We start from the raw sequence: 275,343 nt of genomic DNA, 5'->3' as shown, positions 1-275,343 counted from the left end.
GGTAAGGGAGACAGACTTTTCCGAGGCGTTCCAGCTTAGTCCTCAGGGGTAGCGGCGCATCTGTGGCCGACCTCAGGTAGGAAAATCCAATCCTATCTGAGGTTGATTGCAGATGTCCGTGGGCGGCAGTGGCCACTTGCCATCGGGTGGACTGCGTGCTCGTCTGCTACTCTTATATTATAAAAAAATATATAATTAAATATAGGTAATATTAACGTAACAAAACTCTAAATATAAAAAGTTCAAGTTTTAAGACAACTTACACAATCCAATTTATTGTCATCATAATTCTCTACCTTTGATCAGCAATAGAAGAACATTTAAACGCATGTAGTTGAAAATATCAGTAAAAATAAAAATACGATTACACGTACATTGTACAACGGCGTATCTTTTATCTTTTTTACAGTGTATCAAGGGGCGCTTACAATCGACTCGCTGTTAATCCGGCGCTGTTTGTAATATCGTCCTCGTTTCTCTCCTGAACTGCATTTTACTTTTAAGAGTTAGTACTTACGCTTAAGCCATATATAATTAAATATAATATTAATGTAACAACAAATCAAATCAAATCTCATTTAAAAATAGATTCATATAAAATACTTTTTGAAAGTCAACAAACTACCACTGCTTCGGAAGGTGTTTCGCTAAGGAGAAGAAGCGGCGCAAGAAACTCCATACGTGTGCAAAGACTCTAAATATAAAAAGTTTAAGCTTTAAGATAACTTACACGATTAAATTTAGCATCATCATCAATTCTGTACCTTTGCAACAGCAACAGAATAATATTTTAAAAGGTTATAGTTGAACCGATAGCAAAGAAAAAAGAATATACATACATTGTACAACGGCGTATCTTTTATCTTTTTTGCAGTGTATCAAGGGGCGCTTACAATCGACTCGCTGTTAATCCGGCGCTGTTTGTTGTACCGTCCTCGTTTTTGCTCCTGCACTGCATTTTTGCTACAAGCCTTTACGACTTTACGCTTAAATTGTAGCAATAAAATCAATATCAACGTAATAAAAAGTCTGTGTTTGATTTTCAAACAGTTTTCAGTGTTTCTTTATATTTAAATGCGATGTCCAAAATGATATTCGTACATATGTCTTTATAGTCGTGTTTAAAGGTAAAGTAAAATGCAATAATTATTATAGTTTACGTTTCGATTTTATAAATCTCAATATGAGAAGCGTAGAGTTTTGTATTATAAAGGTTGCGTACACTGCTGTGTGTTTGAAGAGTGTGCCAAGGCAGACAGGTGAATGGGAAGGATTGTCCATTTAATTAATCTAATTTCCATTTAATTCAATTCATTTAATGATATAACCATTACCTAAATGATCAATCTACTCTATACAACATATATCGAATAGGTATCGAATAGGTAAGATTTTGGTTAAAAAGTCAAGTGAAACATATGGCCAAAAATAATTCACGGAATTATTCCAAGATAAGTTAAAAAATAAATATAAAACGGTTTATGAAAATACACAGGTAAAATAATGTTTCTCGTTTATTTTATCTTTTTCTAAGTGTATCAGACTAACCATCGACTCGTTAATCCGAACAATGTTTGTTATAATCATATTGTGTTTTCTATTTTATTTTGTAAACTTAGTAAGCTTTTATTGTGTATATTAACGGGGAAGTTTCAGTGGTATAATGATAATAATATAATATTTAAGGAGAAGTTTAGGTCGCCTTCGACCTGATAAATATATAATAATATGTGACGAAAAATCTCCTAATTAGGTATCAAATGTTGTATTTATATTATACTAATACACATGTAGTAAATATTCCTAATTTTATGAACATTAGGTAACTTATCACAATCAAATTGTACATTTTGGGACTTCTTATTACCATGTATTATAACATATAATTTCCATAAAAAAATACATCGAGTGGATTTTTGGACCTGCGATATATATGAGAGGTCCATAATCTTTAGAGGACCAATATTAATTGTACGAGAGCAATGATATAAATTACAATTTGTTCGTGTTATCCAAAAATTTACAATTAGGATATTCTTGAAAATGTTACTCTACATCGTATATTATGAAATATGCAACAGTTTTACAACACCCAAAATAGTCTTTTCTTTTACTTTGTATAATTATTAAGTATTATACAGGGTGAATTTTTCAAATAGGCCTTCAGGGCTAAATTCGAAACTATAAGGATTAGCGAAAAATGTTGAAAGAAGCTACGAGGCCGATTTTGATAAAAACTAAAACTGCATCATTCGTTTTCTAAAATATCATTTTCCCTAGCCAAGGAGTTTATTTTGAAAAAAAAAAAAAATATTTTATACCACTATCTGATAGTGTTGCTGTAAGTAATGATAAATGACAAAGTAAAGGAAAAGTCTCAATTTTAAGATTCAATTTTTTATATTATTATTTATAAGTTACCAGTTACAATAACAATTATAGATCATTAAATTATTTCTTTGACATTTATTACCTTTATAATCACGAAGATAATATACGAACTTTTAACGATTGAACTGACAACTATTCATTAAATATATCAGCATATTTTATTATAATTGACCGCATTATCATAATTAGTGGCTTGCGGCAAAGACTAAAGGAGATAATGGAAGGCGTGGCTTCATGCCTGCATAGTTGCTGTAATTAACGTTTAGTTAGCGTATCAGGGATATAATCTACTCAGAAATATTAATTACCCAATTTAATCACGAAAATTACTTTGACATTGAAATTTAGATTAATCTTTATGTAATGACAAAAGTGTTACAACTATACTTTTGATATTAGTAACACTCACTCTAATATTCTTTATATTGTAGGTGCAGTGGACACATATATTTATACGAGAAAATAAAGCCCAAAACCCAGAATAAATATTATTTATTTTAATTGCAATGTTTGCTTGGTCGGGGATCGAACCCGGAACCTGTGTGTTGGCTAGTTTTGGTAATAATGCTACACAAGTCGTATGGGTATGGTATGGGTATATTATGGAATTACAACATAAATTATCTTACTTTAAGCAAAAACACAAACCCACGTTACGGCGCCGTAGACTTCGCCGTCACGGCAAACGGCGCCATAATCGAAAGATTTAAAACTGAACGGGAATCGTAGAAACTCTGAGGTAGAAACAGTCAAACACATTTGAAATTTGACACTAATTGCGGTGTGACATTCTAATAAAAATACAAGATAATAACTAAACAAATATTTTTTGCCTCGTAAATTTTTTTTAGTACTTTTCATTAACAATTTTCTAAATAAATTTTCATGACATCTCAATCCGTATCGCTCTTTTGAAGAATTTCCCGAACTTGTATACTTGTAAAGCTTGTCTGCGAAAGACGTTTATGATTTCTTTGAACTTTTAAAATTATGAGCTCATAAATATTTATTTCAGAAGCTAATAGCGTTTCATTTATGTTTAGTAAATTGTGCTTCGTAAGAGTATGAAAAAATAAATAACATATATTTTTTAAATAAAATATGTTACATTGGTACATACTAGTCTTACTTACATGTAAACACTCGAAATACTCTTTTCGGAATGTAAATAAAAAATTCAGGTATTCCAAATGTGTATAGGCAAGCGTTATAGAAATAAGTTTCGAAGGTGGAAGATCCCTTTGAAATACGACTCCGCAGGCACCATGCCTGTTTCTGCCTATAATAGTCATGTTAATCGCTGCTGTGCCCCTGTTCGAAAAGTGTGATAAATAGATCTATAGATATAGGAAGCGTTTCAACTTAGTTCTCAGGGGTAGCCAAGCAACGTTTCTGTGGCCAACCATACGTAGGTATCTAACCATTGGGGTTGATTACAGAGGTCTATGGGCGGCAGTAGCCACGTACCATTAGGTGGATTGCAAGCTCATTTGCAGCTTCAACATTTAAAAATGTACACCTTCTAAACCAGCACAAAGCCGCACAACAGAAGGCACAGCAAAAGTAGGTGTGAGGGCACTGCAGTGAACCGCGATCTTTATCACTACACAAACTCATAATACAAAAAGAAGAACTCTGTGAGTGTTTTACAAATTTTTACAGTTGAGTTAAAGCGCTCCATTTAATTAAAACTTGCTCGCTGCAATCGAAACGCTTCTGCTTTGTCAGCCGCAACCTTAGATAAGTAAAATAGAAAGATACTCCACAGCCTTGAAATTTAATGAAGCCACAATAGGATGAATATATGATTTATTTTTTGAATTCTTGACAAATACAAGACACTTTTAGAGAAAATACGTATAAATAACTTAATGTATAAATAACTTTTATGTATAAATAACTAATAGTACGTAATTTACGTAATAAATAAATATTTCAATTATTTTAGTGACATTTGGAACGGAGACATGACAATACATTATTTACGCAACAATTTCAATTCTCAAAACTGGTTACAATTTTTTGTTAGGAGTGATTAATCTATGTATTTTACTCATCTAAGGCCACAACAGAAAATATCATTGTAGTATTCGTTTGTAACTTTAAAGAATATTTTTCATATAAATCAACCGAATATTTACGAGGATAGAATCACCATTGAAAGTTTAACCGTAAATCTAAAGTAGTTTGAAAAGATTAGTATGCGTTTTGCTAAAGTGTACCTAACTTTACCGTCTGTTGGTTTCATTTTCATGGATGTAAAAAAATTGTGTTTTTAATATATAATTTGTACCTTACTGGTTCATGATTTTTTTTCTTTTTCACGCGAAAACACAATTGGTCAGTGTTAAAAGTACCAAAAGAAATTGCGAGGAATATACAACCTTATTTCTTTAAGAATTCGGTTATAAATTATAGAGGATACGGAGGATTAGGATTCACTATTTTATTTCAAACTGAACGATTTTCTGTTTCCAAAAGCAGTTCAAGCCAATCTCCTCCACCTTTAGCCTCAAAAGTACGCATTACAGAATGGCGAGGTAAACCTACTAGGTGTTCTAAATGGTTTTTAAACTGGCGGTTTCAAATTTTCATGGGAGACAGTGATCTCTTAGCATCAGGCGGACTGCATGCTTGTTTGCGAGTCCAACTATTTTATAAAAACATTCCAACTAAAGTAACTTACTTCCATTCTAGTCCATGGATCATCAAAAATTTAGGTCTTAGAGTAACAATGTGCAAATTGCGACTGTAACTTAGAGACTGTGGTACCAGGCGGCCATAAAGGCCTGATGCTTTGTGGAAGCCGTGTGAGGCTAACACATAGAACTGCAGATTAAGTCATATAAATTGCAACGTCACTTACGGCTTGTGACGTAATCCTGGCGCTGCGGCAGAGGTATACCGTTCTTAATATTTCAAATATTTAGAGGGAAACGGGAAATTCGCTGGTATATTTCTATCCTTATATAATGGAGTCCATGTTTAGTATTTCAATATTACTATTTTTTAAATAAAAAAATGTACTGTTTCTTAAATAATATTTCAGATAGAACTTTTTAACGATGTAACTATGTAATGTTTCAATTTAAAGATGTCTTAAATGTAAGTAGGTATAAAAAATAAATATTTTATTTATGTACGTAACGTATGTAAGATATAAACTTATTTTGCGGTAATATTATTTTGCGGTATGACTGTATTGATGGATTACTTTTGTGAGGTCCCTTGTTCTTAATTTTGTTAATAATTAATATTTTATTCTATACAATATTATTTTTAATTATTCTTAATTGCCTTTATTTACGCTGATGTTATTCCGCCCTTTAAAAGCAACAATAAATCAAAATAATAGCCAGCAACATTACCCATCAATCGTGTTTTTGTATGACAATGAGCATTCGCATGTTTCACTTCTCTCACCTGTACCCTTAGTACGAGTTTTCAAAACATCCCACAATTTTACGTTACGTTTACACAATCCATTATTCTGTTCCGTTTGCTCCAGTAGAATGAGTTGTCGAAAGCGCGCCACTGGGTAAACGTAACAATAAGCAAGTGCTCCAGTGACGATGAACTTGTTGTCTCCCTCACATGTTCGCAAAAAAGAGAGACAAAACATAAAGCGCCATTTTGTCAATTTATATGACAATGTAGTTCTGATACAATCCGCGTAAAAACTCATGGTAAGTGTACATGTCATACGCACCTAAATATACCTTCAGAGATGTCTTCACTTAAAATATATAATTTAAAATATGGAAGAAATCTGCCAGTACACAATCAGATTAACTGGTATAAATTGTGGCATCAGCTAGCTTTGTATGAGGAAGAGCTAGGTTGCTACAAGCTTAGCAAAGGAAGGCAGTTCTTGCCAAATATTTGACAATAGATGGTCGCGGCGCAGCTGTCCTATATTCTTTCTTGCGTCCTACCTAGCTGAGCTGTATGTTAAAAGTCTTATGACCTAGATAACATTTTAAATATTTTTTGCCTTAAATTGTAGGCGTAAAATTTCTTTCTATATGATATTTAATAAAATTTACTTTAGTTCTTCGTTTTTTTAAAGTAATGCAGATATATTTTGATACATGTGTGTATGGTAAAAAGGTCAGTGTTTGAAGTCGAAAGACAGTAGTATACATAAATTTACAAATTTTTAATTTAAAATTTTGGAGGGAAAAACATTGGATACACCCGTTATTAATAGGGATTATTAAAGTTGTAATATCTTATATATAAAATTCTCGAGTCATTGTGACTTAGTGTTAGTTACCGTACTCCTCCGAAACGGCTTTACCGATTTTCACCAAATTTTATATGCATATTCAGTAGGCCTGAGAATCGGCTACTATCTATTTTTCATACCCCTAAGTGATAAGGGTTGTTCACCCTTAATATTTTTTTATTCATATGGCAACATAACGTTTGTAACGTTCATATTTAAAAATACATTTCAATCGTAACAAATAGAGTTAAACGCGGTGACTCCGCAAATTTTAAATTGGAGGAACATTTCGCCTCATTACAGGGCAGAAATAGAAACAAATAAACTAGGGGTAAAGTTCCTTTCTACTGTTAATGGTTCTTTATGTTCACGTGCAATCGCCCACGCCATTGAACGTCCTTAGGAATTCTAAGAAAGAATACATGGATATGATTCATAAAGTTTTTATGCGGTAAATATAAAATCTATGGTTGTTATTTTTAAATTCTGAAGTATGAACAACTTCAGATGAAAAACGTATAAATAAGGTTAATGTATGCGATTTAAAATAACTGCCGCATAATAATTGTTACTACATAATACGAGATAATGTTTATAATCAGTTTATAATGTTCTTTTCAGACACTCGTTAAACTTATAATACTCTTGTTTAGCGACAGGGATTAATAAAATAGATGTACGACTTTTTCGCTATTAAAAACTACAATATGAATAATACTAAGAATATCCACAATTGTAGCAATTTTCGCTATCAAGCCGCGCACGCAATGTCGCGATTGGCGTAGATCGGACTCGCACATCGACACCCTTCCTTACATCCGGGCTTTTACTATTTCACTATGTTTATAAATGTATTTTAGTGGTTTTGTAGAATAAAAGTGGCATACTATTATGATATTTATGGGTCGTACCGACTAAATCCTCATAGTCTAAGATCCCAGGGCCCCCAGACGTTCCTTATTTTTGAAGTAACGAATTTTAGGGTATAGACACTCCTATATGTGTTTAAGAGTGTGTGCATACTCGCTAGTTTGGCTAGGCGGCCCGGCCCGTTCACAGATAGCAGGTAGAAAAGGTAGACAAAAACATAACTTACTTTTGTTAAATTCGAAGCACTGATTTTTATGTATGTCACATAGAATATTATTCAAAATAAATATTTTATACAGACAGACCGTTCCTGTGGGCGGTAATTCCTCCCAGACGCTTTAGAACTCATAAAAAAATAACTGAACTTTTGTTATATTCGAAGTCTTCAACTTTATATATGATGCTTGGGGGACTATCTTAATACCTTTTGTGGACAGCCAGACCAATCCGAAGGGCCAAACTCTCTCCCAGACACAATTAAATTTTTTATTAAACCCCAGAAACAATCATTTTTTTTCCTACACAGGGTCTGTTTTCAACAAAAAAAATATTTAGTCAAATGACGATTTATTATTATCATTATATTAATACAAAAATATAGAAATTTAGTAAAATATGATCTTCCATTACTATTTAATTAAGTCTTAATCTTCATTGTTTGCTTCATATGAGTTTCGACTTTCATCCTCGAACCAATCCTGGATTTCAATTTTCAAGTCATCATCATCGTTAATATCGTTATTTGAATCTTCTGAAAATGCAAATAAATTTATTAATTAATGAAGATATGAATGGCTGTGCATATAACAAATTAATTTGATGTGAACTTAACATACCTGATTGAGTTTCGAGTAATCCACTTACAAGAATTGGTAGCTGATCGCCATCGAACCAGTAAAATTGATATTGGTTCTTATCCAATGTCCATCCATTATTTTCTGGACTGAAATCAGGCAAATTTTGTGTATATGCATTATTCCATATACTTACGATGTGATCATTTGCAGGGTGGTAAATTACAAAGTATTCGATGATGTCGCCCACAGGAACGGTCTGTCAATATGAAATATTTATTTTGAATAATATTCTATGTGACATATATAAAAAATCAGTGCTTCGAATTTAACAAAAGTAATTTATGTTTTTACCCGACTGTCAAGGAAGGGTTATGTTTTTCGCGCGTATCTTGTATGTTTGTCGTTCTTTATTTGATCCGATCTAACAAACGGCTGGATGAATTTCAACAATTAAGGTGTCATTATATTTGTCTCAATGACCCGAGTGTCCTTAGATAGGTGTTAGTAAAAGAAAAGCAAAATGGCGGAATTTTGGCGCGAAATAGTAACACATTTAAAAAAAAAAGTTAACCGAACCTATTGAGCAGGGTATCAAATGAAAGGAAATTAAACGGAGATTATAAAAACATATTTGTATATACATAAAACAGCAAGGTGACTGACTGACTGACTAACTAAATTACTTTTTCATTTTTCAGAAATCAACGTACAGCCTAAACCAAGAAAAATACGTATTTTCTTCAAAATTTTCCTTTTCCTTTAATTTGTCACATAACATTACTTCCCAGAATTTGATCCTTATAAGCGACACTATCAGATAGTGGAATAATATAGAGGGTGTATTTTTTTTTCAAAATGAACTCGTTCGATTCCCGGCTAGGGAAAAAGTTATTTTAAAAAAGTAATGATGCAGTTTTCGTTTTTATCAAAATCGGCCTCGTAACTCCTTTCAGCATTTTTCGCTAATCCTTACAGTTTCGGATTTGGCCCTGAAGGCCCGTTTTAAAAATTCACCCTGTATACTCGTATATACACATCGAGATGACTGTCTGACTAAATGAGTGAGTTGCTGTGCCGGAGATCAACGCAAAGGGAAACCACTCAACTTAAGCGTGCTGGAATTTTACACATAGCTTCTTTATATAGTGTAAATGAGCACTACGAGGATAAAATAGGATAATATTGTTTGAACACCTTTTGTTTTTGAAGCAGATACCTACTATAAAACTTCGTATTTGGCTTTCTGGATAAAAATAATGAAATGCCTATTTCACTGCTTTTGGAAACTATTCTTCAGCTTTTTTGGTGCAGTCGGGTTTTTGATTGTTTAAATTAATTACTTGTTGTCTACCTTTTCTACCTGCTAGCTGTGAACGGGCCGCCTAGCCAAACTAGCGAGTATGCACACGACATATAAGAGTGTCTACACCCTAAAATTCGTTACTTCAAAAATAAGGAACGTCTGGGGGGCCTGGGATCTTACTCTATCATGGCCATTAGAACTATGTCAACAACGCAGTGACCATGATTTGATTCTAATGGGATCAAAAGTTTTACTAGCTCTGAATATATAGAAATAACAAAAAAAAGTGTGTGTGTGTCAGCTACGACGCACGATTGGAGTTTACTCCTTACGAATGATAATTATGATATATATCGAATAGAAAAAAGGGTAGGTAAATGAACGCATCTGCTAAAATGATAAGAGAAACAAACAAACATATATCTGTAATTATTCGGATTATTTATATTACTTCAATAATGCGTATTACATAAAGTATGTTACAAAATAATATAAAATAGCGCCATCTAGTGGCAAGTTTTATAAATTGTAAGTTTGCAAGTGTATTATGTGTGTATCTATGTATTTTGGTTCCAAATATTATAATGGTAACTTAATATAATTGTTTATATTAAAGTAAATTTTAATATAATATAATTATTTATGTTTAAAACAATGTTAAACGTTTTATAACTTAAAACTTAATAATTATAATTTCTTTGCCATCTATAAAATATCCTTGTTGCAATTTACGGATGAAATTTATATGAGACTCAATAAACATGTTATTATATGTAATTTGGATTGTTTCTGAATGTTTTATAATTCTAGAATTCATTTAAAACGTATTGCTAATTTTATATAACTTATTTTGAACATAATTCATTAGCAATAATTCTGTAATAAATATTAAATAATACTATTTTGATTTTTCCCGTTTATCGTTGATAGATGGTGCTGATCAATAATGCATCCATTTTTATAAGTTAAATTAATATATCAGTAACTTACAAAAGCCTCTTTATGTTAAAAACTTATTTTGCTAATATTATATCTTATTCAATTGCTTACTGATTTTATATGTTACTCTTCTTTAAAAACGTTCATAAAAGATTGTTAATCATATTATGGCGCCAATGTTCATATTTTTCCCAGTGTTTATAAATGATCAAACCTATAACTTAATTTATGCAAAAATGTAAACAAATTAGTTAATGACGTTTTAATGTTTTATATATTGCTAATTATTTTTATTGTAATAATTACTTTCATATGGGATTTGAACTTACTGTATTTTAAATTAATAAAAGCACTCTTGATTCATATTTTGGTTTCCGTTACGCCTCAACTTTTCGTGTTACACTTGATTTTACTCCTCATAAAATTTCCGTACCGGGCCTTATAACTCAAATCGTTTCTTAAGGAGTAAACTCCAAAAAGTAAACACTGCCATACTCATAACTCAAAAAAATATATATATAGTAGGTAACCTAAATTATGTTTGAAATGTTATTAAGTACGGCGGTTAGTCGCCAAAAATCCTCAACTCTATAATCGTATCCCAACATTAATTGCGAGAGATTTACGATACAACACTGTAAACAAGACGTAAAGAAGCCACTAAATAAAATTGCGAATAAACAAAAATGTCAACTTGCCTAACTTTACTACTTTCTCCACGGCTTTAATAAACAAACGAAGAAATAGGTAAAGTTTGTGTAACGATTTGTTTTGCTTGACCCCGAGTTCGTCTAAATTTGGAGAAGTTACGAAAATTCGAGGCAAACAATTTCATAATAGCTCATTAATTAATGTTTCACGGTAACGTTTTTGCTTTGAATTGTTGTGTGAAGCCCGACTTTGTAATTCAATTTATGTTTAGCTACGGATATTCAAAGGGTTCTTGATCAAATAAACAGACATCGTTAGGCATAGTATCAACTATTCAAGTTATTTATATGCCTCAAACCCTGAAAATCCATTCAAACCGTGGAGCACAAAAGGTGAAAAACCATTGAATGAAAGGGCTAAAAGCTAGTTAACTGATGGCCTATCGCAATACGTTTTCACATTAGGTATTTTTTCGTAGCGAGCCATTTCGATTTGTTGCATTCAGCCAGAATCATGAACGATGATTGCCTGTTTGCGTGCGAAGTCTGATAGTTTTATTCGTGGTGCCTACACCGGCTATCGCACAGACAAAATGAACGATCGGCGTTATAAATAATGCGGTGCCGAACTGAAGCTCACATTATTTATTTATTAATAATAACGTTCGTGACTAAACCTCTGTTGCGCTACGGTTACGTTACATCACGAAGCCGTTATCAAATACGCTATTATTTTCTCTCTTCTCTGAGATTTTCTTGTTACTACTTGTTATTTCTTACAGCATCTATTTCTATTTTAAATTTATTCCTTTTGTAAAAATGCAACTATTATGGTTTATTAATTTATTCTTGTTTATGAGCACTTGGGCGTAGTATCGTATCATGTTCTTACACATGAGATAATCGTATGTGTTTTTTTTCTTGTACATCATCAACCCACTGTACATTTTTTCTTGAACATTATTTGGTAAATACTGTTGTTTCTAAAATGCCTTGGTATTGAACAGTAAATAACTCATACTCTTTCGTTGCATTTAAAATTGTTGTCGGTATCCTTCATCTTTGATTTATTAGGCAGGTCATATAATAATGCATATCTTTTTAATTTATCCAGTTATTGGATAAATTATCAATTGTATGTGCAGTAATTCAATTAGATATAGTAAGTGTTGTCAAAGTTGGTTAGTTGTTAAACTTAGTTGGCAAACATATTGCTGTTAGGACATAATAGCGTAGCGTACTCGTAAGATTTACGGAGTCGAGTGTGGCCATATGTGCTTGTTTTGCGCTTTAAACTTTCAGTTTAGTATGGTAACGTGTTGTTTTTTTAATGTGTTTGAACATTACATGCATTACATTTACATGCGTATGCGCGTGGATCGTGATAATTATTTTCTACATATTGTCAAAGATTCAAAGTTAGTTTCAAAGTGTCAAAGTCAAAGATACTGCTTTTAAATGCAATATGTATTTTTGTCAAATTTATTATTTAACTTATCAGTTTATCAAATATGAACCCTAAAATATAATGATATTTTATTTGCCATTATTTGCTAGATATGCTTTTATATCGTGTGCTACGTATTTTTTTACTCACACAATAACTTAATTGAGGGTTTCGAAATGTGATATAGACATTAAGTACGTAGCTAAAGCAATTGAACCGTATTCATTTGTAGGTAAACATTCAAGTCTATAAAACAATACAGAAAAGTATATAAGGAAAAAACTAAAAACCGGCAAACCTACAAAGCGTTAAAGTTATCGATTGCACAGCATCAAGATATATGCAGAATGAGCTGTGTCACAGTTGGCTGGACGTCCGGCTCGCTTGCCAAATATGTCACAGGAGAAATAGATAGCTAGTGCTCGGCAGAATTCACAGCCAAAACATTATCACTCTTACTTCCTGCTTCGTGGATGTTACCGAAACTGGTTTGCAGTTTTATTTTGTTATCTATAACATTATCAATGGATTACTGTGTTACTGATGTGCAATGTTTTGTTGGAATGGGCAGGGTTTGGGCAATAGTCGATTGGTCATAATAATATATTTATTCGTTAGATATTGAGCGTAGAAAGATTTTTCAGTCGATTCGTGGTCAAAATTTTATATTATTAATACTAATAAGCTTAGCTAGCTAGCTTAGCTAAAATAACGTATTACTAATAAACTCTTTTGCTTCATATAAATATGGAAAATTCACGATAAAAATTTTATTGCTTAGTTCTTGAGACTTATGAAAAGCGAAAGTTGCTATTAACAGTAATTTTAGATACTTTTAAAATTTTAAGTACTTCAAGTACAAAATGATAGTTTGAAGTCCTCTGGAAAATATTTGCACCCAAATTTAATTTAACTCCAGTATTACGACAGTTAGTAAAATACTCAAAAAGTTAAAATTTAACTTTCAAGGGCCCCTGTCTTTTGAATTAAATAAAAACACTACTCAAGCGAACTTACTGAATATAAAGTGAAGCATGAAAATTGCATGCTTTACGTAATTACAGAGTGAATTACGCTCAAAACAAATTGTAAAACTGCACTTAGTCGTATTTGACGTCGGAATTTACTTAATATATTAACACATACCAAACGTGACGTCAAAGGGAAATAAAAATGGATTTATTTTTTTATATTCTAGTGCTTTTTTGAGTGGTGTTTATAATTTTCGCTCGTTACTTTGCAGGCACTCGACGCGCCGCAATGGAGCTGGCGCTATCATAATGTTTTCCGCTCGACTCTGAACGCGCACGGTCGAGCGAGCTTAAAAGCTTGTGCCCTAAAGCGGTGGTAAAAGTGGCGAATAACTAGCGGAAAGTCAATATTTAAGCTCCATGAACAGTACTAACAAATTCATGAATCAATGATTGCATCGGCTAACGATACGATCGAAAAATCGAAAAAAAGCGAAAATAAATGTGTTGCAATACTTAACTGAAGCAATGAATACATTTCAAATTAAATTCTTTATATTTTTGTGACCGTCATGTATCTTTGTTATCATTATGTTCCGGTATATGTATTTACTCATATGAACTTTGTTCTCAACTCTTTATTTTAAGTCTACCAGCTTCAAAATATTGTAGAATGAAGATGACTTGTTGTTAAGAATGTATGACACACCGCAAGTGCCATAAATTATTAACAACAATAACCTTACATATGAATGTCACGTTTGAAGCAGTACTAATCCGTTTCCGTTCACGCTTCCGTTGTTCAATAATGATCATTTGGATCGACACTCAACCAAGTAATATTATTAAAACATACTAAAGGTCTATCCTTCCAATAGCCTTATAAGGCCTCTAGTGAGCCACCGATATCTTTTTTAAAAAGCGACGTTGCGTTATAGTCACTGCAATAGGCTAAGCGTGTTGGTGGTAGTAAACCAATATTTAGGTAATTTTTAAATTTTCTGAATATAAAGCTTTAGTTATCTTCTAAATTATCTACTAGTTGGTATATTATAGGTTGATATATCATATCAGTTCTGAAGGAACTGCGAGATTTTTTTGTGACTGAATGCTATTTCAGTCACAAAAAGCCATATTAAGGACATACCATGTTTACCATTATTAAGGACATTTTTCTTGTCACGCGGGTTTATGACTGCATGTATTTCTTACTCGCATGCGAGACTGCAGCAGTCTCTTTGCTATTCGCGTGCTTGTGACATGCACGGCCGGAAAAGTATCTAAAAACGATAGAATGCCAGTGGTAGCCGTGCTGACTAAATATCACGTGGGCATAAACCCTTTTGACAGGAAAAAGTTCCTTAAAAGACATAGCAACCCGCTCCCGCTGACGCGTCCGCTGTAACATTGGTCGTGTGGATCAATTCCTAACTATCCTACAACTCGGACTACGACATCTCGCTAAATTCACGCGGCACCTCATTATTTTGCTTCGACTTTACTTCCTTCGCTTCAAATAAATGTTATTAAAACGCAAAAGTAATATTTTTAAAACGTTAGACGTTTCAGTCCGTTAGGAACGGGATTCGTGTAATTAAGATTTGCATACACCACTACGTACGCATAATTTAAGTGTGTACATGATGTTAAAGTACTTCGTCACTTGAAAAATATTTTTTTGTCTGTTAAATCTCATTCAGGTTTTATCACTTTATGAAATAGGTATGACGGCAAAGTCATTAGAAGATATTAAAGAGAGATTTCATTATTAATTTTTGCTATAATGCTTGCATGCGTGTATAGAATGGAGAGATTATGTGTGTCTTCTATATTTTCCCTTATTTGTCGGCGGTAAGTTAACCTTTGATAGTGTTTATTTTTATAAATATGCTGCAGGTTTTTTTGTATCAAATATTGTTGAACTAACTATTGTGTTTATATAGGCCTAATGTCATTTGTGTTACTGCATATTTTTATGTGAAATAGTATTTCACTGATTAAATACAATCACAATAAAAACATATAAGTAATTTAAACTTTATAATAAGTTCATAATTAAAAAGTAACGGGGGAAAATACGCACCTCAATATATTATTAATAAATAGTTTATAGTTATATCATCAAAGTATGTTATATCTTGTATATAAAATTCTCGTGCCACAGTGTTAGTTACCGTACTCCTCCGAAACGGCTTTACCGATTTTCACCAAATTTTATATGCATATTCAGTAGGTCTGAGAATCGGCTACTATCCATTTTTCATACCCCTAAGTGATAACGGTTGTTAACCTTTAACATGTTTTTTATTTATATGGCAACACAACGTTTTCCGGGTCAGCTAGTAAATTATATCATTTTTAATTTATTAACATTTCTAACAAAGTAACGTATAATAATTAGGGAGAAAATCACAGAACATTACAGTAGAACTTAAACACGAAGTAGATACATAGAAGAAAGTTGTAAACAGAAACGCTAAAAAGATTTATATGGTAACTAAATATGGTAGGCCCTAGAAACTAAGCTTACTGCCGACTTGTCAAACCAGTACTTACTTAGGCTTCCTTATTCCTTCAAGTTAAGTCGATAATCGGCCAGCAAGGGCTTAGCGCCTTCAAACGAAAGGGCAACTTAAAACATTATACGATTAAGTGATTATCCTTTGAAGTAACCGCGTAATACGATATGAGTGATTGACCTGTTTAGTTAGCAGCGAATTTTGCTTGGATAAAATTCGGAGAACTTGTTAGAATCCATCTAAATATATATAACTCAAAGGTGACTGACTGACATAGTGATCTATCAACGCACAGCCCAAACCACTGGACGGAACGGGCTGAAATTTGGCATGCAGGTAGATGTTATGACGTAGGCATCCGCTAAGAAAGGATTTTGATCAATTCTACCCCTAAGGGGATAAAATAAGGAATGAAAATATTACTTCGTAACGCGAGCAAAGCCGCGGGCAAAAGCTCGTCATAACATAAGTTCTTACGCTATTTACGTTTCGTAATTTTTAACTACCAAAGATGGAAAATTAAAAAAGTCAATTTTTTGGTGGCCGAAATTGGTGGTCGATTATTAATAACGGCGTTATATTGTTATTATTGTAATGTTGTCATATTTGGTTCATATTTAAAAGGAAAACAATTTCCATTGAAATGTTATTAATGACTTTTCAATTAACTCATGCTTTACTGTCGTACCTGAGCTTATTCTGAGCACATCGACATCAACCCGTTACTGTCACAGTACTGGGCAATGGACCTTCTACAATCAGGCTTAATACATAGTCCACCACGCTGTACAAACGCGACTTCATTGACCTTCAAGACTTTTTTTGGTTTTCGTAGAATGCTTGCAGATGTTTTCCTTTTCCGTTTACAGCATATGACAGTTATCATTAAACGACAACAGCTTGCAACATAACATGTAATACATACGGGGCGGAGTTAGGATTTGGATTCGAGCTGGTAAAATCAAGAATTCCTTTACGATGTCAGCGCTAATGTGAGGATGTTCCAGCGCTTGTAAATGGAAATAGGGTTAGAGGGTCCTTACTTGGACTGTCTTTTCGTTTATGTAACTATTTTTATTTCTGCTAATTATAATTGTTAATTCCTTAATTAAGAATTAAGCTTATATAAATGGGCTGGCAGTTCACCTAAAGGGAAATGGACACTGCCGCCCATGAATACCTAGGGTCGAATACTTGCGCTAAGCCACAAATTGTTGCTCCAACTAATAACATGAAGCGATCAAACCACCTTGTTCGCTAAGAAAAAAAATTTTAGTTAGTGACTGTGATGGATCTGGGAAACATAGCCTCCCCTAAAAATGTAATATCTTTTACATCCTCCACTCATCATCCTCTACTTCTACGGGGGCGGATATCTTTTAATAATATGAGGAACTTCTTTGTATCTTTCGTTGGGTCATGACCTAAGTCCCCACCAATACTGAATAGTCAATACCAAGTAGTCTTATTAACCACATTACCCATGCTAAAGCACTGACCTAATATCGAACAAAATCGAGCTATTGATAAAACTGGAAGCGATCACACAATCGCTCAATAGCTCGACTTAATAAATCGCCATTACAGGTGTACCAACGTACGAGCTCGAAAAACTGAACACGTCTCGAGTCGTCCATTTGGAACAAAAAGCGAGGCGTGGCTTCCGTTCTCCGACAAAAGGAAATTCAATAAGAACGAATTTCCCCTGATTTACGACCACTATTTCCTCGTTAGGTTCGCGGGCTCTCGAGGTGTGTTAGCACGGTTTATTGTAAACATTACTTTGTACGTGTTAAAGAGAAATTTAATGTACTTTGTTTAGATTGCCTTTGTTTCAAAGGTGCTATTTGAGTCTTTAAAAGAGGTTTATAAGTGAAATATATTACTGATGTCGGAATTAGTGATGACAGTAGAGAACGAGTAAATAATCTAGTTGATTTAAAGTGGACAACGGGAAGTATTGGCATGGTAATTTACTATTACAAAACTACTGGCGGCCTCAATATTGATTGGTGTTTAATAGAATTTGTAGCAAAAAAGGTTTTTATCTTATAGTATCTAATGACTCATAGTAATACTTAATTCGGTTAAATCATATAAAAATAAACGTAATATGACGTTATCAACCAACCCATTATCGTCCCACTGTTGGGCAGGGGTCTCCTCTCAGAATGAGAAGGATTAGGCCATAGTCCACCGCGCTGGCCCAGTTCGTATTGGTAGACTTCACATACCTTTGACATTTTTTATATAAATCTCTCAGGCATGCAGGTTTCCTCACAACGTTTTCTTTTAACTAGAATTTGAATCTCGGACTCCTCGTTCGAGAGGCCGAGTTTCTAAACCATTAGGCTATCACTGCTCTTCGTAATATGACGTTAATTATATTCATCTGTATAAGTAAATAGATTTTTTTTTATATAAAATATGTAAATATTCGGTATTCTACGCGCCCTATTAGAGAAATTTAATTAATTTACAAAGCTAATTATACGAAAAACACAACAAAGCAGTAAGATTGAAATAAAAGAGCTTACTTTGTATTATTTTACTTGGCAAACGAAAAACACGCGATGTAAAAATAACTTACCGTAATAGAAAAACGTACGAACATGGTTGTATCAAGATGCCCCAAGACAAATTAGGGGGCTTTCACAAACATTGTAAAAAGTATACGCACGCGGAAAGTTCACTGAGACCAAATAATGGCGGATAAGAACGTATGTGACGTTATTTATGTGCAAAATTTTCTGGTAAAAAGTTCGCCGGTTCGCGTTTTCCGTGACGCTGGGTTTTTCGAGTGGGACCTTGGAGTAATTATTAAGTATAGAGTGAGCTTCCTCGGGTAGGAACGGTAGGCACAGGTGAGAACACTATAAGTGTAGAAAACGTGCCCTCATGCCCAACTTCTCCCTATTACAGAGGCATTGGCACTGAAACGGTGGTGTCATATTACGTGAAACAAAAAAGCATCGAGTTTGCATAAAGATGATCGAGTGAAACAACTAAGATACTTTTAAACATCTATATGAAGTCGATGTGTTTGGACACTAGGGTTGTTGCGAATATCAGCATCAGCATCAGCATCCGCTGATTATCAGCTTTCTTTTAAATATCAGCATCAGCATCCGCATCCGCAACAAAAGATGCTGATATTTAATGCTGATATTGAAAATGTAACGTGTTCATTGAAGGCGGGACCGAGCTTAAATCACGTGGAGTGTTAGCCTATCACAGAAGTTTATAAACACAAGTTGTCATCAAACAATCATTCGATTGTATTGACAACGTAATTTGGTCAGTCATCAATAACTTTCGATCATAGTTCAATCAATCAATAACAGAATTATGTATTCAATTCATAATGCCACATCCAGTGAAAAGTGCAATATGACCAAATATTTCTTTATTGAACAAAGATACGACACAGTGTAGTTTTTGTAAAAAAAAAAAATAACAAATAAATGCCGACTTCTGTGTCACTGCAGAGTGGAGGGTAGCTGAAGTGGATGTTAGTTTGGTACATGGTTTTGAAGTCGGTGCTAAATATATTTTGTTGGATAACGGCGTAAACAGCGTGTTCAATATGAGCGCCGGCTTCGGAGATATGTGCTGAGCCAAAATTTGTTTCAGTTGATTTTTGCTTTGTAGTGACATGGAAGTCGATTGTATTTTTTAATTAATTTTTTTCACCTTTTTTGTTGATGACATATTAAAAATCTTACAAATGCACTAGTCGCCCTTACGATTTTTGAAAGTTCCTCTCGATTTCTCTGGTCATCAGACCCTTATTTTCTTATAATGGAACTACTTTGGAAATATCTTTTTTTCTAACAAAATAAACATCATCCAGTATTCCAGTTCGGTTCATAAACGACGAAGTTATCCGCGAACAAACATAAAAAAGATATATAATTATATACGGTAAAATTGAGAAACAGCCTCATTTTGTGAAGTTGGTTAAAAAAGACTATTCTCGTAAGGGACGTACAAATACCTCAGTATAAAATATATTTATTATTTAGTATTTTTAAATATCAGCATCAGCATCAGCTGATATTAATCTGAAAAAATCAGCATCAGCATCAGCATCCGCTGATCTAGTAAAAACCTGCATCAGCAACAACCCTGTTGGACACCATGGACTTTCTTGTCAGCGCAGTGCTGGCCGCTTTTCGCGTCACGCTACCATCAACGACGCCATTCGTCGGGCTTTCGTCACCGTCAACGTGCCGGCTTATTTAGAGCCGAATGGTCTCGCACGTGACGATGGCAAGCGGCCCGACGGTATGACGTTAATACCCTGGAAGGGGGGGAGGATGCTAGTGTGGGACGCTACGTGTGTCGACACACTGGCTCCTTCTCACCTCCAGGCGTCTTCCTCTGGCGCGGGGGCGGCGGCTACTGCTACTGAAAACACCAAGCGTAAATATATTAGTTTATGAAATAACTATATATTTATGGCGTTTGGTGTTGAAACTTTGGGTCCATGGGGTCCGGATGCTTGGCAGTTGTTTAAACAGCTGTCAACTCGTTTGGTCGACGTCTCTGGGGACCCGAGAGCTGGCATGCATTTTGCTCAAAGAATTGGTATAGCAATTCAGAGAGGAAATGCTGCCAGCGTCTTGGGAACCTTGCCCAAAGACAGTGATGGTGACAATTTTTTATGGTAGTGTTTTTGTTTTTATATTTTTGTTTTTCATTTTTGTATATATGTAAATTTTGTAAATAAGTTATTTTATATTTATAGTATAATTTATTATTTTTAATTTTCTGTAAATTTAATTATAATTGTAAATATTTTTCAGTTAATTAAATTTATAACTTTGCAAGAAAAAACATCTATAACACATCTGCTTACGATTCGTACCAAGGTATTGTCGACATGATCGCGCTCTATACTAATTATTACTCTGCGGCAGGAACCATCGTTGCGTTGTCGCGGGTGTCATTACACCGGATTTAAAACGATCGAGTTTATTTTTTATTTTGTTTACCCAATCTTGTTCTTTAGTCGCACCCATGGGAAATCTTAACGGTTTCGGAAATCATCCTTTTTAAATACGACGTTATGGTTTACGTCCTTTTCTGATTGCGTTTACAACTAGCTACAATTCATATCGTGGTCCACTAACTTTTTGAAGTTATCTCTTACGGGTCTCTTCTAAAACTGGAGATCATATTTCTTTTTTTTTATGTTTATATAAGGCAGACGGGCTACCTGGTGGAAAGTAGTCACCGTCGACTATGAATATTTGCAACACCAGAGGAGTCGCCAATGCATCGCCGGCTTCGGAGGAGAGCTCTTTTTGCGCCCCTCTTGAAGAGCCCAATGTCCCCCAGTCCAATGAGCCCATGAATACTTCAGGAGGAAGTTCATTCCACATTTTGCACGTACGCGGCAAAAATGATCGTTCAAACCGAACCGTGGAGGACCGCCACGGGTCCAGTTGATGTGGATGGAACTTTGTCCTTCGGCTAGTGGTGCGATGAGGGAAGGGAAACTACACTTCTACAACCTACGTCTCTGCTTTTGTTTGTAATTTGGTTTTTGTATTGCAAATTTATAAATCAATTGTTTTATCGCCCGTTATTAAGTATGATTAATCTATCTAATGTTTTGTTTACGAAATATCGAAATTTAACAATTCTAGTAGGCGAAATTGTCATATTTCTATTATATGTAGGTACTAATTGGATATTGATAATAAATATTAATCAATAACGAATGAAACGTTCAACATATACGTACATTTTCTATCTTTACACTTCTTATTTTCTGTTTTCTCTAAGTTCTTAGTTTACTGTAACATATTACCTTCCCAGCCGCTTTTTCTTATATGTTTTACATAACATTAAGTTTATCTGTGGTTCTAACTACTTCTAAAATGAAGAGTTTTAATTTGTATCATAAATAGCATTTTTTTTTTAATGAATAAAGTATGATAAAATCCTTAGCTTCAAATGCACAGTTCCATTTTGTGTTTTTGATACATTAAACACAAGAACCTGAGAAACGTTTTAATGCCATGACCCACGTTTTAGCTCGAATAGGTTATTCAAGCAAAGTTCCCAGAATCAGTCCTGTAAATAATACATGTACTGTAGTAGTGTCACAGAATGCGGTGTACGTGAATATTTTGGCAATGTGTACAGAGTGTAGCTCTCCGCAGTCGGAGGATGGATTGGCCGCATTCGTCAGCGTGTGGCGCGGATAACCAACTACTTGGCACACTCGCGATGTTTGAACACCGGTTAGATTTACATACTAGTTTCAGATGGAGACTGGAGCTCTTAATATTTTACTAAGTATGTTATGTTAGAAGATGTATGAATTAAATTGTACTTCTTTTTAAGGTTCAATTCGTAGGACATTTACTACAATAATTCTATGATATTGTATGTCAAGGATATAGTGTATTATTTAAACTCTTATGCGATACAATTTCCTATAGGTACTGGTACAATGCTTTGTAAATTTCATAACTATTTCTGATTAACGACTATATAGCACTACTGCGCTTCATATTACAATGTGGTATATCAATGTTATAATTTGGATTCTCTAGTCTATTTAATTTCCGCTGTCTTTATATTTAACTACAATTTTATTAAACTTCAGGCAGGACTCCTTTTCTATCTGAATTTACATGTGTGAATAGGTTATTCAAGCAAAGTTTCCAGAATCAGTCCTGTAAATAATACTTGTACGAGTACTGTAGTAGTGTCACAGAATGCGGTGTACGTGAATATTTTGGCAATGTGTACAGAGTGTAGCTCTCCGCAGTCGGAGGATGGATTGGCCGCATTCGTCAGCGTGTGGCGTGGATAACCAACTACTTGGCACACTCGCGATGTTTGAACACCGGTTAGATTTACATACTAGTTTCAGATGGAGACTGGATCTCTTAATATTTTGTTACATTGTGTAGTGCTAGTGTATAGTGTTCAATTACTCTACTACTTTTAAAGTTTATATTCGTAGAATGCTCGCTAAAATAATTCCGTAAGTTGATTGTGATACAGTTTTCGAAATATAAATTATAAAAGATATATGATATAAATACAGGTAAAATAGTTTGTCTATTTCCCACCTATGACTATAGATCGCTAGTAGCTCTACGCTACTGTGCTTTGTGGTAAATAAGTCATATATAATAATCAGTTATTTTCTTCTCGTAGTCTTTATCATGTTCTAAAACTATAATAAACTTATAAGCTATTGAAATTTTCCAATTGCTATTAACTATAGTTACTATGGATTATAGTTAGTAGTTACTGAGTTTATGGTAGACAACAAATGTAATCCACATATGAACATGCGGACTACATTTGCTTCTGCTTAACATAGAAAATTCCCGAGTACAGGTAGGGTGGGGAATTTGGCAAGTGTTCCGAAAGGGTTGTTCGTTTACGATGGATTGGTCACATTCGTCATGTAAGTGACGTGCACGTAGATATAACTAATCTATAAGAACTAAGTGATAGTGGACGCATTTGTGAATATTATGATTAAGTTAAGGTGAGAGCCTTTTGGTATTTGGAAGGTGGTAGAACATTTTGTGGTTCGACTCCGGCGGCACCACCGCCACACCTATTTCTACCTAATAACAGCAGTGTAAGGCGCTGCTGTGTTCCGGTTTGAAGGGTGTGGTAAGGGAGACAGACTTTTCCGAGGCGTTCCAGCTTAGTCCTCAGGGGTAGCGGCGCATCTGTGGCCGACCTCCGGTAGGAATATCTAATCCTATCTGGGGTTGATTACAGATGTCCATGGGCGGCAGAAGCCACTTACCATCAGGTGGACTGTATGCTCGTCTGCTACTGCTATATTATAAAATAAAAAAAATCCTATTGGGCGAGATTTTTTTAATATAATATAGGAGTAGCATGAGTAACGAGCACGCAGTCCACCTGGTGGTAAGTGGTTACTGTCGCCATGGACATTTGTGATCAACCCCAGAAAGAATTGTTTCTTACTTGAGGTCGGTCACAGATGCGCCGTTACCCCTGATTGAGCTGGAACCTTGGAAGTACGACTCCTTTACGACACTTTTTAAACCAGATCACAGCAACGCTAAACATTGCTGTTATTAGGCAGGTATAGGTGTGGCGGTGATGCCGCCGAAGTCGAGCAACATAGGGTTCTACCTTTAAGAGATTGTTATTAAAGTAAACTTCATTAATAGTATTAGGAGGTTATCCTCCTAATACTATTAAAAGTGCCGTTAAAAGTGCTTGTAACTCTTGTCTGTCCCTGTCTTGTTTCATAGAGAAATGAATGTTTATACTTCACCTTTGCCGTAGCTTTGTCCGTAAATTTTAACGACTTTTTGAACTGCGAAAATGATTACAAGATACAAATCTCAGTATCCTATAATTATAGTGCATACAAGTAAATACTAACAATTGGTCAAGTGTGAGACGCGGTCGTGGCAAGCATCACGGACTGAATGAAAAAAAGTTTTTTTTTTAATTCTTGCGAACTTAAAAAAGCAGATAAGTTAAATATACGAATCGAAAACGAGATTGATCAATGATGATTCAGGTTTTTTATCCCATGTACGCAACCCTAAAAAGTATGTTACTCTTGTGATTTGACAGGCAATCCGGAGATGCATACGAGAGCAGTGTGTTTTTTTGTAACGTTTCATGCAAAGTAGCCCTGTTTTGCATAATTCACTGTAGTTCAAGTACACTTCTGTTTTGCTAGAACATAGCAGTGCTTAGATGATTAACTTCCTCATTATCATCAACCTATTACTGTCCCACTGCTGGGCACGAATAACCTCTCAGAATGAGAAGGTTTATTACCTTACAAAAATAATTATTATTGAGAAGATTATTGAAATGAACTATTATTTATTTGAGATCTGTCCATCATCAAATAATCACGTTATTAAAATAAGGATAATCAAAAACACTAAAGTCATTAAGTTTTCGCTAAGCGCACAACTATTATGTTACAAAGTAATTTCGTAAGAATATTTTGTAAAAATAATTTATATTTTCTAAAACTAGTTGGTCTATTTAAAAATACACACGTAAGTTAAGCCGCTTAAGATATTACTAAAGCTATTTAAAATAAAATTCGCAATATATTTTATTTATTTAAGTTGTAAATAACATCCTTACTTTACTTACTTTATTTTTATCTCGAGAAGTTGTGCTACAAAGAGTGTGCAACTCGACTCGACGAACTGTCGACTGTTCGAGAGTTCTATCACTTTGCCGACTCCAATATTCTAGCGATTCTCCGACTATATTCCTGGGAAACTCTTAAAATTTATTGCCCTGCGAAAGCAAACCGATATTCAAGTCGTTTTGAATTCCAGAGCGCGTCCACTGATCGCAAGTAGTTTGCATTCAAATGAAATTGAAAAATTTGTGATGTTAAATCATAGGAGTACATCTAGCGGGAGATGGTTATCGCCTTATGTGATAGAAGAAGTAGTATACATAGTCATATCTTGGGATTGTATAATATCCCAATGTTTAGTTGTTGGCATTTTTGTAACTAAGTCTAAACACCTGTACCATAACTTTTAATTATTTCATACAGAAAAGCTTAACTATTGGAAGTTGGAATATCTTATATATTTATATACTTTTGGCAAGCTTTACTGTTTAAAAGGCTTAGCACAGGAGAATCAAATCAAATTACAAATTATTCTAATCTAATTATTCTAATTAATTACTCTTACAAGGCAATAGTACAAGCACAGGCAGTTTGTAATTTGATTTACTTATTGTGAACTCAATTATCCATCACTTTGTAGTAAAGTTAATGTTTGGAGGGTAATGTTTTTCGACGTCTGGGCTCTAGAGCGTGCCAAAAAATGTGACGTAGACCAAGGTCTGACGGATTTTAACAAGTGATGTGTTGTTGATTCGTCTAAGTTGTGGAATGGGCATAGCTGTACTTTTAAAAAGTCGAGGTTTTTGTTTTTATAATAATTGATTACTTTTACTTATTTCCTTGACCGAGGTTGAAAGTGGTAGAACCCTTTGTGGTTCGCCTCCGGCGGCAATACCGCCACACCTATTTCTACCTAATAACAGCAGTGTTAGGCGCTGCTGTGTTCCGTTTTGAAGGGTGTGGTAAGGGAGACAGACTTTTCCGAGGCGTTCCAGCCTAGTCCTCAGGAGTAGCGGCGCATGTGTGGCTGACCTCAGGTAGGAATATCTAATCCTATCAGGGGTTGAATACAGATGTCCATGGGCGGCCGTAGCCACTTGCCATCAGGTGGACTGCATGCTCGTCTTCTACTCCCATATTGTTATAAAAAGGTGCTTTTAACAAGTCTCTTTACCATTCCAAATTTAAGAGCGATTTGAAATGTATCATCTTAGGACACTATCTCAACACAAACACACCTAAAAAATTAAGGCTTTAAAAGGCAAATTCAGCAAAAAAGCAGATTGTTGAATCACGACGCTTAACACGAGATTCCCTTCTTTCCTTTCAACTGTCACTCAGGACATGAGATAAACAATGTACGAAATCCGCCTAAAGCCTACCCGAGATACACCGTGACTTATTTTGTCCTGTACAACTTTAATGTAGGGCTGCATTTATTTTATTTAGTTTGACAGCTGAGACGGTTGACAACATCCTCGATGTGTTTTTACTCTCATTTCGCGTGGTGTCTTGAGATAAGTCTGATAAACTTAATCTTCCAATGTTCTATAATTAAATAAAAGTCTTAAGTAATAGGAATGAATTAGGTCGTATATAGCTCTCATAAAAGGACCCAGTCCTTTACACGCTTTTTTCACATTTATACTATTTACTGTTCCTTAATTGATTCCTAGATTGAAAATGATTTTCTACTTTTTAGTTGACTATATTTATTCATTTAAAATTTTAGGAAAGTTTAAGAACAATTCTATATGAATCATCTTAGCGAAAGGACATTATCTCAACACAAACGCACCTAAAAAAAATAAGGCCTTAAAAGGCAAATTCAGCAAAAAAGCAGATTGTTGAATCACAACGGTTAACACGAGATTCCCTTCTTTCCTTTCAACTGTCACTCAGGACATGAGATAAACAATGTACGAAATCCGCCTAAAGCCTACCCGAGATACACCGTGACTTATTTTGTCCTGTACAACTTTAATGTAGGGCTGCATTTATTTTATTTAGTTTGACAGCTGAGACGGTTGACAACATCCTCGATGTGTTTTTACTCTCATTTCGCGTGGTGTCTTGAGATCAGTCTGATAAACTTAATCTTCCAATGTTCTATAATTAAATAAAAGTCGTAAGTAATAGGAATGAATTATGTCGTATATAGCTCTCATAAAAGGACCCAGTCCTTTACACGTTTTTATTCACAATCTCGTAATATTACGTGGATACTTCGTTACGTATGTCGAAGAAAGGCGGCTCTATGTACGAGTATATTAATTGAACATGTTATTCTGTCACTGTAATTTGTAGAGATTTTAAAAGTAGAGAAGGTAGGTAGGTCTGATGTTTTTAGTGTGGATACTAAAAACATCTGCAATACCTACCATTTTTTTTTCAAAGATATCTAATTTTGACTGTTGACTTATTACTATCCCGCTACTGGGTCTCAGAATACGAGTAAGAGATGAGAGTTTAGGTCATATTACATCGCGCTGGTCAAGTGGAAATTGACAGATTTAGTTGATATGACTAACTTAATTTAAATGTAAACATTATTTTTTTTACTATCAATTTATTAATTTAATGTATTACACATGTAAATTTTCATCATTAGTCTTTTATAAACCATTATAGTCATTTTTAATTATATTGTATTGTATTGAAATTGTAACTAATGTCATTATACACATTTTAAGCTTATAAATAAAAACAATCACCACAATGCCTAATTAATTTTTATCACAACGTTATACAAAACATAATTAAAAAATAATTTCACATCAAATTTCATAAAAGACTGCCTTAATAAAAATTGGTAAAAATGATTAATGGAGTAACGTCTATTCATGCCCGAGGTCGACAGTTAGTGAGGAAATTCAATAACTTTTAAATTAAGTCACTTTGTCGGATACATTTTGAGATGTTGTATAGGAAGGTGGGGTACTTACCCTACCTTCCTATACAATATACAATATACTTTTATTATGTAGATAATAGATGTACTAAGATGCAATTAAATTGATATGAAAAGGTTATTACCGTTCATAGTTTGTACCTCCAAATAAAGTGGATTACAAATTATTTCTAAGAACTAAATTGGGAGTGTTGGGAGGTCTCATAAAAGTCTTACCAGAACCCTTAAAGTACAATTATTATTCTAAAGCAAAAATAATAAGTGTTGTCACCATCGAACTTACCAAGTATCTTTCCCAGCTTTAACTCAATGTATTTAAAAAAATATTTTTGTTATACTTAGGTATTTTTTTTTAAATAAGTTCAAGTATAGTGTTAACCCGTGAATATCATACTGATGGGTATAATTATCCAACGATCAATATTTGTTGATATTCGTGTAATATGTAATGGAAAGTACTCACATTAAAATACGTGCGTCCATCCCGCACGCGTGTTATTTGCATCCTGTCGCTTTATTTATACATACCGAATTGCAAAGAGACTGGAGCGAATGTCAATTTCAAATAATTACCACGAGTTATAGACAGGCTTACAAGAGAATGTCGAGGCACGCGCGACTTCTCGCGCGTCGCGCGGGGTTACGCCTACACGCGCGTCCAGCTGGCACGCGCGCCTCTTGCATCATATCGCTTTATGTGTGCAAGAATTCGAGTTGTATAAAGACAGGACCGAGTAATCCAATCATCCAATGGGTATATAAACAGACAATTGAATATCTAAATGAAATAGCTGTGACAAAAAGACAGGACGAAATTATAAGGATTCCATTTTTTGCCATTTATCTACGACTACCTAAAAACTTGCACAGTCAACCCTTCACGGAGTTTAGACAAAAAGTGGCTTCTCTTCCATTTCTATGATTAATGTACTTTTCACTTGTCAGTACCACGCTCTCACTCCGCTCTGAACTGGGACAAATACTGTCATATATAGTAAGATCAAGTTAGTACGTAATCACAACTTAATATTTAACTTATGTTTCTTGGAATAAGATTTTCAGCTTTATGAATATTTTGAAAAATTGTCTATAATATGCTTGAGGTCACATTTATTTATATCTAATATCTAAGGTGTTCTACAGTCTTGGTAAATTATTACTTGCAGTAATAATGAATATAATATTTTAACATATTGGACATACTTAATAGTTTAATCTCTAATTAACATAAGACATAACTAGGTGTAATTGATAATAAAATCTTCTTAATTAAAAACACTATAAGTACAAAAATACATCTACATATGTTGAGTGTTGATTGTGTAAGATTAATTTATTTTTATTACATCGCTTTGAAGTTTAAAACTTTAAACAAAAACTATAACTATGAAAAAATAACATTGAAAAAATGTAAAATAAAATATACAAGAGTACTTCATATTTACTCAAAGCATTTTGCAAAAAAACTTCGTAATGAGGGAATTCGAAATATCACACACAACGTCACATTATCATGCCTTTGTTAACAAAGGAAATTAAATTCCTAGATTTATTTAAGTGATTCCGGGTCCTAATAAAGGGATAAAGGCATCCGTGAAATTAGGGACGCTTTATTCATGTATATATAATTTAAGGTCTGTGTATTTAAATTATTTCCAAATAATTAACAAGAACCTTGTATCTTTATTAAACACAATAATATATTATGAGATAAAATCTGGATTTGGAAACTCAACTGATTATAGATCCGTTGCCACACCCGAGGACTAAGTGGGCATCTTTACACGTCATGCAGGTTCAAATAAAACAGATCGAATTTAGGTGTGATCGTTTCACTTAATAATAAATTATCTCTGTGGCTGTCGTGTCGCGCGTGTGACGTCTGCACGCCTGGACGCGTGTCTCACGTGCACGCGTACTACTTGCGTCCTACCATTACATACACACGTGCACATTGGTCACAAAAGGACTGCATCCCTGTAATTTACGTGGGACGCGCGTGCGGGTGTTAAGACGCGCGACAGGAAAAGCGCTCAAAGTAATAATCGTAACCAGTGGACCATGCCACGGGCGCAAGCTAGCTTACATAAATAGATAAGCATACACCCGGATCACAAACAGAGGTAAGGGGTCGCAGAGCCTAAGCTGCTCTTCAACTATTGCTGCTTTTGAACTCATTAAGAGCGGATTAACGTTGACTTTGACCGATCGGGCCCATTTGAGGGTAACGCCGACGATCAGATAGGACAACGACACCGATCAATTTGTTCAATTCGAACACTTTTCTCGAAATTACCGCCCTTAATAACAATGTCATGATGAGATTAGACGCACCGATCTCGATGTGTTACGACGCAAATTAATTGAAGTAAATGTGTAAGTATCATTGCTATTGATATTACACTAACTTTATAAGTAGTGAGTATAAGTGACTCTGATTCGTTTACATTTGGTACGTAATGTAATATTGCAATACACAGACAAATTTATGCATTTATAACACTTTTCTTGAAATTAATGATGCATTAATGACGCCATGATGAGATTAGACGTTGCGATAGCGATGTATTACAATACAAATTAATGAAAAAATATTCCATACATATATATATTTCTGCAGTCGTATTATATTGCACGAATTTTATCATAGTTTTATTTTACGCCGGACATGCTTCCCCCACGGTTTTGTCCGTAAACCCCTGTGCCCAGATCGGATAACAATGGAATAGATAGGGCAACAACACCGATCAATTTGTTGAATTTGAATCTTTTCTTAAAATTACAGTTCTTGCTAACAATGTCATGATGAGATTAGACGTTCTAATCGATAATTATAACGAAGCAAATTATTGTCACTATCATAATAATTATTGTATCTTTGTATGACAGTATTTAAATATCATTTAGCGTATTTTAAATTATATTATGTTAGGTAAATGTAAGTGTTCTAGTGTTAATTAAGTGCATCATTTTTTGGAAGTCCTTACATGACTTATGACATATCTTTTTAAATGAAACCTGCTTACAAAAGCTATGTTGCTTAATTAATCGTATCATGGGACAAACTGAATACCAGATCTATAGATAATTCTGAGTTTGTTCCCTTTCGCGATTGTTGCAGCGCATAGTATTTTAATAGCACTAGATAATTGTAACCTTCTTTGTTTTGTTTATTCCCTTTTGATTGTTTTGTTAACGTTTTTTTTTTATTTATTTTTGTTTTTGTGTTTGTGTCCTTCTTTTTTTCTTCAATTTATTTTTTGATTTTTATCTTTGTATATTTAGTTTAAAATTGTAGTGAGTGCTGCAATTGTCATGATTAAATGATATTATTATTATTTATTTATTTAATAATAAATTAATAAGTAATATGTGCCTATTTGAACAATTTTGTAACATTAATACATGCCTCTTTTGGACGTACTGTACCTCCTACGAAATAAATGCATGTCACAAACAAGTACAAATTCAGTTTACTTCGTTTCTACAAAAGCTTTCAACATTAAAGTCGCTACAATGTTGTTTCTAGAACAACGTCCATTTATTTTTCCAATATGAACTCTTTCTATAATAATTGACATACGATTTTCTCGTTTCGATTCACAATATGAGGCTTGAGGACAGTTGTAGACGTAAAAAAGGTATTCAAAAGTGAAACTTGATAACTTTTTAGCACTTTATTGGAATTCCAACTTGATAACTTTTTACTCAAGTACTACTAAATTTAGTATGTGTGCCAATTTATATAAACTCTATTTTATTTTAGTGGCATATTCGTCTGGGCCAAAAGCGGTACTGGGCTTTCTTCGAGGGATCGCTGGATGCTGATCATCATAGAAAAGAAGCTGGTCGCTGTGACAGTGTTTTTTATATAATTAGAGGAGCAAATGAACATGCAGTCCACCTGAGATATGAAGTATGAGGTTACTGACAATCATATACATCCGTAACCAACCCTTAACAGAACAGGGGTTCTATCTGAAGTTAGTAAGCCGGCATCAACATCTTTCCACCGAAACGCAAAAAATGTTTCAAGTTAAAAAAATAAGCAATTGGTAGTACCTCAACAGTCGAACTATACCGACTTATCCATCTTAATCTTATATATAAAATTCTCGTGTCACAATGTTAGTTACCGTACTCCTCCGAAACGGCTTTACCGATTTTCACAAAATTTTATATGCTAATTCAGTAGGTCTGAGAATCGGCTACCATCTATTTTTCATACCCCTAAGTGATAAGGGTTGTTCACCCTTAACATTTTTTTATTTATATGGCAATACAACATTTGCCATGTCAGCTTGTTAGTTATAAAAACTGCTTAATGCCAGGCGCACAGTATCGGCTAAATTTGCGTCAATTAGCGGAGTCTTATGTCCAACAGTGGACCTCCAAACGCTTGTGGATGAATGAGAACTTTTAGTGTGACGAAAATCTTAAAATCGATTGAAAAAGGCTAAAATTGTAAGATTTAGTCAAGATTGAATAATATATTACAATCGTGGGCTCTGTAGACAAATTTCACGCGTAAGCTGAGGCAAATATCTATAGAAGCTTCTCTCTTACAGATTGGGTCGAGAGTAAATAACAGCAATTTATTGAATCAATCTAGATCACACTGCGGTAGGATTAATATTGTTTTAATATCATCGTGTTATATTGCTTTTATTGTCAGGTAACTGTTATCTTCTTCATAACCGTGATTTTGATAAAGAAAGGGAAGAATTAGTATCAATCACGTGGCCAATTACGTGTCGCTAAATAATACATAACATTGATAATATTATGTGTAACTAACGTTTTACTAATCACTTATATTGTTTGATTATGATAATCTGACGAGTTATTGCGACTTTATATATACAGGGTGAATTTTTCAAATAGGCTTTCAGGGCCAAATTCGAAACTATAAGGATTAGCGAAAAATACTAAAAGGAGTTACGAGGCAGATTTATATAAAAAATAATGCTTTTAACATTTTCCTCTAATCCTTATAGTTTCGGATTTGGCCCTGAAGGCCCGTTTGAAAAATTTACCCTGTATACTATTAAATATTATAATGATAGCGTGTCGCTTTCATTTACAAAAAGATAATTTGAAAACAGCGAGCGTAGATACAAAGTAGCTTACGGAATATCGAAATACGTAAAGGATGGAATTCCCTTTGCTTGCTTTATTCATTGATGCTGTAGTGCATTATTGCTTGTCAATATTGGACAGGCTGAGATGGCGAGAGGAAATTGGAGGCAGTTTTGCCATCTATGGAAAATAACCAACGGGTTTACAGCAAGCTGATAAATGACAGACGATGATATTCGTGTTCAAAATGCAAAAATGTGGATACACGCTCTATTTGGCGAAGGACTGGATGACGCATGTTGACTATGGGCAGGTGGTCTCTAAATATAGAATTTGGATATCAAGGTTTTTGTTATAGTGCGTGTGATAGTGATATAGACCATATATGTATGTATAACTTGGAAGTCTAAGAAAAGTGGAAGAAAGTTTGAGTTTATGAATGTGATGTCAGTCTTTGTTCGTTAGGAAATCTACTCTAAATATTCTTCTCCTAGTTTATTTGTCAATTCGATTTTACTATTATACATTGTAGATAATATATAGAAGTATTGTGAAAGATATTCAGAATAAGTATATTCTTGTCTAATGACATTAATGTTAATAAAATTATTTTATTCTTCTTCTTCTTATTTTATTTTATTCGTTATGAGTAACGTACCTATTTACTGTAAAGACACTTTTACTTTTTATTAATACTTTATCCGGTACAAAATGAAATGTTTATCTATTTCGCCAAATAGCTTTTTAGCTTTACTTTTTATAGCTTCTCGTCCACAGTTGTACAAGTTCCTAATGGCTGGCAAATTTTACAAATTCTGCGACAGAAGACGTTATCGGTGGAAATACTGTAACGACGTTATTTCTTGTCAACCTTTCTTTGGCCAATTTCTTTTGTACCTAATTTATTTCCTCTTTGTTTGAGTACAATAAAACGGACACCGAAATATGTTCGTCATTCGACCAAAAAAGTCACCTCAGAACACATGTCGCATAAAAACTAAGTCATGAATAATTTTCGACGTACCTCAATTGCTTGTAGAACGATTCGATTCGAGGTCTATTTTGGAATTCCTTTCGGTCGAATGCCAAATTTATATAAAAGGTCTGTATATCTGTTTGTTCTCTATCATATCTTATCAAATTACCATGGAAGCTTAGGAAGTTGTTGAGTAAATTCCTACGAAGATTTCTGACACAATACATCTATTCTACAGCAAGTAGCGAGAGTATACGCAAATTATAATAGCAGTCACATCAAAATATATACTTGAACTTGAAATATAAGATACTTTAGAACTCGAAAAGAGGCGCTGATAAATGAAAACAAACAAACGCTCTACACTCACAGCCCCATACTAGGATTCCCGGTATCGTGGGTGCAATGGGTACACACACAAAGACGAATACACAAACACCCAGACACAGAACAAATATCTAAATTCATCATTCAGATACCTGTCTGGCCGGGGATAGAACCCGGAACCCTTTGCGCGTCAGACCGGTATGGTGACCGCTCCGCCACGCAGGTCGTCAAAATATTTGTTCTATAGGAGGATGTCTGCCTGAATCCACTAGTATAAAGTATAAAATATTTTTTGTAGGACATCAAACTCTCGTCAAAATGTGTTCACGATTTTTAGCACTTATTTTGAGTATCAGTAATTGGTCTAATTGATCATTTGGTTAGTGACTAGGTTTTTAGGTCATTTAAAAAACTGGTTACTGCAAATCGAATCCGGATCCAATTAATCTATCTCTGAAAACTGCAAGCTCACGGCCAAGATAGGATACGGTGGTCTCGAACAAAAAGTTGGAAGTATTTACCTCAACGTTGCTACGGAATAGTACGGATAGACTTTGTGCCTGTTCACACGTACCACAACTGTACCACACGACAACGATAAAATGTTGACAAGTGGTAAGTATGAAGCATCGTTACAGCTACTTAGAGTAACTATTAAAACTTATTCTGTTTTCTTCTGGTAACTTAATCAGCGATAGAATAGTCAACCTTTAATACACTTGTCGCTTGTTGCGTTGTGGTTGCGATGTGGTTAGTATCGTCCACAATACTGATTTGCACTGCGATATGTGGTGGCGAAATTTGCACCCAAACATACAATTATTGTTGTAGTGTGGTTTGATTTTGACATCGGCGTATGTGTCGAGTGGAGAGCAGGTGACTGAGCCTTCGGACACCCTCTTAACATAAGGAAGAAAAAGAAGATCTTTGTACAAGAGGATGATTTTTTGTCAAATACTATTTATTCCTCAGGACAGGCGAAAAGAAATATGTGAGTAGGAAATTCTTGTTTTGTGCCGAAATTTTATTCACGCTACTAGTTACGTCCATCGTTTAGTACATGTGAATAGGCACTTAGAGTTACGGAGACAGGTAAATAAGATCTTACATGTACGAATATACGTGAGCAGGAATGGTTGAATGGATTTACCTCAACGTTACTATATGTAGATGGATAGTTGTTAGAGTTCAGACGGATATATCAGATGTTACCAACGTATCTGCGAATGTCACAGGAGCAAGGAAGCTTTGGTATATAGTAGCTATTCTATGAACGTTCTGTTGAAATTACAAATGTAACGTGTTGACCTATTTTCAGCGTGAAGTTCTTGGGTTTCGGTGGATGGTTGTGGATGTCGCCTGATGTATTTCTGCCTAATAACAGCAGTGTTAGGCGCTGCTGTGTTCCGTTTTGAAGGGTGTGGTATGGGAGACATACTATTCCGAGGCGTTCCAGCTTAGTCTTCAAGGGTAGCGGCGCATCTACGGCCGACCTCAGGTAGGAATATCTAATCCTATCTGTGGTTGATTACAGATGTCCATTGGCGGCAGTAGCCACTTAGCATGTGGACTGCATGCTCATCTGCTACTCCTATAATATAAAAAAAAGTTCGGTAGACAAATGCTTATCAGGGGTAGCAAGACATCTGTTATTAGTTTCATGTACAACCTCTGTTTTATATGGAGTTAAACATATCTATGAGCGGCAGCGACTTAACATCAGGTGGACTGCATTTTCGTTAGCTACATCTAAAAATATATAACTCAAAAGTGACTGACTGACATAGTGATCTATCAACGCACAGCCCAAATCACTGGACGAATCGGACTGAAATTTGGCATGCAATTAGATGTTATTACGTAGGCATCCGCTAAAAAAGGATTTCGATCTTTTCTAACCCGAAGGGGATAAAATAGGGGATGAAAATATTACTTCGTAACGCGAGCGAAGCCGCGGGCAAATGCTCGTCAATCAATAAAACAAAACTTGTAAAATTTGTATCCTATTACATGTAATAAAAACCTTATAGTAACTTACAACGTACAACAAATAGATTTTAAAGATATTTAATAGATTTTCTTTTTTATTTCAAACAGCTTTTCCTTTCACACATAGTTGTAACCACCAGTATATTAAGACAATGTAAGTAGATACTAAAAAGTGTATAAATTCAGACATAAACAACACATAAAAAGGAGGAAACCTCTCGGGTCACATAAAACAATGTTTCAGGCGATATTTGGGTAATAAAGAGGTAAACGATCACTGTTGTATCACTTCCGCGGCATTTGATCCGCTATGGCATCGTAAATGGCTCGTGCTGCGTGTACTATCATGTATATCGTATATTATACTCGTATATCGTATATAGTATATCGTTTATAAAGTATACGTACGTTACACGCACGAAAAGGTATTTTTTTGTACGAAGAAGCATTCAAAGCTGATAGATTGATCTCTCTTTATGAGTTAAGCGTAGATACCTAACGCCACATCAAGTTCTGCGTATAACAGCATTGTTATGCGTCTCTGTGTTTTAGTTTTAAAGTTTTTATAAGAGATGGTACCACCCATTAGGAGTACACAAAAACCTGTGATTGAATTTCATCACTAGAATATATATCTTTTCCATAGTTTTGAAATCGAACCCTTTGTGGGTCGACTCCGAAAGCCCTACCGACATAGTTGTCACATAAAACAATGTTTCAGGCGATATTTGGGTAATAAAGAGGTAAACGATCACTGTTGTATCACTTCCGCGGCATTTGATCCGCTATGGCATCGTAAATGGCTCGTGTTGCGTGTACTATCATGTATATCGTATATTATACTCGTATATCGTATATAGTATATCGTTTTTAAAGTATACTTGCGTTACACGCACGAAAAGGTATTTTTTTGTAAGAAGGAGCATTCAAAGCTGAGAAAGATTAATCCGTCTTTATGAGTTAAGCGTAGAGACCTAACGCCACATCTAGTTCTGCATATAACAGCATTGTTATGCGTCTCTGTGTTTTAGTTTTCAAATTGTTATAAGAGATGATACCCATTATTAGGAGTACACAAAAACCTGTGATTGAATTATATCACTAGAATATCTATCTTTTCCATAGTTTTGAAATTGAACCCTTTGTGGGTCGACTCCGAAAGCCCTACCCGCCGCACCTGTTTCTCCCTATTAACATCCGAGGCTTTTCGACATAGTTGTCACATAAAACAATGTTTCAGGCGATATTTGGGTAATAAAGAGGTACACGAACACTGTTGTATCACTTCCGCGGCATTTGATCCGCTATGGCATCGTAAATGGCTCGTGTTGCGTGTACTATAATGTATATCGTATATTATATTATATCGTGTATAAAGTATACGTACGTTACACGCATGAAAATGTTTTTTTTTGTAAGGAGGAGCGTTCGAAGCGTTATGTTTTGAGTGGAGCGGCCCTACTGCCACACCTACTTCTTATACCAGCAGTGTTAAGCGCTGTTGCGTTCTGGGTTAAAAAGTTGTCATATTTTAATATGAAGCTTGAGGAGAAGAACATCATTCTGTCACTAATTTATACCACTACTAATAGTATCATTACATTTATGTCCGTAGTTTTGAGGTAGAACCCTTTGTGGTTCGACACCCGAGGACGCACCGCCGAACCGATTTCTACCTAGTAACAGCAGCGTTAAGCGTTGCTGTGTTAAGATTCGAATGTTGTGATAAAGAAGACATACTTATCCTAGGTATTCCAACTTAGTCAACAGAGTTAACGATGCACCTGTGGCTGACGTCAGGAACGACTTAATATCTATCTGATCTCTACTTGATCTTACACAATGACAGATTAAAACAATTACCTATACTTACTCTATAGTTGTTATTAAGTTACTTTCTATTATAAAATCAATCACCGATAATACATGATTTAGTAGAAGGACTACTTTATTGAGTTTTTAATGGATTGCATTAGAATCTTCGGAAAGCGGTGCAAGTTATAAAATGTAAGCGTTCCTGAATTTTCCTGGAATTTCATAACGTACACTAAAGTAAAAATTATTCCCAATTTTCTTACAGTAGCTATTTCTTTCTTTTAAAGTAACAAATTATGTATTCCATTTAACAGCATTTATATTTTAATGTTAATCACAGTTTCTAACACTTTTAAAAATATTAAAAAGACGTTTTTGGAGTTCTTTCGACATTACCACGTCCTGTGGTGTAATAATCTATGGTAATAAAAACTACTATACATAAACTTAGGCTCCAAATTGCAATTAAAATCCATTACAGGCCAAAATAGCAATTAAATCAGATGCCTGGCCAGGGACCGAACTCCGAACTCTTTGCGTACTAGATTGGTGTAGTCAACATTGTGTGTATTGCGTATATCATCAGGTAAAAAAAAGATACTTTGTACACTTACATTAGGATTATTTGTGTCATGGGTGCCATTAACACACACAAAGACAATTATACACAAACACCCAGACACGGAAAATATATCTAAATTCATTCTAATTAAGATTCAGATTCTAATTCAGATATCTGTTTAAAAATATATTATCCTCGCTTTTCGCTTATTACTCACACACCATTGAGGAGGCAGTTAAGCTCAAGTTTGACGTCATAAAGGCTTCATGACTGCGCTCTTCCCTTGTTGTTATTCATGACGGCTCGGAGGCTCGTGGCGACGTCAGCTAGATTGCTTTATTACGGACGTTTATAGGTAACTATTAATAATACAAGCTCCACCAATGTCAAGTATGATATTTGTGCTAGGACCCTTTGTAGGGTTATGATTTGCGCGTTTCAACCACTATTTAATTTGAAGATGGTGTAAATTCTACGGGTACATACCACTTACATTTATTGACATACTGCAGTATGTCACATGAAGACTGAAACTGGTATTTTTGAGGCATAGTTATTGCAAAAGGAAAGTACTACCTAAGGAGATAAAAAATTCAATCACGTCTATGTAATTTAAACTTGGTGTAAGTTCAGTTTGAGTATCAAGACCCCTTAATGGTAGCTGCTAGATCCGGCTAAGGTATTTAATCCAAGGGATTGGTAGAATTCTTACAGAGAAGATAAGCAAGATTATGAATAAGGAGGACAGTATATATTGTTATATACATAATTCAGAACAACTTAACCTCTTTATTTGATATTGTTTAGGTTCCACTCCGAAGGGGTAAAAACGGGACTCTATCACTAAGCCTCCGATGTTTGGCCGTCTGGCGCAGGGCTCTATGAGGACCGCTCAAGGACCTATGTATTACGTAATTAGATTTAGACAGTCTTCCTGATGTGTAAATGATTCAACGCTATCAATAAGTTTGTTTTACAGAATACGGCAACTTTTAACGCTGTTAAAGAAGTGTGACGGCAGTGCCTCGTTCTCCTACCACGACAAATTTTATAACCTATTAAAAGTTTACCTAACTATATCAAAGCCTAAAACACATGTACGTTTTGAAAATAATTTATTTAACTTACGCGCTTAAAATTATATAGAAACACAAAATATATGGCATATTTTAAGTTTAATTATATGAGGCTTGCTAACGAGCGTGGGTTTGACGTCATTAAACTTTTCGAGGTTCTTCAGACTTTCCTGAAGTAGGCGAAAAACACACGCATGCATGTTCTAGTTTAAAAGTACGAGGGCGGTATAATTACTGGTTTTATATAATGAATCAGTGTAACAGACAAGTTTACTTACGTGTTAGAAGTCATAATCTTTTTTTGTAATAGACGCTTCTTACGACTTTGACGACCCGCATGGTGGAGCGGTCACTATACCGGTCTAACGCGTAGAGGGTCCCAGGTTCGATCCCCGGCCAGACAGAAATCTAAATGATTAATTTAGCTTTCTGTTTCTGGGTCTGGGTGTTTGTGCATTTGTCTTTGTGAGTGTCCATGACACCGACGATACAGGGAATCCTAGTATGGGGCTGTGAGTGTAGAAATCGTTATTAAGCGTTACACTTCTAACTCGAAAATAGGATTTCTCTATATCGTGTGTGACTCGACACACATAATAATTTCGTAAGCACCCATACCCAATTTAATTCAATTCAATTCATTTACTGCAGGATAAGGTGGAATACATACGTGAAATACATAAGTTTTGTGTTCCTGTCCTAACCCAAAGTGTATGCAATTATGTCACATGTAATAATCTAAATATATATAACTCAAAGGTGACTGACTGACATAGTGATCTATCAACGCACAGCCCAAACCACTGGACGGATCGGGCTGAAATTTGGCATGCATGTAGATGTTATGACGTAGGCATCCGCTAAGAAAGGATTTTGATCAATTCTACCCCCAAGGGGATAAAATAGGGGATGAAAATATTACTTAGTAACGCGAGCGAAGCCGCGGGCAAAAGCTCGTAAAAATATAATTTAAATTAATAAAATTCAAATAGGACAAAGGATCCCAAGAAGGAACCCACTCTCAAATTAGATATCTGAATGAATAAATTGAATGTCTGGATGACCAAGGACAGAACCCGCAACCAATTGCGTATTGGATTTGTATGATGATCGTCCATCTTTTGCGTAACTGACTATTTTACACTCCTAGCTCGAAAATGGGATTTTCTACATCATAAGTCCCTAGACACACACAAGGATAATTACGTATACACCCAGACCTAAATTAGATATCTGAATTCATAAAATGTTTGACCTGACCGAGGACTAAACCTGGAACCCGTTACGTATTGTATTTGTGTCATGATCGCTCCGCTACATTTCTTATAAAAATACAAACTACAAAACTACAAATTCTTATATTAATCAGTGACTTCTAATAAAAACTTGTGTCTGTAATCCAAACGCATTACACACACAAGTTTTATGAATAACTAGTAACGCAGCTTCGCTTGCGATTTATAAAAGTAACATGACATACATATATGTCGGAGCAAGTACGGCAGTCCTCCTATTATAAAATGAAATGATTAAACACCTGAGGTAAAACTACCTGCATCTTAAGTAGGAAAACAAGTGCACGTGCGCCGATCCTATAAAAAAGGCCGTACTGGCGACATCGGGGCATTACTGCTCGAGCAGTGCAGACCTCCTTAGGACGTCGTTATGCTGCCCGAAGAACAAACGAAGCTCAACAATTCTCGTGTGGTTTTCTTTCGAAGGTTTGAACGTGAGTCATTCACCAACATTACAACAATTGTGACGTCAGCGGTGCTGACGTCACGCCTTTTTAATCTCTTTTACTCCGTTATATACATATAACTGAAAATTTGTACCGTCATTGGAATGTCGAAAATTGTTCGTAACAACTGAGAAACCTCCTTCGGTATGAGCTCAAAAACTTTACTAAAGATAGCATAGTTTACGTTATTCTATAGAGGACATACAGACAAACATTCATTTTTATATAAATCGATTGTTTTAGGTTTAACAAGTATTTCTAGCTTGAAAGGAAGATCTTGTTATGGTACGTCTGAGACAAGGTTGTCGCCACACCCTCTGTTGTTACAAGGCGGAAATTGCATAATAGCAGCAGGGTTTTCGTACGGTTATTGTTTGAAGGGTGTGGTAATAAAGTTACTTATATAAGGCATTCTTCTATATTAGTGTTTAGACAGTTGATTGTTTGAAAATGGTTATTATATTGGTTATTTCCACGGCATTTGTGGATGAGCATCTTTTACATTTATATGTCCAGATATCATTTGGTTCCTACCTGAGGTAGGATCCAGATGCGTTGATACCCCTGAAGACTAAGTGGATACGCGTCGGATAAGTATGTCTCCCTTCCTATACTCTTCACACGGGAACACAGCGGTGCTTAATACTAATGTTCTTAGACAGAAAAAGGTGGTGCGGTGGTGTTTTAGGAGTTGAACCACAAAGAGCTCTACCATCGTCTTAAGACTTTAAAAAGATAACATTAGTACAACCGACGTCAAAATTAATATGGAGAAAAATGTTAAATACATACCTAAAAACTAAGAAGGCTTTAAAATGTCATGCATTTGAAAAAAAAACACTATTATTTGTACAGAAAGAAATACTCAGTATCATGCATCGCCTTGAACTTAAAATAGAGCCGGTAGTGTACATTATATTTAAGACAACACTAGTAGGAGGTACGAGTACATTAAGCGCTGAATTTGGGACCAAAATATCGTATACAATGACCCCGACCTTAATAAACATGGGAGCTACTTGTGGGTAAAGCAACAGATGGGGCATCGCGAGGGTCCAAATATTTTGAAAATACATACATTGGACAAAATAAGTAAATTTCGCTTGAAATATATTTTCATTGCTTTATTATTATTTATGCTTTGTTTTTATTTCTCCAAACAATGGGTTCTGCAAACAATCGAATTAATACATGATTTTCACTATTTTAATATTGAATGTTTTTTCTTCATGACGAAGTAGTAGCGAAAAATAAGCATATACATCGTTTTTAAAACAAGCTCTACAGATGCATGGAATTTTATTTTAAAAACAGATTTCACGCCTTAACAATGCGTATAAAATATTTGGATGAAGCGTTTAAACTTAGTCAGGGGGAACAACATGTTTTCGACTATGCTGTGTAATATTGTGGATATTTAGAAAATCCTTATATTAAATACGTGTTAAAATATAACATTACTGAAGAAAAAGTAAAGGTATTGACACTGTATTTAACGCTTTGTTTACAAATGAGCTACATAATCACTAGTAACCATTGTTGTTTAAAGTACATCAAGTTGTTTAAGATATTTTCTATGTTACAAAATACAGTGTGGAGTACGTAACGTAGTACACATGGGAACGGTATGCAAATGAACGTCTTGAGCTGCCGTCAACGGGCTCGCTACATGTGAATGACGCAAAAAGTAAAATGGAGTCAGTTTCTGCAAGACTAAATTTAAAAAATTCAACCGTCTTTGCATATATATTTTTAAGGTTTTCCTCGAGTCTCAAGATTATTCGTTATCTTTTACTTTAGAAAAACATGTCTATTTAGGTGTTAATTTTAACAAAAAGTGTGTTGTACTAATATTAAGCATTGAAAACTCGTATGATGCTGCGATCACTTAACTGGATACTATCTATTTAACGGCAAATAAAGCTTTATACACGACTCAAATATATCTCTAGAAAATACAATGTTCATCTGGAGTACGTAACGTAGTACACATGGGAGCGGTATGCAAATGAACGTCTTGAGCTGCCGTCAACGGGCTCGCTACATGTGAACGACGCAAAAAGTTAGATGGAGTCAGTTTCTGCAAGAAATTTAAAAAATTCAACCGTCATTGCATATTTATTTTTAAGGTTTTCCTCGAGTCTCAAGATTATTCGTTATCTTTTACTCTAGATTAATCATTTCTATTTAGGTGTTAATTTTAACAAAAAGCGTGTTGTACTAATATTAAGCATTGAAAACTCGTATGACACTGCGATCACTTTACTGGATACTCTCCATTTAACGGCAAATAAAGCTTTATACACGACGCAAATATATCTCTAGAAAATACAATGTTCATCAAAAAGTAAGAGGGAGTCAGTTTCTGCAAGAAATTTAAAAATTCAAACAGCTTTGCATGTTTTATTTAGAGGTCTTCTTGTTTTCTTATATTTGAGGGTTATTCTTTAATTTAAGAAAAATGTACTTTCTAGACGTTGACCTTTATTTTTGATTCCTTATCCTATCACATACCATAACCCAGCCAATAATTACCTTTGTAATAATACCATAATAAATACCTTTGTAAGATGTTGTAGTAAGTATTTTATGGAATTAACAAATGAAAGAGTTTGGAATTAACTAATGAGAGAGCAGTGATAGCCTAGTTGCTAACAAAACTCGGCCTCTTGATCGAGGGGTCCGAGGTGCAAATCCTCACTATGTGTTCCTTGCCGTTTAAACAAGTGATAATTAATTTCTAATACGTACATGACTTTGAAATAGAGGTGCGTGCGTGGAATTCAAACTTAGGACCTCTAGATAGATCGGTTGCGTATCAAACATTAGGCTATTACTGCTCATTGCGTTCACATCACATAACATATTTTTAGTTTTCATCTATGTCGGTCCTCAATCTTTAGAACGTGACTCTAAAAATACACACTTCAGAAACTAAGACACTTTTTATGATAGAGAAGATAAACCTCGGTGTTCATCTAGAATACGTAAAGACTCGCATGGGAACTACGAGCATATGCAAATGACAGCCTTGAGCCGAGCTGTCAGCAAGCGTGAGAATGACTAAAAAGTGAGATGAGGAAGTTACGGAGCAGTGTAAACTCAGGTGGAATAATTAAAAATGAATCCTTCATTTATTTGTATATTGATTCGCTGCATTTATGATTACAAAATATTAAGCAAAAAATATTGAATAAATTTATTGTACGATAAAAAGAATTATCCATTAAGTTTATTTTTGTTTGAAGTTTGTTTGATTTTTTAAATAAATAATACAATGAAAAAAAAAACATTGTTAAGCCTGCAAAACTGTTACTGGTTTAAACTTTTATCTATGACGACCTTTCATTTCCCTAATGAGACTCTTTAGATTTTCTAAAACAACTAAAAATAATTCTCATCTTATTTAAATGGCCTAAAAGAAAAGTAAGCTAAAGGTTTGAATGGTGCTTTTTTAAACAAGTTAGGTACATATTTATTGTTAAGGGACCTTGAAAATAATTAATACTACCTAATAATATAAAAAGGCACAATGATGTCATATCAAACATATTTATACTTTAAACTTATTGTACATTAAAAATATTAAAGTGTGAAATATGTTGCGCTAATATAATTAAATCAACAGCATAGAATGTGATAACATAATTTAATTCAGCGTCACAAACAGGAAATATAAAATATCTAAAAGGAATTCGCTTGTGATTCAAAATAAATTCGGTATCCGTGCTAATGGCAGTCCAAGTGCCAAGAGATAAATAATGTATGCGACCAGCATTAGCGGAATTCATTTTTTATTAAAGTATTAAAAGCTCTGTTAATATGGAGCAGGGCTTCTAAACTAGTACTTCAGCGATGGTCCAAAGGGCTCTGGAAGTCCGCGAAGTTTTGAGTTTATTACTACTAATACTTTGTCAAAAACTTAGTCGTCAGGGCAAGACGAAAATGTGTTAAATGGTTCATTACAATCAAAAGGTTAAGAACCCCTGATATAGAGTATTTCGCCGTATATTAAAGTTATAAATTGTTTCTCAAAACACGGCCCGTCACTATCGGTTAGACGATTACTCAAATTTCATGAATGGCGTAAGTAATACTTTGAGATTACACATATTGAGATTAATGGAACGTTTCCAGTTTAGGTGGATTAAAGTATTTAGAACGTTGATTAATATTCTATCTCCCTTTGTACGAACCCGGAGGAAGCTATGCACAAAGCCGACATGGAAAGGGTATTAAACAGTGGCTTCGATAAACGGCCCAATAAGTTATGTAAAGTACGGGTGCATCGCGTTACACTACAACCCCTACATACCCCTCGCGGTTGATACGCATGCGCGTGCACCGACGGCCGCGCACGGCATATGCGGAATATTAAAGGAGGAAAGAGAAAAAAATTAACTTGTGAAGCCATTTTCGTCTATCGGCGCCCCCTCGCCCGCCACGGGTTTCTCGTTGCAGGCAGAGAGCCTCGCGCTGTCGCGGCGAACGAACGCCGCTGTAATATCGCGCGCCCGATCTCTACTCGATCGCAAGTCAACCGGTCCGCCGGGTTGATTAGATGTTGTCTCCAATAATTGTGCAGTGTAAATATTAACCATTAACGCCGTGAACAGTGCGCTTTTTCGTCCACGGACCCGACTTTCAGTAGTGCGTGTAAACTTTTCGGTGTAGTGTAAGTTTTGCGAAGTTTTCTTGTGTTGTCCCAAGTTTAAGTGACATTACTGATTTGTAGCAGGAATAGCGTGCTTGTTTTGTCATACTCACTCGGATTTGTTGACAAGTTTGACACGAGTTTTAAGGAAAGTACAGTTAAATTGTAATTAGAAAAAGTTAACCTAACTCTATTAGTTTCTGAAAAGGAACCGGAGCGCTTACTACGACTTTTAAACAGGTAGGTTTGTTTTAAATTTAAACTTTACTAATTATAAGGTTTGGATTAAACTTTGCGAGGTTATTTTCACTATAATTGTCCGCATTTCTTATTAAGAATGAAGTCTACGTCTTCAGACGACATTACGGAGTGCTAAAAATAATATGGTAAGTACGTAGAAAGGTAAGACTTGCTACTTTTTGCGATTCATCCATTTGTAGAAGTGGTCTTGGAAGCAAGAAGTTTTTTACTAAGGAGTAGTTTGACGACGACACTTCAAGATGTTGACTATATTAATATGACATTAGTATGCCATATCCAATTATGTACTTGACATGATTTAGTATTATGTACAGGTATTAAAGCTATATGAAATTCACTGTGTGTATAAGAATCTCAAACTTTTCAGACAACATAAAATTCTAAACCTTATTGATTCTACGCGGCGGTATATAGATGTTTTTAAGTTAAAACCTACAACTGATTTTGTGAAACTGTTGAATTGAAATATAATTAGTGCGGTGTTAACGCGGTAAACAAAACATCGCAGTAACATTGTGATATAAAACTATATAAAAAACAATTTTATGCATATCGCGCTTAACTCAATTTAATATATTAATATTAATGGTTTAAGTCGGATAGTCGTGCAAAATGTGGAATGAACTTCCTCCTGAGGTATTCCCTCAGGACTATGACATGGGGCTCTTCAAGATGGGTGTAAAAAGAGCTCTCCTTCAAAGCCGGCGATGCATTGGCGACTCCTCTGGTGTTGCAAATGTCCATAGGCGACGGTGACTGCTTTCCATCAGGTAGCCCGTCTGCCTTATCGTTAGGTTACATATAAAAAAAAAAAAAGTTTTGACGGTTTTTTTTAAATCGCATATTCGATTATGAATATAATTGTTGTGCAGATTTATGACGTAAGGTTTATACCTGAAATATATATACTATATATATTTCAGTTTATACCTTTGAAAACTTTAACAAAGGTAAGTCTTCAACTCGATGTTAGTTACAGCAAGCGTTAACCTTAGTCAATATTTTGGAATACCTTGTTAATAGCGACATAAATCATACTTTGTTAAGGGTATAACATACGAAGTGCACTCGAAAATAGACAACTGTAATAAAAAATCCATACCGCGCTCAATAAATTATCGGAAGACGTTCTTTTTATTGGAGTAACGAATGGTGAGATGAGTAATGGCACAACTTTTACCGATAAATCATGCTTTCCCTGCTTCAGAGCCGACACTGGGGTAGTATTTGGCAAGACCCCTCTCGTTAGTTTTGTCTGATACGCTTATCTCATCTGCAATCAATGGTCTAGAAAAAATACAGAACTTTCCCTAAGTACAGTCTAGTATATCGCCCGCAATTTGTCTAGTCTAAGATTTATACCCTACATCCACTTTGTTATCTCGCTTAATATTTCTTTCGAGGAGTGTAAGGTTCTATTTTGGAATTAATATTTCTCTTTTATAATTTATTCAACGCTGGAACGGTTTATAGCTTTACTCCGAGATAACAAAATTTTTACGCCACTTGTTAGGAAAAAAGTTATTTAATACAAGTATTGTATAAAAAGGATGCCGAAAATCTGTGGAATGGTTCACAGAAATTTTAATTAACACGTAAAGAAAGATAAAATGTTAAGCATCTTTTATCATGTCCTTAGAGTTCTTGAAATACTTATATTATGAAGCAATACTTTGAAAACTAGAAGACGTATTCTCATAACAGATCTAGTATTAACGAGGAGAAATGAGCGATAGAACCCGTTAGATGTGGTCAACTGACACGGGCGGATGTTGTGTCAGTGAGACGGCGTAAAAAAACAAAGATAATAATTGAAGAAATCGGTTTCGAGTCCGCTGGTATCTCGTCAAGAAAATAGATGTGCTAAATAGAAGTAGTCGATGGGCCGTGAAATGACGTGTCGGCCGAACCCATGCCTGATGAACTATTGTTTAGGAATGTGGAGTTGCCGGCTGCTCGCGTTTGGGCTCTATTGATATTGGATCTGTTCGATTTGGGAAATCATTTCGAAATCCAAGGGTTCGATTAAACATATTCGGTTTCGATTTTGAGATCATATAGCTCAGTGTACACATTCAACTTGATTTGTTCGAAATGAAAACGGAAGTCTGCCTCGTGTTCAGTGATTATAAAATATGTATACAGATTAGTTTATTGGCTTTGATAGCTCCGGGTTGGGAAAGGTTAACTTGTTTGGACGTTAATCTGATTTATTGGGTAACTTAAAGTTTCTGTGTTGTACTACTGGTTGAATTAATTATTTTTATCAAATAAATCTACCATTTGCTGTAAATTATCATACTAATGGTAGAATAGTTCTTCCATTATAACAAATGACTATGAGAAATGATGTAAATTAAAACTCGCATTTGATTCAATTCCTAAGCTGAGAAAGATTATTATCTTACTGATATTATCTAGATAGTTTTATTGCTCACATTCTAGATTGTTTTATAATTAGTGGAAGGGTGAGGGAGTGATATCGTCAGGGAAATTATTGATGGCAATAAAAGGAGTTCCCACGTTACCGGAAGCGGGCACTGGATCGCCACGCTCCGGTACTTTGCTCTTTCACTATTGTCCCTTTGTTCCTGCTTAGCTTCGTCAGACTTTGAAAAGAGCGCCGCTTTATTCGTCGGATCTAGTTTGCCGCACTTAATTCGTATTGCATCATTCGTTCCACACCATTTTCTTTTTTGCTTTTCATCGATCACTTGTATAGGTCCCTCGCCGTGGGCATATCGGACAAGTGCCGTGAATATTGTCGTGTCACGATTTTATGATTTTCTTTCGCCTATCAGAGTGTCATCCGTGAACGAATATTACGGGATCTTCGACTTTGTTAAAATCTTTTCCAATCATGTTTTGCCTCAACGTATTAGATTATCATGCATACGATCTTCAAGTATTTGATTCGTCATAACGAATGTGTCATGTTTAGTGTAAATCGATACATGAGAAGTTATATTTTTTATTCGTGTATTATTTTCATAGAATGTATTTTACTTTTATGAATAGGTATTAAGTTGCTCAATGTATGTGTTTATAGGCAAAATGACTCACCAACAGTAGTGACACTGACCATAAATATTTCCTTCGTGATTGAATAATTGTAAATAATTAATAAACACTACAGATAAACCGGCAATTAATTTTCAAATCAGCTATATTATTTATTAGAACGATGTTACTAAATCCAGGTACACGGGACCAGAAACACTAGTGAAATTTGCATTCCTGTTTCGCCTCAACAATCAACATCGTCTTAGACCACCCGCGTAGACCTGAGACCACAGATAAATATCAACTTTAAGGCAATGGAGCAGAATTTCCTTTAGTCATTAACTTGATTTCCATTACCTATAGCTTGCAATACAGGCGCTCTATAATCATCGTCCTCTGCGCAAACATATTATAAAGAACCTATTTTGTCTTACCTACTACTACAGATTACCTTAATTAAGTGTAATAAACTTGGCTTCTTGCAGCAAAGAAAACAATACGATTTAATTTCACTTTAAAGTACTTAATATTTAATAAGGCGGCGCCGAAGTCAAGATTCTTGATAGGATTCCGTTTTAATTTTTCCTCAACATCTCAAATAACAGTTGCAGCATTCGAATCTCATTAGCGACCGAAACAAAGAATAAAAACTCGGAGTAATAAATTTAGCGAGGCTCAAGTCGAAACGTTTACGGTTCCCTTTAATTTGGTTGCCATTGTCGAGGCGTCCCGCTGGGTGCCGCCCGTCGGATTTCTTGCTAGAATTCCAGCTGCTTTAAGCATTACTTACTTCTTATTAGTCGATTACGAACGAAAATTTAATTCTATATTGCAAGTGTTTGGACCGAATCATTTTAAATTAATTAAACATAAAAACGCTCATACTAATGATGAAAAGTCTCTCACAGACAGTAAAAACCTGTATAGGTACAAGATGTAGGAACAAAAACCGACAGATGTGTTCACTTAAGTTGCTCGTATCAATAAATCAAAGTGATTTTTGTGAGACTGTTAAGACACGGATAACCACCGCAAGTAGGACTTCGGAGAAGTGATGTTTATTTTAAACGACCGATTTCTAAGGGCTCAGCCGTCGGGGGCATGGGAGTGAAGTGAGTGACGTTGCACTTTTATATTGCCGCTACGAGCCTACACTCTCTGATAAAATTAATAGTTGTCCGGCTATCGATGGCGGCGATAAATTTGTCCGAGTGTGGAAAGGTACTACATACATCAATCACTCCGCGGTAATTGAAAATGTACAGCTGCGTTCTTCACCTAAAACTATAAGCAACGTTGCGTGGGAAATAGTACTTGATTTGGGTAAGGAGTTTGCAAGTAAGTAGGAAGGACTTGGGCCACTTAATTTTTACGGCTAAGAGGTACACATGTTTCGCGAATCGGCACCAACTGTGACCCATCTGTGGAGAGTAGAACGTGCCGTTTTGGGCCCATATTAAAATTCCCACACATAAAATTGAATGAAAAAAGGTTCACCCGTCGGCCCCTTCCGACGCACAACAAACAAGCAGGTAAGCGAATCTTTACGACCCCCGGAGGATGAAATATGCGCCAGTCGCCGAGGGACTTTACATCTTATTACTAGTCACTAAAGAACATGTTTATAATAAAGAAAATTCTCCAGCCTACTTTCATAACATTTTGTGACTATAAAATTTGTGTTTTTAGAGTTAAACAAATTTAGGTGGTATTCCTTAGGATAAAGGATCCATTCGGCTGAATACTGAACTACCACACCTACGGTTTGCTCGTATTTCATCATTATAGCGTTAATATTTTGATCAGATTAATAAAATTTTAATGGTGTTTCTTTCGTGATATAATTCAATTTTAATATGGTTGTGAATCTTCACGTCGTACAATAAATTGACCACAAATAGACCACAAATATGTCCTTGTTCGCCATGTTTGCTGATTTCATGTATTGTTATTATTTCATAAACTACTCAACTTTCTTGTTGTTTTTAAACTGATTCAGATCATTAACGCCGTTATTAATAATCAGTCTATCCAAAGTTTTATTCACTAAAGATTCGATATTTACCTACTTGAAAGTGTCAAATTTCGCTCTCTGGCACGCAAAAGTTCGAAGAATTGATAATATATCTTAATCCACGCAGTAAAAACTAGATATTTATAGAATACTCAACCAAAGCATCAGGTCTAATAAACGTTAGGATTCAACATGTACATTTTCATTAAACAGAGAACATGCAAGGAGGCTTGGATGGTAGATAGGGCCATTATGTCGTACAAGTTGTTACATTCCACCGTGTTATGTCCATTGTCAATAAAGGATGAGCGGGTGGGAACAGCTTCAATACACTGTGAGAAATGTCAAGTTGCCGTGACAAATACCAGCTTGACCTTAAGAAATGTCAGACGTAACTCTTTCTATAGACCTCACTTATGACGATTTACGGCACTAATGTGTCCTATTGTACACGGCTATTAAGATAGACCTGTATATGTTTAGAAGATGAATTGATGATTTATTTCTTAATTTTAAATATTCGTAATGTATATACTCAATTTTTCCTTGTAAGATATCCTTTGAAATAACTAAAATCCCATTGAAATTGAATCAGTAGTTTTTGAGGAAATCGCGAACACAACTTATAACATCATATTGTTTTTAAAGTCGGTTAAAAACTATTTTCTTAATAAAAAAAATATATTTTTTTATATCGGTTCTGTCCTTTATTTATCTTAACCATCTGAACCGACATCGTAGTCTTCCGCTAAGTAGGTACATACAGTCCAAATTTTAAACATATTGGCCCTTTGTAACTTTAGGTAACATCCTCATTTCGGACTCCGATACCCAATATCGGTATTAACTTTGTAAATTCGTTATTAAATCAGCTCATGTTTAACCTGTACGATGTTAAATTACGAAATAGTTGGGGTTAGCTTTGTCCAGCGGTGGCCGGGCAATCAAAACAATAATGTTATGATAGGAGCCGGCCACCATGTTTATTTTAAACATTCGCCGACACTAGGGATGGCGATCTGAGATCGATTCGAAGAATTTAATCGATCGATTCGATTATTTTAATCGATCTTCCGTAATAGATCGATTCAGTGAGTCGATTTTATCCTAGAATATCGAAAGTCGATCTTTTTAAAGTTATTGTACATTAACAAATGTGATATAGACATTTTTTCTGACGGATTCATATTTCAGTGCTTTGGTCCTGATGACCGTTTTTTACTATCTCTGCCCTTTATAGCTGAAAAAAACGACTTTTGGAGAATCGATTTTTTGAGTCTCGATTTTTTTGTGAATCAATTTATCGCATTTCCATTCGAATTGATTCAAGAATCGATATTTTTCGATCGAATCGCCATCCCTAACAAACGTAAGATTATCTTCTGGTAATACTACACCCTCAGGCTGTGTGCTTTACCTCGTTGTTCTTGTTTAACGATCCCTTTCGTATCCACTCTCCGTTTACACTTTCTATAAACAAAACATAAACTAAACTCTTTGACTATTTCATCATCCGTGCATAATTATGTTTACGGCCGAATACTAATATGAGTATACGTCATTTTTAGAGTTCGTTACTGAAAGGGTAAAAACTCAACTCTATTTCTAAGCCTCTGCAGTTTGTTCGTCTGTCACTCTATCTTGAACCATAATAGATAGATTTTTTTCAGAGTCGGGCGCAGAGATAACGGCGGCCGTTATAACATCAGATTCTAAAAATGAAAATCCTTGAAAATAAATGGGGTCGCCATACAAGAAAATACAATTTTGAGGGTTTTTCACTTTATCTATTAAATCATGAAATTCAAAATGCATAAACTTATATGTATGATCCCAAATACTAAAAATTAAAATAAATGAAAATTTGGTGATACGGAACCCTAGTGCGATTTCGACTCACACTTGGTCAGTTTTGTCTATGCAATGACAAGTCGAACAGAATAATCCTATGAATGCTAATGTTAGTTCACGAGTTATTCGATTACCAGTACATAAACACCTGACCAGTTTAAGTATCGTATCGGTTAACTGAACGGTTTAACTGGTTTAAAAATTAGCCAAGTACGAATCTAACTCGCATACAGAGGGTTCTGTACCACTATTTTTTTGATTATATTTTTGTTTAATATGTATAGTCATAGCTGTCATTAATGTTAATGCATTGTGAAAATTTGAACTATCTATCTTTTACCATTCAATAGATAAGGCAATAAACGCCTTTTTAGTATTTTTGGTTATAGCGGCCAAATTTATATATACTCTGTAAGAACCCTGTGACAGACGGAAAGACACCGGATGTTGAGTTATAGGGTTCTGTTTTTAAGCTTACGGAACCCTAAAAATTCAGTCCCAGCAAGGTACGGGAATCAAAATGTTTGGTAATTTATATTTAAATTGAGGCAATATTCACATTTGAATTTTATGTTGCTTATAAAAATCTATTACTGCTTTATTGGACTGGATATTACATTTTAAAGAAGTTGTGGAGTTTCTAATGCAATTGCTTTTCTTAGGAATAACAAGTGGTAGCTCGACGTTTAGTAACAAAATAAACATTTATGATAGAAATTCCTAACACGCAAAACTTTTTAACAAAGAAAATACGGACTTCCGCAGTATAATAGGCAAGTTAAAGTAAGAAGAATAAAAATACCTAAGTAAGAAAAATAAAACAGTCTTAAATATTTTTGGACATTTAAGTACCTACCGAACATGGTGTCCTGATGGCAAGTGGTTAGTGCCGCCCGTGAGTATTATATTCAACCGAAAAGAACTAAGATTCAAATACGATTAAATTCGTAGTATGAGTAGGTTTTTATTGGTATATTTTTAAGTTATAGGATTATTAAAAATTGTATAAATTCTTATGATAACTTAAGTATACTCTACGTACTCTACTCTAGCATACAATGCTTTTAGTGTAGTTGAAGTATTCGTAATCAGTCGTATCAAAATTTGGATAATAGTTTTATAATAAAAATATAGGCCAAATATTACTCGTGCAATTATAATCGTTTCTCATTTCACATTGCTATCTAATTATCACGTACACCATTGTATTCCATCATACAAAATGTTTATTAATTTACTTTTCTCACGTCAACCTCAAAAGGAAAAGTTCGAAATCGTTCCACAAATATTGTAACAATGTTCTCGTGTGTTAATTAGCGCAGTGCGGTCTGCTCTGTGACGCTTTGTGCGTCAATGTATCGACAACGCTGACGCTTTTGACGCTGTGGCGCTGTGACTGACGTTGCGAGCGTCACAGCGTAAATAGTGCACGAAATATGAATATTCGCTTATCGGGTTTCGGTAGTTTCGTTTGAGGTTGATTTTTTTAACATACGTCTTTTGGGCGCTTGGGAACAATGATAAGTGATTGTTTTACTTGACAGATTTAAAATATCGATACCATGGAGTTGACTAGTAAATATTGATACTTTTGCAGAAAAAAATAGATTTACCTACCCAAAAATAATTTTTTCTCATATTTGGTGCAATAAGTACGTTAAGTTAAATCCGTTGGTATCCCTGAACACTAAGTTGTAAAAGCTAAAAAACTATTTTTTAGGTTTTACAACTTTCCGCTTTAGCGTTTAAACATGAAAACACTATTATTGTACTTCTGTTACAAGATATTTATGTATTTTATTTAGATTTTGGTCAAACCACGAAAAGCTCTACTATTTTTAAATTAGTGTAAGTAGGTATATTATTAAAAATACCCGAGAACGGGTTGAAGTTGAAAATGGAAAGCTTGTTTTAGTATTTGTTATCGTCGAATCATACTGGCTCTACCTTATCAAAGTTCGAATAGATTTAAAAGTCGATATTCAAGAATCGAGTTTTTCTCGCGAATCGTCATTCCTATACTAAATGACCACCAAGTCTCGCCATATAACATATTTTCCCATTCATTAAATCATATTGGATACGTAAGTCACTTGTTGTGTAAGCATTTCATATTCAAATGACATGCTAATCGAATCGATGTAATTTATTTGGTAAGGGTACTTGTTAGTGTGGTACCGTTACCACTAATCAAATATTTCTCGGACTGTGATTATTTATGCAAATACCCGCATTTGCATGCATTCCTTATCGTAAATTAAGATTTATGTACAAACATAGATACTTCAGTGTGTGGACAAGATGATAAATTATGGGAATGCGGAAAAAGAATTGATTTAAAGTTTTAAATAATGATGTTGTCGGAAAAAGTCGTATTCGTAGTCGTGAAATGAGACGTTAACTTGAATAATATTGAATATGGATAATTGTATTGTCACCAGAATCAAAGACGTATACCAAATTTCAGATCAATCGGTTAACGGGAAGAGGGTTAAATTTCAATTACTAAATTTGACCCAAACAAACAAACGGGGTGAGCTAAATAAAACTGTTTAATAATAATAATAAAAAGATAGATCTTGTAGAGGTAGAGATGTTAGTATTACATATTAGTATGTTTACTCATAGTGAGTATAGTTTTAATTTATAATTATTATAAGACCAGTTATGTATGCATCATCACGTGAGCACCATTGTCCATACAAATGTGTGCTAAAATAATAAATCAGGAATTCTCCAAGACCTTGAAAATATAATAACATAACTCTAAATAATTTATATAGTTTGCAGGGTGTGGTAAGGGAGACATACTTTTCCGAGGCGTTCCAGCTTAGTCCTCAGGCGTAGCGGCGCATCTGTGGCCGACCTTAGGTAGGAAAATCGAATCCTATCTGGGGTTGATTACAGATGTCTATGGGCGGCTGTAGCCACTTACCATCAGGTGGACTGCATGCTCGTCTGCTACTCCTATATTATAAAAAAAATACAAAACGAAAAAGAAGTTACCTACAAAAATATTTCTACAGACAGAATACAATAATTCTACATTCTAAATCTCAGTAAAATCTAGTAAGTGGTGAATATACGACCACTACCTACGTTAGCGAGCACTAACTACGTTAGTATCTACTAAATATGAATGTCTCGCGGCTGTATTCCTTATAACAATATTGTCTTCATAATTTCAGTGGCCCTCGATATCTAATCTGTACACAGTTAGTGCATTAGGTAGTACAAGTAAATATGGTTATTGTATTAAGTTGACACCGATTTCACACAAATACCAACCTTATAGCCCTAGACTTTACATACAAGTATGTATGAAATAAACTTGGTATTGTATGCACTCCTAAGATCAACATTTCTGAGACAATAAAAATAAATGTCTTTGTCTTTATTTCCGTCATAAAACTAAAGTATCATGTAATGCGGTGTAATTTTATTTGCAACCTCACATAAAATGACCAATAAGCAAGTGTTATTGGGACAACGAAGTGCTCTGTTGGCTCTATCCAGAACTAAGCGGGTATAAAGCGACTTACTAAGTTTCTCTTTGAGTAGCTAATACCTATTTATGATTTACATCTTATATATAAATTCTCGTGTCACAATGTTAGTTACCGTACTCCTCCGAAACGGCTTTACCGATTTTTACCAAATTTTATATGCAGATTCTGTAGGTCCAATTCTCGGCTACTATCTATTTTCCATACCCCTAAGTGATAAGGATTGTTCACCCTTAATTTTTTTTATTTATATGGCAACACAACGTTTGCCGGGTCAGCTAGTCATTAAATAAGAATGTGTGGTTCAGCGCAGCGAAGCCTGGGATGGCATGATCACCTTCTGCGACATAGTCATGTCCGCGAAGGAAGACGCCGAGCGAGCAAGGGAGCGCGCTGAACCCGCTCGAAGAAGGAGTCGCCGCAGGCGTAGGTAACGCCCACCGGCGCGGTGTCCCTGTAGTTCCGGGACCAGAATAGGGCTACGGTATCCCCTGCCTGTCGTAAGAGGCGACTAAAAGGGGGCTTCCGGGGTTGCGGACGGCAAGAGTGGGAGCTCGAACCGCCCGGCCAGCAACCCCGGGATGGACGGCGGTATGTGTGGTCGCATACCGTCGTGAACACCAGATGGTGTGGTGAGTTTCAAGCTCACCTGGGCGGAGCCCGACGGGGCAACGCGCCAAGTGGACTCCGGTTGCGTTCCGTTGGAGATCCCGGAGTCCTCTACGCAGCGCCGAGGACGGCCACCGGGGGGGTTTTAGTGCGGTAAGAATCCCACATAACCCCGTGTCGCTCCCACGGCATAGGGTACCTTTTGAAGGTTTCCCCCTCGTCAACAAAAAAAAAAAAAAAGAATGTGTATTCTAATCTTCCTTCCTTAAAAAATAACTTACTACATAGGATTTACAAATTACATGAGTAGGGACATGCCATCTCAATTAGGCATAAACATAACACTAGACCATTTACTGCAAAGTTTTACTTCAAGTTACATATTCACATTATTATACGCATAATTGACGATTATCGCGGTATAGTGAGCGACATGCTGTCCAAAAAGTCTGGTTTTATCCCGGCTTAAAAAAAAATGTTACGAACTAAGTACCATATGTAATAAGTACGTTTCCGAAAGTTACAACTTCTTTCCTACTAGGTGATGAAACAAGTAAGGATTCAAAGCTAATGTTATGAGTGGTTCACAACATGCAATTGTATAAAATAAACAATAAACAATACAAAACGTCATAAACTGAACGCGTTATCACTTTCATTCCGTTCAGCGCTTCCTCGTTCTAAACTCATGCGAGCGAAGTTGGCGGTATGAAAAGATCGAATTTATTGCTTCATAAGTCATGAGGGTTAAGTAATAATCGTCGACAATGGGCAATAAAGAGTTTATAGGCAGTAAACTTCGATCCGGTCGCACGTCGTAGCTCAGAAGTCAAGCACGGCACCAAAACAATGGAATAGGGATGTTTTTGGTCCTAAAATCGATGTTTCACGATTAAAATATCGACTGTTTGCTTTGTATCGATATATAAAGCGATTAATCGATGTACCAGCAGAGAGAAATGAGAATGCTGTAGAATACAGATACTTCCGTATTATAATTTGTATGTGGTAACTTAAAAAAACTTGCAATTGATTTCGTCTTGAATTTATGTGTTTTTTTTTAGTTGATTAAATTTCTGGACAGCATAAAAGATGGGTCATTTTTTGATTTTTCTTATTTAAAAAAGTAATGTTCTATTCCTTGACATTTTTGTCGATCGATTCTTCAGACTTCGGTTCGAATCGATTTCAAAATCGATGCTAGTCACCATCTCTAAACTGAAACAGCTCGTCAAATCACACTTTTATTAAGTTTAATAGCTGTTGTAGACGTGGATTGATAGCGTAGCGCTGGTTATACAATTATGAGGAGCTTTCTCAAAACATTATTGTTTTGACAGTGCGCTCCCCATCCGGTGTGTTACCAACTTGTAATGCATTGTCTAATGCTACGAGGTTTATTGATATAATATTATTAAGTACTCGTAGTACGTATAAGTGTAACTTGGGTACTAGTGAAAAAGTGTTAACAATATTAATATCCAGTAATACGTAGTACGTATAACTTGGTTTTCTAATAAAAAATAGTTTTATTTTTTGTTACTACAATAGATTTATTGTAATACTTGCAGGTATTTAAACGAATATAAAAACCTTTATTTTAAAGTTGATTTAAGATTTAAGTATTTAAATGAATTTAAAAACCGTTATTTTAAACAGGAAAGGGAACATAATGATAATAAGGGTATTGATTTTGTATTATCACAGTCATATACCTACCTAAAAAAAGTGTACCGAGAGCAAAAGTAACTTACCCGAATATAAAGAATATTTTAGTATTTTATTCCCGTTTACAGGAATTTGTGTTTACCTCAATAAAACAACATTATTATGTGATATATTCGCTACGTAAAATAAACAGCTTTTGTCTTGTTAGATCCTTTGAGTCAGTTCAAAAAACATCAAAAGCTAGACCATCTTATTGAAGCTAAGTAGGTATTCAGAATGTTTTCCAATTGTAATTACAATTGGTGTGTTAGGGCGCCAGTCTGGCCGGCCATTGGCTCTGATGCCTATCTTGTAGCCGTTTTGGTATCGCTTGTTTCTTATTTCAACCCTCGTTTGGGGGAACAATGACAAAATGGGAGAAGTTTTCTGCAATGCTTAAGTCTGCGCGATGTATTTCTTTGGCAGCGTTAGTGATCGATATACAGTATTTATGCTGATGTTTTAAAAATAATACTTAGCTGTAATTGTTTTAAAAATGAGGCTTTTTATATAGGTTTAAAAAAAATTATTGTCTAAAGAAATAACAAAATTTCACTTATAAGACAAACTTAAGCTAATACAGTAAGATAACTTCAGTAAGCGTGCTTATAAATACATAATGAGTTACTCTAATTAAATTTCAATATTTTTAATGACGTGCGCTAGTGCTTCCTTTTTAAATTTATATATATTTTTATTGTTTTTTATTGATTTAGGTAACGTATTGTATAATTTGGCCCCTTCATGCATTATATTTTTTGACCCATATTTAGTTCTAGGAAGGTTGATGTTATCTGCATTTCTTAGTAATTTAGTATGAATTTGACAGTTTTTAACAAAAGTTATTTCCGAATGTATTTCCTTGTTTATGATCTTGTGTATTAATATTAAAATTTTAATTGTATATAGTTGTTTTAGATTTAGTAAATTATATAAATAGTATATCTACGTACTACACATTGAATATGTAATGAAATTGTAAGGGATTACTTATTTAATTTACAGAAGTAATCTTGCAATGTTCTTTTACGAGATAGTTGAACTACGAAACAATCAGAAGTAGCTACATAGCTTTCAAATACATAGTATGGAAGATACATACTTACATACAGGTACAATAAAGATAGAAAGTTTTACTAATGATATCTTCGTAGTTATATATTTTAACTAGGAAGCTAAGAGTGAAATAAATAGGTTAAATTATAAGCAAATTAACTAAACCTCAATGTTAGAGTAAACGAAGTATGTTTTAGTTAGAAACGGTACACGTTTGTATTATTCACTTTTTTACCATATACTATTCGTATATGATCAATCTACACTAATATGATAAAGAGGAAAACTTTGTTTGTTTGTTTGTAATGAATAGGCTCAAAAAGTACTGGACCGATTTTAAAAAATCTTTCACCGTTCGAAAGCTACATTATCTACGAGTAACATAGGCTATATTTTATATGAAATATATTTCATAAATAGATTTTGAGGCGGTACAAAGTTTGCCGGGTCAGCTAGTGTGTACCTAAATAATATGCTAAAAACTCTGTCCGCCAACAAAAAACAGAAACTGAAGCTTCTTCTTATTAAGGCTTAAGATCTTAGTAGAACAAGATAAACCTGACCCCCCATATACGAAAAGACAGATCATTTGTTTTACATTCCTTTAAATGCTTGCTACTTAATAAAGGTGCGGTGATAAATCTTCATTAACTTGTGTTATGAATAATGGCTAATGAGATAAAACGTAAATTAACACGGTGTATCTCGCCATGCTAAGATAACAAGAACGGGTATAACGTAACTTTACGTAACATTAACGTAATGTTAACGTAACACTACCTAATTTAACTTTATGTAACATTACGTTAATAAAATAATTTTGCCGTGTAATAAATTTAAATGATGTAAATATGCATTATATTTAACTTAACACAAAAATAGTAATGTTTTTTAACAGCTGTACTTTTTATTTTGTGTAATTTTAAAATATTTTTGCAGCTGTTTTCGGTCTTGAATTTTGATTCGGAATTTTATTATAATTGGAGTATTTGGACAAATTGAAACGCCTGTTAAAAATATTGAATAAGTATCTGTGTTAATTGGGTACGACACAAATACAGTTCTTTGTAATAACCTCATTATTGAACAAGTGAAATGTGATAAAAAGATTGTAAGGACGTTTTGTCCCGGACATATCACCATCACAACTATTTGTAGTAGATATGCAGCAGATCTTGTGGTGTTAATACAGGTAAAAAAATATATTAAATTAAAATTAATCCCTCGCGAATAAAGTCACAGGCAACTTTTCAAACAAACAATTCGTTGTGCAAAGAAAACGGCAGTACTATACGTATAGGTAATATTTGTCCTAATGTGTATCCACTCGATACAAAACATACAATGCACTGACAAAGCTAAAAGCTAGCAAAATCGCACCGTTGAATGGAGCTGCAATTTTGCACAATGGATATGAATGACAAAAGTATAAAGTCTAAGGCCCATTGGTTATATTGAAAGCCTCGCCTTATATTACTCCCGTCGAGGCATAAAGTTATTTTCACAACAAAGCGAGACCTTCGGAGCTTATATTGGACCTCTCTCGAGCCGACCCATTGTAATCTTAATACTGTATTATATTAATGCGATAAACATCTCCAAGACGAGATCACAGTGCTCATTTTTTTGTGAATTGTCTGAGTTTAATATTGGCGGAGATAGCTTAACGGACTTGGTAACCGTCTACGGTCGAAGTCCTTATCTATCCGACGATCAAAGGGGAAGTATCCAATTCTACAGAGGAATCTTTTGAAACTGTGTCGTCTAATATTATTATGGAGTTACCGCAACGTGCGCTGGGTTCTTATTACGAATATCTCCAAATTCTTACAATTGAGTGCTATTTCCGATGAATATTGTATCTACATCTGTTTAATACCACTTCGGTTTACGTAAAATGTGTAATACGGGATAATCTATCCACTTACATCGATAATCTCTCGAAATTTCGGCTTATGTTGGAAGCTACGTTGGTATATTTAGTTTTTATTATTCCGAATTCGGTTTTATACCCCGCATTACACTATCCAATAAGGTCGGTCATCTCTTTTTATTGTATAAGCCGAGAACTCCGTATTTATTCCATACCATACAACTCGCTCATACAATTTCATGTAAGTACAACATATTAAAAGGTAAAATTTCAATTAATACTTTGACCAAAAAGTGTGTCAAAATTGTTAACTTAAATTTAATAAAATGAAGTTACGGTTGCAAAAGCTTTCCAACTCATGATAAAATTTAATAATTCACATTGACAGATATAAGACAATTTGCATAGCTTCGTTATCAACCCATTACTTACGGTCCCACTGCTGGGCACGACTCTTCTCTCAGAAAGAGAAGGATTGGGTCAAAGTCCATCACGCTGTCCATGCGGATTCGTAGACCTCACATAAATTTAAGAAGCTTTTTTAAGATCTCCTAGGTATACAGGTTTCCTCGTCGTTAAAGAAAGAAGGTAATAATCTCTAATATAATATCAAATATGTATCCTAAATTAAAGAGTTTCTAAATTCTCTCCTAAAATAAAAATAAAAAAATAGAACAGTAAATAGAGTAATCGGTTCCATTCTCGTGTAAATAGTCTTGTCTAGAGCAGCAGTAAAGTCAGCAGCGTGATAGTTCCTCTACGAAACTTCCCAGTTCAGTTGAGTTCACTTTCAGACGAATGGACCAGACGTTAAATACTGAATTAGATTTAATTACCGTTCCTCATCTCAACGACTGGTTTAATTAAATGAAAGATACGGTTTTACATAATTTATATAAACTCATCATTAAGTCATGATCATGTTTTTTATTTCTATTCATTTTTAATTTTTTACCATTTAGTTTTGTAAGCAAGATAAATAAATTAGTTTATTATAGTATTTTAGTGGTGATTTAGCTATGTATTTGATTGCATAGGTATCTGTTCGTAACAGTTATTCTTACTACATTTTAAAGTGAGTTTACTAAGATACAAAGTTACAAATAGCCTGCTTCATATTTATCATCAAATACCTATAATTTTCGTAATTTAAAGGTGGTAGAACCCTTTGCGGTTCGACTCCGGCGGCACCACCGCCACACCTATTTCTACCTAATAACAGCAGTGTTAGGCGCTGCTGTGTTCCGGTTTGAAGAGTGTGGTAAGGGAGACAGACTTCTCGGAGGCGTTCCAGCTTAGTCCTCAGGGATAGCGGCGCATCTGTGGCCGACCTCAGGTAGGAATACCTAATCCTATCTGGGGTTGATTACAAATGTCCATGGGCGGCAGTAGCCACTTACCATCAGGTGGACTGCATGCTCGTCTGCTACTCCTATATTATAAAAAAATAATAATTGTAAAACATAATAGTGAGCTTGGTTAAAAGCAAAATGTGCCTAATTTAATCACATTTGCATATGAAATAAACCTAAAAGAATACGTCATAAGCCACACTATTATAATACTTTAGACTTTTAGACAAATAACCATTTGAAAGCCGTTTGACTTCGCCGCACACAAAAAAGATATTGTTAAGGTTAAAATCTTGGACCATAAATCTTTATCAGCACTTGACTGTATCCTTTTATAAAAATCCTCAATTATCAAAAGCTCCCTGTCCGCTTATCTTTATACTCAAGATAGTCAGACGGTTAACATCATATTGAAGTTACTTTTTATACTTTTTGTAAAACCATAGATAAATACAATCCTTTCTTGGTAAACGGTCTTTGATAAAATTTATTCTGATAGTGATTCCATTTAAATGTACAAATACCTATTAGTGATTTATTTAAATATTTGGTATTATAAAATTTTAAGTTATAAATTAATTAATTTTACAAATAAAGTATTTCTGTTTACGTCAACATGCGACTGATACGAAAGTCGTTTCGGGTTCTATTCCTGTTCAGACAAACATGTAAATGCCGAATTTTAGTATCTATTGTGGATTGTGTTTTAATTTATTCGTTTTTGGTGTTAGCGGAACCCACAATTCACCTAAGACCAAAGAAATATTTATTTATGAGATGTGACGAAACTGCACTTAGAATTAATATTTTTTATAATTTATTTCATAAAAGCTGTAGTTTAATACGTTTGTGTATCGCCACATTGAGGAACAAAGTTTTATACATATGGTTCGCTAAGACGAAGTAAGACAAGACTGAGATTTAACACGCCTTCACACGTCTAAGCTGTTATATTTCTTGGAAACCACCGATCCCGCTGAACAAGAACGTCAATATGGGAATTCCTTGTAAGCCTAGGATTCGAAGTAATGTACCAAGTGACCCAGTATCTGCTTATGACCTAGTTGGGTGTGAGTTTATATAAGAATATCAGATATTCCAGGCCAAGGCAGGATTAGGACCTAATCATATCTCGGAGTCCGGGCCTCGGACGTCAATTTTCTTTATAGGTTTCCCTACCCAATTGCATTACGTTTGTACTGTTATGTTTATACAAATCTGACTTATCTTGTGTGAATGGAAGACCGGGAGAAAAAGGATTTTTATACATTACTACATATTTTTTAGCGATCCTAGAAAATAAGAGAAATATTTTTCACACAATCAGTACCTATGGATTTTTTTAATTATTGTGACGACGATAGATGGTTCTGAGTATTTTTAAACACTTTTGTTGGTTAAGGCTCGCTTGCAAAACTCGAAAAGTGGACTTACAATGGCTTAAATTTACAGAACGTTGCATTTCCATGTATTATTTTACATACTTTCATGTCGTAGATCCCACAGGAACAAATATGGCATATTTTAATATAACGTTTCATCAGCTATTTATTTTACATTTCCGTACTTCGGAGAGCAGCTTTGAGGCTTCATTCCGGGTTATTGGCGTGAACGTATTAAAATATATTTACATGACATATTTCCAAAACATAAACCCATGGCAATCCACTAATGAAACGCTGAGGGCGCTGGGACCGAAACCTTGCAAGCTACAATATGGCTTTGTGCCCTGAGTAATCGCCACGAACCACACGGCGTTCCAACTTTAACTACAATGGAATATTTGGGGTTGGAATAAAATTTTGCATTGCGCGCCCATATTTTATTTTAAACGTGACATTTCAATGGGCGTGCAAGGGTCTCGTATCGTTAAGGACCCGAACGAGTTAGTTTTTCGCACGAAACTACTTTAACCAGACATGTCTTAAAGTTAGAGTATGCCCGATAAAATGAAAGTTTCTCGGATACGACGCACTTATTCTTCGGGTTAGCTCATATACTTACTACATAAGTCACTCTCAGTTGGAAATAAAAATAAGATACCGTTTTATGACTCTACTTTCTTTGACTTTGACTTGCTATGTGAAAATTGTGGAGAAAATATGAGATGTAAGTCGACCTTTTGAATTATGAGCTTATCAGACTTTCGGTTCTACAGTTTTTACAACCAGTTTTACGAATAAATATATTTTTCTATAACTTACAATTTTTAATGAAATCAGCGTCAAACCTAAATTCAATACAAAATGTTCCGTCAAGGATTTTTTCAATTTACATCTTCTACATTTTAATGCCTTGTGAAAAATTCTATATGAATTATGTAATTTGTCATTTCCAAACATTTTTCTCAACGTATTATTGGAAAGTGACTTGTATAAGCGCCAAGGCCTATTTTAAGTCCACTTAATGGCTGTTTGATTCCTGAAAGTTATAAATAGGTAACATATAAATCTTATATACAAAATTTTCGTGTCACAATGTAAGTTACCGTACTCCTCCGAACCGGTTTTACAGATTTTAACCAAATTATATATGCATATAGGCATGAGAATCGGCTACTATCTATTTTTCATACCCCTGAGTGATAAGGGTTGTTCACCCTTAAGATTTTTTTATTTATATGGCAATAACGTTTGCCGGGTCAGCTAGTACATTATAAAAAAGTGACAGCTTGGTGGTCGAAAGTCGAACACTCAATTGGTTGGTAATACCTCGGATTTTTCATAATTATGTGCGTATTAGAAATTAATTATGAGATGTTATGACGGTGGCTCTGAGAAGAGACCAGAGCCAGTGCAACAATAATGGGTTCAATACATGTCGTATATAAATAATTTAGACACACAAACAAAACTAATAACAGTAGATAATTAATTCTAAAGTTAGCAAGCATTGCATACCCGATAAACTGATAATAAATTTAATTTAGCCAAAGCATTTCTCAAGTTGGCTGCAAATAAGACTGAGTTACTGAATGAAATTCCAACTTGGAGTTTAGAAGTTACCCCAGTGGTCGATACAGTACAGTTAGACATAGATAAATGTCACTGCTAGACCTAACATAGTTACTTGCATGGTTACTTGACTTAATACAATGAAAATTTATTACTTTTGTTGCGGGTAAAATATATTTTTTACTTTGGTTATTAATTAATCATATAATTACGTGGTAAATAAGAAAATAAAGTCGCTTTCTGTAATCACACTAGGATTCTTTGTGTAGTGGGTGCCATGGACCCACACAGAAGGGATTATCTAAATTCCTCTTTTAGATATCTGTCTAGCCAGGGATCGAACCCGGGACCCTCTGCCCGTCAGACAGGTGTGGTGGTCCTCCTCGAGGAGCGACAAATATAAAAGTAATAATAGAAATACCAACTTATTTCTTCGTCTTTTATTAAAATAAGATGGGTTTAGGTCATAGAACGTTGTTCAAGTAGGGATTGCTACTTCACACACTTTTGAGTACCTTTTTACAACTCTCAGGGACGTAAGTTTTCATACCGTGTCTTCTTCCGATTTCACGATATTCTTATCCTTAAATAAGATAAAAAATAGTTTCTAACGAAATAACTTCGGGAACATAGGTCAGCTTAGGATTCTGAATCGTTCCACTTATTACAGTTTTACGAAGGATTCATATGTGCTTAGTTATAATTACTTTATATTACAGCATAATAATAATAACAATTTATTCTTCTGCTGCTATGTACCTTTATCTCAGTGTTTATGTATGTATGGATGAATAAATAAGTGTACGAATAAGGCGTTCCAACTTCGTGATTCATCTTAAGCGTATACTGCAATTAACCGGTTTAAATACCTAACAATAAATCATACATATATACCACAATAGTAGAATTATAGCACTACATAGATGTACTCCGCGCCGAACTGCTAGTCCGCTCTGAAGTTGTTGCGAGCAGGTGTGGTCATACAATTTGCTATAGCAACGTGATTAATTTTTATATTCAGAGCGGACTAGCAGTTTTACGCGGACTATACCGGTACAGTAAGGTGCAAATATTAAAATCATTCTAATATAAATTTTGGTAAAGTGCTATATAATAGAATGACAACACCACAATTCATTATTTAGAAATGTGAATAACCGCTGTATAATATTATACGAGTACATAACAATTCTAAATTTTGAATATTGCTTCTGTTGTGTTGAGGTTTGATAATAATTTTATTTATGATTAGTATTTCCCACGACCTAAATTGAAAATTATCATGTAGTGTGATTATTATTTAATGCAGTACTATAAAATTGAAATAGCTTAGACATTTTATATTTAGCGGTAATATAGTTTATGAATAATTATAATCAATGAAAGTTTCTGTAATCTTATTTGAAACCAGTATTTCAACTCATTAAAAAATATTTTGTGTCGATGGTATATGAAGATAATTTAATATAACAAATGTCTCAGTAGGTTTTGAAGTAGGTAATAAAGAATTTATATTGATACTAGTGGTGCCCGCGGCTTCGCCCGCATTTTAAAGAAATAATGTGACATACATAAAACAGAAATTGTGTAATTTCATTGGAATGACAGTGGTGCCGTCTGTCGAAAATTGGTCTTACCAACTCCCAAACCATCCTGGGCTCTTGGACAACAACTTTCATTTTGGAACTTTTACTTTGGAAACATTCCAAAATCAACAACTACTTACGAATTAAAAATTAATTAAAAAAACCTTTTCCCACGGACTAAATTGTGAATCTAAACCATTCTCAAGTCCCCTTGAACACACACAACAAATTTCATCAAAATCGGTCCAGTCGTTTAGGAGGAGTTGAGTGACATACACACGCACATAAGGAATATATATATATTGATATATTCTCATACATAGTATTACTATTTAACATAATTTATGCAAATTAACGACAAGAATTAAATAGTCAATATAATCAATGAACGTTGCTTTAATACCACATGAAATGCACTTGACATTAGCACTTGACTTTAACAAATTCGTTTATTAAATGGAATTAAAGAAAATGCTCGAGAAAATAAAACATTGGAAGGTCGGTTGAAAATAGTAGATACCTATTTTACTGGGTAAAGCCAGTTAATTGACGTTGGCGTGTTGTGGTAGATAGCGCCGTCAGTGCACTCAATGCATCGACATACTTATACTTTTATATTAGAATTATTTATAGCATGTGGGATTGGATTTCAAGTGGAATCTTTGTTTATTTTTGCACTTTAAGTGCAATTGTTTTTGTGTCCCACTGATGGGTGCGGTTATGGGACATTGGCAGAGGATTGATACAGAAACTTAAGAATTCTTGAAGTATTAGTCATTCCCTTGACTTAATGCAGCAGGAATGATAATTACGCATTGTTTATATTCTCCACCTATAGTTTTATAGTTTAATTTATATTCAGATGATAAGTATTTTGTAAAATAATTTAAAATCATTTAAAGCGCATGTTATATAATAACTAACTTATTTCAGATAGCATAATAAAGATACCTATAAAGAAAAATATTATGTTACAATAATAAACAAAAGCTCTTTTTCTTTATTTTGTGTCAGAAGATCTGTTTTACGACGTAATAATGAGAAAATGAAAATCATCAGTAGTGCTGAAATACTTAAGTTTTCAGCATTAGTACGAGTTCATTTTTACCAATTAATAAAATACCCCTAAAAGTATCTAAAAACAGTAACAAAACGTTTGCATAATGCCATTAATTCTCACATTTCGTGCATATCAAGCGTCTGGGAATTTATTTATTATTCACGCCTCTACGGCCGAATTAATTTATATGGGTGTTGGGCAGTAAAGGGCCACGTAGCTTTGATGTGACACAAACTCTCTGCCCGGGTTTCACGAAGCAATTATCTGTCTATGTTACAGCTCCATATAATTTGTATGTTTAGTGTTATGTAATAAAATTGTCATACACCTGTGTCGGGCGAAATGATGTGTGTATTTGGTAAGTTTATAAATTAAATTAGGTTTTATTACTTTATTTAAATTGTTTTACGATTATTGTAGGCACTTTTATTAAATGTTAGTTTTGGAGGTAAAATTATATTATTATTTCATGGTGCCTGTTGGTAGATGACTCACTATAATTTTATTATTCATTATTACTCTTTAGTTAATGTGTATTTTCCTCTAGTCTACAAGAAATAAAATTTTGAACTTAATTTTGCAAATAAATAATAAATGTTCGATGTTCACAAGATAGTACGTGCTGCAGTTGTTAATAGACCAGGGTCGATAATTTTTGAAACCAAAAAAAATTACAGTAGAATGAAACCCATTGGAAAAGGAGGGGAATATGATCAAAATGAAAGGAAAAATAAATTACGGTCGATCCGAGTTCGGGAAGTGGAGGGGGTGAGTTTTTAAGGGTAAAAAATGGTTTATCTTGATTTCCGGCTAAACTACACGTCCTATGCGAAAAAGTTAAATGGCAAAGTTGTAGGTAATAAAAAGATCTACAACTTTTGTATTTGCAATTTTTTCACATAACCTCAAAATTTGGGTGAAAAATTCAAAAAACCAAGTTTTTGGTTTTTTATTTATATCTTTTTCAAAAAATTTTATTTTTTTACGAAATTTGGTGAAAACTTACCTTATTATGTCCCAAATACACTGTAATTTATTTGATTAAAAATATTTATTTTTTTGCCTTATTTTCACTTAATATCAAAAAAGCACCCTAATTTTTAATCGAAAATTCTGACGTCAAAATATCAGCTGTTTTCAAAAAGTTTGAGGGCTTTTTGTTCGTTGAAATATCTACTTTCTTATGGTGTAAAAAAAAATATACATTACTATAGGAAATGTTCTCAGAAAATGCAAAAAATTGAAAAAAACCCAAATTCGAAAAATTTTTTTTTATCATTATGTACAATTTTGAGGTATTTATTAAAATTTACACTTTAATTACTCAAAAAACGTAAGATTTCAAGTTTTATTGATAAATGAAAAAGTTGCAAATTAAAATATACTTCAATAATTACAAACAAATAAGTTAATAAAGTTAATATTTAATAAGACATCTACAATATTTTGAAAAAGTTGTAGAATCTTATTTAAATAATATTTGTAGATGTCTATTTACTGCTGTTTTAAGATAATTTATATACCAGAGTGACCTTCGGTAAATTTTAGCCCATTGTAAGTTATTTCATAGAGACGTGGGGATGGACCTAGGAGGGTCTGGGCCTTACTACATACCTGCTATTTCGTAGCAGCTGTAAAAACCGTTAGCCAGTATTCGAGATACACAGCAGTGTACAACATCGTTTTTAAAAATACACGTGCAGGCTCAGTTACTCTAAGTGAATTGTGAGAAATTTACTTTATTCAAAAAATCGTTTGGAATCTACATAGCAAGGTAAATACAATCTGTATTTTAATCTATATTAATCAACTTTAAAGTAAAAATAGTAATATTTTCTTTCATAAATAGTATGTTTAACATAACATAACCTAAAAAATTAAAATTGAATGATATTTTAGTACAAGAATAAAAAATAGTAATTTCGTTTATTTTATACAAACAAATTTAGTTATACTATTGATAAAACTTTGAAGGCATTATTAATTTAATTTTGTCTTTTCAGATTATCAGTATGGATGGATCTGTTTGTATAATCTGCAATAAGTCAGATGACAAGCAAGTGTATGAAATAAAAAAATCAGCTTTGAATCGTTTAGTGGAGTCTAGCAAGAAGAGAATCGACAATAAATACAAAAAAATTTACACTTTAACATCAGCTTTTATTCATCGAACTTGTCAAAGTCAGTATAATGATGAGACTGCAATAGTTCTGTCGCTCAAGACGTAAGCACGTTTTTAAAAACGATGTTGTACACTGCTCTGTATCTCGAATACTGGCTAACGGTTTTTACAGCTGCTAAGAAATAGCAGGTATGTAGTAAGGCCCAGACCCTCCTAGGTCCGTCCCCACTTCTCTATGAAATAACTTACAATGGGCTAAAATTTACCGAAGGTCACTCTGGTATATAAATTATCTTAAAACAGCAGTAAATAGACATCTACAAATATTATTTAAATAAGATTCTACAACTTTTTCAAAATATTGTAGATGTCTTATTAAATATTAACTTTATTAACTTATTTGTTTGTAATTATTGAAGTATATTTTAATTTGCAACTTTTTCATTTATCAATAAAACATGAAATCTTACGTTTTTTGAGTAATTAAAGTGTAAATTTTAATAAATACCTCAAAATTGTACATAATGATAAAAAAAAATTTTTCGAATTTGGGTTTTTTTCAATTTTTTGCATTTTCTGAGAACATTTCCTATAGTAATGTATATTTTTTTTTACACCATAAGAAAGTAGATATTTCAACGAACAAAAAGCCCCCAAACTTTTTGAAAAAAGCTGATATTTTGACGTCAGAATTTTCGATTGAAAATTAGGCTGCTTTTTTGATATTAAGTGAAAATAAGGCGAAAAAATAAATATTTTTAATCAAATAAATTACAGTGTATTTGGGACATAATAAGGTAAGTTTTCACCAAATTTCGTAAAAAAATAAAATTTTTTGAAAAAGATATAAATAAAAAACCAAAAACTTGTTTTTTTGAATTTTTCACCCAAATTTTGAGGTTATGTGAAAAAATTGCAAATACAAAAGTTGTAGATCTTTTTATTACCTACAACTTTGCCATTTAACTTTTTCGCATAGGACGTGTAGTTTAGCCGGAAATCAAGATAAACCATTTTTTACCCTTAAAAACTCACCCCCTCCACTTCCCGAACTCGGATCGACCGTAATTTATTTTTCCTTTCATTTTGATCATATTCCCGTCCTTTTCCAATGGGTTTCATTCTATTGTAATTTTTTTTCATTTTTTATTATTTTTAAAGGCTTCGGCCCTGGTCTATAATAGAGTTAAACAGATATAAGACAAGAAATGTATAAATTCGAAGCTAATATCTATGGGAAAGAGATTAAATTGTATAGTTGAATGTTGACTTAAATACATTAGCAGAATACCGAAACTATATACATGTTCCACGTTTTAAATAGTTTGATGTAAGATGTGTTACCTTTACCTTCCATGTCAATGGTTATTCAATTATAAGCATAAGTACACAAAATATCTTTAAATCAGAAATCGAACAAGTTTTGCAATTTTCGCGCTTAGCAAAACGAATAAACTTGTTGCAAATAACAGTTTCTTTATTCAAATAGCGCGAACAAAAAGGCAGGTAACAATTATAGCGATATAATTCGAGAGAAATAGCGGAAGCCGGAATAGCGCGCAGTTGAATAATTGCAATTTGCATAACTTTGAATAAGTCAACTGGAGCTAGGTATAAGGAGCAGTTTGAATGGTTCGGGCCTAAAGTTGGATCTTACATCGCACAATTAGTTTAATTCAGGATATTTTACAGTTGTAGCTGATAGGTTTGATACTTGGCTTCTCAATCTGATCTAGAAGGGTTTGAGTCTCACGCAAACATCTTTGAGTTTTCTTTGAAATTATGTGCGTTTTAGAAATTAATTATTATTTTTTATCGATTTAGCAAAAAATACGAGGGGATATGTATGTTAATTGAATTCTGAAGGATTTGCTTGAGGCTTGAGATCTTAATCTTGAGTTCTTAAGTGTATAAGAGGTCAGCCGATTTGCTCTAGGTTTGCGTGGCCACCTATTGTCAACCTTACTTTGAATAAAGTCCGTTTCCAATAGTAGGGTATAATGGATTAACCATAAGAAAGTATTTCATTTGATTTATTTTACCTACTATTTGAAGCGAAGAGTTGATGATAAAAAATCTCTCTTCCCTACGGACATTCATACCATCAGAGTCGTTTGATGCTTTGCCAGTCTTAAAGTGGCGTTCTTTTTACGTTTTTTTAAGTACTCCTTTTAATGGCTACACTGTGTTCTGATTTTAAGGTTGTAAAGGAATATTCCCGTGAGAAATTGTAACTTAGTCCTCAGAGGACATTTGTACTGCTTCAAGTAAGTCCCTCGGTATTTGGAACTATGATTGTTGGTATGTGGCCATGGACATCTATAAACAACCCCAATAATAATAGAGTCCGACCTGAGGTTGGCAATTTCCCATCCTGTAAATATAATAATGTTAATATAATACTATAATACAATAATATTAGCTAGCTCTACTATTTGTTGCAGTTTTAAGATCTTAATTATATCCTTCCTTAGTCTATCCTACAGACGTATCGATTAATCTTCTAGTCTCGTGTACCGGAGAACTAAAGCCGAAGTGGCATGCCCGATCTTCGGCAGGAAACATGCTCTATTCGTATACTGTACACATAGAGATATAAGTACAGTCTATTGTAATTAAAAGGTTTAGTTGTTTGCACAAATTTTATGTAACATGCCTAAAATAGTTATTTATTGTCTTTACTGTGCTCGGAGTATTTCTAAAACGCGTTAGTATTTCATGTTTATTATTGTATTTACATGAATACAATATTTATAATTTAAAGAAATCAGAGGTTTCTTTCTTTGTACTTTAGGAAGTAGGTTCTAAGAAAGTATTACTATTAAGTACTATTTTGTACAAAGAAAAGTAAATTACTTGACTTTATAAATATATGTAACCCCCTTTATTATTTTCATAATTTAAACATTATCCTTATACAACGAATTCTTATAAAGATGTAAATAATTTCTAAATAAAGTTATTTCCAGATATTAAATAACCAAATTACCGAATGCCAATTAACACCGCGACAAATTAAGGGATGTCCTTTCTATTTATCTTGGAAGTTTGGTCACGTACTGCCTTCGCAATTCATTTTAAAGTAGAGACGTAAAGCCCGCGTTGTGGTTGGTTTAAGTTTGACGCCGGTTTTAGATTCCAACCCGATAGTGTCGTCTGGAGACTGAGTGACTTACAAGTCTCCTCTAAATGTGTTCCTGCAATTAGATACTATCAAAGTTCTTTGTAGTTGTCTACAAACAGAATAGTAGAACAGCGAAGGATTTTAGGAACACTAGACCGTGAAAATGGATTTGCATTCATACGCGTAAACTATAATTTTGTCTGCCAGAGGGTTTGGTATTCGATTCCCGGCCAGTCAAAAGTGTAAACTGTGTGGTAAGTGAGACATATTTTTCCGAGACGTTCCAGCTTAGTTCTCAGGGGTAGCGGTGCATCTGTAGTCGACCTTGGTTAGGAATATGTAATCCTATCTAAAGTTGATTACAGATATTCATGGCCGGCAATAGTCACTTACCATCAGATGGACTGCATGCTCGTCTGCTACTCTTATATTATTAAAAAAATGACGAATTTACTCGTCGGTTCCGGGTCTGGGTATTTGTCTTCGTATTTGCTTTTATTCACGGCATGCACGACATGCAATCCTTGTTTGGGGTCCTGAGTGTAGAAAGCGTTTCAATTTTATGCTTGGTTGAGTAGAAACCGAGCATCATTATGTATCTAGGTACACGTGGCAGACTTCAGTTAGGACTCCTGCAATATTTAAATTTGTTACAGTACCTTTAGTAAGAGTTTTTATGTTTTTACAAAAATGACTCCTTTTGTATATGTTTACGTATTTCCTATACATTTCCAATCAGTTCTGATACAGTCCGCTAGGGGCGCTGATGATGATGTATGGGCAAATACGTAAACAAATACAGAAACAGTTAATTTTGTAAAAACTTAAAAGTCATACTAAGGGTGGGTATATATGTTTATTTGACAGTTATTTACCGTTTAAAGTCAGATAGCCGTGTAATATACCGAAAGACTAAATTGGAACATTGCGTGCTAGATTAGGTGGTTTCCATATCCTACTCCTTAACATGCACGTTAGCTATTTCGACACTAAAAGGTTATAAATATCTGTCACAACTTTAGCAATATTTTAGTACTTTGTAAAGAACAAAGTTTCATAGTATGCTAATGCTTCAAAATATGAATGCATATGCACGTAATACCACAATATGTCAAATTTGATACGTGACTTTGTTGCGTTGGAAAGCTTACATGTAAGTTATTTACGATGCAAAGAAGGTATAAAGTGAGTTTAAAATGAAATAGAATATTGTGCGGGAAAATTGAAAAAGCGTTTACGATTTATGAAACGATGGGAACACATCTAACCATACGTTATTTAAATTTTAAAATGCATTATATTTTTCGCATCCTTTTTTATAATTCCAATTTACATTTTTATTCTATAATCATTTTACGAAGCTACGCTCTAAAATATATTCATATTGATATATGATAGGTATATGTTACATAATGTAAATTAGTTTTTTAGCATAAATTAGTTTTTTTTAACTTAAACGGTGTACGGCAGTGATAGCCTAGTGGTTAAGAAACTCGGCCTCTCAATCGAGGGGTCCGAGGTTCAAATTATCACTTGCTAAACGGTGAAGGAAAACATTGTGAGGAAACCAGCATACCTGAGAAAAAAAATCTCAAAAGTATGTGAAGTCTACCAATACGCACTTGGCTAGCGTGGTGGACTATAGCCTAATCCTTCTCATTATAGAGGAGATCCGTCTAGCAGTAGGACAGTAATGGGTTGCTGTAATGACTTATGTACTATTTTATGTAGACTTTCGTGTGATTTAATTAATAAAACGCCTTTACTTTTAGACTATAAATCAATAAAATTCACTACAACTAAACTTTTCCATATTCTCCTATATTTTTATCTTAAGTTTTCTTACACTAGAATTATTTCATAAATGTGATTTACGAGAAACGTTTTTATTAGACCAAGTAACAAAATGTTTCGTAAATTTTTTGGAACAATACTGTAGAACTTACTTATAACGAAAAGGGAATTACGATGAAGGTCGTCTCGAAATAGGCCTAGGGCGTAAGTTTTAATTAAACTTGTGTTAGGTATAAAGGTGATCTTTTTAATATGATAAGATCCTAGCATAAATAATATAAAACAAAATAATATAAAACAAAATTACGTCAGTGAATGACGTAATTTTGTTTTATATTATTTTGTTTCTCTTTCCCCTAATAAATTATAATTTTCTTAGTCCTTAAAAACTTGTAAAGGCCTGAATTTAAGATACAGGCACAGGCCTCGTACAGACAAATTGATAAATGTAACAATAAACCCATTATTATTATTCAATATGATGTCTAGTATAACAAAATTGTCAAATTTCGATTTTTGATAGGCATTGGATAGACTGATTATTAATAACGGCTAATAGTATCCTTACAAGATAGCATTTTTAAATGCAGGCTTATGTTCAATTTAGAGAAAAGCAATTTATTTTTACTTCGACTTACATACCTTGTGCATACAAATAGATACTTATGTAGATAAGTATAGTCTAATAATAATATCGCATAACTATGCAAAGATTACAACGAACCTCACAATTTATTGTTCCTGAAACACGTACTGAACCTCCTGCTGTACTAAGCGTTTACATACGCGCAAATCGTATCGCACATGGTACAAAGATACTAATTAATTAAATCAGTCTAGACGTCTGCGAGGGTCTTGTTAGCGGATAATCAAAAATACGGATCAGACGTTCCCTTAAAGAAAGCTTGGAGCGATAGCGCACACGCTACGCTCAGGCTAGTTGGTTCGAATGTGTCGTGAGTGTCGAATACAAGTGTACAAGTGTCGAGTGTAACAAGCTTTGTCTACTATAAGGACGGTAAAGTAAAAGTTACGATTATTAAATGTCAGATATATTTTCATAGGAGTAGCAGACGAGTATGCAGTCCATCTGATGGTAGACTACTACTGCCAATGGAAATCTGTAATCAACTCCAGATAAGATTAGATTCCTACCTGAGGTCGGCCACAAATTAGAACTAGGCTGGAAGGCAACGGAAAAGTATGTCTTCCTTACCACTGCACTTCAAATCAAAACACAGCAGCATAACACGCACACGGTTGTTATTAGGTAGAAATAGGTGTGGCGGTGGTGCTGTCGGAGTCGAACCAAAGAGGATTCTACGATCATTAAAATATATAGAAACAGAAAGAAGTTAGGCATGAGATTGTTTCGCTTTGTGTATCGACCGACAGAGACTCTACCAGACTGCCGTACTGCCCTATTTTGGCTTGAAGTCGTAACAGCTTCCTGCATTTGTACTTAAAGTAGAACTTTTGATACATTTAGAGTTGTTTTCAAATGCGTCTTGGCCCGATGTCGGTCACTACTTACATATAGTTACTGTAAAGTTAGTAACAAGAATCAAATCAAATGCACTTTCGTCTCCAACGGCTATAAACATCAAATCTAATTTGTCGACCGGCATAATAACACAAACTTTTTCAGTTAGCACAGGAAAATATGGTATGCGCTCGCAATAAAGCAAGACGTTCAAAGATAAAGCGTGTAGCAGGCATGTCGCGTGCGCGGCGAAGATCCATTAATGTAGCCAGCCGTGCGCCGCCAACAAACAAATTAAGGATGCAAACACGTAGCAGCACGCGAGCCCTGAAAGCCTTAGGCGGCTAGCACACGAGCGATTTAAACCCATACTTTTCCTCAACGTAATGCGATCCTTTCCATTGGCCACATCAGTCGCTACTTCCATCAGATGGACAGCTACTCGATTGCTATTTATATGTATACTAGCTGACCCGGCAAACGTTGTGTTGCCATATAAATAAAAAAAAGTTAATGGTGAACAACCCTTATTTTTCGTACTGCTAAGTGTAGCGGTACGAAAAATATGTAGTAGCCGATTCTCAGACCAACTGAATATGCATATAAAATTTGGCGATAACCGTTAAAGCCGTTTCGGAGGAGTATGGTAACTAACATTGTGACACGAGAATTTTATATATAAGATAAGATAATAAAGAAGAAAAACTATTCTTCACTCTAGGTGTTGACCGAACGATATAGCCGCGATATTGCTGCCATACTTTAATCCCAATATTATCGCGACCATAACGCGACCAATCTCGGCGTCTATTTCTGCGCCCAGGAACTTATCTATTTCTGTTGTATTACGTCAATTCCTCAATAATTTTAGTCTGAGAAATAAGGCAAATTTTATGTGTAACCGTTCTGTCGTGGCGATTTTGTAGCGATGCACTTGCGACATCGCCTATGACCAGAATCGCTTGTGTGTTACGTCTCTTATGCTCTGTCAATTTCGCTCCACCCAAGTCTTTCCACCCAGTAATTCGATAAACGTTATTGTTATTGACAGACAAACAATGGCGATTGTTTAGGACGACTTTACGTGAAATATTTACATTGAATTTTACATTCCCTTCAATGATAAATGCAGGTCAAGCCGAGGTCAACCCGATAAGGTACCCGCGTCACGGCTCCACGATATAATGAATGTCGATACTGTACAGTCATTATTTAATCTGGACTTTGTTGTATGAATCAGGGCTGATATTCAATTTGTCATAATTTATATGTTTTGTAAATAACGTTATCTCCGCATGAATTATGTGATGTGCGGATATCGTTTGACAAATGAGTTTAGCGTTCTAATTATAACAGGGTGAGAAGATAAAATTAAAAGGTCAAAATGATTATAAATAATAGACTGACCAATCGGCTGCACATAACATCTAGTGTGCTAGAACTAGTATGGTTTGACTGGGGAGACTTTCTAGCATAAATCAGTTCTTGAGTTTCAGTGGAAAGGTGTGAACACCGGGTGACTTACATATAAGACGACCTCAGGAGTGTCTACTGTTTACGCATCTGTGTTAGCTTCTGTAGAAACTTGTTCTGGTAGAATGAAGAATCATATTGCAATAAATCATAATAAAATATATTCAATGTAGAACGACACACAATATAGACACGCGAAACTTTCATTCTTATTATGTGTAGATCCTTGCCAAATTAATAATAATGCTGTTTAATATTCCAAATAAAAGCGTAGTCACATTTTGATTGCTTTTTCTTGTACAATAATTTACTTTCATAATCAAACAATCATATGTCAATATAAGCTTCATATTTACATATGATTGTTTGCTATTTGAATATTATAAAAAACAACTGATTCAATCTAATCTTATATTAATAATTCATAATAAGATTTTTTCTTCACATACACAAAAATGTGCCAAGTAATATCGAAAATACGTGATACATAACACATATTTTATACACGGACGCATGCTAAGAGCTAAATGCAATTTAAGAGCGCGTGATAAATATTTCATGTGGGGTAGGTAAGTCGGTCTTACAGTCGTAATATGAAGTGAGCATAGTAGGGCAAGCGTGAAAGCTAACGAATCGAGTTCGCGTACGGGGCGAAACTCTAATAGAATTATTCTATTGTAACCAACTAGCAGATGAGTCACTACATCTATCTGTGGTATCAGAATGCACATACATTGTTAGTGGGTGTGACATGCATTATTCATATTAATCTATTTAATCGTTGAATTTTATTTCTTATTTTTTATCCTTGATTTTTTCTTTTTTGAGCTCACGAATACCTTGGTCAGTGTAGTCATTGCTTTCCACTGACATCGAAACTGACTCCAAATAGTATTTAACTCTTGCCTGAAGTAGGCCACAGATACCTGTATTGCTTTCTTTTACAACTAAGTTAGGGCGTCTCATATAATAGGTGTGACGATACTAATAATTTGCAAATTAAATACACTAAAGCACCTTTTAATAATAGTATAATTAATTTCCAGAACGATTAGGTCTGTTATTGGACGTCAAGATATCACAATTTGGTACACATTTTCCATTAAACGTTACGATAGCGAGTATTTGGTTAGCGATATGCAGTCGATAGCCAACCGCGTTAGCCCCCAGGGTGTTACACAACGGGGAAGGGCTGGGACATGTAACATGGCTCTACTAATTTCGCAGCCTCATGGGCTTAAGCCTTGCATTTGCCTGTTGCCACAATCCCTTACCCATCGGATTAGATACTTAGCGGTTAACAAAGAAATCAATTTATATAACTTGAATAGGCGTTCTTCTCGAATTTATCTTTTTATTACGCAACTCAAGATCCCTCAGCAAATTTGCGTTGCGTGCCTTTTTTGTTGGATTTCACGAAATTGATTTCGACGTACATTTAGGAATGGGATTGGAATGTTAAACACAAGTTATGTTATGTCTGTTTTACATAAGAATTGTTGTTCGTTTATTTTTATAGTTTGGAAAACATTTTACTACTATAAAAGTTTATAGTTATGTTATACACGTATTTATAATTCAACATTTGACCTAACATGTAAATTGTATATATCGATTTTTATTACATATTAAGAGATATTTTTTATACCTATACCTATAACATTAAATATATATAAATAAAAATATATCTTAAATAATAGTTTGCAATGAACAGTTTCTACAGGGATGTAGCGACGCTGTCAATTAGCTGCACCGTGTTCGAAGCGAAACCGTAACAGTGATACACATCAGCTACATACTGTAAGAACCTGATATATGACGATAAACAAATCTGTAGCATATTGTATATGCAACAAGCTCAAGCATCTTGTAGCTGTTAATTAGCTAAAAGTTTAGAAATTTATGCTACATATTAAGAGATATTTTCGGATATAGAACAAAACCTTCGATATATACAAACAACAATGTACCTAATATATTGAACTGAGCAGTTTCTGAGGGGATGTAGCGAAGGTGTCAATTAGTTGCATCGTGTTCTAAGCAAAACGGTAACAGTGATACATATCAGCTACATACTGTAAGAACCTGATACAATAATATGGTGTTAAATAAATCTCTATCATAATGTATATGCAACAATAATTAACAGTATCTATCGTTAACACTGCAGCCTCAAGTGTATTTTATTACTAATTAACTAAAAGCTAATCATCTTCTCGATAACATTATTATCAGCGTTAGAAATACTCGTATTACGATGGATTGTTACGTGCTCTTGACGTTATATCGTTAAATTTAGGAATTTATACTATATATTAACATATATCGTATGATATGTATCATTGAGGATTAATGTATAACCTTCGATATATACATACAGACAAGAACGTTCCTTACATAACAGTTTGCAATGAATAGTTTCTACAGGGATGTAGCGACGCTGTCAATTAGCTGAACCTCGTTCGAAGCAAAACCGTAACAGTGATACGTATCAGCTACATACTGTAAGAACCTGATATAATAACATGGTGATAAACAAATCTCTATCATAATGTATGTATATGCAACAACAATTAACAGTATCTTTCCATCGCCGTCTCAAGTGTCTTGTACTCGTAGCTGCTAATAAGCTAGAAGCTAATCGTCTTCTCGATAACATCATTATCAGCGATAGATTTACTACGATACATATCGCTTACGTGCTGTGGATTTTTATAAGACATTTGATCGTTTTTATTAGGGTTCTGTATCTAAAGAGTGACGCATAAGTGGTGATAGCATAGTGTTAAGATAGTTAAGAAAACCGGCCTCTTGATCGAGAGGACCGAGGTTCAAATCCCTGATTTTTCAAAGTTATATGCGTATTAGAAGTTAATTATCACTTGCTTAATGTGAAGGAAAACTTCGTGAGGAAACCTGCATACCTGAGAATTAAAAAAAAATGTTTTCAAAGGTATGTGAAGTCTACCCATACGCACTAGGCCAGCGCGGTGGACTATGGCCTAATCCTCCTCGTAGTGGGACAATAATAGGTTGATGATGATCAAAAGAGTAAAAACGGAGCTCGAACTAAACCTTCGTTGTCTGACTCCCTCTGACTCTGTCACATGACTCTATCTCTATCCGTAATACGGTCTATACCCTTAAAATTTTAACAAAGTATGAAGTACTATGGAGACTATGATAACAAATACTATAACAATAAAAAAAGCAAAATGAGAAAATCAAGGAGGAATCTCCAAATAACAATATTTTTCGGCGCTAATTAATCGTAATAAATTGACACTTCAATTTTTTTACTTAGTATTTACTTCGGTAAGTACCTGCTACGATGGTAAATACTAAAATTAAAAAAAATAAATGGGTGGTACGGAACCCACCGTATGCGAGTTCGACTCGTGCTTGGCTAATTATTTAGTTACTTTATCAATACTACGTAGTACGAGTTCCGTAGTGCATCCGCTCTTAATTAGTTGTCCAAAGCAGATACAAAGAGCTACCGATAAAAACACTTCGATAGATTTTAACTTCAACTACTATAACATTTCTACAATTACGAAGCTTAAAGAATAATGATTAGTTACGGTTTGTTTAAAAGCTTTCGTAATCAACTTACGAAAGCTTTTAGAACTATAAACGCGATAGACGAAATATTTGTTAGTTATTACTCTCTTAAGATATGATATGAATAATTTAAAAATGATGAAAGAATAAAAATATTTCATTTTATCTTTTACTTTTGAACTTTAGAAACGTTATTGAATTTTAGTAGCTTTAGAGAATGAAAAATTCGAACGATATTCTCCAATATAAAAAATTGAAGCATTTTTAAAGAAAATTATTCACGTTTATATTATAGTCTGTAACATTGATTAGTAAATTGCGATTATCCACTTTTTCAATGTTAATGTTACATATACATCTATACATATAAATAAAATTGGAGTGTCTGTTTTTAATATTGAAAGAACTGCTTTTTACTACATGCATATGAATATACATACGGTACATACACCAAAATAACATTGTTTACAATATTTGTCTGTCTGTCTGTCTCTTTGTTCTGCGTAATCTCTGAAATAGCTGGACCGATTTTGACGGGACTGATTTTTTATTGGCAGGTAGCTGATGTTTGGGTACCTGATTGGCAGGTAACTTAGGCTACTTATATTTTAGAACTAGCTACTATCTAGTGCCCCTGTTTCTTTTTAATGCGGGTGTAACCGCGGGGCACAGCTAGTATTTAATATTTTTGAAACGAGTGTAACTTATCCTGTTAGTTCACTAAGTAAATAACGTGTATCCGAAACAGAAATAGGTCACAACATTTATCACTAAATATCAACTAAATTAGAAAGCTTTGTGGCAAGTGCAACTTTATTTCATTTAGCAATGGTTCAGTATTCATAATAATATTATTGTAATACTGGGAAATTATAAAATAACTGGATATTTTCATGAGATTTAATATAAGACACTATGAATTCAAAATTTTAATTTATATTTTTATTCTTACAGGTAATTCAACCAAAAAATCATCTTCATCGTGGTATGAATCCAAAGTGCCATCAGGTATTCAATAGATAATAATATGAGATAAGATTTAATTTTCTTAAGACCAGACATCTCCAAATTAACAAATTTTAAGGCATTACCTGTGTTAATAGCTTCAAAAAACATTGACACAATGTTCTTAACCTTATCTTACGAAGATAAATTAGTACGGAATTAATTAGAATGTGTCTATTAAATTAAAGATTTGAAAGTAAAACATACGTAAACGTGTCCTCGATTTCCCTAATGATATGATAATGATGCTTCTCAATATCATTTCTCGCTTCAAAGATATTAAATTAGATAAGTCCCTCTTCGTTATCAGAGCGATTACGGGCTACGAGATACCTACAATCGTCTTAATCTTTTATTTATGTCCTTGTTTACTGTGAGACACCTAATATAAGGTCATTTATTGTCTTCGTTATCCGTTTATATTATACTAGCTGACCCGGCAAACTTTTTACCGCCTTAAAATCTATTTATAAAATATAGCCTATGTTACTCGGAGATAATGTAGCTTTCGAATGGTGAAAGAATTTTTAAAATCGGTTCAGTAGTTTTTGAGCGTATTCATTACAACCAAGCAAACAAACAAAGTTTTCCTCTTTATAATATTAGTGTAGATATAGTTTCTTTTTCTTCTAAGGTATTTCACACACGATGCACTTTTATTATAATTTTGTCATAGTAGTTGATTACTTTCAAATTTAAGCGTCAGACCCAAATTAATTTACTTTTCATTAATTGTAATATTCAAAAAGTCAGTTCTACTTATTCTTAAATTAAAGCTTATATATAAAGTGTAGTGTGTAGTAGGCCCAATGGCTACCTGTTGCTTCTGGTAGCTACCTAAATTTACTACATTATAACAAAGATATACATCATTTATTATTACAGCAATAATTGGCGTTCGTTTTAATTAAATCTCGTGTAGATTGATGTGATTCATTATTTTACGGTGTTCAATTAGAATGGCTTATAACATTTTTTAGGGTTCCGTGCACAAAGGGAACCCTATTACTAAGCTTCCGCTGTCTGTTCGCCTTCTTCAGGGCCCTATCTTTTGAACTATTAAGAGATAGACTCTTGAATTTTTTTACATTGTAGTCTCCATAACAACAAATTCTAAAAATAAAATAAATGCGGGTCGTCATACAACAAACCGCTATTTATCTGCGTTTTTCGCTTTTTCTAACCGTAATATTTTAATCTATATTATTATGAAGGTGGTAGAACCCTTTGTGGTTCGAATCCGGCGGCACCACCGCCACACCTATTTCTACCTAATAACAGCAGTGTGAGGCGCTGCTGTGTTCCGTTTTGAAGGGTGTGGTAAGGGAGAAATACTTTTATGAGGCTTTCCAGCTTAGTCCTCAGGGGTAGCTGCGCATCTGTGGCCAACCGGGTAACAACAGGTAGGAATATCTAATCCTATCTGGGGTTAATTATAGATGTCCATGGGCGGCAGTAGCCACTTACCATCAGGTGGACTGCACGCTCGTCTGCTATTCCTATATTATAAAAAAAACTATCTACTTGTACGAGTGCTACGATACTTTGGTGGAATTTGGTGGTACGGAACCATTGGTATGCGACTTCGACTCTCTCTTGGTCAATTATTAAAGATTATTTGAAGATTATTAAAGATTATTATATTTTGAAACGCTACTTCATAAACAATATAATGAGATGCCAATATTATTAATTGTTGTGGATATTAGATCTAATAACGTAGATAAGTGAGTATTGTCTGGTAGCTGTTAAATAATTTGATGTAGTGTAAAATTATTCGTTAAAAATTAAGTAGAATAATAAGGTTACTTTATTAAGTAGATTAAGTTGTATGATAAAGTGTGTAGTGCGTTTTATTTTTTGTTAGTACATTAAAAATATAAGGCTTTAGATTTTAAATGGGAATAAACAAGGGTAAATTAGATGACATAATATTATTCCGCCTAAATAAGTACTTATTTGTCTTGATTACCTTGCACCTTAGGGTCTGGGTTCTTTGTATGTATGTGTTGATCACATTCGCGATTTTTACTCAGATAATCCTAGAAAGAGTTATGGGTTTACCTTTTAGTTTTCTTTTGGACATCTTTTTTACTCGAAAAATCTGTGAAGTGATCTTAAATAACATGGTCAAATTCTTATAAGTGTTAACATATTGCGAACTAACTGTAAGCACATAGGATGGGCGTGGTGTACATAATTCCAAATGCGTAATACCTAATTATGTAAATAATGTTCCACAAAAAATGTATTATGTACGTAGAATGAGTATACAATAATAAAATTGAGAGCGCAATATGAGGGTGTATTCTTATAAGAGTGACTCAAAGTATTGTACCTACTATTGTCCGTATGTCCATTGTCTTCTTGTCCTTTGAAAGTTAAGTACTTCTATGTTACTCCTTTTGAGGCGGCTTTTATATAAAGTGAATAAGATTCCATATACGGTTAGTAGGCTAGTTCTATAAATAATTTTCATGACTTCAGAAGAGATGGAGGTTTAATTATAAATTAAGAAGTAAACGCAAATAGATATTTGCGTTATCTTTATAGGATATCCTATAAAGATATCTATGTTATTATTGAATAGTTTTCGAATTCTTGAATTGACTAAATAACATATATACTTCTATAAACTTGAAAGATAAAATTATTTGAAAATTTACCTTTAAGAAGGTGTAAACTACACCTCCTTAAAGGTAAATTTTGTAAAAACGAGTAAAACATTGACTAGTTAACAGTTTTATCAATAGTAGATAGGTATACCGATTCGCACTAGGTCATAATTTAACTCAAAATATTATATTAAAAGTAAATTCTTTTGAATAAAATTATTTTTGAACGTCAAACGAAACGATGCTGTTTCACTATGAGTTGTTGGCGAGACGAGAATGATTATTTATTTAATTAGAATGATTATTTACTAGTCAGTTAGAAGCCAGTGGAAACCAAAACAGCTAAATCCTCTTCCGTTTCTCTCACAATGTGACCGCAAATATTTGTGGCAGTGACAAAGCTAGCGAATACTTGCCATCGATCGTTTACAATGCGGCTGGCGTCCTCCTAAATTCGAAATGCATCGCGTCATTGAACAAGTCCACTCCAATCCACTCACGGACACACGGACAGACGGCCTGGTGCGTCACGTACCGCTCTTTGCCTACAACTTCAATTTACTTAAAAGTGGACCGAGCGACGTTCTCGTTGATCAAACTTTTCCAAGCATTTTACTCCTACTTCTAAATTCCCCAGAAACTTTATACCCCAGAAATGCGGCAAGTGCTGCAACGCGCTGAATTCGAAACTCAACCGCGCCGTGTTTTATTGAATAACCCTCGACTCGCAAAGAGAATTCCTCAGTCGGTTCTTTTCAATCACTATTTAGACGCAAATTTTGTTGCTTCGCCGTCCTAAATCGAGTTTGTATCAAAAGTCCTTTTAACATTCAACAAATTGTGGCTCCGCTTCTTCCGGCGTCTTCTCGGTAACTGAATGTAAACCGACTTTTCTATTCAAGTTAAAAAGTTAAATAAACTTCATAAGCAAATGTTACGTTTACCTACGTTTTTAGCCAACGCTTCTACGTACCAGGCGTCCATAAACAGCTACAACAATATTTATGTCATGGTTCCGAGTAACACTCCTTTGACACGCGGACTCCGTTCAACCGTGACACTACTAACTTAGCTTCAAGCCTCGAAATACGTTAACGTTGTTTAATACCCATGAGACGAACTTCATGAGTACATATTAGCAGATTCGAATAGAATAAACTGTGTTTTAACTTGCAACGGAAACAATTGCAAAGATTAAAATACGTATTAAAATAAATTCATTAAACCCAAAACGAAAGTTTGAATGGACTTTGTTTTGAATGTAAATACGTACTCACTTACAATGTTTAATGCATTGTAGATGGTATCGGTAAATCGATTCCGTTTTGAATATGTTTTGTATTATACTAGCGTTTTGTTTAACAATGGCACCGCCAACATGTGTTTCGTCAGCCGGAACCACCCAGCAAGATTTACATACTGTTACTGTCTAAAACCTTTTTAAAAGTTTGACACGACAATGATGTGTTAACATTATTACAATGCGCCGTTAAGGTGAAATGGGAAGTGAAGACTATCTTAGGGTATTCACGAACGAGGTGTTTTAACGCGCCTACTTCGCTGAACCGCTTACCTACGTAAAGCTCTGGCTCCATCCCAAAAAGGTGTAAAAAATAATGTGATGGCGATAAAAATAAAGTTGAAGATCCATCTATTGCTTATCGTTTAGATTAGATAGTGAATGCGATAAATGATGATATTCTAATTGTGTCATTTCAATACAATTTCAATATACTTGCAATTGATTAATAAGAATTATATTAAGTATAAGTGAATGTAGTTATGTGATATGTCATTGTGATGTGGTATATTTGATGGCCATTATGTGTGAGGTGAATTGTGTGCGGTATTGAAATTAATGCTATAACAAAATACCGTCAGAATTAAAGTTCTAATACAAGTAACTGTGTGTAGTCTCTCCTTTGCTCTTAGGATGAAAATTATGTAAAAGGTTGTATTTTGATACAAGCTAGTTACTACACCTGTTACTTTATAGCAGCAGTGTCGCTGCTATGGATTAAAGTAAAATAGACTAATTAATTATTATAAGGTATTTCAGTGTAATCTCAAAACCTACTTTGCACCTTTCAGAACATCCACCGCTATTTATTTATGGTAATATATTAAAACTCGATTTATTTGAAGTTAGACTATTGTGTCGGGTGACTTAATATGCGTTAAAAAGTAGTATTATTGTGCCAATTTAGTAACATAGTAAGAAAGTAAGCATTTCAGTTTACGATTTTTATAAACAGCATGCAAACCGTGAAGCTATAAAATAGTTGATCGGCTACTATGAGACCATCGCATAGAGACAAGTCGGTAACTTATTCATTCGGCTACGATTGCGCTTAGTCATAAGTTAAAAAAACGTGTTGGCTTCGGGAATTTTAACTGATATTCTTCCGTCTCTTTCACCTGATTAAATGAGCCACGCTTCAATTTACTGTTATCTGGAGTTAAAAGTTCTGTCGATTGTCTATTTGTGTTTTAATTTTTATTTTAACAAATATTTATTACCTACTAGTTTTTGCCCGCGGCTTCGCCCGCGTTTAAAAGAATATAATATAACATACATAAAACTGAAAATTCGTACCTTCAACTTTGCTAAAGATCATTATCATTAGCTTACTAATATCGATTAAAGTAATCGATGTTTTGGGTCCAAAAGATTGATTCTCCGATTAATCGATCTTAGATCGCCATCCCTAGTTCCCGTGGGATTTCCGGGATAAAAACTATCCAATGTCCTTTCTCGGGTCTCAGACTATCTTTGTACAAAATTTCATTAAAATCAGTTCAGTGGTTTGGGCGTGAAGAAGAGACAACCAGACAGACAGACAGACAGACAGAGTTACTTTCGGATTTATAATATTAGTAAGGAAGTAAGGATAAGGACTAGTTAGTCATTGTTATTCATAATTATTTGTATTTAGTTTCACACAATGCTATAAACAAAATGTAACTAATCAAACAAAGTCCTAGAAGAAAAACGTTTTCATCAGTAAGATTTCGTAATTTCAGGAAAAGCTTATGTAATGAAGCTTTGTCAAATAAATTATTCATGAAGTGAAACATTTTTTTGTTTAACTTAATTAATGCAATTTCTTTATTTCGTTGTACATAGCTATGTTTTCTGGATATATTCTCTGTATAAAACGATAAAGTGAACACGTCGCTCTATTCAGTGACTTTTTGTTCATAGTTAATGCGGCCATTGCGGACCGATTTAGGCACTTGTTGTACTAACAGCGACAACAAATAGAACAAAATGAGATAATTATCCTAATTAAATTTTATTAAAAATAAACAGAATCAGCATAAAATATAGCAGCAGACTATACTTTTTTATTAAGTTTAACTTAAATCTAACAGCGCATAATATAACCAGGATAAAGGATAGCAGCAGACGATAGTTTTAGATATAGAGGTCTGAAAACAATGAATAAAATCACATTTCTTTAAGTCTTTACGGAAACGTATCACTCTATTTATTATACAATAAGTTTTATTTTATGAATTTTAATGGTAAGGTAATTTACATACATTTCATTCAACGGCGAGTGCCGCTCGTTGACACCTGTAATTAAAGTTTAACGTGGGCTCAACCACAACTTACTACGTTTAGCGTTACTAATCCTCAAGATTAAGTTTTGAATTTGTTTTGATTTTGAAGGTGGTAGAACTCTTTGTGGTTCGACTCCGGCGGCACCACCGCCACATCTATTTCTACCTAATAACAGCAGTGTTAGGCGCTGCTGTGTTCCGGTTTGAAAGGTGTGGTAAGGGAGACAGACTTTTACGAGGCGTTCCAGCTTAGTCCTCAGGGGTAGCGGCGCATCTGTGGCCGTCCTCAGGTAGGAATATCTAATCCTATCTGGGGTTGATTACAGATGTCGATGGGCGGCAGTAGCCACTTACCATCAGGTGGACTGCATGCTCGTCTGCTACTCTTATATTATAAAAAAAAGATTAAGTTGGAATAACTCATGTGACTGTTTCTCTATCGCTTGCTATAGACAAATTCGCCGTGTTTATTCACAAAACTCGTTGCTCGTTACTCGTAATCGATGCGACAGTGCCTAATGCGACCTGATGTCGTGGTCGTGTTGAGACTGAATGCTTTTTAATGGGCTGACTGCATATTAAATAAATTATTGCTTGCATGCCACTCCATAAATACTTGGGGTGCGCGTAGGTTGACATTCGAAAAGATAATTAATTTGCTTAGACATTACATTCGTTAAAGCTATATTTATCTACATTATCCTTTTTTCTCTCGCAATTAGTGTCAAATATGCGATTATAGAGCTTCATGCAATTATACAGGATCATAGAGATCAGTAATCAATTAATCCTACATACAAGTAATACTTTTACAGGCGTTTTTTAAAAGTTAATTGTAAAATCTTTAGTGAATTATTGAAAATAAGGGTTAACTTTATTTCTTTTCCCACTTAAAAACAAAAATAAAGTATAAGTACAAAATGTTAATGGATTCAGATATTCATTGCAGTAATCATTATGAATGTTATTAAAGGAGTTTTTTCATTTTCATTTATAATCTATTAAAAACAAAGTGGAAATTTATATTATCACACTGTATTTAAAAGAGTTTGACTGAAAACTAAATTCTTAAAAAGATAAAGAGTGCTATCTTAAATGTTTAATCGCCTTAATTTAAGGATATCTATGAATTAATTAGATGCTAATTTATATTACTATGATTAATAACGATTTTCTAAGTAGGTAGATTTTAGGTCTTAGGTACATTAGAGGTACATAACTTGATATATTCATTCTACAATTCATTCAATATATCGTTCTTACAACCCGTTGAAAAGGTTTAATGTGCAGGTGTTTCTGTAATATTTATCAACGTACGATTATCTTGGTTTCTTGCATCGTTGGCCACATATCAGATAGATTAAATAATTAAATATCACCTGTACGTGTAGGACAAGGGTTTATCTGCTTTATAGTTACCTTGAAAATTTTGATTAAAAAGTTATTAAGTTTAATGTCATAAGGCGGTAGATTGATTAAGTTTTTTATAGTTTATCTGCACAATTATAGGTTCATGATAAAATCGTAATCTTAATTAAATATAATACCACCTGTAAGAACGAGTAGTTAAATTAACTTTGATGGAAATATACCTCTCGGGCATCAAATGATTTTTTTAGGGTTCCGATTTAAAATTAGGTTATTCCTAGTTTGATTGCAATAGCACGGAACCTCCCAAGTAAATGTAAAGTTTTTTTGGCAAAAAAATATACTATGTTTAGTTACTGGATACTAGATTAAGGAAATTTAAATTGTTCTGAAATTACAAATTTAGACGTACGACCTACGCTTGGGAGGTGTCGAGCATTTCCGACACATTTATTTTTGGCTTATTACGGCGGTCTGAAGCCGCTAGGTTCTATTTTGATGTAGATAAGCCTACACAAGGTATTTCAATACAATCTTCATAGGATCGATGATCGATTTTAGCATTAGTCCAGGAGTGGTACCGTGTCTGATCGGCTTCAGATAGAAGTATTGTTTTATAATTATGGTTTCAGATGTCCATGAGCGGTAGTGAATGGTAAACTCATGGTAAGGGTACTGTTCATCTGATGTTAAGTATAATATGAGTTTTCAAGACATCCTACAATTTTACGTTACGTTTACTCAATCCATTATTCTGTTCCGTTTGCTTCAGTAGACTGAGTAAACGTAACAATAAGTAAGTGCTCAAGTCTTTTTGTCTACCTCACATGTTCGCAAAAAAGAGAGACAAAATATAAAGCGCCATTTTGTCAATTTAGACATTTAATTACGTTACTGATACTATAGTTCTGATACAATCCGCTAGGGGCGCTGATTGAAAATTGTATGGGCAAATACATAAACAAATACCAAAACAGTCATATTTTTCAAAACGTAAAAACTCATGGTAAGAGTACTGTACTCGTTTGCTACTTCCATTTTGTAAGAAAAATATTATCGTAGTTAAATACTAGTAACGTATTTTACTTAATTTCATGCTTCGTCGTTTATCTATTACAAGATATTAATCGTAACTCGCGTTTACACGGTTAAGAAATCGATTTTATTGCTTGATTAGGTGCTAACAAGGTCGTATAAAGACGATTACATCTTAAATTAAAGAAGACTACAAATATTAAGATTTGTCCTTCAGCATTCATTCTGACAGCACCCAAAGTAATGATTGTGCCTAGGGCCTTAAATGGCCTCGCAATCAGGTAATCTAAGGTTCGAATCTTAGATACATATCTCTGACTTTTCAAAAGTTTTAAGAAAGTTCTACAAGTTGTGTGAAATCTATCAATTTGCATTTGGCCAGCGTGGTGCACTAAGACCTCACGCTCTCTCTCACGCTGGGAGGTAACTCATACTTAGCAGATGGGACAGTAATGGGATGACGACGTAAGACTAACATAATAGTCTTGTGTAGCTCGCGAACGAACTAGTTCGGAAGAGCGCTCCCTGAGATGAACTACGCGAACTAGATCCCCAATTTCCCGCTCCATAGTTCGTTAGCTCCTAACTGAACTAGTGAAAAAATGCAGTAACCGAACTAATGTTGTCATATTTTATGAACATTTTATATAAATCAATAGGTTTTTAGCGCTCAAACATTTTAATTAATGCATTCCTTAATCTTGTCACATAATCTACAAAATTCAAATCTACAAATTGATAAAAAAAAGGCAGATTTTCGCTCTTTTAGTTAATCTGTTCTTCAATTCCCAACTGTTCTTTAAGCAGCTGGGAGCAGACGAACTAAAAGAGCGAACTAATTCCTTTAGGAGTCGCGAACTATTACGCCCAAGACTATAACATATTCACACCTACAAATGTTTATAATAAAAGAACTAAGTCAAATAACACTAAATAGTAAGTACATAAAGCCCGCTTTGCGCTTGCTTATAAAGCTTCTGTCATCATAGCTTCAGGCATAATAAGAACAGCTTGCAATATCTGAATTTAATAACACAGTACTTGACGGTTCTGTTCACTTAAAAATTAATTTAAAGTGCATGGGTGTGGTAATTATGGACGGTAAATATTACGCTATTAAACAGATGAATCATGCTATAATTTTCATTTTAATCTTTGTTTCGATTTAGCGGTGAAGTAAGTGGCTAGGTATTTTGTTTTAGACGGATAGTCCTATATTGTACCTATTGCTTTATAAACTTTACTCATATAAAAACATCATTTGTATGAATAAATATTGTTAAATGGGCACTGTACACTATGAAATTTTCACCCAAAATATGATTTGAACAGTACTTGGAGGTGGGACACATGTTATTGCCTGCTCGTCAGTAATGTTATTTTTAGGAATGGTGCTTTTGAAAATTATCATTTCTACGCTTGAAACATTAGTCCAGGATAAAATATAATAGAGCGTAGCATATAATAGGAAACAATTTCTGCTGCGTAAGTGAGTACGATTATCAAGCATACATATTCTAACAACATTTCAAATTGCCTCAATTTAACTCGAGGACTGTGTTGTGTTCAGCAGAAATTGGTATTGATCTGAAATAGTTTATTAATTAAAATCGTACATGTTTCGTACAGTAACCGAACTAATGTTGTCATATTTTATGAACATTTTATATAAATCAATAGGTTTTTAGCGCTCAAACATTTTAATTAATGCATTCCTTAATCTTGTCACATAATCTACAAAATTCAAATCTACAAATTGATAAAAAAAAGGCAGATTTTCGCTCTTTTAGTTAATCTGTTCTTCAATTCCCAACTGTTCTTTAAGCAGCTGGGAGCAGACGAACTAAAAGAGCGAACTAATTCCTTTAGGAGTCGCGAACTATTACGCCCAAGACTATAACATATTCACACCTACAAATGTTTATAATAAAAGAACTAAGTCAAATAACACTAAATAGTAAGTACATAAAGCCCGCTTTGCGCTTGCTTATAAAGCTTCTGTCATCATAGCTTCAGGCATAATAAGAACAGCTTGCAATATCTGAACTTAATAACACAGTACTTGACGGTTCTGTTCACTTAAAAATTAATTTAAAGTGCATGGGTGTGGTAATTATGGACGGTAAATATTAAGCTATTAAACAGATGAATCATGCTATAATTTGCATTTTAATCTTTGTTTCGATTTAGCGGTGAAGTGGCTACGTATTTTGTTTTAGACGGATAGTCCTATATTGTACCTACTGCTTTATAAACTTTACTCATATAAAAACATCATTTTATTAAAAAATATTGTTAAATGGGCACTGTACTATGAACTTTTCACCCAAAATATGATTTGAACAGTACTTGGAGGTGGGGCACATGTTATTGCCTGTTTGCCAGAACTGTTATTTTTAGAAATGGTGCTTTTGAAAATTATCATTTCTACGCTTCCAGGATAAAATATAATAGAATGTAGCATATAATAGGAAACAATTTCTGCGGCGTAAGTGAGTACGATTATCAAGCATACATATTCTAACAACATTTCAAATTGCCTCAATTTAACTCGAGGACTGTGTTGTGTTCAGCAGAAATTGCTATTGATCTGAAATAGTTTATTAATTAAAATCGTACATGTTCACTTTAATACATCACAAAGTGAATGCCCCTACTAGCAGTCCCTTTCCCGTCTTAACTACCAAGTAATGAGTGTCTAATCTACTGTACATCAGTATCCAAGATTGGTTTCTTGTACTATAAGCGATAAATCCGTAATATGCCCGGTACAGTAGACTTATTAGCTATAAACGCTGAACAATTTACGCACAACGAAGCCGGTTTCGTTCAACAAAAACCGGGTAAGTAACTGGGCAACTCGTTTGGAGAGGGTTCCGCACCCATTTAACGCTGTTCGTATACGTAAGGTATAGGAAAATATGTTTACCGACTTAAAATGTAGGTTTGTTCGTTTCCTTTTAAGAAAATAGACTTCTAGTCTTTCATTTCTTATGTTAGTCGATACAGTCTACGAAACTACGTTTTTACGTTTGTTCATTTTGCTCAAAAATGAACAAAGTTAGGTTGAATTCAGTTACTTTATATCTTCGTCTTTGGGTCACGGAAAAGCTTACGGGTACCAAGTTTCAACCCATGCGATTCAGTCGTTTCGGACAAAATTCGCTGTGACAGACGGGTAATTTTTGCTATTTCCGTTTTAGTGGTATCGTACGGAACCCTAAAAAGCGCGGAGCTTAATAAAAGGCTTACTGCTTAAGCTTGAATACGTTAATTATTTTCATTCATTCTCTCGTATAGGCTTGTTTTGTTTCTTGATAAAAATTAAGAAACCACGCCCTACATTCACTACTGATTCTGATTGGTTGAATTCACTCTGGTTTCAGCGCGGTTCTGTTTAAAGAACCGTTCAAATTAGCGGTTGTAGTTTTTTGTTGTTTATTGCGTGTTAAATGTAATAAGTAATAACATTCGGTACGCCAACTTACTCGATTCGCGTAGCGGTTTGGTTAAATTATTAATAAGTTTAGGTCCTAATTATTTTGTGTTATATACATTTTAACAGTAATTTGTTGTTAAAATAATTCATATTATACTACATTAATGTAGTTATCATCAAAATTCTCAAACATTTTCAACAAGCTGAATATACTATTCTCTTTTTTATAAACCATAAAATATTTCATTTCTTCGGTTTAAATTAAATGTTGTTAAGTTAAGCATCGAATTTGTTTCATTAACGGTAGGTATATTAAAGTAAATGTGATTGCAATAAAAATATAATTTTCAGTACAAAATATAGCTGTTCTAGGAATGAAAAATTTAAGACAAATATAAATTTTCATTACAACTGTTGTCAATTTTATTAAAAATACTGAGAAGTAACAATTTAATGAAGTATACGTAGCTTTTATCAAATTATATTTCGTTAAGTTAAACAATATGAATTGACTTCCACGAAAATACATTTTCCTCTAATGCATGAAAAGAATAGGTACATTAATTCATTTAATTTTTCAACATTCTTGTGTAATTTATTTATTTTCAAATTTGGAGTTAAATTCGTGATACTTAGAATATTGGGGGCTAAAACATTTGTGGTAGACTACGGCAATTTTTTATAGTTTCATATTTATAACCAATACCTTTATTCCTTCTTACGCCTCTAGCAAACTGCCCAAGACTATTGGCACGACTCCTACCCATTACGCGACCACCCTTACTAAATTGCTTGTTGTAATAAAACACTCAGTAAGATATTTTCCATAAACAAAGGGTGTAAGGCACCACTCCTTAGGGGTCTGATTCTACCCCATTTGCACGGCACTCTAATTAACGGGGTTCTGGCAAGACGAGTTGACAACTACTGTTTGTATGTATAAATATAGAAATGTTATTTCGTAAAACGTTAACACAGGTATACATAATAATTAAAATACTTTTTATTAACTGTTTTTTTTATTATATAGGAGAAGCAGACGAGCATACAGTCCACCTGATGCTAAGTGGCTACTGCCGCCCATAGACATCTGTAATCAATCCCAGATAGAATTAGATATTCCTAACGCCGCTACCCCTGAGGACAAATCTGGAATGCCTCGGAAAATTATATCTCCCTTACCACACCCTTCAAACCGGAACACAGCAGCGCCTAACACTGCTGTTATTAGGTAGAAATAGGTGTGGCGGTGGTGCCGCCGGAGTCGAACCACAAAGGGTTCTACCACCTTTAAAATTTCGATTCGATTGCGGAGAGTAATGTTTTTTCGAGCGAATTTTAACATATTAGGTGTTGTTAGTCTTTTAAATTGTCGAAGTGACATAGGCTGAAATTAATTCCCTTTTCAAATAATTTATTTTTATGCCGTCAGTCAATTGTTCTAGTTATAATTTATGCTAAATGCTGCTAGAATTATTACAGTAACATAATTTTGAAAGGAGGTATTAGATGCTTCATAATCTACATAATTGGTTTGCATTAACTCCGATGCAAGCTTTAAAATTTTTATACAACGAAAACTAAACATAATAAAAAGTAGCCCACGGCATTTTTGTAAAAGTATTTAATTTATAATTAAAATAAAAGTGTAAAATTTTGTTCCGAATAAAAATATAAGGGTTTATATTATTAGGAAACTTAAAATATAGTTCTCTTGAGATTTAGTTATTTGACGTCACTTGTCAGAGAAACAGACATATTAATGTAATTACTATGACTTACTTCTATTTCGATTACTTTAATAATTTCGATTGTCAAGTTTAATTTATCTTCAATTAAGCTACCAGACTATGACGTGGGTTTGGCAAAACACTCGCAGTTATCCAGACTAGACCCAAATATTTGTTTGTCATACGTATCCCCGGTGGGACTGTAAGCCATGGCTCAACTGTATCGCTGTCAATGCCTTCCAATTTAATCGTATGTGTGTTACTTTCATTCGATACTTAAATGTTCCACAACTTAACAAAGTATCTAGGTTTAGAAGGTGATAGAACTCTGGAGGTACCATTGCCGCAACTATTTTGCCTAATAACAACAGTGTTAAGTCCTCAGGATTAGCAATACTTCTGTAGCCTACCTCAAATAGGTCTCTTAGATTCTGAAGTTGAAAGTAATCATTTATACAATATATTTTCAAAAAGACACAGTAGTAGATAAAATTAGATTCAGGATAGACTTGTTAATCCACTAAACATATTACAAATTAGTTAATGAGGTAATGTAAATTACATCCTTTTTTGATTTCGAAACTAGCAAAACGCTGATGTAAGTAGATCTTAAATGATTGTTAATTAAGAAACAATAGACATCTATGACTAATCTCAAATAGAGTAGTCGTATAATATTATTACAGTCTTATTAGTCGTAGTTATCTCGAGTTAAACTTCAATTGTAGCTCTACCTCACTTTACAGTATCTATCCGTTTTCTTGTGTCACTTGATCGATCGTGGGGGAAATTACGCTAGACCAAAGTTGGCAATTTGCACTTGATTGTAGAGCTCAAGATATACTACAGATTATGCGGATCCATAATGTATTACATTCATAAAAGCATTGGTGTTGCTAAAAATTGTATTGTTTTGAAGCTTGGAAGGTGTACTTGGCTTGACTTGGCCACTGTGAGGGATTGTGAATATTAATAATCTGGGGAAGGCTACATTTTGTACAGTTGTATGACAATTTTGTCATTTTGAGAAGAGGGCCATACCCTACAGTGATGATGATGATAATAAGTTTATGATGATAACTACTGTATTTATTGTACTACAGATTTTACATTATGACATGGGCAAAATATATCTTTACAATTGTGTTTCTTATAGGCTGATTATTCCTGAAAGACTATTTTATATGGCATCGTCGCACTTTTGCGCAAAGTAGTATGTCCTATGTCTTACTGATTCGTGTATTTGTTACTAACACTAGTTATATAAGTGAAATAGTTACTAACCCATCTATGGATACATATCCGAAATAAACGATTATTAATATTATATTAATTATATAATAAAAGATTTAATAACTCCATTCTTTATTTTCTCTACAGTCCATTCTATGACATCTTACTCTAAAGAATATAATATTCTTCTTCCTTTTTATATACGAGTAGTTACCCTCTAGACTGCTACTCAAATAGATCAGCAATTCAAATAAACTCAAAATAATTAAAAAAGTACTGAAATGCTAGCAAAACATACGTCAAATAAAAATACCTTTACAATTTATGACTAACTCTTTGGCCACGACGTGCGATGTCCCAGTAAAACTTTTTCTCCGAGGTCGAATGCGTGTAACACGCATGTGAATGTGACCTTTAATTGAACTTAATTCTGTAATAGTCCTTATGTGTGTGAGTTTCTATTCGCGATAATTGTGCAATAAGCATCAATCATTTGTCTTGCTATGACAAGTAATACGGGATAAGTTGTGATTTATGGAAACCGTGTGCTTTTGCTCTCAGACTAGATTTTCACTTGTAAGCTTGTGCCTTTATGCTGAATAACTTATTATAATGATTGATATTGGTTTGACTTCTGATTTTAAATTGAGAAATAGATACGGAATAACGGATATGAGAAATAATAAAGTAGGATATAATAGGGCTAATCAGAAGTTATTGTCGGGATATTTATAATTATTTGAAATCTTAAAATAATTTATGATTATTTGATTTATAACTATAGTCCTCCATATCTGAATATTTTTGGAGTATTAAAAGGTATGCGATATTGATTATTTAATTAAAAAATACTAGTCGAAAAGAGTAACTTCATTTTAAATTGAGTCTAGTCGAAATTGTTTGCGAAAACAAAAAAGTTTTTTCAACAGATATGCTATGAAAGTTAGCATCAGAACATTATTGTGACTTTCCTGAGCTGAAAACTATGCCTTATTATAAAACCACTTTAATTACGAACTTTCGTATCTCCAACGTCATTACAGATAATAATAAAAAGTTGAAGGCGAAAGAAATACCGCAAATGCAAGCGCTATCTTCGAAAAGTCACGTTTCGAGCTCTCTGTAACTTTTATACAAAACCTAACCTCATTATTTTCATACTAACTTGCTTAACACTAACAAACTAAGGATATTTTTATTATGCTGAAATTTTAACATTTAAGTTTAACTAGTTTAAAGGAGATCGAACGTATAGTGGATATCTATGTATACAGGGTTTTGGGTTAAATTCTCGGATACACAGAAATAGTTCTCTATTATCTGATTACAGCTGCTGAAACTAACGCTATGTAAAAAAACGTACTATAAAGTAAGTGATTATTTGACTGACAAAACGGTGTGTTCTGAATTAGCTCCAGCTCCACATGTACCATTACGTTAAGTTGACATTGTCAAAAACATTTTTTTTTAAAAGATGTGTGTTATGGAGTTTCTTTCGCCGCTTCTTCTCCATAACGAAACACCTTGTGAAGTGGTGGTAGTTGTATTGACATTCAAAAAGTGCTCTGTAAAGAACCTATTTTGAATAAAAAATGTTGATTTGAAAAAGTAAACAACTTGTGTCATATTCTACTAGGTTTACTACTACTACTACAACTAAATACTAGGTTGTTTCGTGGCAGACACTTTTTGCTTGTTTGTTACTTTCATTTCTTAAAACTTTAATTAAAACAAGATTAATACTTCATTACCCTTACATTTATATTCTTAAATACTAATATACTTTGTTATAGCTCCTTCAAGGACGCTATAATAAAGTAGTCGATTAAAAACCGGGTCGACTTCTATAAATTTTTCAAAGTTACTTTATAAAGGACCTTTTTTAACACGGTTATAAATACACATTATCATAATTACATTTTATGTTTGAAATAGTCATCTGTGATGGGTAACATTAAGAAAAATAATTTAATATTTAATTTATCTAACAAAGAGTTTGTAATTTTATCATCAGTTAGAATTATGTCCTCTTTACTCTTTTTAGTTAAAGTTCTAATTTACTTTTCTCACGGTAACTTCCGTTTGAAGTATCAAGTAAGTACGATTAAAGATCAAAATGGGTAGCTATGATTGTGAAATTTTTGGTAGCCATTTCTCTCACGCTATGTAATACTTTGTAATGACGGTTGGCGACACGCTATCTCGCCTGGTTTAAAACTGTCGTTGTGTTACGACATCTGTAGTTTTTGTGTCTCTGAATTCTATTCTTTTGAAATCGACTACTAGTAATGTACTTCTTAAAAAAATATGTTATTTTTTCTTAACCTTCAATGAAAACCTAATTTGCGACCTTCTTAGTTGAACATTAATTAATAAATCGTTTTTGAGCGCGTTTTGGTTACTATTTTTTTAATTAATAAAGTTAATTGGTCAATATACCAAATGTATTTTAATTAATAACTTTATAACTATAGTAAGACGCCTTATTCCGTTGTTTATCGTCAACAAAAGATATCGCGTAACATATTTGTTATTGACGTCGAAGACTTCCTGCGTAGTATCACCTATAAATTTCTTACATGAAACGATTATTTACGGCCACCAGTATTTAAATAATTCATACGTTCGTACCGTCTATTCCGTGACACAGACCGGGGACTAATACATATTTAATAAACCCATACCCTCAGTAATAAAGACAACGGAGCGAACTCCAAGTAAAACAAAATAACTCAGTTATTTTCAGTAAGACATTGCAACTGCAATAGATTTTCATTCAAGTTTTTGTTGAAATCCAGACTTGGTTTTCTGAGAACGGTTTTACATTCAGAATTCATATCCACTAGTCAGTTGTGGAAAGTTTTATCAGTTTTTCGTTACAACTCACAAACAGCGGTAAACCTTTGTTACGAGAAATCAGTAACACGAATTGCAAATGTAATGTGGCTCACGGCCAGCTTACAGATAATACGATAGGGAAAACCCAAGTCAAGGCGTTGTTTCCGCCCCTTAACAAGATCAAAGAGCTCACTTTTAGCCGATAATTGCATTTGTTCACAGTTCAACGTGTTTAAATCTTACTTAATACAAATCTTTGGCATACATTCTTAAATTCTCTGAAAGGCCAATCAATAACCATTAAGCAAGATGGTAGAAATTCAAAACATTACGAGACAAAATTACGTAGATATCGACACGAACAAAAGGACCTCGTCGATATAATGGGATCCGGTCGTCATGAGAATAATAGCTAATTTGTTACAAATAAAAAAACCTGCAAATGGGCCTTAAAGCTATAATAAAAACAGAGATATGGCTACGGTGGGTCGGATCGAGAAATGAATTTAGATTACAGGTTAACGCCGGCTAAGTGTGGGTTCGCCGCTTCACCTGTACTCGAAAAAACATCGGTAACGTTGATGGCACACATGCTAGTTTTTGTATAACGACTTAAGGTGAATACATAAATAATAAATACGCTTTAACGCGTATGTTTCATTCTATGTTGTGCTTCGACATACACAATGATGGTATACTATATACACACACATGCGACACGTTTGTGAATAAATTAAATCCTCAAGTAAAATATATTTTACAAATATTTTTTTTGTATGTGAGTGATTAAGAATTTGCTTGGCACAATGGATACGTAGACTAACGTTAACGAAAGAGTCTTCTGAAAGTGCGAAAAGAGACTGCTAGTCGAAGTTTATACTTATATTTTTTCTTTTTAATTTTTAAAATTGTGTGATAAGTCATAAAGTATACATTAATTTGTATAGTAATTTGCTCGTGTCTAAGCCGTAGCCTAAGAAATTTCGGATACATTCGTAATGTATCCGAAATACATACATTCGTAGATGAATACATTCGTAATGTATCCGAAATTTCTTCTTCGTCAAAGAAACACTAAAGAAGAACTCATAACATATCTCAGTAAAGTATTTTTCTGTCTTATGTAGTGACATCATTTGCCGATATTCCGCTTTTAATCATCCTTTGATCTGCAATTTCAAAATCCGATCAGTAAATCAGTAATTGTCCCACATGAGAGTGGCAGACAACACCTCTTCAACTGTCACGTGGGCCATTTGGGCGGACGGCTGTCATTCGCTCGGCTCATTGTGTATGTATTTGGTTCGAATACATGCGTAATTTCGAGCGATGTTTACGCTTTATAGGCATTTGATTGTTCATGTCGGTATTTTGGTACCCGTTTTTCTCCGTTTCTGATTTATTTTGTTTCATTTCTCACTCTCTTCTCTTTGTATCTTTTATTTTCTTTACAGTTTCTATTGTCGTGTTTACCGTATTTACAGAAATAGTACATAACTCTATTTAGGTTATTTTTACTTTTTCATAAATATTTATAAATATAGTGTTTCATGGCATTTTATTTATATTTCATTTATTTACTATATCGTCGTACTGTTCAAGTTCATCTTTCATTCCATGGTTTCCTTTTTTTTAAAGTTATTTACGTAGGAGTTTGCAGGTAGTTGCTAAATAACATTTTTTTCAAATGAAATGTCGTTGCACTTGGGTAAAATCATTCCAGGGCGCAATTAACTGCATGGTAGATATCCTTTTGATTTCCTTTGATCTGCAATTTCAAAATCCGATCAGTAAATCAGTAATTGTCCCACATGAGAGTGGCAGACAACACCTCTTCAACTGTCACGTGGGCCATTTGGGCGGACGGCTGACATTCGGTCGGCTCATTGTGTATGTATTTGGTTCGAATACATGCGTAATTTCGAGCGATGTTTACGCTTTATAGGCATTTGATTGTTCATGTCGGTATTTTGGTACCCGTTTTTCTCCGTTTCTGATTTATTTTGTTTCATTTCTCACTCTCTTCTCTTTGTATCTTTTATTTTCTACTGTAGTGTTTGCTGTATTTACTGAAATAGTACAAAAGTCTATTTAAATAATATTTACTTTTTCACAAATATGTCTAGTATAGTGTATTAAAGCATATAGTTTGAATAAGTTCATTTATTTACTACATCGTAGTAATATTTAAGTTCATCTTTTATTTACTTTTTTCAAATTTATTTATGATGCTTACGCTTTAAAGGCAGTTGAGTGTTCATGTTAGTATTATGGTACTGCTATTTTTTCCTGTTTTCGAGTTATTTTCTCACCCTCTTCTCTTTATGTGTTCTTGGCTATGCAGTTTATTCTGTTGTGTTTATTGTCATTTCTCTTAATTGACTAAACTTTATTTAAGTTATTTTTACTCTTAAAACTTTATTACTCTATCAAAGCGTATTTTTTTAATAAAATAACGGTCGACATATTTCGATCTTTGATTTATCAATATCGGATAGATCAATTATTAATAAGGGGCGTTAACCACGCAATTCGAAAAGTATTAACTTCTTAAAAATGTTAATGAGAGTTTAAAAGGGCTACTTCATTAGTATAAAGTGGATATCATACATCGGAAAATGTGATATTCAACAGAACGCGACTGTGTTTAATACAGTTGGAATTTACTATCACAATATCCGTTCAGTGGCTCTACATTAATATAATTTAGACTACAAACCGTTAGGGCAATTAATTCCCAATACTTAGATTTAATTGAAAAGTTATAAACATTCAAATTGGTGTAACGAAATTTATATACGAGTCTCAATAAAACGATACACATAAATTTGTTTTCCGTTGACAGAGCCATGTTAAATTGAATACTGGTTATTCCAGCGGGGAGTCTACCATTAAAGGGTACTAAAAATAAAGGCTCTCGATTGAAATTAATAAATTTTAATTGCATAAACGTATCGCCGCGGGCTATGAGTAGCTATAAAACTATCTACCGTAGCTTGACTCTGACGAACCGGTTGTGCCGTGACAAATCACAAAGTATTTCTTAGTGCACTTAAATTATTTTGCTATTAAAGTCGTGTTATAAATTGGTCATTTGGTACCTAGTATTACTATTAGTCTGTATTTTTCTGTGTACTTTTTTATTCTTTATTTAACTCCTTTTATCGTTAATCTAATTTTAATTCCAAAGAATGAGGCTCTTATGTGTTTATTATTCATTGAATTTACCGCGATTTAATTGACATGAAAGTGTTTTATTTTAAATGTCTATTATGTAACATTAATTTTGAAATACAAACATTGAACGTAATCTTTCGTTTTTCACTTAATTTTCTATGGCAAATAAACCCAAAACTCAAAAGCCTTGTTTATTTTTAGTTTCCTCACCTGTCAGTTACAATGTCTGATTGTAATACATCTCATTTACCCTGAACCCAAATATGAAACAAAAATAATTGTTAGTAAACTTGTCGAGTTTTCATCACCAATCTGACCTGTGACATGTTAACATGTGGCCCTAATGGTGCAGTGACCGACGGCCGGCCTCAGTGCATCCAACCGGTTGTGCCAGCGGAATAGCTTCGAACTATACTATTACGGGAGTATACTTCGGCTAATTGTATGGTCACCACACGTGGACAGGCAAGAGGACAGTCCGGCTACAAAGTAACGCTTGTCATTGTTAATATATTTCTAAAGAGAGTTTGACTGGTTTTGATAACATGATTTTAGATTAGGCTCTTAGATTCTGAATTATTTTTAATGCGATAATAATAAAATTTATACAATACTACAAGTAAATTAAATAAATTATAACATGTAAATAAGTTACTTTTCTAAAAAAAATGATGTCTAAACTAGAGTAACAGTAACACATTTACAACATAACAAAATTTTGTTGCTCTACATTTTGCAGTTGTTTTTTAATTATTAATAAAATATATAAGTCGTCGAGAAGCGCCTCATTCTCAGCGGTGGTTTTTGGTGTTATTGTCCGTATAATAGGAATTTTATGGTGACCCTAAGGTACGGGACGAGCCGTACCCGTGACTAAATTTGTGCCCACGCGCATCAAAAGTAGATAACTTTGAACAATTCCTTGTCTATGCGTATGGCCGACTCTTTTCGGAAGCGTGATTGTAATTTAATTTGGTATACCTAACGATGTAATGATTAACTTTTTTGAAATTTCGAAATGTGTTGTGGTTTTGTTCGGGTAAATGAGAGAATAGTTAACATCCAATTACTTCTTGATGTATGTGAAAATACAAAAATAGGCTGAAAGGTAATAATTATAAATTATTGTTTTGCATACGGTGGAGATCTTTTTGTATGTATGGTAGCAGCAGTGTTACACTATTAGAACTTTTTTCTTTTTAAATAACTCTCATGTTTTCTCACGATGATTTATTTTACATCTTTAGCGAATAATTAATTTCTAACACACGCATAAGTCACAGGACCGAGCCTGGAATTCGAACCACGGACTCCCCGATCGAGTGGCCGAGTTTTAACCACTAGACTGTCACTGCCTTTATTCTATAATATCTATAATATCACTTTCAGTCAAATGCCTAAGACACTAAGATAGAATTCCTACTTTACGGGTTATGAATGTTATCCATGGATGTTCCCAAGAAAATGAAAATATCATACCTATTGCTCCTTGTCATCCATATGATTCATTGCTCCAAAATAAATAAATAATCAAAATGGTTCAATCAAATCTTAATCTCATTTGATATAATATGGAGTACCTTCTCTGTATCAGCACTCGAAACTCACACGAGCATTAATACATCAGTCAGCGAAATAGTAATTTCGTCCTGTAATACTCTCGAAACGTGATTACGTGCGATCGTAAAAGAATTCGTCAATTGCGAGAGTAAATAAGTTCTCTTTGACATTCATTAGTTTCATAAAAATGCCTTCCTAACTCCCAGTAAAAAACCGGCGAATAAAAGCTCGTTAAAATCACTCGGTGCTCGACCCCGAATAAAAGTTTCAAACTCTTACCTACCTACGTAAAATATAACAGGAAGTGAGCCGTATTAAATCATTATGAACTCGGCAGTCATTTTTAGGGTTCCGTACCCAAAGGGTAAAAATGGAATCCTATTACTAGGTCTTCGCTATCTGTCCGTCTGTCACAAGACTATCTCTTGAACTATAATAGATAGACACTTGATTTTTTACAGAGTATGTAGAGTATAAGGGTGGCCGCTATAACAACAAATACTGAAAATAAAAAAGTTGAAAATAAATGGGGTCGCCATACAATACATTGCTATATTTCCACGTTATTCACTTTATCTATTTAACCGTAGTAGGTAGACAGTGTAAATGTTACCAATACATTAACTTTGAAGGCTGCTTTAATAACAAAAACTAAAAATAAAAAGATATAAAAATGTTGGTGGTACGGAACCCCCCGTATGTAAGTTCAACTTGCACTTGGGCAATTTTTTCATCTCCTGAATTAATTTTGATTCCATTAACATTAACATAGTGAAATAAATCACTGGGTACATGGTCGGTGCTTATCGTATTTAAAATCAGTGTAACGTTAACGGAAGATTAAGGTTCACCGCCCATTGGGTACTATTGCTTGGACGACAGTTGCATACGCTACTATCTAGTCTGTTAGGATAAGCGCTCATTGGCTACAATTGCTTAAGCAACTGATGGCTTTAGCTATTAAGTAGCCGTTAACGCGATTGCGAAAAATGTTGTTAAACTACTATCAAACTACTCGGCAACTTTAATTGATTATGCATCTATATAGATGCGTAAAGAACCGACTGTTGACAGGCTATTTTAATAAAACCAAATATATATCGCTCGTTTGTTGCTTAAGCAACAAATTGGACGCCCGAGAGGCAGCGGCTAAGCAACTCTTCAGTAACTTAAACGACAAAATGATAGCTATAGCAACTATCACTTAAGTGATAGTCGCTGATGGGCGATCAGCCTTAAGGTCAAGAGGTGAGTGTCGTTTGTTTGAGTACACCGTAAAACATGTTGAAGTATCTTGTCTGATCTAGCCATGTATCGCTAGATGCCTTTGTTATACGGCGTTTTTGTAAGCGGCAAAAACTCATAGTGTGCCGAACAAACAATGCCTTCGGTAATGAACCGGCTGTCGGAGGCACCTTGTTCGGGCCTTGTCATCGTCATGAACGTTACCACGAAAATGAATCAGCTAATAGATATTATACAGATAAGCGCCAAATGAAAACAGTATCGAATCGTCAGTAAATCGAGTTCAAAGCCGAATAGAATCGAGTGACCGAAACGCCTTTATAAAATATTGAATAGCATCAACTTGCCTAACCACAGGCTTTTGAAGTATCGCCGTAGACATCGGATTGAAAACCTTTTCCCTCTATCCCTTATAATTGATAGTCTTACTTTGCTTGATTACATTCAATGGTTTCGGTCGCAGTCCAACTCCGTTTAAGTAACGTGAACCGCGCCATTAATAATATGAAAGCAACCGTAAGCGGCGTTTGAAACATAAATAACCCTTTAATGGCGGTGGCTGTAATATTTCTTGCCTCATCTACATTACTTCTGCAAAAATAACAAAATAGTACTCGCGGAAGATTGCCCGCCGTGATAACGCTGGTACACTGCATAGAATAAGGAACTTTAACAAAGTTGTACATGACTGTACCTTTGTTCACGTGTTTTATGCGAAGTCGTTCTTACGTTTACTGGTTTAAGACTGTTTTTTAGAATCTATAGTGGGTTTGAACCACGTTCTGATTTGTAGTATCGATAGCCATGCGAATGATGGTCGGCGGATACAAGGACAACTAAAATAAAAGCACATTATAATTTGTTGCGATAAACAGCGTCCGGTTCTTACAGCTGGCGTTATTTTGACAGCGCCAGACGATTATTGCGCTCGATACGAACTGCGTACATTAAGATAATGTTCCCGTAGCTGTAGTATTTTATAATGGAACTTTTATCTTTAAACCCTTTAAAATTTATTTAGATTTTATCGAAACAATGCCAGGCTTAAGTAACTAAGTAACCGACTTAAGGTAATTAGAAAGTCAACGTCCTATTTTTGTGGAGGGTGAACGGAAGCGTCGGTAGTATTACATTAAGTATTTTTTTCAAATATACGGAGTATATAATAAATATATTTACTGATATCATTATAGATAATGTCGTTTATAATATTAATATAAAATCCACATATATGCCGATATTATGACTTGTCATACAGCCTAATTCCTTAAGACCCTTAACATCAGCTATTTTTCTCCCTGTAAACAGTACCTATAGTGTATAAAATGTCTTCAATCCTTTTCAAAATTAAATTGCAAATTTCGTGCCTTATTTAATCAAATACACTATACATTTGAATGACAAAAACACCTAGAATCTATCACGTGATGAAAAAGCTTTCTAAAGTGGATTACTGTAACATAGTGGTGACAGAAATCGTTACACTACCTTACGTTACGTTCCTACCTTTGGTAGGAATATTTTATCCTATCTGATGATGATTATAGATATCCATGGGCAGTAGCTATTTACCTTCAGGTGGATTGCATTCTCGCCTGATACTTCTTTATTATAAAAGAACCGAATAGGGCGATTAATCTGAATCAATATGAGTACTACATTTTTTTTTTATATAATATAATAGTAGCAGACGAGCATGCAGTCCACCTGATGGTAAGTGGCTACTGCCGCCCATGGACATCTGTAATCAACCCCAGATAGGATTAGATATTTCTACCTGAGGTCAGCCACAGATGCACCGCTACTCCTGAGGACTAAGCTGGAACGCCTCGGAAAAGTATGTCTCCCTTACCACACCCTTCAAAACAAAACACAGCAGCGCTTAACACTGCTGTTATAAGGCAGAAATAGGTATGGCGGTGGTGCCGCTGGAGTCGAACCACAAATGGTTCTACCACCTTCAACTACATAGGCAGATATTGCCTAACATCAGGCGCATTTGTATTGTATCTGTACTGTTTTATTTAATCAGAAAATTACAATAAATAATCATGATTCACTTGCAGTGATTCATGATTATCTATCATCTATTAAAGAGCTAAGAAAGCCTGCCTGATCTTACGACGGTTTTACAAATTGGTGATAGTGAATTTTGGTTAACCTGCGAATTTTGTACAAAATGTGCAGCGCATCCAATTATTTAGTCCGATTTTATCCCATTTGCAGTTGATGGCTGATTCTTGTAGCTGTACTGATCACTTAATATCAGGTCGACTGTGCCCATTACGCAGTGCACTTATCCGTATTCCGTAAAAGGCTTAGTTCTTTTCAGACTTAACAAAATAAAAGTACTTATATATTATAGAAAATCCGAAAAGTATTTTTTTTGCTGGCATAAACAGTTACTTATTAAGGAAATCATAAATGCTCATCGACAAACTAATTTTCCCGATTTTTAACACTTTTTGCCGGTGTTATTTAGTAGTTTGCTATTTTTAGTTCTTCCTAATCTTTTTTTATCTTTTTCTTTTATTCTATAGATTCTTCATACGATCACAACAGGTGCGATTTTTGCATGCCAATAACATTGAAAATGCAGCGGTACGCCCACGCGTCGTCAATATCAATGGATTTTCGTTTATTGAATTCATTCATCGATCGTACGAATGCATTTTGATTTGCACGCACAAACAATATCAATTAGATATCTCACGTTATTATGAAAACCGGTCTCGTCGATCAACTTATAAACTATATTAAGCAATTATTAAATTATTTCTCGATTTCAACATTGTCATGTTTGTCCAACGTGAGTATGTCTCATTTTTTAGTACGCCAGCCCAAAGGACTTGCCGGATCTTACTAAATGAGGTGTCATTGGATTCGTCTACATTTTGCGAGTGACTATAGTTCACATTTTAAAGTATGTGTGTATTTGTAAGTAGTAGTAATTGGTAGTATTTAATAATCAATATCTATTCGATACCTATTTATTTCTAATTTTCTTTTTTACGACTTTTCCTTAATATTTTAACAACCTAATTTTAGTATTCCAAATGGAAGTTTAACATTAAATTCTAACGCATTCGTCCCAGATTGCAGCCATTGAATGCAGAGGCATGATCGATCGCATGCATTTGCGCTGCACGCATTGTAAATATAAATCATGTCACAACTCACATTGCCTCTGAGCTGCCAGGGATAATGTCGAGAATATGATTTTAAATGCTATTTGACATACCGACTTTAATAGTAAGAGATTGACGGATATATTAATCCATGGTTTATAGCAGCGCGTAACTTCAAGTCTATTATAACAGCAGAAGAGGCAATAATGTTCTAAAGGTAATCTAAGAGGCAGAGTTAGGTACGTAGATATATGTATAAGGGTTACTTTATTTGGTCAATAGGCAAAACCCTTGTCGGATCAAAATAATAATAACAAACGTATTTATAATTCTACGGACTATTTTAATAGACATTTACATAAGCGGGTATTATCTCCATTACGCGAACTCTACTACACTAAAGCACAGATTAATAAATAATTACTACGTAAACTAAAGTAAGAAAATCGGCCATCGTAGAGCCATGTGACAGACTGACAAATGACCAGACGAATAGATAGCAGAGGCTTAGGCTAAAAACTATCTATCTATATACGGATATTATTAATAATCAATATATCAATAATCTTTCAAAATATCGAAATTTCAAATTGATCATCAATAAGGGACAATAGCCAATAACACATTGCTTAGTCATTCTGAACATAACAGTAGAATAGAATTCAAAAAATTCACACACAAGTGGTTTCAAGCGCTTATAATTCAAAGTAAACAGTGATTCCGACAAACCAGTTAGCTGTTACATTTTTATCGGAACATTAATCTGTTCTGAGAATGCCTTTACCTTACTAATGTCCAACTTCGGGGAAATGAGGCACATATTTAACACTAAGGCTTTTTATACACTACGTTAGCTACTCAATAACCAATCACTGAAACAATATTGTATTGAAAATATTCATATTCGTAATTGGAGTCACGGTTTTAATTTTTTGCGCCGTGTGCGAATGGCCTTTTTTAACAAACTTTGCATTGCTAAATATTTGTACATTCGAAGAAAATAAAGCTTTGGTCAATAATATATTAACTCTACCTTACCTACCTCCATAACTTGGTTGTTATTGGTCATGAATTAAAGAAAATCTATGGAAGTTGTAAAAAAAATGAATACTTCATTCCTATTTGTTTTAAATTTAAAGATAAGAAAACGGAGCGAGACTTTAAGTGGTCGTGTTTGCTTACCGTAAACAGAGTTGAAGCTGTTTTCAAGTGCTTCCAAGTCCTTTCTATCTGATTATCTTTCTTAAAGTTCCACAATCATATCTATAAAAATAATTTTACATAGATTTCAGTTTTGCAGTTTAGTTGGATTATAAGTAATAATAATAATACTTTATTTGACCAAAAATGTTATAAAGTTAATATGATACATACTAAATTAGCTTAGTGTAGTAATTTCAAAGTAAATATTACATTCTGATTATTTATAATTATTGATAAAGATGATTCATTTGTATGAATGCCGGTATGCTATAAAATATATTGAGACCTATCTATCTTTGAATTTTTGGAGTTACGTGTACATTACCATCACTTTTCAATTCATAAGACTCTTAATAGTATTTGAAATGTACTACATACTACGGCCTAAAATCTTCTCATTTCATGAACCAAGAATGGCACTACTATATATTTTTGACTATGACTATTTTCAACAGCACATCTTTTGTAATAATGTTGTGTGTTTGTAATAATGTCGATCTAGAATAATATAACTCTCTTTCTACCCGTGGATGTTAAAATCGACGTCAACAAATCCAGTGTAGGTATTTGGAATTTCAAAAATCTTTGATCTTTATTAAAGTTAATTCTAAACTCAATCAAGTCACTCACTCAAGAAAGTGTTCCCGTGGATCATCAGGAAACAATAAACAACGAATAACGAACAACTGCACCGAACATCGTTACCGAATATCATAAAACGATTTATGTCTAACCAGTTTAAAAATAACAAAGACTGTTTGTTCTGAGGAAATTGTCGGCAGTAAAATAGTCTAACAATATTTGAACCACTTAATTTTTTGGAATGTCAAGCTGCGTCAATCATAAAAAAGAAATACGTTACCTCGGCCCGTTTATTTTTAGTGATATATTGTTCTGAATACCGCCCATTGTTTGTGGTAACAGAGTTGGACATTTATATGCATGCGTGTATGCAATGTTAGGTTTGCTAAATTATCGCATTGTGTCCGTACTTTCGAAGGTCAATGTACATATTATAGTCACTTATACTGAAGGTGAATCATCATGCCTTTTAGTTTTGCTTCGTGTATCAAGTAAGTTTATATTCTCAATGGAACATACTTACATGTACATGAAGGTGGTAGAAACCTTTGTGGTTCAACTTCGGCGGCACCACCGCCACACCTACGAGTATTTCTGCCTAATAACAGCAGTGTTAGGCGCTGCTGTGTTCCGTTGTGAAGATTGTGGTAAGGGAGACATACTTTTCCGAGGCGTTCCAGCTTAGTCCTCAGGGGTAGCGGCGCATCTGTGGCCGACCTCAGTTGGGAATATCTAATCCTATCTGGAATTGATTACAGATGTCCATGGGCGGCAGTAGCCACTTACCCTCAGGTGGACTGCATGCTCGTCTGCTACTTATCATCAAAAAACTACATTATCATAAAAAATGTAGAAATCGAGTTTGTTTCAATATAATTGCAAGTCACTGCCGCCATGGGCATCTATAATCATCTTTATATGAAGACTCTACTCGAAACCAATGATACTAGTACAGATGTGTTTTCACTCCTAATGACTGTAATAGTCGCCTCATATAAATCCACACATCCTTTGCACAGAAATGCAGAATTGCTTCACGCTAAATCAAACTACTGGCTCTACCGCCTTCTAATTTACCCGTACAACTATAAGACCGTACGGTATTGTACCATCTCAGTTACTCAGTAGCCGGTAACTTCATACTCTGGTACATATAAATGAACATCGATTATAGGTATTTCCCTTGCCTAATACCCGTGGTATTCAGTAATTGGCGCTCATACAGAGCACAAACGCTGACACAATATTGGCTCAGTTAAGTGGTAATTACTTGATTGCGTCTATGATTAACAAGATGCAAATGTGATGAGTCTATACTAAATTGTATAACAATGGAATTATACAATACATGACTGTTAATTAAGGCATACTAGGAATTCTTGGCACTCGATACTTCGAGTATGCGACGAATTTTCTGTTTATTGTTAGGTAGCTTTAGTGCATGTAGTATTTGACCTACATAAATGTTATTTGTTATAGTTTTGGGTTTTGTTGAATTGCGGTAGCTTTGGTATTAAAATCTTAAACTCATTTATAAAAGTGATATAACCTTTTAAGTAGGCACTTAAACCTTTTCAAAAAGTTATTCAACTTAAAAAAATATGTTGTTTCAAATAAAAAATTGGTATATGATTGATTATTTTGCTCCTTACATTGGATTCCATGTTCTCCAACTTTTATAAAATTTTATAAAGCGTGTAGCTAACTTTTTAACTCTATCAAGTTGATCCTGGCTCAAGTTATTAAAAAGTTGTTATTAACCAATAACCAATATAACCTCAGTAAAGTTTAGTAAAACTTTACTGAGGTTATATTGTGTAACCTCAGTAAAGTTTTACTAAACTGTTTCATTACTATTATGAGAGACATAGGACAGATCTTGTTCAAAATATAATGACAATTAATCTATCGGTCTGGCCTAATGTAAACAAAACCGACTCTTGTAGCTTAGTATGAACAGAAAAATCTGTCAATCGATGACCGGTAAAACTGTCGGGGCGACATAATCTGAACAAGCCCTCTAACTACCCTGTTAGTACACCGACCTCGTCAGCGCCAAAGAAAATTGACAAAAATTGTTACCGCTTAAAAGAACCACAGACTCGAACGTCAAAGAAAACGACTAGTAAATTGCACGTGGATTCGACTAACTATAGCCACATTTTTAGATCAAAGAGAATTGCAAACCGGTCTCTAGAGGCAGCCCTGCTATGCCAATATGTTTCTGTGTGAGTTCGGCCGCGGCTGTATTCCACTATCCACATGTATTGATCGCCTGTTCCAATATTGTCTTAAAAAGAAAATATTTATTTCTCTTTAATGTTACAAAATGCAAGCTAAAAAATGAATGATGACTAAGCAATGAAAAGTAGTTTGCATAGAAAAACGTAAAGCCAGTGGTATTCGCATTAGTAAACGTAAACAATAAAATAATATATGTTTATGCATGCATTGGATGCAAATACATATGCATACATGCGTTACATTAAATCAACATGCATCGCAATTAAGGAGTGTACCCGTAGGAATGTTTATAACGGGCTTAGGAGGAAACATGTTTCATTACTATGAATTAATTTTTTTGTTGTCTATCTGAGAGTTTATGTATTTGTTTTAACGTGAGAAGCGTTATGTACTACTTCAATAATAAATTTAATAAATATTCATCATCATAATCATAATGCCTCATGCTGGGCAGCTACCCAGTCTTCTGCATGAGTGAAAAGTCAACAGTCCATGATAACGACAAATACGTTTCTAAGCATTAAACGATCTTTGAAGCATGTAAACTATTTCACGATTTTTTTTCGCCCTGAATAAAAGAAGTAAAAATGGATTAATAATATTCATGTGACTTTAAAAATAATAATTGCTAACGTCATGACTATTTACTGTGAATCCCTATGAAAATATGCCACTTCCACTTATCGCCGATTAAAATCACACCCATTTGACACAACGAACGAAACAAATGGGAGCAAAGTGGAACAACCTGCGAGTGGACGTAGATACTAATTTCGCTTTCGGCGTCGGCGTTTAACATTTCGGACGGGCGAGTTTTAATTTGTGATCAATTATGCGTGAGCACTGTTATTTATCGTTGTTTTATTCTGCTTACCTCCGCCGGTGGGTGGTCTGGTCACGATCGCCGCTCACCAATACGTTCCACTAATTGTACTATAGAGTTATAACGGATTGATATTGGCGATCGGCGAGTTTCTTCATACGTTTTAGGCTATCAAATTTATAATTACTTCTTGGTATCATTTGATACGAAGCTTCAGTTGAAATATACATTCATTAAGTTAAATTAAAATGTTAGTAATGTATTCGTAATACTTAGTTTAATTATTTTAGGTGTAGCTTCTTGAAAAGAAGCTCCATTTAAAATGTGTTCATAAATTCTTGTGAATAAAGATACCCGTGGAATTTTAGTCTTCAAAAGCTGTCTAAATTTTAGATTTATGGACTCCAGGTCTCAAAAGATCGCGCCTGAAATTCTTTTCAAGTTATTCCGCAAAGGTTTTTTCCTATGTGCTTTTATTAGAAAGATTTAATTTACTTAAGGAGTAACCGTTACGAAAATATTTGACCTTTTTAATCAACACAGTCAATTCATTACATACTGCCCGAATGCTCGATTTGGGTTCCCTTTATGATTTAGACTATGTTTCCAATTAATACGAGTACAAGTAGCAAACGCGTGATAATATAGAATACAGTTCTAATTGAGATCATTACAACATGAGATGTGTTGGAGGAATTCCGAAATTCTACTATGACAGATCAGCCAAATAAGAAAACAGTAGCGCTACATTGCTGCAATAGGGCTAAAATACTCGTAGCTGATATACTGTGCCAACGTATCCAACCATCTTGAATATAAATCGTTAATCATTAATCAGTCAATTAAAAGCAAAAGCCCTTAAATACAAAAAAATACTAAACCCCTTACATTTAGTACTAAGTCTCTTCTAAGCAGCAAATCATTCTACAACTCTGTAGTGATTTCGTTATTCGACGCGCGTCAGGCGCCTCGGCCGGTTAGCGGCAAATCGTTCCCCGTAATGTGATTCTAATTGACCGGCTAATTTCCACCGAGCACACACTCGGCTAATTTGCCGTTATCGCGCGGCTAGCTCGCTTGTTGATCTTTCTCATATTACGTTAAGCTGGGACCCAAACTCAAATATGTAGTTACACAAAAGTAAGATTATAATATTTTAGAGTATTTTTTGTGACACATCAATAAATCATTATTCAGTCAACTATAAACTAAAATAAGTAAGGCCCTTACATTTAGTACTAAGTCTCTTCTAAGCAGCAAATCACTCTACAACTCAGTAGTGATTTCGTTATTCGACGCGCGTCAGGCGCCTCGGCCGGTTAGCGGCAAATCGTTCCCCGTAATGTGATTCTAATTGACCGGCTAATTTCCACCGAGCACACACTCGGGTAATTTGCCGTTATCGCGCGGCTAGCCCGCTTGTTGATCTTTCTCATATTACGTTAAGCTGGGACCCAAACAAGGTTTCTATGTGGGAGTTTAATATGTCGCTAAACAAAAATATGTACATGGAAGTAAGTGTAACATAATATTAATATTTAAGAAGTTGCTTTTTGCTTTTTTTTAAGTATTTGTTGTTGACTGGTTAGACTATTGATCCTTCTATGTGTTAAGGCAAGCTCCGAACAAAGTTACATAGAATATAAGCGCTGTAAATGTCCAAATTTTTATACATTACGTTGAGTTAAATAAAAATATTCCAAAACTAAAATGTCTAGTTAAGTATACGTTTTCATTTTTATTTTCTTTGCAAAAAAAATATGTAGGCGTAAGAAAGTTAAATCTTTCTAATGAAAAGAAATAAAAAAAAAATAATTCATATTTATTACTCGTAAAACAAATAAATTTCCAATAACGTTAAATTCATAACAACAACCGTTTCGTTATTCGAAGCGAGTTCAGCGCCTGGGGCGCTGTTGCAAATTATTTCGCATTATGTGCTTCTAATTGACCAGCTAATTTCCACAGAGTATACATTTGCCGAATTAACCATTATGCGGCTAATTTGCTTCTTGTTATTTTATACGCCTAGATGGTTCAAAATCTACATTTGAAAATGAATCGAGAAATTATTTAATCCCAATCCAAAAAGAAAAATGCATCTAAATGTATTAATTACACATATTAGAAATTAACATAGTCAATTTAATCATCATCATCATCATTATATACATTGTGCATCACCATTGATTTCTTGAAGCTATGAGTGTCAAAATTAAAGTTTAAAGATGAAAGATGCATGCATGATTTGAACCCTGAGATTTGATTTGCACCCGAGATTTGAACCCTGGACCCCCAATCTATTTCCGCGCTACACTTGCATCGTTTATTTCGTTATTTGATGTACATAGCGCTCAGGCGATAAACGGCAGAAAACTCTACGTAATGTGAGTCTAATTGACCGGCTAATTCCCACTGAACACACTTAGCTAATTAACCATCACCATACTAAGCGGAAGATTCTCAAGAACGTTATTATAGGATTACTAACAATGTTGCTAAGAAACTTTTAGTTTCGTATTACATGTAAAACTGTCTTTAATAAATATGTATTGCTATTAATCGACTATTAATAATCAATCCATCCAAGTGTTGCCTACCATACATCGAAATTTGAGAATGTCTAATAAGCAGAAATGGTCGAATTTCGACAGTTGGCGTTGTTTCTTTCGTTGTTCCGTTTGAAGGGTGTGGTAAGGGAGACATACTTTTTAAAGGTGTTCCAGCTTAGTCCTCAGGGGTAGCAGCGCATCTGTGGCCGACCTCAGGTAGGAATATCTATTCCTATCTGGGGTTGATTACAGATGCCATGGGCGGCAGTAACCACTTACCATCAGGTGGACTGCATGCTCGTCTGCTACTCCTATATATTAAATAAAAAAAACTAATTGTCTTACTCGTACAACATTCCTTTTTGGATAACTGAAATTTGGTGTACAGGTTCATGAAACTAATATTAAGTACTGTTACAAAAATAAAAAATAATGTTATATATTATGAAGCGAAATTAGTTTCCAGGGGTAGCACGTAGCAATAATTAGGTGCCTATTTCCTTTCCTTTGATATAAAAGAAAAATAACTAATTAGCAATCAACAAACTTTAGCAGGGTATGAAGATAAAATATGATATACCTCCGGCGCAAAAAACAATAATGCTCCCACGTCTTTATTAAAGGAAGATTCTTGCTCCATATTTTCTTTGCCCCAATATATCGAAGGGTGTAACGGAATCTGGGAGCTCGGGTTTCATTTAATAATAACCTATTAATTACATGGGCTGATAAAATTCATTTTGCCGCGGGATTCAAACCTCGGCAATAAATTTGGAATAAGGTCGGCTATACAATTATGACTGGGAAGATAATTATCTGTGCTTTGTTGTGGGCTACACTACGAACGATTAACGAGTAGCTAATTGAATATTGATATATTTTTGGAATTTTGACAGAATTATTTGTAACATTATATGACATGGCGTGGAAAGATTTAGATAAATTAATGAGGACGAATAAAATATTGATTGATTACATTGAAATTTACCTTTCCATGCATCTCTACGTGCGTGTAATGTTACGAACATTACACGCACAAACAAAACAAACAATGGATTTAATTTTTTGCAAACAATTTTTTTTATTAATTTAAAGTTTAGTATGACGCCATTTTATTTTTATTTTCTGTCTCTCGAAAAGTATAATAGTTTATATAAAGAAATTTTATTAAAATTTTAAACAGAAAATACAATTTGGTTTAAACAACATGATTTCTTATTTCATATTTTTTGCATCTAAATGAGAAAATCGCTCATAACTCTTTCTTTCGTAGTAGAACAGGTCAGTTATTAACAAGTTTAATAGGCGTCTAATAAGCTCCTTGTTATTCTAATAGCCGAGATACTGAAACAAAGCGAAAACAAACGGAGAGTTGTATCATAATATAATCCTTATAATAACAATAATTACCCATTGTTTACTGGAGTCAGTTGTCAGGCGAATCAAAACAGAGGGTTATGACCTCAGGAATAAAGCAAAGATAGGTTTATTTTTTATAATATTTAAATAGAAAACGAACCTCCTGTCCACCTGTAGGTAAGATTAGATTCATAACTGAGGTTAGTCATCGATACGTTACTACCTCTGGGGGCCTACCACCATCTTTTAAAAACCATCATAGTTCAGGAAAGTCTTATTAGCTCCTGAAAACAGTAAAATATTCCGTCATATACAGTTGAACAAACTTAAACCCTTATTAATTTTTCGCTTATCCATTGTATAAAACCAACTGAAATTGTCATATTTTGCTAAAAAAGTTAAACTTCCTGCAAAAAAGTAAAAGTATGATTAAAATAATATCGTTTTAAGAGATAGTAGTAATCCCCCTGAGGATTAAGTTGTAATGTTTCCCTTACCACACTCTTGAAAGCAGAACACGTGAACGCTTAACACTGCCGTTATTATGCAGTAATAAGGTGTGGCGGTAGTCCATCCAAAGTGTAACCACAAAGGGTCCCATCACCTTTCATTCCTATTACAGATTACTCCTGAGTGGAATGATGATGGATAAAGAGGAATAATGGCAAAACCTTCATTTCCAAGGAATATTTTTATATATATCCAATTGTATAAACCCATGATTTACCAAATGTATACTAATAATTCTGTTTTGTGTTTCAGGTAATTGGAATGGCACAATAACAAACACGTAAGAATTTAATTACCCAAAACTACATCACGGTATTATAATGGCGCACTGTTTTGATAATTAATTGCTACTAAAATAGCTTTTAAGGCTAGTAGCAACTATGGTAATGAAGTTAATTACTTTGGAGACTTTTAGGAGAATAAAATTTATTATGTTTTTTTATGAAATCAAAGTAAATAAGTACTTAGTCAATTTGAGGCTAAGAGGTCACTACCGTTTATGGAAATTTGTGATCAACTCAACGTAGACTAAAGTCGAACTTGAAGTCAGCCACAGGTTCGTTGCAATCTCTAAAAGACTGACGTAGTACCTGAAGTCAGAACAGGTGCATTGCAACGTCTAAGGAGTAAGTGAGGTACCGCTACTAAAGTTTTTATTAGCTGTCCCATATTCGAGGATAGCAGATGCCAGTTCTATGAGCGTATGACTCTATGGTTTACATTGCGATATCTAAGGAAGTTGGATCACGGAACGATCATGAAAAAGGCATTAATAGCGGTCCCACATCGAGGATAGCAGATGCCAATTCTATGAGCGTGTGACTCTATGCTATGGCTTTCTATTTTTTATTCTCTAATATATGTGATTTTAAAATCCAACACTGAAATGAATTTATAAACGTCTTCCAATTGATGTATAAAAAATGACTGGACTATTCCGAGTCTATTCTTAGGTCATGACATAATTCACTTTATTTTTAAAATGTAAATGTAGGGTTGTTCCACAATCATCACCCCAGGGGTTCCCGAGTAAATTGAAAAAGCGCCAAGACATTCATCTTTCATTACATCACTAACATAAACTAGGAAACGTCAAAGGAATGAAAATGTATCGTTGCTATTAAGAACACGATTCGGTATCAACTAAACAGCATATTTAAAGAAGTCGGATAAATGACTAATTTAACATGGAATTTGCCTAAACAAAGGACCACCCTAGGAACGATATTTCACAGCAGCTTAACGATGTATTTACTACGAGGGACGTATCAGTGGGACACTGCATCCCAAAGAAACGTTAAAATTATCGAAGCACTAGGGCACTTAAATAAAATTATCGAATATCGATATTTGTGTCGTACGCCTTAAAATGTCGGTAGCCGAGATTATCGCTTTAACCCGTTATTGTCGATATATCGATAATTCCTTATATCGATAAAACTTCCACAAAATGCACATTTTTTTGCTGAGAAATTGTAGAGATTATTAAAAAAAACATAATAATAATAATAATAATAATCTCTACAATTAAATTCTGTAAATTCTACAGAATTCAGACAGTCTTTTTAGATATCGATATATATTTCTTTCGGCATGACAATTTCATATCACCAATACAACGTATCTACATGTGTAAAAATATCGATATTGTGGACACGATACGGACATATCATGTCATCTCTAGCAGACGGCAGGGAAGTTGACAAATATCCCCACGTTATTTCTGTACTAATTAGTCGAAGGCGTGGGCGTCCCGACAAACGCACACTTGAACTGAGATAAATTCATTTGCCGGATTTCTTAGCCTTTGTAAACGTTACATACTGCTTACTGAGGACGTGACTTTTTTGTTTGTTTTATTATTATTAATGACGTGTGACACGAACTGGGTGTCTGATTTTTATGCGTTATTTTTGGTACGAGAAAAGTACTGTCGTGAAGATTAAAGCAGTTGAAAGCAAAGTTCTTTTGTTAACAATTTGTCATTTGTTTCGTTATAAATGGAAGTAATAAAGATTTTCAGATTTCGTCCGTAGATACTACAAAATCAGAAACACCATTTAAAATTCATTATTTAGATGCATACAGATAGATACTGATTTTTTTTTGTCTAAATGTCACTTAATTTTTTTTAACATCTTGTCTTAATATTAAAAGTGCATTCGAAAGGAATCAACTGATTTAAACGGATCTATCTTTACACATTATTAAAAAATCTAAACGTTAATTCTGGGAGAAAAAAGAGCGTAAAGAAATTTAGCGGTAGTTTGAAGGAAAAACTTTAATGTAAATGACGTGGTGTTCATTACATTAAATATAGAAACTTAGGTACATGTTATAGTTATTGTATTTTAACTATATTATAGGATTAAATCAACTTACCAACAATACATTAAAGCGCTCTTCCACTTCCATTTTAATGCAGAGAAATTATTAAATAAATAAATCCCGTAACTTACATTGAAACCTACAAGTTTAAACAAAGCTCCTTGAAGACTGCTGAAAGCTCGGCTTAAACTTTTGAAAGTTGCCTCGCGTACCTCTATGAACGAGTGGTCGAGTCTACTTCAAATCCGCACCGATATGTAGGTGAATTATGTAGTTTATTTTGAATTCAGTGAAGTTAAAGTGCTATGTGAAATATTGTGAAGTGAAGTTTCATTTAGAATATGTGAAAGTGGTAGTGTAGGTAAGCGAGATTTTTGCAGGTTTTCCTGTTAAAGGATGTTTTGAATGTATACTTTTTCTTCATTCTGTGTTGTAGGTATATGTAGTAGAAACTTGACATGTGTAGTGTATTTTATAGTATTAATACATTTTAATATAGAGTGCTGTACTAGAGAAGGTATATGGAGGTGAAGAATATGACGGCACACCATAAGTGATTTAAATTCAGTAGATTATGATGAAATTATTGCAGTCGTTTTAATGGTGGTAGAACTCTTTGTGGTTCGACTCCGGCGGCACCACCGCCACACCTATTTCTACCTAATAACAGCAGTGCTAAGCGCTGCTGTGTTCCGGTTTGAAGGGTGTGGTAAGGGAGACAGACTTTTCCGAGGCGTTCCAGCTTAGTCCTCAGGGGTAGCGGCGCATCTGTGGCCGACCTCAGGTAGGAATATCTAATCCTATCTGGGGTTGATTACAGATGTCCATGGGCGGCAGTAGCCACTTACCATCAGGTGGACTGCATGCTCGTCTGCTTCTCTTATATTATAAAAAAAAGTCGACAATGAAGAAAATAAAGTTAGATTTCAATATTGTACTAGATTAAACATACATATATGTATGTACTAGTAGGCCCGGATATACCTTGTCCGACCGCGAAAAATATTTAAAGCTCAACAATGCAACTATCGGGTCAAAAGTGCCCCGATTTTTAAACTAGAATTTTATACACTTACAAAATTATATTGACATCGGTTGAGCGGTTTTACGGTTATTTATTTATATATAGATTAAATAAGATATATAATTAACCATTTTGTAATACGATTGTTTAAACACAAGTAATTTATTGTTCCGACTACTTCATTCCTATTAGTACAAGTGTTTAATATTAAATTCTAGTTCATTGCAGCTTTAAATAACAATTTATGACGTTAACATTACCAAATGTCAGTCAAGATATTCAAGCAAAATTTGTTTTGTTAAACGAAACTCGGTCATCAGTTCTTAAGCTGGTGTTGGACTGTTGCAAACAAAGCGTGGGCGTTATTTGACGTCATTCAACTAAGTTGTCGGTCTCTGACAACAAGGAAATTATGTTAAGGAGTAGGGTGCGGTTATAGAGATGCTTGCTTCAGTATAATATTTGAAAATATTTAATTTCGACTTTTTCTTAACTAACACTTTTTCTTAACTAATTATTCATGAGGGCAAGATATTATAATGTTCATATCTACTGTAGATACTTGGAAAATGATCAAGAATAATAATGTAAAGACTTTCAAGGTTATGTGAATATGTAAATATTGCATTAAATAATTATCACATGCGTTTAAAGTATTGCACATGTCATGCATTAATGACAATAAAGGCAATAATATAAGACCACTTCTCATGTTACCTTTGTTCTAAATACAAACATAAATATACGAAATACACATACACGATAAGTACGACTATAAACGCACCCCAAATTTGATAGAATACAAATGTCAAACGCCGATAATATTGGCAGAAATTAATTTAGGGTTAAAAGAGCCGACTTGAAAGTTATCGAAGGCGGCGCGGCGTGACCTCACAATCAAACGAACAAACTTTTATCAGGGCAAAGTTGACCAAAACCCTCGTGCTTAACTTTCCTCATAGTACGTGGAGGCAACGTGATTCGGTCGGTACATATTGTGCTCGGAATACCTCCTTAGCCAGGAATGGTTAGCGACGGCCCGCGGGCTATCTCCGGCCCGCGAGTATACGACAAAAATATTACTTAGTCAATAATTAAAAATTACATAGTATATCCCCAAATAAAAATATTAAATACAAGCTTCATCGACATCGAAATAACATTAAATTTCTACTAAATTTTCGTTCCTTTTTAGGTACATAAATATCTATTAATTTATAGTGTATCCGTACATAATATCAGTTGTGCTCATGTTACTTCGTTTCCTATATGTATATTGTTGAAACCTATGATCATAAATATTTTTATTACCGAAATACAATTTTTTCATTAAAAAACTACAGAAAATGTGGCTTACAAAAATAATCGATACTTCTGTAAATATTGGCTCGCATAGAAAAAAGTTTGCCCATCCCTGTCCCAAGTTCTTAAGAGGCCTATCTAATTACGTTCCGCGGCCTCACAGGCCCTTATGCGGCAGTTACTGGGTTAAATTTTGGAGCGTTACGGTTGTCTTAATGCGCTATCCTTCCTCCTGGTATTTATTAAATTAGACAACGATATAATTAATTGTTTGTTATTGTATTATAAATGACTTTACATATAACTAGAAATAACAAAAATGATATAACAAAACATAGCAAAATATGGATCGACAGGAACATCAGTGTGAAAACTAAACGCAAACTGGTAACAACATTGGTTTTCTCAATCTTTCTTTATGGTTCAGAAACGTGGACGCTTAAAAAAGCCGATCGTATGCCAATTGATGCCTTCCAGATATGTTGCTGGAGGAAAATGCTGCGAATATCCTAGACAGCACGCAGAACCAACGCTTCTATCCTACAAGAACTTCAAATCACATGTCGACTGTCTACCATCTGCCTCCGTAAAATTTTAGAGTTTTTCGGTCACATTGCCAGGAGAAAAGGCAGGAACCTGGAAAAGCTTCTGGTAACCGGAAAAATTCAGGGCAAGAGACCCCGGGGGTGCAGTCCAATGCGTTAGTCTGATCAAATCCGCACAAATCTCGACACTACGGTATACAATGCTCTCTCTACACATAGCCGAAAATAGAGGCAGATAGCGCGAGATCAAAAAAACGAAAGATGACTAATAGAGACCACGACTCTAAGCATTGAAGAGGAGGAGGATAACTAGAAAATTAGTATAAAAACAAAATACTTAAAATTAAAGAACCTTCTAATAAAAAATGTTTTTTTTTTCTCTCTAAAATTAAGACGGATCCATAGACACCTCATTAATTAAAATCCGTCCAGCCCTATTGGGTGTAGGGCGTACTAAAGAATAAAACATGTATGCATACAAACGTTCAAAAAATACTACCATCCGCAGTCAGGTAAATTTACCCTATGACGGGTAAATTAGTACTATGTAGTAAGTAAGAATTTAATGAAATATTTATTGACGTTGTAATGTTATTAACATTTATATCTTAACTTAAATTTGTTATAGATTAAATATCTTTCTATTCACGAATATAAATTGTTGTTTTTAGATAATTTGGGTGTAATCAGGAACGGTCTAATTATGTTTGTATCATGCTACCGGAACTTTGGGAAGCTTATCTAATTACGCTCCAGTACGTAGTGACCTCTAATAGGAACTGTCTTTTCAAATTACCTAATCCTTATTATCTTTATTTTATCTTTATCTTTATTATAGTTTTATGTATATTTTGTTGTTAATAAAACGTCTAAGTGTGATAAAGCAACATTTGTTATATTCATAATTAATAATATTTTTTTTTATTTAAGAGAATAGTAACGTTATCTACGTTACTTTTCTCTCAAATAAAAAATGTTATCTAATATCCATAGCCACATACATGGTTTTTTTCATACATATTGGGTACCATGGAGATAGGAAATACGCAAACACCCAGACCCAGAACAGAAATTCGTTATTTAGATATTTGCCTGGCCGGGGATCGAACCCGGAACCGGTCTGACCGGTATGTTGTCAACGAGGGTCTTCATAGTGTAATGTTTGTCATTAAATTAACGCTGAATTCAAAATATGATGCATAATACGTAATTGTTTTCATTTTATTAATTTAATCCCATAATATTACACGAAAAAATACTTATCTTTTACCCACCAAATAATGACGCGGAAATATTAGAAAGCTTTTATTATGTCAGAAAAAGATATGACAGCGTGTTGCAAAGAAACATAAAATGTTCTGACCCTTAACTGCTCATCTTATTAATGCGGTTAGTTTAAAATGTTCAAATCCATAATTATCTTACCTACTTACCTTATAGTTCTAAAATATCTTTTACCGCGCCACTTTTCATTATTTGATTCAGAGCTAAACTCACATCGAATTTTTCACGCTCCACACTTATAAATTCTGGTGGAAGCTGAATATTGCGCGGTAATCCTTGCGAATGAAGAATGATGGCACTTCGCTGCGATATCTGTTCCAGCTGTACTAGCTAGTCTAGCTTTAGCTTTATAATCTGTAGGTAACCTCAAAACGGTAAAATTACCGCGACGAGAAAAAAGAACGGTCAATTGACCTTGTAAACAGTAAGAAAGGAATGAAGAAATTAGTAATTATTTATCTAATGAAATTAATTATAAAAGTTAAAAAGCAAAGCATAGCTTTCAGATTAATGCAGACATCGACAGATCTCCTAAAAAATTATTTGCACAAATAATAACCCTTCTTCGTCAGTCGGGTAAAAATATTTTTTTCATTTGTATTTAAAATTACAATTTAGTGTTAAAAGGAATATTGTGAAATAGTTAACATTTAATATATATTATTTGGGTGTTTTATTTTACTTTTCCATTATTTTAAATCATTCGTTATAGTTTAGGTAAGGCTACTGCTCACAAAAAAATGTATTTTCTATTGGTAACTACATCGCTTCATTCCCAAATAAGGCAAATTAGAGACTAGTCGGCGTCTGTAAAGGATTTGTCAAAATTAATGATGAACTGACGAGTTTCCGTTGGTATTTAAAAACTGAGTCCGTCGGTATTGTTATTTCAGTCGTCGGAAACGTAACGAATGGGAGGGTTCAAAGTGACGGCGCACATATATTTTATAAGCGGCTATTTGTCTCTGGCGCATGTGTGCGCTTGCTGAAATATTTACGAGCCATTAGCACAACAAGAACAAATATTAGGCAGCTTGCACTCCTAAACCGGATCAGAGATCTCTTAGCGAATGATTGATTTAATACCCTCTAATATTAAGCCCGCTTTGTGCGATATCAATATGCCTCTAGTCTTTGATGTTAAGCTATAATGCGCTTATTAATTTCATTAGCGAACACGCTGAAGGTACGAACTGAGCACATAAAATCAAATAAATTGCTCCATTTGAGCAAGTCAGCGATCCGCACCCCGTGTCAATATAGGTGCAGGCACACTTGACAAATTGCTTAATTTTATTAAGTGGCCATGCACCCGCTTTCTCGCGTGTTTGTATAAAAGTGTCCCATTTCGTTCCCCTCGCGTACTCGATTTAATGCGTAAATTCACTGAACTGCTATATTAGCCGGCCGCGGCAAAGAAACGGTAATGGGCCCTCATATATATGCAAATAAACTTAGGAAATGCATTTTAAATTAAAATAATCCCGAATTTATATGTAAATTTGTGACCGCACTTTGTCCTTCGCGGCTTCTCGTTTCTAAATCGATTACGTTACACGGATTCGAGCTTAGATCCAACTCGGATAAGTTTAATGAAGGGTTTTAAATGGAGATCCTTTAGTAGAATCAACTTGATTGGTGATTCTATTACACAGCGGTTTGTGTGGTTTTATGGCGATCCATTATAAACCTAAGCCGTATTCACTGAAATAAGGTAATGACGATCTTACATTTGAACATATTTTCAGTAATTAACATACCTTTTTCATTACTACTACGTAATACAAAAAATCATAATAATAAAATTATTTCTAGATTAGTTATCGAAACATATGTTGTTTCATTATTAGGTACGAATTTCTTAGAATGAGAAGAATTAGTTCATAGTTCACTGCGCCGGCCAGGTGCGAATTGGCCTAAATGTATTAAAACCTTTTTAAGATTCCTCGGTATGCAAGTTTTACATTGTTTCCTTTCACCGCTAAACTAATTTCTAATACACACTTATTTTGTTTACATATAAACCAGGGTTCAGCAACCTTTTTTGTTAAGTATCGTTGTATAATAACAAAATGTTTATAACATAATATATCGTATCAGTAGCTTCTCAATATATGCAAATTATTTCAAAACCTATAATGCCTATGTCCCTTTGTTTGTAATAACAGAGATTAGATCTGGTATACCGTGAAAGGTGTAATTATGCAAATGTGTCATTCACAGAATTATGCACATCCAGTTGTTAATTATAATTCGTTGTATTAATTAATTCTATATAATTGAAGTTTAATCTATAATGATGATTAGAAAATAATTGCTTTGTATTTTTGATGTGAACTAATATACTCTTAATTAGGAAATATTAATTTTATTTTGTGGAAACATTATTTTCACTATTTGTATACTTAGTCTGCGCCAAACGGCTAGTCCGCTCTGAATATTGAAATGAATCGCGTCGCCATAGTATTGTATGACTACACCTGCTCGCACCAACTTCAGAGCGGACTAATAATTTGTTTCGGATTATACTAATTTAAAATGCTATTTTACTATACATTACAACTCAGTCTACAGATTCAGTTTTGAAGGAATTAAATTTGTGCGAATAAAATTTGCACTGCACGTATCAATACACTATCTATCATATTTAGTTCTGATGATAATCAATCAATCATTCAGAATAAAAGGGAAGCAAATGGATTAAAACAGTAAAACGTAAGCACCGAAATTTCATAACCTTAAAGAATAATCCGGTCTTATCTAAATTTTTTATGCCACTGGCTCTAATGTAGATGATAAAAGGACCGCAGTTTCCACTTTTGAAGATTCCTCGGCTATCTTAATTTTTATGTACCTAACCTTTTGGCTTATTATCTAACTAAAAGGCCGGTCCAACTTTATGGGACCACCCGGGCACTTTAAAACTTAAGTCGATATATTCCCTTTATGCTACTTCAATTAGTCATGATTAACTATAATTTATTACTTCGTTTAATGCTCCATTAAGTCACTCCCTAGTGTATAATGTATAATGACTTCTCATTGAAACCCTGCTCCATATAACACTTCTATCCAATTAAGTAGTACGTTGATATTAGATCTTGATACGATTTCTCCTTATTCGTTGTTAAGATGTTATTAAGCTTCTACCTCAAATTATGGTTAAGCTTTATGACTGTCCCACGCAATTTCTTATGTTTATTTCGTCGCCGTAAAAGTGGCCGTAAATCATCCTTACTAGTCCTTACTAATATTATAAATCCGAAAGTAACTCTGTCTGTCTGTCTGGTTGTCTCTTCTTCACGCCTAAACCACTGAACCGATTTTAATTAAATTTTGTACAATGATAGTCTGAGACCCGAGAAAGGACATAGGATAGTTTTTATCCCGAAAATACCACGGGAACTAGAGATGGCGATCTAAGATCGATTAATCGGAGAATCGATCTTTTGGACCAAAAAAATCGATTATTTTAATCGATATTAGTAAGGATTGAATCGTAAACTATGCATTTGATCAAGTGATGATCTTTAGCAAAGTTGTTGTCCATGAGGCCATGAAGGTTCCAGAGTTAGTACGACCAATTTTCACCAGATGGCGCCACTGTCATTCCAATGAAGATACGAATTTTCAGTTTTATGTATGTTAGTATGTCATATTATTTTCTTTTAAACGCGGGCGAAGCCGCGGGCATAAACTAGTAAACTATAATTATCAATTCGTGGTATATGATCGTGCAGGTGAGTTCTAATGGGTGTGATCATCAGAGTGTTTAAAAAGGTATTTTGATTCCATTTAGCTGACTACTTAGTTATAACATGTTATATTCATAAACATAGACATCCCCAAGCATATCTTAGTATTGTCCTTTCTGCAGCCAGATTGAGTTCTACAGAATGACACTGATTTCATTACCGTTCAAATTGATCTAGTATTGTTGAACACAATTTAAACGAAGTTGTTCATGAAAACTCAATTCGAAACTCGAACAGCACGTTAACTAAATCACGTGTGCTTAGAAGAAGGGAGAAAAGTCTTATATTTCTCCGGAGAGAAATGCTTAAGCTTAATTTCAACAGACAGCACCCAGTGGGTTTCATTTTGTAGCAGATAACTTAATGTACGGTACTCGGTCTGAAATATTACACGTTTACAGCACACTTGCATTCTCTGATGATATCCTAGTACATTTAGAATGTTGACAACTCCTGTTATGATATACGTGGAGGGGAAATTTAAATAATGTTTGTCTACATCAAAAAAAACAAGCGTAAATATCGATCTGAAAAGCATTTACGCTTAAAGCATGTACGCTTGTATAGTATCTTTTAGTAAATGGAAAGGAATGTTTCTAGTATTATCAAACATTTTACCACCTATCATTAATGAATCTCATAAACAGCTTTTAAAACGGTATACAAAAAAGTTACTTAACGACACATTTAATATTCTGTATTTAGCAATGTACCCCAGATTGTCAATACTTCAACAAATTATAGTAATAGATAATAAACAAAAACATTAATATCACCCTATCATTTTATTAGTCAATTAAGTATGTTACTAAGACCGCACTAATTTTCAACCAAAATAATTTCTTCGTCACAATTCTCCTCTACACGAAATAAAATTAAATAAAACTAATAAAATTTGTAGACGTTAATTCTCATTACTGTCTTCGATATGAATAACAACCCCATTTTATTGCGCGGCCCATTAATTATTTAAACCTCAACATTGTATCCGAACCCTCTTTCATAACAAAATATTTTCGTCGAAAAATATTTCTCCGCGGACTATGTAGTATATGATAGATTGTATTCAATTTGCCAACTGACAACCACCGACGAAAAGCATTTGGGTATCAAATGCTTATGTTTAGAAAGCACGCGATACAAATAGCGGTACGTTCACCCTGTAATACAATAGGTTGGGATATGTAACCAAAAATATGGAGAAATATGAATGGATTCAAGCTTTCATATCCCTTTTGTTTAGTCGATTCTGTAAATATGTCGATTTCGTGATGTGAGTTGTCGGTTCCTATTTCTGATGCTATCAAATGAATTATAAATTTCAATTTTGATCTATATAGATTCGGTTAATATTAATAATTTAGTAGCATATTTTTCTATAATATAATAAGCTTATGTGCTACTGAATGTATTAAATTAATATTGAATAATTATTATTTTTAAATTGACTTTTATTTAACAAACTTTTACGTAATTAATTAAACTAAACCCAACCTCAAATTGTCGCATTAATACCTTTGATGACTAAGCTTGAACAACTCATATTAACTTTGTCGCACGGCGCACCCTTCAGACAGACCTATATAGCAGCTCACTAGACATTTCAGAAACCTTGGTAAAATTAGCTTTAATTTCAGAGATTCATTGTTACATTAAATTCTTTTACGAAACACGAGTTAAGTATTTTGCGCAATTAATTACTTTACAGCGAAACTTGGGAGCGTCCCGAAATAGCTAACGAGCATCGATATCAAAATATATGAGCGAGCGGTCAATGAGTCAGCTCCCTAAGTATACTTGACACTGTCTCCGAACAAATACTCCGAATATTTTAACTATATCTTTATATACGTGTACCTAAGCAAATAAGTCTTTATTTATTACAAATATTTGCAGATATAATTATTAGAGTTGATTTATTAAGGCAACCAAACTGTCTTTTGATTTAGTTAGCTTCTTGTACTAATGAAGTGTTTGCAAATAATTTTGTGGACCAATAACAATTCAAAATGAAAATATTAAAGCATCTTTTACTATGTTCTTTGATAAGGTTACCATCACTTTAAGTATAAAGGATATTGTGGATCTGTATTTACCTAATTATAAACAATGTTTTATAAGTACAACCCAATGAAAATTAATAGAAAATATTCATTAAAATAATAGATGTATGAATGAAATATTTTCATACGAGAAACAATCAATCGTCTCGTACAATCAAGAAGCACGGAGTGCGTTACCAAATTCCGGCATAAACATTTCATCAGAATAAAAGTTACTAAAACATCCATCAAAGCAACCACCGGTCATTGAGTCAACGGAGTTTACTCGGCTGTCTCGTAAGAATAATCCAGTTATAATTTTAAATCCTGTTTATTTATGCAGGAATGGGGGAAGACGTCAGGCACCTACGGGACGGTCCATTAATCACCGCCCAAAAGCCGGGGGCTAAACGAATATGTTTAAGTGAAAGACGACTGGGAAGGCAACGATTTTTTACGTTCGCGTAATCCCGGTTCAGTAGGAGCAGTCCCACGGGTTGTGTAGATTTTAATAATTGTACGCCTGTTAATAAATAATATCTATACATATTCAATGTTTGTCAAATACTAAAGATGGACATTTGACAGTATCTTCAGAAGTTGTCCAATTTCGGTCTTCTATGTACGAAGTTAAATAAAGACTTGGGTAGAATTTGGATGAGTGACTTCTGGTTGTTAATTTTCATTCCGGTATCCTGAACGCATAATTAATCTTCATACTTGATATTGTCTTTGATGTACGGAGTTAAACAACGTTGGACTTGGTTAGAATTTGGATGGGTTACCACTGGTTGTTCATTCATTCAGCTGCCCTGGAGGCAACAAGCCGGCTTTCGAACAGACTTTAGCACCATGGACCACATACACACGCTGCGGCAGGTGGTACAGAAGTCCGAGGAGTACAACCTGCCGTTGTGCGTGGCTTATGTGGACTATGAGAAAGCCTTCGATTCTATCGAGACGTGGGCGGTATTGGAGTCACTCCAGAGGTGCCAGATCGACTATCGATACATCGAAGTGTTGAAGTGTATGTATAAGGCAGCCTCAATGACGATCCGATTACACGACAGAAATGCGAACCCCATCCAAGTGCAGCGAGGTGTGAGACAGGGTGAGTATTGTCTCCAAAACTGTTTACCGCTGCACTGGAGGACGTGTTCAAACTGATGGAGTGGAAAGGATTCGGCATCAACATCGATGGCGAATATATCACTCACCTTCGATTCGCAGACGATATCGTCATCATGGCGGAGTCGCTGGAGGACCTCAATACCATGCTTAATGACCTCTGTGGCGCCTCTCAACGGGTAGGTCTTAAGATGAACATGGACAAGACGAAGATCATGTCTAACGTCCATGTCACACTCATGCCGGTCGTTGTAGATGGCGTCACACTCGAAGTTGTTGACGAATACGTGTACCTGGGACAGATAATCCAGATGGGTAAGTCCAACTTCGAGAAAGAGATCACTCGTAGAATCCGACTCGGTTGGGCAGCGTTCGGGAAATTGCGTGACATCTTCTCATCCAAGATACCTCAGAGCCTGAAGTCGAAGATGTTCGAGCAGTGTGTGTTGCCAGTGATGACGTACGGTGCCAAGACGTGGTCATTCACTGTGAGCCTTATACGAAGACTCAAAGTCGCTCAGCGAGCTATGGAGAGAGCTATGCTCGGTATTTCCCTACGCGACAGAATTCGCAACGAGGAAATCCGTAGGCGAACGAAAGTTACCGACATAGCTCTAAAAATTAGCAAGCTGAAGTGGCAATGGGCTGGCCACATAGTTCGTAGGACCGATAACCGGTGGGGTCGGAAGGTCCTCGAATGGAGACCACGTCTCGGCAAAAGGAGTACAGGACGCCCCCCGACCAGGTGGACTGACGACCTGAAGCGGACGGCGGGTAACCGCTGGATGCAGACGGCCCAAGACCGGTCGGAGTGGCGCAGACTAGGGGAGGCCTATGTCCAGCAGTGGACCAGTAAAGGCTGATGGATGGATGGATGATGGAGGCATCATTAAACCTTTGGTATCACCGAATCGATAAACTTGACCAGAAACATATGTAATTTAAATAATATAATATATATGATGTAAGTTGACCAGTAATTCCATCAATCCATACTGAACCAGCTCGGTGAAATAACATAACCATCAACCTGCTCCAGTAACGCACGTAAAAAGTTGCACCAAATTCTGCTTTAGTGGAAATGGCGTGCGGAATAAAAATTTGTTATTCTTCACAAAGCGTTTCAACGTAACATTTTTCCAAGTATTACTTGACTATAAAAAGGTTGTTTGTCTGTGGGAATCTTGTTATTACAGAGATTCAATTAGAAGCAATTAAAACGTCATTATACAAGATTGGATTCTGCTCGTTGGGAATAGAGAAACTGTTTTATAAAGAAACTGATTAGTTGTTGATTAGGAAAATGTGAATATTATACTGTTTGTTCAACCCTTTGGAAACCCTCGCGGGTTATTCAAGGAAAACCAAGTCTTAATTCTGCATATGTTGTAAGATTATTTTTATTCGTGTGTTTGTGTTTTGTGTCGTTGTGTCTTTTTTATTTGACTTTAATTTATTGCCGCAAAAAGTAATATTTTCAGCACAAAAGGTCAAAAGTAGTAGAAGCAGCTTAGTTTAACGTTGGAGGTAACATTGTAGGTTTAAGGGAATCAAATTCACGAGTATTGTAAGTATAATGTTCTTGCTGATGTACCCTTTGATAAAACACTATCAATGACAAATAATTCCCACCATTATACTCATAAAAAGGCTATTTTTCAAAATAATCTGGTTTGATCTTCAAAATTGTAACACAATTTACGTATTCAGTAGAGCCATGGTAGGAAGTATTTTAGGTATCTTGATGCTCATCGCTTACTATAAGTCATTCATCGCTTATAGGTACTCCATCATCATCTTATTCCCCTTTTTGGAATAATTCATTTACTCGTATATGTACATTGTAAATGATGGATAAGGGGCTTCAATTACTTTTATATAATTACGATACTTATATTATTTTAAGGCTCAAATTATTTCAATTTAATATCTTGGTACTTAATCAATTAGTAATAATTAAGGCTTAACTAGATATTTTTAACTTTATTTATAGGACGTTAAGATCCCGGTAAAGTTACTTACACACAGAAGACTTAGTACATAAAGACTTACAGAAGACTTTCAGAGATCTTTCAGACAGATTTTTACATAAAGACCAAGTATAAAAATATTTTCATATATATCGAAGATTCACACATATTAGAATTTGATACCTTTTATCTAATTTGACGTGCAGAAAATTCTGAACTTCTCATTAAAAATGACAACTATAAATATTAACTATCTAGTAACTAGAAATAAAATTAAAATAGATTTAAATGTGCTGTATAAAACACAATCTACCACAAAATGTTTACAGAAAGCGTCAAATTCACAATTCACGGATAAAAAACACTAAAACCGCCGAAATTATCTCCGCCTGAAACCAAATGATCGCATTTTAAGCTGGTAATAATGGCTGTAATAATCCAAAAACGTCTGTTTCCCGTTTACACAGCGACGGATAAGTGAGGGAAAAAACAACTAGATCAACCGCCATTGTCTTTTGTTCTCATCCGGAGCTCGAAAATCGCGTGCGAGTCTTGAAAGCCTAATGAATAAAGGTGATTCCTATAATAGGCCTCTTGTTTTTTCCAAAACAAAGCCGCGAGTTACCGAGGGCGGCCTTTCAACCGCTGGTTTTAGTGCGAAATAAGAATAATTCGCTCCCCATTTTTTCGTCATCACAGAACAGCTCAAAGGTTCGAGGGTCATCGAAGGTGAAGTGGCTCAGACTTTATTATTGGCTCGCACAGGATTCACTTTTTGAGGGGAAACGAAACGAGGTCACTACTTATTGGCTGTACGCAGTTCTAACATGGATAGAATGTAAGGCGATTGTTTTTTTGCCGACGAGTAAGATATATTTAAAATTGAATCAAACGCAGCAATGGGATATACTGGCCATCTGATGGTATATGGATAAGGGTCAGAGATTTGCAACATAAGCAGAGTCGCCGTTCCATCATTAATTTGTACCGCTTTGAAACTTTGACGCTAGAAAACTTTGACGTTTTGATTCCTTATCACACAACTTCGAGTTCCATTGTCTTTGCAAGGGACCTGATGAGTATTGTTAAGGATTACATTATAAAAAAAACGTGTTTGTACCCTTGTAAACCTACACCCAAACTGACTCAAATTTAATATTAAGCAAAGATACTCTATAGGAGTTATTCCTAGTATTCCTTGTAGGAGTATCGTAACAAATAACAACAACAATACGTCTTAAACGGCAAAGAAATATTTTATTGTAGAAAGGAATAAGTAGTATTTATATTATATAACAAAGTATAGAAAAGAAAAGTATTTTACTACATAACAAAGAAATTTCCTTTTTAGGTTTATTTTTGTCTCTTACACATTCGCGATGGGACTGGGTACCTTTGATGCGAGATTCGCGAGCTTCACGAAAATATCAATAATACTTACTATTTACAGACCATAAGCTTGCATAAGCACACAAAACGAAATATTATTCGGATATAACAACTCATATTTTTTCGGGTAAATGTGGAACGGGATAATTGAAATAAAACGAGTGACATTTACTTTCGTGTCACGCGATATACGAAGATTAAAGCCGCTTTATATTTCGTCGGACTTAAGCTCTTGTTTCACCGGTGAAGAGAAAGTCAAGGTGAGTGACAGATTCACATTATATTAAAATTGCATAGATATAATTAACATGAGTGCGTGCCTGGTATTTGGTGATGCATTTCGTACTTCCTCATAAAAGTAATATGTACATACATTACATACATACATACATACATACATACATACATACATATTAGGTTTGCAATAAATTTGAAAGGTAGGACCAATGTAATCCGATTGGGGAGATACCACCGTTACACCTATTTTTAACGTGAAGCAGTTCTGTGTTTCGATGGAAGGATGTGGATGCCTACTGTCTTATACGAAGCGACTATCTTAGTTCTTAGGCGTTGCCGCGGTTGTTCCATCGACTTGAGGCAGACCCAGACGCTATAGATATTCCTGGGCGGTTCTGACCATTTAATATATGAACTGCTCGTTTGCTACTTCTATATTATAAAAAAGATAATAGCAATGCAGCTCTTCTAGTAAGTAATCACTACATATTAGGAAAGTTTTTCTTTATAAACTTCTGGCACATTCGAAGCAGACACAAGATGGAGGTTCCTAATGTCGTGCCTCTCAGATTTCTAGGTTTTCTAGTTTTTGGGTCAGTAGGATATGGCTCTTCCAACAATTTTGTTAGACTGACAAAGTATTCTAGCAAAGTTCTGACAAAATTTGTGTTTTCTTTATTTAAAAAGTTTTAGGTGTAAATAATATAATAACTGTAGATACGACGTGCTATATTCAAGATTTTTTTCAAACTATATTTAGGTGACTTGTTATCAACGTTTGAAGAGAAATATGAAGTTTAAAGCTTTAAATTTAAATAATTTTAAAACCCAAAAATATTACATTGTATGGGTATATCTTTATCGTTTTGCTGTTCTATATCAGACAAGCTAGTTAAGCAGTTTCATACACCGTCGGACTGAAGTGTACGTGTGAGAACATTCGCATTTGAATGTTAAAACAAATTACATGTTGCTAAGTTCTTTGCCGGCTCACGGTGTATTTTTCATGGCTTTTCAACTTTTATGAAGCAAAAGCACAATTTACCTGAAATGAGGTATAATTTTTCTACTTCTTTCAACTGGCGTGAAATTACTTAGCTAACGCCTGCACCGTTTTACGAGTATAAAGGTAGTAGTTATTTGGATTGGCAATGGAAATATTTGTTCATACATTTTTTTATTTCAGTTATTAATGATTTTAATTCCTTATTGCTTATACCTTATATCTTGGGAGCGGTGGTAGCCTAGTGGTTAAAACTCGACCTCTTGATTGATGGGTCCGAGTTTCAAATCCCAGTCGAGCCTGCGTACCTGTGAGATCTTAAAATAAAGAAAGTTGTCCAGCGCCCTAGATTATGTCCTAATCCTTCTTGTTCAGGGAGGAGGGGATGACGATTCTATTTCTCATTTCTCAGCCCTTTGAAATCCGCTGCTAGATATAGGGCTTCCTGTTAGAGCGGGTTTGCTAAAGTGACTAACATAGTTATATGTAGTTCACTAAAAAAGTAACTATAGCGGTCGTGGTCTATCTAATATGTAGTGGGTTCAACCCTCGGCCAGGCCTTTAAACAAGAAATTTAGATTTATTTTCTGGGTATTTGTGTGTTCATATTTGTATCCATGGCATCCACGACAAGAAAAGTCCTATTGTATGAGTGTCGAATACGTTTCAAGTTTCAAGGCCACAATATATTAACAATATTATAAAATAACTAAGTTTAAAACGCGTACTTGTAGATAGAAATATTGTAGCGCAAACTTGCATATAAATTGGATTCCTTATACTTTAGTCACCAGCGTTTTACTTATTCAGCTACCGTATTAGATTTTTAATTAGTTCCTTGTACGTTAGACGCGGCTACGTGTCACACTTAAAACTTTGGAAAGTTATAAAGTCTTATATTGCATTTTGTACTCAAAGGAGCGTTAGTTTGTATTTATAAACAAGACTTTTAGACTTGCAAAGTATCTACATAATTTAATATTGAAAATATTGTATGTGTCGTTTATCTGAATATATAATAGGGTCTGCCCTAAGCAAGGCCTGTCAAAAAAGTACCAATTAACCTGCTAACTTGTACTGTTTTATAGAAATAATTAACAGAATTTGAAACATCACGTTGTACCTAAAAAAAATTATTAGGTTGTTGTTCTAAAATCGAATGTAGAAACAAATGAAGTCATAGACTAACTTTGCTGTTGTACTCTAAGGGCTCGAACACAAAACTGCGATGCGACGCGATGCGAATTCGCAACGCAGAAAATTGCGATGCGAATTGCTGCGATGCGATATCGTGCGGCGTAGCGTCTCTCAGGGTGACCAACAACAACAACCACTGTGCGATGCGAATCAATTCGCAAGTTCTTGCGATGCGTCGAGGGAGCTCGCAGATTTTTGCGATGCGACGTCGCATCGCAGTTTTGTGTACGAACCCTAATGTGTCAAATTTGTTTTTACGAAATTTAAATAACAAACGATTGCATTTTACTGGATAATAGCTTGATAGCTACGAGTAATAGAGAATTAAGGTGTTTGCCTCATAATTATGTGCAAGTCAGGCGGCATACACACTCTTCCACCAAAAAATAATAATAATTCACCTTAGAAATACATAACTGTGGCGATGTTACCCCCCCCCCCCCCAACCCCGGTTGAATGCTAGTTCTAAACTTTCTGTCTTTACTTTGTCATGCCTTTAAAATCAGAACACAGATGCTCATGATGGCGTTGGTATTAAGCAGAAATAGGTGTGACGGGATTGCGACTATAAAATTAAGCATCATGAGACCTTAAAAACGTTTCGTTTTACGCAAGATTTAAATTTCAACATCATAACACAGGTAATGGCCTTACAAATAACTTTTATGAAAATGGAGCGAAACCTTTACCGGGCGATTTATAGTCGTGCATATTGCACGCAATATCGGGTACCTAATATTACGATATAATATTACGATAAATAACCTGATATCGCTTATCATCGGAAGGGTAAGTGAAATAAACGATAACATTGAAAGCGTATTTATGTTTTATAAAACGGGTTACGATGTAAATAAAATTATCAAGATCGATTTTAACGTTGTGATAACGAAGTTTGGATTTACTTTGCTTAGATTCCGTGCGGAAATAAATAAATTAAGGGCCGTTCTATCACCATGCTGAGTATTGCTGAGTTATGTTAATGTATTTGAACTGTATACAAAATAAATAATTCAACTATAAACAAAAACATTTTATTTAAAAAGATATAATATTTTTCCGGATGAAACAATGGTTAAATTTTCTATCTCCTCTTCTTTATAGGTCTGTTTAGTTATTTCCAATTGTGGGGAGAGGCTCATGCCCAGTAATGGGACATAATAGTGAAATCTAACTCGTCTTGAAGGTCTTGAAGTCATGTAATAATATAGTCACATAAACGGTACAGAGTAACGATATAACAATTATACGTAAGTAAGTTCACACTAATGATTAGAAGTATTATAACTACACAAGTATCTCCGTTATTCGACTGCTCTTGCTGAAGTCTCCGACCAGAATGTCGCTCTCTGTTAATTCGAGCGCCGCCAAGGTGTCGTCTCCACTTCACCTACCCGCATCTGTTTTTAAACTGTAGTATCAAATGAGTCACTTATTACTTTAATGTAACGTTATAAAAATGTGATATCGTTAATATCCAAGCTTCTTATTAACGACGATAACATTCGGCCGTCCTGCTCACACGTTCGTCCTCGATCGTGTATGGTCTGATGCAAGAGCTGCAAAAGAAAACCAGTTGTTTAATGCCTAAGTCCAGAAGAGTTACACATTTTCTTGTAATACCGACTCGCACGTAAGAGGCCCGAACTGTTTATCAAAAACATGGCTTTAACTATACGCATTTTCTTGCAATACCGACTCGCATGTAAAAGGCCCGAACTGTTGATCCGAACCAAGGCTTAAACTAGGTGATGTTCATATAGAATCACACTAGTTGTGTATTACCTAGGTTATAAATCTGCCCCAACAGTGTTCACCACGGATTTCTGTTGCAGGCATAGTTCATAAGGACTCTTTACATAAATGTCATATGCGCGACAGGTATTGAAGCGAATGCATTAGACCATTGTTAAATATTAAAAAACACGGTTATAACTAGGTGATGTTCATATAGGATCACTCTAGTCATGTATCACCGCAGTTTTTATACCTTGCTTACGATAACATTCGGCCAGTGCTCAACTCAAATTTACTCTAAAAATGCAATATTCACTTAATGTCTTCAAGGTACTCAATGCCTTGGGTCAACCCAATCATATGCATCACCAAGAGACACCCGCGAACATCACACTGCTCGAGGCATCTGCACTAATCCATCTTAACTCCAGATAAATAAAAATCAAACCACAAAGTTTCCTACACCTACAGTAATGACAACATCTAGCTGCCCACTTTACTTATGTCTGGATTCTAAGTCCAATAGTTAAATCTCCAACAACTATTGATTCGATAAAGTTACGCATCAGAATAACGACGTTTATCTAATTAGTCCATTTCGGAATGCTCAACAACCTGTTCAATAACTGTTATACTGATAGATAGATACTGATAGATCTATAGTTGGCCACTAAATGAATCTGTGCGACTCAAAATACTATTATAACATTATTTTATTACTACTTAGTACTTCTTTTAATTATTACAATGTTATTTTATACACATAGTTGCCTTTCCAACGTACGTCTTTTATCAACTGATGAAGCAGTATCAAAATAATAATATATCGTGAATATTTGAAATGAATGATATCAAAATTAAAGACTAAATAATGGTAAACAAACCATGAATTTCACACAATAAGTACAACACGTAATAAGTTGTATGAACCCAATTTTTTACGTTATTTATCACAAATTCACATTATTTCTTTCAAAGTAGGGCCACATAACCCACTTTTGAAAGTCCGAAAGAAATTTCATTACATTAAATTGAATTTATATTCAGTTATAATAATACATACTATTGCATGAATTTCAAAATTTAATTAATAAAGCGAAGGACCCATGCGTTCACGTCAGCGACATACTTGTCAATTGTGTAATAAGCTTAACTTTTTTTTTTTTTTTTACCAAAAGTTTTAAATCAAGATTCCCATAAGGAAGTTATAGTTTGGGCTATTTTACTGTAAAAGTTATGCATTATACTAAGGAAGATTTGCTAGACTTTACGCAAAACGTCGTTTTTTAAAAAAAATCAAATAATGTTATGGAAAGAATAAACACATTAAAATGGTCCGTTAATCTAAACGGAGTTTAAACAGACCTTGTCTTACATTGAGTTCCTCGGAAGCGGATTTTTTTTTTCGTAGGTAGATATCAAACGGATAGTTTCCGATAGATTGAATACATACTCGTAAACTACCTACCAAGAAAAATGACTTCAGAAACCGGCCATTATTTAACTATACTTATTTGTGTCTACAACACATAAAAGATTTTTTTAAACACGCTTTTATTTTTGCCACGCTTTTATTAACTTAACCTGTATGTATGTAACGGAATATTTGAATTCGATTTTTACCTACCTTGAACGGTCAGATTTATTTAAAAATTTTGAAATACTTTGACATGACATGATTTTAATAATCTTGTCCAATTCTAATTTTGTCTCATCACGATCGTCAGATTTAAAACTATAACTGTTTTACATAACATGTGGCTCCTTATCAATCACAACCTAAAATTTCTATGACCTGAAAAAGGTCTATTAAAGTTGATCATGATTTTATACCAGCCAGCCAAACAAATAGTTAGTCAAACTATCTTATGATACACCTTATTACCGAACAATTCATATTCATTATATATATTTCAAACGCCTCGGCTTCACCTGACTTTTATATAGTTTGTAATAAAAAATATATTAGTGCGTAATATCTGTATAGATTATATTAATATAATATGTATCATTTACAACCAACACTCTCAAGGAGACGCTCGATGTTTCTATAGAGAAAACCTAGACATGACGCAATTGTGAACCGTATGAAATTTATATGAAAAGTAAATTATTGTATAAGAAAATCCCATCGAAATGTACCTATGGTTTTATTTGATTACATTATTAAACAACATTATTATTCATTCGGCTATGATATACATATAATAAGAATGAAATCTTCACGTGTTTACATCGAATATATTTGAAAAAGAAAAATTTTTGTCTGTCGGTTTGTATGTTTGAAAATGCATTAAAACCAAAACTACGAAGTTGATGTCAAAAATATACATTTTTTTTTAAAACATTACATGACCAGGTAATGGAGAATTTCAAATTACCAATGTACTCCGTGATCTTGACAGAGGGCATTGTATAATTCAAATTATATTTCGAATCCACATGAACAAAGTCGCAGGCAAGACTCGTTTTAAAAATGCAATTCAAATTATATTTTGAATCCACATGTACAAAGTCGCAGGTAAGACTCGTTTTAAAAATGCAATTCAAACTATATTCTGAATCCACATGAACAAAGTCGCAGGCAAGACTCATTTTAAATATGGTATACAAAAGACTATCTAAATTTATGTAGGATTCAGTGACCGTTTCTCACTTAATACGTATAATAACTTAATTGCTGTAACTTGTAAATAGAACTAAGCTCAAGTTATAAAAGCATCAATTTATTATTATTATTATTATTTTACTTAAAATAATTTATTCTCAATCCCATACAAAGTGGATCCCGTTTATCATTTCGTAAGTGGCTCACATAATTGATAATATCGATAGTCTAAGCGCCTCAACGTTTAAGGTACAAACTTCATTTACCAGTATTTGATAGTGCCCAATTTTCAAACCAAAAGGACGTGTAATGTGTCAAATTCAAATTCAATAAAGGTTTAAAATTACGAGATGTAAAGAAATATTAATACAAAACGAAACGTTGCATACTAAATTTAAAACAGACATTTAATATTCTGTATAAGTGAAATGGGAGGTTGTTTTTTTTTATATATAATATTCCAAAGACCGCTGCGCATAAGTTTCTCAGTTTTCTCATAGATTATTAACTAATGTGCATTTATACTTTATGGGAGTCAAAACACAGTAGTACACAGTACTGCGTGAGTTCGCCTAGAATTGATGGAAAGCTAAATTTGGCAACGTACGTATGCTTCTTTCATAACAATTACGTATCGAGTATATGAAATCAAAAGGAAACTTTCATTGATTTATAAAATGAAAGTGTGAACAATGTAGATGTGAATTTTCAATGTAGAAGTTTATTTTTAAATATAGTCAATTAATATCCAAAAAAAAAAAACAATAAACCTTAAACTCATTTACCATTTCCCTCGTGGGTACACTCAGCCACTGAATACCGTGGTCGTGATACTTATTTGCAGTCAGTTAAATATGTACCACGTAGATATTATACATTTCTGTACAATTATGAATAATCAAAATTTTGCAACTTAATAAACGTGTCACTTATATCAAGTAGGTATACTGTACTCTGTAACTGCGTTTGTTGCTACCGCATAGTCCCCTCCATACAATAATAACAAACGCATATACGTAAACCCAGTTTGAAACATTAAAAGTTATCAAAAATAAATTCAAATCTAACCTGTATGCAATTTCTGGCGTACATTAGCCTATATTAACAACCATTAGGTTCCCATATCTATAAAGCCTGATATTTAAGATTAAAGATCCTTAAAGTATTTTCATAAGTACGTGTATTTCTATATATTTCAAAGTAGGTGTAACTTTAGAACAATTAGGATTTACTTTTTACACCACAGACTTTAACCAAATGGACAGATTTACCACAAGAACTGCCTTGCAAAATTACTTTTAGACACTTCTTCACAGAAAATGCACTTATTTTGAAGTAAACACCTCAGTTTACAATGTTAACAAGTAATTTGCTAAGAGTAAAGTTTGTTCACAAAATTTAAGTATATCATTTTCAGAGGGTATTAACATTTCATTGAATTACTAGTCTCAATCTATCCATTTTCTTAATTCAAATGAGTTTGCCCTTACATCAACGACATTTATCTACCCCCATTTTTACTTATTTTACCAAGATAAATTCACATATGACAAAATAATGTTTTAACTCACGGTTTTTATTCCTGTGTCAAGTATGTTCGTACTTACGAATCGCCGTCCATGATTGTGAGCTGGTTCTTGTTCACTTCTGATGAAATCTAACTCGTCTTGAAGGTCTTGAAGTCATGTAATAATATAGTCACATAAACGGTACAGAGTAACGATATAACAATTATACGTAAGTAAGTTCACACTAATGATTAGAAGTATTATAACTACACAAGTATCTCCGTTATTCGACTGCTCTTGCTGAAGTCTCCGACCAGAATGTCGCTCTCTGTTAATTCGAGCGCCGCCAAGGTGTCGTCCCCACTTCACCTACCCGCATCTGTTTTTAAACTGTAGTATCAAATGAGTCACTTATTACTTTAATGTAACGTTATAAAAATGTGATATCGTTAATATCCAAGCTTCTTATTAACGACGATAACAATAGTGATTGTAACCAGTGACACACGGACAAGTTTAGGAAAATAATATCTAAGCTTCATTTTCACTACAGCTCAACATGTACTAAGTCACTAACTTTGGAAGTTTACGATTTCAGTTTGTTTGCAGAGTATTATACAATTTCTAGGTTTGAGAACTTAACTTGCTACTTGTATAGTAAGTATCTATACCTCGTGAATTATTATACAAACAAAATCCAACTGTAAATACTAAAATGTAGCTTAGTCACTCCCACAATTTAAACGTATTTAACGACTCGTTATATTATGTTATTTCAATCTTATATATAAAATTCTCGTGTCACAATGTTGGTGACCGTACTCCCCCGAAACAGCTTTACTGATTTTCACCGAATTTTATATGCATATTCGGTAGATCTTACAATCGGCTACTATTTATTTTTCATACCCCTAAGTGATAAGGGTTGTTCACTCTTAACATTTTTTTTATTTATATAGCAACACAACGTTTGCTTGGTCAGCTATTATTATATGTTATTTCAATATTTTAATATATTTGACAAGATCCTTCAAGCCGGAGCTGCAGGACTTGCCAAAGAACGAGACATGCATACTTAAATACACTCGTAAAACATTACCCTCTGCAATCGGGTAAAAAGAGGTTTGTATCGTTTTCGTCTATCTTTCATGAGTCACGAAGGAAGGCATTAAGGTTTCGTACGAGGGTTAATTGAAATAAAGCAGGTGGATAGTGGTGTGCGTCACGCACACTGATATACGGGGAGTGACTAAATGTTTTGTTGGCCAGCGGCTTCCTGCCGTATCTACTTTAAGAATTAATGACACTTACGTTTTATTACTAAGATTGCTGGTGAAATAATAGGAGAATATAAAAAGCACTAGTGAGTAATACTAGTCGTTACTGTATAAATCGGTTTGGCGGACAATTTAAGCTTATATTTTTAAACGAAATGTTTTAAACCATTTATTTCAAGGCGAAACTGTTGAGCCTAAGAATCGAAAAGCTGTATATTAAGCCTACTATGAGCCTTAATCCTCGAATGATTGAGATGGGATATAACGAAGAACTATTTTACCAAGAATAAATAATAACAATATTAGGTAGTAATAATACTACTAGCTATAATTATCATAAACCAACGAGTATCTGTACGCAATTGAGCAGCAACGGACTATCGCAATAAATAACAAGCAATAACTTATTTACAGCTGAGTTTTAGTTTGGAAAGACTGTACATTTCTTAATTTTTGAAATAGAAGTAAGAAAGAAGATTACAATAATGCACAAGAATATATGCTATCAGTATGTACTGAGCAGCATATGTAGCTAAACCACAACAAAGAGCATGCTTCAAATGAGCACTTAAGCCTCAACATGGTTATATCCTTGGAAGCATATAACCATATTGGTATTGACGAATTCCGTTTACTATACAATTCCTTTTTTAAGGAGGTGTAATACCTACATGCTTGTAGCAAATGATGATAAAAAAACCGACTGCTGTACCCTTACCGTGAGTTTTTACGTTTTGACAAATATGACTGTTTTGATATTTATTTACGTATTTGCCCGTATAATTTCCAATCAGCGCCGCTAGCGGATTGTAGCAGAACTATAGTGTCAGTAACGTAATATTAAATGTCTAAATTACCAATGTGCGCTTTATGTTTTGTCTCTCTTTTTTGGGAACATGTGAGGTAGACAAAAAGATTTGAGCACTTACTTGTACGCAACAAGTTACTACTCAGTCTACTGAAGCAAACGGAACAGAATAATGGATTGAGTAAACGTAACGTAAAATTGTGGGATGTTTTGAAAACTCATGGTAAGGGTACTGAAAGTAATTTACTTTACTAGAGAATATGTTTAGAAACAAAAACCTGAATGTATAAAAATAAAACCTATGTGACTATTTAGAGGAATTCAATAACATCTTATATTTTATCAACCGTCAAACCGTTTGTGATGCAATGCATCCACAAAATGAGATATACATAATCATAAATATAAATAAATACGTTCGAAAAAATTTAACCTAAGTAGTCGGGTAAAAAGGGAAACAACTTGGTACCTACTATCATCATGAAGTATAATATTTAAATATCAATTTACTCGTAATATTATACAGTGCGAGCGGTGACAAATGTATTCCTTTTCTGTAATATTTGTTTTGTTCCCCTGTCTATAGTAAAAGGAAGGTGCAATAAATTACCAATCAAATTGTCATACAATTTACAAATCGCCAGCACATGCCGGGAAACCGCAACAAAGATCGTACTTTATACCGCGGCGACTTGAGCCGTTGAATGCAAATGACCGCTTTGTATCCATGATTAGTGTTTACTAGGGATGGGTAATGTTCGAATATTATTTAAAATTAAAAAAAGATAGATAGCCTATCATCCTTATCCTTACTAATATTATAAATCCGAAAGTAACTCTGTCTGTCTGTCTGTCTGGTTGTCTCTTCTTCACGCCTAAACCACTGAACCGATTTTAATGAAATTTTGTACAAAGATAGTCTGAGATCCGAGAAAGGACATATGATAGTTTATATCCCGGAAATCCCACAGGAACTAGGGATGGCGGTCTAAGATCGATTAATCGGAGAATCGATCTTTTGGACCCAAAACATCGGTTATTTTAATCGATATTAATAAGGATTAAATCGTAAACTATGCATTTGATCAAGTGATGATATTTAGCAAAGTTAAGGGTACGAATTTACAATTTTATGTATGTTTGTATGTTATATTATTTTATTTTAAACGCGGACGAAGCCGCGGGCATAAACTAGTCCGTAATAATCAGAAAATGTAAAGATAGTATAAATCACTCCACTCACTAATCCAAATTGGAGCAGCTTGGTGAAGTAAAGTAAAGAGATATCGGTGTACAGTAGTAGGACTAAAAAAGTGTTGTGGCTATATAAGTATTAAAGATATTACAGCGTTATATTATAAATAGTATGTTTTTCTAAAAAATATTTCCAAGAATATATTTTTAACGTCAACACGCCTACAGTTCTCAATACCGGAAACTAACACGTATGTGGCAGTAGTTGAAACAACATCTCTATTTAAGATTAATAATCAATTTTATGTAAAAGATAGCACTTATCGCATTTAATTTATTATGTAAACGTTACACAGGGAATTAAAAAATTAAATCAAGCTATAGTCACAAGTCACAACCCTAGTAATCATAGAATAATTGATTTTGGTTTATTCCACTTGCGACCAGGTTATCAAGTCGCACGCAATGTTATGTTATCTTAATATTTATTCACGGGTCAAAGATGTGAAAGCACGATTTGATTATAGAATTGTTGTTTATACTGTATGAATATTTAGATGTGATAAGCGTTTATATAGGCGATTATAGGCTAAAGTAAGAATTACATGCGAATTCGACATAATAGATTAATTTTATACAATTCCGCCTGCGTGTAAATCTTTGCCTTTTTAGGGTTCCGTTCCCAAAGGGTGAAACCGGAACTAAGACTTCGCTGTCTGTCCGTCTGTCGGGGCTCTATGTCTGGAACCGTAATAGGTAGACACTTAAAATTTTTACAGAGGATGCATAATGACGGCCGCTATAACGACGAATACTGAAAATAAAAAAAATGAAAATAAATGGGAGTGGCCATACAAGAAACCGCTGTTTTAGACGTTTTTCGCTTTATCTATTGAACCGTAATAGGTAGACAGTTCTAATTTTCACAATGTGTTTACTTTATTGGCTATATAGTGTTAACTGAGTGCTATAATAACAAATACTAAAAATACAAGAAAAAAATTAAAATGTTGGTGGTACGGAACCCTTCATGCGCGGGTTCGACTCGTACTTGGCCAAATATTGTATAATTCGACCAAATACTTTTGGGATTTTGTTTTGGTAGTTTAAAAGCAATCGGGTTTGATCGACCTAGCGTCTAGGATTACAGTTGCCTTGGTTTTAAGGGATCACTGTTGATTTGTGATGTATTATTAAATCTTAAAATAAAACAGACATATTACGTAATTGTTCAATCAAATAGACAACTTAGATACATCCGTATGTAATATATAAGTCACGATAATCACATAAACATAAACAATAACACAAAGACACATAATATGCATTCACGGTCTTCATGATTCGAAGGGCTTCTTTTTAATGTCAACCCATGCCATTTCTGTTTTGTGTTTTACTGAGTCTACATCTCCAGTACATTGGAGCATTAAAAATATGTCTTTGTACAGAATAAATTTAAAAGAAAACTAAGTTTAAACTTGAAATACTAAGTTTGTATTATTAAAACTACACCAGTTACTTGTATTTTTTATAATATAGGAGTAGCAGTATAAGACTGAATTAGGTGAAGCGGCGGTGCCGCTGAAGTCGAACCACAAAGGGTTCCACCACCTTCAAAACCTTTTTCCTGTTCTTATTTTTATCAAATTATTATTAGACCTTCATATTATTATTCATTGAACTAATAAGACTACCGCCATTAGTTATATCTTTTGGTGATAAACCATCACCAAAAGATATAACTAAGTATATAACTAAAGAAAGATATCTCACAACACCACAATATGCAACAAAACTAAATTTGTAAATGAATAATTAAATGCACGACCCGCGTAGAGGAGCGGTCACCATATCGGTCTGACGCGCAAACGGTCCCGGATTCGATCCCCGGCCAGACGGAAATCTAAATGATGAATTTAGATTTCTGTTTCAGGGTCTGGGTGTTTGTGTATTTGTCTATGTGTGTGTCCATGGCACCCACGACACAGGAAATCCTAGAGTGGGGCTGTGAGTATAGAAAGCGTTTAAAGCGTTATTCACTTACAAAAAATGATTACCTGTTATATATCCTCCAAAACATTTCTATCTGTTATTTAGTCTATGTCCCTCACACGAGGCCGGCCCTTTGTCTGCAACTGACGTTTGGCCGCGCGAGATAAATGAGGACGCACTATAAATTATATTCAATCCTCTAAGCTCGTGACTTTCTCTTAAGCCTTTCCCAGACTTTTGTATTGTTTGGTCTCGTTAAATTAGTTTGAGACGAACGTTGTTTAAGCTATATTACATTCATGGTATGAAGCAGACTTGGTTTTATAATAAGAATTAAATTGAAGTAAGATAGAGTTCATAGAGATGAGAGACTACAAATTTTATTACGGGCTGGGGTATATTTTGGCCAAAGGGTTTGTTTGGCGATATAACGTGGCAACGCAGTCAGCCTTCTTGAGACCTTTCCAAGAAGCATTAAGACTTTATTTTTCAATACATGAAATTCCGGAGCTTTCAGTTTAGTTTTAGTTTTAATCATGTATTTGATGATAGTATTATATAAAGCTTTAGTTGTGTTTATAAGAATAACGTCATTAGGACAAAATATATTCTCATTTTTCTGATATAACAAATAATGTGGTCGCTAGTATTATAAATAATTTACCAATCAACTATATATTACCGAACATAAACACGTGCAGACTTTTTTTTATCTACACATTTCGATGATCAAGCAAGTTTTCCGGATTTAGGCAAGAAATTTGAATCAGCATGACTTAATCTTTAAAAAAGTCTAGCTATAAGTTCTTAAAACTAAAACCTATAAACGACCCTAATCCAGGTTACGCTTAGCTATAAAAATAAATTCCATACTAAACTAAAGAACATGATTCAATTATTGAAATATAAGTGCCTACCCTGTAAGATTATAACAAGTTGCCTCTTAACGGAATAATCAGTGCCTAAGCGCAACCAACAACATCAATTCGTTTATCCGTCTGTCACATAACAGACGATTAAAACACGGAATTCATCGTCTAAATCCATTTAGAAGCAATGGCGCGATAAAGTCCCCGTCATGCATATTCTACATAATCGTAATCCAAATGAGCGATTAGCGTCTCGTGCGCAGCGTGGGCGCGCCTTTACATTATAAAGTAGGGTAACCATCACTCAAGTACTTGAAACCCGGACTTTCCTATATTTCTTTTATATGCCACTGCAGTTTCGTCGTGACTACGATCCATGCGAATGAGTCGAATATCGGCAATAAAGGATTAAAACAGTTTGTAATGAATACCCGTTACATTATAAATGTCTGAATTCAGCGATAATATTTGTCTAAAATCATATATTTACCATATTATTGTACAGTATAGTAAATATTGTACTCATTTAAATGTTTGCAATCGATAATCGTCGTCGTCGTCGATAATCGTCGATCGTCGTGCGTGATATGTGTGTAGTCCTGCGTAATGGTTTATTTCTCAACCAAGAACTAAACAATATAAAGGAAAGTGTCAAAAAGTATAATATACGTAGAATACTGGTAAGCGATAAGATACAATAAAGTATATTATTACACATTAGAGTACCCTTCAGTAAGGAAGAAATATACAATGTTCCTTTTTAAAATTAATAATAAATAAATTATTTGTAGAATATAATAAATAACACTTTATTACAATTGTAATACTTATTTCCATGGTAAAATTTCTAGAAAATTATTGTCCAGTCGTCCTCATTGTCCGGTTCTAAATTACTGTAACATGGCGACACTACTCAAAAGAGGCCGCTTATCACGGGCGCTTAAATGAAAAAAGCTTTATCTAACACCAGTGTAATTGTAATACATCGGTCAGGTGACGGGCTATGTACAGTTTTTGTGCTGTCGATAACTGTCGTGAGTCGTGTCGGGCCTATCTATGTACATGTGGATACATTTTGACAGTGCCGATCACTGAGAGATGATACGAGAAAGTTGAACGAGAAATGAGAGACTTTGATGCTCTTTGAAAATGAGCTTTTCTGAGGTTTTAATTAATTTTAGGTCTACATAAAAATACTTAACAAATGTTTCTTGTACATGTCTTAATGAATACGAGTATATCAATCTAGTGTAAAAGTGGTAAGGTAAAGGGTTCTAGGAGTATCACCTTCAAGTTACTTTGTTGTTTGTCTTCATCTACCAGCTCTTTTCACATTAGGTGTGGATATGTAGACCTCATATAGAATTAAGTTTTTATTTATATACAACAGACGTACTCGTACTGCCTACGTGAACGTGGTTAACTTTCACGTAGGCAGATCGTCTCGCTCTGATTAAATTCCTTACATCATTATTATTTACAATTTTACATAAATAATGCTAAAATTGATAAAAATGAAGCACCTTCAAATATTTTTCAATTGCATAAAAGTACAGCAAACTTAAATAATACCACGCTTTAATTATTCCTTTGTTATTTTTTATAAATACGTTAACTACTTCTATAGTTATTCGTTTTTCAGCGTACAATTACTTTTTGTCAACCTTATTACGCAATTTTTGCATAAAATTATTTTCCTTGCAACATTTTCAACAAAATAAAACTAACTTATCGCCCAATTTCCTGTACTTATCTGTACGTATTTCGTGGAAGGATTCGCAGTTTAGGTAAAATGGCGGATGTGAGCGTTATCTGTGATCATCGGATGCCACTAGGTTACGTGACGGCGCACGCATAGAGATAAACTCTGACACAGCCTTAGAATACACTCGAATTGTTACTGAATAATCTGACATTATATCTGGGAGTAACAAGCATATTACACACTGCGAAGGTTAATGTTTTCGTGCATGTATGTATGTATCATTTTAGTAGGCCTCAGATTCTAAACGCTAACTGGACGGATTTTAAGTTAGTTGGTGTAGTTGGATTCGTCTTTATTGTAGAAGTGAAGTAGATTAGATGATATTTTTAAGCAACCGACTTTTGTTTTTCTTTTATTATAATTCTGTACATAGATTAGTAAAGATTACTCACTCCTAACAAGAAAATGTAACCAGTTTTGACAATTGAAATTGTCACTGTTATCTATTTTCGTGTTTGAAAAATATTAAAAAATGTAGTTTTGAGATCATTTACGGATGAAACGATATTTCTCCGCACTTTTTCTTCGATTTCGTGTTTTTGCAGCACATAACTGCATATGTCGGCATTGTTCCGCCTGTCAATGGCTGACAAAGTCAGCCGTTTAAGCCATTTAATGGCTTCCATCAATTACAAGGCGGTGAGATATGTAATTATGTATACTTTTATATGATTCTGTATAAAAAATATTTTTCCTTTAATTTTTTATCAATGTTTGAACTTGGTTATAAAATGTTTAAAAAGGTTAAAACTCGAAAAAAGCCATTGTGAGATTTACTGTACACTTAAACAATATTATTCATAGCAGCAATTTTAAATATACGATTTACAGTAAACCAATGCGTCATCAATATAAATTTGCGTGAGTAAAGGGGTACTTTCTACTGTCAAATCGCTTGATTCAGTATACCAGAATGTTGTCAAGTACTAGTCTCTTTTATATAATAGCTCTGTTAAGTTAAACGTAAGTTTAGCAACATTGTAGCTTACCTACCTGTTTTAGCTTTGTAGCAGGAGTAAAGATGTTCTTGATTGAGATATACGAGTAAAAGTAGGTGCGACAAACAAATAAACCCTCTTTTTATACCATTTCAAATTAGTAATATACATCTAATAGCCATAATGTTAATTTAATACCAGTTTAGCTTCGCACGCAATCGCTACTATTATGTATACTAAAACCACACATTAGTAAAGATACTTCGCCGCCTTGAAATTGAATGAAGCCACAAACGACTTATTAGTAAGTTCTTTTTATGAATTGACAAATAAAAACATTTTTAGAGAAAATTTACAAATAAATAACTAATACGGCGTAATTTACATAATAAATAAATAATTATTTCAAATATTTTAGGGACATTTTAGCAGGGAGACGTGGCAAATTTTTTTTACGCAACTATTTCAATTCTCAAAACTGGTTACATTTTCTTGTTAGGAGTGAGTAATCATTACTAATCTATGACTAAAACTTATATATTTGCACCTGTAGTGGCTCCATCCTCGATATTATTCATTATCCTCATACCTCGATTTATTAATATAAGTTCGCAAATAGTAACACCGAATTCACACGGTTATTCATGGTTCATTTCACATTTTAATGTTATGCAAAAAAGATTAAGCGACGTCGAGTGTCAACTGCCAATTTTATCGAATACAACGGGAATGTGACAGTTGAAATGTAAATAACATCTCAAGTTAAATAAGTAAGTAGATAAAATTATGGTAGAATAATTTTATGATTGGCATTGATAGCCTAGTGGTTAAGAAACTCGGCCTCTCGATCGAGGGGTCCGAGGTTCAAATCCCAGGCACGCACGTCTGATTTATCAAAGTTATGTGCATATTAGAAATTAATTATCACTTGCTAAACGGTGAAGGAAAACGTCGTGAGGAAACCTGCGTACCTCATATCATTCTATACTATGTATCTAAACGTTTATATCTTTACCGCACACATACGAGTAAACCGTGCCAGTCAAAATATTGTAAAGAACCATATGATTTTGTCTGCCACAACACTTCAGTTGAAACAACAACGTTGAATGTATATCGAACTTCATAAGATCTTAGAATACCTTCTTTAATTTTACGTTTAATTGCATGATATTATCGTTTGCTGTTAATATTTTTGAAACAAAGAAATAACATTCTTTGTTCAGGAAAATTGCAAGTGGGCAAAATAAATTCATGACTCGTTTTTGATAATCTTTAAACAGATGGATGGATCAATTATTTATATTTAGATTACATTTTGTCAAGTTATCTTGAAGTAGCCTAGTAAATTCTTCACGTAATTTAAAATGCTAATGGCCTATCGTCTGGGAGGTAGAGAGATGAATAATGAAGCATCCGTTGCCAATCCTATATTGGGTGATTGGAACTATAGGTATCTACTTAGTATCTATTCAGTAAGTCCTTCTGAGAATTATAGGGTTTATACGATCTGAGTATTATTTTACAACATCTAGTTTATATTCCAATAAGGTAGTAAGCGACTAGGTACTTACACGGTATCATTGGCTACTTATAAAAGGAAAATCTGAAGATTTATGAAGACGCAGCAACAATTTCACACTAATTTTCGGTTTCAATCCTAAATTATAAATATAAAACTTCTGGCTCTGAGTGTACTTATTTTCGTGTGTATCAAATTTTCGTAAAGTCTCAAAATCAATCAAAACAATTGTATCTTATTGTATCTCAAATACTTTCATACAATATACGTCATTTTTCCCGCGCGAATCCGCTTATTATATTTTTATTTCTTTTCAAGTGTCCTCAATACGGCCAGTCTTAAACCCGAATGGAAGGTTTTTAATCTTTATAATAATCGACAAAAATAAATGTCACCAAAAAAAAACAAAAATATAATTAACTTTTTTAATGAAAATATTAAAAGTAGTTTATTAATATTTCTAAAGTTAAATTAAACAATTCTTTTATTCAATAATGGTCGAACGATCTTTATATTATAAAAAAAAAACTTATTAGAACATACATTTAAATAAGGAATGTACGAGTGTGTAGCTACGCCATTTCATTTGCATAGTATTCTGATAAACAGTTGGAAGTTATTTCATACTAGATTCTGCTCGGTATATTGCTTGCGGTGTATCTATCTAGTCTATGGTAATTATCATTATCGTTATCGTTATCAACTGTCTTATGGCTACATAATATAAGGAAGAGTATGCAGTATGTCATTCGACTTACAAACTAGTAAGTTTAAGGTTAACGTTCAAAAAAGTCTGAATTAGATGTGCTAAAATTAATACAATGGCGTTCCAGTTGGTATGTGCTGATCAATGGACCACATATAAATAACTTTTTTTTTATAAAACTAGCAAATATTCTATGCTGAAAAGGGAGATTTTTTGTGAAAATATAATTCTTCTTTTTCTGAGAATATCTATTTTTTCTAGAAGGCAATTCTAAACATTAGGTTTTTCACAATACCTTCGTCGGTCAGTAAATGGTTACGGGTGAGTGCCCTGACATCTTTCAAGCCATAGAAGTAAATGGATGACCAAATAATAGGTGGGAGTAAGTAATAAGACTTCGTCTGAAAATTCTATTTTAGTAAGTGGGCATCCAAAAATGCTTTCGCAAATTTGATATACAATAACCATAGATTAGTAAAGATTACTCACTCCTAACTAGAAAATGTGCCCAGTTTTGAGAATTGAAATACTTGCGTAAAAAAGTTTTGCCACGTCTCCGTGCTAAAATATCCCTAAAATATTTGAAATAATTATTTATTTATTATGTAAATTGCGCAGTATTAATTATTTATTCGTAAATTTTTTCTAAAAATGTTTTTATTTGTCAAGAATTCAAAAAAAGAACTTACGATATTAAGCCATTTGTGGCTTCATTCAATTTCAAGGCGGCGAAGTATCTTTACTAATCTATGACAATAACTAAGAAATCTCTTTATGAATATTCTTGTAACTATGCAACGTAATAATAATATTTTACGGCGTCGCTCAAGGCAGATAAACGCAAGTAAAATTACAATATGTCCTTTAATACTTTATTAAAATTTACATTTCAAATTAGCTTTCTGCCATCGCTCACAGGCTTGTTATTATTGGGACACGAAAGAACAGATAACTATATATTTTATATTATGATGATGTTTTTATGTATAAATAAAGATATTAAAATGCCTGTGATGATGTGAACCAAAATTAAAATGGGCAACAGTAACAGCAATGATAATTATATTTATTCGTTGATACTCGTTACGACAGATATGCCTACAGGCATAGATTAGTATAGTAAAGATTACTCACTCCTAACAAGAAAATGTAAACAGTTTTGACAATTGAAATTGTCACTGTCATCTATTTTCGTGTTTGAAAAATATTAAAAAAATGTAGTTTTCAGATCATTTACGAATGAAACGATATTTCTCCGCACTTTTTTTTAGATTTCGTGTTTTTACACCACTTAACTGCGCATGTCGGCATTGTTCCGCGTAAATAACACCATGTCAATTGTCAGCCGTTTAAGCCATTTAATGGCTTCCTTCAATTACAAGGCGGTGAGATATCTATACCTACTTATCTATGCCTGCAGGTAAAATATGTTTTTGATCTATTATAAGATCTACAATAATATTTTTAATACATTATTTCAAAATATGAATTATATTATTGTACAACAATGTATAATGTTTCAATGGTATATAGAACACTGAAATAAATATTTTTACACTTTCCACTCGAATCATTCTGGCAATTTTTTCACTGGAATAATTTGCAATAAAAAAGAAAATAAATGAATTCTGGCGGGAAAAGTGAAATACGAAGAGTTCTTGGAAGTTTACATTTTCTCACAGTAAAAATTCCCAGGTATTTGATTTTTACATCACCTGTTATGTTAGAGATAGATTTTGAATCTCTCAGAACAGTTTCTTTTTAAATTGTTAGAAAAAACATCTATTGCGTTCGTACAATATTGTTTTTTTTTTAATAATTGTTACATAGATTTTTAGTATCTGTACAAAAAGAGTTCACTCTTCAAATTGTTATTTCAGTGTACGGAAATTTCCTCTTTCACTTCTTCGTTTCTCCTTACAGCTCGTATTTTCTCAAATTCTTTTAGGAAGTAAATATAAAAAGAATTTTAATTTGTTGTCTATTGGGGTTACTTTCACTTCATAAAAGAACAATTTCCACTTTGTAATTTTATTTGTGAATGTTTTAATATGAATATTTAAACATGTATTTAAAACAATTGAACAATGTAGTAGAAACCTTGATCTACGCCATAGAGTCCATGGTATTAATTTAATTTCTATGAATTACATAATAATCATACTTACTAAAATATTGTATTGTTGGTCAGTTATGAGTCTAATTATAAGTAGTTAAGATTCACTCACTATAATACACATTGAAAACGCCATAAAATACTCATATTGTCTTCTAATAGCTCTTCAACTGTCGTCTCTATAACCTCTTTATGATTTACCCATTTAATTAAATTAATCGTGCCATTAAATTTAACGGTACCCCATACAGGTCAACAGCTTTCACTGCGCACAACTAAATTAATAACCATCGTATAGTAAACTAGATAACAAGCCGCAACAATTGACTGCTCACATCCAATTCACTTGTATACGGCCATAACCTGTCGTAACCTCCAATTGACTGGACAATTTCATTGCTACCATTCGTCTATTAAGAAATATGTGACGTTTATTGTGAGTCAATACGCCCGCATACTGACCGTTACTGGTCAATTGGTCATTGGTCACTACTGTTCTTTTTCATGACTATTGACTAATATCTTATATTTTTGTTTCAGATCTGAGATGCGGCAACATGGCTTAAGGTAATTTCAATTTTTATTTATTTTAATTCACATAAGTCAATATTTCGATTGTTATTAAATACACACGGTAGTCATAGATTATTAAAAATACTTCGCCGCCTTGAAATTGAATGAAGCCACAAACGGCTTGTTAGTAAGTTCTTTTTTTGAATTCTTGATTCTTGATTGAAAAACATTTTTACAGAAAATTTACGAATAAATAACTAATACTGCGTAATTCACATAATAAATAAATATAATTATTTCAAATATTTTAGGGACATTTTATCACGGAGACGTGGCAAAACGTTTTTACGCAACTATTTCAATTCTAAAAACTGGGTACATTTTCTTGTTAGGAGTGAGTGATCTTTACTAATCTATGACGGTAGTCTAAAACATTTAGAATGTTATTTCTTAGGTATTCATGGTGGCCTAAAATTGCGCGTGAATCCTTGCAATTTCGTTTATTTAAGTTTTTAGTGCTACCGTAAAGCAAGGGGTCCAAAGAACGGGGAAATTATTTCCGTAGAGACTGTTAAGAACCATCACAATTATGGACTTTGAAATATTTTTTTTATATTGTATTAATTTATAATATTTATCATACTAAAATAATTAATCGGCATCGAATATAAGAAGTAAAATATTTCCGATACCAACAGTAGAAAAGTAATGAACTGATTTTGATGGTGATGTATATTTGTACATGTACATATAATATAGAGGAAACATATGCCAATTATTTTGAATGACTGACACATATTCACACACGGTAATAGAAACCATGCTCGACGCTCGTTCTAAATACAAACAGGTCTAGTTTGCTCGCAGTTCAACATTGTGATTGCGACGTGATGTTAGCAGACGTCTGTATTCTAGACCTCGCCTCGTCTTGGTTGATTAATGTTGCGTACTGCTATTTACTGTTAGTACACAGGGAACGAAACGCCTCAGGCGCACGTCAACCGCTCCGTTGCAGATTATGCCCTAATCCCCTCTCTCTGCTAAGCCGCTTTCATAGCTTTGTGCAGAGAATGTTGCGCCGATGCCCGTCAAGTGCGATCTAAATCTGTTTTCGTAGGCCGTCGGGCGTATGAAGCCCGCTTGCCCTACTTCGCTCATTAGTGGAGATAGAATGTTTAGGCAATAATAACTTCAGTATAATCTCGGGTGTTCATTTGGCTTATGCTCATACGCAATTCAATCCTAATGTTCATAATGAAATGATTATATAAGCTATTCGCAATATAATAGTAGGTACAGTCAGATTGATTGAAATGATAATATTTTTTTATTATTACACCTAAGGAAAAGTGCAGGTCTGGAATGTACGAGTATAGTAACATCTTGAGGATTTAATTGAGGACTAAATTTTCTAAGAGAAACTTGTCAACCAAGAGAAGAGCTGGAAAAGTAACTGAGAAAGAAAATGTCCATCATCGCTGAAAACTTATTTTAATCCAGTCATCTGGGCCTGGGCGGCACCAATCAAAATGATTATAATGTTTGCTTACAAAATAACTGTTAAACTTTTTATATCAGGAGGATGAAACAGAAATGTTACAATTAGTTATCAATGGCAAGTTAATGTGGATTTAATGTAGCATCCGAGTCAGACGTGTCCCAGCATCGCTGGTCGAGATTATGGAATAATCCTCTTTCTTTGTACCTATCAATCTGTCCCACCGACCTCAGCCAATAGATACAAGGAAACTTTCGTATTGAATATAGGATTTTGGGAGATTATGATACCTATATCTCATACATATTTCCCATGGATTAATTAAGGTATCGTTCATATACTGTAAGAGTCCGAATTATTATCATTCAAATAGGTAGTTCATTTGCAGTAGTACTCGTATAAATAGATAGATGCCTCATTGGATAACTAAATGAATTGTGTATCTTATTATCTGTGTTATTTAGAACGCTTGAAATATGTGAAACTTCAAACAAAAGGCTTTTTCTCACTTTTTAATCTAGATTAAAAATAGATAGATATAAAATATATAGAATAGATATAAAATAGATTACTGTATAATTTACAGCAAATCACTGTATTTTTTGCTATATTATATACCTTGTATTTTAATTCCTATATCATTTCTAGAAGGAAAAGATTCCAAGTTTCAATGATCATAGAGATAACATCGGTACTAATTAAAAAACCTAATGAACCAAAGCAAATGCAACCGCAGTGGGGACGCATTACAAAGATGATTGAACGCTATCAAGAAAGATTGAATTTCATATCAATTTAAGCAGCTAGTGATAACATCGGCTCGGTAATAGTTTAACGAAAAGCGTATACGTGCCCTGAGAGAATAAAACCTATATTTAATAGATTAAGATTTTTACTTCTCATTAATTGTCTTAAAATAAATACATCTTAATGATTTCTTCTTGATATTATACAAACTACATATTATTCAGTACCTACCACATTTCAACTAGTATTAGTATTAAGTACAAAGTCTATTCTCGCTTTCATAACATGAAAACACACCGGAAAATTCTTGTAATGATGTTAGTATCTTCCATGTTCGCTACAAAAATGAAAACTCTGTTGTATACGTAATTTTGTGCAGAAATTATACTTAAAGTGGAGCATATCTGAGCTTAACTAAGGAACTAACTTACTAACTGAACGCAATACTAATAAAAAATGTTTCTTTTCATTATTTCCTAGGCGATCAAGCGGATTATTTTAAACGTACGTGTATTTTAAAGGAAGAAAGGCTAAATTCCTGTATATTAATTAAAGCTCAGTTAAAAGACTAGGAACCAATATGTTTCAAGAGAAGTGGAGAAGTACAACTGCTACACCAATTTCTAGCGTAAAATAGTTCCTGCATTGTGGTGAAAATATGTGCATGCCAGCTTACATTATTTTTTTTATATAATGTAGGATGGTAAGTGGCTACTTCCGCCCATGGACCTCTGTAATCAATCCCAGATAGGATTAGGTATTGTAACCACGCCACAGATGCGCCGCTACCCCTGAAGACTAAGCTTAGCCAAGACTAAAGAAGAAGACTAAGCTTATACAGCAATGCCTAACAATAATGTTATTAGGCAGAAATAGGTGTGGCGGTGGTGCCGCCGAAGTCGAACCACAAAGAGATCTACTCGTACCACCTTTGCGAGGCGTAGGTAAATCTTAGTCATTGGTGATTGGCTTAATGTAACCACTATTCTATATGAAGTTGGTTACAAATGTTGATCTATCATCAACATTTGACTTACCATCAGGTGGACTGCATGGTAGTTTGCTATCACATAAAAAGTCAAGGGCATGGGAGAATGTTATATCATTTTAAATTAGATTCCGATCTATATATTTTTTGTCCCCAGTCACGCGCCTGTTTTTGTCACTTGTCACGCGTCACGCGTTCCGACACCTTGGTGGTCAATCTAGGTAATTTTACGCCAATATAAAAGGTATGTATTTTTTTCAAACCATTCTTGAAATTTCGAGAAGCACGTAATTATTGGAGTTATTTTTATTTTACATTCAGTTCAAAATTACGGTATCAATTATTTTTACCTATAGAGTTTTAGGATTAAAATTTAATCCTTATTAAAACATTACTGGGACTAGTTATTTGCGTACAGCAATAAGCCCACACCATATTAAACCTTAGTAAAGGACAATAAGTTTAGAAAGACGTTAATCATTTTATTTCTTAATCTATCTGAAAACTAATATTATTTTACCAACACCGATACTTGGATCACGACAGTTGAGCAGTTTGGTGTTGAAGGAAATGTCGGAAACCCGTCAACGCCGCCCTGAATCTAAACAGATTTGTCAAAACTGACAAACCGATCATGGGTTGAACTGCGGCGATCTCATTTTACGGCTGTTTATAAATACTTATTTACTATAATACCTACAATTTGCCTATACCACACAAATAGAAAATAAATTAATGTACTGTCAAATACATAAACGTTTATGGTCTTGTATTTGTCTGAGGATATAAATCTTCAGACAAATACAAAGAAAGAAAAATTGTATATCTGTAATTGATATTCAATACAATAGATAATTATATAATTTTTCAGCAGATATGACCTGTGGACTATACGGCAGTGTTATGGTAGACATAAATATGTCAATACACATTATAATAGTATAGACGAATATATTTTGTCTGGAACGGCACGCATCTCACACGCCCTGTTTCTGTGGGAATAAATTAATCCTAAAGATAGAGTGGCATCATCGAGTCAGGGTGGGCAACAAGGTCGCTGACGACAGGTAAAATGAATCATACGTGGAAGTTTTTATTTCTAAATGACACTCAAAACTGACAGCACCTACTATTGTTACATAGTCAGTAATTGAATTGAAAAATCATAATTTCATACTTAGTAATGCAACAGTAGTTTATATCGTGGGAAGTTTTAAAATTGTGACAAGACTGACCTAAATTTGTCAAATTACGACACATTAAATTTGTCAATTTAGACACATACAACATGTGTCATTCTTAGTACATAGATGTTGACATAGATAAATTATCCTACTGAAGTGATGTTGATTACTTCTTAAAATAAAATTATCACACCTTTTATGATATGAATTAATTTAATTTCTATATGAAAACTAATTCAATAATTTATCATTAAAATATGTAAATGAAGTTATAATTACGACGAAAGTTGGTACGTAACGTATAGTGTAGATTGAGCGTCATTAAACCAATTTGTCAAATCGAAACAAATATAGTGGACAGTCTCTAATTGGTTGCAGTCAAATCATATTAACTTAACGCTCGGTGTTACGACATCGGTTTATTTGCGGGAAACCTGTCAACGCCGCCCTAAATCTGTTTTGATGAAACACTCTGGGATACGAATTAGTGGTCTTTTGTTTATTTTTAGTGTAAAAAAATTTTTAGTGTAAAAATTGTAACATTGGCACTTTGCCATATCTATGTAATATTTGCAGTGTTCTTCTAACATAGTAGTTAGGGCCACTAGCAACTATGCAATTCGAAAAAATTTAGTATATATACTAAAATAATATTTCCAAATTTGACACACCTTGGATTTTGCGAAAGTTGCACTTTTTTCCCGTGAAAGAAAGTTATAAGAAATTTACAACAGGTTTCCTTCAAAGCTTTTCCTTTAAGTCCTAAAAGACCTGTAAAGTTTGCAACTTTATACTTGTCTAGCGTGGTAGATTATGACCTGACTTCCTCACAATCTAAGAAAATGTACCAACAATAAAACAATCCCAGCTTGATCAGAACGATAATCTAAGTAGATGGTTAAGAATCATTCTGAATACTAGACAAATTGTACGAACCGATTTAGAAGTAACGAAGGAGAATCGGGCGTTCTTTTATTGCCATTGAATATCATTTACCAATCTAAGATGAAGATATTTTCGTAATATTTTATTCAGTCCAGACGGGGCAAATTGACTTCGTCAAGTGAATAGGTTGAGAGCGAAATTAAGCGAAAACTACGTCGTTAGCCTAAGTATAGTTTTTACATAATCGCTCCGACGAAATAAATTTCTATAAACTCAATTCAGTTTATCGTCAATTCAGTTTTGTTCTCAAAGTTCTTTATTTAGATCGGGTAATTCCTTTTTTCGCTTGAATTTTTATATTGGTTGCAAATTGTATTAGTAGTCTACGTTGTCAATGACGATGTCTTGTCTATATCTTTAGATGTTTTTACATTGTACAGCAAACCGGGCGGCATCGAAACAGCACCCTTAGTATGTTTTTACGTGTTTATAAAAATGATGACCGCTTTTGTATGTCTTTACGTATTTCTCACATTTCCAACCAGTTCTGATACAGTCCGATAGGGGAGTTGATTGGAAATGTATGCGCAAATACGTAAACAAATACAAAAACAGTCATTTTTGTAAAAACGAAAAAAACTCACACTACGCTTAGTGTGAGTTTTTTTCGTTTTTACAGAACTATATAAAAAAACATAATGAAATGAGATCGTAAGTTATTTTCGAACCACTGGCAAAGATTTCAATTTCTACAGATGTACTGACGTCGAATAGGTATCGTCTGCAGACGCGTAGGTAGACGCGATTGATTTATATCTCAAACATAAGTTATTCCTTGCACAAACAGAAGGAAACGTATCCAATTTAACTGCATCGCAACGCGACCGCACTGTCAATTGATATCTATGACGGAAAACCGTTACAAGTTTCTTGGAGATTTGCGATAGTTGGAGCTCAGTGGGCGAAGCGTATCGTGATTTGATATTTTGCAAATTATAGTTGAAATATGTGGTGAAGGTGTGCAAAGGTGGTGTAAAAATTATAAACAAGTGCCAGCATAGTAGTAGAGTAATAGTTACAAGCATATACGAAAACATAATGAATTGTTTATTTACGAGCCCATAACCATTGTTAACTCTACAAAAAAACATAGAAAACGTTCCTTTTGAAAGCATAAAATTATACCTCAAGAAATAAATATTATATTGGCCTTAATATACAAGCACAGGATTTGTTTGTAAAAATATGAAAAAGTTAACAAGTTCTTACTACTTAACCAATGTAGGGATATATACAAAACATAATTATTATACCTCGAATATGTATCCTTAAAATCTACTATTATGTTATGTATTAATTACAAATCAAGCTATCCTATAAACGCAACCTTTAAACGATATTCTAATAAATTCGACCACATGCAACACTATCAAAATCATTTAATCTTCTCACTTTAACCTTGTCAAAACCCAACTGGCCTGAAAACAACCCACTTTGCAAACCTGAGAGGTCTAAAGAGAATAGAAGCCACAGTGCTGTCATAAAGGGAAAACCAGTTTCAACCGGAAATTGAAGTTCCGTATCCGCGGGCGCACGCGCACGCCGGAAGCGCTGCCATTAGGTCCCCGCTAACTATAATTACTGCGATTATCTAACTAGCGGGATGATAGTGGTTAATTGGAGCAAAAACCCCTTCTAGCATGAGGAATAAGACATTAAAGTCATTTCTATTGATGGTGTATGGTGTGGTATATTTGAAAACGCTGACTGATATTTTCAAGAGTGATTTCAAATTTTGGATGATTTCAGTTTTGTTCTCAAAGTTCTTTATTTAGATCGGGTAATTCCTTTTTTCGCTTGAATTTTTATATTGGTTGCAAATTGTATTAGTAGTCTACGTTGTCAATGACGATGTCTTGTCTATATCTTTAGATGTTTTTACATTGTACAGCAAACCGGGCGGCATCGAAACAGCACCCTTAGTATGTTTTTACGTGTTTATAAAAATGATGACTGCTTTTGTATGTCTTTACGTATTTCTCACATTTCCAACCAGTTCTGATACAGTCCGATAGGGGAGTTGATTGGAAATGTATGCGCAAATACGTAAACAAATACAAAAACAGTCATTTTTGTAAAAACGAAAAAAACTCACACTACGCTTAGTGTGAGTTTTTTTCGTTTTTACAGAACTATATAAAAAAACATAATGAAATGAGATCGTAAGTTATTTTCGAACCACTGGCAAAGATTTCAATTTCTACAGATGTACTGACGTCGAATAGGTATCGTCTGCAGACGCGTAGGTAGACGCGATTGATTTATATCTCAAACATAAGTTATTCCTTGCACAAACAGAAGGAAACGTATCCAATTTAACTGCATCGCAACGCGACCGCACTGTCAATTGATATCTATGACGGAAAACCGTTACAAGTTTCTTGGAGATTTGCGATAGTTGGAGCTCAGTGGGCGAAGCGTATCGTGATTTGATATTTTGCAAATTATAGTTGAAATATGTGGTGAAGGTGTGCAAAGGTGGTGTAAAAATTATAAACAAGTGCCAGCATAGTAGTAGAGTAATAGTTACAAGCATATACGAAAACATAATGAATTGTTTATTTACGAGCCCATAACCATTGTTAACTCTACAAAAAAACATAGAAAACGTTCCTTTTGAAAGCATAAAATTATACCTCAAGAAATAAATATTATATTGGCCTTAATATACAAGCACAGGATTTGTTTGTAAAAATATGAAAAAGTTAACAAGTTCTTACTACTTAACCAATGTAGGGATATATACAAAACATAATTATTATACCTCGAATATGTATCCTTAAAATCTACTATTATGTTATGTATTAATTACAAATCAAGCTATCCTATAAACGCAACCTTTAAACGATATTCTAATAAATTCGACCACATGCAACACTATCAAAATCATTTAATCTTCTCACTTTAACCTTGTCAAAACCCAACTGGCCTGAAAACAACCCACTTTGCAAACCTGAGAGGTCTGAAGAGAATAGAAGCCACAGTGCTGTCATAAAGGGAAAACCAGTTTCAACCGGAAATTGAAGTTCCGTATCCGCGGGCGCACGCGCACGCCGGAAGCGCTGCCATTAGGTCCCCGCTAACTATAATTACTGCGATTATCTAACTAGCGGGATGATAGTGGTTAATTGGAGCAAAAACCCCTTCTAGCATGAGGAATAAGACATTAAAGTCATTTCTATTGATGGTGTATGGTGTGGTATATTTGAAAACGCTGACTGATATTTTCAAGAGTGATTTCAAATTTTGGAGATCTTTAACAATCTAAAATTAGTCCACTTTTGAATATTTTCAAGAGTGATTAAATTTCTGTAATATTTAACAGTCTGTTCAGTGAAATAAGTTTTAGTGTTGTGAAATAAGTAAATCAGCATGTAGTCCACCTGATGGTAAGCGTTCAACCACGTCTAACTAACATTATTATGTGACTTAACGTAACTTAACCACATTGTTAAATCCCGAAGCTTCTTCAGTGTTATAATAGTCGCAGTCGAAATATGAAATATTGTACTTCAATTGTATACACTTTAATCTTCGCAGTAAAAATAACACGTTTTATTTCCCCGTATTTATACAGTATAATACGAATATTTCCATCGTATTTACAACCGTAAACAGTGTTTTATATGTAAAAACTACAGCTGCTTCCCCGAATTTAGTATAACCCTCCATTAAGAACGGGTCGATAGCCACAAACCTTTATTTATTTATGTTAAACCGCCACCGTTTGCGTTTCAACGTAAAAGGGGGTTTGTTTTATTTAAAATACAATAACAACTAATTTCTCATACACATCATTCACACGAATCCAACCCTGTCAACTAGAAAAACTTTAATAACAAGATGGGCAAAATAAACAAATTTCTGAAACGGCGTTGAGGTCGTCATGTGGTGTTATTTCTAGTTTTCGGGGAGTATTAAACAAAGTTACTTTTAATACGGTAACATGTGTGACTAAGGCGCTGGCCAAGTAGAAGCGACGTGAGGCGAGGCGACTGCTTCATACATTACACCTAAATCGGACATTTTGTCGTCACGTACGCTTTACCAAAGTAGAAAAGTTTGGACGGCAATTCGATTAAGAAAGACAATAAGATTTTTGAGGTGTTATAACGATTAGCGAAACATGTTGAAAGAAATCATGAGGCCGATTTCGACCAAAAAGTAATACTGAATAATGTTAAAAAAATATATTAGCAGAATCGAACGAGTTTATTTACAAAAGGCATTCTGTATCATTTCGCTGTTGAATAATGTTATACGGATCAAATTCAGAGAAGTAAAGATAAACGGCAAACTAAAGTAAAAGATTACTCGTATTTTACAGAAAAAATATGTTTATATATACTCTATGTAACTTAAATACGAACGAAGAATCGATCACATAAATAAAATAAAACAAGACGACTTCATCTTATCGCAAAGAAGCATTACTTAGTCAACTGAAACACAAATGCTCGGAGCTTGATCCGAGTTAAGTTATTATTTATACGACGAAACGATATACGCATGGTCAACAAACGTACAATTTATTTTACTCCCACGATGTGTATCTAGGAGTCCGTGCAAACAAAGAACAGAATACAGAACTATAGCTATACGATAGTGTGTTGGCTACGGAGGAGAAATATAAATCTGTCCCGCGATCGCGTATTAATCGTCGTATTTGGTGAATAAATTTACTTTTGTTTGAGTTTGCTTTTGCCACGTTATTTATTCAGTAGAACGACCCCGGGCCAAGTAGATACTCCTGGGTGTTTACATAACATTTTCGCCCCAATGTTGCTCCGTGTTGACTTGACGATATTTCCACGAACCTTATAGAATTTATTAAGTAAGTATTTGTGTTGAGTAAGATATCTTGGCAAAATATTTTCCTTAAACGAGCTGCATATTGTTCGCTTTGAAATTCGGTTTGTGAAGGCTTTATTGTTTTTAGTTTGTGGAAGTTTGTAGAGGCAATGAAGTAAGTTTTTTTAGGAAATTGAAGTTGGAAACAAGCGTTCTGTTAACACAATGGCAAACAGACCCTGTTTCCCACGGATCCATAATTTATAATCAACCTCAAATAGGATTGGAGAACAAAGTTCGAATATCTTCTTCTACCATCTTTGTAACATACTAGTCTTCTCCTTTTTAATCGTTACGCTCTTAACACAGCGGTTGTAATCATTATCTTCGTATGGAAGGGGTCGTCGTACGGGCTGATGTTGAGCAACTCATGACATCCCTACTTCAGTTTGTTTGTAGCGATTCCCATGCACTTGCGTTTCACGGAAAAATCTTCTTCAGAGATCTTTGGCAGAGAAGATATCTCAGTGAGATTCCCTCAGTAGCCATACTGCGCATATACAGGCAACTCCGGTATTTCAAGAAAAACCCAACTATTCCCATGTATGATGCCTTTACACTGTATCCGGGGAAGGTCTGTGGATACAGACCGGGGGATCCCTGTCCTCCTAGCTTCGCTACAAACGATAATTAGGAAGACAAGAACTTGTATAAGTCTTGAAGTTACGAAACCGAACAACTAGATACTCTTTTAACGACGACGACGAATATTTGTAAGCCATCCAGTAGCAGAATAAGCGATTATGTAAGAAATGTTTAACAACTAACAATGACCTTAATCACAAATAAATTTATTGTATTTCATTTGATTTTATTCCTCGTGTCACTTTCTCATTAATTTGCTATAGGTACTGGTATTATTATACGTAGGTAAAATATAATGTGTAGGTTTAATATGCACGGTATGTATGTAAAAAGTATTTATGTTAATGGGGAACACGATTCAAGTATTTTAACAGAAACTGCTTAGGGTAAGCCTGAGGATTTATTTCGATACTCTAAAAAGGCTAATAGCCATGAATAATGCAAGCATACCAACCCAAGAGGGCTGACAAATTGGCCTTAAAGCAAAGTTATAGCTACCTATTCTGTATATGTACATTCTACAGGTATGTACGTATGTAGGTTTTATTTAATGGAACCATAGAAAGATCACGAAGTCCAACTGAGGTTGACAGGCGGGGGCCGAAAATATCAGCGGAGTCCAAGCTGACGTGTCATATGAAATCGCGTTCTAGCATTTTAATTATTTAAGTTATTTAGTACTTATAGAGTAGACTAACTAAAATATTCATCTGTTCTGGGTTGTATTTGGTATTTGTGGACTGTCTTGGCAAATAAAGAAATTAAAGCAAATTTTGTGTAGGACTAAAAGGTCGTAATAGTCATATTACGCTAAAGTTGATTGACGTTAATGTGTATTGATTTTGCAAATACTTTGTAATACTTATTTTATTTAAGGTATGGTAAGTATAACATAGATTTAAATACAATTTGTACTGCATATGTACTAGTTTTAATATCTTGCTGTATGTTATTATTATTGCTATATTGTTGTAATTAGTTTGATTTTACTGTTCACTATACTTTCCATTAAAACTTTTTCGTAGGTTTAATTGTCCAAAAATACTTAAAGCATATGTTGAGCCAAGAAATGTCGCTCCAATATATAATTAAAAAATACCAGAAGTTTCTGTCAATTCAAATTAACATTTCGTTAATAGTACAGATGAAATAAACTCGGTTATTTAAAGCGTATGTACGAGTAATTTACTTTTTGAGGTTTCATTTTAATTTCTCTGCAAAAACCTAATGAGGTCGTTCTCGTTTTCAACTGAAAATTATTCACAACATGGCACTTAATAATTAAATATACGGCCGTAGCAAGTTCCGTAGGCGTTCTAAATAAACAAAGGGTCCTAAATATTTTTTGCGTCATACGCTTTTGGTATTTTTAGCCGGTTACTTTATTATGGCGAGGCGTCGATGTGTTTATAGCATTCCAAACAAGTAATAAACGTGTTGCATGAAACGACACCCATTAATTTAAAGTTTGAGAATCTGAGAAGCAAACGGATTTGACGGTTTTATCACGATTTCTAAATACATAATAATGCACGCACATAATATAGTGTATATTTGCAAAATACTAAATATTACTATTAAATATGTATCTTGCAAATACTGCTCTGAAACGTAATCATTTTTTGGACTAAGCTGGGTAGATTATTATTTAACAACAAAGGTAGATTATGATCAAAGCCTATATTTAACAAATTCAAATTTGTAACATTATTGTTCTTGGATACAAAACTTTACTCTTTTGTCTCTTCTTTAGATCAAGCAGTAGCACTACCATGAGTTTACAAAAGTATTACTCGCTAGCGACTGCGTAAAATAAATGTATGAAAAATTGTACAGCGCCTCTGGTGGTTACTCGTAGAACTAAAATCCGTAGTGACGTAACTCGATACGTAAAAAACCTATCGAAATCAAATCGCTAGCGAATGTCATTATGATCTATTGCCATACAAATTCGGTCCCATGAGTCATTAATTTGACAGACGTTGTCAAGAAATACCATAACGATAGTAGTTATGTTATTCACTAGCAAAATGACAATAGTTTTCTATTTACTATTTCTATAGTGGCGTTTCTATGCCAACTCATGGTAGTGCTACTGATCGTACATTATCGCCTTTACAGTACTTTCCTATTTTGATATTCAAACTACAATATTTCGTATAATACCTGGAACTGTTCAGAGTACCTATCTATAATACACCGAAGTCACTCGGCAACGATTCCTCGATATCTCTCTGCACTGCATTTGAAATTCGCCGTACAAGAATAAATCTTCCCTATTTTTTGCCGTCATAAGCAAATCGTATTTCCAGTCCAGGTTATTTTATTGCACAGTGAGCCGCCGATGTGTTTATAGCGGCTCCGTGGGTCCGGGCATCCGCGTAGGCGATTGATTTACTACGATCGATCGGCGAAATATGCACAGCGAAGGGAGAAAGGTGACCATTAAGCACCGTGTGTTAGAAGTACCCTAACTAGGGCTTTTTTATTGGGTGCTTCTGAATTTAGTAGTCGTATCGAAATGTGGGTGAATGTTAGTCTACGTTAAGATACCTACATTCTACCTAATGGTAGTACTAACTGATGTAACACAGGGAGAAAGGATAGGTATCCTAAAACAGATTGTAAAATAAAAATATTCATGCCACCTCATATGAAAAGTTTAAAGTACTATAGAGGCAGAATAAGTACAATAGTGTAGTATAATATCCAATTTAGTCAGTCCAATAAATAAAATACACATCGCAACAATATGACGGAATTCTAAGCCTCTCGCCTGCAGCATGAAGTCGGTTTCCGTGAAGCGATTACCATCTGACCCGGCGACCTTGTACACAACAGCCAATTCGGGATATCACGACACCCGCTACTGGCAACAAATGCGGCTTACGACCGTAAATTTCTTCGAGTAGATCTTTTTATTTTATTTGAAGCTGTGTGTACAACGAGCTTCTAGCCGCGACAACATTCGGGAAGATTTTAAATATGCAATAAGTGGTCATAATTAACAGATAGCATCTGCAATAATTATGCAATGGAAATATTCAATGGATGAGATTAAAACATCTATGTAATTAAAATACACTTTCCAATAAACAAAATACACATCCTCACGATGTGACGGCATTCTAAGCCTCTCGCCTGCAGCATGAAGTCGGTTTCCGTGAAGCGATTACCATCTGACCCGGCGACCTTGTACACAACATCCAATTCGGGATATCACGACACCCGCTACTGGCAACAAATGCGGCTTACGACCTTAAATTTCTTCGGATATATCTTTTTATTTTATTTGAAGCTGTGTGTACAACGAGCTTCTAGCCGCGACAACATTCGGGAAGATTTTAAATATGCAATAAGTGGTCATAATTAACAGATAGCATCTGCAATAATTATGCAATGGAAATATTCAATGGATGAGATTAAAACATCTATGTAATTAAAATACACTTTCCAATAAACAAAATACACATCCTCACGATGTGACGGCATTCTAAGCCTCTCGCCTGCAGCATGAAGTCGGTTTCCGTGAAGCGATTACCATCTGACCCGGCGACCTTGTACACAACAGCCAATTCGGGATATCACGACACCCGCTACTGGCAACAAATGCGGCTTATGACTTTAACTTTTTTCGGATATATCTTTTTATTTTATGCGCAACAACTAGTTTTCAATGACGGTACTCAAGCAATTATGAGAATAGGTAAAAATGTTACATAGAAATTTTAATTCTACGATTATACGTTTAAGTTTTAAAAAAGTCTTTTTAATGTGCTTTCTTATTATAAATTCCAGTGATGGAATTATAAAATCTTACATCCGCATTTTAATATCATTCGAGTAAGATTTGCGAAAAATGCATTTTAAGTAGGTACCTATAACTCATCCAAATACTGGCTAATGATAAAAATATTTCTACTGTTCAGAGAATCTGACAAGAGATATTTTAATACGATTATACCAACTGTTGTATGAAAACGTATTGAACGGATTTAAACGTGATTTTCCGACCCAATCAGCTCGCCTCAAAGTCCGTTCAAGCGCTAAAACTTTCCAACCAAAAAAGTTCTGTCCAATAAAGGTTTCTCTACATCCAATATAAATCGCACTTTCCCAAACTTCTCCTATAAAATTTATCTCGAATATGAATTGCAAAGTGCGGTCCAAATGAGTCATGGCCGTACTTCATTTTAAGTGCAATGTCCGACAGAAAATTGGAATACTGAATAAGCATTGAAAATTAAGAAACACTTTTACTGTAATGAAGGAACGGGGACGCCATTAAAATAGTGGCACATAAATAATTCAGGCGTGGGTTTGGCGTCGTTTCAAGACATTTCCACATTAAATTTCATGAGAGGTTCATTTTTCCGGTAAAAGACGCGTGCGTTCGTGCGCGCTCGAGCTAAGTCGGCCATGTTGTAGTAATTGGCCGTTTTGTCAGATTACTAGTCGTATTGGCTGCATACCAAAATATAGCATGAATCGAACCTCTTCTATCTACTCCCTCAACTCAATGTTTATCAGCGGTTTGTAAACTGTATTTCTGCATACGTATTTGACTGTAACAGATCCAAACTGAAAAGCAAAATTACCTGTATGTCGCCTATAAAAACATGATAGACTACAAACACTCTAAAAATGATATAGCAATATAATAATTAGTATATTTAGTTACGGTAGCCCCAATCCCTCCCTATTATAATATTCGTTAGTGAAGTGACAAAGGAAGAAAACAGAGTACTTACTAAAACAATCATAGAACTCTATAAGACTTTTGCATAATTAGTAAAACGAGTCATCCTGACTTAACGAAAGCTTTATCATTCAGAACGAACTCAAACATAACAATTATATTCGAAAACGTTAAAGCCACATTCATTGTTTCTATAATAACGAGTTGCTAGTTGAAGTTGTTAACGACGTGAAAATGATAAAAGTTCCCGTGATTTATTTACACAAACAACCAACAATGCGCAATTCTCGAAGCATTCTGTCTTAAATATTTCTAGTCGTGGAAGAAATCGTATTTCTTCGTTTTGTGTCGTCGCCTTAGCCGTCGGGAACGCTGACGGGAGACCACTTCGTTCATTTTTATTTTTACGTCGTAAAGCAAAGTCTACGACTTATGAACGTTGATTTATATGTTAATGGCATACCGAGTCACAAAATTGCATCAACTTTCAGGTCACGATCGTTCAAGACAATCGGAATTTTACGTTCGTATCCAAACTCCCTATGAATTCCGTCAAATGACAACGTGGCAAGGACGATCAATCACTACGCCATCAAAATATGAAGTTGACACAAAGTGGATGAGAAAATGATTGATGCACGCCACTTCCGTAAGCCCCTCGGCAATGGACGTTACTAAACTCATAATTGAATTAACCTCACTAGTTATTGTGCAAACATGGCCTGTGTAAACGAAGTTGCAAATTAGCTCGATGTTGGAATCACACTAACCAGTGAACAGTAACTATTGTTCCAACTGTGTTGTGGAAACTGCCGAGTGGAAATAGAAAAGTGTGATACACTGTTGACTTTAAATTGCGAAATGCAAAATCATTAAAGTATCCCACAGTTTTTATTTATACTTAGTCGATCTATTTGGCCGAATGTATTGTTTACTGGTTCCAATTAGGTATACACGTTTAATGGAATATTAAAAATAGGGCTTTGACGTGGCTCGAAAAAAATCTAGTTTCTATTTAGCATTATCTCTTATTGAATAACGTCATATTTCAAATTCAGCAAAAAAAATGCAGTGAATTTGAAAAAAAGAAGACATTTTAATATATCCTTTATGATTTTTTTATAAATAACTATCTGACCCGACAACGTTGTGTTGCCATATAAATAAAAAAAATGTTAAGGGTGAACAACACTTATCACTTAGGGGTATAAAAAATAGTTAGTAGCCGATTCTCAGACCTACTGAATATGCATATAAAATTTGGTGAAAATCGGTAAGGCGGAGGAGTACGGTAACTAATATTGTGACACGAGAATTTTATATATAAGATAACGTTGGTACGTAAGTACGATAAGACTTTTCGACTGTATGAGTTACAAAAAATATATCCTTCGTCATTTTATTTCAAAACGGAGCCTGTGATGAGCTGGCAGTATTATATCAAAGGAAAGGAAATTCTAGCTATTCAATCCAATTTATTACGACACTGCATCAAAGATATTCTTCGATATTAATGTTGTTTTCAGGTTTCATCTGTACATTGAGAACTTAATTGCTTTTTCTACGTACGTATGGATTTATTATAAGATTTTTGTATTTATTTATCGTTGCTTTGATCTCGTTTATATAAAAGCGTATGAATTCATTTCTTAATAGTTTTTTTTATTTCTCAGTATTCGTTTGTTATAAAGGTAGTATACGGCTTATGATAAACGTAAATGATAATTTAAAGTAATTTAATCCTGGAGACTAAATTGAAACCCTTTCATTTGTGCAAAATGTACTCATATGATGCCTAAAATGATTGTCGTAATACCACAAATAATTCTTCAAAACCATATATATGTGGTTTTAATATGATTTTGAGTGGCTTACGAAAAACTTAAAAAAATCGAATTTATGGTTTTGAAATTGTCTACATTAAATTACATATATCGAAATTTCAATGTAAAAGGTTCTCCCGATACGCTGATTGAATTTCTATGTTGCTTTTCACTATTTTTGATTTGCATAAAAATAATGATAATAGTTTTACATTAAGTCAAGTAGGTAATAAGGTATCTCCCCCGAAATTAACTAGAATGGTATATTTAATAGGGTAACGTGCCCGTCTCCTAGACAGCATGCAAGTCACTGTACTAATGAACGTCCCTAGTTTTCACGAAATAGCTACGTGATTTCGCAACTCCGGTTCATTACACTTTCGATGACGTTGTTTATTAATATATTATGCTCGAAACTAGCCCTTATTAAATCATAAACAAGTCGTTGCCCTTTCAAGTCTTTGTATTTAACCCTTTTTGTGTTCCCACTGTAAGAGACAGGTCTGTACTCATAATTGCAAATGGAGTCTCCAAAACTAAGTGTTTCGTGTATCCCTTATTCTTTTTCTTCTTCTCCATAACAAAAGTGTTCTGCATAGAACATATTTTAAATAAAATGATTTGTTTTAATTGTTAACGAGATTTGTTCACTATTGGACACGGGTCTCTTCTTAGAGTTCGGAAGGTTTAGACCATAGTTCGCCGCGCTGGCCAAATGTAAATTGGTAGACTACACACACCTTTCGGTAGATTTAACAGATCTTTTTAAACTTTGAAAAATTAGAGGTACTTTCTGGGACTGGAACTATTAACTTCCAGGTGGAGCTACTAAGTTTCAACCATTTGTCTATGACCTTGCCCATATTGATTCCATCCATCATCCCTTGAGAGTCGACTGCTGGACATAGGCCTCCTCCAATCTACGACAGGTCTTGAGCCGTCTGAATTCAGCGGTTACCCGCCGTCCGCTTCAGGTCATCAATCCACCTGGTCTCCATCGAGCACCTTCCAATCCCATCGGTTATCTGTCCTACAAACTATGTGGCTAGCCCATTGTATTGATTAGTGTATTACAATGTCTAAAATTAGTTCGCCAGACATACAGCACTAAAAGCATTTATCTCGAATACTTAATAGTGTTCCTTAATTTAACGTGTTCAATATCCACGTGATTCAGTGAAAGCCGACAGACTAACGAGCACCGCTAGTTTAGGTGTGTGGCTTCACGATTTCTTAACTCACTTCGTTTAACATGCCCACTTCGGAAACCAAAATGGATTTGCTGAAAAATTACTAACGGAAATTACGTGATGAAAAGTGGCTTTATTTTATCAAGATGTTTTTAAATCCTTTTGTTCTGTTTCCGTTTTTGTCCATTAGATGTTTACAAAATACTTTTGTGTTTTTAAAAGAGAACCGATGAAAAACACTTTAATAAAGGAAAAATACATAATATGTTAAGAGTTTTTTTTAATTCACATAGTTGTTCAATTCTACGTTAAAATACATTTTACTGTAAAATAACTGCTAAATACGCAATTCAATAAATTTGGCGTACATGTAATATATTACAGTACCCTTACCATGAGTTTTCAAAACATCCCACAATTTTACGTTACGTTTACTCAATCCATTATTCTGTTCCGTTTGCTTCAGTAGACTAAGTCAACGTAACAATAAGTACGTACTCAAGTCTTTTTGTCTGCCTCACATGTTCGCAAAAAAGAGAGACAAAACACAAAGCGCCATTTTGTCAATTTAGACATTTATTGTTACGTTTCTGACACTATAGTTCTGATACAATCCGCTAGCGGCGCTGATTGGAAATTGTATGGGCAAATACGTAAACAAATACCAAAATAGTCATATTTGTCAAAACGTAAAAACTCATGGTAAGGGTACAGTAGCACTACCATGAGTTTACAAAAGTATTACTCGCTAGCGACTGCGTAAAATAAATGTATGAAAAATTGTACAGCGCCTCTGGTGGTTACTCGTAGAACTAAATTCCGTAGTGTGAGCCACTCGTAACGTAAAAAACCTATCGAAATCAAATCGCTAGCGAATGTCATTATGATCTATTGCCATACAAATTCGGTCCCATAAGTCATTAATTTGACAGACGTTGTCAAGAAATACCGTAACGATAGTAGTTATGTTATTCACTAGCAAAATGACAATAGTTTTCTATTTACAATTTCTATAGTGGCGTTTCTATGCCAACTCATGGTAGTGCTACAGGTACGATTTCAATTTACCCGTAATTGGTTACTCGAAAGGGCAAAGTCTGTTCCGGAAGCCATTCCCACGTAATAAGATTGTGTTGCGATAATTGTCTCCGAGTAGTGCGCCTGACAAGGGTTTGCATGTAACGGTACGTATTTGTCATAAGATCTCCTTGTCCCTGCCAAAGAGTGACGAACCTGACCTCATTTCCTAACTTTGGCCTTTCGGGTGCGGCCCTACGGGGCTCGTAATTACATTACTTTACCTACGCTTACAATCCACAAGAACAGGTATACAAGATTATTTTTCTTAACTGCACTTCGAACTTGAATTCTTTAATAAAAAGCTTTTCCCAAATTTTCCTAATTTCGTACATGACGCTCTTTCGAAGTTTCGATGCTTGTTTGTTTACTCACCGGACGTAAGGACTTAGAAACTTTTCCCAAAATTGGATTTTGAGTCCTTTGTATTCTATAGCTTTTGTAATCTCCAATGCGAAGTCCAATTTGTTGCTGAACGAATATAATCCGCGGTTGACATAATTTTTTTCTTTATTCTTAATGAAAGCTGCTCAGCGTCTGTTTTGCGCTTCGAGAGTTCAATCAAAATAATCGTGGAAAGCTACTTATTATAATATTTTTTTTCTCCTTGCAAGATTGAAATTGTCATAAAAATAAAAACTTCAATGGAACCTTCTTAAATAAAACTTATTCTTAAGGGCAGTCAAAAACAATAGCAAAAAAAAAAGCATTAACTGTGCGCAAACGAACCAATTTTATAAAGAGGAAAGTAATCAGCCCCATTTTCGACAAAGTAACGAATTTAATCAACGTGAAGCTTCCTCTTAATTTGAAAGGTGTCAACACAAACAGATTGATTTAATTATATGCGTAGAGTGGTCCGTTTGTCGGTCCGAGCTGCGCTATCACGATTTGTACTTGCGATTCTGTGTTTTTTTTGTTTTGCTTCTTTTTTTTTATTTATTTTGCTGTGTGAAAAGGCATATTGGCTTACTTATGTATGTATTAGACTATCGTTTAACAACAAAAAACGTTGAAGTAATGACGTGATTGTTTTTTTGTATTTTTTTAGTTACAACTCTATAAAATATTATTGTTAAATTGTAAAATCGAAAATGTTATGTTAACGGGGTAAACAGTTGGTGGCAAAATATTCATTCAGAACTTATCTCTAGTAGAGTGCTATATTATAATTTTATTTAATATTCATAGGTATATATTTATCATTCGCATGTGTTTACATCCAATGTGGGCCATGCAAATGTTTGGTTTCAACGTCAAATTCAAAACCAGGAAATGAAAAATTGTTATCGATAAAAATACTCCCTTTACTTTGCTATTTTCAGGGTTCCGTATTTCCATTATTTTTTCGTCGTCTATTTTAAATTGGTTTAAAAACTTATCCACATTGGCTTCGCTCGCAGTGGTGTGCATCCGTGCGTTGAGTGGATTCATTAGTCCAGGTGACTTGCTGTCCTAAATCGTATGTCATTGGTCGCACCCCACGCCGTCACGTGGGCACTCCCTTCTTAATAGCCTTAAAATCATGCCAGATTCAAAAGGTGCATTAGCCTGATTAAGCTTACGGCTGGTTTGTTACGAGTACTTGGTTGAGTGTATGTGATGCATGAAATCGATTGGTTTGTAATTATGCTTTGTTAAGGGTAAGGGTTTTTTTTTTACTTTTAGACATATATTATGGATGTGATTAATTTATACTGTAAGGCTGCCCCTCTCTAATTGAAAAAGAAGATTTTTGGTCATTAAGTTCCTTATCACTGTTGAATGCATTACAACTTAGTCGTCAGGGATATTATCCCTTTGCACCGCATCTGTGGCATCTCAGGTAAGACTCTCATCTACCTATTCTGGTGGACAACTTAGACATTTTTACGTCAGTGCGAACATAAACATCTTGTTATTTGCTTAAACGGGCCTTATAAAACGCTAATAAATTGAGGACATTTCTAAGTGAAAATTTGCTGCTAGTACCGGGAAAATGGGTAGGCGAATTGGCTACTAGCCTATAAAACGTAATGTCACATTCATTTGCAATTCAAGTGTCCTCAGCCTGTATTATGCCTAATAAAATTTACATATTTAAATTAAACTGCGAAATAACAAGACTCTGAAGATATCACACTTAGATTATGCGGACGAATCTCTACGCATATCGTTTTGATGTAAGAGCATACGATTTTAGAATACTAATTACTGGATTTTCTAATTGGAGGAGCAAGAATCTAATCGCAATGAAGCACGCATTGCCTTGCAATTTGTGTTGATCGTAACCGTTCTATAATGTTGAAGCAGTGTTCGGCACGGAAATTGGATAGGTGGCCATTAAAGTTTTTATGAACACCTTTAAATCTTCCGAAAGAGATTCACTTATCTATTATTACACAGCAAAAATACGTGTTACGTCAGAGAATCACTTTTATATTTTTTCTGAAAACAAAAATCGTTATTGTTATATCAAAACTACGTCAAATTTTAAAGCCATCGGGCAACGTAACAAAAATATGCAGTGAAATAACTTTTTAGGTTAGTTCCAAGTATTTTTAATAAAACTCTATAAAATTTCATCAAGCTTCGGCAAAAAGTCCTAAAAATATAGTTATAAAATTTTATACGACAAGTTAAAACCTATTTTTGTGTGGGCTTATCCTAGATCGGCATAAAACCTAGACGGTACAAAGACCTCAGCGGTAAAACGAGTGAATGATTTTATAATACCATTATCTATACGGGTATGTCCGTTTTATGTCAGCATTATTCCTAGTAGTGAAAAGAGCTTTAAAACTAAACTATCGGAGTGATTTATATGTTTATAGTTGAATTAAATAGAATTAGTGTCAGTCTGGCGCGTGTAGGTACGCGGTTAATGTAGATCTTAACTGATTTACAAAGTCGGGAGTTACATGGGCAATCGGAAAGTTGTTTTTCATATAATCTAACGATAAGGCAAACGGGCTACTCGTCAGGACGCAGTCACCGTCGCCTATGGACTTTTGCAACACCAGAGGAGTCGCCAATGTATTTAAAGGAATCGCCGGTTTTAAAGGAGAGTTTTTTACAGTTTAATAAAGTTCTTAAAGAGGTGTCTAGCAATTCCCACTTGGCCACCCTTGTGAAATATGGTCTAAAATCACTCACTCTGAGAGGATACCTATATCCAGCAGAGGAAAAATGATGGGTTGACGACGATATTATATAAATTCATACACCAACTTATATACATCATCAAGCGTCTACAACGTATGTTCGGCCCATGTCCAGTGGACATTTTAGGGCTGAAGATAATAAAGTTACGATAGTAATATTTTGCCGACGATGTTTTCGGCGGCTCGTCCCAAATGCATCATGTATACAGTTACTCAATTATTCAAATTTTGAGGCAAAAAATACCTACATCACCCCCTAGAAATTGGATTCCTTACTCTTTTTAAATTCTGTTAAAGTTAAAGTCAGTTTCGAGAGCATACAAATATAATTTGAAAAAGAAATATTTTCTTTTTTCAATCTTTTAGCGTTTTTGACAGAGGATTCCATGTTCGTAGCTCCTCCAAGCAAACATGTAAACGAAAAATTTATGTTTCGATTCTGTGTGAATGTTTTGATATTCTAAAGTCTGACAATCTAATATTATTTTGAAATCGATTAACATAGCTTATATTTATTATAATAAAGGTATATTACAATATCTTACCTACTGAATTTGAACCATTATAAATCTACCCGCGGTTTAAGCGTATAACTTTCAGTTTCTTAAGTACACAAATGGGAACATATACAAATGTTACAAACTTTGTTAAGCGAGATTAAATAAGCACCGAAGAATATAATCTATCTCAATAAGAAAATAGGTTACCTAAAGTTACTCACGTTGCTAATTTCAGTTATAAAACAACTGTGGGATACTTGTTACGAGCCTGTTTTAGCGCAACCTGTTTTCAGGTTCAAATACATTTATCAACGTGAATTCCCGAATCCCTTTGTGAAATTGGTTAGTTATTTTGGCTATTTTTATTTTAGTAATAAATAAATAAAATAAACGCTTTCTACACTCACAGCCCCACACTAGGATTCCCTGTGTCGTGGGTGCCATGGACACACACATAGACAAATACACAAACACCCAGACCCAGAAACAGAATTCTAAATTCATCATTTAGATATCTGTCTGGCCGGGGATCGAACCCGGGACCCTTTGCGCGTCAGACCGGTATGGTGGCCGCTCCGCCACGCGGGTCGTCTAAGGGACTAAGTAATAACTACTTAGTCTTCACGCCACGCCATGAAACGCATGACAGTGTTTGTTTGTTAGGGGTGGTGACAATTAATACGTTATATGTTTCTATTTATTCTTTAAAACAGCGCTACCTCCATTTTAAAGGTAGTGGAACTTTGTGGTTCGACTCCGAAGACACTTCCGCCCAAAACTATTTCTGCGTTGCTTTATTTTTTTAAGGTGTTATGTGGTAAGGGAGTAACACTTATACGAGTATCGCATCAGTGGTCAACCTAAAGTAGGACTCCAAACCTATCGGTGGTCATCTATACATATCTATCGGTGGCAGTTGCCACGTACAATCAAATGAACGGCATGCTCGTTTGGAGGTATTATGTAAATACGAGTAATAAAATAAACCTACTTCGTAATACTATATATTTTGGGATTAGGTAAGTTGTCTCCATGACCTGAAGTAACTGACCTGAACCATGATCTGAACTAAATATCAGATGGAATGAATTTAAAAAATGGAATTTAAATTATTTTATTCTCGTTCTAGTTTATTAACAGGTACATTTCTAAAGTATTTTTACCTTGACTAGTATTACACACTCGTAACCACAAGGTCTATTGTAACTGATCAGTCCCTCTCAGTATGTAGGCCGTCGGGTCATCTGGTGGATTCGTTGTATTGAATTGCACTTTTTATACTTTAAATTTATAAATCCTAATTTACATTTGAATGTCAGAATATTTGCATTGATTAATAAAGAAATAGATATATAAAATTATAGTTAAATAAACTATAATTTCATTAAATGAATTACAGCCCGTTTCAATACTCGTAAATGAAAATAAAATGAATACTCCATCGTCAAATAATTAACATTTGTATTTTCAAATCAATATTTTGTTTTACTCTGTATTGTGTACTATGTACTTTATTATGCATTATGCATTATTAATTATTATTAAACATTAAGAGTCAAGTCTAGATACGGCCATCAGATGATTATTAAATGCAATCATATATTGCAATTTCATGAAAAAGGAATCTTGTTTTTCCTATATAAAAATTCCTAAGACCAATTTGAATGTTACAGGTCTCATAATGTCCTTACAATGTGAATGTCTAGATAAAGACATTTGAGAGGATAAGAAGGGTGCTTAAGTTGAGCCACAGAATGGTCTACCGTTCAAAGGAAGATCAAAGTACGTGTTGGTTAAGCGCCATCTATACTTAACTTTACGAAGGTTGCCTTTTTGCGCGAGTACAAAGGTAGCGTTTTTCGAATATACATAATTATGTACTTATGTATATAATTTTGTTTGCAAGCGCCTGTGGCCTAAATTGCTTGACGAATTTAAAATTATGTGGTGTCGTTATGCCTTTCAGTTCTTTTAGTCAAAGTCAAAAAATGATAGTCAGTTATACTTCATTTCTTCATACTATTATAAAAAATGTCCAATTTCAATCTCTGGATAAAACATTGGATAGATTGATTAATGATAACTAAGGATGGTTAACAAATCGTGAAGATTTTTAGACGGATTCGAAATTACATTGACGAATGTACAGAATAGATCTCGAGAGTCCAGATACAGGGTATTCGTATATTATATTAGAGGTGGCTACATAAGATAAGCGAGAAAAGATCACTGTAATATTCCTAAAAAACTATTTTGTAGGCATGGAAAAAAATCTATAAAACATCACAACAACTACCCCAAAATGTTTCGCTTTTACATTCGCAATAAAGTGATAGTAAGCGCGTAGTACCGATAACTTTTTACAGCCACACTACGAACTTAGTAGGCCAAATACGAAACCAAAGTTTATCGACGCTAAATAAAACTGTGAATAGCTCCGTGTTGCGTAATGGGAAATATTCGCACATTTTCGCTTTGCTCTACCCTTGAATATTGCATTGGTTTTTGGTTTACAACAGCAGTGTTATCACTGTGTTCTGGTTCGAAGGATGTAAGGCAAACAGTTACACTAGCCGCTCTTATTCAGTTCATAGAGCTGACGTTATCTATGACCGATTGCAGGTAGAACTTTCGTTCAGTACCCTTACCATGTTCAGTACCCATTGTACCCTTACAATTTTCAAAACATCCCAAAATTTTACGTTACGTTTACTCAATCCATTATTCAGTTCCGTTTGCTTCAGTTAGATTGAGTAAATGTAACAATAACGAAGTGCTCAAGTGACGATGAACTTTTTGTCTACCTGACATGTTCGCAAAAAAGAGAGACAAAACATAAAGCGCCATTTTATTACGCGTTACACATTTATTACGTTACTGACACTATAGTTCTGATACAATCCGCTAGAGGCGCTGATTGGAATTGTATGGACAAATACGTAAACAAATACCAAAACAGTCATATTTGTCAAAACGTAAAAACTCATAGTAAGGACAGCAATCACTAACCATGAATCGAACGACGTACGTTACCAAAAATAATATGTTATGCATTCCCGAAGCAACACTGTGTTGCTGTTGGCAGCATGATTCCTATTACATCCGCCCGAGGAATCCCCGAATATATATGACATGGGGATTTTAAGGAAAGGTGCAAAAAGCTCTTCTTCAAAGACGGCGATGCATTGGAAGTTGCAAATGTTCATTGACAATGAAGACTTCTTACTTCGGGTAGCCCATCTGCTTCTTGGCTAGATTATAAGTTAAAACATTCAGATTAATAAGAATTATATGATATTAGTAGTGAAAAAACATCTAACCTACAGTATATAATATTTTTCATTACAATATGATAAACGGAAATGGGTTTAATTTAAATTCCGCCCTAGGCTTATTACGATAGGGCGCCCTTCTGCGTAATAGGATTCTTAACCTTTAACCGCCTCCTATAAATAATATGGCCTCTATATCTTATGGAGAGCGAAACTGAACGCTTCTATATAAAACACTATTTATGTTAATTTTAACCATATATTTTGGTCGCCTTTAATCGCAATCCTAGACTCAAGCCTCAAATAAACAAAAATAAAATTACTTATAAAAAGTAAAATGTCATGGGAATGATTACTAATTCACGAGCCTCCATAAAATTGATGTTACAAGTAATTTAAAAAATAATACATAACCTCTGAACACTTTTTATATGCACCTACTATTAGATGATAAAATATATAAAGCAAAGTTTATCGACGCGAAGGCGACCATAAGGTTTTTACTGCCCATTTACCTTACTAGGTCAAATATATAAAGCAAAATGGACTTCAAGCAAGGCCAGGAAGGGCATGCGTGTAGTGTGCGTTATGGGAATATTTTGGTGCATATCGCTAAATAATTTGTATGGAACAAAATATTGATATGAATAGCATATAATATAGAAGTAGCAGACGAGCTTGTAGTCCAACTGATGACATCTTTAATCAACCCCAGATAGGATTAGATATTCTTCCTTCCTGAGGTCCGTCACAGATGCGTTTTAGCGCAACGCGTACCCTTGAAGATTAAGCTGGAATGCCTCGGTAAAGTATGTCTCCCTTGAAACCAGAACACAGGCGTGGAGCCGCCGCAATGTACAAAGAAAACTACAAAGGGTTCTACCACCTTCAAAGTCACCTTCACTTTAGTCTTTAAGAGTTGGCTGCGAAATTCCACCATTCACCATCTATTGGACTACAAGCTTGTTTACTATTTTAATTTTATAAAAAGCGTTATAAATAAAAAGACCCATAGATTGTATTTCCGATTTTAGCATTCTGTTTCAAAAAACTCATTATATCAGCGGATTAACGCAGGGATTATCCAATTAGTATAGTCGCTAGTTTCTACAAGTGTCAGCATAAATCATGTCAACACTAATAAAGAATACAAAAGCTAATAAAACTATTTAATAAAACTTTTACTATAAATTGTAGACTAGAGATTGTCTACAATTTATAGTAAAAGTTAGAGATGTCTTTTTTAATACACCGTTAAATGGCACGAAGATTTTTACACCGATGGTTTTTCGATTTTAATAGTCTGTTTCAGGAACTCATTGAGGCTTATGCAATTAATATAGTAATGAGCATTTTGTACAGATGTCGGCATACATTATAATAACGTCGTTCGAGCTAAGTACTACGCTATTTAATAAAATAACGGTCTCTATATTCTGATAATATTTGAACCCTTTGTTTAAGGTGGTAGAACCCTTTGTGGTTCGACTCCGGCGGCACCACCGCCACACCTATTTCTACCTAATAACAGCAGTGTTAGGCGCTGCTGTGTTCCGGTTTGAAGGGTGTGGTAAGGGAGACAGACTTTTCCGAGGCGTTCCAGCTTAGTCCTTAGGGGTAGCGGCGCATCTGTGGCCGACCTCAGGTAGGAATATCTAATCCTATCTGAGGTTGATTACAGATGTCCATGGGCGGCAGGAGCCACTTACCATCAGGTGGACTGCATGCTCGTCTTCTACTCCTATATTATAAAAAAAAGTCATACTTCTGTCGGGGTCTTCTTCTATACGTTACGTGTCGAATAATGTCGTGTCGTATTTGTATTTTTTTGTTCTGCAATAGTTTCACTTTTTGGCCGAAAAATATGTACAATTGTACACATTGATACAAGCACTAAAAATATCTAAGAAGTATTACTTCTTATGCGTGTACATAAATACACACATGCTTTTTTATAATATACCTACTACACACATTAATCGTACTATATCAGTATACTCGTATGTAGCAAAACCGAAGCGTTATAACAATAGAAATAGATTCGCGTGTGAAGCGCGTTATAGGGGTATTTTCACGAGTTTTATTAACTATACTGTGCGCAGTAAAACGGATAATAATATATCCTCGAACACTGTATAGTGCGGTCCTGTTTAAATGCACCGTTAAAAGGCGTTTATTGCCTTTTAGGCAACATTATTCAGCGGAGGATTCTGTTTTTAATAATCTAGTATTGCTCATGTACCGTAGTGACTAAGCTTCGCATTGCATATTGTTTTCATTAGATTCCCTTTAAGTACCATTGGATGGTTACGTTGAGAAGGAAATCTGCCCGTAACTCATTCTGGTTTTTCGGCTATGAGGATAGTTGAGACATCATCTTCATCAACCATTATTGTCCCACTGCTGCGCACGGGTCTCCTTTCCGAATGAGAAGGATTAGGCCATAGTCCACCGCGCCAGCCAAGTGCGTATTGGTCATACCTTTGAGTTTTTTTTTAATAAATCTCTCAGGTATGCAGGTTTCCTCACGATGTTTTCCTTCATCATTTTAGCAAGTGATAATTAATTTCTAATATGCTCATAAATTCGAAAAATCAATGTTGCGTGCCTGGGATTTGAACCTCGGACCCCTCGATCGAGAGGCCGAGTTTCTTAACCACTAGGCTATCACAGTTGAGACGTTAATAGGATTATAGCGAGCGAGTGCACATTAATTTAATAACATAGAGTGAAATTAGAAAATACAAAACACTTTCAAAACTTAAACATACCTTAACACTATTAGCGACCCAAGCTGACATTTAATAACGGATTTGAACCCTAGATCTACAAAATGGAACATTTGACACACATGTAAAACTGTTTTGCCGTACAACAAAAATTGCCATAAAAACTGGAAGGACAAATTTCTTCAGAAACTCCATCAGAATTAAACTAAAAAATGTCGACATAGACATTAAAAGCTAAAATCGTTGCATTGTAAATCGCGTCGTAAGTTTTAAAATTGCAAAGGTAGCGAGAAATTGCAGACATTAGTCTAGAAGTTACAGCCATAACTTAATTTTATACTTACAAACGCTTTGTAGTATTTTGAAAGATACACAATTCACTGTTTTTTTATAGTATTTCTTAGATTTTATGGTGCGTCTATGATTACTACTTACGTCCAAAAACAATACCGATTTGAAAATTTATAGAAGTCTAGGCATGCTAATTTAATTGACATTTAACACACAATAAAGAACTATGGTATAGGCTTCTTATCTTTATATGTTACCCTTCCTATTGACTTTTCTCATTTATAAAGTACATAATAAAGAAATAACAGATTTTAGGTTAATTAATGAGAAGTCTTGTTACCAATTAACATCCGGAATACAACAAAAATAGACAAATCATTAAATAGTTAAGGCACTTCTTGTAACTTATAAGGGAGTATTCACAAACTCGCACGAATTACTCTCTCAAATATTAAACACATTATATTTTTATTTTTTAATGCTATAGTATTCACACATCAATTTGTAAAAAGTGCGGCTCGAGGGACCAAGTTGTCACTATTCGCAATATGTTTGAAAGCGTTCGTAATCAGGAATATTAAAGTCCTATTACAAAGGCTACGACCACATGTGCCTATGCCACAAAAAACTATTAGAGCGAACGAGGGGTGCATAGAAATAGAAAACTTATTATCTTATCTCCATGATGGATGATTGTTTTATTAAAATGGCGGTGGATTGTACTGTTATCGCTCATTGTAACATTGTGGACGTTTAATATGAATAATTAAAATGTTATTTGTTTACAGGTGATCGTAATGTATTAGTATGTAACATTAATGGAATAAAATGGACATTATGTGGGTGTGTGTGGAGCGTATTGTGTTTGATAGAATCTGCAAGTGTTTCTTGTTGAGTAGCGTGGCTTGTATTAGTGTGAAACGTATATATTATTACTAAAATGTCTCATGTCAATGTGTAATTTTTGGATTTGTGTTAGTTTTACATTCATCTTAGAAGGAAAGATTTTTTTATAATATAGCAGACAAGCATGTTGTCCACCTGATGGTAAGTGGCTACTGCCGCCCATGAACATCTGTAATCAACCCCAGATAGGATTAGATATTCCTACCTGACGTCGGCCACAGATGTGCCACTACCCCTGAGGACTAAGCTGGAACACCTTGAAAAAGTATGTCTCCCTTACCACACCCTTCAAAACGGAACACAGCAGCGCCTAACACCGCTGTTAGTAGGCAGAAATAGGTGTGGCGGTGGTGCCGCCCGAGTCGAACCACAAAGGGTTCTACCACCTTAAAATTCATCATCAATCAAATCTGTCATACAGTCATCTAAGAAGGAAAGAAATGAAGGTCTTTAATGAATAATTCAAAAAAATGTCAATGATATGCAATTATGCATTTCGTGAATATGCTATACAAGTTTACCAGTCCCTACGTCAATGTACCTCACTCTTACTTCGGATCAGTAAAATCAAACTCCACGATTACAATATCAGCAAAAGTTCAATTAATTACCCTCATCAAGCCACTTTAATGTTCCCAATCGTCAAATAAAAATACTGAATGTGCTTACTACATCTTACGAATTGATTGCAATTACGCCAATAGAATTCACGATTTCACCCTCCGAAACTAAACACGTAGGGTAGGGGAGAATGTGCTGATATCGTCGCCAAATAAATGCACAGGAGGAATTTTATTAAGATTTTTCCAAAGATATTCCTTTTGAGTACGTTTTTTGAAAACACGTCGTTTTTGAATAATGTATGTGTCTCGAGGGTCGTGCGCGATAATGATGTATTATATTATGCTATTAGGTATGGTTTTCTAGATAATGTCAAAATATGAGCTGTTTTTGAATTATGCTTAGTCAGGCTCTCTCATACGTTTGGGGGGAAGTTTTTCGTAAAATTCTTACAATAAATGATACAAAACGGCACAATAGATGCTTGTAATTGATTAGGCATAGTCAAAATATAATATATTTAGCGATAACGCGCAAATCTGTGTGACGTTTAGTTTGTGTGGAGCTCGCGCTAATAACAATTTGGCCATAAACCATATTAATTGGATGTTGCATTGTTATAGTGAAGATTTAGTTGTCTTATCCTCTTCCTTCATTATTACTTAGTAAATCGTTAAAAATATGATTTATTATTTAATAAAAGTGCTACCGACCCTATAGATGTCAAAATCACACGGCTGGTACTAGTAATAAGATTAGATTAATTAACGATATATAAAATAAAATTGTTAATCGGATCGACCTCATACCGAGAATTGCAGCTGTTTTCATCAATAACTTTAAGCTATGTATTTATTAATGGAATCATGAAATTATTTTCAATATTAATATAATAATTATATTTAGTAATATCATTAGTCAAACACAGTACCACAACTGGCAGCTGGACTTTATGAATGTACCATAATTTTGTATGGGTTCAGAGAATTTACTTTAGTAAATGCATGTTCTTTAATGTCATTATTTTAATTTCGTTTCCCAACAAGAGTAGATAGATTGTCAACGTTGTACGTATTGTATCCCATAATATCTAATTACAATGCTGAAAGAACGAATAAGTATATGTTATAATTATATCTACTCTCTTTGACACCGCTAAATACCACAAATTCATTTGATTACTAAAAAATACAAGCACAATGAAAAATAGTAATCTATAAAACATAAATAAATTTTAATTTAAAATTACGGGATTACTCGTAACATCGTATCATTAAATTTACAACACCAAATACCTTCATAATAATGCTACACGATATCATTTTACAATAAGCTGAAATACATATCATATGAACAATACATATCATATGAACTTCATAAACCATCGTCGATTTAAAATGAAATGAGTTATGCAATCATTATTTCGCTTCCTAGAAAACGCTCATAACATTCGTTTATATATTTTCCCCGAATTCCGATTTACGCATCAGAATTCCGAATAATTTCGACTATTTAGAGCATTCGCGGAATTTACAATGAGATGTTTTTGCACAGCATAGACTATAAAGAGAGATTAATGGAATTGGCGGCGGTCGGTAGCAAATTTCTCCCCAAACGTATAAAGATGGAGATAATAGGGTAGGAATGTGTTGATCGGACGTCTTTATACGCAATGGGGCGAAATCTCGGGGCGGTGCAATGGCATAACAAATTATTGTCTCGGTCGCCGTCTGGAGCGGTCAACGAGCGCTGAGAACGAGGGATCTCGGAATATTAGAAATAGGATAGGTACTTTCTATTATTTTCTTAGTTTTTTTTTTATTATAGAAATAGCAAACGAGCATACAGTCCATCTGATGGTAAAGTGGTGGGTTGGCCATCCATGGATACCTTGTAGAGATGTTGCAAGCAGGTTAGAGTTAGAGGCGTGTTGCTTGAATGAAGTCTTTATTTTGACTGTCTAATACTAAGCTTATCCTAACTTATACTCGCATAACTAGGAGTCTTATACACACTACAACCTATAATCGATTTCAGATAGGGTTAGTCCTACCTATGGTCGCCCTCAGATGTATTTCTATCCCTACGGACTAAGTTAGAACGCCTCGCATAAGTGTGTCTCTCTTTCCACTTTCTGTAGCTGAACACAGAAGCTCTTAACACTGCTGTTGTTAGGCAGAAATACAAAGATGTGATGGTTGTACCTTTAGAGTCAAATTGTTACTTAATAGAAGGCGTATAATTATTTTGCTGATTAACATATTTAAATAAAATTTACTGCGCTTATTAACATCTTATTTACAGCAAATCTTTCAAACATTTATAAGCAGATTGTGAATAAGAGTTTGTTGAATAAGAAGCATTATAGTGCAGTATACTGCCCAACAGTCGTATATCTAGTGAAGGGTCGGCCGTATCCGCCATGAAGGGAATCTCGTCGCTGATGATGATTTAGATGCGATGTGGCCGGAAGTGTTGTAATGTGGGAACCACTTGGGGACTTGTTATACTGCTATCATGTAACGATAAACGTTATTATGATAAGGTATGGTAGGATACTTGAATTGGCTTAAAGGTAGTATAATCCTTCTTGGTTCTACTTCGGAGTCATACCTACTTCTGTCGTATCGCCGTTGTCATGGCAACGCAGGATGCTATCGTAAAGTAAATACGTAAATGTTTTTTTCTCTTTCTGTTATTTCATGTGTGTTGTAATTATCCGAATAAAAAAATTCTTTCTATCTAAATACTAATATTGATTATTGTTACAAGAATTAATGATTTAATTATTAGTCTAGAACATGTACAAAATATATGTCATTAGTATTCCCCACTGAAATCCTACTAATAATTATTATAAGTCAAAACCACTTCATTTCCTTTTATCATTACAGTGATAAATAACGTACGCATAACTTAGTGTATCCCATCTTTTGAATTGTTGTTGTGACAACATGTCAAAGATTATACAAACTCATTTGTAATCCCTACAATACGAAGTCTCATTAGTATACAGTCATTTGTTCCGTTACCACAATAAAATTAACACAAATAATAACTTGACACTAGCGATTGAACAGTCGTTGTCATGACAACGGCTTGGTTAACAGGCATTTACTACAGTTTTCGTAATAAATGTGTCTTATTAATTCAGCGCGACTTACTTCGTTATTAAAATAACGATATTATTTTGTTGCTAGTGATTGAACCGCCGTTGTCATGGTAATCTGTAAGCTTATTCATAGACATTTGTTATCGTTATGGTAATAAGTTAATGTAAAATGCATGCAATACAGTCTCATTAGTACGCAGCCACTTGCTCTATAGTAATAAAAAGTCGTACTATGAATGCAAATTATATGGATAAACATTGGAATAAAACATTTCACCTCGTCACCAGCGATTGAACCGTCGTCATAGCAACAACTTGAGGGTAAGCCCCCGTTGTCTAGTTCACGGACACTTACTTCGTATTATCGTTATCGTAATAAATTGTTCTGGAATGCGTGCAATAACTTCTAGTGGGATCGCAATAAAATTGTTATGTGGAATTAATTAATGATAAAATTGGATTTATTACATTTCTCCTTTCGATACATGAGCAACATTTGTATGAAATTGAAAATACATAATAAGTATGAACAACCGGCATTTATTTGAATAAAATAATGCTCTACTCCAATTTAGATCTCCACGGCACTTTTTATGACTTTTTGTTTTGCGATTATTTTCCGGACAGCTAAAAGTAATAAATCGTTTGAACGTTATCCAGATTTAACTTTATGACCATTTACAAAAACCGACCGTTATTTTTTATCTACAAAAATAAAACGTGTACCTATATGCAGTTTATAAAACAAAGTTCCATTTTCACGGGAATAATGTACAGTATATTTTGGACAATATGGAAGCCCGTGTAGGTGTATACGTCCGTGATTGATTTTTATACACATCAACAACTTTGCTTTCGGTATATTGTAAAGAGCATCGAAGTCAAGCTGAAACGTGGTACAATAACCTACTATAAACACGGTGTGAAACCCCAATTTATTACCCGGCGACTGATGATGATATATCGACGTCGGCTGCTGTGTTGATCGTCACTTACCCTACCCTTATCACAGAGCATGTAATTTCGGATTCATTGCCCTCGGGATCCCGGCCTGTATATCGGGGCTTTTATTATAAGCAAAAATATTTTACGTACCACAGGAATTGATTTCATTTATATAGGTCATATTAAAATATGTTTTATTTTATTTACAGGTACTCATTGGTAATGAGAGGATGAGCCATGGAATCACGCAGCGCGCCGCCGAGCCCCGACGAGTCAGGGGAGGCGGTGTTCGACTCACGCTGTGGAAGATATCCCCACGCACCACACCTTCAAAGAGCATTCGCAAGTTGCCGCGAAACAGGACGACCGCGGCCTCATCACCGGCATGCTACGTCCGAACCGGCGCGACCAGACGATCGTGTACTAATCACTGCCGAAGTTCACGACTACCCTTCATCCGAGTCCGGTATAGCTGCCGATTGTCCGCATCCTCACACGAGCAATGCAGACGACAGCCCGTGCTACGATCGCTCAGATTACGAAGGCAATTCCACTTACAGTCTTCGGCATACTAATTTCCATACGGTAGATTGTAAACGTCGGGTAGGAGACTTTAACCGAAGCCACACTCCTGACTACAATCATGACCATGAATCCGATTCTGAACGTTCACATCAACGTTCACAAACTGCTCGGCGGCCACATCGGAAACACAGGCGGGACGAAGATGATGGTGCGCAGTCACTTGACGAACGTTGCGCTCGAGATCTGGATGAAATATTACCCGCAAGACTGGCAGCTATAAACCTATCAAGGGAACCGCCACCACAAAGCTGGAATAGAAGTAACATCGCTGCTACAATGGAAAGATTTGAACCAGTAGATTATTCGTATGCCTACTACGATCATCACTTGTCGATGCCTTCATCATCAAGAAAGGCACATCGTCAAAGAGGACGTGGAGGTTTACCACGGGACCGAACAGCGAGGCACAATTATGTGACAAGGTATGGCACAGAGGAAAATATTTACGAAGAAATAACTGACGGTTCTAGAACATGTCCGAAACACCGATATGTCCCACGTCAATCCTTAGTTTCACTAGACAGGAGTGTTGTAGAGGAAGAAGTTCGTAGGGTCGAGTCTAGGCATAAGCGAATCCTAGGAGAATTGAATCTTAGTGTAGAGGCTATGCTGATGCCGGAATGTGAGTCGCCTGATTCAGAAAGAGCAGAAGACAGAGACAATATAGAAGAACTTTTAAGAGTTGGACCAACGGATGAATTACTTTCACCCGCTAGTTGTAATCCTCCAGATTTAGACAGTGGGTTCAGTGGAAGTAGCAGCGGTGCAAGTTACGTGGGAAGCTTACGACGGAAACCTACGGGATCTGTCCCACATTTACCAGCAGTATCATATGGTACTAGGGGTGCTGGTGTTAGAATTTTAGGCGCTGAAGAATGCAGTCTACGATGCCCAAGAGACATACCTTCGCCACGAAGTTCTAGTTGTGGTGATGCTAAAACGACGGGATTTTGGAATAAAAAAGCCTGGAAGAAAATATCTGGTTTCTCGAGTTCGAACAGTATCAATAAGGCCGGTCTCACGGGTGAGTTATAACAACTTTCACAGAAAGAACATACTTCGTAGCCAAATAATCAAATAGGAAAAAATCTTCGCTATCGAATAATGCATGTCGAACTAACAACATAATTCCCAAATTTAAAATAGATACTAGTTTAGGCGAAATATAATATCAGTAAATAGAACTTTCTGAATTTAGCTCTAAGCGTAAAACATTTTTAAAACATTCATCTCTTAATACCATACACACAGCAAACAAAATTAATTTTCCAACTCGTAATATCACAATACAAAGTTTCATTTTCACGTAAAACGCAAATGAATTCGAGTGGTATCAAGTCATGAAATTCCTGCGAGTATCATTTTATTTTCACCCGCTTTCGTTCGCCCATGGGCGTTTTTCAGATGGACGCGCTAGCTGTTTGTTGTTTTCTTTTGTTTGTTTTGTTAACGGTACCGCGTTTTGCATTGCAGGTCTGCTCGTTAGGTACACTTTCCGGCGTAAGTCCGGCTCGCAGGGCTCTCAGGGCAAGCGACGTGTCGAGCCCGTCAAATGCGATGCGTGCCTTTCGCAACGATGTTAGCCGAACCATGGTAAGGGTCCCACTAAATAGTTAGTCAACAAAACAGCTACTTATTAGCGTGTTAGTGAAATAACTAATTAAATTGAGCTTTATTTCAACTGAGCTTTAGCCTTGGATAACGCAAATTAGGTTTTCATTATTTATTTTAATTTTGTCTTTATTTGCGCGTCCATTATTATTGTTCTCTACCTCACAGAGGATTTCTTAGAACACCTACTTATGTTATTTTATTTCATTTCATTAACATAGAAAATTACATTATAAACGTTGTTCAACACATACATTAACATTGTGGTAAGGATATTTACGGCTACAAAGCTAAAATGTTTAGAGAGTTGGGAACGAGTAGCGCTGTGGCTGGGTCAGGAACGATTAACAAAGTCGATACAAAGTTCTCTCATTAAGGTATCGCAGATATTACTTCTGCCAACTTCGGCTTAAGATAAGTATTGTTCCGCAAGTATCGAGACAATAGCATGCTCTTCCACTTAATTAAGCCTCGTCGATACTGTACAACTACGAGTGAGCTAAAACTTCCCGATTAGTCTACCAAGACATACATTGTACACTTGAGTTCATTAGATATTATCTTCGATATTGTGTGGAAGGAAATGTTAACAATGAAATGTCTTGGTTGCAGATGAAGGTTGTAGGCCAAGCAGAGCTAAATCCAGAACAGCTACGATACCGTACAGGTTAATAATATTTGGAATATATCTATTTGAGTTTTTATATGTTCTTTCGTTATATTTTAACAAGCATGCATTTTAATACTAATAACATTTTATAAGCTAACAAAGATTTTGTGAGATATTTAAAGAATGTTTTTTTAATTTCAAATGTTTTCTTTGTTACAGCTACTCCAACGGAAAATTGGTGGTGCCGTTGGATTCCCTAGCACAGAGTTGAGGGGCTCAACCCCTCATTCCCGGGCTCCAATTCTTGTGAAGTACTGCTTAGTTCGAAAGCAGGAAGAAAAAAATGGATCAGAAATTTTAAGTCATAGATGTACAGTGTTTTGAAATCTTTGAGTGTTGTTACTTAGTTTCTGATTGCATTACAAAAATGCGCCATCTGAAGTTCAAAAACCGCATTTTGATTAGAAAAATGCAAAACTTCTTAAACAATATATCGTCGAAACGCTTAAACCAAAACAATAGTAAAATGACATTCACGTCGTTCGACTAACTCGTATTTGAACGTGACATAAATTCTATTTGTCATGTGTTTCACGACGGGCACATATTTATTCGCATGTCCTAGTTTCTTTCCGGCCTGTGGAGCTTCTACATATGTGTTATGTTGTTTAAGAATAAATTCTGTCGCAATCTCGGGACTAAGTTTGTGCTGAAAATTTTGATAGTAACATTCCATTTGACTCTAACAATGGGTACTAGGTAGGTGTTTAATACACCTCTCAGTGCGTCTTAAAGACAAACTGGCTTAGGCTTGGCTTAATAATTCTATCAGATGAAAACCAGTGTAAATAGGATGAATTTATTATTATTAGGCGATTGAGGAGTATACGTTGAAGTGATAGCAAAGCCTAATGGATATTTTGTATTGTTATAACAACAGTTTCATAGAAACATAATGACTACATTGTTGTTACTTATCAACTTTTAGTAGGTATTAGGTACAAAAAGGCTGACACAACTCTGATTTTGTACGGCGATGTGGCCAAATAGCAAAATTTAGATATTTCTGTCTGTGTGTACACTTCTAAAACTTTTTCACGTTTTTGCTGTAAAATTACTGTTAATATATTCGGTAAATGGACGTCTTATTGCAAAAGTTAGGCCTCTTTTTGGTTCAACTGAGGTGTCACGACTGCTGTTGGTAAATCTATTAAGACAAGTTTGTCTTGTGTCTGTATGGAAAGTTCTAGGTTAATCTTCGAAAGTAGACAGACATACATGATCGACTTCAAATATTCCCGTTCTATTCAAAGTTGGTTACAAATGTCTATGAGGATAACTACTAATCATCAGATGGACAGATCCATGTGCTACTTCAATAGTTATATAAAAAACAAACTCATATTCTTGTAAACATGTTGCTAAGCCAAAAAACTTTTTATTGCACATAAATGTAAATCCATGGTCCAACCTACTAATTTATTAAAACTCTGTATCAAAAATGTTTAATAAGACACGTTATTCCTTTCATAAGGTTATTGTTAATAATTGTTAGCGTGTATTGTAAATTTTGTAAATAGAAATAAATATGGTGCACTTTTATTTTATTTATGTACATAGGTAGCTAGAGTATGAACCCAATGCATTACACGATTTTGTACGCGATAAGTTAACGCGATGTCACTTTTTAGTCCATAATATTGAAAGGGCCGGTCTATTCGTCTATTGTTTATAACTTAACTTAGCTGTACCCTTAGTTTGAGTTTTTATGTTTTTACAAAAATTACTGTTTTGGTATTTATTTACGTATATGCCATAGATAAGTATACGTATCTCACCGCCTTGTAATTGAAGGAAGCCTAATGGCTTAAACGGCTGGCAATTCTGTCAGCCATTTAATGGCTGTCATGGTGTAATTTACGGAACAATGACGACATGCGCAGTTAAGTGGCGCAAAAACACGAAATCAAAGTAAAAGTGCGTAGAAATATCGTTTCATTTGTACATGATCTATAAAAACTACATTTTTTAAATATTTTTCGAACACGAAAATAGATGACAGTAACAATTTCAATTGTCAAAACTGGTTACATTTCCTTGCTAGGAGTGAGTAATCTTTACTAATCTATGGTATATGCCCATACATATTTGGAAATAATCCGCGCCCTTAGCGGAGTGTATCAGAACTGATTGGAAATGTATGGTAAATACGTAAACAAATACAAAACAGTCATTTTTGTAAAAACGTAAAAACTCATACTAAGGGTACTGGTAGAGTATTAAATTATGTATGAAAAAGCGTGAAATAAAGTCGTTTATACGTAACCTGTTTTATTGGATGTTTTAGTACACAAAACTTTATATACTTTTTATTAGTAGCGAGAACTTAAGTCCAAAACCGTATCTTAAGATTTGAATCGTCCGTGTTATAAACCAGCCGTTTTAAGGAGTATTTTGCTGATGTGAACGCCCCAATAAACTGCCCCAGTACAATAATGAACCTGACAGTAAGCGTGTGATATATGATCGATGATGTAACTATGGGTGGGACCATAGAGACATTAACGATTCCATACCGATACCGAACGCGTGCCGAATATCATGTGTTACGTTATAACTTAAAAGTTTTAACGGCGATTTTTATTTTCTTTTTAATAAAAAAAAAATAGGTCGAGTAACGAGTTTTGTATTAAGTTTACCGAAATGCATACATAATTGGGTTACATAGTAAGGTTAATACATAATAGTTTCAATCATAAAGGAAAGAATTGTAAGGCAACCTGCACCATTGAGATTTCTTAAAAAATAGTCTATCAATTCGCAGTCGGCCAGCACGGTGTATTATGAAGCCCGAAACCTCTTACTCTGAGAGAAGACTCGTACCCAGCTGGCACAGTAATGCGCTGACGACTACGAAACTTGACAATAAGAACAGAACAGAATTGTATGATTGATTACTAACACACGATAACGTTTATAATTACTGTCGGCGAGAAACCGGTACAAGAGTTTCATATGCACACGCCCTTTGAATAAAGGCGAGCGCATATATGTTAGGGCGGGTCGCACCGAGCGCACGCAACGCATGCAAAAATATACGGGTGAACGGTTTATGTACATGGTGCTCGCATATTGCCTACAGGTCGTCACGCTTCAAATATATTTTATCCGCGTATTCCCGTATGTTTGTTCGTAAATATTAAAAGTTGCGTAAACATCGTGTTGGAAGCGTCTAATATATTTTTTGAAGGGATATATAGTGTACCTATATACGAGAGCATCGCGGTAACACCCTCGTTAAAAGTGTAAATACTCGGGATTATTCATGTATTTTTGCGCTGAACCCTAATTTTTGTCTTGTAATAGTTACTAACAGATACTTTTTTCTTTTGTATTGATGTATAGAAGTACATGCAATAACCGTATGTAAAAGAAATAGTTGTGTATGTAAAAGAAACATTTGATGACCTGCGTGACGTTGCGCTCATCATATCGGTGTATCACCCAGAGAATCCAGGTTCGATTCCAGTCAGCAAACATCTAAACAATAAATACAGATTTCGATACGTGGTTTTCGGTAATCGTGTACTACTTTCTGTCTATGACACCCACCCACAAACGCATATAACTCAATTACAATGTTGTGCGTGTAAGAACCTAAAAATTTAAACAACCGCGTATGTACAAAATCACCCACACATAGATCCCGTACATATGAAGGAAATTCTATTTTTTCATATGTATTTCAGATTTTTGTAATCATATTGAAGAATCATCATTACAATTATAAAACTTACAATGATTCCGCAATATGATAAAATTGTGTCAACACAATGGTGCTTAGCGGTCTGTATTGTCATACAATGAGCAGGTTCATTATTGACTGTGCAAGTAATGAATTACATCCACTAAGTAAAGCAGAAGTTTTATAATTAATCGATTAACAATGTATGTTATTTTGTACATCCAAAGAGCGCTTCGAAACGAATCAAAAAACAATTATACTGTTAATTGGCAATTATTTTTTATACGAGCAAAATACTCCTATATTTTCCTTTATTTAAAGCCTAAAATATCCTTCGTCGCTTGATGTAAGCTCTTTTGATGTTATTTATGTAAGTCTCAACAGCTTAATTGATGGCATTTTTACGCATTTATTAATATAAATAAAGCAACTAGTCAAATATTGGGCAATTGTTTAGCGAACGAATTATTTCGGTACCATTTTATATTAACGTTCTGACCTACATTCTGAACTAATTATCTACTATTAGAAATGGTTTAATTACTACAACACAATATGGCTCTCGACGCTATTTTATTTTATATATGTTAAATATAGAAACGGCCTAAAACGTAAAAAAACGGGATAATTAGAGTAAGGTCTACTATGACGTGCTAATTTTGGGCTATTGTTACGTAACTAACGGTGTAACTTTACTCCATTAAGTCCTCACTTCTAGTACAACTGGTCCCATAAATAAGTAAATAATTATAAAAAATAGCGTAGTCTAAAGCAGATTACAAATTCTCATATTCACAATCTATTAATATAACCATCGAGTGAGTGGAATCAAGTAAAAATAACTTTCAGTTTACACAAACAACAAAATATTAAAACGCGGCAATAAAAATCAGCATTCCTAGACCAAATAAAACAATAACGCTTTGATAAAAGCTAACTCGCGGAATTTTGAATAATGCAGTTGGCAGTACGACGTTGCAACTGAAATGTTCGCACTTCGTCCAATTAACAACGCCCGCAACTCGCTGCAATCTCGCGTCAAAATATTATTTATAGGTGCTTTTGCTGAATTTACGTTTAACTGCTATTTTAACGTGAAGTTCCCGTCAGTAAAGGCTACGTAGCGAGAACTATCTTGACTAAATTAGGTTAACTAATTTCTCTAAATTCAACAACTGATCAATTTATTTATCTGCTACTCGTAAAAATGGTTGGAATCGCAAGTGTCATAAATAAATCAGCAAAAGTTATGTAAGTAATCTTAACAAAATATGAAAAACAAACGTTTTGATACAAGCTAACTCGCGGAGTTTTGAATAATGCAGTTGGCAGTACGACGTTGCAACTGAAATGTTCTCACTTCGTCCAATTAACAACGCCCGCAACTCGCTGCAATCTCGCGTCAAAATATTATTTATTAGTGCTTTTGCTGAATTTCAGTTTGAATGCTATTTTAATGCGAGGCTCCCGTACTTCAGTATGGTTAGCATAGCGAAAATTATGCTAACGGAAGTAGGTTAACTAACAAAACGAAGTTACCCTATTTTGTCAATTAATTATTTTATTACCAGTAAAATTATAATAGAAACATCAAGTCGCATAAATTAAATTAAATTATTGGTTTTAACGACTTTTTATTACCGAACAAATCGATAGAAATAAAAAAAAAATTGGTAGAAGCTAACTCGCGGAGTTTTGAATAATGCAGTTGGCAGTACAACGTTGCAACTGAAATGTTCGCACTTCGTCCAATTAACAACGCCCACAACTCGCTGCTATCTCGCGTCAAAATATTATTTATTAGTGCTTTTGCTGAATTTCAGTTTGAATGCTATTTTAATGCGAGGCTCCCGTACTTCAGTATGGTTAGCATAGCAAAAATTATGCTAACGGAAGTAGGTTAACTAACAAAACGAAGTTACCCTATTTTGTCAATTAATTATTTTATTACCAGTAAAATTATAATAGAAACATCAAGTCGCATAAATTAAATTAAATTATTGGGTTTAACGACTTTTTATTACCGAACAAATCGATAGAAATAAAATATTTTTTGATAGAAGCTAACTCGCGGAGTTTTGAATAATGCAGTTGGCAGTACGACGTTGCAACTGAAATGTTCGCACTTCGTCCAATTAACAACGCCCACAACTCGCTGCAATCTCGCGTCAAAATATTATTTATTAGTGCTTTTGCTGAATTTTCACTTAACTGCTATTTTACTGTGAAGCTTCCGTACTTCATTAAGAGCTGCATAACGAGAACTACAGAACTAAACTAGTAGATAACTAAACAATTTTACATAAGCTCGCTACTTTGTCACACGATATTCATCAACATTATCAATTAATTTATCTAGTTCTCTTGATTTTTTATAGGAATATCAACTTGAAATTAATGCTTTATTGTTATAGTTATAAGTTAACACGTAAATTTATCAGAAGCATTCAAATATTGGCGACTTTTCGCTACTAGATAAAAGATAGAACCACACGAATTTTGAATCACTCCATCAAAGTATTTAAACTTGTTTTCGATCCCCTTTATTTTTAGTAACTAATACCTGCTTGTAAAAATTTGAAGGTATGTATCTCATAACTACACCATGTATTTATTCTTCATCAAGATTTATTAATTACATAGGATTGATCAAAGAACTGGTTAATAAGAACAATTTGAACATCTTAAATAGTCCCTCGATACATGACTAGTTGCTTTATTGTCTCCTTAAAATTAATGTAATGTAAATATATAATATACATAATTATTTGAATCAGTCAGTGAGTTTCCTTTTATATGTATCGTTTTACTCGACTGATTATGGCATAAAATAATCAATGTTACATGAAATTTCTTTGTCTGTAATTTAGTGATCGTGTTCAAGTCAAAAGAGATTTTTATTAAATAAACATAAAAATATATATCGTTTTTTATTTTTCACCTCCGCTTTACAAAAATTGGAGTAGAAAAGGCTCATGTAGTTAAGTTGATGGTACATGTTCCTGTTGTCCTTGGACATCGGTAATCAATCTTAAAAATTAAAATATAGTTGGATGTTAACCATGGGGCTGTTACCAAGGAGGACTGGAGAAAGCACAAATTGAAAGGTTTCGCGTAAGTATAATAAATATCAGCTGTTTTAACACAACCTTAAAACAAGGACGACGAAACATAAACCTTACACTTATATGCACATGAGCAATAGATATTGATGATAGCCTACACATCTTCGACTCAGAGGCACCACCACAACTATTTCTGACTAATAACAGCAGTGTGGAGATTTAAACATCATTTTTGTTTATATTAATAGAAAAAAATATATATACAAAACTAAACCAAGTACCTATTAAGTTAATTCTACTAGTAAAACTAGTTTGAAAAAATTGTTGACCTAGAAAATGAATTCAGCGTAAATTTATAATTCTCAACAACATTTTAATCCCGTTACTTGACTCTTTTGAGTATGAAAATGAAACGGTAAAAAGGTAACTAAATTCCATCCACAAACAGCTACTACACTCAATTGTCGCTGAAATACCGGAAACAACTTAAGTAAATTACTTTTGTGAGACTTAAAAAGTAAGTACTAGTGGCATTTGTCGGGTTTATTTAAATTATAAATATTATGTTTAGTTCAGTTTTTCGTTTAATAAAATTAAATAACGAATGTAGGTGAGATCTAGTAGCCATTACGGCCCATGATTTGACGGACGAATGTCTGAAAAGTCTCAACCCTCACCATAACTTTCAACTTTAAATAGTAATGTTGCTCCTATATTGTATCATATTGACAACCCGCGTGGCGGAGCGGTCACCATGCCGGTCTGACGCGCAGAGGGTCCCGGGTTCGATCCCCGGCCAGACAAGATTTCTAAATGATGAATTTAGATTTCTGGGTCTGGGTGTTTGTGTATTTGTCTCTGTGTGTGTCCATAGTACCCACGAAACAGGGAATCCTAGTGTGGGGCTGTGAGTGTAGAAAGCGTTATAAGCGTTATGTCTTAATAGTAAAATTTATAATTAATTTTAGTAACTGTTCATGCATCAAAAAGTATCGTAATTAATTTTGGTGGGCTTATTTCAATATTGAAGAAATTGGCACGTTGTAGGTTTCATATCAAAATAACTGCACACTTAGACTAAGTACCTACGTCAACAGAGAAAATTAAAATTATCAGTCACAGAAACCGTAAGTAACATTGAAATAAAAAGTTTGTATGAACTCCCATAAGTCGCGCTCAGTGCTAGTGCCCCACAGATACGGGTAAAAGTAAATTAGGTAAATTACCTCACCGGGTCCACAAAAGTCGGGACCTAATTTTAGCTCCCCCCGAGTGTCTATCCAGCTGTGAGACTTATTTTTACCAAACAAAGTACACCGTATTTTCACTACACCGAAACCGCTTTCATCTCAGAACAAAATAAACGACCTAAAATTTACCACAATGCTTTTGAATGGGTATAAAATTTCTCTCCCTCTGAGGGGTCTCAGAAAACGTCCTTTGTACATCCGAATGGGTTAATTGTTTAATTGCCAATAAAAATAAAAAGCTGCCCTTACAAAGGCATTCGATAGATGAGATCTACAGCTGCCGGCAGAACTTATAAATATTTGCATGCTTATCGCAATAAATTGGGCAATGTAAAGCTCTCTTTAAATAAACGCGAAAGACGAGCGTTTCTTTATTCTGGTTTTTGGTAAGATGTTATTTTTGAAAGAGTGAAGAAAATTTTATTTCTTATGATCTGTTTTGCCGATCTGTTTAATAATGCGCAGTTGGTCAGCAAATATATTTTCAGATATAAATGTTAAAGTACTCTTTAATGAATTTATATTTTAGTATTTAATTCAAAGATTTTTGTAACTATTAAAAGTAACAATGATATTGAACATTGACATAAAATTTGTACTCTCGGATATGGTATTGTACAAATGTTATGTTATGTGCTGTAGAAGACTAATACAAATAACTAAAACTTTCTAAACCCTGTTTTATTCATACCCTTCATACGGTAAGATGATGTAAATAAAAAGTGATATTCAAATATGAAGTCAACTGGATAAGCACATACCTTAGAAGAATTTCATTCATGAACAAATCTCCATCACGACCTTTATGAGACTAGATGAGCTGTAGACTTCGTAACATATCAATATTACTTTTATCTATTATTTGTAGCATCTACAATATAGTTCTATAATAATGAGGCTTTCGCAAAGATATAGACAAAATTGAGTTCTCACGACTGATCATTGTGAAAGAAAATAATGTTATGAAAACATAGAAAGTAAGAGCCTACTTGAACGAAAATGTGTAAAATAGATGTTATCTTTGCCGCACTGTGACACCCACTACATGTTATATAAATGTCTCTAAAAGTCAACCTTGGAAGAAGGTAAGTCTGTTTGGAAGTATATTTTATCTTAAAATAGATTGACTTTACCCACTTTCTTCGCATTATCCTTCGAAATTTACTCAGCATTAGATCCCTGAAATTAAAATACCGACGTTTCAATTGACATTGCGAAAGAACCCCTTCATTCCAATCAATACGAGAAAAGCATAATCTACATCTCTAGCCTTAATTATGTAAAAGCTAAAATACCTTAAATGCTTATTTCAAATAAGGTATGATGATATAAGAATAAGGCAATGATACAAAAATAAACGTTCTAATTAGTTAAGTCTTCAGTCCTATAAATATAAAGCATCTACGACACAACCCACTGAAGACTTCATCGCTTACTTCATACCACTACCACTGTAACAATCTTCAAAAGAGAATAACCATACTTTGTAACAGATACAGCCCAAGCAACCATCAAACCCAGGAAACAAAACAAAACGAAATTATTCACAGCGCTTATTTCAATACGCCGTGTATCTACGCCGTCGGGATTTATCCGACATACGTACTCACTCACAAAGGAAATTCCTACAATTGGTATCGGCTTTAGCGTGTTATTCGCTCCCAGTCGCTCTGTGACGTCCAATTAATATCAATATAGCGCACAGATTGTAAAATACCAGACAGATAGACGACATTAAGCTGTGGACATACTTGGAGGAATTATGGAATCTATTTCTGCCTAATAACTGCAGTTAAGCGCTGCTGTGTTCCACTTTGAAGGATGTGGTAAGGGCGACATACTTATCCAAGGCGTTCCAACTTGGTTCTCAGCGGTAGTAACGCATCTATGGTCGACTTCAAGTACTTATTCGTAAGTCTAATTCGGGGTACAATTAGTTACAGATGTACATGGGTGGCAGTAATTACATTGATTTTACCAACAGTGGCAGTGGCAGTAATTATATTGATTTTACCAACATCCAAAATATGTTCAAATACGAACAGATAAATCTAAATGTAATTTAAAAGTATGTTTAAAATTACTGCCAATTTCTAAAGTTATGCAATAAAATATAAAATCCCACCATTAAATGTTTATTAGGCCTGTAAATGGATTGCATAGAGATTGATTAGGCTTTCACACGAAAATGAAAACTTTACAGCGAATGAATAGCTTGGTTTTTATTTCAAAAATGTTTATGTTTATTAACACCCATATTTACTCGTATCACTAAATGAAAGCAAAAATAAATTTTATACACCAAAATTATAAGTTATGGAAATAATTTACACTTAGTAGACACCCAGACATTGTAAAAGTTCCTTTACTGTATATATTATAGAAATGCTAAGAAATCTTCCCCTTTTATCAAAATTGAGGTCAAACGTAGTACAAAACTAATCTGAAACAGCGAACATTCGGCGATTTGTTCGTTTGTGTTCATTGACTTATGAGTGCCCAGCTTAATGTTACATATCTCGAATTGTTAATTTGAAAGCCTTGTGACTATTAAATTGCATAGAGAGTAAAATAAGGACTGTGTGTGCATTTAACATGACTAATAAACTGTACGGTTTTTGATCTATCAAAATCTGGATATCTATATTCACTATTACTCTAGCTACTATGTAGTAATATGAATATGATTTACCTCATATGTTATGTGTATGTGTTTATTTATCTGTTACTAACAGCATTTAACACATCAGACTCAATAAATGTTCTACTAACTTATTACTTTAAATAAATTCAGATTTTTGTGAATTAGGTACCTACTTACAACAAATCGACAAAAAATTAAATTAATCTATTGGCATCGGATTACCAAGCAACCAAATTTCGCTTATCAATGATTAAAATTTACCAATTGCTTTGGTAAGAAAACCTTAGATAGATTGATTATTAACAACGAACATAAGTTAATAGGACTGTAAACAAGGTTAAGATTTTTATACAAATACTTTCATCAAACTCACTGAGACCATCTCGGATCGATTGACGAGTGACATATATTTCAGAATAACTTTTTAATAGGTATGGTATGGTAATAGCCCGTAGCTGGCACTTCCAGTCTATTACAACTACACTTAACGACTATGTTTCAGTAGTTAGATAGAACATAGATATTCCAAGGACCATTACCCGCTAACTAAAGCATCTGTAACAATCTGCAATCATCATAATGATCGGGTGCCATCCACAACGCAATCGATACTTTGCTTGTATTGGTCTCAAATCACATACTCACGCTTCTAATCCGAATTATGAATAGTAAATAGGCATTATCATACATTTCAAATTTATATTACTTTACGTCCACTTTTATCTAATTAAAACTAAATCTATCCTAATTCTGGCTACTAAAGATCGAAATCTAACATGATTTTCATACAATTATCTAACACACTGAAACCATCTCCGATCAATTATAGATGATTGACATATGTGTAGTTCAGAATAACTTATTACTAATTAGTAATAGCTCGTGGATCTCACATTCTCTCCATGTCCGGTCTATTACTAGTACACTCTTATAGCTACATGCAGTATAGATAAGAAAGTCTGGCGCGTAGAAGGACCAAAATTACACATTTACTAACCTAACCCAACCAGGATATCTGTAACAATCTGCAATCATCATAATAATCAGGTGTAATATCCACAAAATCGATACTTTGCTTGTTTTGGTCTCAAATCCGGATTAGAAGCGTGTATGAAACACGCTTCTAATCCGGATTATGAATAGTAAATAGGCATTGTCATACATTACAAATTCATATTCAAGTCAAGTAATGCGGCTGGATACAAGCAAACGTTCCGCCGAAACTTTGTTGCCGCGTCGAGTTACCTATATGCTAATTCTGGATACATTCATACAAGGAAGTCACATTTTGACAAAGTATTTAACGGCATACCAAATGCTTGATTTAAAGGTGGTAGAACTCTTTGTGGTTCGACTCCGGCGGCACCACCGCCACACCTATTTCTACCTAATAACAGCAGTGTTAAGCGCTGCTGTGTTCCGGTTTGAAGGGTGTGGTAAGGGAGACAGACTTTTCCGAGGCGTTCCAGCTTAGTCCTCAGGGGTAGCGGCGCATCTGTGGCCGACCTCAGGTAGGAATATCTAATCCTATCTGGGGTTGATTACAGATGTCCATGGGCGGCAGTAGCCACTTACCATCAGGTGGACTGCATGCTCGTCTGCTACTCTTATATTATAAAAAAAAAAAAAAAAAAAAAAAAAAATTTACGAGGCGTGCCAGCTTAGTCCTCAGGGGTAGCGGCGCATCTGTGGCCGACCTCTGGTAGGAATATCTAATCTTATCTGGGGTTGATTACAGATGTCTATGGGTGGCAGTAGCCATTTACCATCAGGTGAACTGCTTGCTCGTCTGCTACTCCTATATTATAAAAAAAAACTAACCTTATTTACCATATCTAAATCCTTTTCGAAAAGTTATAACATATTAACACAAATATTCCTCACTTAGTACAAGATCCCGTTTATGTTTTCTTAATATTAACTTTTTTGTAAAGCAAAAGTATTACTTCACAGAAATATCTATTATGCTTGTGTAATATTGTATATTAAAAGAAAACAATATTATTCTTTAGCAAACGAATTTATAAGTTTTCTAGGCCACCGACATGCCTCTGATGCCTTTGTTAGCATTGTAGCATTGTTATCTTAATAATAAAATGTTTAGTTAGCTTTGTTATCTCTTTTAGGGTTCTGTAACGAAAGAGTGGAAACGGGAAACCATTACTAAGCCTTTGTCTGTCCAAACGTCTGTCCGTTTCTCAAAGAGCTTATATCTCTTGAACGGTAATTGCTACACACTTATTTTTTTTACACTTCTAAGAATATTACTATACGTATACAGTTTATGTGTTTAGTGATAGTAGACGCATATGGTCGAATTTAACAATGTATTGTTATAACACAAGCAAACAGGAAAAAGAAGGTGGTAGAATCCTCCGTGGTTGGGCTTCGGCGGCACTATTACCATACAACATTTATTTTGTGTTAAGCGTTTCTTTGTTCCGCTTTACGAGTATATACTTATTTGAGTCGTTCTAACTTACACCACAGGGGTAGCTATGCATTTGTGGTCAGCCTAAGTTTGGGCTCTACTCTTATCTTTGATTATAGATATACATGTACGGCAGTACCCATTTATAGTCAAGTGGACTGCATTCTCGTCTTCTACTTCAATGTTATAAAGAAAGAAACATAAAGATACCTCTATATCCAGTACAAGTACATTCAAAATTATTCAAAACATTACCACAACAATCCATTTTTATTTCCTTACCAGGTATCGTGACAACGGCGTATAAGACGGGAACACAAATTGCAAGATGTCATCTTCGGAGATAATGTTTAATAAACATGCAACGGCTGACATTTGCATAAGCCCAATCCTGTTAGAACGCGAAGCCAATTAGTATTACTTTAAGTGGAGATTACTAACTCACGAAATTTTAAGTGATATTTTTTTTTGGATAGGTATGTATCTTGTCATGTCTGTTAATTTGTGACGCTTACAGACTAAATTTGATTAAAGGTACATCGAGTTCCCATCTCAGTCTTCAAGAGTAACAACGCATGTGTGATAGATATTAAGTAGAATTCCTGTTCTACATGGAGTAACATTGATCACTTAACATGAGGACTGTATGCTTGTTAACTACTCAAATCTTATAAAAAAAACCTGTTGTAGCGCATGTATTTCAATTAGCAAGATGACAAATTTTGAAAACCACTTCTACAATGTATCTACATTGTAGTGATTCCAAAAGTCGTATTATTTCTGCAGTCGTATTATTTATCAGTTTTAACGAAAATAATAGCATATTCTTATACTTATTTTGAATTAAGCGCGCGCTCGCGGGTGTCATGGCGTCCGTTTGTGACGTCACATTAGAACATCCCATACAAAAGTTCAAGCAATTCAATGACATACTCAAAAATGACGTCATTCGTTTCAGACAAGATAGCCAACTGCAGTATTTTACACTTTCATTTAATTGAAAATATAATACATCTTAAAGTTTTTGAGAATATTTTTGAGAATCCATTCAATATATAGTTTTCACTTTTAAATCATTTATTCTTTCACATGACGCAGTTTATTAGTCGAAGTTTTGAACATAAATAAAGTGGAGTTAATATTGGGCGCGAGAACTAATATAGCTTTTGCGCATAATACTTGAAGGCATAGCGAGTCCCACTTATCCAAGAACCGAAGTAAATACAATTAAGTAACTTGGACTCACACTGTCTAAGCAAAAAGCGTCCCCATATCACAATGTACAAGTTACTTCGCATATTAAGCGGCCTTACAGTCCCTATGTCATTCCTTAATATGTGAAACATAACCCTATTTTTTCTTCCGTTGTAGAGAGTAATGTTTTATGAAGCGTAAGTATATATATTGTACATGTATATATTTATTTCATTCCTAGGTAGGTACGCCATGCAGCTCAAACAGCTTGATTGTTTTTAACATATAGAAGTCATTTAATTCGTCTAAATTATGGTAGAGACATTAGCGATATTTTTAAGTAGTCGCGTTTTCTGTTTTATAATAATTGTCATTTATTTTGTACTGATACAAGAAAGGTGCATTTCTCTGAACCATACTTTTGTTCTCCAATTCTGAACTTGAAATATAAATCATATCTGTCATAACATATTTTACTGTCCACAGCAATAATATGGGTGGTCAAACCATAAAAACCAATCAATAGATTATGCAATAAACTGCCACCACAGTTAACTACCGGCGGGTGAACTCCGGCCAAAAATTTCTGGCGGTGAATTGCGGGTTATAAACTGAACTGTTTTTCCACGTAAGCAACAGCTGTGATGTTTCCTTTCTGAAAGCCTTTAAAAAGGTTCTAACGTCTCGTCACTTGCCTTTGGTCGTACCGATTGAAACTTCTTCAAAACTTAATAATATTTTTTTGTATTTTTGTGCTATGTATATACCAATTACTAACAAAAGTTTTGCACGACGTTACACTGTCAGGCTTCAACTAAATTAACGTAGCGAATTTCAGAATTAAGTTACACTTACGGTCTCATTAGCCTTATTACAACATTTTATTTCGTCATTAAAATTAAGGTTAGGAAAAATTTCGATACATGTAAAGTTTTAAGATTTTTAAAAATTATATTTTCAAAGTAAATCCTTTACGTGACACATAAGTTAATAAATGGAAAGGATGGTAATTTAATGTGTATTTTTTCCTTTACTTACAATTATATTTTTAAAAGGTAATTTTAGTGCATTTTATTACCACTGAGAAATGAGTTAAATAATAATGAATACCTCTTACATAAATAAAACAAAAGCAGCCCAGCACTAATGACGTAATAGCTGTGAATTTTCGAAACTCATCCGCCGTCGGTTGAAATAGGATCCCAAAGTTTACTAGCATTGTATAATGAACGTTGTAACAATAAACGCCGAGGGCTGTTGTTTTTGTTCAGCACAGTTCTAAGACTAAGTTTGGCTTAAATAAACAAGAATCGACCGGTGCACTACCCTTGGGGTGAATTAGTTCCATAGGTCAACAGCGGTAACACATAGCGATCCCCAGTAATCGATAGCTAGTTGCCAGGTTGCAAAAACATTTACGGTAATTCTAGCTCTATTCCCTTCAATTGCTAGAAACGAAACATAAAAAACGTAAATATGTACTTTTTAATAAAATATATTGTTTTTGCGTAACGTTTACGTTTTTGTGATGAAATTATATAAAGGCCACAATGGATATTAATATTTCGAAGTTTTATCTCATTCGATATATATCTTACAAAAATGTACCTTATTATTAACGTAACAAAATAAAAACCTATGTATGTACAAGTATCATTCTTTGCCACGCCCTACAGCCCAAACTGCTTGCCGATTTTAACATTTATGTGTTGAATTCATCTAAATTTTGGGAGTGACATGGCCTTTATTTTTAAGTAGTCTATTTACTTTATAATAATTGTAATAACCTAATTACTTTTTCATGATATGAACAATATGAGTTTTCTAAACCTTTATTTTTGTTCTCCAACTCTGAACTCGAAATATAAATCATAGCTGTCATAACATATTTTACCGTCCACAGCAATAATATGGGTGTTGGTCAAACCATAAAAACCAAAACGGATTAGTATGTCTTACTTACTCAAACCAGAACAAAGCAGCGCTTAACAGTGCTGTTAGCAAAGGATTCCACTTTGTAATTTTTGGTGATTCTAAAATCTGTTTATAAAATTTACACTTACGCATTATTTCTCACTCACTCTGTTACATAATTTCTATCACTAAAAAGCAACAAAAACGCAAAGAACGTAACTTCGATCATTTATTCATTCGTCACAACGTTCTCGAATTATTACACTCACAAAAAGTCCCATTTATATAGCTTTGATGTACCTAACACCGAATTGTTCCGAATTCAGTCGTCACGAAACAATTTTCATTAGCGCTTTACGTGACTGCATTATTAAGTGCGGATAACATCGCTCTCACCGAACGGAACTTTACGTTGAGTCACAAGATTGCGTATTTATGCACCTGTTTCGGTAAACTCGGAATAAGTTTGTCAAGTTGAGTTTGGAAAATCAATACAAGGAGATCTTAACTCATAATAAATTTGACTTAGCCGAGGATTAAACCAAAAACTCTCTACGTATAACGGGAAGAAACCCGTAAGATAATTGTATCACACATTCATTTTTTTCGGGTCAACAGTCTGGATATCAAAACTAAAACGACTCCATTTGATATTAACACAGGCTGTGTTCTTCATTGTTTACAAGTGGATCAAGCAAAAATATCAGAATGTTTTTGTTACCACAATATAGAGAATTATACTACCCCACAGTGATCCAAGAACTACGAAGTTGTGAATTAATACGTATTAAGAAGAAAAAAAAAATGTGAGCCGTCACGGGACGCCTGGCAGATGTGAAACATCGACATTATTTTGTAAAAGTAATATGCAGAAAAGAACATATTGTGCTAGGAACTAAATATGTCATAATGATAAAATAAAATATTACGATTTTTTTCCAGATAACGATGACTATTTATTGAATTCGATTGCGCATGGCGACGCGTCGCCACACCGTAAACACTACTGCATATAGACTGTATATATATACCATCGTATAGCGTCGTATAGCGTCGCCACGCCAGAAATCGGTTTTACGTGCGGCTATAGATGTTTCACATCAAAAAAAACTAATATGACCATAATATCAACTTATTATGGCCACTAACTTGCTACCCTCCGAATACAATATGAGATCAATCACAAGTACACTGCTCCTTATAGCCAACGCCTTTAAGATTGACGCCTGTTCCATTTTTTAAACCAAAGCGCCGGGACTTTACTGTGTTGTTATGCAAAAACAGCTGAACCACTTACAATAATTGCAGCTTACTTCATTTTCATGTATCGTCAATAATGACATTAAAACGAGAAACTGCTTAAAACACTAACAAAAACAAATTAAGTGTCCAATCAGAGCCAAACTTCAAAACCTCATCATTTAGTATCAAGTGTCAAATTAAAACTTGCTAACGAGTTAATTTGACTTTATAATTGTCTGCGGACCGCATCACTGCATCATCACTCGCACGTGCTAGTGCTGCCACCTACATGGAACGTTTTAATTGCGCCGCAAAGAACGCGCGCCAAACCGCACGCAGTTAGACCAAGAGGCCGCAATCATTTCGTTGCTAAAGTATGGTGCAGGTTTTTCAATGTTCCAATTTTTACGCGTTCTAAGTTTGATTAGAGATGTCGATTTCTTTTTGGAAGCGCTTTTTGTTGTTAGTACCTATAAGCAAATTGAAAGTTACAAAACATCCGGATTAAGAGGCCGCAATCATTCCGACTCGCTAATGTATGGCTTGAATTTTTTTCAGTGATCTTATTTTCACTTGTTCTAAGTTTCAGTATAATTCGCCATTTACAAACACGCTAGAACTAAAAACCGTTACGTGAAATAATTAGTAGTTAATGCTGATTTTAATTTTTTCTTTTAATCGGTGTATATTTTATTAGTTGTTGACGACATTAGGTCGATTGTAAAATTTTCCTCATAAATAGTTTTCCCTATTCTGTCAGCGAGTGTTCTGATAATTAAATTGATGGAAATTGTATACCTACCATTGGAATAAAACAATCAGTTATATATTAAGTACCTACTTTAATAGACAATTATAATCATGTAACATGTTTCTTAAATTATAGTATTTAGGTATTTCATTTGACACGAAATGCTTTGTGACAAGAATTGGTTCGTAAATTTCACTATTGAAGTATACGTATTAATATTCATATCGCAAAGTAAATGACGCAGTCGGCACACGGACTATTTTAATATAACCAGTAACCATAATAATATGAAATATGGATATAATATAAAATTCTGATCAGGACATTATTATGTCTCGTGCACGTAAATTACTATTTTCTACAATAGGTTCAACGACTCCGTAGTTCCAGTGGCATGAATAGTAAGCTATGTCGAGATATATTCGTACTTACCAATAACCACATTACCGACATAAAATACTGTCAGTGCAACGGACATTTATAGGTTTGTTAGCTGAATACATTAACCGCTGCTAAAGCACTTAATTTAGAAAATTAATGTTAGGACACAAATCAATATTAATTGTAGTAATCTGGATGACTCCTATTTGCTGATGTAAAACTATTAATTTATTGTACAAATTATATCAAGCAATATAAATGTATCTAGTCGTAGTATGCTTATTGCTGAAACTTTAAAAATACTTAGAACGTAACCGGAGTCTTCAGGAAATGTTCAGGAATTGTTCAGTCTGAAATATTTACGTGTTTCGAGTGTAAAATATTTACACATTAAGTTATCACTTTCCTATTGACATTAAAAATCTAACATTAAGCTTTATAAACTGAATTTTATTCGCAAGGAATTGGACACATAAAAATAATAAAACGCAAAAAACATTCGCAAAGATAACATTAATGGGAAGGTGAAAATATATTTTTGAAAAGTTTCTAGGCTGTAAAATTTCGATGACCGGTTTGTGCGTTCGTCCAGAGTTTGCTGGCAGGGCGCCAGAACACATGCGCAGGAATACATAGAAAAATATCTCCTCATAAAACATTGTAGGTAGATATATTACTGTGATATATGAAGAATGGTTTTATGACAGATGTCGAGTTGGTTGTCAAGGATTAAAGAATTATAATGTGTTCGCTGTGTTTTCCTGAGTTTATAGCTTCCCAATATATAATAATTGGCGACGAGGACTCTAAAGAGAGATTGTGATATATGAAGAAATGTTTTATGACAGATGTCGAGTTGGTTGTCAAGGATTAAAGAATTATAATGTGTTCGCTGTGTTTTCCTGAGTTTATAGCTTCCCAATATATAATAATTACAGTAGTGTAGGAATTGGTGTGTTGTGTTGAAGTTGGAAGGTGAAGAGTTCTACTCTTTGTGATTCGACTGCGAAGGCACCAGCTCTCCTTGTTTCTGCCTAATAACAACAGTTTCAAGCGCTGCTATGTTGTATTTCAAATGTGTGATAAGAGAGATAAAAACTTGTACATTATTTCAAATTTAAATTCTAATCTTGTTCATTAAAAATCGATTCATATAGAAATCTTTTTTAACGTCTACAATCTACCACCGCTTCAGAAGCAATTCAAATGTGTGCAAATTTCCTTCATTTACCGACACAACAGTCAAAATTTCAAATCCGTTATAGGTCATAATAATAGTAATAGATTTCTATAATCTAACTTTGACTACGGACCTACATCTTATTGCATAAATAGCGTTAACCCCTTTTTCCAATAACGTACAAATTTAATAAATGTAATGTAATGCGAAATCTCGTGTTGACCTAACCTACTTTGTTCATTATAAGCATAGATTAGTAAAGATACTTCGCCGCCTTGAAATTGAATGAAGCCGCAAATGGCTTATTATAGTAAGTTCTTTTTTTGAATTCTTGACAAATAAAAACATTTTTACAGAAAATTTACGAATAAATAACTAATACTGCGTAATTTTCATGATAATTAAATAATTTACAACAATAATTTCAAATATTTTAGAGACATTTTAGCACGAAGACGTGGCAAAATTTTTTTACGCAACTGTTTCAATTCTCAAAACTGGGTACATTTTCTTGTTAGGAGTGAGTAATCTTTACTAATCTATGATTATAATCATTTATTTTGCTCTTACGCTATGCTGAAGTGTGCTTAAAAGTTAAATTACACTGGGTGAATTTCGCAGTTCATATATAAGCTCATAGCATAGTTAGTGTGTTAAGCTGGCTAAATAATACTTGCCAAGTGTCGGTCTAATAAATCACTGGTTAATGAGTTAAGAGTATAATTTTATACGTTAGTAAATAAACTCTGACTTATTATTTACGATAATATCGTATTTGCATGTAATGTATAATAATTTTTCCTATGTTGCTTGAAAATAAATTCTTGTAAAGAAGAACTTCCTTTTTGTGAACTTAACTGATAGTTATTATATTCCTTCAAGGTCTTTCGATTTAACAGTTCATAAGATTTCAAAGAGCATATAAATGATATATACTGCTATATAAATGAAATGTACTGCTACTATGTAGATTAAATATATACTAACAGGTAATTCGTCACCTAAAAAACTGAAATTCAAACCCTTAAGCCCATTTCTATCTACAAACATTGAAACACATTGTTTTTTTTTATAATATAAGAGTAGCAGACGAGCATGCAGTCCACCTGATGGTAAGTGGCTACTGCCGCCCATGGACATCTGTAATCAACCCCAGATACGATTGGCCACAGATGCGCCGCTACCCCTGAGGACTAAGCTGGAACGCCTCGGAAAAGTCTGTCGCCCTTACCACACCCTGCAAAACGGAACGGAAGCGCCTAACGCAGCTGTTATTAGGTAGAAATAGGTGCGGCGGTGGTGCCGCCGGAGTCGAACCGCAAAGGGATCTACCACCTTCAACATGTACATAGAACGATTTATTGTGATATAAACGCACCTTAAATATAAAGTTTGCACTGATCCCTTTTTAAATCACGTTATTACGTCACTTTGGCAAATAGAAAAGAACCCAATAGAGAATACGGTTCCAAATTACCACAGCGCATATTTTAAACGCATAAGCTAAATATAATAATATAATTGGTGCTTATATTTACTTATAATGTAACTAACTACGCGGAAATCACAATTGCGCCAAAGTGTTATACAGGGGTAATAATTAATTCCGTATGTAACGTGAACATTTATAAGTAACAAGTGTGCTCGCGTTAAATTATCATAATTGGTTAATAGGGTAAGATTCATGGTTTAAGATTTCGGGACTAAATTTAATTGAAATACGTTATTGCCTATTTAGGAGAGATAGTCTATATTAGGAAATTCATAGGGTCTGTAAAGCTCTTTTTTTATGCATGTATGCATGTCTTATTCTTTGGTCCTTAAGCCCAAACCACTTGGCTGTTAAGGATTTTAACATTGTGGTGTCGTTGGATTCGTTTAAACTGTGGAGTAGACATAAATTATATTACTTCTCTTATCAAGTAATTACTTTTAAGCAGTAGGTTTTTTGTTTTTACAAAAAAATATATAGTTTAACTAGCTGACCCGGCAAACGTTGTGTTGCCATATAAATAAAAAAAATGTTAAAGGTGAACAACCCTTATCACTTAAGGGTATTAAAAATTAGATAGTAACTGATTCTCAGACCTACTGAATATGCATATAAAATTTGGTGAAAATCGGTAAAGCCGTTTCGGAGGACTACGGGAACTAATATTGTGACACGAGAATTTTATATATAAGATTTAAAGAATAACAAATGATACCATATACGTACCATGATAGTAAGTTGCCACTGCTGCCTATGAGCATCTAGGAACTTATTTGGAATTGCACAGTGTCCGTTCTTTACCAAATCCACTGCACCCATTGCTGTGAAATGAAATGAAATAATACTTCATTTAACTTTGAATCTCACAAAGTTTTCTTTCAATATTAAGGCATGAAACAGTGATAGAACAAACTTACAAAGATAAATTATATGGAAAAATCGCATAGTAACTATTATTATTTAAATAAGCATGATATTTTATTTCAGTACGTAAAAACTTCATACCTTTTATTCGGTTTACCTTTAAGGTTTTCAACGAAAAAATAGTTTATAACGCACGCGTTTCAGTGTCAAGGGTACTTACGACTACACGCCTCTGGACTTAACGTAACCTATTTTATTTTTCACGTAGCAATTCGTTTCAGATTCAAAAACAACCATATACAACATTTTCAAAGGCAGTGATAGCCTAGTGGTTAAGAAACTCGGGCTCTCGATAGAGGAGTCCGAGGTTCAAATTCATTTTTCAGAGTTTCAGACATTTTTCAAAGTTATGTGCGTATTAGAAATTAATTATCACTTGCTAAACGGTGAAGGAAAACATCGCGAGGGAACCTGCATACCTGAGACATTTATAAAAAAATCTCAAAGGAATATGAAGTCTACCAATATACTTGGCCAGCGCGGTGGATTATGGCCAAATCCTTCTCATTATCAGAGGAGAAACGTGCCCAGCAGTGGGACAATAATGGTTTGATGATGATGATGATGATGATGAGAACATTTTCCAAAATTTCTAAAGTCTTCTGAAAGTGTTATATGGGATTACTTCGGCTTTGAAAATTATGGTTGTATCTTTGTACTGAAGACTAAATAATGACTTAGGAAGTAAGCTTACATTCCATCTTATGTCATTCTACGTGCCAATTTTAAGGACTTTGAAAAGGGGGCAGATACTAATAATGTTGCACTGTATATATTTTTTAATTTTCAAATATTAAGGGTCCATATGAAAAGTTCAGAAGTAAGTGTAGGTATTCTAGTACTTATATAATAATGTTATTATCATTAAATTATTTTTTCCAGTGCCATACATATGAATCCTAGCTTTGTAACATAAAATATGATAAAAGTAGTATGATATTATTCAGTAATCAACTTATTCATCCGCATTGGTCTTATTTGATTGGCCTACATGCAATTTCATTCACGTGCAGTACGAAATTCGTTTAAAAAAAACGTTGAAGCGTATTTCATAGAGACAAATGTATTAATTCGCCGTTGGGTATGCCCGTAATAACATTTTATTAAGTTATTGTTACTGTATTGATTTTTTAACCCGATATTATGTTGTTGTTAATTAAAATGAAGTTTAAATAAATTAGTATTTTATATTAAGTAGTTAAGGACTATCTGTGACCAGATCCATATATAACGGATTCTTCTTGAATCAGATCACAGATGTGTTACTGAAGATTAAGATGGTTGCTTCATATTTAAATCAACCGGTAGGATAATTATACATGTCGAATGAAGAGACAAATACAACTTAGAAGTTATTTAATATAGCAAGACGTACTGTTACATTAGTATTTTACAAAGTAATTTTAAACGAACAATAAATACAGTGTTTGAGCTTGCATCTACCCTATAACAACGCCTAGATTCTATCAATGATTCCGGTTGTGTTCCGTTGGAGATCCCGGAGTCCTCTACACAGCGCCGAGGACGGCCACCGGGGGGGTTTTAGTGCGTTAAGAATCCCACGTAACACTGCGTTGCTCCCACTGACCGGGTACCTTTTAAAGGTTTCCCCCTCTTAAACAAAAAAAGAAGGATATACTCGTACATAACCTCCTCGTATTTAACCTTCAAAATGTGGTGCTGGAGGAGAATGTTACGAATACCGTGGACGGATAAAAGAACCGACAAGTCGATTCTCCACCAGCTTAAAACTAAAACCAGGTAATCCACGCTATACTACCAACACATAGCACGAAGACAGCAAGACAACCTTGAAAAGCAGGTTGTGGTGGGCAAGAAGTCCTAGAGGCCGATCACCTAGCCGATGGTCTGACTCCCTAAAAGAAATTATGGGACTTCCAGTAACAACTGCTTTCAGACAATAGGAAGACAGGATAGCATGGAAACAGCTCGTCAGATCATCCACCGAGGCTTACCAGAACGAGCACGACCTTCAGAAATGAAGAAATCTTCTACTAAATCTTCTTCGTCGTAGATTTAGTAACAGGCAAAGTATATGATCACTTGCCCTATAGAAAAATTAAAAAAAGCTGTCCATATTATTTACGTAACGTTAAACTCTTGACTATTTTTCTCATTGTACGACCCTAAGACGCCGCGTAACAATTGGATAAAGAAGCGTATCTTGAGTGGAAATGCCTTTCGGGCGTCCTTTCCCAACTAGGGATGGCGCTTTTTTTCGAAAATAATCGATTCTTGAATCGATTCGAAACGAAGTGTCCAAAGAATCGTTTCTCCAAAAATTGAACTTTTCAGCTAGGAAGATAGCGAAGTAAAAGGTCCAAATCATCAGAACCAAACTAGCACTGAAATACGTATCCGTCAGCAAAATCTGTCTATAACACATTCAACTAACTTCGGAAAAATCGACTTTCGATTTTCTTAGATGAAAGATCGAGTCACTGAATCGATCCATTACTGGAGGTACAATTATAATAATCGATTTTCTTGGCCCAAAAGATCGATTCTCCGATTAATGGATCTCAGATCGCCATCCCTACTCCTAACTTCGCGAGCCCGACGACACTCAACAAACATAAAAGTATGTTACGTGGGTGGAATATTAAAACCTTTCGACTTTTCGTGTATAGGCATCAAAGGTTCTTAATAACATCTCTTTGATGCTTTCCATTAGAACGACTAAAAGAAGTGCAAGTGCGTTTCATGTATGCTCTTGCGTTAAAAATTGGCCAAGTGCAAGTCGAACTCGTACACAGACGGTTCCGTAGCACCAAAATTTCCATTTATTTTTTGTAGATTGTATTGTAAATTGCTATTGGAAATACATTAAATTTGAACTGTTTACCTCTTTTGGTTCAAGATATAAAGCGAAAAACTACGGGAATAGCGATTTCTCGTATGGCAACTCCCATTTATTTTCAACTTTTTTATTTTTTAGGATCCGTTGTTATAATGGCCCCCCTTATACATACTCAACAAAAAATTTAAATGTCTATCTATTATGATTCAGATAGAACCCTGTGTGAGATGGACAGACAGACAGTGGAAGCTTAGTAATAAAGTTCCAATTTTACCCTTTTGGTACGGAACCCTAAAATAATTGTATATAAATAATAAGGTATAAATTTGTAAACAGTCGGCTTTTGTGATTTGTGACCGCAAAACCAAAGAGGAACTAAGTGTCGGAAAATGAGGTGCGACATTCGGGCCGAAGTGTCTAGCGATACAGGCCAGGCTTGACCCAAATTTTGGCACCCGCTCGACCACTTTAATGTTAAAGAACCCAATTTTCTACTGAAGTACACATAAAAATCTTCCAACGTCACACTGGGGAACTTTTTCGCACGTCCCAGTAATAAGTGCTAATCTCGACCTGAAGTTTCAGGTGAAATGTGGGTTTAAGGTACTTAGACAATTACGTGATTTACTTCCAAGCGTAATGTCGAGTCATGAACAATAGTCACGCTATCTAAATGCAAACTTACTATGTAGATTTCGCATATCTGCATTTAGAAAGATTCATTATGGTTAGCTGCACCTTTACTCTACACAGAGGCGTAGCCGGCCGTAAGCTAGCGATCTTTCTCTGACCGTACTTTTTAGGTAACTGAAACATGTCATGATTTCTATTTAAGATCATAGAAAAATAGTGTCACATAGATGAAGCAATGCGACTTAAAAGTCAACATGTCTATCCCTATATTCAAATTGAGGTTCTGTAAAGATTTTTGGGCCTTCTCTTTTACTGCGTGGTTAGTAGATATGTACCTTGTTATATTTATCAGCGTACATAATAACTTAACATTATAACAGACGAGTATCGTGTGTTATAATGTTATAAAAAGTGTTTTATAGTGACTATAAAACTTTCGCGGAGACCCGTACCAGCAGTGGGAGCGTGATGGGTCGATGATGATGATAAAACTTTACGTTACTATATATGTACATTTTTTATAATATAGGTGTAGCAGACGAGTAAGCAGTCCACCTGATGGTAAGTGGCTACTGTCGCCCATGGACATCTGTAATCAACACCAGATAGGATAAGATATTCCTACCTAAGGTCGGCCACAGATGCGTCGCTACCTCTGAGGACAAAGCTGGAACGCCTCGGAAAAGTCTGTCTCCCTTACCACACCCTTCAAAACGGAACACAGCAGCGCCTAACACTGCTGTTAATAGGTAGAAATAGGTGTGGCGGCGGTGCCGCCGGAGTCGAACCACAAAGGGTTCTACCACCTTCAAATGCATCGTACATATAGCATCCATAGAAACTTAACATCCTATAACGCGGATTATTAGTAGATAAAGATATACCTATCTAGGTAGGTAAACTCGGGAAACAGAAAAAGACGGTAAACCCTTTACACTTTATTTACAAAAACAGGGTTTCTATTTAATCTGTTTTTAAATCGTTTCAGACATAAATAAACACTTAATTAGTACGTATTTTCAACCACAATTATTCCACGACATCAAATATTCATCCAGCAGCGTCCCGACTCCTTTCGTATGTTATAAACGATTCAATATTGTACTGAATTAATTATTACCTCTGTTTAACTCACTTTGAAGTAATTGTGATATTCCCGCGTGGATACAGCTATATTACGTTTGCGTCAATTGGATATTTAACTTACGCGTTCAACATATGCGCTGAGGGAATATTTTCATCGGAGTTGCCAAACTTTATGCTCTCCAACCCTTCCTAATGACGTGATAACATCGATCCAATTATAAAACGAAGGAATCCCTCGAGTTCGTTGTTAGAGACTCTTATGAATCTATTTGGAGCCCTCTCCCGGTATGAAGTGCTCGTCTTCAATTAAAATGTAGCTTATAAAGAGCTTTAAATATTCATGTGAATACGAATACTAAAAAAGGTCAAGTATTTTACAGTAATTGGGGTCGGCGTGTCGAGTGTGTTAGCTAAATGTATGCATGTGGAAAATATTTTATTAGACGTTATGGACTTTCAAAGTCATATCGTTGGAGAATAAAATCAACTTTGTAGACCTTAGGGAGTTGAAGGTACTCAATAATGTGACTGACTTATAAAGGGCAGAGAATATTATGATGTAAAAATATACTAATTTAGTGCAGGTCAAAAATTGATGAAAAAATTCTTATCTAGTACTTGTAATTTTTGAAAAATTTCGTATAGGAGAGGTCTTATTTTATTTTATGGTGCAGAAAGACAAACTTAAATTTTATTTTTAAAATTTTATACCACAATAGACCGCTAGTAAAATATATTTTGGTATTTGTAATTAATAAAAAGAGTATGCCTAAGAAGCTGAAGTAACGACACACATCATTAAGTAATGGAGTTTCACTTACCTCAAACATCGTATGTGGTGTCATTCCTGCGGTCCAGTGGTCTTTCCTGTGGGAGATACTATCTTTCTTGTCGGAATTGTGCACTTTTTCACAAAAAAACAAATCACAAATCACATAACACATATCACATCCATACGGTTTTCACAAGAGAAACTATAAATATACGAACGAATTAATAGTCGTAAGATTTTTTTTCGATTCGTGACACGAATATATCACGCAATGGCTGCGCCTAATAAACTCAACTAGAGGGTAGGTTCTAAAAATTGACGTGACTTACAAGTAACTGTCTACTAAATCATATTATTATCATCCTTCAATCCTATGACCATTTTTTACTATTGTACTAATAAAGAAATGTTTAGGTAGAATGTACAATATGTGTAACTTAAGTAAGAAAAACCTAATTTATATAGGTGACGTGCTATGGTTGCACTATCTGTCGTAGGTATTTAAAACGTGAATAAATTAATGTATGATATGTTTGAAATTTTAACTGTAATCAACTTAACAATTCGTCAAAAACAATCAAAATATTATCTCGAAAGTCATTTCAGCTATAGTGATTCTTTTTGTTTTAAATGATCTCTTCATAACACACCTGTGCGAAATCGAGTATGCCTAATATTGAAATTAGGGATTTTGCACGGACATAATAAAATATCCAAATTTCAGTTCTGTAGGAATAAGCTCAACAACTCTTTCTAACCATGCCTGAGCATGCATGTGATCTGGCGGCGCGCCAGAGATGTCTCCGGGCGAGCAGATAAACCGCCCATCGAATGTTACAGCCTAGATAACTTTTTACATAAATATTTTCCAGTTTACTTTGTATTTGACATTTAGTCGGAAAAAAAAGCGTCAAAATAGCTCAGTAAGTTTTTCAGAAATACGTGAAGAATGGCTTGATAATAAGTTTGTACGTTTTGAATACATGAATTACAACACGCTGCTCATTTTTTTTTGCGGGATCCATTTACATGTATGTATATGTTTACCGGAGTATCCTTAATATTGAATAATATATCCAATTTTCAGGTTTATATGAATAAGCTCAACAACTCTTTCTAACCATGCCAGAGCATGCATGTGATCTGGCGGCGCGCCAGAGATGTCTCCGGGCGAGCAGATAAACCGCCCATCGAATGTTACAACCTAGATAACTTTTTACATAAATATTTTTCCAGTTTACTTTGTATTCGACCTTTAGTCGGAAAAAAAAGCGTCAAAAAAGCTCAGTAAGTTTTTCAGAAATACGTGAAGAATGGCTTAATAATAAGTTTGTACGTTTTGAATACATGAATTACAACACGCTGCTCAATTTTTTTTTGCGGGATCCATTTACATGTATGTATATGTTTACCGGAGTATCCTTAATATTGAATAATATATCCAATTTTCAGGTTTATATGAATAAGCTCAACAACTCTTTCTAAGCATGCCTGAGCATGCATGTGATCTGGCGGCGCACCAGAGATGTCTCCGGGCGAGCAGATAAACCGCCCATCGAATGTTACTGCCTAGATAACTTTTTACATAAATATTTTTCCAGTTTACTTTGAGTTTGACCAGTTTACTTTGAGTTAAGCCAGAAAAAGGTGGCTTGAACAGAGTTCAGTAAGTTTTTTATAATTGTAAGAGTTGGCTTAAAAAAATAATTTTGTAAGTTTTGAATACATGAGTTCCAGCACGCTACTTAAAATGTTTGGTTTGCGGGAACCATTAAGATGTATATATATAAAATAATGTTTATTCGAGTATCCATAATATAGAATAAAATATCCAAATTTCAGTTTAGTAGGAATAAGCTCAACAACTCTTTCTAACCATGCCTGAGCATGCATGTGATCTGGCGGCGCGCCTGATATGTCTCCGGGCGAACAGATAAACCGCCCATCGAATGTTACAGCCTAGATAACTTTTTACATAAATATTTTCCCAGTTTACTTTGTGTTTGACCTTTAGTCGGAATAAAGTAGCTTTTAAACAGTTCAGTGGGTTTTCAGAAAAGATGAGAGGTGGCTTAAAAAGTAATTTTGTATTTTTAAATACATGAGTTACGAGTTTACGACACGTCGCTTAAAAGTTTTTTTTGCGGTAACAATTTAGATGTATGTATAAAAAGAAATATTCGAGATATTACACTCTGCTTAAAAGGTTATTTTATGCGGGAACCCTTTTGACGTTTGTAGCAAAAACTATCAAATGTATAGAAGAATACAATTTTATAATTATTTCAGTTACCTTAACGTTTTGGTTCGCACAAATAAATCTAAAACTTAGTAGAGAGGTGTTGTAATTCTCCAAAATATAGTACACTTCTAAAAAATAAATAAAACTTGTACAGATAACCGTATCAGGGGTAGAATATTAGAAATACGGAGAAATGGTGAATGAGTTGTGGAATACTTTGCGAAAGTTGAGCTTCTATTGAACTGAATAAGAATTTCAAGACTTCAACTTACTTTCCAACTAAAACCTGTATCTAGTACACTTAAATTGGAACTTAGTCCTTTTCAGAGAAAAAATAATCCGAAGAATAGATTATTCCTCTGGGGAAATGTTTATCAGTGATATTTAAAAAGAGTACAAAAAAGGAAAAATAAATTAAAGGAAACTTTTACTTTTACGAGTAATTTTTGTACAAGAATTTTTCGGCATTTTTCGGCGGTTTTAGTTACTTATCCATTGAGCCGTAATTGATGGACACTTACATTTTCTGATGCATATATACTTCTATAATAGCTATAAGAACAAGTACCAAAAACTCTAATATAAAAATATTTATTTTTAAATATTTCAGACACAAATTTCTAAGGTGGATTTCCTACATAATCCAGGTAGATGGTAACATGCGCAATGTTACATCGAGAACCAATATTCGAAAAAGGGACAAGTCAAATACTTGTATCTATTCGTACCTTTCAACTTTACCTACATATTTCATACTACCGGCGCAACAGAACTATGACTAGACCATCTCAAAAAGTGGTTATCGAATACCACTTTTATGGATAAAATTTCTTACCGTAGCGTAATGTTATTCGTATCAATTGACCCGAAGTTTTGCGGAGGGTGACCAATTTAGGATTACGTGCCCAAGATATATCTACATTGAAAAGGTCCGATTGTGCAAACGAAAGTGTGTCTGCTTCTGATAAGGTAACTGCTGTGTCAATTTCGTAGGTTATGTTATAGATACGCTTTTTTCTATTATATAAAAGTACCAGATGAGCATGCAGTCCACCTGATGGTAAGTGACTACTGCCGCCCATAGACATCTATAATCAACCCCAGATAGGATTAGATATTCCTACCTGAGGTCGGCCTTAGATGTGCCTTTACCCTGAGGACTACGGTGGAACTCCTCGGTAAAGTATCGGAAGTCTACCTTACCACATCCTTGAAACCAGAACATAGTAGCGCTTAACACTGCTGTTGTCAAGCAGAAATAGGTGTGGCGGTGGAGCCACCGGAGTCGAACCACAAAGAGTTCTACCACTGTAAACGCTTATTTCTATCGTGTATTTCATTTCAGCTAGTGCTTTAAATTGCAGCCGTAAAATAATTCGCAGTACCAGTGAATTTCAGGTGAAAACCGATCCGTGTTATTTACTTAACGGTACAAATACAACACTACGTATTTCCGAAACGTCCAACATGAGCGTATTCACGAGTGGCTCAACTCATGTCAATAAAAGCGAAATTCCACAAAATATTTTATCATCAATCAAAAATAAATTCAGTCGCGGTGTCCGTCGCCGCTTCCGCTAGGTGTCGGCGACACGCGACATCGATCGGATACAGTTGACCCTCGATACGTGTAACAATATCAACAGAAAGTTTCAAATGTCGCACCTTTGATCAGTTAATTTTCGCAGTAAAAAATCTTTGGCGTTGCGATAATTCAACAAGAATTAATAGTAAGTTTTAAGGACGCGTCACATTTAGGCACATTTTGATACGTGAGAGAATAAAGATACACTACGCGATGTGTACCTAATTAATTTATGTGTTTTGTGATTATTATCAAAATTGTGTATTTAGACATTTTTTTAGACAACAATATAGTAACTTTTTTGTTTTAAAAAGATTTTTAATTAACAATCAAAAGTAAATTCACTCGTGTCACAATGTCCATCACCGTTTCCGCGAGGTGTCGGCGACGCACAATATCGATCGGATACGGTCGATACTCACAACATTATCAACAGAAAGCTTCAAATATCGCACCTTTGATCTTTAAGAATTAAGAGCGAAATTTTTAGGACACGTCACATTTAAGCACATTATAGTACACATCACAGAATAAAGACACGCCTTGTGTACCTAATTAATTTATGTGTTTTGTTATAAATATCAAAATTGTGTACTGAGGCAGTTTTCTTAGATAACAATATAGTCACTTTTTGTTTCAAAAGATTTTAAATTATCAATTAAAAGTAAATTCACTCGTGTCACAACGTCAGTCAGCGTTTCCGCTAGGTGACGACGGCGGTTCCGTCCTCAATCGGATACAGGTGACTCGCGGCAAAAATACGAATACAAAATAAAAGTTAAATATTTACGAAATATATCTTACGTTAATTTATATCGTAACACGCCACTATGAGCACGTTTGAAATTTTTGCGACCGTTCATAATTTACATGATCGATGAAAGGTAAATTGACAGGCGACGCTCGACACAGCTCGCTAGGTAATATTGGCTGGGCGAGATCCGGTTACATTCGAATATAGTTGACAGTTTACGCTCGCTTCACTTATGTAAAAGTATATCATATTTCTTAAAATATTTCACTATCAATAAAAATAGTTCTAACCGCGGTGGCTTTCCTGGATCAATCCTTGTCTTACTAACACAGAATGTATAATTAGGTTTAGGCATGGGGTAATCACTCAATATTAAGTTACCTAATTTTGAATATCTACTCCCCTTCCTTAAAAATTATACGATTTGATCTGATATGAAATGTAGTAAGAATACACTCATTTGGATCATCCATATTTGCTTCTGCCACCACCACCACAAATAAAAACTGTGCAGTGATACACCACCAAATTTACACAAATATCAGATTCGAGGATGAAAAATTTTTTACACTTGCTGTTTTGAATCAAATACACTCAATAAATAGCTCGAAATCACTAACTTATGGACACTTATATCTCATTAACATTAAAAGGCCCAGGTATCGTAGTTAATAGGCCGACAATGCCCGTTGTTACTTCAAACAGCTTTGAGAATGTTAATCACCTTTAATTATTCACTATTTTAGTATAAAGCTACTAAAATAATAATGAACTTCCACTCCTAAAATATCCGACTTATGGATCTGATAATATTTGAACGCTCAAATTCTCAGCTCGTATCAAAAATAGTTAATAAGCTAACCAGTTGCAAATTAGCTCTAAGATGAAAACAAAATATCAATTCATATATCCGTTGATCTAAATCACCCTTCCGCTGAGAGAGAATCTAAATACCAACTAATTTCTCTCGCTAATAAGCCGTGAAGAAGTCGCCTCGGACGCACACGTGGTCCGGATATGCTCGGCAGTGCAATATATTAAATCTGTCGTAGAAGGACACTTTGGTTTTCTTTTGCTGAGTTATAAACTGCGCTTAAGCTGTGGTCAACATGGTTTGGATACAACTGACATATCAATTTGTTTATAAACATTATTTTTATAGCATATTTTTTGCCGTTTATAGAGGCAAATAATAAAAACTGAAATGTTCTAATTAAAAAGTTTAAAATTGACCAGGTAAATTAAATTTATTAGTAATCCTATTATTATATTGTTTTTCTGTGTTGTCATATATTCATTGAGAACCACCTAGCTGTTTGTTTTCGCTCACGTCATATATTGTGAAGATGTTCCATAAAAACGCAAATTAAAAAATAATACATCTCACATATTTATTTTGAAATGCTCGACATACCGAATTCAATCTTAATTATAAAGATTTCACTTCTTATCTACACTTATAATAATTACAAAAAATAAGAAATCCTTTTTAACATGCTTTTATTAGCATGTTATGTATGCGGGTGTTTGTAACGGAAACTTTGAACACCATTTTGACGTACCTCAAGATGACTGAATTATTCGAAACTTTGCATACTTATCAAGTACCAATGACATTATACGATTTAAATAATTTTCTCCCATTGTCCTTACCAGGATCATCAGCATTAACGATTTTCGAGGTGGTGTTCGAGTGCCTTAAACAGAGTTCATGCTCAATGCAAAAAGCTTATGGCAAAGTTTGCCTTAAGCTTCCTCTAGTCATTAGATTGCAACAATTATCTATAAAATATGAACAACCCCGAATTCTGGAGGCAAGGGTAAATAATAATCATAATTTTATTATAATAACTATTTTATTATAATAATAGTATGTGAATGTAACCTCGCCCTTAGATATCGGATCTGGCACTCATCGCCTGGGCGGGCGGCCACACACACAATCGACGCTACGTTTATACCACTTGTAATAATATGCTACACAATACTCGTTGCTTTTAAAATTATATTTATCTTATGCAGTTCTTCAGTCTTCATGCAGTACCGTTTGGTTGATTCGAAGTATAATTAGAGCCAATAAGGGACTGTTTCGCCACTTTCTGATTTATCTGTAATATTATGTGACACTTTGTATATAATTGATAAAATATCTGTATAGTAAGTTATGGATAGGTTATCGGGTACTTTATTGGGGCGATAACTCTGTCATAACTGCAGTGTTAAGCGCTGCTGCGTTTTGGTTTGGAGAGTGCGATTAGGCAGTTCAATTGCAATTGCAGGCAGTACGAGGTATTCCGAATTATTCCTACAGAGCAGCAACCTGTCTTTGGTTGAGCTCAGGTAAGAATTTTATCATATCTGGCCCTCGGGTTTATCACAGGTGTCCTTAGACGGCTACGGTTTGTTACTTGTATATTTTAAAAAGTGGTAAAGTAGGCCATCAATTGAATAATTTCTGCATATTATAATTTTATGATTAAATTAAATTGACTAATTGGAAGTGTTCATATTTATTAACAAACCCAATTAGTCAATTCAATTCAATTCGTGAAATTCAAATTATGTTTAAAATATTTTACGGTTCTACCGTTTTATATACCTTTTTTTTTTTTCGAGGGGGAGACCTTCAAAAGGTACCCGACAACGTGAGAAGTGACGCCGGGTTATGTGGGATTTTTACCGCACTAACAACTCCCCCGGTGGCCGTCCTCAGCGCTTGTTGGAGAACTCCGGAATCTCCGACAGAACACAATCGGGGTCCTCCAACCCCGCCCGCAACCCCGGAAGCCCCTTTTAGTCGCCTCTTACGACAGGCAGGGAATACCGTAGCCCTATTCTAGTCCCGGAACTACAAGGACGACTGTTTTAAATAGCATGCCTTTACTAATATTTTTGCTATAGTGTTTTAAAATCAATTACCATTATTACTTACATTCATTAAACCAAATATATTTCTTTTAATAATATAACTTTTCGTGTTTTCTGAACAACTAATGAATTTTCAAAAGGAGTAGAAAAATTAATCACATGGGATGTTTTTAATTCAGACCGCGATTTGCATTATTTAGAGCATCATATCCAAGTGGTTCCTTCTTTTTAACCGACTTCAAAAATGAGGTGGTTATCAATTCAGCCGGTATCTTTTTTTTTATGTATGTACACGAATTACTCCGCCGTTAGTGAACCGATCTTAATAATTATTTTTTATTGTGTAGAGACGAGCTGGAAGTTGGTGCCATTTAAATATGGTTAGGATCCATCGATGGGTTCTGGCGAAAATTAAGGGAACTCCTCCACCCATGTAAATACAGTGAAACCTGGTTAAGTGAGACATCAAGGGACCTGCAATGTCGTTTCACTTATAGAGGTATTCCACTTACCCAGTGTCTCAGATATACAGGTATAAATAAATATCTGTCTCATTTAACACTGTTCAAGTTCAGGATATTCTGATAAACGTACACGTTTTAGTTTTCCTTGTCCTTCAGAACATTGTGATTCAATTTTATGTTTACTCTGAATTATTCTACAAAGAGTAGATTTTGGCACATTAAATTCGGCACAAACTTCTTCGCGTGTCTTCCCACTTTCATAAGCGGATATTAACTTCAGTTTTTCACGTAATGATAACGATTGTAGCTTTCGTTTTGACATTTTTCAAATAAACATCTGTATGATAGTAAAGCGAAACTAAAACTGAAGGTAATTGAAGCTCAAAATTTGTACTTACGTACTTGGAATTACGAGTACGTGTGGAATTTGTGGGTAGAATAAGAATGAGTAAACAAACAATGTTATCTCAGTTACAGAGGTTTATGCATATAAAATTTACTCGCTGTCTCAGTTATAGAGGTAACTATGATGATAAATCGAAAGAACAAATCCCAGATATAGAGGTTTACCTCGTCCCACTAACAGAGGTAATTCAGTGCCAAAGTGTTGGGACCTCAGCATGAGTTCCAGTTATGGAGGTTTCTCACTTATCCAGGTCCCACTTAACCAAGTTTCACTGTATAACAGCCATAACTTCGCCGTTTATGAACCTAATTTAATTTATTATTATTATTTATTTATTTAATACAGTTTGCGAGATTAATGCCTTTAATTTCGTGTGTGGACTATTGCTACAAGTTGGTCCCATTTAAAAATGATGAGGATCAGAGTGGGTTCTGGAGACAAAATATGTAACTCCTCAACCGATGGGTATAATTGAGTTTTATTTGAAGATATTTGGTGTAGGTTCTAATGAAATTTCAAAACCAGTTTATCATTGACTATTTAAGGGTCTGATAATGTGACTGGGAGTCAAAATATGTAACTCCTCAACCGATGGGAATAATTGAGTTGTGTTTGAAGATATTTGGTGTAGGTTCTAAAGAAATTGCAAAGCCAGTTCATCATTGACTATTTAAGGGTCTGATAATGTGGCTCGGAGACAAAATATGTAACTCCTCAACCGATGGGAATAATTGAGTTGTGTTTGAAGATATTTGGTGTAGGTTCTAATTAAATTGCAAAGCCAGTTCACCATTGACTATAATGTGGCTCGGAGACAAAATATGTAACTCTTCAACCGATGGGAATAATTGGGTTGTGTTTGAAGATATTTGGTGTAGGTTCTAATGAAATTGCGAGCGGTTCCAATCAATGTAAATTCAGACCTTACCTTAATTCATGATCACGTTTATACAATTTTATATTGTATTCATATAAATTTTATTATGTCATCACATAGATTAGTAAAGATACTTCGCCGCCTTGAAATTGAATGAAGCCACAAACGGCTTATTAGTAAGTTCTTTTTTTTAATTCTTAACAAATAAGAACATTTTTAGAGAAAATTTACGAATAAATAACTAATACTGCGTAATTTACATAATAAATAAATAATTATTTCAAATATTTTAGGGACATTTTAGCACGGAGACGTGGCAAAACTTTTTTACGCAACTATTTCAATTCTCAAAACTGGGTACATTTTCTTGTTAGGAGTGAGTAATCTTTACTTATCTATGTGTCATCACTAAAAAGGGTGAAAAAAAAATTGACAAAAAATACAATCGACTTCTATGTCACTACAAAGTAAAAAATAATTCAAATAAATGTTGGTTTAGTACATATTTCTGAAGTCGGCGCTCATATTAGACACGCTTTACATCGTTATCCAACGAAATATATTTTTTGTTTTTTATCTTTGTTGGTTCTTTCCCGCAATATTTGGACATAAAATCAACTTGTTTAATAGCAGAACACAGTCTCAGATGGTTTAAAGTGAATGTATTCATGACGCCTTTTACATTTTAAATAAATAATTTCTTTCTTTCAGTTCAAGTCATACGAACTATTTTTCATATTTTTGAGAAAACAAACTTAGGAATCCAATTTCCAATGTAATTTTTGTAGTGAAAACGTTTAATGGCTCGTTAAATATTGTGATAGCCAGAAGGACTTTCTTGAGTCTCAAAATTTTGTCAGATTTGAATAGCTAAGAGCTTCGAGATTAATTACGCGGTAACAACGTTTGACCCCACAACTAAACATAACCATACGCTTTCATCTTTTTTTAAATGTTACTGACTTTTATAAACACTAATAAAATTACCCTTTACCCAAGTTATATATCACAAAATATGTGCATCTTTCAAAACTAAGAGAAATTTGGTAAGATAAGATTATTGCTGGCCCAACTCCCCTTGCAAACGCCAATTAAGTATCACCGCCAAAGATTTCTGTTAAAAACCAATCTTCACGATTAATCTGTCAAGTCTACGGCGATTAAAAGATATTCCCGTCATAGCTTTCATAAACTCAAAGTATCAGGTTTAAATGAAATAGGTAAAGTCATTAAAGGATAATGACGTTACCTATTTCAGGTCATGTGCTGTTTCGCTCCGAAAATTTCAGCTGTAAACAATATTTGACAAAACTTCTAATAGTAATTTATTACTATTCTCTAGAGTACGTCATGGCCTGCAATAGCTTGGTGCGATCAAGGTGACCGTATCTTATTAAAGTAATGTATATATATATATATATATATATATATATATAAAATCAAAGTAGTACGTATTTTAGATGGTAGAGTACATGTTTTAATTTCTAAATTCTAAATACTTAACTGAAACAGAAAATCATCATTGTATTTAAACGTTAATCATTAATTCATTATGTTGTAAAATACCCCTAAAAGCTCCCGTAAGCAAGTAAAAAACCTATATTTCAAATTCAATGGAAATTCAATATGTATTTGCAAATGCATCAAATATGGATACTAACTTCAATCAAAACCACCTAAACAGTTGCCACACACATTGACAAACAACAAACAGTAGGCACAATATATTAATATTCAATATCAAAGTATAAATTGATCGTTATATTTGTTGATAGTTATTTGAACTCCAAATCGATGTCACATGTTGTCACATTTTCATAACCATTATCACACATGAGCGTTCAAATTAATTACGTATGTATATGATTCGCGGCTACGAAACAAAAGATATGAATATAATTCTCGTATCTCATATTAATAATATTGACTGGAATTGTTTCGTAGTTATTAAATACCAAGCATTGTTTAACATTGCACGAGTATTTGTATGAAAATTTTCAATATTCAAATGGGATGTGATAAAACAATGACTAGTTCATATTTGGGTTTTTAGAACAAGTATATAAAAATGTTTATTTCGTTTTAGGTTTATATTTTAACTTATGTTTGAAAATAGTCCTCGAAGGTCGCGATGCAGACCATATTTTTAATTTATTGTTAATTATGGATGTTTTTGAATTTTCACTATCTCTAAGAAATATAACTTCAAAAATATGTTAAGTTATAGCATTTCTGAAGGTGGTAAAGCCATTTGTGGTTCGAAACCAAGGCCGTCAGTATCACGTTTTCTTCTTCGTACTCGTAATATCAACAATATTCGGATTTGAAGAGTTTGGTAGTGACTTATCCGAGGCGTTCCCACCTAGTCCTCAGGTCTAGCAACTCCACTGTGTCTGACCTCAGATAGGACCCTTATCTTATCTAGGATTGATTACACATGTTCATAGGCGGCAGTAACCATTTACCATCAGGTGGATTGCATGCTCATCCACTACTTCAGTATTAAAAAAAACAATACCTGAATTGCAATGTCTTATAAAAAACCATAACAGAATTGCAATTCAAAATTTTTAAATTAGATTGAAAAATCATGTAATTTTTAGTAAGTTTCCTTATTACTCCTAGGCAACAATAACAGCCAAGTGAGTAATATTTTGCTAAGAAAACCTTATCAGCATCTTCTCGTCCATGTTTATACAATACGTGGCTTGGAGCAATTTTTCCAATTTCGATTCCATTCCACTAGCGAATTGGACGCATCCGTCGAGTCGAAAGGCTTGTTGAAAATTTACATATGTTGGGAATGGAGGCGGTCCTCGGTTGGATGGAGGCAATCAACCCCTCGCAAACATCACTGGATCACTGCTCTTTTTTCACGTTTAAATAAGTTAATACAGGAATTTGTTTTTGTTTAATGTATTTTTAAGTTGATTCGATTTTGTTAATTACAATTGTTTACTTGGTAGTTTGTCTACCTTTTTAGCGATTGCGAAGCATGCCATCCACCGTGGTGGTAGTGGCTACTGCCGCCCATGGACATATTCCTACCTTAGGTCGGCCACAGATGCGCCGCTACCCCTGAGGACTTAGTTGGAACGCTTCGGAAAACTATATCTCCCTGACCACACCCTTCAAACCAGAACACAGCAGCGCCTAACAGTGCTGTTAGGAGGCAGAAAGTGTGGCGGCGCTGCCACCGAAGTCGAGCTACAAAGGCTTCTACCACCTTCAAATCAGTTCAGCACGTATGTAGTATGTAGACGGATGTAGTTGACGGATTTCAAATATTAGGTGCCGTCGGATTCGTCGAAATTGTGGACGTGAAATAGGTTATATTTATAAACAAGATGATTTTATTTGTTTTTATTATAATACTCTAGGTAGAGTTTATACATTCTGGTTTTAAATAACGTCATCGTAACAGCGAATTCTACAATAATAATAAATCGACCAAGTAATTTCGGAGCTATTTGGAACAAGTAAGAATTAACGTGTGTCACAGACGAGCAATCTTAAAAGGTTTCACCTTATCCCTAAGGACTACGTTTTTACCACGCTTTTATTAGCTCGACCTGTATATATGTATGTATGTAAGGGAATCTTTGAACTCGATTTTACCCACTTTGAACGGTCCGATTAATTTAAAATTTTGAACAATTATCAAGAACCGATGACAGTACACGATTTTAATAATTTTATCCCATTCTTCTCATCAAAAATCAGGATTAACTATATTCCTTGTGCGATTTTAGCGTGCTTTTAGTTTTAAAACAATAATGATTACTGAATGATATCGTAAGGCATTTAAATAGGAGTCAAATGTTATCCTCTAAAAAATCCTGCGCCACTCTTAAATACTGCTTTATTTATAATACAGTGATACTTTTTCAGAGAAGCAGCTACACAAGTACTGTTGTAGCCCTTTTAAACTGTGCCCTTCTAAAAATACAATGTATATTTAAAGGGATAGTCAAGTACGATACGCATTATCCTTGAGGCTTTGATATGCGTAAAGTGATACTCGTATTGCTGACTCTCAATTCTTAATGTATCTGTTGTCATTTTAATGTATTTTTATAGCATTTTGGAGTGTAAGTTCAAGTGTATGTAATGTTTTCACTGTTGACGGCTTTCTGTCAATGTTTTTGAAATTGTAACGTATTATAGCAAGCAAATGATCGTTTTTGGAACTATTACACTTGGTTTAATAATTATCTAGTTTTTTGTATAGCAGGAGCAAGCAAGCATACAGTCCACCTGATGGTAAGTGCGAGTGCTGATTATGGACAACTGTAATCAATCCCAAATGGGAAGAGTCGTGAGGTAGGACTAAGATGCAACACCTTACATAAGCTTTCCCCTTTTAGAACCACAACAGCGCCACACTTATTATTATGAATATAAATAATAGTAGCTATTTGCTATATTGCATTTTAGTGCCAAGTATTTATGGTTTATGGTTTAAGATTCTTTATTTCTCAAAAAGATTTTTAATCACTTACTGAGAAATGAGGTTTAACAATAATTGTCGTATTTAATTTTGTGAGCAAAAGAGTGGGTAGGCGGATATTTTTTGCTTGCAAACGTTAGCCGAGTCAGAAGTAATTAACAGAACGCGCCCAGTTACACCATGTACTTAATTAATTGATTAATGTTCGTATTTTACGATTTGATTTTGAGTATGTTTACGTTTTCATGAAATTATTTATATATCTGTGATAACTATTTCGATTATTATGCCTGTTAAAATGTTCGTGTCTGATTAAAATTCAATATTCAGCTTTGTTTTCTAAAACGCATGATGTACGAAGAGTTAACCAAACATCTTAGTCAAGAAGGGATAATTTGTAGGAGCAATTTTAAAAATCGGTCGATGGATAGAGGAGTGGTGTAATGAGATTTCCGAGAGTAAGGAACGAGCGAGAGGCGAGCACGTGGCCCGATTGCCAACGACAACATGTACGACACCAATGTTACATAGTATGTAGGTATCAGTATGTTGGATGTATTATCATCTCTAGAGTATTATATATCTCTCAGGAGTATCAATATATAAGGTATGTACTTCTGATTTCTCAAAAATTTAGTTACCTTGGCGTAGCTCTTAAGCACCACGCGTCATACGACTAGCGAGGCACGTGTCTTGCTGTGAGACTGGACAGCGGCAGATGGATACTGACTATTGCTGACAGACTGTTTGCGACATCTATGAGAGACTTGACGTTGTCTTTGATATGTTCTGTCGAACTTATAGTATTCGATTAATCTAAAAACTAGCACCCTAAGTATGAAAATACTTGAGAAATTGATCAGAAAAGTTCTAAAAGTGACAAATTCCTTGCCGTACGAATCAAATGATCCCAAAGTCGAATAGGTTGCGTCATTTCATTACAGAGCTTCCATGGTCACTTTCCAGCTATCATCGGTCTGTATAACATCCAGGATCAGAGGCCAAAACGAATCAAACGAGTCCAAACTCGCTGGGGATCACGGGTCCAAACATTGTATTATTTCAGAGATCCTATGGCCGCACTCCGGCGCCATGTTCAGATCAACCCCATGTCATAATAATATTGCAATGTTATGCGATTTACATATGCATGCAAAATATAAAATTTCACACGCCCTTCTAACACATACATTGCAAGTTAAAAAAGCTTGTAAAATGCATCCACATGATTTAAAAATAAACACCTTTGGGGTTGTGTGTGTGTTTGTAAAAGGCCGTGACCACAGGTTAACTGCATGCCCGATTGTTAGTTCAATATCATAAACAGATAATCCACCGTTTACTACCTCACTTTATTCAAAACTTAGCAAAGTAGACTAGCTGCTACCGAGATGGTCTTTATCTAGTAAACCCCAATATGAAATTTCCAAAAGAGCTTACATAAAGGATAAAGTTCTTACACGGCTTATCATAAGTTACGGGGAATAACCAAGATTGCTTTGAAGATCATAATGCTTGGAAAATCTAATGTTTACAACTTTCCACTATTATTCACAGAAATAACGTGTGTAAAAATTAACAAACGCATTTCATTATGTTTACCATCAAAAAAGGAAAAAAAAATATCTGTTTCAACTTTTTGTCACTCACTTATACATTGCGTTTATAAGTATTATCTTGAGGAATTAATTGGAATAATCTAAATTATTTATTTATAAGATGTTTGTTTTCACAAGAATCGAACCTGGAATTTCGGGCATTTTACATTGATTTCATTTAAATCGCTTACGATGCAGATCGTCTAAATGCTTCTATATGTAACCTGTAAATCTGTCGGTTATTATTTTTAATTATTCAATCAGTTAATGATTATGTGTGGTCAAGGCAGACGAACTCTATACAGAATCTACCAACATAAAGCTATTACCACACAAGCCGGATATTTAAAATATTCAAAGGCGTACCAATCTGCACAGTCACGAAATCCGAAAAGCTTCTTTATCCCCTTAATGAGCAACCGCTAATTTCTCCTCAAGTCTCCATTATGCATAGCGGCAGCTTATCTGCGTTCACAGTGCTGCCCCCTATCAGGTACAGTAATTAACCGCTCCTTCAGTTTATTGCGCACAAATTATCTCTGTTGACCCACGCGCTTCGAAAGTGCTTCATACTTTAGCTCTTTGTAAGCGTTTTTCATATCGCGGAGTCGTCGCTTTGTCGACTATTTATAGAAGTTGGTCTTGGTTATATAAGAACACTAGTGGTGCCCGCGGCTTCGCCCGCATTTTAAAGAAATAATATGACATACATAAAACGGAAAATTTGTACCTGCATTGGAATGACAGTGGTGCCATCTGTCGAAAATTGGTCTTACCAACTCCCAAACCTTCGTGGGGTCTTGGACAATAACTTTGCTAAAGATCATCACTTGATCAAATGCATAGTTTCCGATTCTATAACTACTTACGAATAAAAAAATAATTAAAAAAACCTTTTCCCACGGACTAAATTGTGAATCTAAACCATTCTCAAGTCCCCTTGAACACACACAACAAATTTCATCATAATCAGTCCAGTCGTTTAGGAGGAGTTCAGTGACATACACACGCACATAAGAAATATATATAAAGATTTTATTTTAACATAAAGCGTTACAGTCTTATATAGAAACTATGGGTTATGGATATTAGTTTAGGTATATGTTTGAAGATTTCCTCCTTCGTAAACAAAATAAGTATTATGTACTTAAACTTTATTTTAAACAAATTTATTCTCATGATAAAAGAAATAAATGAACGCAATTGCGATCAACAGTTATAAATCTAAATACTAAACCAGTCTTATTTAATTTAAGTACCTATTTTATAAGGGAGGTATTGCCACTTTGATGTCTCACCAAAATTCCCTGTGTCATGACTACCATGAATACACACACAAGAAACATGAAACACAAGTATACAAACGTCTAGACACTGTTCAAAAATATCTAAGATGTTGATGTTTACTGCCTTTCGTCAATATACTTTATACATTTACAAGAATTGCTTATTTTAAGCGGGAACAGTGCAGTACCCTTACTATGAGTTTTTACGTTTTGACAAATATGACTGTTTTGGTATTTGTTTACGTATTTGCCCATACAATTTTCAATCAGAGCCCCTAGCGGATTATATCAGAACTTGGAAATTGTATAGGCGAATACGTAAACAAATACCAAAACAGTCATATTTGTCAAAACGTAAAAACTCATGGTAAGGGTACTGGAGTCTCAGTAAAAGCGTATGGATAGGGTGACTTGCATATATAAACGCTTAAACGCGTTCTAAACTCACAGCCCCACACTAGGATTCCCTGTGTCGTGAGCGCCATGGACACACACATAGACAAATACATAAACACCCAGACCCAGAAACAGAAATCTAAATTCATCATTTAGATATCTGTCTGGTCGGGGATCGTACCCGGGACCCCTTGCGCGTTCGACAGGTGGTGGCCGCTTCGCCACGCGGGTCGTCATATAAGAGGACGATCTTGGCCCTCAGGAGTAGCAATTCATCTATATGGAGGTGCTTACAAACATCCATGGGCGACAACAACCACTTAATTTCAAGTAACTTGTCTGTTTTCCACTTTTTTTGTAATATAGAGGTAGCAAAGAAGCATATAGTTCAACTGATGGTAAGTGGCAACTACTACCCATGGACATCTTTAATTAAACCCAGATAGAATCACATATTCCTACCTAAGGTCAGCCACAGATGCGCTGCTACCGCTGAGCGCTTAACGCTGCTGCAATAGGTGTGACGGTAATGCCGCCTGAGCCACCACCAAGAGTTCTACCACCTTCAAAAATGAATCTTATAAAAATATCTTCCTAGACCTTAAAAATATACGATTAATGCTAAATAAGGCTTCTATACCACGGTTATTTTTTTTTTCAGTTTACTTTACCAAGCTAGTAAGTGAACAAGACCCATTGTTATAATTGAGTCTTTAACAGGTTTTTGCGTTGGTTGTTAAACAATGATTTATGGTGTAAAATATTACTACAGGTAATAAGCACTCTTTAACATTGTAATAAATGGGTTTCGTGAAAAATTTAGTGCTTAATAGGTAAGTACTTAGGTTTTGTAATAATGCAGAGGCACTTAATAATACTGACTAAGGGCTTTTTACTATCACGCATGTGTTTTACTTATATCACAGCGGTATTGGTCTGCATGCGTGCCACGCACATCCTATCGTTTAATCTTTGATAAGTAAAATAGAAAGATACTTCACAGCTTCGAAATTGAGTGAAGCCACGAAAGGCAAATTTGTCAGTTATTTATCGTATTCTTGACAAATAAAAATATTTTTAGAGAAAATTTACGCATAAATAACGTATACTGTGTAATTTAACTATTAAAAAACAAGTATTTCAAGCATTTTAGCGACATTTTAGCACGGAGATGTGGCAAAAATTTATTTACGCAACAATTTCAATTCTCAAGACTGGTTACCCTTTCTTTCTTTCTATTAAGCGTTTAATCGATACCTTTCCTGTCACGTCAGCGAATGCGTTACGAACAGTTAATTCACGCGTGCAAGTGAGACACACGCACGCATCCAATGATTTAATTCAGGATACAGGCAGGACATTCCCTGTGAAGTTCACCTTTTTCAACACGTAAAGCCAAACTGAGGCACCTATTTTGTATGTTATCAGTTAAAAAAAGGAAAAAGTTTTGATTAATATGGGTATACCATTATCACCATACGAAAGGTCACACGTCCAAACAACCAGAGTAGGTACGCTGGGAGTGAGACTGGACACAAACGATGAATTATTGCGTGTCATCAATAATGGCGCGGACACCGAAGACATGGACGGCATTGAAAATGGTAAATATCACTGGATGAGCCAGTAATATTTGGAATAAAGAAGGTAAAATTTACCTCTTTTAATTACGTGGTATTTGGTATGGTACATGGTCATGGTTGTTATCCTCAGACATCAGTCAAAAGAACCCAAGTCTTGCATGAGATCTATCACGGATCATTTTTGTACTAAATATAATCATCGAGAATAATCACGAACCTTTCCTCCGTGTATTCTTCCGAAGTTAAAATTTAGCGAAAGTTCAGTATCCTAAAGCTTAATAATATATTCTGTTATTGAATCAATAGTGCTATCCAATAAACTTTGAGAGTAGTAGAATCATTTGTTACTGTAATTCGAAGGCAACATCACCGCTTCTATTTCTGCTTAATAACAGTAGGTACCTACCTAGTGCTAAGCGCTACTGTGTTACGGATTGACGCTGGTAAGGAACACATACACATCCAAGGGTTTACAACTTAGTCCTCAGGGGTAGCAAAGAATCTGTGATTACAGATATTCAAGAGCGCGAGTAGCTGTTTATCATCATGTGGACTGCATGCTGATTTGCTGCTTCAATATTTAAAACTACATTAAAATTATTAGGTACCCGATCGAAATGGTGTTTCTTTTCTAACAATAGAAGTACTTACTATGTTTATGATGATTCAATTTATATTTTCAAAGGCCACTTCCAGACGATCACAACATAATGTGGATATTATAAAGCTGTGTACACGCTCCCGCTTTACACTGAGCTGCTTAGATCGCAAACAATGGCATTGTTCCCGCTGTTATATGCCAGAGAAATTGTGAACGATTAATGGCAAAATGGATAGTGATTGTCAATACACATTATTGTTGGGTGGATTTCTTTAAATATTGTTATAAAGCTTAATTTACTTGTGTGGAAATGTTGAAGTGAATGTCGTATGTAAGATGATTAGTTGTTATGTAGTCGTCGTAGTTGATAACCTTAGTATGACTAGGTTTTGATAGTTAGTATCTTGTTTAGTAATATCTCCGATTATAATCAATGATAACAAATCATAAAACTGAACTCTTGTAACACGATAATATAACTGAAAATGTTCATCATCTAACTCATAAAATAAAGTTCTAAACTCTCCACTCGTGTGCCGAGATTGAATGTGTTGACATATCCAAGATCTGGAACGTCTTTTTCTTAAATAATAATAAGTCAGTATTAATCTTCTTTTTCTATGTGTAACGTATTCATCATCGGAACTTTCTTCATCGATTATATTCATGGCGAGCGACGTCCGTCTAATTGAACTACGCAACACTGACTGAGCTTTGGCTTAGCTTTTGGTGTGCACGCTATTTATTTCTAGCTTAGCTTAGCCTAGCTTGCTTGGCATAGCTTAGTTTAGCCTTGGCATAGCTTAGTTTAGCCTTGGCATAGCTTAGTTTTCGGTCTGCAACTGGCTTTAGGGTTCGATTCCTGGTGGATGTTATGTTTGTTGCTTGCTTGGTAATAGACGGACAAAATAGTTCTATAAAGAACACTATTGCATCTAGGTGTCTGGGTTAAAATATTTCTGTCTTACCCTTTCAATTGCTATGATTAGGTAAATATGAGTGTGGCGATGGTACCGCTAAAAATAATACATTCAAAAATACGGATCTGTATTATTTATTACAAACCTTTATTTAGACCTTATTTTCAATCTAAACTTACAAATATAAAAATAACAAAATACAATTAAACAAACATCAATTTGTAAAAACTAAAGCTTTATATGAAATTTCATCCAACCGTTCTAAACACAGCTCCGGAATAGATTTACTTTTTGTGTATATTTGTTAAAGCAAACCGTTCGTGAACTGAAATATAACATGGAATGGACGGTGATTTTATCTCTAAAATAAAATGCTGTTCGAAATCTCTTTGAAAATATCTCGTTAGGGATATATGCGGAGTGTATGTATTGGTAAATTGATTTTTATTGCAACGTCGTGCGAATCAGTAGTCAGATTGTTGCGACGAATACTAGTTATTTGTTTACTCTTATCGAGTCCAATGTGAATACATTTACATTTCAGTCGGAATTTTAAAATAAACTAAGAGAATACAGGATGAACTTTTGTGGAGAATACAGGATGAACAAGTGGGCCCTCCTGGTCTTTCTGAAACTATAAGACACAGCGCAAAATGTTGAAAGGAGCTACGGGGCAGATTTTGATAAAAACTAAAAATGTATAGGTGTGACGATAGTGCCGTTGGAGTTGAACCATTATGGGCTTTATTCTTTTGATATGAATTCTATCATAATAGTCAACGGCATTGGTTTAATAAAACTATATACACCATACAAAGCTTGCACTTGCTTACCTTAGGAAGTACTCCTATTTGAACTCACGGATGCCTAATGGACAGCCGTAACATCAATTAAATATACTATACAGTGGTTTCAAACGTGTTATTTAGGAACAAAATACGGACAAATTATATTATATCATAAATAAAAATTCAAAACAAAAGTTGTAACAACTCGTAATTAGTAGTCTAATATAAACTTTTACGTTTAATTTTATTCACAAACACAATAAATTAAATATGAAAATAACCTTCACCCATACACAATCGTGATTATTCGTAATTTGAAGGTGACTGCGCTGGCACCACCGCCACCCCTATTTCTACCTAATAACAGCAGTGTTAGGCGCTGCTGTGTTCCGGTTTGAAGGGTGTGGTAAGGAAGACAGACTTTTCCGAGGTGTTCCAGCTTCGTCCTCAGGGTAGCGGCGCATCTGTGGCCGACCTCAGGTAGGAATATCTAATCCTATCTGGGATTGATTACACTTACCATCAGGTGGACTGCATGCTCGTCTGCTACTCCTATATTATAAAAAAGTAATAATAACAAATACATTTAATTTTCTAGATATAATAGTGGAATACTTACTTCTGGTATTAAATACACCGTGCCACATCTGTCCGTTTGTACTGCTAGTAATTTATTACAATGCACAGTGGAATTTTTATGTAATTAATTAGAATTGTATTTATGTTGTCACAAGTTAGTGGAGTATGACAAATTACTTTTGTACAATTTCGTTGCCGTATGAGAATATTACATTTACATACATTATTAGTTGTATCGGTAAAATACATAATATCAATAAACTAAATTAGTATGCAAGTCTATCCTTTATTCCTTAATATTTTACTTCTACCCGCAGACTTTGTCATTTTTGTAAGCAAATCGATGGATTGGGCGGACGAAAGTTTTACTTGATACATCTTTCTACTTGTATTTTATTTGTATGTTTTATGCCAAAAATAGACTCAGTGGAAAGTGATATGATAAGTGATAGAAAAATAAGTTTGTTTATAACGCCTAGCAGTTGAATTAACGTGGATTTGTAGTGCAATATAATAAAATGTTCTCTGAAGTCGTAATTAAGAAATCCTACGTTACACATTTAGCCTGTACTTTGTGTCCTTCGTGTTAGATCCTGTATGGTCCGGAAAAATGGTAAGTAATATTTTTTACAAAAAGTCTTAAAATCGTACTGTTCATATAATTACGTATTTTCCACTCTGCCAAAAATGTGTTTTAATTGATTTTAAGCTGCATGTATAACTAGCATATTGGTAGCACTGTTACAATATATTTACTTGTATGTACTTCTTTTTAATACACAAGACTAGCACTTAGAGTACGTTCGAGTCATTGAAGTAGGTATTCGCTATGAATATAATATAAAATGAGAATTAAAATACAGCTGTAAAAAACTCTTCAACGTAAAGAAAATTCAAAGTAGCTACAGTTATTCAACCGAAAAACTTTTTACGGCATTCATAAGACGTAACAGCTATATGCTTATCAGAAAATGGGGCAGGAAAAACTTACAGATGTACTTAAAACTTACCTAGTTGGCCGCGGATTTCTTATGCCGCAAGCCGTAGATCTTTTTAACGTCTCCCGAGGGATGTCGTTTGAAATTCTTAACCCTAACTTATGGTTAGAAATATATCTAGTAATTATTATAACATATAATTTAGAAAAAAAAACTTCTAGATTTTTTTATAAATATAAAGGTGTTTGTAAGCCAGAATGTTTTTTTGTCCAGGAAGGTACCATTTTTAGCGTGGATTAGTTCTTATGTGTCGTTTGAAGGGTGTTGATAAAGCTACATATCGACGACGAATTGGCAATAACTCGTAACTCAAAAAACGCTACTTTACATAAGAAGAAACGCTACTTTAAAAAGACATGGAACGTATTATCACACTTTAATATTTTGCTCAATTTTCAACCTAAGGACCCAGGTCCTTAAGCTTAAGAAACCAGTGTCTTAAGGACGACAGTGATACATCATTTTAAGTCCAAATATGCAAAAATCGCTTTTGCGTAAAAAAATGAGATAGGAGTTATTGCTACTACATCGTCGATATGCGGCGACCATTAGAAGTGGCAACGCAATTGTGATCGACTTCAGCACATGTTCTATATGAAGTTGGTCACGCCATGGGCGGCAGTCATCACTTACCATAAGGTGGATTGCAAGCACGTTTCCCATTTCAACTATACTTAAAAATAAAAAATATATATTTACGACGATTAATTTTACCTCCAATATTCCTGACATAGCGTAATATGCTCTTTGCATTATAACACTAGATGCATTGAATCTAAGCTGAATCGTATATCAAATCCTCCTAGGATCACCATTCACGTAAGCTCCTTTTGAATTTTCACATTGAATTTCTTATAAAATTCATATTTCACGAAAGTTCCAGTCAATAGAATTTAAAATTCTGAGCGTAATGTATGTTGACAGCATGAGTGATGGGAGAGCGAGCATCATGCAGCACGTGATGCGTCATACTCGCTCACTTAGCCAGCGTTTGAAAGCTTTTTGCCTTAACTCTTACATCTATAATACTTAGTGTAATATCAATTTGGTCTACGAGTAAACCCAACCCGTTATTCTTTTTTACATACATATCTGCATCATACAAAATATCACAAAAAGCTGTACATTGATCTTCTCTAGAATACTTTTGGTAAGAGAACGTAGTTAATTGCATAATAAATTATAATAAAGAGTACAAAGACACAGCTACGATCAATTGAACTAAAAATGAATCAATTTTTTCAACTTAAGAGTTAGATTTTTATTACTGCTGTTTTATATGCGTAATAATATGGGAGGATATAGTAAAATAAAATCAAAAGGTTTTCTGTCACGCGAGTTTATGGATTATGGATTCTATAATTTCATCGATACTTCTCCTGCCATGCCCGTGACACGCACAAGTGACGCGAAAAGACTGCAACTAGTTAATTCACGTGTGCGATTGAGGCGGATCTAAACCCGCGTGACAAGAAAGAGGCCCTAGGTAAAGAAATATAATTACTGTCCTGCTACTAAACAAGAAATCGCAATATTTGATGTAAACACCCGCACCATATATATAATTTTTGATACATTTTTATTTAATTTGGTTCGATAAATTTAAAATGGCGTCAAAAGTGAATTTGATATAGCTCACTGAACAATGCTTTTAGATTCGGTCATCTATCATTTTCAATTGACCACTATGTGCTCTCATGATTTGTTAAAGCGGGGATTCCATAATTTATTGGAACGATAAAACTCTTGAGGATTTTCATTCTTTTCTTTAAAATAATCCCTTTGAAGAATTTTGTTCAAACTTAAGATTTGTGAATTGTAAATGGGTGCTATTATATATGCTTAAAGCGGTTGGATTGATGGTTACAGGGTAGAGGTCCAGGTTAGTAACCACAAGACCACACATTTCTTATTTTTTTTAAGTTTATTATTACTTGCTCTCATGGTTAAAACATGGTAAAAATGTAAGTGCTTTTGCTTATTATTATGGCAATTTTTCATTATGCTTTCAACCCATTCCCAACAGAAGGACATAAAGTTGCAAATGATATTAAATAATGCTTTCTACATTCCAAGCACCACATTAGAATTTTTCGGTGTAGTGGGTACCACGGACACACGAATACACGAACACCCAGACCTGGAATAAAAAACAGCGGGAATCGAACCCAGAAGCCACAGCGTGTCAGATCGATATGGAGATCACTCCGCCACGCGGGTCGTCTCATTATATACCACCTTTTAATTGATTGCCCATTTCACCTTTTTGTAGTAAAATTTTACCACGTTTTATACATAAAGCCGCTAGTAGACTACCACTCAAAAGGACAAGTATTCAGTGGTACAACGATTTAAATTTATTTGGAGCTCAACTCGTTAAGTCAAGGGCGTGCTCAGAGTCCATTAACTTTATGTATGGGCGCTGGCGATACCTTTTTGTATTCTTCATTTCCACTCACTCGCTCTTATTATTCATTTTCAATGGCTTGGATTATACGGTACTTTACTGCCACAGAAAGTAGTGACACATTGTAAGTTTTTCTAGTACACTACAGCGCTATTCTTAATTGGTCGGGTTCTTTACGAGTATAACGTGGTTCAATATGGGTTGTAATATAAAATTGCAGCTTATGTACGAGTATGTTTCTGTACAATGACGACCTGAGGGGCGGAGCAGGCTCCGACACGCAGAAGGTTTCGGGTTCAATCTCAGGCCAAAAAGAAATCTAAATGATAAATTTGGATATTTTTAGGTGTAAATATATTTATCTTTGTGTGTATCTATGTCACTTATGCCTTGTAGAATGTCCAGATGTGACAGTCAATATTTTATTATTTAATGTCACTTCGGAATCAATAAGCGAGTGCTACTTGCACCTAATTCTATTTAATATTTTTAGTCTTATTATGTAACTTTCGATACGCGAGTGCACTTGATCGGTTTTCTCTATTCATTGTATATTTCCCACCCATTGGTATTACAGTAGGTATTCACTGTTCATTGGCGAGTCCAGCCACGTGCCTGTTTCTGCTTACACTTGGAAATCTTATTACGTTCGCCTGCTCCAACCGAATGTACAAAATGTTGCTTGTAATTTTACACCAACAAGACTGTACGTTTATGTAATGAAAATTAAGATATAGAAGGGATATGTCAATTAATGCTTGATTATTATAAACAAGCAAGTCTTATATAACTTAGGGTTTGGGATTACCTAAGTACCACGTTTTTTTCTAAACTTATTCGAGTGTTAGAACTTACCTGTCAGTACTATAAGAGTGAAAACCTATATAACAGAGAAAGACTGTCACTAGAGAATTGCCTGCCTTAAGTATGTTAAAATCACACCACATATCTTAAAACGTCAAGTCGTTTAGTCTATAAGGAATGTCAAAGAATGAGACACGCATACCTACATACTTATAATCGAAAAACATTACCTTCGGTAGAAGGTTTATTTATTTATTAAAATCACCAACGATTATTACATGTGCCACCATAACTTAAGAACTAGGAATACAGTTAACAATAAATGAACAACACTTATAGGTGAGTATCAAAGACTCCTTGCAAGCATACAAAAAAAGTAATACGTAATAATAACAATAAACAAAATTACTGTTTGTATTTATACTCTAATTAATTAATCTATAAATTGACTAATATATAATTTAATCTATGAAAGACTAAAATTAAAAACAATTCTCAAAAGTATGTAACGTCTACCAACTCACACTTGATGAGGTCACTGAGGTTTCCTTTTCCCTTTCAGCAATTGCCAAAAGATATAACTTACAGCATAGATATATTATACTAGTAGGATAATGTATCTATGACTCACATAATTGAAATAAAAAAGTCTTAGAATGTCTTCACCGTTTGATTTTGCTAACTAAAAAAATATTGTAACTAAATCAGCTAAGTTCCATTTCGAATCCTTATTAAACGCCATAATAGTATTTAGACTGTTCTAAAGGTATTTAGACATACAAGAACCTTTTATTCAAGTCAGTTAAAAAAGAACTAGTTCAGTGTAGTTTGCTAGGGATTGATTGCCTCTGAGTGGGACCGCGCCTCTATTTCCAACATATGTAAATTTTGAAGCCTTTCGACTCAACGGATGCGCTCAATTCGCTAGTGGAATGGAATCGGAATTGAAAAAATTGCTTCAAGCCACGAGTACTGAATACATGAAAGAGACATAACTGAAAGGTCTTTTTGGGTTTCATAATACTTGTAGAACACTGACTTGGTAAGAAATGGCTGGGTACAGTGCTGAATAGAGAAAAATGTCAGAAAAAAGTAAAAGTCAAAAGATAGACAGATCTGTAAAAATACGCAACGTAAATACGTAATACATACTCGTACGTATGCGCACCAGATGTTATGTGATGTTTAGATGCTCCACGGTGTAATTCGCCGAACATCGACAAATATGTAAACACCGCGTACTAATCATTATTACAGATCTATTTCCATTTGCGCCAAAAACGAGCAAAGACGAGCATCCTGACGAATATCGAAAATATCTGATTAACTGATTTACATACTCGCGCTAATTTGTCGCGTAATGCGGCATATCTAAATGTAGCATTATAAATCTGTATAAGATAAGTATATTAGACAAATAACCATAAAAACGTTTTTATTAGAAAATTCTTTTAGAAGCAAATTTGAGAATTATTTATTTAGCAATGCCTTTTCCTAGAAGATTTCGTGGAAGTCGTACAATCGTTCTACGCTTATATCAAGTCACAGTTCTACGTAGCTCTAATAAACCCGATGTCAAGAATACTTGGGCAGTGAAACAAGAAACATGTATAAATAAAGCAAATATATGGAAGAACTGGTTTTAACTTAAAATAATAATAAGTATTTTTATTTTATTTTGGTTGGCGAAAAGTTATAACAACTCGTAGCATTCAGTGTAGGAACTTTGTCATTGTAAAAAATACTATAGATGCTTACAAAACTTGTTACTTTTCCTCAGAATTTCCTACTCAAAATGAAGAAGAAGCTAACGAGTTACTTAAATACCAAAACAAGTTGTAGAGACTGCAGAGCTAAATATTGTTTTGTTGTAGGTTTGGGCTGTGCGTTGATAGATCACTATGTCAGCCAGTCACCTTTGAGTTATATATATTTAGATAAATAACCAAAAATTTACGATAATACATAATTCGTAAAGTGAGATTTAACATAAAACGTCGAAGCAATAAAAATCCAACTGTTCAGATTATATTGTATCGCGAAACTTTTATATTATGTTTACGAAGGTACAAGTTTTGAAAACTTTGAAATACAATAAAAGTAGGAGTATATTGAATTCGTTATAAGGCTCTGTTTCAGCAAACTCCTTTGCATACCTGGCAGGATTGTATAAAATGTTTCAATAAAACTTTTGTTATTCTGCTATACGTATTCTATTTTTGATTCGAAAGTAGGTCTATAAAAGATTCTTCTCAAATTGGTTGAATTTGGCAAAGGTTAAAACAGCGAGTTGCAAACGATACAAAATATATGAAATTTCAGTTTCAGTTTTATTGTTTTTGTATACATTTCAATTTAATCTTTGGTAATAGATGCAAGTGTGCACTGTTCATTGAATTTGTAATCGTAATAGGTAGAATAAAATACACGTCGCTTAATTCTAATAAAGTAATATCTAAAATATTACTTGAATCATCAACATTACAGAATGTGGCCTTAAACACTGGTGAGCATTGATTGTGATGAGCGCGGTGACTTTCTTAACTTTAAACACTTCCTAGAAATTCCTGAAATATTTCTTTACTAAATTCATATACCTACAAAACCAGTATGCACCTTATTATAAGTGGTTAATGTCGCCTATGGAAGAACAAAGAATAATATGGTGGCCTCATATGTAGGTAACTCAGCTGGCATCTAGGTTTCCAGAAAAAACTCCTTCACCCTAGAAATCGGTATGGTGGTAGGTTCACTCTTTCCGTAAATATATTTTATTTGTATACAAATAAAATATAACATATATTTTATTTGTATTTCTTCTATAAGCAGTTCCATATATTCAGTACTGTATATTCCCGAATTTAAATAAAAATGGACGTTTCAACGGGATGCATTCAGTCAAGGATGTAAGTTTTAATCTCACATCCTAATGGAGTCTAAGCGCAGACTCCCAACAAAGTTACTTCTACTAGGATAAAACAGCATCAAGTAGCTAAAACTTTGGCTAATTTAGTTGAGCTACCACTTTTACTTAAGTAGTTTCGTTTTCTTTACTTAGTCCATTACTTAGCATTCAATTTGAATATGCTCCTCTCTTCTATTATGTCTTTTTCTATCCTAAGATCAACTTCAGTTACAACTACAGTTTGTCTGAATAAATGTAATGAAATGTCATATACAAAACATATTTTATGTTTCGCAAATTCTAGGTAAACTTAACATAAGTTGTCGATGGAACAATTTATTTTTTTCCGACAACGTTGTAGTCAAATTACCTTAAGTTAAACAATTGAATTGTTAATATCGTTTATCTTCATATAATTCGAAACATATATCTATTTAATCTGGACTTGTAAATACTCGAAGCTTCAAAGAAACACGTGGAAGCACTTGCCAATTCACAAGGATCCCTAACCATACTTACCTATATATGTATAAGATATAATCACAGCTAGAAAGAGTTTCACTTCAATAATTTGATACGGGTAGGTACCCGTATTCAAGTATTAAATAAAAATACCAATTAATATTTTTGTATAAATTGGTTACCAATTTATCAATTATTAAAGATTTTTTGCCTGAATAGAAATAAATGGTTGGAAATCGACATTTTTATCAAATTTACTATCAAGGTTGAGTAATGAGGTTAACGGTATATTTCAGATACCGAATCTTAAAAGTTTATAGACTTATAAAGATTGGAAACCCATTAATATTGTAAATTACGGTCACCTTGGCTGAAACAACTAATTGCTTAAAAGTATTTCTTTGTATCTTTTATATCTTTACTTATTTCTTGTTGTTTTCAAAGGCGGGTTTCGTAGAGACTGTAAAAATAGACTCCTAATTCGTAAATATTTCTGATGTAATATTAATCAAAATAAATAGGTATTTTTTTATAATATAAGTTACTATTACGTATAAGTCGTTATAAGTCCTAAGCTCTCCGAGTGCCTAAATTAAACATTTTCATGAATTTAATTAAACAATAAGTACGCAATATACCTAACTATTAATGTTATCTGATTAATTATATAAATCGTAATAAATTATACTTTTATTGCGTTACCTTTCAAATAAATCAATTTTCCGTAAAAACAATTCGTATTACGTACATATCCAGCTAATTATTATATTTACAACATTCCAAATTAATAACATTCAACGAATACAAAACGTAGAATGCGCAATATCAATATAATACCCACGCGTGAAGTGCATTTGCAATTTTCAATTACGAATTTATTGAAACGCAGTGAATACTCAACATCAATAATACTAGTATTACAGAATTTACGAGGAAATGTTATTAATATCCCGTGTTCGTTGGTGGCCGCGATTCACATGTATGAATAGATTTAAAGTTAATGGATGTGCCGCGGTGTTTATACGATTGTGTCTTTTGTTAATAATATAATACATAAATGAATAATAAATATCTTTGTACAATAACAGCTTTATAATAGGATCTTTTCTCTCGCCTTTTATATGCCTAAGCGTAACCTATAATAGAAATGTAAATTAATATTTGTGTATGTCTAATGTTTAACGACCACTGCAGATTTCTTTATAATATTAAAGAAGTAGAACAACAACGAGAACTTCAGTTGTCCCTTGACCAGTTAGAAAATGTCCACCGTCGCCACCAAGCAGTATTGGATCTGAGGTCGGCCACAGATGCTTGCTAGCTCTGAACACGAAGCTGAAACTAGTTAAACTGTTAGTCGAACCTACCTACCTTCTTGAAGAGAAGAATTATTGCTATTCAAAACCCAAACTTCACATGACAACGACACGACCACAAAGCTAATTTTTATCTCATTGTCATTTGCAGTATAGATACTCGTACAATAATTTTATTATTTTTAGGAGTCTGTTTAATCCTTTGATCATAATTAAGAAGATAAAACAAATTTCTTCGTTCGGAGAATAAGAAAAATAATGGCACCATTTTAACGGAGGTATCTAAAAAGTATATTTCATTCAATGACATATTTTGCGCCTTACCAACCACTTCTAAATTTTATGTATGGAGTGTACATAAAATTTAGAAACTATTCTTATCTAATGGACTTCTCTTACTTATATTAATATATAATATAGGTAGGTAGGTAGAATATAGGTAAGATAATTCGGTTAGGTAAACGTGTGTATAGTCAGCGCCAAGCTGCTAGTCCGCTCTGAAGTTGTGAGCAGGTGTAGTCATACAATTTGCTATGCCTACGCGATTCATTTCTATATTCAGAGCGGACTAGCCGTAGTAAGCGGACTATATGCACCTACATAAAATTAGGTAGTTTTTAGTTCGCGGGCTCATCCATTAATTTAAATCAATGCATACGTAATTAATTTGAACGCTCGAGCGCAATATTGTTGGTCGCTTTGAAATAAATAAACGGTGACACGCATGTGTGCGATTAGGATTCAAGTAATGAGGCAACGAACAGCGTTATTAATAATCAATGTATCCAATGGTTTTCCTATCAAGGATCAAAATTTGATATTTGTGTAATGTCCTTTGGTAAACAAAAATTTTATATGCACAATCGTAACTACCCAAAAGTGCAAGCCTGGAAGGGTGTCACGGCAAGAGCACTTGGGTGCATTCGAGATCGCGGAGATCTATTTGATAAGGTAGGCCACTGGGGGGGTTTTAGCGCGTTAAGAACCCCATATAAACCGATGTCTTTCCCAATGCCTTGGTAGTTTTTAAAGTAATTCGCACCTGTCCACGAAAAGGTACCTCTAATATTTCGGGGTCATATATAAATATATTGCCGCTCATTTAAATGAACAATAACTACAAATTTAAAGGAAGACAGCTTTATGCTTGAGAATTGAAAGATCTATCGAAAGTTCCAAAATTGCGTTTACTCTATCAATTTCCTATTTTGTGTACATTTATGCTTATGTTATGATGATATTTATGATAAAATGATTTTCCGATTAGTGATGCATAAACACAAAAACGGTCCATTATGATGAAAAGGTTAAGAATCCCTGCTTTAATGAAAACAGTTCCCAAACACGAACTAATTCCCTGCACTAATAAGCGTTGAGTAAACTGGCGAACACGTGACCAAGTGTGATCAGTACGCAATATTAATGCGAATGCATGACGTGCTCCCATTTCCATAGGGTCATGGTGCTAATGGTAGAAGATTTATAACAAGTCTAACTCCTATATCTATCTGATTTGTACCAGTGTTAACGCTGCTGTGAGCCGGCGGTCTATTCTGTTCATCGGTTAAATTTTTCTATATCTTCAATAGTCAATAGTCCTAAGGTTCGTCGCCATTTGGTATCCGTAAGGCACTAGATTAGTTAAGTACGCCAGACAAGAAGGTTATAAGTAGATACATGTTGTAGCTCCTCATGTTATTTCCCGTCCAATTAAAACAGTGACATCAAATTTCAAACGCGCTTATGAATTCGCTATGATCAATCTCTATGTTTATAATTTGCAAACAACATTCATATAATATTAACTAAGTTTACACACTTGACACATTTATCTGCAACGCTAAAAATGAAACTTTCATCTCCATCCCTATTCGCAATAAAATGTTGCCATCAAACATATAAAGCATAACAGAACGTTATGAAAAGTGTCGCGTATTTATTCTCGTAACGGAAAATGACCAAAAATGTTCCATATTTCACTATACAATACATTGTCCAGGAAGTATTGGTGCAATAATTCAGTTACTTGAACCGTCGGGCCAGTGATCCTAGCGACAATATTCGTGATGCCTCAAAATTGAAATAGTAAATCGACTGTCCGATGTCCATTGCACTATGTTCAACCATTTTCTGTCAAAGACTTTGTACTTTTATGGGGGCAAAAGTAGGATTAATTTACAATGGGAAATTATAAAATGATCGAATAAAAAAAACTTAGCGACTGATAATGGCATACTGTTTTAATAACTTGTGCGACTACAATACTATGTGAGCGATTGGAAATATAGAGAGGCAACATTAGTATTGAGATAGATTAGGTTTTTCTAATTGAATTGGTTAGGTTAGGTTGAAACATGTTGTCCCTGTAGTCTCGGGAATAAAATAGGGCTACGGTATCCCCTGCCTGTCGTAAGAGGCGACTAAAAGGGCGGCAAGAGCGGGTTTGCGGGGTTGCGGGTGGCAAGAGTGGGAGCTCGAACCGTCCAGCAAGCAACCCCGGGAAGGACGACGGTACGTGTGGTCGCATACCGCCGTAATCACCAGATGGTGTGGGAGGAGCCAAAAGTGCTCCCCCAGGGTAGAGCCCGATCGGGGCATTGCGCTTGGAGGACTCCGGTTGGGTTCCCTCGGAGATCCCGGAGTTCTCCAACAAGCGTTGAGGACGACCACCGGGGGGGTTTTAGTGCGGTAAAAATCCCACATAACCCGGCGTCGCTCCCACGTCGTCGGGTACCTTTTGAAGGTTTCCCCCTCGTAAACAAAAAAAAAAAAAAAGGTTGAAACATGTACCACACTATATAAAACTAAGTGAGCAGGGCGCAGCAGCGCCCTGCGAATGGGTGGGCCCAATCTGTATGAATTCAGACCTTACCTTTATTCATGATCAATGACATGAGCGCACAACATTCTACTTATTATAGTATTTTTCAAAGTGGTATTTGTATTCGAAACACTTCATTTAAAATAAAATGCTGCTCAGTATTAAAAAAACATTAGCTAAATATTGAATAAAACGCAGGACGTAATGTTTACACTTAGACAAATATTAGGTCGCTCAAATATAATGAAGTTTCTCAATTCGTATTTTAACTCACATTAATGTTTGTAAGCTGCTGTTCTGTTGATTTCTCGTCACTCGCAGCCAGTACTTCGAAGTAAAACTTCGTACATGTATGTAATTTGAATGACAATACCATAATTTGACATCTTGGAACAGATCTGGTGATGGAGTCAGTAGGTGTATGGTTCATTTCTTAGTAAATCCCTCGAGTTTGGGCTAAATTGGTAAGAGATCTACCATCCATATCCTGGCTCCATCATCAGATCTGTTCCAAGATGTCAAATTAAGGTATTGTCATTCAAATTACATACATGTACGAAGTTTTACTTCGAAACGACAGTTCAAAGTAGGTAAAAATTGACTTAATAAATTGTAATACTTTGTTTGCTACTTAGTTACTAAATTGTTTTTCACAAATGAAGAATGATATTTTTAAGCGTGTAACTAGGTAATAATGTGATTTAGTACTGCCTGACACGTTGTGAGTCGGTAGAAATCGTAATTGAAATAAAAACTCTATCATTACGTTTTAGTTGGTTTCAGTCCCTTTCATGCAAAAACGGCCTTAACTTTTTTTCTTCAACTTTAAATAGTAAGTGTGGTACCTTTTTGAAATCTTTATTAACTGGACACATTTTTTGGCGTAACGTACTCTTATAGTCCAGTACATTTTTTTTTCACCGCGACGAGTCAAAGTTGAGGGAAAAATGGTAAAAAAATAAAAATCTAAAAACATCCCTATTTTTTTCATGGTTCCTTTGCATCTTTTAACCAATTTACATTTCAATATGATAGACCAACTATCTGATAGTATTTAACAGAAAAAATAAACACTGCATCATCAAATTTGTACACGCAGTTGACGAAAGAAGATGAAGAGGGCTGAATTTCTCAAAAAATCTAAAACAATTGATAGTGCAAAAACGGTGACACTTTTACCAAGGTAATTTTTTTTTCCCAGAGAGGTCAGACCCTCACCTATGTTCTCCCTAAGTTTGTCGTGGTACTTACGGGACATCCTGTATATAAAATTCTCGTGTCACAATGTTAGTTACCGTACTCCTCCGAAGCTTTACCGATTTTCACCAAATTTTATATGCATATTCAGTAGCTCTGAGAATCGGCTACTATCTGTTTTTCATACCCCTAAGTGATAAGGATTGTTCACCCTTAACATTTTTTTATTTATATGGCAACACAACGTTTGCCGGGTCAGCTAGTTCAGTATAAACATAACGTTTCTACATTGAGCACATATTCTTCATATATCATTTTTTGCTTATCTATTTATACCTAAACGATGCGGCAGATGGGCTGACTGATGAAAAGCAGTTACCGTTGCCTATAGACATTTGTAACACCAGAGGAGTCGCCAATGCATCGCCGGCTTTGGAGGAGAGCTCTTTTTGGACCTTTTTTGAAGATCCCCATGTAATAGCGCTCCAGGAATGCCTCAGGAGGAAGTTCATATTATAAATACGTATATTTTTATTAATATCACCAGCTATGATTAAAAATTAAACGAACTGTAAAATATGTTAGTTCAATCAATAACCGCTGCGAAGTAAACTTACAGACAGATATAGAAAACTTAATTCAATCTTGATTCTACAAATCAAAGATAGAAATCTTGTCGCAATAACTGTTTGAGTCGCCGGCGGCGTCTCTTGTCACAAAATCCACACTGCGAGATAATATAAAGAAAACTCGCTACCTCTTTCATTGTATATAGTTCATTTTCTTTATTATGTTAAAATAATATGGAAACCAAAGAATGATGTTATTTCAATAACTGGGTGAGTTGTAATTCCGTCTCTTGTGGCAATACCATTATTACTATTATATTTAAAACATATAGAACATTAGTAGTGTTTTACCCGATTATGGAGGGTAATGTTTTAGAGCGTATGCTTCTATCTTTGGCGCGCCCTACATCCCAAATGACCCGAAGAATTTTGACATATGAGGTGTCGTAAGACTCATCTAAATTATGTGGGTGACATAGGCTACATTACTTCCCTTTAGATAATTGTCTTCAAGCAATTGGGTATTTATTTTTTATCTATACATGTAATTAATTATTATTACTGTTAAACTTTATTGTTGTTACAATATATTTCAGTTAATACACCAGACCACCACCATATTGAAGGTGGTAGAACCTTTTGTGGTTCGACTCCGGCGGTACCACCGCCACACCTATTTCTACCTAATACCAACGGTTTTAGGCGCTGCTGTGTTCCGGTTTGAAGGGTGTGGTAAGGGAGACAGACTTTTCAGAGGCGTTCCAGCTTAGTCCTCAGGGGTAGCGGCACGTGTGTGGCCGACCTCAGGTAGGAATATCTAATGTTCTCTGGGGTTGATTACAGATGTCCATGGGCGGCAGTAGCCACTTGTCATCAGGTGGACTGTATGCTCGTCTGCTACTCCTATATTATAAAAAAAAGACATTATTGAACATCATCAGTATTGAAGATTGTCACAATATTTCATTTAGTGTGTTCGAGTGTTATTGTGTTAATATCCACACTTCACTCAAATAAACATAACGAAACATTCTTCATTGTTCGTTTCTCATCAATATTTTGGTGTGTAAAGCAAGCAAGACATGTTGCAATAACTGTTTGAACCGGCAGCCTCGTGACAATATCCGCACCACGGCGGACAAATAAAAGGACGGACAACTTCCTAGAGAACTTCTCTTTGCTTTGCACCAGTATATTTTGGTGCAGACACCAAATATTGAAGTGTTGCTGTGTGTATTGATTGTCAAATAAATATAGAGATGACCAAGATATCTATTAAAGCTACAGTTTTGTTAATAATTACCGTTTTCGACACGAATTATTTCAGTGCTGATGTTTAACATAAACAGTTTCTTTCTTTATGTCTTATTCTTTACAATATATTTGTATACAAAGAAAGAAAAAAATATCTACTTATTTATACAATAAATGAAATAAGTCTAGAAATAAATTTTTAATTAAACAAAGCATATATTTTCTGCTTTTAATTTCCCATTAATCATTGTATCAAGCACTATAGTAAGCAATTATATTACTCATAACAGTTAATTTCAATAGCTCGTAAGACAAATTGACTTAGGCTTACCACAGACGGGTAGCTCTAGGGCCGCTGCTACCACAATTATGTGGCTAGAGACGTGAATTAATACGAGCAATTTGTAACGGAATTCCCGTGGACAACTAGCAATCCAAACTAGGCATATTGTGCAAATTGTGCCTTGTTAGTTTAATCTGACACTTAGACTAAGTTAAAGGTAGAACTCGTTTGTGTTCAAATTCGCCGGCGCTACCGTTGGACCTATATCTGTCTCGAAAAACGTAGTAAAGCTTCTTCTGACACTTAGAATAAGGTACAGGTAGAATTCGTTATTATTCGTATGCGCCGGCGCTACCGTTGGACCAATTTCTGTCTCGAAAAACGTAGTAAAGCTTCTGTAGTTTGGTTGGCTGGGAGTGACGTACTTACGAAAGAAATACTTACTAATTTCGATCCCCTAGAATAGGCCTGCAACCTTTAAAAAATAAATGTTAATACTGTTTTCTTTTAACTTATTTTACTCGTTATTCTTCTACTCAATTAACATTACATCAACTCAATTTACATTAAGTGGACTGGAGTGGAGGTATGGACCTTGACTACAATGATAACGTGGGAACACGTAATTTAATTTAAAAGCAATTTCAAATTGCATTTTACAATTTGGTATCAAAAATGTATTCTGTTTGGTAATATTAAAAAATATTATCCCAGCAACTAAAGATTAGCAAAACGAATAAAAGCACCTAAAATTTCACCCGGCAGACTGATTAAATATTAACGCTCGCGAAAGGCGTAAAAACTCAGTGAAAAACAAAATTACACGGCCATTTTAAAAACAAATTCAATTCCAACAATCGGCGAAGTGAAAAGAAATTACTTGGGCGCCAAAATTTTTAATCCAATAAATATTTAATCCAATCTAATTTCGTTTCAGATTAGTGAAGTTATTCAAGTAAAACCGCTGGATAGGGTTTAATTTGGAATTGGAATTTCATAATCCGTTTTATTTATTTTGGTGTTTACTGTTTAGTTTTGGAGTTGGCGAAGATGATTAAGTTATTAAATACAAGTGACTCTGATGTGTATCTATAAAGTTTTGTATCTATTACGTTCACGGATACCTGCAAATGTGGTGATTGCTACAAATTCCCAAATAATAAACGTATTTTGTTCTTTTGAAAAAGAATGGATGAACGTTAAGGTTACATCCGATATGTCCCTGTAGTGCCGAGACTAGTACAGGACTAGATTGTTTGTATAATGTAGGAGTAGCAGACGAGCATACAGTCCACCTGATGGTAAGTGGCTCCTGCCACCCATGGACACCTGTAATCAACCCCAAATAAGATTAGATATTCCTACCTGAGGTCGGCCCCAAATGCGCCGCTACCCCTAAGGACTAAGCTGGAAGTAGAAATAGGTGTGACTGTGGTGCCACCGAAGTAGAACCACGAAGGGTTCTCCCACCTTCAACAAAATTCAAAATTAGATTAAACAGTAATTCTCAAAGATTACCAACGGTTTATGACCAGTTCTATGGTCATATGAAATTATTCTATGTATAGTGAATGCATAATAAGTATATGGGGTCAATTTAAATGCAATTTTGTCGCTATAAAGTTTTCATTACAGTCGTAGTCGGCGGATGGCTGTAAATAACCAATTGGATGACTTCATTTAAAGTTATGACCATTATTTAACATGTGTTACCATGTACTTATCTCGTCAAACACATAGTTGAAGATAGTGTTACTCTTCAACTTATTAGAGAAAATCACATTTTAAAATAATACTAATAATATTTTAAAGAAATTGCGTAAAATAACGATACAAATCGTTCTACGAACTCGATGAAGATATTTATACTAACTAAAATAAGACTAAATGATAATAATATTACTTACTAAGGAAAAAGAAAAATGTATTAATAGATTCATATGATTCGCCTCTAATCTAAAGTGAAAATCCCCGTTGTTAATATTGAAACAACAAATTTTTTGCCTATCGATAGATATAGATCGAAGTTTGACTTTCGATCGAAATTTGCAGAGGAAAATCATGGATTAATTACGTATACCGGACGGATATAATCAAAACATTTTTTCCAAATAAGTCCAAATAGCTGAAGAATTAAACTTACCAAAAATGGATGCCTATATAACGGGCTAAAAATACAGCTACCCAAAATGAATAAAATAACAAACTCTCATAAAAAGTCAAGTCCTGAATATGAGACATAATCAAAGAGTTATGGTGCCATAAATCCCTATCGTTTTCGACATCCAGTTTGCCAATATTCAGGTAACTTATCTATTGGTTCATGAAATTCAATAATCAGATCATGAGTGAATAGACTTTGTCACGCTTTTATGACCTTCTAACCTTGTGCTTGAGAGGGGATACATAACGTCCTGCCTCAGACTTCCGTGAAACCACTATTTATATACAGCGTAAAATATTTCTACCACTTCTACTATTAGTATTACTACTACTACTAGCCTTAGTGTTTGAAACTCGCTTTCAATCTGAATTTCAACTCATCTGAATTCCATCAGAGGTGCATGACCTCTGACTTTTAAGACATATAATGCGTATTAGAAAAATGATCATTTGACAATTCGAGGAAACCTGAAAATTCCTTAAAATAAATTCTCAACGTGTGAACTCTACCAATTTGCACTTGCGGTGGACTATGGCCTAAATTTTAATTTTTAACTATAATTCAGTTAATAATAAATTGTTCTTGGCAAACTCTGATTTTTAAAAGAGCATAATTAAGTCCGTAAATGTGTATTATTTTAAAAATACTTTTTTATTGTATGTACTTCATGGAATCAACAAACTTACTTACTTAAACGTAATCGACAGTAAATTGTTTATTTTTATTTAACGGCATAACGGCAAATACTGAGTTACAGCCTAAATAAGATGCCGCGTCGTAAAATAATGAATCTGCGAAAAATAATCAAAGTGTTATTGAGTCATGAAAGTTTATTGCGTTTATCTCATAAATCTCTAGACGAGAAGTGAATCTCGTGTTTGAGGAAGTGTTTAAGGCTAGAAGTGTTTTGTAGTAAACATTTGAACTGTAATTTGATCTTGAATATAACATCAAACGCATTTTATAAGCTTATGGCACATTTATATGGCATTTTCGTTTAAGAGAAATTAGCTGTGAGCAATTGAACGTATTGATTGCAATCTTTGTAATTTAATATAATAGGATAGTATCATATTTATTATTGATTTATAGGATCTGTGACGTAGCGTGGAGTTAAGTGATTTCTTTCCTCGCTTAACTCATATGAAAGAAATTTCATGATGTAAAAGTGAGAAAACCCTTCGTTCTCGGAATACTCGTACTTTCACAGAATATTCTTCGCATTTACTCGTTAACCGTTAATGTCGTCTTATTTGAAAGTGTGATAAGAAAGCGATACTTATACAAGTCATTCCAACTTGGCTTAATTCTAATAACGCATCAATAGCCAACTTGAGAGGAAACTTATACGTTCGAATATGGGTATTCATTATACTTACTGTGGTAATCAGGTAGATTTCTGGTGGTTTAGTAATTGTATATGATTGAAGAAGACCTAAATAGAATAGAATCCTAGAGAATAATAGAATAGAATAGTAGAATTTGGTGAATTTCTAGATCCTAAGAGATAAATTAGATCGTTTTGTAAAAATGAGGTTATATCCATTCACTCTACTACAATTACTATAAAATTACCCATATAACACAAAATTTAAAAAACGGTACACTGAGTCACGCGAAATTAACACAATTTTTAAAACATTCCACGAATCGCTCAAACTCTGATGGACGCGTAAAAGCCTTTTGAGCCAACGCGCCTTTCAAAGAGCAAACGTACATATTGGCAGGTTCGGTTCGAGTCAGTAATTACCAGGGAGCGACGTTTTAACGAACGGAAAATTCCATTTTACTATATATGTACATATGTAGAACCCTTCGTGGTTCGTTTTTGCAGACACCGCTCTTACATCTTTGTCTTCCGTATAATAAGTGATAAACATTTCGGTGTTCTAGAATATGTGGTAAAAGAGACAAAACAGTTTGACTTCATTTAATAAAAATAAAAATCTGCTAAGAGAACTAATTGCTTATCACTACCATGCAAAGATCTTTGCATTGTTGTCATGTTATTAAATATAGAAAATATTAAACGAATCGCTTAAAAACGCTTGTTTTATTCTTGTGATTATCATTAATTGTGCCCTTAAACACCTGTACATACATCATTTAACCGTACGACAAGTGACCATTAAAGAAGATAACACACGAGTGACAGACAACTACGACTATAGGTACTCGTAACACGAGCAGCAGTTCATGTCCCTGGCGTCAGACGGTGATGGTTGTAAGCGTGTGCTGTCGCTTGTGTATAAGCACCCTAATTTCTAATACCTACGCAAATAATTATCTGGGATTCGATCCGCTGACTCTCACAAAGGAAGGTCGACACCTAAAGCTGAAGCTTACTGTACAATAAAAATGTATAATCAGTTTTTTGAACAGCTCCGATGATTAAGATTTCAATTGAGGAAATATTTAACATTGAAATATATTCAAAATTACTGGAATTAACTTTCGCAAACCGAAGCAATTAACATTACTGGAACAGTTTCCTATACCCTTTCAGTATTTTAGCGAGATTAGATTACGAATTTACGGCGCAAGGACCTCTTTTAGAGTATTTTTCTTTAGTCTAAAGGTTCGCTGGGAAAGGATTTTCTGAAATTCTATCTTTTAGACGCTAAAATATTTGTAATGCTCTAGAATAACATGAATAAAGTTTTTTATTCCATTAGTATTTATATTTCAAAGGTGGTAATAAAATATAGTTCGATTGAGGAATTTACTACTACATCTTAGTCATACGACCCGCGTGGCGGAGCGGCCACCATGCCGGTCTGACGCGCAAAGGGTCCCGGGTTCGATCCCCGGCCAGACAGATGTCTAAATGATTAATTTAGATTTCTGTTTCTGGGTCTGGGTTTTTGTGTGTTTGTCTATGTGTGTGTCCATGGCACCCACGACACAGGGAATCCTAGTGTGGGGCTATGAGAGTGTAGAAAGCGTTTATTATTATTATTATTATTATTATACAGGGTAAGTTTAACTTAACGTGTTAGCGGTGGTATGTGTGGTGGTGTACCTATATTTTTATTTTTTTGCATCTGAACGCATCCTTTGTGAGAGGGAGGGTGGTACATACTGCATGGTTTAAAATATATACCATCATACATATTTGTAGCGGAGTGTAGTTTTAATCTTAACTTGATACATTTAAGTCATTAGTGTTTATATCAATCTTATATCAAAAATAGTAGTAAAAATATGGTTCAATTGAGGAGTTTATTGCCACATCAATTTTGAGCGTGACGCAGTCATTGTTTTTCTGTAGAAAAGTGTGGTTGCCAGGTGACCTGATATGAGGAGATCATTAGTTCTCAGGACTGGCAATGCATATGTAATCGATCAGGTAGAAAGCCTATTCTATATGGAGTTGGGTTCAGATGTCGAGGTCGGCCACAGATGCGCCGCTACTCCTGAGGACTAAGCTGCAACGCCTCGGAAAAGTATGTCTCCCTTACCACACCCTTCAAATCAAAACACAGCAGCGCCTAACACTGTTGTTATTATGGCGGTGGTGCCGCCGGAGTCGAACCACAAAGGGTTCTACCACCTTCAAAAGTTCAAAAGTCAAACTAAAATTTAACACACATTTAACATCTACAAATTATTTGTTGCTTAAATTTATAAAATTATTAATACTAACATAAGCTATGCGTGTTTATGCTAATAACAGCAAACTAGCTAATAAATATAACCAGATAAGAGTTCCAAAATTATAGTAATAAAATACCACTTAGGCTTGGTGTTTAAGTATATATTATCGTTTATTTATTACCCTATTTAAAGCACTTAGTAAACGGCTTTTCACATAAAAATCGACCGAGCCATTTTATTATGAAACGCAAATTTTTGCATATCGGCTCCTCAATGTAGTAATGTAATAAAATAAACCCTATTTTTCACATTCGACCTTTCGTAAATCCTCGGTCAATGCTCGTCTTCGTTGTCAGTAACGGTATAGCACCGATATAACACTGTACTTAAAAACCGTTTTCATTCACACGTTTATATCGATATCATATCGATAAACTAGTCGGGCAAACACATGGGACCTAATTACCAAAGACTACTCTAAAACCTTTCTTAATCCTGTATTTGTTACGACTCTTTAACTTTTAACACACACTAAGGTTAGAAGGAGACAAAGAAAATGAAGTTGTATATATACGTCAAATTAGTGTGTTTATTATAGCATACAACTGATATTACCGGCTCGGTAACAAACTGAGCTTCTGGTATCAGTATAAGATTCATATAAGAATTATCCGTATCGGTATGAAAACCAAACCGTTATAACCGTTTTCAAATAAACCGAAAACGATCATATCTCCCGTAAAGCAATTACTATAGGTACTTCACATTGGGATAGAAAGCATTTTTGTGACGTTGATGATTAGAATCCTTTTACAAATAAATCCGTAACGGCTTCCAAAAGCTATTCATTCCAGAACTCGATTTAAATTAAATTAGATTAGGATCCACCGATCTGTATTGATGATGCCTTTTCTTGGTAAATCAGGAGTTATTCGCATTCATTTTCTTCATAAAGATACTTAAATTTGATTACTTTATCAAAAGTAGATATAAATCTTTTTACCTGTCTCATGCATTCCTGCATATGTATGCATTTGTATGGGGTCGTGTAGAGCTACTTGTTCAAGGAAGTAATGAGGCAGATGACTTTTTAGGGGATTTCATCTTTTAAAAGTAAAACTTCGTGTGCATCGACATGATGATCGACAAATGGATAAGTTGATTACGATAAAATTTTCATCCACTTATCCAAAAAGGACGTGTCGTCATGGGTAAAGGAAGTGAAACAAAAGAGGAACATAATTATACATACCTTATTTTCATTTCATTTTTGTAGCAACATTAATGTCGTGTCATCTACAAAGCTGAATTTAATGACATAGATCTGCACACAGAAATGGTTAAAAAAGGGAAATTAGTAAATAAATCACAAATAGAATTATTACAAATGTCCCCGAATTTCTGTGAAACTCTAAGCCATTTCAAGCGACCAGCAACATATTATTTGTAGTTCCCATTTATCTATACAAAATACTTCTGTCTACCCTTTTAGCCTCGCATATCTCACGACTTATCATGGATTCTAACGCGCCTTCATCTGTGACCATGACAAATATACCGGTAAATGCGGGATTTCTGTGCTAAGGAAAAATATATGAATAACGCTTTCTACGCTTGCAGCAAAAATTCTCTGCTGAAGACACACATAAATATATTACAAAAGTATATAGTAATCTCAAATATACAAAATGAATCAAAAGAGATGACTAAATTCATTATTTAGATGTGTATCGTACTGGGAATCGAACCTAGAACCGTTTTAAATCAAATACCAATGAGTAATATCTTAAAAAAACATTTTAAGCATCACATACACATCTTGAGTGAAGATAAATAGAAGAAAATTATGATAAATATTTGTAGTTCTCAGAACCATTTATAAAAGGCTCGAATTCGTAAATGTTACAATAGCACCAATAAGTAGCCTTGTCAACTGAACAATTGGAAACATTACAATAGGGTGTAATACTAAATGGAATAAAAGTATACAGAAAAAAAATTAAGGTTGTAAAATAATTAACTTTTCAAACTGATTATAAATAAGTAAAACGTGATGAAAGGTCTTCAAAAAAACCAGACCACATTTCAGTTCCAAGGATTCGTATTATATAACTTGCGTCAGTCAGAAATACCAAAATGGAGCAGATACGTCAGTATCGGTCATGATGCAAAAATAGTTGTGCCTTAAACCCTCATAATAAACCTTTATGAATATTTAAATTTAACAAAATATTTACTACACTTTGCACTTAATATCCCCAACGGAACAATGCAAATTATTTGTATACACAACAAAAATTCAGCTCGTTTTACTCGGAAGTCGAATTTCACGGCGAAATATTCATAAGTTTAAAATTAAATTCATTGTTACGTTATATAATTTGCTACGCGGGTATATTTTACGGCGTAACCTGGCATTCTGTAATGCCTCAAGAAATGTTGCTTAACCCTTCCATGCCGGTTGACGTAATATTGCGACATAACAATGACACCTGCCCTGTGCCGTAAGATGTATTAAATTAGAACATACAATTAAATTTTACGCAGGCCTTATTTCTCAAGCGCTAACCGCTTAAACGTTAGTTAAGCACGTTAATAAAGTTAACTTTAATTATAACATCTAAAATCATCATAAACGTATAATTACCAGAACAAGAAGTAATAATTACAATAATTTAATCTCTTAAAAATATTGATTGCAGAATACGTTAAATATTGTATATTAGTTTTTTTTATTAATTATAAAAAAGAGGTACTTACGTCCTTTCTTCTGAGGGGTCTCTCTTAACGGTACACGAAGTTGTACGCTTGATATGACCGTACACTTTTGTGACGTAATTTTCCGGTGTCAGCGAGATAAGGTTGAGGTAAATAAGGCCGAGATTGCTATATACGAGGTATTGTCGTGTCGCCCACCGGCAACACATTTGTCGCCCTATTATTAGTCATATTTAATACTGTTGTGATAAATATTCCGCCATTTCCGCGGCTGGGATTAAAATAATATGCAACAGTTAAGCCTTCGCGACTTTAATATAATCGTCGGAAAATTATTCATTCGTTTGTCTCGAACGCTATGTCATTTATTTGGTTTTATGTAACTACTTAGGGGAAAATGATATGATGGCATTGGTTCATTCATCTTTAGTGATATTGAGAAAATAAACATGGACATCTGGAATATATGCTAAAAAGGAATGCTCTCCGAAGTCGGACACAGATGCTTGTCTAGACGATACATTTTTACATTATGTGTAGGATTTAAACTTAAGAATCTAATACAGCTGACGTCTTTTTACGTCACCAAGTTACAATGGAATAAAGTTCACCAAACGCTTATTAGTCGCGACCGCTATGGATATTTGTATTAACCTCTGATAAGTACTCGTACGTTGTTTTATCTGAAGTGATATATGTATACAATACAAAGATGAGTTGCTACATATAGACGTTTTCCTTGCCACATTTCAATAACACAGATCAAACTGTAGCTATATACACCAAAACATACGAATAAACGAGCTTGTCTTGAAACAAGGATGTAGCAATGCTTATGTAGCGGAAGAGATAAAACGCCCCGAGCTTGCGTATCGGGTGATGGGATTTCAAAACAAGGGTACTGCATATGAAACAATACGTGTGTACAGTGTACATTGTTAGATGTATGAGCTGAAAGGAATTGCCGTATGGTTTGGTTTATATACCTACAGCTAATTGTTATTAAAGACGTTTGTAAGTCTTCAACCAATTACTGCTTCATTGCTGTGAAGGGCTTAGGCCATAGTCCACTGCGCAGCACAGTGCGGTTTTATAGAATTCAGAAGTGCCAACACATCTGTAATCGCCCTTTTCTATAAAGAGCTAGTACGAGTACGAGTACGAGTAGCGAGTAGTTACGTATTATGTCCATAGATGGCTATGACCAGTTTTCATTGGTTGAAATACATGGTCATTTTCTAACAATCTTATATAAAATATGTTTTCTTTCTTCTTATATTTCCATGGAATAAAATAAATAAGTCGTCAGTCGTGGCCTTCTAATTTTAAGGAAATACTGATAAACCAACAGTAGAAAAATGGATCCATGGCGTTCCTTACATTTTAATACAATCATATACTTTTTCGAGATAACATTAATCTTATACGGTAATACCATTACAAACTGTCCACAAAGGAAGTTTATATGACATAATTGGACGCTCTTGGTCATAATTTTTATGAGCCGAGGACAAGGGCCATTTGTTACTCGTATCCTGACATGGCGGAATTACAACACTGGTTATTACTCTCCTGATTTTTATCTTAAAGCCTCTACGTCTGAAGCCACGTAGAGGACATATTTTCTTATGGCAATTTTCCAAGGCGATTCAAGCTCTTTATTGCGCCAAAATAGTGGTTAGACATCAAACGAAACATCTTTGTAAACGCTCAAAGATTAAGTGTAACTGAGATCAAAAGAGGTGAAAGACCCCGTCTGTTTCGAAATGTCTGAAATATATTTTGTATTTTTTGTGAAGGTAGTGGTAAGGTACGGGTTACTTTCGTGTTATTACTATATTAGTACTGAAGGTGGTAGAACCCTTTGTGGTTCGACTCCGGCGGCACCACCGCCACACCTATTTCTACCTAATAACAGTACTATTAGGCGCTGCTGTGTTCCGGTTTATCCAGCTTAGTCCTCAGGGGTAGCGGTGCATCTGTGGCCGACCTCAGGTAGGAATATCTAATCCTATCTGGGGTTGATTACAGATGTCCATGGGCGGCAGTAGCCACTTACTATCAGGTGGACTGCATGCTCGTCTGCTACTCCTATATTATATTATAAAAATAAAAAAAAAATAAAAAAAAAAAATTAGTAGGTATATAGAAAGTTAATAATTTTATATGATATACGTATTTAATTTGCTTCTTAGAATATGTTCGCAAAATTTCAATCGGTAGGAGTTAATTGGTTAAAAATTCAACTACAAGATTTGGACCTCACATAGTAGTGAACTACAACCTAAATATTAAAAGCTTGTAAGAGGCCAATTTCTGCCTGAAACTCGAATCTCGTTCCCGAACTTGCAAAGTTAAAATGAGATAATTGTATGATATTTTTTAATTTCTCATTTTAGATGCATATATTTTTTAATATTGATTCAGATGCAGTGATAGCACATTGGTTGAAACTCGGTCTCTCAATCTTAGGATCCGAGGTTACAATACCTGACACCTCTCATTTCCAATCTTTAGTGCTTATTGGATATTAATTATAATTTGCTATAATGATGAAGTAAAGGAGGAAACCTACACGCTTCAGAGTTTTCTCAATGGTGTGTGCAATCTACCATATCGCACTTGATCAGTACCCACACCATGAGTTTTCAAAACATCCCACAATTTTACGTTACGTTTACTCTATCCATTATTCTGTTCCGTTTGCTTCAGTAGACTGAGTAAACGTAACAATAAGTAAGTGCTCAAATATTTTTGTCTGCCTCACATGTTCGCAAAAAAGAGAGACAAAACATAAAGCGCCATTTTGTGAATTTAGACATTTAATGTTACGTTACTGACACTATAGTTCTGATACAATCTGCTAGGGGCGCTGATTGGAATTTGTATGGGCAAATACGTAAACAAATACCAAAACCGTCATATTTGTCAAAACGCAAAAACTCATGGTAAGGGTACAGTGCGGTGATCTATGGCGATGTACAACTGTCTCATTCTGAGAGGAGATCCGTGCCCATCAGTAGGATTGATAGATTGATGACAATGATTCATGTATAAAAATTCCTAGATACCTAGATGCAAATATTGCCTAAAATATTTCAGCCTTTTGAAGGTTCAAAACTTGTGAAAGGAACTCAAAAGGTGACGGTGTAGTTCGCCTCTCGTTACGCCTTATGTTATGAAGGGTGAAAAAGGGCCACGTTAGGGTGGAATCCCCAACCCTTCTGATGTCGTATATAAAAAGGTGGCTTCTGTTTATAATCCATAAAATATGAATGATCTTTCATATCATTTCTTTGTAATTATTGCCTACCACTTCCATAAGTTGGTTTCGTGGGGCAAAAATAAAATATACGATTTGGAAATGTGTTTAAGATGGAACCTTCGTAAATTAATTTAATTTATATTATATACAAAAACTATAACATTGAAAAAAAAATTACATGCATTCAAACATTTTTTTTTTTTTTTTTATTTATTTAATGGATTACTCACATAAGAAACAGTGTTTACATGAATACATTTTAAATAAGCTCAAAGGATACATTCCAACTGTTCTTACTATTACGAGTAATCACATCATGCATTATTAGGTACGTGTTACACATTTTAAAATATCACATTAAGTACATAAATTAAATTTCTTAAGTAAAAATTTAATAAGTCAAGTACATTGGAATTAAGTTAGATTGAATGTATGAATTGAATTAAATGTTAATAAATTTTAATAATGTCAATAATTAATTATAAATTTGAATTTGAAATTGTCAACGTAAATAAGAAAATAATAATGAATCATAAGATAATAATAATTTATAACAGTTACAACAGTCAGTGGAATTTAAGATAAATCAATTTTTTTCAATTTTGTTAAATAGCTTGTAAAGCAGTCAAAGTGGATATCAAGATTCGGGTCTTTTTTGACACAGTCATTATACAGTCGAGATACACGGACCACTGGAGAAGAACTGCCAAGATTTGTTTTGCATAATTTAGTTTCGAATAATTTGCATTGATTTCTCGGCACTCTCGCAGGAACATGGTATTGAAACTTATTTAAAAGGGGCGGACAGTCTATACCATCATTTGTAATTTTATATAGAAATGCCAAATCTAAGAGCGCTCGGCGCGTACACAGCTGGTCAATATTAAAATGTCTTGTTTTGTCTGTGTAAGACATTATTGCTTTTGGTATTTTGAAGCGGTAGGCTAGACAACGAAGAAGCTTTTTCTGAACATGTTCAATTCTCTTTATATGCGTCTGGTAGATAGGACACCATACAGAACTGCAATACTCTAGCTTACTTCGAACGTAGCTGTTGTAGAGTTGAATCACTGTCTCTGGCCTCTTAAAACATTTTGTGTTTCTCAAAATGAATCCAAGAGCTTTATTTTTTAAAATTGTACATCTGTTGTATGGTATTTTTCTAGAATTTGAATCGCTTATTTTGCAAGGAAGAGTCTTAGACTGACTGACAATATTAAAGATGTGACTTAAACTGCAAACAAACTGTAAAGTATTTTTAGGGAAAACACACATGTATGAATAGAGTTCTGAAGGTGGTTCAACTCCGGCGGCACCACCACAACACCTATTTATGCACTATAACAGCAGTGTTAGGCGCTGCTGTGTTCCGTTTTGAAGGGTGTGGTAAGGGAGACATACTTTTCCGAGGCGTTCCAGCTTAGTCCTCAGGACTAGCGGCGCATCCGTGGCCGACCTTAGAAATATCTAATCTCACCTGGGGTTGATTACAGATGGCTATGGGCAGCAGTAGTCGCTTATCATCAGGTAGACTGCATGCTCGTCTGCTACTCCTATATTATAAAAAAAGAGTAGAATTTCGTTTGCCACATATATAGAACCTAATTCTTGCCACAACATTCCAACGTAAACAGAAATGCACGCTAATACACTTTTCTAACGAGATAATTATCAAATGTCTCTAATTGAACATTTTATCGTGTTTAAAGCATCGTACACAGTTCCTTTCAGGCCGTGAAACTGAATCACCTCAGCAATTACATTAGCCAAATTGTATCTGAACGGAAGCCTCCGTCGCCGCAATAAAATAAATTTCATTTCTTTGAGTGATCCCTCGAGCCATAATTTTTGTTACGTTAAAGTGTAAATAAAATTTTAGAAATAATCTAATAAGTGAGCGGTTGTATTTATTTAATTGAAAGCAAATAAAAAGTACGGCAATATTAACAATACAGCACGGCATTTGTTAATCTTGCTGCTAGGAATACAATCGAATAATAATAATCTCGAATAGCGTCATATCAAAAGCATCATAGCGTCAAATCGCGAAAACTTTGCTGGCGTTAAAATACGTTACATACCCAAGTATGTTGTTAAGCTCGTATTATTAAAGGTGGTAGAACTCTCAGTCGTTCGACTCCGGCGGCACCACCGCCACATCTATTTCTGCCTTATAACAAGTTAAACGCTGTTATGTTATGGTTTGATGGATTTGGTAAGGAAGACCTACTTTTTCGAGGCATTCTAGCTTAAACCACAGGCACATACCATCAGGTGGATTGTATGCTCGTCTGCTACTCAAATATTTTAAAAAATATACCTTTTTAGATAGACATGCTAAAAAGTTTTCTATAATAAAAATATTTCTTTGTCCTATCTCGTATATATTCTTAGCCATATGTAAGGTTTGTTGGTTGGTTTGCTACAATTAAGCTAGTGTTCCAAGTTAGCAATTCTGAGAACTTAATGGACTGAAATCTCATACGTGCAACTACGATGGCATCCGGCTTGAGAGTATAAATAATTACACTGTTCCCATGAAAACATAGGAGATGACCACGTTAAAAGGGAACAAAGAAAACACCTTATTCAGGATAATTGCACTACGATTGCAATTACGGTACGATTGCGAGTAGACAATAAATAAACTTCACGGCTGTAAACCAATTAATAATAAATAAGACAACAGTTCAGTTATTCGTCTACTGCTGTCTCAGTATCATGCGAATCAAAGCATAGTAACAGCTTTCTGTTACCATCCTTTGATTCGCTTAGGTCTTTACCTAGTTGTGTAAAACAGTAGCCTTAATTAATTAACGTAACGTTGTACAAATGACGTAATTTATAAAAGTACTAGAACATCGAAATGAGACGTCGGATAAGGTTTCGCATGAAAAATCATTCGGTCACGAATGAAAGGAAAATATAATTTAGACGCAAATGGAACATTTGGTGAAAATAAAAAAGTATCCTGCGACAACCGGAAATAATTTAGCCAATCGTATCCGGTTATATAACTACGTCACTTCCGGCTAAGTTATCATAAAAATAGAGGGAATACATAGA

General features: G+C 34.4%; 1 protein-coding gene across 6 annotated transcripts; it reads left to right on the top strand.

Annotated features, from left to right (window-relative positions):
* Window positions 1-46,205: 46,205 nt before the first annotated feature.
* On the top strand, window positions 46,206-198,197 carry LOC140757419 (uncharacterized). 6 transcript variants are annotated; one of them, XR_012103974.1, is made up of 6 exons: window positions 46,206-46,621; window positions 158,771-158,797; window positions 193,999-195,398; window positions 195,848-195,967; window positions 196,598-196,652; window positions 196,815-196,900. XR_012103974.1 is itself a non-coding variant. In XM_073093120.1 (5 exons), the coding sequence occupies exons 3-5, from the start codon at window positions 194,027-194,029 to the stop codon at window positions 196,864-196,866; spliced, it is 1,479 nt and encodes a 492-aa protein (XP_072949221.1). In that variant the 5' UTR covers window positions 46,206-46,621; window positions 158,771-158,797; window positions 193,999-194,026; the 3' UTR covers window positions 196,867-198,197. The 6 variants fall into 6 exon arrangements, 3 of the variants coding, with proteins under 3 accessions (XP_072949221.1, XP_072949220.1, XP_072949222.1); XR_012103975.1 differs by lacking the exon at window positions 158,771-158,797; XM_073093120.1 differs by lacking the exon at window positions 195,848-195,967 and having other exon boundaries at window positions 196,815-198,197.
* Window positions 198,198-275,343: the final 77,146 nt, after the last annotated feature.

Source organism: Epargyreus clarus, unplaced genomic scaffold, assembly GCF_041222505.1.
Source record: "Epargyreus clarus isolate Ecla_fem2 unplaced genomic scaffold, WU_Ecla_fem_2.2 ptg000004l, whole genome shotgun sequence".
In the NCBI taxonomy this organism is placed as follows: domain Eukaryota; kingdom Metazoa; phylum Arthropoda; class Insecta; order Lepidoptera; family Hesperiidae; genus Epargyreus; species Epargyreus clarus.
Note: the sequence above shows the minus strand (reverse complement) of the source record. Positions and strands in the feature narration are given on the sequence as shown.

Excerpts from the sequence above, each read along its gene's own strand:
- LOC140757419 (XM_073093119.1), top strand. The coding sequence starts at position 194,027 with ATGGAATCACGCAGCGCGCCGCCGAGCCCCGACGAGTCAGGGGAGGCG. Across the intron at positions 195,399-195,847 it reads CAATAAGGCCGGTCTCACGG|GTCTGCTCGTTAGGTACACT; the intron begins GTGAGTTATAAC and ends TTTGCATTGCAG.